General features: G+C 44.5%; 4 protein-coding genes and 2 long non-coding RNA genes across 9 annotated transcripts; 2 read left to right on the top strand and 4 right to left on the bottom strand.

The window, feature by feature from the left end:
- Window positions 1-21,986: 21,986 nt before the first annotated feature.
- LOC140530154 (uncharacterized) lies at window positions 21,987-24,119 on the bottom strand. The gene is made up of 2 exons (XR_011975818.1): window positions 23,970-24,119; window positions 21,987-22,869 (listed from the first exon to the last, which is right to left on the bottom strand). It is a non-coding gene; the product is annotated as an uncharacterized lncRNA (long non-coding RNA).
- ECHDC2 (enoyl-CoA hydratase domain containing 2) lies at window positions 23,448-42,942 on the top strand. The gene is made up of 10 exons (XM_072649482.1): window positions 23,448-23,822; window positions 32,458-32,525; window positions 34,552-34,639; window positions 35,753-35,839; window positions 37,121-37,213; window positions 38,914-38,970; window positions 39,274-39,461; window positions 40,370-40,420; window positions 41,864-41,911; window positions 42,734-42,942. The coding sequence occupies exons 1-10, from the start codon at window positions 23,681-23,683 to the stop codon at window positions 42,809-42,811; spliced, it is 900 nt and encodes a 299-aa protein (XP_072505583.1). The 5' UTR covers window positions 23,448-23,680; the 3' UTR covers window positions 42,812-42,942.
- A 4,624-nt stretch (window positions 42,943-47,566) lies between these two features.
- On the bottom strand, window positions 47,567-70,956 carry LOC140530152 (protein zyg-11 homolog A-like). 2 transcript variants are annotated; one of them, XM_072649480.1, is made up of 14 exons: window positions 70,722-70,956; window positions 67,961-68,126; window positions 63,469-64,223; window positions 61,667-61,807; window positions 55,485-55,661; window positions 54,178-54,242; window positions 53,643-53,742; window positions 53,500-53,553; window positions 52,253-52,414; window positions 52,123-52,170; window positions 50,565-50,762; window positions 50,411-50,472; window positions 50,007-50,104; window positions 47,567-48,667 (listed from the first exon to the last, which is right to left on the bottom strand). In XM_072649480.1, exons 1-14 carry the CDS (start codon window positions 70,809-70,811, stop codon window positions 48,486-48,488), a joined length of 2,298 nt encoding a protein of 765 aa, XP_072505581.1. In that variant the 5' UTR covers window positions 70,812-70,956; the 3' UTR covers window positions 47,567-48,485. The 2 variants fall into 2 exon arrangements, with proteins under 2 accessions (XP_072505581.1, XP_072505582.1); XM_072649481.1 differs by lacking the exon at window positions 50,007-50,104 and having other exon boundaries at window positions 47,914-48,667.
- Window positions 70,957-87,813: 16,857 nt separating this feature from the next.
- Window positions 87,814-151,749, bottom strand: ZYG11B (zyg-11 family member B, cell cycle regulator). 3 transcript variants are annotated; one of them, XM_072649477.1, is made up of 15 exons: window positions 146,836-146,996; window positions 144,273-144,383; window positions 127,904-128,069; window positions 123,167-123,921; window positions 114,729-114,869; window positions 114,125-114,301; window positions 110,461-110,525; window positions 108,679-108,778; window positions 108,403-108,453; window positions 104,012-104,173; window positions 103,877-103,924; window positions 98,549-98,746; window positions 98,355-98,407; window positions 94,535-94,632; window positions 87,814-92,695 (listed from the first exon to the last, which is right to left on the bottom strand). In XM_072649477.1, the coding sequence occupies exons 1-15, from the start codon at window positions 146,836-146,838 to the stop codon at window positions 92,505-92,507; spliced, it is 2,319 nt and encodes a 772-aa protein (XP_072505578.1). In that variant the 5' UTR covers window positions 146,839-146,996; the 3' UTR covers window positions 87,814-92,504. The 3 variants fall into 3 exon arrangements, with proteins under 3 accessions (XP_072505578.1, XP_072505580.1, XP_072505579.1); XM_072649479.1 differs by lacking the exons at window positions 144,273-144,383; window positions 146,836-146,996 and adding an exon at window positions 150,845-151,749; XM_072649478.1 differs by lacking the exon at window positions 144,273-144,383 and having other exon boundaries at window positions 146,836-146,995.
- An 8,957-nt stretch (window positions 151,750-160,706) lies between these two features.
- Window positions 160,707-189,705, bottom strand: LOC140530150 (uncharacterized). The gene is made up of 2 exons (XR_011975817.1): window positions 189,063-189,705; window positions 160,707-187,137 (listed from the first exon to the last, which is right to left on the bottom strand). It is a non-coding gene; the product is annotated as an uncharacterized lncRNA (long non-coding RNA).
- COA7 (cytochrome c oxidase assembly factor 7) lies at window positions 189,586-197,322 on the top strand. The gene is made up of 3 exons (XM_072649476.1): window positions 189,586-189,771; window positions 193,278-193,418; window positions 196,093-197,322. Exons 1-3 carry the CDS (start codon window positions 189,642-189,644, stop codon window positions 196,539-196,541), a joined length of 720 nt encoding a protein of 239 aa, XP_072505577.1. The 5' UTR covers window positions 189,586-189,641; the 3' UTR covers window positions 196,542-197,322.
- Window positions 197,323-246,425: the final 49,103 nt, after the last annotated feature.

Below are 246,425 nucleotides of genomic sequence, written 5' to 3'. Positions count from 1 at the left end.
CACAGTGACGGAGGGGCGCCCGCCCGTATGTGCGGTGCTGGTGAGCACCTGGCGGCGGCGGCGGCAGCAGCAGGAGGAGCAGCAGCAGCAGGAGCAGCAGCAGCAGCAGCAGGAGCAGCCCCCCCACCCCCGGGGCCCCCCCTCTGAGCATCCCCCGCCGCCGTCACGCACACAGACACACACAGACACACAGACACAGATACACACACAGACACACACAGACACACAGACACAGACACACAAACACACATAGACACACACACACAGACACACACACAGACACACAGACACAGACACACAAACACACATAGACACACATAGACACACACACACAGACACACACACACGCACCACGCGCACCACACACACACACCATACGCATTACACACATGCACCACACACACAGACACGCACCACATACCACACACACACCACACACACGCACCACACACAACACACAACACACACCACACACATGCACCACACACACACACACACACACACACACACACACCCCGCAGAAGTCATTCTTTCTGGCCAAGTGACTGATGTTTAGGGCCTCGTCCGCGTCTCTCCCGATCGCCCTCCGTGACTCGTGTCCGCGCTGACCACCCCCTTCGGCTCCAGAACCTGAGATTATTATATAATCATATCACTTCCTCCAAAGAAACTCTATCAGTCAAAGGATACAGTGGCTTGGGTCTCAGAGAGACGGGCTCCGAGTTTACTGATACCCCTGAGGGGGAATGAAATAGATTGTGAGCACCTTGAGGACTAAGCATCATTCCGTGGACTGTTTGCGCTTCAGCTGGACCAATATTTTGTTCTCTGTCAAAGGAACGTAAGACCTGTGGGAGAAAATGGAGTAAATGAAGGGAAGAGGGGTTGCTTCCCTACCTAGCCCAGTGCCTGGCGCACAGTAGGCCCTTAATAAATGTTTATTGAATTGAATTTCTGCACATATCTTTCCTCCTCCCTTACCCAGCAAAGTCACCTCTTGTAATAAAAAATCAAAAAGACAAGGGAGAAAACTACTAATAGTGATAGAACTAGCATTTCTATTGTGTTTTACAAATAGTATCTCACTTGACCCTCACAACAATCCTGGGAGGTAGAAGCTGGGGTTCCTCATGTGTGAAATGAGGAAGTTGGGGCACAGGGACATTAAATGTTTTGCCCAGGCTCACACAGCTATTAAGAATCCAAGGCCAAATTTCCTGACTCCAAATGTAGCACTAACTACTGTACCACCCCACTGCCTTAATCCAACTACCCAACCATATCTGACAAGAGGTATAACATTCCACACCCGTACTCAGATACCTGGAGTCTCTCACATGGTAGAAGGGCACCAGACATGGAGTCAGGAGGAGTCCAGTTCAAACACTTGTTCATTCTTCCTTCTCCAAGAAGACCAATGACATCGTGAGGGTGATGTCATGAATTAGACTTAAGTGAGGCAGAGCCACTCAAAGTCATCAGCCTCACTCTCTCATCCAGAGAGTGGCAAGGCAAGCCATCATAACGTGTCCAACAAATGGTTGGCCAACTTCTGCTTAAAGGCTCCAATAAGGGAGAGGCCTACCACTTCCTGAACCTTCCCCTTTAGGACAACTCTGATTGTTAAGAGATCTTTCCTGAGAGCAATCCTCAGTTTGTCTCACTGTAACTTTCACCCTCTGCTCATGGTTCTAGTTTCTGGGGCCAAAGAACCAGAACAACTCTGATTCTTGCTCCATATGATGGCATTTCAAATACTTGAAGACAGCTAACACATCCCCTACCAGTGAGTGAGTGAGTTCAGACAGTTGCTAGCTGTGTAACCCCATGAAAGTTATTTAATGTCTCTCAGTGTCTTCATCCACAAAATGTGAATGATAAGAGCACCTGCCTCCCAGAGTTGTTGTGAGGACCAAATGAGATAATATTTGTAAAGCTTTTTGCCAACCTTAAAGCTCTATATAAATGCTAGCTATTAATATAACGATAATAATTATTGTCCCACCTCTGCAAAGAAAGGAAGGGGGGCACATTTCCTCAACTCGTCTTCAGTTGCCCAGGCTTGGTCATTGTAAAGTCATCAGTTCGGTTTTTTGTTCTTTCGCTTTCCATTATTGCAGTAATGACATAGATTCCTGGTTTCACTTGTATCAGTTCATATAAGTCTTCCCATGCTTCTTTATGGTCATCATCATGGTCAGTGCTTCTCATAGTACAATACATTCATGTACCACAATTGTTTGTAGCCATCCCCCAGTCATTAGACAACAATTATTTCTAGTTCTTGGCTACCACAAAATGTGTTGCTATGCCTGTTTTGGTATAGGTGGAACCTTCTGTCTTTGACCTCCTTATAGTATAATAAGCCCAGCAGTGAGATTTCTGGTGCAAAAAGCATGGACATTTTACTGTAGTCACTTTTTGGCATAATTCCAAATTGTTCCAGAATAGCTGGAACAATCCACAACTCCACCAACAGAGTATGAGCATGCTTGTATTCCTGCAACCCCAGACTAAGTCTTATTCATCTCTGTATCTCCTCAATGACTAAAGCAGTACCTTGTGCATAGTAGGTTGTTAATAAATGTTTATTCAATGCATCAATGAATGAGTCTAAGGCCAACCCTGCTCCCCGAGAACCTTCTTCTAGCCTGACCCCTGGAATTTTTTCCAATCTTCCTCCTATTTAACCTCTCCTAAATGTGATGTTGTTAATTACTTTTTTGATGTATCTTGTCTTCCATGACACTACCCTACCTTGGCTCTTCTACTTCCCCAACAGCCTATTCTTTATCTCCTTAACTGAACTCTTTTCCTTCCCTTGATACCAGCCTTGTGTCTTCCCCAAGCCTCAGGCCTTGGTCCTTTTCTCTCCTTCAAAACTCACAATCACAGAGGTCAAATGTAAGAAGGTGGTATAGTAGACAGTTCACTGGGCTTGGAATCAGGATGATTCATCTTCATGAGTTCAAATCTGACCTCAGACACTTACTGGCTGTGTGATCCCAGGCAAGTCACTTCACTGTGTTTGCCTCAGTTTCCTCATCTTTGGAATGAGCTGGAGAAGGAAACCACTGCAGGATCATTGACCAGAAAATGGAGTCACAAAGATTCCTGAAATGCCTGAACAATAGCAAAGTGTGCCCATGGTGTCCATCCTCACCTTGTTTACGGAACCTTCCAAATCTGTATCCAATCTGGTTGTTCCAATCAAACTCACCCCTTTTCCACCAACCAGCTCTTCTTCTAAACAGTCCCATTTCTGACATTCTTCCACTCTCCTAGGCTAAATTCTTTAAGTGATCAAAACTTTTCTTTGTATTATCCAGCACAAAACTTTCCCTCAAGCCAATGACCTAATCAGCATTCTCCAAAGGAGACTAGACTTTGTCCACATCTGAGCTCCTGCTCTGAGCCATTTTCCATGCCTTCCCTGCCTCCTTATTGTCCATCTTCATCCTACTGGGTAGACCACCACCAACATGCTATGGCAGCCAAAAAAAAATAAAGTAATGTAAACTTGGATTTCATTGAGAGGGACGTGGTGTCCAAAACAGGAAGGGAAAAGTCCTTTTGTCCTCTGATCTATTCCTACCTCATCTAGGGTATTCGGTTCAGTTCTAGGGGGTCCAAAATAGAAAGGATATTGGTAAGTTAGAGAGCATCCAGAAGGGGTTGGAAGGTCACAGAAGCACAGAATTTAACAGCTTGAAGAGACCTCAGTCTATTGAGCCTCTACACCTGTGGAAAGCACTAACATTGGTGGGAAAGCCATCACAAGGGTGCTGGGGAGAGGGAACCTTAGCCTGGAGATCACCATGACTAAACCTAATTTGGGGGTCTAGATCTAGCTCTCTGGGAAATAAAGCAGCCTATAACACTTGCTGGGAGCTAAGAAGATGGGCAAGAAAAATGGGCAGACAGGTGGACTACAGAGGCAGGCAGAAGAGGACCTGCTCTAGGTGCTGGGAGCTACAGAGGAATGCAGAGGGAAGGAGTACAGAGTAGTTAAGGTCCCCCCCAAGAGCCTAGAGCCTCTGAAAGAAGCATGTCTAGAGAAGCTGACCTGGATGTAGCTCCCTAGTAGCCTGCCCAAGGAAATGGCTTTAAGGGACAGAGGTCAAGCAGGTTTCTGGACTCCAAGAGCCCTGATTTCAGTTCTGTTTGTTTTCACTGACTTGTAAATAAACTTTGCTTATTCACGGAAAACACAAAAACTCTAGCCCTCTCTTCAAAGCTCTCCTTCTCCAAGAAGCTTTCCCAGGTCACTCCAGTCCCAGGTGGTCTTTTCATCCTTTGATCCCACAGAACTCATGATCCTTATACCACTTTCAAAGACTCATCTTAAATGTCCAACATGTTCATAGGATCACAACTGTCCATAGCTAGAAGGGACCTCATGAGCCATTTTACAGATGAGGAGACTGAGGTTAAGAGGCTTGCCCACGGTCACCTAGGGAGTAAGGAATGGAGCCAGCATTGGAGCTGAGGTTCTCTGTCACTAGAACCAGGATACTTGTTGAGGAGGAGGGGGAACTAGCACAGGTCTGTCCAGAAAGAAGGCTCCCAGGTCCATAGTACAGAGCAAAGGGCCCAGTTCTCACCTGGCTGCTCCATGTGAAACCACCCACTCCCCTGCCCAGCCTTGGACCTGCACTCTAACTGGAGACTGGGGCCTAGCCTCTTGGACTGTTACCAGCTGGCAAACAAACTTGGATCTGACTGGACCAAGTACTGCCTTGATCCCTGCAATGGGGCAAGGTACTCACACCACACATTGTTGATTTGATTAATTCCCTCCTCCCTTTTAGTGTATCCACCCCCCAGTCACCTGTTTTAAAGAAAACAAAAAGAACAAGACAATCCAATTCAGTGGACCCTGGTCTCTGACAGGCAAACTCACCTTGTGTTACCTGTGATAATCATTTAATATAAATTTTAGCCTTTAATAAGGGCCAAAGTTTAAATTAAGAAGAACCTGGACTTAACAGTCTCTTTGTTCTCTGAAGTAAACTCAGAGAATACCTCTTCCTATGTCAACAAAGCCAGATGGGGCTAACTTAGCATTCCTCTTACGAGACCCTTTACCCAAGACACTATCTTGAATAATGGGACTTCTTCCATATCTTAATATTTTGTGGACATATACTATGTTATGGCATGTTAATGGTTAAGAAAACACAGGTATTTGGGTCATAGTTTCAATGGAAACTGTCAACTCTGTTATCTTATTGGATTTACAACCTATGCAATTAAGAAATTTCTTTCTCATGGTCTAGTTAATCGCTCATGGAGACCATAAATATGAAGGACACAGATCACCTTGGATTGTCCTAAACAGATTTAAGCCTGGTCATTCTTGTATTAGTGAGTCAGAAGTTTCTTCTGGCTCCATGATCATGTAAGCGCTAACTTTAAGGGAATAAACCATATGCATTTAGCCTGTTTGCCTTTTTCTTAACTAAACTTTCAGGTCAACACTTGGAACCAGGCCACCAAGTTATTTTCAAATGAAACTTCAGTGCTGATACACCCTGTCCCTCCTGCTTTCTAACTCCCTTTTATGGAGTGTCTTCCACCATTAGAGTATATGCTCCTTGAGGGCAGGGACTGTGGCTTTATTTCTATCCTGATCACTTAGCTCAGTGCCTAGTACATAGTAAGCAACTTAATAAAAGCTCAGCGGAAGGCATTATACTAGAAAAAATGAAAAAATAGGTCCTGCCTACCCTCAAGTAAGTTCCATTCTCATGGAAAGATATAGTATGTGATAATATTTAATATAAATTTTGGACTTTAATAAGGGCCAAAGCTTGAATTAAGAAGAATCTGGACCTAATAGTCTCTTTTGTTACCTTAAGTAAACTCAGAGAATGCCTTTTGGTTCGTCAGCAAAATTAATGGGGCTGACTTAGCAATTCTCTTAAGAGATCCTTTTCCTGGCATCTTAATGATAAGGAAAAAAACACAGATGTCCTGAGTTGTAATTTCAATTGAAACTTTGTTAAAGGTACCCTTTCCTGTGTCAGCAGTTTCAAGGACCTGTTTAGGATAGGATGCCTGCCACTAGAATGGTGGGATTTTCTCTTATCGTATGTCACAGAGACATATGCTACAGGGAGGAAGTTTACACAGGCTGGAGTCATAAAACCCAAGAGACACTGCTTTGTTCTTACTAAATTTATGATTTGTTCAACTGAGTTCCTTTCTCACAGCAAAATGTATTTAAACCGGAATATTTCTGTACCAGGCAGTCAAATAATCTCTGACTCTACAGTACTATGGTTCTCACTATCTTTAAGGGAATTGTTTAATTAAATCACAAAATGTGTGCATTTAGCCTGTTGCCTTTTCTTTCACAAAACTTTCAGGTCAGCTTATGTAAGCAAGTACAAACACAAAAACCAGGCGAGGCAAACTTGTTTGGTTCTAATATAGAACATTTCTGTGACTCTTCTGTTTTACCAAGCATTTTTTTCACCACGACCTTGGTAACTAGGAGGTCAAGTAGACAAAGAAGGAAGCTGAGGCCCAGAGAAATGAGCTCACTTGTCTAACATCACACAGTTGGTGGTAGAGGCAGGGTTAGGTCCCCCAGCTCCCAAGTCCAGTGCTCTGTATACACTGTACCCACGAAAGCAATGGCCCTATGCCCTGGTGCCCTCCCAGCAGGGAAAGGTAACAGGACTTTTGAAACTAATAGCAGTACAGAGGTCAGCAAACATTCTTTTAGTTTGTACTATGTCTCAGGTACTGTTTCCCTAAGCCAAAACTGGGGGTCACTGGTCACAGGGATTTCATCAGTCTAGAACAACATACTCCATGGATCTGTTGTGACAGGCTGTTATTGTGTGCAGTCTTTGCATTATTATGTGCCCTGTCACATTCTGTATCCCTGGGATGGTTGCTTACCTGACCCAGGTGTGATAGTAATGATTCCTTTGTAGGGATTATTGGTTGTAGAATTATAAGGGGGGGCCATGCCACATGAAATATGCCCAGAGTTACCCTCACCGGCTGACCCAGTGGGCTTGCTCAGCACTTAGAGACACTGGAGATTAAGAATCCCGCTGGCTGCTTTTGACCATGTAGTGACTTAGCATTAAAGGATATAGGTGAGTTTAGTGTCAAGATACTATTAGGAGATACCCTGTTTTCCAGAGCTAAGATCAAGCAAGCAAGCCATGTCCTGAGCTTGGCATAGCAACAATTCTTTGCCCTCACTCTCTGGATGATCTCACCCTCTGGCAAAATCATATAATTATTATATTGCTTCAACCAGCCCATCCTCCAAGCTTCTGCCTTGGTCAAGTTCACCATTCTTTGTGAGGAAAACTCCAGGGCCCCTCTGTGACCCAGATGATCTGGGATCACTCTGGTGAGGATATTCTTTCTTAAACTGTACGCCTCTGTTAATTGACCTCTCTGCATGCCTCTGCTGATCTGTGTTGTGTTTTTGTGGGTTTTTTTTTTTTTTACTGCGTACCTCTGTAAAATTGTAAATGTGTGCCTCTTGTGTCTCTGCTTGTCTTTTTTTTTAAACTGCACATCTCTATAAAGTTGAAACTGCACGCCTCAGTAACTATATGCTTCTGTATAGACTGCAAGTGCTTGCTTTGTCAAAACTATCTCTGTCTGTTTGCTTCTGTCTTGGAGTTTTGTCTGTGTCTTTGTAAAATGTAAAATATTTGTGTTGTGTTTGTGTTGTGAGCTAGATTCTGTTACTTTGAAAGATTTAAGATGTAGCCAGCCAGAAAAACTTCTAGGGGCTGTAGCCAAAGAATTTAGAACACTTTCATAGTTGAAGCAATCGTCTCAGAACTAACTTCCACTTTAGGCTTTCTGCAGGAGATTAGGTTATAAGAGAGGAAAAAACCTGTAAGATATTTTTCTGTCATTTCAAATTTAGTTATACTGGAATTACTGGGGAAAAAAGAAGTCAGATAATCAAAGTTTATGGAACTACTAAAAACATCTTAGCAGATTTTGGAAATGTGAAGATTAATTATTTTTAAATTACAGGGGAGAAGAACTCCTGGGACTTTGGGTGATTCCAAGAATTCACTCCCTTCTGAAATATCTTAGTAAGTTTTGGGGTATCACTCTGTAGAATTTGTTTTAAGGAAAAATATGGATTAGATTTTATAAAAGTTTTAAAAGTAAATGGCAAGATTTATAGTTTCATTGTTCTAGGACAATGAAGACAGGCAACATGGCCAGCCTATAGGAGCTGCACTCTTTGAAGCATAGTTTGAATGCTTAGCAATTCAGCTCAAGCAAGGACTTCAGTGTTTGGTACCATCTGCCAGATGATCTTCAGAATCTTCCTAAAACAGTTCAAAGGAAAGCTACTACTCAGGTAGAACTGGGATTGCCCAAGGCAGAGGTGATCTGATTAGAGATGAGTCTCTTTGTCCAAGGTCAACATAATCAGAGTCAGGTATTCAGCCCCTTATTAGACTAGGCCCACCTCTCATTGCAATAGTCATTCTCTCATTAATTATTAATGAAATAGAGTTGATTTCTACCTAATGGGAATGCCCACTCTCCTGAGAGTATTTAAACTTTGTTTCCCAAGAGTGCCACTGACCTCATTTTGTTAATTATTTGCTAGCCATAATTAATAAATTGAATATTAATTACCTAGAAAGTATGTCTCTCAGACTTTGTATTCATCACATCTGTAAAATGAGGAGTTGTATGTAAGGGACTCTGACATTCTTTCTCACCTTTAAGGATCTAAATCTCTGATTCTAGGACCTTCTTTGTAGCCCATGGCCTTTTAGAGCTGCCTGGGGCACTGAGAGATTAACTGACTTGTGGAGTCACCCAGCCAATTCCTGTCTTTGAGACCAGCTCTATCTACCATACAAAGCTGCCTCTCTTCCCATACCCTATTCCTATACAATACCTGTCCCATACCCTGTTTATATCATATGTTGAGTAGCTTTCTATCCCACCTTCTGGGCAATATGAGCCCAGTTTACCCAGATTTTAGTTAAGCTTCTAATAAAGCACCTATTTTTATTCTAGGGGTAAGTGGAGATACAGAAATCAGATGATCAGGTAATTAGATGGATTTGGGACTAGTTGAGTGGCCAGTCTCATAAACAAGTTATTAATGGTTTAAAAGCAACTTGGTGGGAGGTCTCTACTGAAATACCTCAGGTATCTGTATTTGACCCTGAGCTTTTTAACTTTTTTTTTAGGAGAGAAGGCAAGGGGTTAAGTGACTTGCCCAAGGTCACACAGCTAGTAAGTGTCAAGTGTCTGAAATCAAATTGGAACTCAGGACCTCCTGGCTCCAGAGCTTGTGCTCTATTCGCTGCCCCTGCTTTTTAATTTTTCAATCAATAGTAGTCAATATTAATGTTATACTTTAATGCTTTACCCATGTTATCTCATTTGACCCTCCAAGCCAAGTCATATTATTATCATCGTTCACATACAGGGAAACTGAGGCTAGAAGAGATTAAGTGACTTGCCCAGACTCACAAAGCTAACCAATGTCTGAGGCAAGATTTGAACTAAGGTCTTCCTAACTCAAGGTCCAGGGCTCTAACCTTTATGCCAACTAGCTGCCAGAGTCGCTTTTATCAATGACTTAGATTAATGGTTGCCATATTTTGTTCAAATACTCCTTGCAGTGAGGAGCCAAGATGGCGGAGTAGAAAGACACACATATGCTAGCTCTGAAACCCACAGCCCATAAAATATCTGTAAAGAAGAACTCCCAACAAATTCTGGAGCAGCGGAAGCCACAGAACAACAGAGTGGAGGAGATTTCTGTTCCAGAGAGACCTGAAAAACTGACCCGAAAGGTCCCTCGTGCACTGGACCCAGAGCAGAGCCCAGTCCTTTCTTGGCCGCATGGCACCAAGAGGAGCAGATCTGAGCAGGCTTCAGGGACAGAATCTCCAGCAGCTGCGTGGGTCCCTCCACCCACAGGTGCCGAAGGTTGGTGAGAGCGTCTCTTTGGCTCATCGAGAGGGGAGTGGGGTGTCCCCATAACTCAGGCCCCCTCAGGAGGCAGCAGCAGAGGCAGCAGCAGACAAGGGCTCCCAAAGCAGGCAGGAGCTTGGATCCATTGTTGAAGGTCTCTGCATAAACCCCCTGAGGGAACTGAGCCTGTGAAGCAGCCCTGCCCCCACCTGAGCACCTGAACTTAATCTCACACTGAATAGCAGCCCTGCCCCCACCCAAAGCCCTGAGGCTGGGAAGCAGCATTTGAATCTCAGACCCCAAGTGCTGGCTGGGCGGATCTGGAGGCGTGGGGGGGGGGGGTGGAGAGGACACCCAGAAGTCAAGTTACTGGCTGGGAAAATGCCCAGAAAAGGGAAAAAAAATAAGACCATAAAAGGCTACTTTCTTGGTGAACAGGTATCTCTTCCCATACTTTCAGATGAGGAAGAACAAGGCTTACCATCAGGGAAAGACACAGAAGTCAAGGCTTCTGTATCCCAAACATCCAGAATAAATATTCCATGGGCTCAGGACATGGAAGAGCTCAAAAAGGATTTTGAAAATCAAGTTAGAGAGGTGGAGGAAAAACTGGGAAGAGAAATGAGAGACATGCAAGCAAAGCATGAAAAACAAGTAAACACCTTGCTAAAGGCGACCCCAAAAAATGCTGAAGAAAATAACACCTTGAAAAATAGGCTAACTCAATTGGCAAAAGAGGTTCAAAAAGCCAATGAGGAGAAGAATGCTTTAAAAAGCAGAATTAGCCAAATGGAAAAGGAGGTTCAAAAGCTCACTGAAGAAAATAGTTCTTTCAAATACTCCTTGCAGTAAAAACTTTTTGATTATACTCCCCCATATCTATCTACCTATCTATCTATGTCTATCTATCTATATCTACCTATCGATATCTATATCTACCTATACATTTAGAAATTGTATACATTTACTGCTATTGTCATTGCTTGCTTATCATGGCGATGGTTTGAGTTGTATGTGAACAGGATTTAAGTGAGGCAGAGCTGCACAAAGTCATCAGCTTCACTCTCTCTTCCTGAGTCATCAAAGTCCAGTGGCAGGCCAAAAGTCAGGATGACTCGTGACAGCCCAGGATGCAGCAGATGACCTTGGCTTCTTCAGTGCCTGACCAAATTCTACTAATAACCAAGTGCACTATAAAACTCATACAAAAACAGAAATTTTAACAAAATGAAATAACACTCGATCCTAGAGTCAATGGGAAGCTAGTGGAGTTTATGGAGGAGAGTTGGAGGATCAGACTTGTACTTTAAGAAAATCCCTTAGGCAAGTGTATGGACCATATGTTAGGAGGCAGAGACTTAAGGCAGGGGGTCAAATGAGGAGGCTTTTCAACCGGCCAGGGAAGAGTCCTTAGAGCCTGAACAAAGGTAGGAAAAGGGGCACGGTTGTGAGAAATGTCAAAGGTAGAAATGATGAGATTTGGCAACAAGTCAGATATAAGAGGTGACACTTAGGTTGTGAGTCTGGTCTATTGGGAGAATGAATGTACCCTTAACACTGAGAACTAGGAAGAGGGGAGGGTCTAGGGGAAAGATAATGTAATGAGATCGGTAATGAAGGACGACCCATGCTCATCCCATGGAGGCAAAGCTCCTGAGAACACAGAGTCTGCCCCTGCAGGGTTCTTGCCACAGCTATGAGGTAAGCTGATCTGGGGGCTAGGGGATGGGCATGCTGAAGGGGGAACAGGGATTTTTCCAAGGACACTTGAACTATTCAAACATCCAAACAGAGCTAGACTCAAAGTCCTAAAAAGAGCAAATAAGAGATGTAGGGAATAAGGTGGTCAGCTGATGTAAAACAAGCTTAACAAGGAACACTAACCTCCCTGGGACTTCCAGGTGGAAGTCAAGCTTTAATTTATTTGAATAATTCTAATAATAGCTCACATCTCGAACTTTCAGATTTGCAAAGGATTTTTACAAGTATCTCATTTTATTCTCACCACTATCCCGAGAGATAGGTGCTCTTATTATCTCAGTTTAATAGTTGAAGAAACTGAGGCAGCAAGAGGCTAAATGACTTGTTCAGAGTTACACAGCTGGTCAGTATCTGAGGCTGGATTCGAACTCAGGTCATCTTGACTCCAGGCCCTGAGGCACCGACAAGCTGCCCAAGTCTTTTAAATCTAAAAAGACCAGTCATAGTTCCTAAAAATGCACATTTCACTGAAGCTTTGCTTATGGATCTGCACGTCCAAGACTGAAATTTAGCTAAAGTGGCTGGAAATTCACCTTTTAACTTCTATTAAAAGCATAATCAGGATCCTGGATCTCCGGCCCTTTTCTTAATGAAAGGTAACAAGACTTCTTTCTAACAGTGAGTTGGGGTCAGGGAAGTGAATGCACCAACCTTCATTTCTGCCAGTTAAATGCTCCCTTAGAACCTTCTCCAGAATCTCAAGATCAAAGGCTGCAGCTTCCTGGAAGTCTCCATAACTTTGTAGCTGTAGTGATAAAAAAGATGACTTTCAAATCAAATCTTGGACTAGCATTTAGTAAGTGCCAGCCTATTGTAGGCAAGGCACTGTGCTAAGCCCTGGAGATGGAAAGAGGGCAAAAGCCAGCATACCCTAGGGAAGCTGCCAGTCTAAGGGGAGAGACAACGTATGAACAAGGATAAATCCTCTGTCTTCATGGACATCTCAGCATTGTCTAATTGCTTCTGGTTCAATTCTTTTGTAAATATATTTCATAAATATAGTTATCTATTTTATAAATATATAGATATATTTCATATATAAACATGTATAAATCTATAAACATAAATATATAGATATATTTTATAAATTTATATAAATAGAAGCATATATACACATATATAAACTCTTAAAATTCTATTTCTTTATTCTATTTCTGTAAAACATAACAGCAGTTTTTTTTTTAAAGAAAATGTAGCATAGTAGTTTACCATGTTCCAAATCTGTTTGAAAAATAAAAACAAAATAAGAAATGAAGTTCTCAGGAGAAAAGAGAAAATAAAATGACTTCACTACCATAGATTTAGAGATACACAGAGATATTAGACTTTTTCATCATTGATACAGAGAAGTTTGATGTAAGATGAGAAGGGGGGAGCATTAAATTTAAGCCAGTTCTGGGTGCAAACGCAACAGATTGATCTTTTAGACCAAATTCCCTCAGTTCTGTTGGATCTGGGAGAAAGGTCATCGATCTTTTTGAAATGGTTAAGTTGTGTTTGCTAGCCAACATAAACGCTTTTACCAAAATTCCTGTGTGCTAATGAGGGGTGTCGTATCACCCCATCCACGTTCTGCCTTCTAGCCTTCAGAGCCATGCCTTCCCTATACTGGCTCAGCACCTGTGGCTGCTCACCCTCTCCATCTTCTCCCATTGGTGAGTTCCGCCTGGAGCCCTTGTTTTATGGAACATTCATCCTTAGTCTCTCCCTGCTACTAATTTTTTTGGATTTCATAATCCTGCTCTCAGTTTCCTCCTCTTCCAGCTTTTTCAGCTCCTTTTTGTATGTTGTCTTCCTTCATTGGAACAGAAGCTCCCTGAGGGAAGGAACTTGCTTTGTACAGTGATCCCTTCCACATCTCAACTTCTCACATCTCAGCTCGATACATCTCAGGTCAGCATTAAGAAATGAAGTGGGAATTTTGGGGGAGTTTTACAAAAGCCACAGATGACACCTGAGGATCAGTAGATGACATGGAAAAAGTTTAGACACTCAGAAATGTATAAAATGTATGCATGGCATTGTATAATATCAGCATATTTCATTTTTCAGTACCATGGTAATTCAGATTTCTGTGGTACAGAGGGAGGGACACAAAGTTTTAGGTGGATTTTCCAGCTCACAGGGGTGTTGCGTTCCTAACCCCCTTGATGTGGAAGGGTCCCAGCACTTAGCACAGTGCCTGGCACATAGGAAGCATTAATAAATACTTGTTTCCCTCCCTTCTTCCTCCCCCATAGTAAGTACCAAGAGAGTCTACCTCATATAACCAACTTCAGTGCTTTCAATGAAAGTGATTCTCAATCATCCATAAGTTGCCTTCAAAGAGAAGCAGTCTAACGTCATGGATGGAGAACTGTGTTTGAAGGAAACCTCTTGTCAAATCCTGACTGTGTGACCCTGGACAAGTCATTTCACTTCTCAGTGCTCAAGGAAACTCCCAAAGACTCTCTTCCCTGGCAGTATTGGCCACCCACTTTTGTAGAGGGATTTTCCTTACCCAGGAGTTCCCAGGTCCAGTCCTTAATCACCCTAAAGCGCTCTGGACTTTCCTCTGCTTAGATGTAACTTGTAATCATGGAGAGAGCGGTTATACGTGGAATTCCCACCTGCGCTGCTCTATCTCTGGGGGCTCAGAGTCAACAACTGCGTGGCGGAAGCAGCCACCAGAGCTGACTGGCATGTGCAGTCTTTCATCCTTTCTGCACATGCCATCCATGGTTTGTATATAATCAATGAATAGAGAGTACCCCATTTAAGAAGAATAAGGTTGTATTTCTTGCTTTCGAATCTAGAACCAGTCCATTAGAACCATAAATCCATGAGAGTATCATGAGTGCCCTTGTTTCCCTCTGTAGCACTGATGTACTCAGTTTTGATCCACTCCATTACACACACACACACACACACACACACACACACACACACACACACACATACACACACACCCCAGAAAGGTGCATTTCTTTTTCCCCCTCAAGACTTTTTGTGCTTGGCTATTTGCTAAAGGAAGAAGTCTAATTAGTTTTTAATTCATTGACAAACATATAATCCAATAGCAGACTCAGACAAATGTCCTCAAGATACACATGGAGAATTAAGCCTTGAGCTAAGTTTCCCTGGGTTTGCTTTTGTCTCCCTGGTGTTCATTTTCTCTGTACTCATGAAGGTGAGAGAGTCATTCCTACATTTTTTTCTCCACCTCATTCACCCCCACTCCATAAATCCTGCAAGTAAGAAGATGGTGCTTAATCCTTCGTGATCACTGCAGGCATAAAGCAAGGCAAGGCCATAGGGGTTGATATCTTCTGATATTGTAACCCTTACCCCTCATTTTTCTCTGTCAGGCTCCCCAATCCTTCTCTTTTTTGATCTTTCCATACTATCCAACAGTGGTAACAATGGGGAGAAGGCTATTCTCTTCACCTACTGCTTCCCCTAATCCTACGTGGTTCCCACTGTTGCCAAATTACCAGGAGTTCACTTCCAACACCCCTCTCCTAGAATCCATTTGTGCAATCAATCTAGAATCAGTCCAGGTACACTTCATAATTTGTTGTTGTTCAGTTGTGTCTGACTCTTGGTGACCCCATTAGGGGTTTTCTTGGCAAAGTTACTGGAGTGGTTTGCCATTTCCTTCTCCAGCTCATTTTACAGATGAGGAACACCTAGATGCCTTACAACTTACAACAATAAGTGTCAGGTCTTTCTTACTCCAGGCCCAGTGCCTTAAACACTGTACCACCTAACTGCCCCACTAGATAATGCACAAATTGAAATTCCAGGCAGCTTGGTAGGGCAGTGTAGATCACTGAACTTCATTCCAGGATGACCTGAATTCAAATCTAGCCTTAGACACTTTTTAGCTCCATGATGCTGAGCATCTCACTTAACTTCTGTCTTCAGATCTGTTAGCCATTTTCTTCTGTCCCTTTAATCTTAAGGTCACTCTCCTGCTAGCACAAAGAGCAAAGAGAGAAGAGAGGAAGGGAGATAATGATTAAATTCATGAAAGCTGATGCAGATTCCATGGAAAAGTACACAGAGAGATAAGAAAAAGGGACCCAGAAACAGACAGCACCTCTGGAATTGGATTTGGAAACGAAAAGATCATTCATAGCTTTGGACAAGGCAGTTTCAGTTGAGTGGTGAGACCCAAAGCTAGACTGCAGATAACTGAGAAGTGGATGCCATGTGACTCTGGACAGGGACGGGTAGATCTCGACAAGCAGCCATGCAGACAAGGGAAAGATTGGAGGGAGAAGAAAGGTCATTCTTTTCTTAAGGGTACAAGCCCAAGGTGCCCAAGTGGAAGTTGGCATTTAGCTCCCTGGCTTGGCCAATACCTTAGAGTAATAATAAAGTACAGTGATAATGTCTTCCCTTTGTATAGTCCTACAGCCTAGAGTCATAACTCTAACATCACACAGATAAGTTTTACTCCTGAAAGTTCCTCAATAATAACCCCAGGGCTCATGCCTTGGAGTTTCCTCTGGAACCATCAGAATGGACCTGGGGGTCTCTAAGATTCTTTAGATCGCCACCCTAGGTGACATCCCCTACAAGGAGAAGAAATTCTGGGTTGACCAAGAGTTAGAAAGTCAAACAGGCCTCCTTTCTGGCAGGTCCATTTTATGAGGACCTCTTCAGGCCACATCGTTCACAGACTAGCAAAGGGGGTTCTTCCACATGGTCCCCATTGCTGCCTAAAGCCTTCCTCTTTCCTTCTTTTTCTCCTTCCTCCTCTTCTGGGTGCTCTCCCATGCCTCGGAGGTGCTGTTCAAATGCCAGGGCCCTTCTGCAGGAAACTGCTGTTCTTGTATGTTCGTAGCTCTGCCACTTAGTTGGGTAAAGCTCCTGCAGGCTTGCCTCGGTACCACAAAATAGAAATCAGTCCTTCATCTAGTCTAACTCTAGCCCAGAGGCTCCTAACCTGGCAGTAGTGGACTTTTTTTTTTTTAATGGATAATTATATTTCAATATAATTGGTTTCATTTATAATCCTATGTGTTTTATACATTTAGAAACATCATTCTGAGAAAAGGTCCATAGGTTTCCCTAGATTGCCAAAAAGGTCCAAGATACCAAAAAGGTTGAGTCCCTGACCTAGTCCATAATTCTCTTTCTTTTCCATAAAAATAGCATGAAAGAAACTGCGTTTATCAAATGCTTCACTGAAGTCTGTATAAGCTATAACTCCCCTCCCATGAACCTTGTCTCTGTGATGCAAACATCAAACTTCTGACAGTTCTGTGAACACCACACACACTCTAAGCATTTTCCCTGGCTGTGCCTTGTGCCTGGAGCGCTCTCCTCTCTCCTTTTGCCTCTCTTTGCCTTCTCTACTGGTTTCCTTCAAGTCTCAGCTCAAGTTCCACCTTGTACAAGAAGCCTTGCCTGATTCCCTCTGTGTTACTGCCTTCCCTCCCTTAATTGTCTCCAATTAACCATCTATGGATGTCTGCTCCTTGGGGGCAAGAAATGGTCTTTACCCTTTCTTTGTATTGACACATGCCAACAGCTTACCAAATGCTAATTGATTTCCTGACTAGCTAAGTAACCCTGTCAAAAACAGAAGTCATTTTAGCTTAGGGTGCTCTACTCTTTCCTAAATCAGGTTATTATTCTCTTTGGTTTTTAATATCCCCTTTATTTCTGAATCTATCCAACCTTCATCCCCTTCTAGTAAGTTTTCTTTTATAAGATGTAAAAAGAGCCAAAAGGCAGTTCAGTGAAAGTAACCATCAAATCAACTGTGCCTGGCAGTGTAGGCAGCATGCCACACACCCAGTCCCTCACCTTTGCAAAGAATCGGAGAAGGTGCATTTACTCTTCTCTGAGTTCTTTTTCTTTTCATTGTCATGGTTGAGTATATTCACTGAGCATCAGTTCATAGAAGTCCATAGATTCAGAGAGGATCCCTCCCCAAGTTCTTAATCCTTCCCGTAGGACATTTCTTAGGGTCCAGTACTATTCCATTATATTTATGGGCTACCAGAGGCTCCACCATTTCCCCAATTGATGGCATCCTCTTTGCTTCCATCTCTGCTACCTTAAAAAATATTCCCCTGAATATTTTAGTATATTTTAGAATATTTTAGTATATATGGGGCTTTTTTTCTATCTTCAGCCTCCTTGCAGTATAGACTAGTAACTCTCCAGCTGCAAGGTAGCTGATACATGCAGCGTGAACCACACAGGAGTGGACTGGAGGCAGCCAAAGAAAGGGGAAATCAATTGAGCCCAGCAATGCTGAAACTAGTAGCAGCTATCAGTTTTGGCAAATGAAATTTCACTTCCATATTTTCTCTGATGTTTATAGATCACTGTAAGGTTGCAGAACACTTTATGTACATTATCTCATCTGATCCTGACAACCACCTTACGAGGCACACATTCTTATTTCTTCCATTTGTTGTATGTTTTATATTTAACATGGTAGTTGCAAAACTTCCTTGCTTTTGTCTGGGCTCTCTTTTAAACTTCCTTTTTTTTTAAGAAAAAATATCCTTTTCACTACCTTCTCATTCACCAGCCTCCTCCCTTCCTCCCACCCAAGTAAAAGTTCTTCCTTGTAACAAATAAATATAGTCACACAAAACACACCCACCCATTGACTGTGTCTGACCACGTCTATTTTTCTGAGGGGCTTGCCTATCCCACCTCTGCAGATATATGCTTCCTCTGTGAATTTATGAGGTTGTCATTGGTCATTGATCTTGGATCATGAATCTTGTCTTTCGTAGTTATTTGTCTTTTCAATACGGCTGTTACTATATAAATTGTTCTCTCGGTTCCTTTCATTCTCTGTTGGATCATGGAAGTCCTCCCAAATTTCTCTGACTCTATACTTCTTGTTATTTCTAATAGTGTAAGAGTATTCCATTATATTCATATACCATGTCTTATTCAACCAGTCCCCAACTGATAGACATCGCTTTAGCTTCCAGTTGCTAACAACAATGAAAAGAACTGCTGTAAATATTGATGGATCTTTTCTCTCTTCCATTGATTTCTTTGGATTCAACATCCTTATTATTGTAGAGGATTACCACTATCCTCTTTGTTATCAAGGCGTCAGGTGGTGTTGACCTGAAAACTTGTTGAAGAAAAGGCAACAGGCTAATGCATACATTTTATGATTTAATTAATTAATTGATCAATTCCCTATTAAAGAAAACAGTAACATAATGCATTATGGAGCCAGAAATGTTCTGGCTACCCAGTGCAGAAATCTTCTGGCTTATATACATTTTGCCATGAGAAAGGAACTCTCCTAATTGAGCAAATCGTAAATTCAGTAAGACAGGACAATTAACAAAGCAATGTTGGTCAGGCCTTGGGATTCCAGGCTGGATAAACATATGTCTCGGTGATATGGCTCCATAATGCATTATGTTACTGTTTTCTTTAATAGGGAATTGATCAATTAATTAATTAAATCATAAAATATATGCATTAGCCTGTTGCCTTTTCTTCAACAAGTTTTCAGGTCAACAGTGGCAATCTGGACTCCTCACTCTCGCCCCGTATTCAATCTTTTTTGAAGGCCTGCTGATTTTACCTTCTTGAATATGCTTTCTCTCTTCTGAAATTGCCACCACTCTAACATAGACTTTTACCACCTCACATTTGGATGATTCAGATAGCCTTCTGGTTGGTCTATCTGCCACAAGTCTCTCTCCCACTCCCAGTCCATCTTCTAATTCAGTTACTAAAGTGATTTTCCTAAAACTCTGGTCTGACCAGGTCATCCCCTACTCAATAAACAATATTGGCTTCTTCCACTCTTCACTGGAAGGATAGTTTAATTCCTCCAGGATTAAATATCAAATCCTCTCTTTGGTGTTCAAAGCCCTTCATAACCTGGGCCCACTACACCTTTGCAGTCTTCTAGTATCTTACACGCCCTCCCTTCCATCCCGACTCTTCAGTGCAGTGGCTTTGGTCTCCTTGTGTTTCTTGAACAAGACTCAATACTATTGGTCAAACAAGACTTTCAATCTCCTGACTGCACATTTTCACCGTATCCCATTCCGGGAACGTTCTCCCTTCTCATCTTTTCCTCCTGGCCTTCCTGGCTTCCTTCAAGTCCTAACTAAAATCCTTACCTTCTAGTGGAAGGGATTCCTTCCTTTATAGGAAAGTATGGATTTTAGTTGGGACTTGAAGACATTACTAAGATATAAACCATTATTAAACCATTTAAGCAATATTAAGAATTAAGGGGGATTTCCCAATCCCCCTTAATTCAAGTGCCATTCCTTTGTTGGTTATTTCAAAATTATCCTATATATAGCTTAATACATAATAGTTTACTATATCAGATTACTTGCTGTTTTAGGGAGGAGGAAGAAAAATTTGGAACTCAAAAATCTTATAAAAATGAATGGGAAAATTATTTACATGTAATTGTGTTGAGGGCCAGGGTGGAATGCGGTTGACAAGATCAGGATAGACCTTCGGGGGAAACTGTTCTTTGAGACTGTGCTCGTTATCATCCGGAATGGCTCTCCACGCCCCCCAGATGTTGCTGTCTCGGAGAGACAAACGAGAGAATTACAGAAAACAAGGGATATGTAAAATAGATGCCCTCTAGGTTCTCACAGTCTGATTAAATCACTAGGGCGAAGACAAGCAGAATGTCACATAGGCTTGCAGTTTCTGTCTCTAAATACCCGGACCCTCAGATCAATAAATGGAGTTGGTCTTTCTTCTTCACCACATCACCAAGCCATGTGGGGACGCAGGCCGTTCGCTCCATAATTGGAAAAAAATACTATTTTAAAAATAAGGGTTCAGACCTTGTCTCCCCAAATTAGACCCTGAGTTCCTTGAGAACAGAGACTGTCTTTTTCCTTTCCTTGTACCTCCAGCACTAAGCAGAGTGCCTGGCATACAGTAGGTGCATAATAAATTTTTATTGACTTGCTATTGGTGTTGCTGGGTCAAAGAGTATTTGAGTCATTTCATATCTCCAAGAGTGTATTAATGTGCCTATCCTCCCACATCCTTTCCATCAATTGTCATTTTCCCTTTTTTGTCATCTTTACCAATCTGGTGGGTCCAAGGCAGAACCTCAAAGCTGTTTTAATTTGCATTTTTCATTATTTAGAGCATTTTCTTGTATTTTTGTTGATCTTGCTTCTTTTCATTTTAAAATTTGCCTCTTCATCTCCTTTGACCTCTGTTTCTTTCTCCCCTTGCTTTCTTGGAGCCCAATAAGGAAATACCCATTACTTTTAAACCTGCCTAACCCCCCTCCTAGGGGCAGCTAGGTGGCACAGTAAACAGAGCTCTGACTTTGGAATCAGGAAGACCTGAGTTCAAATTTGGCCTCAGACAATATTTGTGTGATTCTGGGCAAATCACTTAACCCTATTTATCTCAGTTTCTTCATCCATAAAATGAGCTGTAGAAGGAAATGGTAAACTACTTCAATATCTTTGCCAAGATAAGAAAAAGCTTTTTCAATGGAGGGGAAAGGGGGGAGGTGAGAGAGAAAAAGTGAAACTTATTCTCATTAGGGAGGGAATAACATGCACACTCAATTTGATATGAAAATCTTATCTTAGACTACAGGAAAGTAGGGGAGAAAGGGATAAGTGGAGTGAGGAATGATAGAAGGGAAGGCAAATGGGAGGGGGTAATTTAGGGAGGGATACGGTCAAAAGAGAATAGAATAAATGGGGGGCAGGGAAGGATGGCGGGAAATATAGTGAGTCTTTCACAACATGACTTCTATGGAAGTCTTTTGCATAACTACACATGTACAGCCTATGTTGAATTTCTTGCCTTCTCAGTGGGGATGGGTGGGAAGGGAGGAGAGGAGAGAAGTTGGAACTCAAAAAGCTTAGGAATGAATATTGAGAATTGTTTTTGCATGAAACTGGGAAATTAATACAAGTAACGGGGTAGAGAAATCTATCTTGCCCTACAAGAAAAGAGAGAAGATGGGGATGAAGGGAGGGGTGTGACAGAAGGGAGGGCAGATCAGGGGAAGGGCTAATCACAATGCACGATGTCTCGGAGTGGAGGGAGGGGAGACATGAGGAGAAAATTTGGAACTCAAAATCTCGTGGAAATGAATGTTGAAAACTAAAATTAAATTTTTAAAAAATTAAGAAATATATATATCTTTGCCAAGAAAACCCCAGATGGGGTCATGAAGAGTTCAACATGACCTGAAAAGATTCAACAACTCAACAAAAACCTCTTTCTCCTCAGGTCAGATGGGAAAAAGGATGGGGAAAGGGAGGGGGACTGCAAATAAACCCAGGTTGTAGCTTGTTAAAGTATTTATTTGTTAAATGTTATTAATAATTAATAAACATAATGTTTATTGTATTTATTTAAGATTATTCATTATTGCATTTATTTTAATTTGTTTATAAATTAATATATTTATTGTATTTCAGCTTCTTCCAGCTCTCTGTGTTAATCAGCACATCTTCATTAACACAAACATCTTGAGTCCTGTGAATTTGGTTTTCAGAGTTGTTGTAAGGATCAGATGAGATAAGACGTGTAAAAGCTGTCTGCCAATGGTAATGTGCTGCATGAAGGTTAGCCACTGTGCTGGGGGGTGGGAGGAGGTGTCAGGTCCTAATCGCCTTTGGTGAGTCCAGTGAATGGGAAAGGAGGGCTCACGCTAATAATAACAAGAGAAAGGTTTCACATTTTTGTTAATTTGAGGGATGTTCTGAACACAGTATCTCATATATTGAACTGAAATTGATCACGAAAAGGAAATAAAATTGAATGAGAAATCTATTGAATCTGGGAGGTCAGCCTTCTCAGTAATGGCAGCAGTAAGCTACTTCCAAAGAGCTAGAACGCCATCTGGTGGTTTAGACAGTATCTTACAATCATCTCCCTCAGTTGATTTGTCTTATTCGGGGCAATCCATAAGTATTCCAGAGAGCAGCCTATGACTTCAGGAGACTGTAGGTTGTTGTTCTAGTCATTTCAGTGGTGTCTGACTCTTCGTGACTCCACTTGGGGTTTTGTTGGCAGAGATCCTAAAGTGGTTTGCTGTTTTCGTCTCCAGCTCATTTTACAGATGAGGAAACTGAGGCTGAAAAGTTAGACTTGTCCAGGGTCACACAACTAATAAATTCCTGAGGAGGGAAATCACCTTTCAGTTGCAGCACCAATCATGAAGACCTGATGGAGGAAACAGTTGCAGAGATAAGCCTAGGAGGAAAAGGATTTCAAAGATCATTTTAGACAGGGGTGGAAGTGGGGGCCAAAATGTGCCCCTTTAACGCTGCCCAGGTTGTATGGGCTTGCTCTTCTCTCTTCCCACCCCGCTGCCGTATGGGGCTATCGTGTTACAGGGGAAAGGGTCCCTAGCTGGGAGTCCAGGAATATGACTTTGGGTACTGGTGTTACTATGACGGGGCTGAGGCTGGATCCTAGAGATTGAACAGGAGGGGCCAAGACAGGAGGGGGCAACCCTCGGGGTCCTCGATGATGGCCCTTTGACTGAATCCAAACTTCACAGAACAAATTCCCTGAATAAAAGGATTTGTTCTGCAAAACTTAGTGAAAAGGCCGCACCCGAGGACCTAGAAGGCCACGCGCCATCTCGAGGCCAGGAGATCCCAGGAGGGGTCTTTTAGCCCCTTTCTATTTATTCTGGAGCTCTGTGCAGAGACAAACCAAGAGCCAGGGACAGAGGAGAGAGGGACTCGGCGCCTTCTCTTTAGAGGGAAAGCTCGGTGCTGGTGGAGCCCCCGGCAGGCCCCGCTGGCCTTGGACACGGGCCGGGGGAGAGCTCAGGGAAGGGTGCTGCCCGTTAGGCGGCGGAGGCGGGGCTGAGAGTCCCGGAGCGCTTCCGGATCCAAGGCCTGGGCCGCCCTCCGGGGAAGTGCCTTCCCCACTTGGGACCTCCGGAGGTTCCCCACGCCGCTCCCCCCGCCCCCGCGCCTGCCTGGATCCTCGACTCCCGTAGGTGCCCGCCCCAGGCTGAGCCATGCTGAGGACGCTCCCTCGAGTGCTGCGATCCCTGGGCCCCCGGGGCCCCGGCTGGAGCCCGGCCCGCGGCTGGACCTCTAGGGACTCGGCTGTAGGCGCGGAGATCCAGGTGGGCGCCCTGCGAGGGGACCGCGATGCAGGTGAGAGCGCCCGCGCCCCCACTCCCCCCACGCCCTCCTAGGAGCCGGGCTAGGAACCTCGGCTGCGGAGTCCGACGTGGCGCGTCCCCTCGTGGGCCTCAGTTTCCTGTTCTGTGAAAGGACGAGCCTGGCCCGCTAGCTAGCTACCTGATGGCCAACATTCCTTTCCTCCTCTGAGTCGTGCTCCTTTGTCCCGACCCTCCCCCGGGGCCTGGAAAGAGCCCGGAGCTGGGCCCGCTGGCCCCGGGGCCCCGCTGTGCGACCTTGGGCCAAAGACTTCCCCTTTCAGGACTCAGCTCCCTCCTCTGGTCGGGGAGAGGATTGGACGAGCTCGGATGAGGTCCCCTCCGGACGTCCCGATCCACGTTCTAGGTTGTAACAGTATCTCCTGTATGTAACACTGTGCTTTCGAACGCTGTGGCCCAACCTTCTGTATCCCTCAGGCCGATCCGGCGCTCTGACACCCACTAGTTCTCACGTTGTGTGTCCCAAGGACCTCTCCGGGCTCCCAGCATGTGTAGCCTTCCCAGCTGGGTTCTGCTGTGCTCTATCCTAAGGCCCCATCCACACATTCCCCGTTCTCAGGCCCCTGCTAGTTGTCACCTTCTAAGGACCCGTTTGAAACCTCTTTCCAGGTCTGACAGTTCATGTTTCCAGATCCCTCCCAGCTCGGATATTTTGTGTCCTAAGGCCCTTCTCAGCCCTCATGAACATTCCCTGTTATAGGCTCTGGCCTGATGTGTCTCCTCCAGCTCCTACCTCCTGATTCTAAGCACTGCCCAAGATGCTGTCTTCTCTGGACCCCAGTCTCCTCTCTCAGTGCCATCCCAGCTGGCATCCCAGTCCCAGGTCACCTCTTTGGGCAGTGACTAGAGCCCCAGGCCTGAAGAACGTCTAAGTCACAAGTTTGCCAGGCTCTGGAGGAGAACTAGTGGACAGTGGACTGAGAAGGGCAAGGGCAGCACTTACAGAGGGCTGGAAGGTGTTCCAGGGCTTCAGAGACCCAGCCTCCCAACCCTGCTTGCCAGGGGTGCTCCTTTCAGCTGACTGGCCAGAGCAGCTGCCTGGGGCTTCATCTTGCCCTTGGTGACTGAGCCCCCAAACTCCTATTCTAGGGGTATGGTAATCCCTACCTCCCAAGGTAGCCTGCCCGAGGCTGACCACACTGGCAGTGTATATGTTACACTTTGTGTCTCTCCCATTGCCTGGCACCATGCCCTCTCTCCCAGAGACCAAGGGTTAGGCTGTGGGAGGAAAGAGCTCTGAATAACCAGTCCTGAGAGGACCTGGATTCCCCTCTGAACCTTCTCTATAAGGGAACTGAATTACTCCAAATATTTTAATAAAATGAGAATACCAGCATGCCCACCTCCAGGGGTGGGTGAAAAGAAAGTACCTCTTTCTGAGTTGGTGGAACCCTGTATAAAAGTCAGCTATTGTTTTTCTCTCGGGGTTTATTTTTCAGTGAGTATCTTATCTTTCTCCTAGCCTGGGAGAGGTCCGAGAGTAGGGACTCAGTCTTCCCAAACTGTCTCCCTAACCCATTCACCACAATGCCAGGTACTCAATGAACCTGAGCTCCAGGAGTGAATGAATGGCAGAATGGGGAAGACAGCCCAGGTGATTAAGGTCAACCTTGAAGGGAATGGATGGCAAGCGTTTGACGTCCAGAAGGTGCCCAGGAGGGGAATGAAGACTAGCCACCAGAACTCTTTGGAGACTTCAAGAGGGCCTCACTGCTTCTGGGAGGCAGGAAGGCAAGGCCTTGCACGAGGGGGAGAGATATCCCCTTGGCCAGGGCACCCACCCCAGGTGCCAGGCTGAGCCAGCAGCGAAGAAGACATGCTTCAAAGTCCAAACGGTCAAGAATGGGACGAGGGGTGGGAGAACACAGATAGGATGTTGTTCAACCATTCAGCCGTGTCCGACTCCTTGTGACACCGTGGTCCATAGTACGCTAGGCCCTTCTAACTTCCACCGTCTCCTGAAGTCTGTCCAAGCTCATCTTCATTGTTTCTGTGACACTGGCATCCTCTGCTGTCCATATTCTTTTTGGGAAAAGTTTCCTTCTAGGCTCTGTAGGTTACCTTTCTGCCAGAGACCTTTCCTAATTCCTCCCTCTTTAAAAAAATGAAAAAGACCTTGTAGGTGGATGGCAAGTGGATGACACCTGGGATCAGGGAGACTTGTTTCTCCTCCTGAGCTGTTTAACTTTTGAATCAATAATAGCGTGTGTGTTTATAATCACACTAAGATTAGCTAAGTGCTTTACATATGTTAACTCATTTGATCCTCACAGCAACCTTACAGATGGGGAAACTGAGGTACAGACAGGTTAACTGACTTGCCCAGGGTCACATAGCTAGTAAGCATCTGAAATCCAGATTCAAACTCAGGTCTTCCTCATTCTTAAGCCCAGAACACTCTCCTCTGCATTTGAAAGTTTACCAGGCATCTTTTGTTCATCTGAACCGTGCTAGGGACACACTGATTCTGTCTGGCCATCAAGAGGCAGAGAAGGGGGCTTGAGTCTGTAAACCCTGAGTTGGGGCAGCTGGGTGGCGCTGTAGGCCTGGAGTCAGGAAGATTCATCTTCCTGAGTTCAAATCCGGCCTCAGCCACTTCCTAGCTGGTTGACCCTGGGCAAGTCACTTCACCCTGTTTGACTCAGTTTCCTCATCTGTGAAATGAACTGGAGAAGAAAATAACAAACCACTCCAGTATCTCTGCCAAGAAAACCCCAAACGGGGTCATGAAAAGTTGGATACAACTAAACAACCATAACAAAAGATTTGTTGTAACACCCTTAAATAGCATATTTGAGCTTCACAACAGCCCTGTGAGGTAAGTGTAATTGTCATTATCCCCATTGTATATATGAGGAAATGGAGGCTGACAGAGGTTAAGAGACTTGCCTAGAGTCACCCAGCTAGTCATGTCTAAGGTCAGTTTGATAAGCAGGTCTTTCTGATTCCAGATTCAGCACTTAGACGTGGTCCTATCAATCACTTATTAAGCACCTACTAGGTGCAGGTTCCTGGGCTGATTTCTGAGGATATAAAGGCAAAAACAGTTCCTCCTCTCCAGCAGCGTAATGGGGGAGACACACTTGGGCATCATTCAGAGGGAAGACACCAGGATTGAGGAGGAGGCTCTTGCAGAATGGGAACTCTTAGCCAGGGTTCCAAAGAAACCAGGGACGCAGGCAGCCGAGATGGGGAAAGAGAGAGTTCTGGGCAAGGGCATCAGCTGGTTAAAAGTCCACATTTGGGAGAGAGGCTGTCTTTTGTGAGGAACCCTAAGGACAGCCCTGCTGCTGTTGCTGGATTGGAAAGGCTGTGAGGGGAGGGGCAGGGTAAGGACTTGGAACATCTGATTTTCTTTTTGATCCTGGAGATGATAGGGAGCCACTGGAGTTTATAAACGAGGGCTGCCACACTTGAGGACCTAGAGGGACATGTGGCCTTGAGGCCGCAGGTTCCCCACCCCTGGACTTGGGGGTGACATGGTCAGACCTGGGCTTTAGGAAGGTCACTTTGACTGGTGAATGGAGGATGGGCTTGGCTGGGGATAGACTGAATTATCCAGCCTCTGCGCTATTGCCACACTGCATTTGCCTAAAACTCAGGCATTTCTGAGCTCTTTTCTGGCTCCAAATTCTGGTATTGACTAATACAACAGTGGAGTTGTTGAAGCTTTTCAAGTCATGTTGGACTCTTTGTGACCCCATTTGGAGTTTTCTTGGCAAAGATATTGAAGTGGTTTGCCATTTCCTTCTCCAGATCACTTTACAGATGAGGAAACTGAGGTAGATAGGGTTAAGTGACTTGTCCAGAGTCATACAGCTTTGAATTCAGCTGTTGGGAAAATGAGACAAGAAATGTTCTCACCTTCTCTATCTCAGTAGCTCAGCAATGGAAGAGCCCAGATAGGAGGCCCCTGAAGGTGCCACAGAGGGTGGAACACCAGGTCTGGAGTCAGAATACCTTGAGTTCAAATCTGGCCCCAGATACTTACTTGCTCTGTGATCCTGAAAAAGTCCATTATCTCTGTCTGCCTCACTTTCCTCAATTGTAAAATGAGAATAATAATAGTACTCACTTCCCAGCATTGTTGTGAGGATTGAATGAGATTTTTTTTAAGTGCTTACACAGTGCTGGGGACATAGTAGGCACTACGTAAATGTGGCCTATTACCCAAGAGGGCTGGAAAGCTCTTCCATATGTGTGTATGTGTATGTGTGTGTATATATACACACACACACACATATGTACATATGGAATATATATAGTCTAAATTTGTTTTCATGTAATTTTGCCCCCATCTATTCCAAGCCACATAGGAAGCCTTTACCAATCCCTCTTAATGCTGGCAACTTCACTCTTTTAATTGTTTCCTATTTGTCCCGTCTATAGTCAAGTTTGAAGACTGCCCCAGATGAAGTACCCTCAAAGTGTTCTTCGGTTTAAACCCATCTTCCTGTGGTCTACACTCTTTTCTTCTGGCCCCTCACTTTTCAGACTGGGTGCTCTCCTTGGCAGGGTGTCCAGCTTAGTTCATTTCAGTTAAATGCTTATTAATTAGCTCCACCCCTCCCACAGACCAGATACTGCTAAACTGGGGTGTGAGGGAGGGTGGAGATGGGTACAAAGAGAAAAACCAACCAAGCCCTGGCCTCAAGGAGCTTACCTTTTTCTTCTTTAGATGTGTTGCCCAGAATTGAGCACAGTACTGCAGATGGGGTCTGGCATGGTGCTGGGCTGGATGCTGGGGCCTGAGGAAGTGGCCCTGTAGGTCCTCAAGTTCAGCCCTTTGACTGAATTCAAACTCCACAGAATAAATCCCCTTGATAAAAAGATTTGTTCTATAAAACTTGGACTTAGTCAAAGGGCTATACCCTAGGATCTAGAAGGCCACACGTGGCCTCAAGGCTGCAGGTTTCCCACCCCTGTAACCTCTGCCCTCTGAGACCTTCCAGTTCAATCCAGCAAAAATTGGTTGGGAAGGAACCCATAGGATCCTAGCTGTAAGGCTGAAAGTGGGATGGCCCAGTCTTGGCTGCGGCCTCATCAGTCTCATACTGGATACATACAGGATAAATAGTAAACAATTAAAGGGGGGATTGGCATATACTTCCTCTGGAAGATGAGGTTTTAGTTGGGACTTAAATCAGGAAAGTCAGGAGGCAGAGGGGAGGGAGAGCATTTCAGGCAGGGGGATAGACAGAGAAAATGCCCTGAGCTAAGAGATGGAGGGAACTCTGGAAATCTTATGGAGAAGACTATACCTTTACTATTAGTAAGGCTGAGAGGACCCATAAGATAAAATTAATAATATTCTAACAGCATTTACAGTAGGGAAAGATGCAAAGTATTATACTTTGGTACAAGAAATAGACCATGGGTGCAAGATAGGGGAGGTATATCTAGATACCAATTTGTCTGGAAGTAATCTGGTGGTCTCAACTATGAGTCAGATGTGGCAGCAATAAAGGTAATGTGATTTCAGGTTGTATTCAGAGGAATATGTGTTATGATCCTGGGGCAGCTAGGTGGCAGCTAGGTGCCTAGCCAGTGTCAGGAAGACCTGTGTTCAAATCTGGCCTCAGAAACTTACTAGCTGTGTGACCCTGGGCAAGTCACTTCACCCTGTTTGCCTCAGTTTCTTCATCTGTAAAATGATCTGGAAAACTACTCCAGCACCTTTGCCAAGAAAACTCTAAAAAGGGTTACAGAGAGTTGGACATGACTATAACAACATGGTGGTCTTGATGCAGTTTAAGGGGTTCAGGGACTCTTCAAGGACTAAAGTACAGGAGAGGGTCATCTGGAATGAATTCACAGACTCAAGCATTCTTTAAGTCAAAGTGGCAAAGGTTTATTGTAATGCCAGTATGGCTGGCAGAGATCCTTAAGGAACTTGCATTTCGTAAGGAAGTTGCACCTTAACCAGAATGATGCCAAAGTTTATATAGGGAAAGTAGTGGATTATCTGGCAGACATGCTAATTAGGTGAAAATTTACAACTTTCATCACAGGTGTCATTCACTACTGGAAACCAGGGGAAAGGGTTTCTGAGGGTTGTATTTTTGGTCTGTAGCAAGATAACTTTGAGAGTTGATACCTATAGGATGACCTCTGGATTGAATGTGATAACTCTGGGAATCAATAATTCTATGGTTACAAGATAGTCCTGTTTTTACAAGAGAATTTCTTCAGAGGTCAGCTTGTTCTTGTGATGGGGAAAGGTAGTTTGTCTTACTGGAGCCCACTCATGAGTTATTGCTAGACATAGTGTCCTTGGGCTGGGGAGAAAACTGTCTGGGATAGTGTTTTGAAGCTAGGGAGAAATATGATCTTGGAATTGGGGTCCAAACACAACCACTCAAGCACCCCATCAGTCCCACAATACTCTGCCTTGATGTTATGGGAGTGTTTGATTTTCTTTTACTCCTCTTACAACTTTTGGCTAACATTAACCTCCTCCGATCAAAACATGTCCCTTGCGATGTAAAAATTCACTTAAAGAATCTTAAGTATTCCTTTGATAAGAAACCAGAAGGAGAATCTCAATTGCTCTTCCGTGACATATAAATCCTCCAGGATCAATCTAATTGGGAATTCTCTAAATATCATTTAATCTGTAGCCTGGTTTAGTTTACCCATTGTCTGGTCAAACTTGCTTCCACAGAGTACCTATGAGATTATCGCTTCGTTTAGTGAAATTGGTTCAGCTTTTATGACATTGAAGGAAGAATGGGATTATGGCTTGAGCTTCTCTTTAACTAAGACAAATGGTCAAGACTGCAATATATGGAAATGAATTTTGACCCTGACTTCATTTTTCCTCTAAGAAACCTTGTTAAAATCCTAATCATTGTTCAGCTTCTCTCTGAGACCTAAATCTATTCTTGAACATAATAATAAAGCCTGGGTTTTGTCTCCTTCATTTCTGAATTGTAGTGAATAAATGTTTGGTAGCGGTTACCTGCCGTGTAAACCTACACAGGAGCTAACTCTCCTGTGACACTGATCAGAAATCATCTGTACCAGTGTATCCAGTCCAGGTTGCCACTATGTAGGAGGACGTTGATAAGTGTCCGAAGGAGGGTGATCAGGGTGGGGGAAGGCCATTGGTCTATTAAAGAGACTTCTCATTGCAGCTCGTCATTCAACTGGTTCCTAAATCCACCTAACTGTACATGTTCTGTCTTCTAGCCTGAATCTCACATTTTTGTCCCCAAGAATAGCATGGGAGACTTCGTCAGGCCCCCAGTGCTGCAGTCTAGGTGAACTGTCTTCAGTAAGCATTCATATGTGTCCAAGGACACATGAGGGCCCTTGGGATAGATTCCAAATCTATCCATAGATAGATTTCAGGATTTCCTTATTCTTGAAGAATATTTCAGTAACTATATTTCAATATAATTGGTGTACTTTATAAATATTATTCTGAGGAGAGGGAGGTGAAGGGAAGGGAAGGACCATGTATATAGTACCTGGATGCTTACTGCTCACTGCATGCTAGGCACTGTGCTAAACACCTTACAGTTAGATCTTATTTGATTCTCATGACCACCCTGAGAGGTAGGTGCTACTATCATCCCCATTTTACACTTAAGAAAATGGAGGCAGACAGAGAGGTGAAGTGACTTACCCAGGGTCCCACAGCTAGTGAGTGTCTGAAGCTAGATTTTAATTCAGGTCTTCCTGATTTCAAGCCCAGTTCTTTATCCACTGTACCACCTTATAGCTTAAGGTCTATGATCTTTTGAGCCTCTGATCCTATGTCAGTCTCAGTTTCTTCACCTATAATAATAGCTCCTACTTCACAAGATTTTTGTAAAGATCAAATAACATATGAAAAGTGTTTTTCAAACCTTAAAAGGCTAAAAATGCTAGCTGTTATTGTTATCCTCCTCAACTTGAACACATATTGCTAGTTTGGTTCCTCAGAGGTGAGCTCGCTATTTGCTCCCTTCAGGGTTCTAAAGGTCTGAGGTTTCTAACACTGCTGATCATGAGAGCCCCCACTGGTGTGCTCTCTGCTACTGATCCACCAACTGAGTTCCATAAGCTTTTAGGAGAGGGAGAAGGTATAGCAAGAATGTTTGGTACAAAACACTCCACTCAAACCAAAGATGCACTCTTTCCTTGTATATGCAAGATCTCTGGAGAGAGTGGGTTCCAACTCAAAATCCCTAGGTATTACAACATGAGTATAATATAGAGCATAGGGTGTCTCCGAACTCCTTGCCCTGGGAATTTCTTTCTCTTTTTTTGACACTGTTCTTGCTTTGTTTTCCTTTATGTGTGACATCTTTTTAGTCTCCTTTGCTAGATATTCATCCAGATCCTATGATCCTTTTCACATATTAGTTGTATGTCCCTGAGCAACTCATTTAAACTCTTCAGTACTCCAGTCAAGAAATTTAAGTTGTGGAACAATTGTGAATGTTCCTTATCTATACCAGTGAAATCACAAGTTTAGACTAACCAAAATCTAAATAAGCAGTAATCTTCAACAAACAGAAATATTCAAATACCGAAATAAGACTTTAAAATATGATTCTATATGAGGTTTTTACTGTTTACAAAACACCTGATAATTGTCATCTTCTCACCTGGCTCTCTAGGTATCACTGAGATCTTGATGAATAGACCTCAGAGCCGAAATGCCCTGGGCAAAGTCTTTGTCAGTGAGGTGAGTGAATTTGGTTACAGCCTCCATTAGGGTTTCCCTACCCAGGTATGACCTGGCTGAGAAAAAGGGCAAGAAACAGACTCCCCAGGCTGAGGGGGAAAATCAAAGGACACACAGAATCCAGAAAGGTTCCCCATCTTCACCACTGGCCAAGCATCCCTATGGCTCTGTAAATCTAGGAGAGAACTTGCAAGACTGTCAGCTAGAAGGGAGATTATTAACCTTGCTCTGCTTGGTCCCAGAGGACAAAACTGGGTACAAAGGGTAAAAGTTATGAAGAGGCAGAGTGAGGCTTGAGGTCAGGAAAAACTTTCTAAAAATTCTAGAATCTCAGAATTAGAGAGCATCCATCTCATCTAGCTCACACCTAAAAGGAGTCCCCATTATAAAAGACCTGAAAAGTGGCCACCCAGCCTCTGCTTAAAGACATCCAAGGAAGAGGAATGGCTGCTCCTTAGTGGAAGGTGGTAGATTTCCCCCTTTCTTGAGGTCTTCAGGCAGGGACTGGCTGAACACTTGGAGATGTTGCCCAGGGAGTCCTCAGTCAGGTCTAGATTGTACTCAGCCTCTGAGGTCCCTTCCAGCTCTGAAGTTCTGGGACTCTGTGATTGGGAAGCCTTTGAAGAGCTCCTTATGTATTCAATTAGATTCAGTTTAGTAAGCATCTGTTAAATCCCTACTGTATACAAAGAATTGTCCCAAACCCTGGGAAAACATAAAATGAACAAGTCCCTGTCCTATTAGGAAGATAAACAAATGGACAGATGAGGGCTAGAGAATGTAAGAAGGAACAACAGTAGCCCTTGGGGGTATCTGGAAGGGTCTCATTATCAGAGGCACTGACTGATCTTGGAAAAGAAGCCAGTGTGAGGAGGGAGTGTGGTCCAGTCATGGGGCAGAGGGTAGGGGACATCGATAGAGCAACGGCAGAAGGAAGGCCAAGTTCTGGAAGTGGCCAGAAGGCTGGTTTGTCTGGAACACCTTATGTGTGCGGAAAGACAAAGCTTCCTGGGCTTTCCCTCCAGATACAATAGTATGCTTCCAGAAATTCTGCTCTTGAGGCCTCCCTGTGTGCTGAAGGTGACTGACTTCTCCCAGTTCAAGAAAAGTTCTGCCATGTTCCACTGAACTGAAAAGGGCCTGGAGCATCCTAGACACAGTCTATTATCTCAGGCCCAGCCCGCAGGGCTCAGGTCTGAGACAAGGGGGCAGGTTCTTGTACCATGTGCCAGCAGCCTTCCCCTTGACAAGCCCCCGAGGCACACTCGATGGGTCAGCCCATCAGCCTTGTCTTCCCATGCTTTCCATTGCTCACCCCTGCTTCCTGGGACTCTCCCAGAACCACCTCTTTCAAGAGACCATCCCTCATTCCTCTTGACATGTACCAGATAGTTAACCTCCCTGGACCTCAGGTTCCCCTCTGTACAAGGAAGGGGTTCGGTGTCTGAGGCTCTTCCAGCTGTAGCTGTCTGCCCCCTCCCAGTGACTGGGGCCCCTCCTCAGATTCCTTTGTACCTTCTGTAATGTAAATTCATCCACAGCAGAGATCGTGTTGCCTTTTTGTCTCTGGGTCCTTCACTCCAGCACATGCCAGGCAAAAAGCAAGGGATTAATAGATACTTGTGGAATTGAGGGTGGATAGAATACTGTGGATGAAGCTGATGGGGGCAGAAGAGGGCAGCATCCCCCTGGCTCTAAACACCAGCCCCACAGCCATCTGAGTTCTAGTCAACAAGCATTTATTTATGAATCGCTGACGAGGTGCCAGGAATTGGGCTAAGCTCGGAGCCATTGCAAAAGAAGGCAAAAACAGTCCCTGCTCTCTAAGCCCTTATGGATAATGGGGGAGACAATCTGAAAATAACTGTGCCAACCAGATTACTGTATGCTGTGCAAATGGACAGCATAAAGGACAAGAATTTACTTCCCTCACCTCTCTCTCCCAACCATCCTTGGCTCCTCCTTTCCCCCGTGGCACTCAGACCCTTTTCACCTGCTTGTTACCAGGGTTGTTTCTCTCATTCAGTTGTCAGATGCCCTGGATGAACTTCACCTCGACAGGAGTATCCGAGTGGTCGTGTTTAAGAGTGGTGTCAAGGGGGTATTCTGTGCGGGTGAGTGGCAGCCTGGATCCCCATGTCCTTGGCCTCCTGGCTGCCTGTTCTCTCTGCATCTACATCCTTCCTAACTGAGAGGCTTGACACCAAAAGGGACACCTCTCTCTAAGATTCTCAACAGAGCAAAAGGCAGTGAGATTCAATGCAGTCCGATCCAGCAAGTGTTTATTGAATGCCTACTGTTTACTGAGCACTGGTGATACAAGGACAAAAATCAAGGTAGCCCCTGCCCTCCAGGAGCTTCCATTCTTAGGAAGATACCACACATATCCCTCAGACAGGATGTGACCAGGTGAAGCATCATGGGATGCCCCTCCCTGGTCTGGGAGAGGTGACTTTTTCCCTACTTGAGAGGTCATTATCAATCTCATCTCTGCCATCCCCAGGCAGAGCCCATGAGCCTCTGGGAGCTCCTGGAGCTGTTGTCTGAGTCAAGATACCCTGCCCTCCTGTTTACACACCCCCCAGGCTGCTTTTGAAGAGGACTGAGGCTGGCACAGGTGTGAACCTGAATTCCAGGCCTAGTTTTAGCAGCTGCACTGAATGTCAAGGCTCCAGCACAGGCCCCTGGGACTTGCTGCCTCCCTGTGCTAAGGCTTGATGAAAGGGACCAGGAATGGTATCTTCTCCCTGCTCTTCCCTAGCTTTCCCACCCAGTGTTTGTTGGATCCGGTTGTTGGAGGAAGGAGCCCCAGGTGTCCTAGGAGCTGAGAGGGACCTCAGAGGCTAGCTTGTCCAGCCCCTCTTCTTTTACAGAGGGGAAGTGACTTGTCTGTGGTCACGCAGTAGTAAGATCAGGAGGTGCAGTTTGAACCCAGGTCCTCCAGCACCAAATCTGCTGCCCTTTCCATTGTGCCCCACAATAGGAGGAGGGGGCAGCAGAACTGGGACATCAAGGATTCCCAAACTCTTAGAATTCCTGGCCCTCACCAAGGCTCCTCCTCCAACTCACATTAATAGGCCTCTTTGTAGCCTCTCTGATCCAGGTGCGGTCAGAGTGCCACCAAGCCTCAGGGATGCTCCCCTAGACAGGTTCCCTCCCCTCTAAGTGCCCAGACACCCAGTCCTGACACCTTCCTCCCCTCCCCTTATGTTCCTGACCCCTCCCAGGTGCTGATCTGAAAGAAAGAGAACAAATGAGTGAAGCTGAGGTGGCTGCCTTTGTGCATAAGCTCCGGAGTCTGATGAGCCAGATTGGTAAGGAGAGGAATGGGAGCTGATCCCAAAGGCCCAGCCCAGTCCACCGTCCTATCTGCTCCCACAGATCCGAAAGGCTGATATCTCACACAAGTAGAGAGTTAGAAGGGGCCTCTGGGTTCTCTGGTCCAACCCACACCCAAGAGAAATCCCTTAGATCACATACCAACAAGTAGCTCCCCTGCCTCTGCTGGAAGGGGAACCCCCTCGCCCCACCTCCTGAGGCAGTCCTTTCCACTCTGGGATAGCTCAGTGGTCCTTCCCACACTGCTCTGGGGCTAAGCAGAGCCAGGCTGATCCCTCTTCCACTGATAACTGAAGAGAGCTCTCAAGTCCTTCTCCCCTCCCCCTAGCCCCAGGCTAATCTCAGGGCTTATTGCCAGGATCACTAGATCCTCACATGCTGTAGAACACTTGGGACCCTTGCCCACTCTGGTTCCCTGGCCCGTTCTCCAGGACCTCAGTGGCTAAGGATGTCACTGATTCTTCAGATGTGGAGAACTCTTGAGGGGGCAGCCCATGGCATCTCCTCTCATCTCCTCCAGAACCAAGGAGGGTGTGACCTTCCTGCCATCATCCTTGGGCTTGGGCCACTTCCTAGAACCACATTTTAAAGAGTGAAATTTTTTTAAGATTTGGCGTCAGTTCAAGGCAAAGGCTTAAATAAAAACTTGGGGGTGGAGGATGAATCCTAGCTACTTCTGTCTGCACCTCTCCTCAGGCTTAGCTGATAGACTAATTCTGATAATGATTACAGCTAACATTTTGTGGTACTTGGAGGTTTGTGAATCCCTTCACAAAAGTTATCTCTCGTTATCCTCACCACAACTCTGGGAGATAAGGACTATTATTAGCCCCATTTCACAGATAAGGAAACCGGCCGACAGGTGGTGTGACTTGGTTTTATTCCTTGCCACAAGGCATGGCTACCTAAATAGAGGAGGGGGAGGGACCTATTCAGAAATAAAGGTGATGTAAAAATAAACAAAAACACACCCCTCTGGGATGTACAATTGGAGGAAGGCAGCTCCCAGGGTATTTACTGGGTCACAAGGAAAAATATTTCCCTAAATCAGTAATTGATATCTTCTCCACTCAGCTGAATTTACTTGTTTTAGAGTCAGGGAAGCTGAAGCCCAGTGAGACTTAGCAGGGTTCTCGAGTGCTACCATAAGGCCAGCTGTGCTGGGTCCTTGGACTGGGTCCTTCTGCCTGCCCCATCTCCTTGCCTAGGCTGTGGGTTCTGGGCTGTGTGCTTGTATGTTCCTCTTATTCCCACAGCCACGTTCCCTGCACCTACCATTGCAGCCATCGATGGATTTGCTCTGGGTGGGGGCCTCGAGCTGGCCTTGGCCTGTGATCTCCGTGTGGCAGGTATGTTGTCAGCAGAGAGCAGGTGGGATGGAGGATAAGGGGTGGGAGATTCCCAGAAAACTGAGTAACAAGCTTGAAAGAAAGGAGATCTCTGTGTGGGCTGGAACACTCGAGGCAGGCTTTCTGGGAGAGCTGGGGTCAGGGGGTCCTAGATCTCCAGCTGAAAGGGTTTTCAGAGGCCAGCTAAACCCACTTCATTTTACCAAAGGAGAAACTCAGATCCAGGAATATGAAGTATCAGAGACAGGGTTTGTCTCCAGGTCCTCTGGCTCCAAATAATGTTCTCTTTCTCCCCATTGTATAGATGACTTAACTGAGACCCAGACACCAAAGGTCACTCATACAGCCATTGCATGCAAGAGTTGAGATTTGATCAGGTTTTTTGTACAATGACATCAGACTTCCAGGGAAAGTGAGGGGAAGGCAAGCCTGGGAGGGCACAGCCTGAAGAAAGACCCTGAGGTTGGAATAAGCAGGGCCTGAGAAGGACATCAGCCTGGCCAGAGCAGAGAGAGAAGTCACGGTAGAGCCCATAGAGTCTTGAAGAAATAGTTATTAAACACTTCATCCTCTGTGCAAGGTGCTGTCCTTGGTGCTAGTGTGAGGGGGGAAGGGGAGATGTAAGAGTTCAGGCTTTGGGAAGGTAGTGCAAGGGATGGATGGATGGATGGATGGATGGATGGATGGATGGATGGATGGATGGATGGGTGAATGATCAAATGAATGAACAAATAAATGAAAAAAACCTTTTTTAAAGAATTTACTATGTGCCAAGCACTGGGCTGAGTCCTGTGGATACAAACACAAAAAGTAAGACCCAACCTGGCACCCATTAGCTTGTGGGGGTTTTTTAAAGATATTTTGATATTTATAGTTAAATACAATTAGCTTCCATTGTCATCCCATGTTTTTCATGTGTTTAAAAACATGATTCTGAGAAGGGACCCTTGGCCACCCCAGACTGACTGCCCCCCAGGCCCAGGACAAGGAAGAAATGAAGAACCCCTGTGTGTAAAGGGTTCTTATAAAAGAATAGGGTCATAGCATCCTAGATGGAAAGCAGGAAGGGAATTTGGAGGCCAGCTTGTCCAACCTTTTCATTTTATAGCTGGAAAAACTGAGGCCTAGGGAAGTGAAGTCTTACCCAAGAGCACCCACTAGGAGGAAATAACCATCTGGATTTGAACTCATGACCTTGAACTACAAATCCATGGTTCTTTTCATAATGTCAGTTCAAGTCATTAGATCTTGATTCAAATTGTGTTTCTGCTTTTGAGTTAGGTGATCTTGGACAAGTCTCAGTTTCCTGATCTGTAAAATGGGGATAACAGTTCTTGTACGTTCTGTATGACAGGGTCCCTAAGACAACCACTGAAAACCATCATAAAAAGTGAATTACTATCATTGTAGAGGGCCTGAATACCAGGCTACAAAGTTTGGTGTTTGTGTTGACAGACATTGGGTTTGGGGAAGATTTGCCTTGGGAGTGGGGGAGTGGGGTGGCTGGGGGTGAGGATGAATGATGGATGGAAGGAGGCACAGAGATGAATCAGTATCTGGAGTGGTGGTAGCCATATCTGTGCCACTGTATACAGAGGAGTCTGGGTCTTTGGTGAATAAAGGGCTTCGGGGGAGGGCAAAAGTGAGAGGAGGCCTGGAGAGGATGGGAGGGACTTTCACGATGTCTCCTGTTTAAATAGCTTCTTCTGCCATCATGGGACTGATAGAAACAAGCCGAGGACTCCTTCCAGGGGCAGGTACTTTCAGCCCCATCCCCCTGACTTCAAAGGGTGGCCACATTCTCCCTCTTTTTCTGCCATTCCCCTACCCTGAATTGGGAAGTCTTTGGTCAGGTGTTTGGCCAGTCTTGTGCTCTAGTGTTGGCAATGGGAGGAAGCATGGGATGTTGAATTTGCCTTCTCTGGGAAGCCTGTCATCATCCCCATTCCCCTTCCAATTGGCTTTTGGCCCTGCACTCTGACTGTAAGTGATGCCCATGAAACCTGTCTCCCAAGCCCCTCTGCCTCCCTGCCTGGGCCCACACTTCCATCCTTTTGCAGGGGGGACCCAGCGCTTGCCTCGGTGTGTGGGTGTGAGCCTGGCCAAGGAGCTCATCTTCACTGGGCGCCGGATCAATGGGGATGAAGCGAAGGATATTGGGCTGGTGAACCATGCAGTGCCTCAGAACCAGGAGGGCACCGCTGCCTACCACAGGGCCCTAGAGCTCGCCAGGGAGATAGTGCCACAGGTGATGGAACCCACTCATTTCTGCCAGCATCTGCCACCTTCCCCATACACCAGCATACACTGGTTCCTACCTTCCACCCTTTGGCTGTGGGCCTCATGGAAAGGATTAACTCTGATCAATAATTTTCTTCCAGCATCAAACATTCTGGGCACTTAGTGAGGAGTAGGCCAAAGGTATGCCTGTCAGGAGTGAGAGGGAAGAGAGTGATTCAGAGTCCAAAGGGCCTAGAAAGTACAGGACAGATGATAAAACCTCATAGTCCTTCATTTACTGGAAGGTTTGTAGTTGGTGCCTCCCAACTTAGCCAAGTAGTATTGAAGTAGTCATGTCTGCCGAACCAGACTAGAGGAATCGGAACCTGGCCAACAGCCAACGGGAAGTGGGGAGGGGGCCCGCAGGTCCAAGTGGTGTGGGGACTCGGGGTTCCCTCTGGGTGAGGACGGGGGGAGTCAGTGTCTAGCTCAGAGTGGGGCATAGGCAAGGTGACGGGAGAGAAGAGTCCCACTGCCAGGAGCCCCCCAGAGGAATCTAGGCGGGGTGCCCTCTGTGGGGTTTGGGTTGCAATTCCCCTCACCCCTCAGCTGCTGTTCCTCTGAGGAGAACATCAGCTCTTGGAAGGGAGGAACTTTTTCATTTTGTCTTTGTGACTAGCACATAGTAGGTGCTTGCTGAATTAAATTAATTTCTTTTGCTCTGCTTGCTCATCTGTAAAATGAAGGTGCCAGTTCTCTCAGATCCGTCCCTGCCAGCTTTGACCTTCTATGATTTGGCTACATTGGCACCTGAGAGGACTGCTCAAGATGTTCGTGAATCTGAGCAGATCATGGAGCTTTCCGGGTCAGAGACCTGACCCAGCTTAGCCTAGTCCAGCCTACTTAATGACTCAAGCCTTCTCTTTCCCCATGCAGGCCCCCTTCGCAGTGAGAATGGGAAAAGTGGCCATTGACAAAGGAATGGAGGTGAGAAGCAGGGTGGGGCCTGGCATTGACTAAGGTGGGACCCAGAGCTAAAAGCACAGGCTTCTAAGATGGATGACTGAAACCAGAACAAGCAGGGTGTCGGAGGAAAGCACTGGCTCTGCCAGCAGAGGACTCAGATTCAAATATTAGCTTCCTGACTTACTACCTGTGTGACCTTGGACAAGTCAGTTTCCTGGGCCTTGGGGTTTCTCCACTGGAAGGCTGAATGAGATCAATGCTTCTTAACCATTTTTAATGTCTTGTACTCATTAGTATAGTCTGATGAAGCTATGACTTCTTCTCAGAATAATGTTTTAAATGCATAAAATTCTTAGGATTGCAAAGGAAGCATTTTATTCAAACACCCAAATTTTAAAAATCAAACAAGTTCAGGGTCCCCCAAGGGTTATAGAGGGCTCTGCTCTCATTGTGACCTCAGAGGAGGAAGGAAGGCTTCCAAGGTAATGCATAAAAGCCCTCTGAGGATGAGCAGGGATGGGCTAGCACTAGAGAAAATAGGTGCCCCAGTAGCCCCATGCTGAGGAGAAGGCAGCTGGGGTCCATGACACTGGGTGTCATGGTGCTTGAACCCTGGGACCAGGAAAGGCTGAAGAACAACTGGGATGGCTCAGTCTGGGAGGAGAGGCTGTGCCAAACCTCCTCCAGGGTTCAACCAAGAGGCTGTTCCTGGTTTGAAGCCTGGGTATTGACACATGCTAGGAGCATTAGCTCACCTCCAGGCCCACTTGTGCCAGGTCCTGCCTTGTGTGTCCATGGCCCATGGCTTACCTAAAAGACAAATCACCCTGGCCCAGGCACTAAACCAGTGACACTTGGGCCTCCATCAAAGCCAATTTAGTCTCTCTTGAGGGCCTGGAAAGGCCCCTAGGGACCATCTGAAACCTCAAGGTAAATGGAAGAATGGGGGAGTTGTCAGGTTGTAGGCCCAAGTCCAGCCTAACCCTAACCCTGATGAACAAGGCCACAGGTTTCAGAGCTGGGCTTTAAAGTCTCTCCCTCTGATGCAGACGCAGAGATCCTGGCTTTGCCCCCTTCATCCTTAGCAAAATTAGGGTGTTGGAACATGGCAGGGTTGTTCACCTTTTCTGGGTCCAGGACCCCTTAGCAGTCAGTCTGGTGAAACCTGTGGACCCCTTCTCAAATACGTTCTTAAAAGCATCAAATAAAATACATAGGATTACAAAGAAAACCAGTTCTATTGAAATCATTAGCTATATATTTTTTAGAAAGCTCATTGGACCCCAGGTTAAAGACAAAGGACTAGAGATCCCTAATGTCCCTGATACTCCTTGTTCTAAGGATTGGTGAGTCCAGACAGTTCACTCTGGCTGAGTTAGAGATGCTCCTGCTCCCCCTCCCTCACCCCTACCAACCTCCTAGAATGTCATCTGGATCCTGCTCCTATTTCTTCCCTCTCCGCAGGTGGACATTGCATCTGGAATGGCCATTGAAGGAATGTGTTATGCCCAGGTAGGTTGTGGCCAGGTTATGTGGCTCACCTTCCCTGACTAGGCTGAGTTTGGGGCTCACTACATAGCCGTGTGATTTCAGGGAAGCCACTCCCATCCCTGGGCCTTGGTCTCCTCATCCCTCCCCTGAGGACAGTGCCCTACTCACATGGTGTCTAGGAGCGTGGGGAAAATCTCAGGCGGCTTTAAACTCTAACAGTGAGAGCCATCCCACCATCCAGTGGGCTGCTTGGGGAAGGAAGGAGCTCCCAGGTGGATCCCGTGACCACCATGTTACTGTGGGAATTCCTCTTCCACTGTCAGTTGCATTAGGTGGCCATGAGGCCCTTTCTCACTCAAATTCAGTGATTCTGTGACTTGTGATTTGAAGAGGTAAGGACTGAAGGGAGCTCTCCCATCAACCCTGGGTCTTGCCATTTGAGGAGACTTGAATGAATGGCACTGGGCTTATTAGTCCATCAACAAGATTTATTAAGTGCTCACGACATCACGGCCCCTGGTTAGATCTCAAAAGGGCCTAGGGGAGGAAAAGCTAGTCTGATCTTCACAGCTAAGGCCTCTTATTGCCCATGAACTGAAACTGATATCCCTGAGTGGCTGGAAGGCCAGGCATTAGTCATGAGGAGGCAGAACACTTAAGGGGTGGGGGTTGTGTCTTTATGTATGTCCGTCTGTTTCTCTTTAATCCCATGGCACTAAGGGATCACTGACCAGAGCCTGTCTTTTCCCACCATCCCTTAGACATGGCTGCAGGGATCCAGTCACATACTCTCCCCATGCCAGGGGATAGCAGAAGAATCATGATCTTGCATTTTCTTTGCAGAACATCCCAACTCGGGACAGACTGGAGGGGATGGCAGCTTTCCGAGAGAAGCGGCCACCCCACTTTGTTGGCGAGTGACTCTGATGGTGTCGTTTGGGAGGTGTCCACCCCGCTGCAGCCTTGGCCCCCGAAGGCAGGAGCACTTAGAAAAATCAGCTCTTAGAAGCACATCTTTGTTCTTCCATAAAGTCCTTCCCCTTGCTCTGTAACTGCTGTAGTTTCCATACCCTCTGCACCATTGCCTTGCTGCTCCAGCACTGGGGCCCCTTGGCCTTCTCCCATGGCAGACACACAGGGCGCATCCATCAGGATCCCTCATCCACCACCCCCCTCAGCCCTACAAGTCTTACAGGGTTGGAAAGACCTCCGGAGGCAGGAGAGACTGGTGGGGGGCCCTCTCTAGGTTTCATTCTCTCTCCATGAAGCAGGGATTCAGTCTAACATTTGAGCTAACAATAATAACTGGCATTTAGATGGCACTTTTAAAATATGAGCTCATGATCCTCACCATAATCCTGCGAGATGCTATTATCTCCACTTTACTGGTGAGGAAACTGAGGCACATAGAGATTTAAGGGACTTGCCCATGGTCACACAGCTAGCAGGAGTCTGAAGGAGGATTTCCCATTCTGTGGCCCAACCTCACTGCCATCTACTGCCAGTCAGACAGAGGACTGAGGGCTGACACTTTCTGGCCCAATTTCTCAGCCCCAGAGGAAAAGTTCCCAGCCTGGGCTCTCTTCTCCTATACTGCAGGCAGCTTTCTCAGATTTACTGGCCATGACCTACAAAAGCCACCTCCATGCTCTTGGCCATGGGTCCCAGAAATGGCTCGGCAGTAGTCTTCATGCTGCTTCCATGCCCATCCCTTAGCAGGCATGGTTGCCCAACCCTCCTGGGGACCAAGTCTGACTGCCCCAGAAAATATGAGAACTGGGCCATAGTAGAGTGAACTCATAGGCAGTACCCACTTTGTGGATAGTGCCAGGAATCCAGGGGGCCTTGTAGACCAACTAGTACAACCCTCATTCTGGAAGCCCCAAGGAGGTGAGCAACAGAAGGGCAGGAGCAGCATCGGGCATCCCTTTCTGCCTTCCCAGGTCTCACTGGAGTCCCATAAACAACTCTTCGAGGCAGATGGAGGAATTGTTTTTGACTCTGCCCCCACCGGGACCACTGCAGTAGCTGCTGGGGGGCCTGCGTGCCTCATCTCTCCCCACCCCCTCCAGTCCATCCTCCCCCCCTGAGCTATCACCGTGATCTTCCAGAGCCCAATCTATCTGAACACATCATTCTTGTGACTCGACTCTGAGACTTCTTACACCCTACTGCCCTGCAAGCCCACTAGGATCCCAGTGTTCCTCCAACCAACACCCAGTGCCTGGCTTCTGCCCATGCCTTTGCTTTCACTGTAAGCTGTGTGTAGACTCTCCCTCCTTGTCTCCAGATTCGGGCTTCCTTCCAGTCCCAGCTAAAGCCCTTCCTTAGTCCTCCTCAGACCTTGTGCCTTTCCTCTGAGATTATCTCCAAGTTATTTGGTCCAGAGCTGGTTTGTACCTGAGTGTTGGAATCTTGTTTCCCCTTCCCCAGGAGAATCTGTGAGCTGCTTGAGAGCAGGGATCAGTTTTTGCCTTTCCTTGTATCCCCAGGACTTAGCACAGTCCCTAACGCATAGTAAGCACTTCACAAATGTTCATAGGCTTGACTAAAACAAACCAAAAGACAAAAAAAGTGGCAGCTAAATGGAAGCATGGCAGTCAGGTTCTCTGTGGAGAGGAAAGGGCAAGAAGACAGCAAAGATGGGAAGGGACCAAAGGATTTTAAATGCCAAACGAGATTTAATGTTTGATCCTTGCCACCTGGACACTACTGAGATTGAGGGGAAGGTGATGTCAGTCCAGACCTCTGCTTTAGGAAATGTGGACCAGAGGGACTTGAGATGGATCAGGTAAAAGGTGGCGAGGGCCTGAATTCTTGAGATTTGCAGGTCATTCCTTGGGGTATCTGGCAGCAGGGTCACATCTCCCAGCCTGTTCTCCATCTCTCCCACTGGGACCTCTCTGCAACCTCTGTAGATCCCAGTCACCTTGGAGGCTCTCTCTCAAGCTTTTGTAACGCTGCTCTCTTCCCCTCCCCACCTCTCCTTATCAGTCTGTTTGTCTGGCTCTTCTAGGCCACATACACAGCAGGGGCTGAGGGGGGTTGGGCTCAGCCCTAGGCTGTCTTCTCTGTCCCACCAAAACTAACTCCTTCGTAATCTTACCTCTCACTGTCCACTCTGTGCACAGAATTCTGAGATCTATTTATCTAAGCCTAACCCTTCTGATTTCCAGTCTCCCAGCACCTACTGCCTAGTCTATCTCAAACTGGATGTCCCAGTTCGGAAACCTGCAAATGTTAAAACTGAACATGTCCAGAATAATAGTAGCCAACATATATATATGTGTTCTGTGTCTGTGCTAAGCACTTTACAAATACTGCTTCATTAGAGTCTCACAACAAAGCAAAGGTGAAGTGACTTGCACAAGGTCACCCAGCTAGGAAGTATCTGAGGCCAAATTTGACACTTGGATCTTCCTGACCCTGGCCCCAGCATTCTATGCACTGCATCACATAGCTGCCCAAAATTGAACTCATTCTTCACTTCCCCTTCTTCTTGAGGGCTACCATCGTCCCAGTCCCCCACTTCACAATCTGTCACCTGAGGTCTTACTTGCCTTTACACTGTTAACACATCCAGTCTGTTGCCAAATCCGCTCATTTCACCTGTCTCTTGTATACATACCTCCCTCCCTTCCCTCCTCTGACAGTCACCACCTCTCCTTTCCCAGTGCAGGCCCCCATCACCTCAAGCCTGGCCTACTGCAATTACTGCTAATCATGATTAGCTTGTAAAGTCCTCCAGAACCTGGTCTCTCCAAATCCGGTTACCTGGGGCTTCTTATCTGTCATCCTCTGGGCTCTTTTCCCTGAACCTCCCTCCCACACAGCTGGAAAGCTTCTCTCCTCTCTCTGCCTCTGGGCTCCCTTCATGACTCAGCTCAGGCCCTGCTTTGAGCAGGTCTTCCCACTTCCTAAGGCCCTCTCCTCCCAATCTCTCCAGTACTCTCTCTCAGAGATCTCCTCCCATTTATACTGGATATATCTTTTTAAAAATTGTTTTTACATTACTGATTGCCCCAGTTTCCCTCCCCTCTCTTAGAGAATCATCTCATATAATAGTTATTTCTTAAGGCCAAAAAATGGGGAAAAAATAAGCATACCAGAGCAATACATAAACATACACACTTTGACCTGAGACACTTACTGGCTATGTGACCCTGGACATCACTTAACCCCTATCACTGCCCCTTCCACAGAGGGGTAGGAGAGGGGCATCTTCTCTTTTTCTCTTTTGGTTGTTCCGTGTAGCTAAGAATAGTTTTTTTGGTTCTGCTACCTTGGCTGCCTCGGTTCACGTAGATCTGTCTGCACTTCTCCATATCCATCACATTCAACAATTCTTAAAGCCCAGTAAAACTGACAACCAGGTGAGTTCAAATCCAGTTTCACCCTGAGTAAGTCACTCTAAACCTGTCTGTTTCCCTAGATGGAAAATAATTTTCTCTCCCTCATAGGGTTGCTGCGAGGATCAAATAGGATCTTTGTAAACCACTGTTTTGCACACAGTAGGCACTTAATGTTCCCTTCCCATTCCACTCGTACCAAACGTAGTTGGTTTAGCTGTTCCCCAATCAATGGGCACCTGTTTCCAATTCTTTGCTTTCACAAAAGATGCTGCTGTACTTGGGGCCTTTCTTATCCATGGCCTCCTTGAGATTTAAGTCTAGTAATAGAATCTTTGGGTCAAAGGACATGCGGAGTTAAATCACCTTATTTGCATAAGGCCAAACTGCTTACTTTCATTCATAGCACCATCAACAAAGGTCCTCCAACACTGACTGCTCCCATCTTCTGCCATTTGCCAATTTGGGGGGCATTCAGAGTTGTTTTCTTCCTGTGAGTGATTTGATGAAGAGGGAGAACAGGTGAAGAGGAAGGAGAACAAGACAGCAGTTTATGAGAGGCAGAGGACATTTGGCTGGACTATATGCAGTCAGTCTGGAGACATGGACTGGGGCCATCCTGGGAAATACTGAATGACAAACCAAATGACCAGCTTAGACCTGTGCTCTGGCACTAGACTGGAGAGGAAGAGGGGAGACTAAAAAGGGCAGGGCTGGGCCCAAGGTGGCTGGAGCATGAAAGGGGAGGGACAAAAGGAGGGGAAAGAGGTGGAGTCAAAACCACGTGGCCCTGGAGGAGGACAACCAAGCAGCCAGCACATGAGTGTCAGGAAGGGTGGGAGTGGGGAAGAGACAGATGGTTCACAGGATAACCAAGAGTCTGGAGAGACCTCGGAGATCAACAGAAGACTATTAAACAGACCTCAGTTCACAGAAGGAGAGTCTTGGGGGTTAATCAGCCACCCTGTCACTGAGGACATGTCATGTTGCTGGACATTAAACGTGAGAAGAGAATGTCAGCTCCAGTGTTGGTTGGCTCATGAGTCCAAGGATGTGGTGGGGAGGTCCACCTCTGCCACTTACCGCCTTGTTGATTGTGAGAAGGAATTAAGGCCCCTAAGGCCCCTCTTCTCAGCCTTCAATTCTGACTAGTAGTACAAGAGAGAGCTCATGGCCTAACTAGGAGGGCTAGCCACATTTTTCCTAATAAGTCTGATAAAAAGTCCTGGCCTGGTGGCCTGAGAAACCATGGAAAACTCTTTTCTGCCACCCTTCCCCACTTCCACCCCTTCTTGGTGCAGGTGACGACATAAGAATGAGGACAGCCTGCATTTCTGTAGCACTTTAATGTTTAAATGCACTCTCTTCACAACGATCTTGTGAGGTAGGTACTGCAAGGAATATCCTCATTTTCTAGATGAGGAAACTGAGGCTCCAAGATACTGGGTGATTTGCTGGGAGCTACAGTTAGGAGAGGTGGGGCTGGGGCTCCAAGCCCAGTAGAACCGTGGGCCCATTATGGTGTCCAAGTGCCTAGTCACCCAGATCCCTCACTTGAGGCCTTCAAAGTTCCAGACAAGAGCAACAAAGATTAAATTCCGCCAAAATCTTAAAAAAGAAAAAACAATTCCTGTTGACTTTGGTGGCCCTTCCATATTTTTCAAAACCAAGACATTTTATTTTAAAAAATTTTTTTATTAAAAAATGAAAGCCAAACAAAAGTCCTATTTCTAAAGTGCCACATTCATCTGATGACTTTCCCAAGGCCCTTCCCTCTGGGACCAGTCCATACACGCCCCGAGAGCCAGGGGTCCCTCACCTCAGCGTTGGGTACAGCTACTTGGTGCCACCCAGGACCTCCCCCACCCTCTGACAACCAAGCAAACAAACCCAGGCTGGGAAACAATTCTCAATCTCCACACGGATTGGAAACACACAGCCTTTTAACAGGCATTTTCCCTTGAGGCCTTGCAAAGAGTAAACAATAACATTTTAAAATATGATTTTGGCTCCAGCTCAGGACTTTGTCAACAGAGAAAGCCTGTGGCTCTCTTGCCCCCAAACAGCCACTGATGGGGTTCTGGGGTGTGCCTGAGCCGTGCTAAGCCACCCTTTGTAAACCTGAACAATTGACGATCAAGGTCAATGGTCTGGACAACTGGCAGACTCAAAGAGCATCCTTTAGACATTCATTCGAAGGCAGGCAGGTGAGAAGGCAGAGGGTGAGAGCTCCACAGGAAGCCTCCTTACGTCTGAAGAGGCATTTTATACCCAGGAGATTTCTTGTAGCTCATAAAATGCATGTGAAAGTTTACAAGGATGGACTTAGCAATCTCCTGTACGAGGGGCACTGCCTGGTGGTGGTCCCGGATGTCCTGCAAGAGCTGCAGCCCGCCCTCGTCGATGAGCATCCTGCAGTACTTGGTAGCTAGAAAAGCCAACACAGAACCAAGTTGGGGGAGGAAGGAGGTCAGGGCAATGGGCATCCCAAGTCACCTTACTTGCTCAGTACTCAAGGGTCTGGTTTGTGCTTGCTCATCTTTTCCTTCCTTACTTAGCAGGTCAGCTCCCCATGACCCAGTTTTTGGTCTTTTCTATTCCTGCAATAGTCATTCTCGTTGGTCCCAACAATCTCTCCAGTGTCTCTAAGGTGGGCACTCCTGGGTGGAGCCAAGCCAGCCTCTGGAGGTTCTTCTGGCTGTTCCTTTGCATCACACAGTCCCTACTCCCTGATCTGCCCTCAATCTCTTTCTCCAGCTTTAAGATGCAGCTCAAGCACCATCTTCAGGACAAAGCCTTCCCTGACACCTCCAAACCACTAGCATTTTAACCACTTTGTATTAACTCCCTATTTATGTGAGGTACTTTGACATATTATCTGGCCTGCCTGCTATTAGAATGGAAACTCTTTCACTTCTTTCTTTGTACATGTATCCCCAGCACCTAGTATATAGAGAGCACTTAATAAATGTGGTGTCTGTTACTCGTTTTTGTTTTATCTTTTAGAAATCCAAGTGAAGCCCTCATCGCCTCTGACTTCTGAATTATCCAGTTCATCCCACATGGGGCTAAACTAATATTCCTACAACACAGGTTTGACGACATTATACCCCTCTGCTCACTGCATGGCACCCCATGCCCCCCACAAGCTGGTGTTTCTTGTTCCCAAATTTGCTGCATGGCATCAATACCTTTAGGCCGAAGTTTTACCTGACCTGCTCTGCTACTTTGTTCCCAAGGCTTGCCAGCCCTTTCCCCGCATCTCCCACGCCTGTGTCTCTGCACAGGCTCTCTACCTCCTCATCTAGAATTAAGCCCTTCCTGAACCTGGATACCTCTCCCACCTCCCCACCCCAATCCCAGCTGTCAGACAATTCTTCGTCTTCTAATTTTTAAGCACAAAGGTAAGTAAGCAAAAATGTTGCATCCCGATGGTCACCCCAAGCAAAACCCTGCAGACAGGGTCTATTTTATTTTTGTCTCTGAATCTGAGAACAGCATGTGTTAGGTATCTGACACAATGAAAAAGACTGAACTGAAAAATCAGCTCAACCCCACTTAGCCACCCCCACCCCGAGGTGCTGCCCCTCCAGCACACGCTCTGTGTGGGCCGGGTTCTCATGCATGCTAAGAGCTCAGGGAAGACAAGAGGTAACCCTCAGCAGCTTCTCTCTCTCTATCGCTCCCCCCTCCAAACTTTAAAGGGGAGTCAGGACTGAAAGCATTATCCTAGACACATGGTTTATGCGGCCCCCCACAGTACGTACGATTCTTGCTGCAGACGTGGTGCATGGCCCACAGGGCCCAGAGCTGAACCTCAAAAATCATAAAGTTTCTAAGTAATGGAAAAAAGGATTTGAAGGACCTGTGGGTTCCAAAGAAAGGCATTTAGAAATTAGACCACCATTTGGCGATTTAACGATCATTTACATGCCTATAGTGTTTGACTCTCACAGAGGGTCTTATGCACATGAACTTGATGGCCGATGATTACCATCACAGTAGAGATGGAAAAGGGAAAGGGGAAAAGGGATGCAATGCTCTCCTCCACGTCAAAGGGCCAATGGCAAGCCCTGGGTTCAAAGTCCTGGGCTCATGCCAAGCATATGATGGGAGCACCATGGAGAAAGGAGTTAATGTTTTGAGGGATAAATCCAGCCCCCCCCTTCACCTGTAAGTCACCAGTGCCACCATCTTACAGCTTGGACTGGGCCACTCCCGCACCGTTGTGTACTGCAAGAGACAAGAACCAGCACGTGTTACCCATGTGTAGCTTCACAGAGCACGGTTGCCCAGGCCCGCTGTCACCAGGGGAGCTCGCCTACCAGGTCATCTAAAAGGGCGCTCCTCTGAATGCTGCTCAGGGTCCACGCCTGCTCCCCCAGAGAAGTGAGATGGGAAATGATTCCAGCTGCAAAGTAGCTCACTTCCATCTCCACACTATGAAGAAACCGGCTCACGTGGCTCATCAAGCTGCTCACCATCAGCTCAGAGGATAATTCTCTGACTTCAGCGACATTATTCTACAACAGACCAACAGAACTTGGTTTTGGCTTCTAAGGCAGAAAGCTTGTGTTCAGATACGAGCCCTGTTACTGATTGCAGGGGTGTGACCTTGGGGAAGTCACTGAACTAATGTGAGCCTTAGTCTCTCCATCTGTAAAATGAAGCTATTGGACAAGACTATCTTGAAGGCTCCTTCCAGCTCCAAATCAGCATCTCCATGGCCTCCTAAAGGAGTTCACCCACTCTGGACAACTCTAAACGCAGGGTAGTTTCTCCTTATATCAAACCTAAATGTCTCCCTGGACTTCAGGTGAGAGAAAACCAAGCTGGCCACGAACGCTCGCTTTATCCATTAGACCCATCTTGCACCTTAGGAAAATGGAAAGAATCTACAAAAAAAAAAAAACCCAACAAAAATCCCAAGTATCCAGAGAGGACAGGCAGGAGCAGGGAAAACCCAAGGGTAGGAGGGGAATCTTCTACTGTGCAGATGGAGGCAGAACAGAGGAGAAGGTGCCAGCTGGCAGCAGCACCACGAGGGTGAGGACAGGATCCTATCCAAGAGCATCCCTGAGACAGACTCAGACTCCACACACAATCTGGCTCTTCTTGCTATGACCTGAACAGGGGCTGCATTTTCCTGAGGCCCTCACTCACAATTTTCCTGCTCCTGAAATGCTGTCCCTTTCTGCTGCCACCTAGGAGAAACTGCTGGAATCTTAACCATGACTTACCAAGGCCTAACTCAAATGCTCTTTTTACCATCAAGTCTTCCTCAATTCCCCTTCCCATCCCTCATTTGCTCTCATTGGATTTTTTCGTTCTCTTCTTGGGCACTCATAAATAGATTCTACCCTCAAGACCTAACCACTTTGGCAAGAACAGCCGGAGACTGTTCCACTGGCATAACCTTAGAGAACCAAAGTCAAGTATTGGAAGAAGACTTCAGTGGAGAATAAGATATACGTAGGAAATAAGGTAGCCATATTATTCTAAAAACTGCCCTTGGTGGGGACAGATGCTGAGTTATTAGCCGAATTTCAGATTATAACTGATTCTCCTCAAGTGTGCTTCCCATAGTCCCTCTTTCCAAACAAGTCCCCTGCACTGTGAGGCAGTTTAGGCAAACAGAGTGATTTCCATCTTGTAGAGAAGGAGACTGAGGCTCCACAAAGCTGAGGGGCTTACCCAGGGTCACTGGGCCAACCAGGTTCCCCACTGGGACCTTTGGCCAATACACATGTGGAGCATTTTCCCTATAAATAGGTTTCTCACATTTTGGTTTAATAATTTTTAATGAAAGATTTCTCAGATGTGATTCACATGAGTTGGAAGAAGTTGTCACAATGAACTCCATGGAATTAATATTCAACTTACCAAAAGGCCAAGAACTCTGGTCTGTATCGTTGATTCTGATGGGAATGTCTGTCAAAGAAACACCTCAAGGTCAGTAATGTCATCAAGAAACGTGCACGGAACTCCGAGCCAAGCCCGCCCTCTCTGGTACCTCCAGGACTTGTACAAAGATGGCCAATCCGTCGTTCTCAACAAAGTGCTTGCAGGTGGCTGGGGACTCATCTGTGAGGTTCCACAGTGCCCTCAGGGTAAACGTCAGGGTAATGTCTTCTAAATTCTCAGATGTTTTCTGTTTCACTATTGCTAAGAGTTCCTAAAAAAGTAAGAAGAAGAATCTCATGTTCTGACAACTCAAATTGTCACAAAAACCTGACTTCGTGGCTCCCTGTCGTAACAGAAGTCTCCTAAATATTTCATGAGATTAGACGGTATCTTATTTGAAGTTGTTAGTTATCAATTCAGTCTGATGAAGTGCAGAAAAAAATCTTATATTTTATCTACTAATGAGAAGACACCCATTGTTTTTATCTACCAAATTCTGTTACAATACTCTGGGTGAGGAAAGATCACACATACACTGGCCTAATCCATAGCCTTTTAGGGGTCTCCACTTGAGAAAAGCAGATTTAGATAAGAAACAAGTAACATGACAATATCTAATCAAGGCCTAAATGACTTGGGATTCCTCCAGAGAAGGAAAGAGAGTGACATTTCATAGAAGTTCATTAATTCAGGATACTCCAGACATAAATTCTAAGCCTTTAACAAATCAGTACATCTTAAAACTTCTCATCCTCAAATGTTTCTGAAGTTGCCCATTTGCACTCTAAGCTTCAATCAGGTATTAATGCCATTAGTACCAGTTTATTCCTCTTTTGATTTCAGGAATAAGGATGGATCAGGAGGCCAACAAAGACTTTGATCAATCATTAAAGTAATGACTGATCAACCAAGCTGATCGATAAATCCTGATTTGAGTGTTACTATGGACCAGGGATAGAGGGTCCTACAAAGAAGACATGGTGTCTTTCTTCAAGGCTGTAAGGAGATCTGTGATAACAATATGGATAAACCTCCCAGGGCTGAAGAGGTCACTATGGCCTCTATGCCTGGTAGTCCTTTCTCTAATGAGAGGCTTTACGGCATTAATAGAACCTCCCAAATCCTGGTACTGGCAAAGATGGTGAAACCTAGGGTTGTGTCTGCTGTGCCGAAACACTGGAGAGAAGACAGTAGTGGAAGCTGGTACTCTCCACTCTTTGGTCACAAAATAAAAGCTAGCAGCCTAGTTCTTCAGATAAGTGAGTTACCATAGCAAACCTTATAATCTGGTTCATGGTCATGTATATAGTACAAGGAAAACTCAAAATGGGAAAGGAATGTGCCAAGTCAACTCACCCTGACAACAATGAAAAGTTCTGCCTTCAGCTGTGCCGTCTGTTCAGGAGAGAGCTGTAAGCACAGAAGGGGAGAAGTGATTATCTGCATTCCATCAAACTTTGGAAGATAGGAACCTGAACCGGTACGGCATAATCTCGTACCTGAAGAGCCAGGATGGAGATGACACTCACTGCCATTGTCTGCATATTCGGGTTTTCATGCTTACAGAGCCATTTCATAACAAACTTGGCAGCATCAAACCTGAAAAAATAAATTCTGACTTTTCTAACGCCCTAGGTCACGTTAACATTGTTGGGGAAGGGAGGTGGGGAGGAACAGACATGACTACTACCCATGACCAAAAACAAATTCCAAAATTCAAAGCCCTAGCTCTGAAAACAACTATGACATTAAGACTCAAGGGGAAAATGGTCAGTTAAGGGCTGTATTTTTTGGTGTTTTCTTTTTTAGCAAACATTAAAAATAATTCTTTTAGGCTAATCATCAAATCATGGGATTGGGATAGCACCTACAAGATGGAATGAGGACTTCTAATAAGAACCAAGAAAACACAGACACGGACACGGACACACACGGACACACACACACACTTCAAAAGGCAATGGTCAACTTAACCCCCAGAAATCAATGAGATGACCAAGTAACCCTGACAGCCTTACTGAATGTGACACTTGCCTGTTAAAAGGAACATCCTGAAGAATTCTGGCATTGGTCAAGGAAAGAAGACAATTCTTCTGCAGCTTTTCAGGAATCAAGAAAAGTAACTTTAGACAGAGGAATCATTTCAGACCATACAAAGTTTTAATCATTCAAGTACTGTTCTATTCCTCAGCTATAAGCATCGTGATACCTGAGGTTTATGATGACCAACACTTCTGGGGACTTCAGTAACTAAATTCCTCTGTGGGGGTCCAAGATGAAGAGCTCTGACACCAGTCTTGGAGATTCCACAGCAGTCAGTGGCCCTGCCCTCACCATTATCTTACACTCAGTTCTGATGACTCACTGAACTGCCCAAGACTGTAACGCTGACACCAAAGAGCTCCAAATGGCTGGACTCTGGGCTAACCCAAGGGCAACTTTACACATAAAAATGCTGCCACTGATGGCTACACCTTCTCTCCTTCTCATAAAACTAGCTTTCTAGGTAACAGAAATAAGCTATGCACATGAATGTGTTCAGTTAAGGAATTAAGAATGCTCTGGTTCCAGGAAGGCTGGGGATTGTTCCTCTGTACCAGTGACTATGTATTTCACACTGAATGCCTACTTTCTACAGGATGCTGAGCTACCTAGCACTGTGAGGGGACACAAAACTTGAGGCCTGGTTCTAGCTTTCAGGGAGTTTAGAATGTAATTGGGGAGATAAGGCACATATGCATCAACATTAACATCAAGAATGCATCTAAGTGTTATATAAAGGGCAAAGGAAGCGCTGAGAGACCAGGGGAAGATGAGAGGTGATAAGAAGGAGAGGTAAACTGGGTCTCGAGGTCTGGGCAGTATTCAGACAGGCAGAGAAAAAGGTGACTGACCTCAGATAGAGAGGACAACAGAAGGAAGAGGCATCTGAATGTGCCAGGGGCAGATACACATGAACCTCTTGCCTCTTCTGCACATCAGTGGGGTCCATTTTATCAGCAAGGTTTGGGAAGAACATCAGGCAATACACAAAATTTTCCAAATGTGTTCTTCCTTTAATTCACAACAAGGTTTCCCTTGATCAATCAATAGAGTAGAACAAGGAACTTGCCAGAGAAGTTAACAGTTCTAAGCAAGATCAAACATTCACTTCAAACTACCTGCTGGACACTGAAACAGAACTGGTTCTGCCATCCTGGGAATCCATTTTGAATTATGCAAAAGAAAGTGACAACACCCATGCCAAGGCTAGGCATCTACCCCAAGAAGGCCAGTGACATAAAGAAAGGTTCCAAATATTCCCAAATACTTATAGTAGCAGAGAAGTAGAATTAAATTACCTGCTGGTTATTAGGGAAATTTTTTAGGGCCTTGAGAAGTAAATGGATGACCTCTGACAACAAGCGAACAGGCATACCCATGGCCAGACCTTGCCGAGTTAAGTTGAGGGTGCATGCACTAGCTGTGAACTGTATAGGCAAGTCCAGGGGGTGATTCCTCATTCCTACAGCCACAAGCTAAAGATGAAGGAAAAAAAGAGAAGTCACTACGACTGTTAAAAATCAACATTCCCATGTTCTACCTTGATGTCAAACAGAAAGGCAATTTAAACACAGGGTATTTCAGGCAGTAAGGTGGTGAAGTAATGGAATACTGGACCTGGAGTTAGGCTGACTCATCTTCCTGAGTTCAAATCTGACTTCAGACCCCTACTAGCTCTGTGACCCGGGGTAAGTCACTTAACCCTGTTTGCCTCAGTTTCCTCATCTGTAAAATAAACTGAAGAAGGAAAGTGCAAACCACTCCAGTCTCTCTGCCAAGAAGACCCCAAAGAGGACCACAAAGCGTTGGCCACAACTGAACAGTACTTAGGAGAGTTGTTTTATGGAAGCAATTTTAAGGGATTGTATGGTGTGTCAGAAAAGTACCCCCGGGCTGCTTCTGAATCCTGACTCTGCTGCTAAGTCAGTGGGCCTGGCAGCTGGCAGGTGTTTCCTGGCTCTGATGTTCTCTATGTCAGGAGAACCAGTGGAGGCAATGGGAAGAACATGGCACTCAGAGGCAGGATCCTTGGGCAGTTTCTAAGCCCAAAATGAGGGGGCTTGGACCCAATGACTTCTAAGGTCTCTCCCCTCTGGGGCTCAAATTTGATGCTTCTCTGATTCAAACACAACAGAAAGTGGCAACTGTCTAGAATCCAGGTGGCTTAAAGCTGATCACATGATTTTCAGGTATGTGCAGGGGCCATGCCCCAGGTCACTTAGGCTGTTTCTCATCTATATTTGAAAAATGATTATAAACATGAGAAAACACCATCAACACCACCTTAAACTCATTTCATAATGATTAGTCCTTGCATAAATGGCCTTCAAGGCATAGAAGGGCAGCACTAGTCAGTTATTCCAAATCTCCACTCATTCATGTTCCCATTTTCTTGGGAGGCAGACTCACAGAGGACCAAATGCTGCCTTCTGTCACGTCTGATTGTGTGACCATGAGCAAGTTATTTAATCAATGAGCCTCAGTTCCCTTCTCTGTGAAAAGGGAACACCATCACTTATAATGTTTACATGTAAGGGCCAAATGAGACACTGATTTGAAAGGGCTTTGCCAGTTCTGAAGTCGTGTGCACAAATGAGCCATTTCCATATGACCAGAGTCTAGATCTGCTGTTCTGGCTGTGAGCTTCACTTACTTCTTTACATCCCAAACACGTCAACCTCAAAGTGCTTTCCAAAGGATCTGACTAGTCTGCAATTCTACCATCAGTTCATGGATGTAACTCTTTCTTCACAATCCTTGAAAAATTAAGTTCCTTAATTCTTTTTGCCGGTACCTCAAGGCTGTTTTAATTTGCACTCTGGTAATTATTAGGTGAATTCAAATGATTATCAGATGGGTGTGTCTCATCCCAGCCTTTGACCTTTGTCGATGTCTGACATTCTTCACGGATGCTTTGATCTTTCTTACTTTTCCTAATTTATTACTTATCTTTTCATTATTTTTTACTGTGCATTAATGAAATCAATCACACCCATTTATATCCCTTTTCTATTTAAGAGGAAAAAGTCCTGTCATCTCTGCAATTTATGTACATAGATTATTATATTTTCTTCCCTATTTTCAAATAATTTTTAAAAATGTTTCAAGCTACCATCCCACTGCAGTTCACTAAGGGATCTGGCATAAGCCATGGGCCTAAGTGAATTTCCCACCCAGCTGCTAACCAATGTTTTTTTATTATTTTTTGGCTGACCAATTTTCACGCAATGAACCCTTTCCCAATTTTTGTTCCCCATCAGCTCAGCCTCTCCTGTCACAGGGATCTGTTTCTCTATTTTTTTCCCAGGCACCAGCATGGACAACAATCACCGGGAGATGGTTTAAAGCCTGGAACTCAAAGAACAAGTTTCCCTAGGTGGGGGGGAGGGGATTTCCCCTTGTTATTCCACAAAAAAGTCACATACACATTTCATTATAATTTCCATAGTTGTGTCTCTGAACAATGGATATTCCTCCCACTTACTTTCAGACAAGTCCTACCCCACCCCCATTCCTCCTGCCCCACCAGCACGTGCTAGCTGGCTATATGACTCTGGGTGCAGCCACGGGAGGATACACCAGCACACACAGGGTCATTCAGGGCACTGAACTATATGTGACTTAGAAAACCACATATTACAATCACCTACGTCCTGCTGTATTTTTATTTATTTTGTTAAATATTTTCCAATTAAATTTTTTTGGAAGGGAGACCAAGAGTTCAGTGACACGCCCAGGGTCACACAGTAAGTGTCTGTGGCTGGATTTAAACTCAGGTCCTCCTGACTCCAAGACTGGTGCTCGATCTAGCTGCCCCCCAATTCAGTTTTAAAGCACTGTGGGCAGTGTGTCTGACACCTCTGGTTTAGAGATCAAATGAGAATGTACATGAAATAGTTTGCAAAGCTTAAAACACTGTAATAAATGGAGGCAATGATGCCTATTTCCTTCAGTCATGGCAGCTTGATAACTGTCTTGAGTATGTGTTACGTCTTTAAGTCTCAAAATAGTTGATCACGATTTTAAATGAGGATTCTTGTTCTCTTTGTTGCTAGGAAATAACGTAGCTGATTTTGGGGGTTACTCTTGCACCTCTGACTGGCCTGAGCTCACTTACTGTCTCTATTTATTTTTGAGGGTTGAAGGAGTTGGATTTCATTCTACCCTGTTATCTGAATGTTTTGACCTCTCTATTTCCAAAGCTAATTCCTCAAATATTTTATTGCGTTGGAAAGAATTTCAAACATAATGTCAAATACGTTAGGAAAGTGGGCAAACTCATTTCAAACCTATTTCTAGTGGAATGTTCTGGATGCAGAGTGACAAGATATAATGAACAGAGGGAGGCCTCAAAGGAGGGAGAAGTCTTGCCTTCAAGTCTTGGCCCTGGTACATGCCAGCAGCTGTGTGACCCTGGGCACAGGCCATGTGACCCACTGGAGCCCCAGGGGATTCAAGAAGACTGTAGCTGAAATGCTGGCCTGCAGTGGTGAAGGGAGCTGCTCATAGGAAGCTCCCTACAATAAAAAAACAAAAACATCACCCAGATTTAATTTTTAAAATGTCTAATGTTTCTCCATTGCATATTATGTTGGTTTTTGGCACAAGCTAGTTATATTTTATTGTGAGAAAAATCTTTTTATTTTTTTGTTTTCATAATAAACATTTTATTAAAGGGTTTTCTTCCCTAGTACTTACATAAACATGCAGAATTTCTGGCTTACATATCTCATTATGATCTCAACAATTTTAAATTGTAAATAAAGACTCACTTATTTAACAAGGTTCTTCCTGTGATCCAGTATAATTTGCAACAAATCCACAGAAATGCCTCGATCCCTTAAGAATTTTCTTTTTCTTTCTGGAGGTGCAGTAGCTGCTAAGGTATCTAATGTCCCTGCTGAGGATCACAGGGGTTCCCAGCCTACTCTTTTTTCTGCCCTTGGGCCCATCTACCCCTCCTCTCCTTAGGACACCTAGTGGCCCCCCTGCTCCCAAGGGCTCACCCTACTGGTGCTAGACAGTGCAGACACCCAATAAGCTTAGCACACTGCTGGAGCTCATGAGATACATCAGCCTCAGCCTCCCTGGTTGCAGGGACTGCAGGCCAGGGCCCACACACCTGACATCATCTGAAGAATTGAAGTTCAGCATCACCCCACAGATAACAATGAGGAGCACAGAGGGGAGAGGCCAGCCACAACCCTCACAAAAGAACTTCACAGGAAAAGTGACTTCACTTCACAAAAAGATGAGTGAGCAGGTAAAAAGACAGGCCAGTCCCACAGAAGCATCTCTGGACAGCCATCCAGGTAACACCCAGAGCTAGGGGAAGGCCTCCAGCACTCTGGGTGGAAGGTGCAGCCACCACAGAACATTTATGGAAGAACATAAATAGGCTGAAATCTGCAGCATTCGTATTAACAAGTTCATGTACCTATACAAAGAGATTTTCTTACACTGAAGCAGTTTTCTATACCTGATGCAAACCCCCTGAGGATTCACAAAGCTGATGAGACCAAGAGATGAAGAGATTTCCTACTGATGATGGAATTTGTGACTGAGCCAGCCCCCCGGTCCTGGCTCTCTCTATTGGGCCACCTCCAAGACAATGGGTTGGGATCTACTTTCCTATCTGTAAATAGTCTTGATAAAGTGATTCCTCATTTTCTGGGAGGCTTGATCGAATGTAGCTCTTTAGATATTCCAGGTTAGGTGACTTTTTTGTTAAGAGGCTGACTTTTTTTTTTTTTTAAGAAAACAAACTAGTTTTTATCGATTCACTACTTTCTACTTTTCAACTTTCTGGTCTCTTTTAAAGAATTTCTTCCTTTTTTTCGTGCTGTAATGCCTTATTTGGGGTGCAACCTTACTTCATTTCTTTTCTCCCTTTCTCTCCTACTCAAATAGACATTTCTCCTGATCTTTCCATGTACATGACTAGGGATCCTCGATTTCTCGAGGATTATTTGGTGTGTGCCATGGGGCCTGGATGCCAGTCCTGAGACAGTGACAGTGGGGAGGCAAACTCCTCTTTGCTGTTGTATTTTATATATGGAAATGCACATTTTGTGTGGTGTTAAATTCAGAATAAAACAAACTTTTCTGTTTTTGTTTTTACAAACTGCTTTGCGGGTAACAATATCTTGAAAGGCCGCTTCCCCATTTTACGCTGTACATGAAGCTTAGGTCCCTAACCTGCATCCTGGAGTTCTAGAGATCCATAATAAAGCTTTCACTCTCACCTCCATGCCATCAGGGAATGCATCAGAGTTGGCTCTCACCACCTGCTGAACTGAGATGAGGTGAGAGGCATAGGTCACAAATCTAATCTGATCCAATCGTATCATTTTAATAAAAAGGATATTAAGGCCTAGAGGTACACTGCTCCCCCACTTTCAATATTTTATTGTTCAATTTAAAAGCAACCAGGCTATGAGCTCTTGGAATCCTGCCTTACTCAACTTTATAGCCTGGAAAACCCTCCTAGGGTCTTACATAATGAGTGCCCAATCAAATGAAGTATTTGAATAAAAATGAAGGATATGCATTTATGGAGCTCAACATCATCACTGCCAACAATTTAGGGGCATTGCCTCATTGCTGAGGCAACGAGAATGCAAGGTAGGTTAGGACACTCCTTGGCCTGAGGAAGTACTGACCCAAATAATGGTCAAATCCAGTTTCATTTTTATATTTTCCTATTAAATATTTTCATTTTGTTTCCTATATCATCCAATGTAACCATTTACAGGACCACATACCCATCCTTCTTTCATTCCCTTTTCCCTATTGCTAAGCTGATGTTCCTCCACTCTGCCAAATATTCCCCAAATATACTAATGATACTTTACCAACAAAGTGGAGATTTTTTTCTTAACACATACAGAGACTGCTGATGGACAAGCAGATATGAGAACCGCAGCCTGCTTCTGCACTGAGTAGTGTAAAGTTACCCAAACACCAGGGCCCAAAGTTCAAAGCCACCAGCTCCCATTCAGAAAGTGTTTTCCAGTTTACAAAGCGCTCCCAGAACTGTCCCAGAAACAACATCAAGCAGGCTGTACAACTGCCCTTCAAAGATCTCCTCATTTTACAGAAATGGAGAGCTGGGGAAGTGAAATAACTGATTCAAAGTCACCTAAGCCTAGGGTTTCTGAAGTCCTCCCTGCTTTCTCTCCCTCTGCCCGAGAGCGCAGGAAGGCCTCCTTTCAGGGGGGTGTTATACCCCAGGGAGCGGTAGCACCTTAAAAGCTCCAAAGGCATCTTGTTATCACTTTACCATTCCCCCGCTCTACACTGACACACACATAATGGGTGTGTATTATGAGGATGATCGTTAGGAAAATGAAACCTAGAAATAAGCAGGCTGTTTTTTCCTATCTAACAAGTACTTAAGTGGCCCCAATGAACCAAACCCTCACTGATTCCAGGTTTCCTAATCCATGTATTACTCTTTTTAGCTCAGGTGCAGTGTTACCTTTAAAACAGCTGGCTTGGTTATTTGCATATAAAATGTCTGAGTGAAGAGTCGAATGAGGGCCTCCTTCATAAAGCACACTCTCTCACTGTATCTCCTCAGAGCTTCGGAAATCTGACTGACATTCGCTCCTCCTGCAACCTTAAAAACAAAAGGGCCAGAAGACTTGAGTTTTTCTTCTCTCTCAGCTTTTCAAAAAAGACTTTAAAAATTTCAGATGTAACTATGACATTACTTCAGAGATGACTCCTAGACTGACAGAGAGTAATGAGAGTACCTAAGAATATGATAAAACACTACTGAGAGGAACTGACACATTAATAGTTTCATTTAACCTTATTTTAAAAGTAAGGAAAATAAAAACTTTTGGGCATTTCAACTGAATACTATTTAACAGCCCATAACTGTTAGTTTTACAAAAATGGCAAATGTGAAAGAATGGCACAAGGACAGGGAAGGGAGAAAGAAATCTGCTACCAAAAGGGCGTTACAGAAGAAATGTGGGTAAAAACACAAGACATGAACATTTTGCTCTCTCACTGAATACTCCCTCCAGTCATGATAGGAACAATATATTCCAATGGATACCACACACATATTTCGAAAAGCTACGTGATTTCATCAATGTTGGTATTCTCTCCAACAGTAAAGATTCACAGTTTCTTTGTTAGTTGTCAGGGCCAAGATAATTTATCACATGAGGCCATGAGTCATAAGAGCTAGTTCTGGTAAGAGATGCACAGCCCATGGCTTGGTAGGCCTTGGGCTCAGCAGACACAGTCATGAAGAACCCAATAACCTCCAAGCTACAAGGAAGCATCCAAGGATGTTAAATGGAAAGTAACTCATGAAATGTTATAGTTATAAGGTCATTTGATAGGCAGTCCATAAACTTAATTGGCAATAAGATGGTACAGTGGATCGAGGGCTGGAGTCAGGAAGACCTGAATTCAAATCCAATCTCAGATACATATTTGCTATGTGCCCTTGAACAAGTCACCTGACCTGTCTGCCTCAGTTTCCTCATCCAATAAAATGGGGATAATAGCAATCTACCTCTTAGGGTAGCTGGGAGGACCAAATGAGATAATATTTGACAAGTTCTTTGCAAACCTTAAAGTATCAGGCAAATGCTGGCAATTACCATCACTAGACTTGAGCTCCCAGACAGCCTTTCTTTGTATCTCCAAAACTTAGCACAGGAATGGCACCTAGTAGGTGCTCCATAAAGGCTTGCTGACTGACCGAATTGGGAGGGAGAGTAAATGACAGGAAACGTGTGGCCACTAGGTGAATGATTAACCCACATTCCCCTCTTTCCTGACTGTGGCACTAAACAGTCTCAGTGCTCCTTTTCCTGCACTGCCTACAGAGGCAGTCTGTCTTCTCAGGCCTCAGAGAAGCATGTCCTCAAACTGGTCTGGAGGAGGTAAACTCTTTGAGGGCAGAGATGATCTCACAGGATCTTAGCTCTAGAAGGCCATCTGGTCCAATCCCCGCATTTTACAGATAAAATAGCGAGGCAGTAAATGACAGAGGCAGGATTTGAACTCAGTCCTTTCCACTGTACCATGGTACCAAGCAGGAGTTGACTTCCACACCTAATCACACCTGGCCTTCCTCAGCAAGGGCAGGGAGGCCAGCTGAAGACTACAATCATGCCAACATGCCAATCAAGTGCCTCAGAAAGCCTAACAAGCCAGGTGTGGTACTGACAAAGAAGAGGATCACTGCGTGGACAGGGTATTAAGTTTGCATTTCTACCTTCACCAGTCACCTAAGCATGTCAGACTAGAACACACCATGAAGCTGGGATTTGAGGTAAAGAAGTCGGAGTAGCCAGCATTCGTAGCCAACAGTCCCACAAACTGCATCGCGGGTCGCTGCCGGACGAAAGCTTCCACAGCCTCATCAGTGATATGTTTACCCCCAGAAATATCTAGCGACAGGATGTTCGGCAGGATGTCTGTCTGCTGCAGCAAATGAAAGGCCAGGTCTGAGGTGAACTGCTGATCATCAGAAATATCAAGGTGAACCAGGCCTCGCAGTTCTCTGATGACATCCAGGATCTGAGGCGTGGTCATTGTCAGGCACTTCAAATAGTGCATAGTGAGGGATTTAAGCCGGTTTTTGCAGGCAAGAAGTGCAGAGAGGTCAGAGACTGAGGTGTTAGAAATATCCAGACTCTCTAGTCTAGGCAGCAAAGCAACATCTGCCAGGTGCTGGTTCTGAAAAGGGATGTTGGAAACACTTAGAACTCGAAGGCCAGCCAGCTGGCTAAAGCCTGGCAGCTTGGCCTCCACAGTGGGCAGAGTTCCAGAATTCAGCACGAGGCACTGAAGGTGCTGCCGGGCCCACGGACTGCTGCCGAGGCCATTCAGGATATCCGGGATGGCGAGGTCTGCACTCACACCGGCAGCATCCAGTTCAATAATTCTGTGATGGCAGAAGGCTTTTTGGAAAGCAGTGGCAGAAATCTTGGCTTCCCGGATGTATACTTGCTTCAGCTGCATCTGGTTGCCTTGAAAAATGCCCACAGTTCGATCATTCAGATTGCCTGCAAAGGAATTGTAATCCAAGACTGTTAAGTTAAATAGTGACTACTTCTGAATCACTTATCAGTAGCAATAATGACTAAAGTACTTTATGTCACCAAAAAGTCCCCTCCCTTTCACTGAAGTAAGAGATAAAGCCCATCTGGCCAGATACATCAGATGTGTATCAGACTCTGATAAATTGGGTTTTCCCTTCTTTCATACTCCTGTCGCCACAGCCATGGCCCAGCTCATACCAACTCTCCGTCTCCCTGCCCGAGATGTGTTGTCTCCTTCAGAAGAAGTCTCTGTAGGGCCTTCTATAATGGTCAAACCCTAAATGGGGTCAGAGTCAGACACAAATGCAAAACAACGAGCAGCAATACTTTGCATATATGTTCCTGAGAAAGAGAAGCCTATTAATAAATGTTTGTTGAACTGAATAATTTAGTTGTGCGTACACTTTATGCTCCCAGTAGAATATAATCTCTCAGAACATGAGGAATTTTTTCATTTTTGTTTTTGAAGCCCCAGTGTCAGGGCAGGGTTTGGAGCCCTATGGATATGGGCTCTCCCAACCAAAGCACAAATGGATCCAAGTCCACAGACAATGAATGACGTTAAAGAAATTATCCAAAAAGATGGAAATGAGGAAATAGGAAATACGAGAGATGTGGACAAGAATTTCACAGTATTATCGATACTGAAGAACTAACAGTGCTTGAAGAAACAGGCAACAGCTGCATGTCTAGTGAAGATTCTTTTGCCAGTGGTAATAATGCAGAGCACCCCAAACAGCCAAGAGAGAGAGCCCTTCAGTTCTGAGGGTGATGTTGGTGAACAAGACTGTTTGCTCACCAGCACAAACCAGATGTGTTTGACAGAGGTAATGTCGTAGTCTGTAAATGGAAATTTTACCTCCAAAATGATGCAATGAGCTTTGGAAGAAGACTGTTTGCCAAAGTCGCCAGAAGCGCCTAATGGTAACTTGTGTATTCAGTACACCAGCTTTTCATTGCTGCGGCAACTTCAGTGAAGGTACAACAAATGAGTTTTAAAAGTTTTTGTCTTAGGTAAAGTGGTTTAGCAAACTATATTAATGTGAAAAACTGGTGGCAATTCTTGATGCTTTAGGTTTGTTCCTGAGCTTCTCATTATTTATATACTCTCCAGGCTTCACTCTTGCCTCTCTGTCCTTTCTCTACCAGACCAAAGAAGACTTCTCACAAGCCACCCCTCCAGCCCCTTCCTCTGGTCACCCGCTGCCCCAGCCAGACCAGTCCTTATTCCCCTTCAGGCTCCACTCTAAACTCTCTTGGACTTTCTCCAACATCTTCCTCTTCCTGCCTTCTCCCTTTCATAGTATTTTCTTATATTTTCTTCCTGTGTTAGAAGATAATCCCCTTAAAGACAGGGATTATCTTTCCGCTTGTATTTGTATCCCAAGCACAGTGCCTGGCACATAGCAAGCACTTAATGCTTGTAGATTCTGAAAAATGGATGCTGAGTTTTATTTAATTGCTAAAGTAATGATGATCACCCATAATTGTTTAAGAAACATGTACTACAAAAGAAATGTCTCAGTTTTTTAAGTATTTTAAGTCCTTTCTGGTTTCTTCTGCTAGACAAAAATATGTCTTCTAAAATGAATCTTATGATCTAATAAATCAGCAATTAATGATTTAAGTTTTTTGGGTGAGGTAACTGTGAAAGAAGAAATACTTCTTACAAGAAAATATCAAGTTCCTGCTGTTAACATATTATCTAGTTTGATTTGCCTGAAGCTAAACTGGTGAAGGTGATGCAGAGGACAGTGTCAGGCATGGAGTTCAGAAGATTAGTCTGAATCCTGCCGCAGGGCACTTGCTAACTGCCTCCCAGGCCAAGTCACTGAGCAGCTCAGTGGGACAGTTTCCTCGTCTGCAAAATAACCCCACCTCCCAGAGTAGCTGGTGGGGATCATTGCAATGAGATATCCAAGTAAAAAGTGCTTTGCAAAACTCAAAGACTTAAAAATGTCAGCGATTATCATGATGATCTGGAATTATGATAAAGCTAATGAAGCAATTCTGAAAAAATTTCAGGAATCTACAATTTTTTTCCAGGTTCCACAGCTGTAATTCAAAAGATTTATTTTATAATACTGAACTTTTGAAGAAAAGTTAAAATAGTCATGTTTGTTGCTTTGTCATTTGATTCTGTGACTATTAGGCTTAGCACTCTAAAAATCTGTGGTAATTTTATTGTGTGACTGAATCACGTAACCCAGCCCCCAAACAGTCCAAAGTAACTAAAATGTAAAAACGAGACAAAAACACCAGCACAGTATTTGGCACAAATTAGGCACACCACAACATCTGCCCTAGCTTCCGACTGGCATTTCATCAGTGTTGGGAATCCTATGCCTGCTGTACTTTGAGTACTTTCGGTGTCCAGATCTGCGCTTCATTGGTGCGGAGACCTAAGTCTCAGAAAGCGACCCAAGAGCACCCCTAGTATACAATATGGGTTAGAGAAAGACTTGTACACAAATCTTTCTGATCAACAGCCACAGTCCTCCAGCAACTACCTACTTTGTAATGATGCAGTTATAATATTCCCTTATGTTCACAAAATCACACTTTGTAATTTCCAGTTATTGGGCATAGTTTAACTGCAACTTCTTGCTATGACAAAGTGTTGCCACTAATCTTTCCATAAATGGACTTTCTTGGAACTATAAACCCACTAATGGGATTTTGGGGCCAAGGATATAAACAATTTACTCCTTTTCCCAAAGTCCCTCCCAGCTCTAGATGCCTCAATTATGTCTTTCCCCTCTCAGCTTAAGCCCAATTTTATGCAGCATTAATTAAGCAACCAATATATACAAGGCAATAACTAAGGGGCTGGGGACACAAGAATGGAAGAATCAGTGCCTTCTTAAGAGGGCATTACCGTAAGTTTAACACGGTTGAGAAGGAAAGAAGCGGGGAGAATGCAGATCAAAAGCACTGGCTGGTCAGTAACTGACAAGGGTTTCTAATAAAGGGCCAGGTCAATTCTAATGCCAAAGGGCAGTTCTGCTAGTTCCTTGGGAAGTGTCTACAGTAACCTGGAACTTGGGTTCCCAGTTAGGAAAAAAGAGGGTGGGGGAAGGAACTAGAAGACATCTAGCAAGGTCCTCTCACGCTCTAAAACTGTGATCACATTAGTCTGGAAGCTTTCCGGACAGATTCCTGGCTGCCCCGGAGCAATTCAGAAGATTTTTAAAAGAAGCAAAAACCTTTAAGTTTTCTCAGCTTCAGAAAGCTGAAAAACACTGAGAACCTTGGGAGAATAATCAGCACCCCTTTGTTTACACAAATTTACGTTGATTTTGTCAAATTAACTTTCCCCATGATCTGTGAGTTCAGCTATGGAGAGATTTCTATGCCCATTTTACAGAGGAGGAAACTGGAGCTCAGAAACAGTAAGTGCTAAAGGAAGAGCCTTGCCGCCCCAGGACAAACACTGGACAAATTACTTCCCTTTTCTGACTCTAAAGTTCCTCATCTGAAAATGAAGAGGGCGCAAGGTACCAGGAGACCTTTAAAGTTCCTTTCCAGTTCTGGATTTCTACCATTCTATTCATTTTTTAGTTCATTTCTCCACAGGCCATCACAGAGCATATTTCAAAGATACATCCAATTTGTAATTATTTTTTGCAACAAAGCCATGGATCCTAAACCTTCACCAGAGATATTTCGACTGCCAATAGACACCAGATAAACTGTATTACCATGAATTGTCATCATATGCAGCAGTCGATCAGCTACTTCCTGAGGGAAACTTCCCAGCTCATGCAGGCACAGGGTTCCATCAGGTCTTTCTGAACAGAACCTCTCCAGGTCAGTTGCCAGGACGATCAGGCAGATGTCAACCAAGGAGTAAGGCGATGCTTCCTCCTACCAAATAAACCCCAAGCAAATACACTTTATTAAACAAAGATTGATTACTTCTAATCTCCCATTTGAGAGCAGCTTTTGCTTGTATCATTGCTTGCATGTGTGTAGGTGCAAGTGTATGTACATATGGATGGGTGAATCTTAAACTAATTTAAATTAGTTAAAACAAGTGACTTCTGACATTTATGATAGTAAAATTCAATACATTCAAACTCAACAAATATTTATTAAGTACCTACTAAGTGCAGGCTACTGTGCTCAGTCTTGAAGCTATGGCATGTATACAAATAAATATGATACAAGGTAAAATGTGATGGGGGAAAAGAAGAATTCAATCCATACTAATCCTTCATAATCAAAAAGTGGGTCATATACACCATGTATGACAACTGAAATAAATCTCCCATTTACCTCTTCTTACAATACAATCTAGGCAGTATCAATGTAACGTGGAGAGATATGATGTTCTTCAGATTATGGATAGCCAATTTTATCTACTATAGCTACCATAAATTTATGCTTCATTTCCCATCAACTGAAATCAACCTTTTCCTCAAACCCCCATATTCTGTTGGCAGATGACCTCCTTCATTCAAATGAATTCCTTCTCCAAAGTCCCTGCTCCATTTGCCCCTTCCCTCTTGCTTATCACTCCTGCAGGCAAGACCCCCCAATTCCATGATCGCCCCTACCTCCACATTCTATCCCGTGCGCTCAAGCTAGCCCTCCCTCTCCCCAAGAGTTTCTTCCAATCCACAAGAATGCTCAGACCTCCCTAATTCTATAAATAAATACTTTAAGCCAGTTACCATCAGTCATCTTTTTCCTCTCCTTCATAAAACAACTTTCTTGAAGAAACTCACTGCCTGATATTTCTACTTCTTCCACACCCACAGAAATCTCACTTGCTGCCAAAAATCAGTCCTGCCCTCAAAGGTGCTTCCATTCTACCCAGAAGATGCTACATGTAAATAGAGGAGGGGAGTGTATACACATACCTGCACCCACACACAAGCAAAGAGGCAAGCCAAAACTACTCTCAAATGGGTGATTAGAAGTAATCAAATTCGATGACTTTCCCCCCATTATCCCTGACCTCGGAAGAATTTAACACTATTGGGCCCTCCCATCCCACTGGGTCATTTAATCTTGTGGTTTCAGACACACCACATTCCTAGTTCTCCATCCGATTGTTTAAGGAGAGTGGTTCCTCACAGGCTTACGCAATGTCCCCTAATTCTTCTAAGGTGGGTCAACCACCTTGGTCTTTTAAATACCCCCGCCTCCCCAGCGGCCCAAAGCTACTTAAAGGAAACCCTCCCAGATTTAGCCCAAAGGGAAAGGACTTCTTCCCATACCCTCAGGCCCCACAGTACTTGGCTGGCACTTTCACGGTGTACTCAGCATCCTATTTATCTCTGCTGGTCCCATTACTCTACTTGGCAGGCTACATACACTTCTCTTGATTTTGTATCTCCTAGCACCGAGCACAGTAAGCCATGCCTAAAGTTGACTCAAGTGCATTAAAAATGTAGACAGGATCTCAAAGACATAAAGCCTAAACTAAGATTTTTGCAAGAAAAAGGCTTCAATTCAAGTGACTTCCTAGACAGGTGCTAGCGTTCTTCACCTCGCTCAGGAAGGCAGAATGGTTGTTAAGTCTCTTTTGGCCCAAGAACAGGAGGAAGAAGCCCTTGGGACTAGAAAAGCATCTCCAACCCTGTTCATCCAGGAACATCCTGTCTCATTGCAGGGCTAATGAGGGGTGCAGGTGGATGGATTTGCATTCTGTCTGCCCCGATGTTGAGAAAGGCTGGTTTTTTTAAGTCCCGGCTTTCACGTTATGAACCAGAAGTGCGCTGTATCACCAAGGTGAGAATCCTAACTAATTCTAAGACAGCTTTCTCCCTCAGCTCCCCTCAAAGATGAATGACTGGCAGGGGCATCCTCAGGTGGCACATAACCCAGAGAAAAGAAATTCGGTCGGAAAACCCTCCCTAGCAGGCTTCTTCCCCACTCACCCAACACCCCCTTTTTGCATAAGCATAGCCCCACTTAAGCATTCAAAGCACCCCAGCCATTGTCATGCTCTACCCCACCCGCCCCGGAGACGAGGGACGCCCGGAGGCTTTCTGTCTTAATGATTCCTTTGGGGAAAGTAAGAAAAGGCGAACCGTCAGTCTGACCCAGGATCCCACTTTCTCGAGTCGGTCCAACTGGAGGAGTCCGCGGGGGGTCCCCAAGACCGGACTGAAGACCGGGCTGGGCAGCAAAGAAATAAGGCCCCCCCCGAGCCCGGCTCTCCCTCCGGTCCAGCTCCCCCCACGGCTGCCCTCAGACGCGGCCTCCTCGCCGGACTGGGCGCCCCGAGAGGCCATACAGCAGGCGCCTACTAAGTGCTTCCTGCCCCGGACGGCCGGGCCCTCCCCGCATCCTCACCTGCCGCACCTTCACCCCGCCCCCGCCTGCCCCGAGGAGAGTCAGCGTTCGTCAGGAGCCTCCCCGGGCCCGCACTGCGCCGAGCACCGGGCAAACGTCCCCCGCCTCGGCGCCCGCGCCCCCGGGTGCCCCTCGCCCCCAGAGGCCGCTCCCCACCTGGACCACGCAGCAGCCCGGAGGGTCCTCCACGGCGTTCGGGGTGACGATGGTGCGGGGCCGCAGCCCCGGGTGCAAGAAGTGCACCATGGGCCCGGGCCCGGGAGGCCTCCCGGAGGCGCGGGAGTCGGAGCTCGGGCTAGGCGGCTGCCGCCGGGGCGCGTGCTAGGCCGGGGCCGCCCGGCTGGGACTAACGGCCACCGCCGCCGCAGCCACCGCTGCCAATGCAGCCGCCGAGGGGAACAGGAAATCCGGAGGGGCGGGGCTGGGGGCGGGGACGGGGGCGGGGCCGGGGCGGGGCGGCCGCCTGTCCTCAGGCAACCCGGAAAGGAGGCGACGCGGCGGCTGCAGCGGAGACAGAGGCCTGCGCCGCACCGGGCAGCTCGAACCCTGACCAGGGGCCCGCCGCTGCGCTCCGAGGCTGAGCTCGCCAAGTCCCGCCCCTCGGCGCCGGCGGAGCCCGCGAGGCTCCTCCTCCCAGAGGCAGAGCCCGCGAGGCTCCTCCTCCCAGAGGCAGAGCCCGCGAGGCTCCTCCTCCCAGAGGCAGAGCCCGCGAGGCTCCTCCTCCCAGAGGCAGAGCCCGCGAGGCTCCTCCTCCCAGAGGCAGAGCCCGCGAGGCTCCTCCTCCCAGAGGCAGAGCCCGCGAGGCTCCTCCTCCCAGAGGCAGAGCCCGCGAGGCTCCTCCTCCCAGAGGCAGAGCCCGCGAGGCTCCTCCTCCCAGAGGCAGAGCCCGCGAGGCTCCTCCTCCCAGAGGCAGAGCCCGCGAGGCTCCTCCTCCCAGAGGCAGAGCCCGCGAGGCTCCTCCTCCCAGAGGCAGAGCCCGCGAGGCTCCTCCTCCCAGAGGCAGAGCCCGCGAGGCTCCTCCTCCCAGAGGCAGAGCCCGCGAGGCTCCTCCTCCCAGAGGCAGAGCCCGCGAGGCTCCTCCTCCCAGAGGCAGAGCCCGCGAGGCTCCTCCTCCCAGAGGCAGAGCCCGCGAGGCTCCTCCTCCCAGAGGCAGAGCCCGCGAGGCTCCTCCTCCCAGAGGCAGAGCCCGCGAGGCTCCTCCTCCCAGAGGCAGAGCCCGCGAGGCTCCTCCTCCCAGAGGCTGAGCCCGCGAGGCTCCTCCTCCCAGAGGCAGAGCCCGCGAGGCTCCTCCTCCCAGAGGCAGAGCCCGCGAGGCTCCTCCTCCCAGAGGCTGAGCCTGTGAGGCCGCTGCCCTCCCAGATATTGCCCATTCAGCCCCGCCTCTCTGGGGGCCGAGCTCTGGAGGAAGCCCCGCCCTTCATGGAGGAGCTCCAGTTAACCAGCACTTCCCTAAGGGGAAGCCGGGAGCGAAGGCTGAGGAGGTAGGCGTAAAAGCCAAAACCGTCGCCGCGGCCCTTTCTAAGGGAAGCGGAAGCTGACAGCACTGCACTTCCCAGCAGCACTTTCCCCGGGTGATTCCAGGCCAGGGCCAGCCCCCTCCTCTCCTGGGCCCCACGCCCGCCCCTGCCCTGCTCTAGTCCGTCTGTCTGTCCCTCCTCCCCCAGCCCGGGCACCCCCCCCTCCCTCGCCTCTGGCCTCCTTGGAGTCTTCCTTCCCTTTCTCAAGTCTAGCTCCAAACTTAGCGTCTGCTCAGCTGTGTGCGTGCTGTCCTCCCCCTCCCCCGCCAGCCTGTGAGCCCCTTGGGGGTCTTGGCACAGTCCCTTAGTGGAGCCTTAGTCAATACTTGTTGATTGATTGACCGACTTCTCCTCTAGGGCTCTGACCCACTGTGCCACCGCAAAGAACCCCCAGTGACGACCCCCTGCTCCTCCTCTGACAGGCTTCTCCAAGTCTTGCCCTTGCCCTTGCCCTTGCCACCTTGGCGGGCCAGACAACAAAAGATTTGAGGGTTGGTTTTCCCCAGCTATGGGTGTGTGTTTGTCCCTCGTTGCCGAAGAAGACCACGCCATCAGAGAAATGATGACATGACTTGCCCTTGACTTTGTTTTGAGGGAGGCAGGGCTGTGCAGGTCTCCAGCCTCACTTCTCCTCCAGAGCCATCTGAATCCAGTGGCCAGATATTCATCAGGATGACTGGAGATGACCCAGGATGAGGCAGTTGGGGTTAAGTGACTTGGCCAAGGTCACACAGCCAGGGAGTGTCAAGTGTCTGAGGTGAGATTTGAACTCAGGTCCTCCTGACTCCTGCACTGGTGCTCTATCCACTGCAACACCTAGCTGTCCCAATAGTTAACATTTATATAGCACCTACTGTGTGTCAAGCACTTTACAATGATCTCATTTGATCATCACAACAATCTTGAGAGGCAGGTCTTAACAGAAGTTAAGTGACTTGCCCAGTCACACAGTAAGTGTCTAAGATTGGATTTGAACTCAGGTCTTCCTGATTCCAGGTCCAGTGTGATCTGACCACTGAGCCACCTATCTACCTTTCCCTATCTATATGGGAAAAGGAAAAGATAAAAGAAAGGCTTGGTCCACTACTGAGGCTGGATGGGACGTTGATAATTATCCGGAAAGAGAAGGTTGAGTCTTATTTTCCTCTGATTTCTGTTCCAAAGAGAACGGTCTTTGGATTGCATGGTTCAGCCAACAGAGGCCTGGGTCTGAACCACGCAAAACTCTGGTGATTCTCTGGAGCCCCAGGCTCAAGGACAAAGGTTTGGTGTTCAGAGCCCTTCATAACCTAGGCGCGCACACACGCGCGCGCGCACACACACACACACACACACACACACACACACACTCCCCTCCCTGTTCTCTTCAATCCAGTGACATTGGCGTCAAAAATGAGCCTCCCCCTAACTGCATATTTTCACAGGCTGTCTGCCCTGTCCCAAGGGCTTGCTACCTTCATCTCCCCTTCTAAGCTTCCCTAGCTTACTTCAAATGATACCTTCCTTTCCCCATGCCCCTTAACGCCATTGCCCTCCTGTTATTGATTCTCTCCAATTTATTGCGATCTGTGTGTTGTTTGAATCTAGTTGTCTACATGCAGTCTCCTGAATTAGACTTCAGGGACTGACTGCTTTTTGCCCTGGGCAGCAAACAGTGCCTGGAATATAGTAGGTGCTTAGGAAACGCTAGAAGATTGAAGAGCTGGGTTCAAAACGTCTCCATGGTGCATTCTGGGCTTTTTCCAACACTACCCTGGAAGCTTACTCCAGCCCTGAAATTCAAACACTGCAAGTACCCTGCTACCCCTGTGGCTTCTACCTCTGATTGGAGGACTCCCCTCATCACCTACACTTAAAGAGGCCAGCCTTGTCTTCATCCCTTTCCAGGCTGCACTGTGGACTCTAACACTGATTTTCCTTGTTAGAGTGGAAGAACCTTGAATGCAACGGCTGTCTTTCTACTTGTATTTGTATGCACAGTGCTTGGAATATAGTAAGAGCTTAATAAATGCTCGTTGCCTGACTCAAAATCTTACCTCCATACCCTAAAACAGTAACATTCCCCTACTGCTTCTGGCTCTAACCCCTGGGGTCCAACTGCAATCATTGATTATTTTAGCATACCTACCATGTGCCACACCCTGTGATAAGCACTACAGGTACACTGTGTAAAGAATGAAAACAAACTCCCTACTTCCAAAGAGCTGGCATGGTAACAGGGGAGACAAACAGGTAGATATACAAATATTTCTAAAGGAACTGTCCATCTTCCACATACCAGCCCCTCAGGCCTTTGAAAACAAAGATAGGGGCTCCTCCCTCACCTACAGAGCCAGCCTGGCCAAACAGCTACTGAGTGGTTACAGATGAAGAAAAGACATTTATGAAGCATTCCCCATGTGCCAAGAACTAGGCTAAGGACTGAAGATACAGATAGAAAAGGCAAGCCATTAGCCTCTCTACTGCTCAGGTCCTCCATTTCTAAAATCTCTTCTTTAGATGACTTTGAAGGGACTTTGAAGGTCCCTTTCAGCTCTAAGTCTATGATCCTAATAAGAAAGAACAGCCCTTGAATTCAAGGCACCTGGCTGAAATTCACCATATCCTTGAACACTGAAAAGATTGGGTGGATGGATGGGATTGCCGATTCCTGCAAACAACCTCTAAAAATTTCAGAAGACTTGAGGGGTGTCACAGGAATGGCAAAGGAAATATATCCAGACATGGGGCAGGGGAAAGCAAGAGAATGGAGTTTGAAAATTGTAGGCCAGTGACATTGACCTTAATTGCCATATATTATTAATAAGAGTTTGTTAGCAAAAATCTAGAAAAAAGAAGCAAGCAGCACTCACAAGGAGGCAATGAGGCAGCTTATTCCAGAAAAAGTCACACCAAATAAACCTTATTTCCCTTTTTAAAAAGGATACAAAATGGAGTGCATAATACTAATGATCATCAAATAATAATCTTTAAATAAAGCAACATGACTGTTGCTTGTAGGACTGTCTATCACCTATCTTAGGTAGCTAGGTGGCTCAGTGGTCAGACCACTGGACCTGGAATCAGGAAGACCTGAGTTCAAATCCAGTCTTAGACACTTACTGTGTGACTGGGCAAGTCACTTAACTTCTGTTAAGATCAACCTCCCAAGAGTGTTGTGATGATCCAATGAGATCATTGTGAAGTGCTTGACACACAGTAGGTGCTATAAAAATGTTAACTGTTATCATAGTGCAATTCCACTTGCCAAGCTCAGACCAAAACACCCTTCTGAGTCACCACTGCCTGTGTATATCTTCGCTGAATTTTTTATACATGGACTGTCTTGTCTTTTTTTGCTTTTCTCTCCAGCCCTTAACCCACTGTTTGATACGTGGGGAGTGCTTCATAAATGTCTTTTCTTCATCTATAACCACTCAGTAGCTGTTTGGCCAGGCTGGCTCTGTAGGTGAGGGAGGAGCCCTTATCTCTGTTTTCAAAGGCCTGAGGGGCTGGCATGTGGAAGATGGACAGTTCCTTTAGAAATATTTATATATACCTGTTTGTCCCCCTATTACAATTCCAGTTCTTTGGAAGTAGGGATTGTTTATTTCATGCTTTATACTGTGTACCTGTAGTGTCTGGCACATCGCCTGACACATAGTAGGTTGTACTGCTGGATCACAGAGGGCAGAACTGTTGGCAGTAAGAGAATGTTGTTGTTGGAGAACCCAAATCCTTCATTATATACAAACCCCAAGAAAACCTCCTGTCAGAGTTACATGGTGGTTCAGAAGCCACTAAAATAAACTCCCACTGATAGACATATATTTTCTGGGCCAAACAGGGGGTACTTAGGTTCAAAGCAAAATGGAGTTACATACTATACCACCAGTGAGGAGAGAAGAGACCCAGGGAATATGCATGATTTGAGGACACAGAGGGAAAGGCGTACCTGAATGTCTGGGGAACGTGCATGAAATGGTTCACATGTAGCTTGGAAATTCATACAAAGGGAACACAGTGTCCAGAGAACAATGACATGATCTTTTCAGAAGCAATGTTTGTATAGTACCACCACTATCCCAAAGTCCCCCTTGGGTCACTTCCCTAACTTCTACTAGAAATGGCAGGTTGAATCCCTAGAGGGTGGCTGACTATTACTCTCCACAGAGTTCTAAGGATAAACCTGATGGACTGACTTTCAATATTGCTGCTCATGAGCCCCCATCTAATATGTTCTCCTTTATCAATCAACCAGTAGACATCTACAGACAATTTTCACTTTATGTAAATTCACATTACACAAATTCAATGTTAAGTAAAGAATGCTGAACTGGTGGTCTATCCACTGCACCACCTAGCTGCTCCTTTGATCTAAAATACAAGACAGTGAAGCACATGTAGAGAGAATGTCCAAGAAGTACCTCCCAGCTCCTGGAGCTAGCTGAAAGTCCTTTTCTCCCTTTGTGAAGTCATCATGAGGTTCCCCTTAGATGGAGCTCTCTGCTGAGATCTAAGTATCTTTCCAAAGTCCATAGGCAGCTCTTTTATCCATAAAGGATCACAATTCCTGAAGACACTGCCTTCTTCAACAGAAACACATCAGGGATGACTAACATCTCTGGCAAGGGAGCTACTCAGCCACCTTTGGTTTCTACCTCTGACCCCTGGCACCAAGAAGCTGTAGCATGTGTAGCAGATACATCCTGGTTAAACTGTATCATTAGAAGGGTTAAACCAGTTTAAGGGTAATCAATAGGCTTCAGACCTGTTGGTCAGTTAGGGAGATGTCTACCCCAAGCATGTGAAGATTTATCCCAGTAGAATGGGTGGATGAAAACAATTTGTTAATGCCTATAAAGGAGGCTGAAGTAGGTGCTGTGGGGCACTTAGATCTTGGTCAGACATCAAAGACACCAAGGTCATCCACGACATCCCAGGACATTTCTGGCCATCATGACTTTTGTCTTGGCACTGGACTTCAATGAGACAGAGAAGCTGGTGACTTTGTGTAACTCTGCTGCACTTAAATCCAATTTTGCACAAGTCAAGATATCATCCTGTGATCTCATTGGTCCTCTTTGAAAACAAAGGACAAAACAACATCTTTCCACATCTGCCTACAGGTACTTGCACCTCTAATGAACTCTGTAACATTTCAGTTACTTGTGGAAACTTTGATGGGTCTTCTGACCTTTTGAGGTTTCTAAGGTCATAACCTGACTGATTCCATGTCTGAACATGTTGTAGTCTAAGATCAAGGAAGAACAAGAGCAAGGCCAATCTGTTCACCGTATGCCTCGATGGGAAAATGCCATTTGTTGCTGCTTCCCCACTCAGAAGCTCACAGCAGCGCTGCCTTGCTCACAGCTAGGAAGGAAGAGAGAATGAGAAATTGTATATTCACACTCACTTCTGGCTCAGCACCTCCTGAGGAACCAGTTCTTTCAGTTCTCCTAGCAAATTGGGAGACTTTTTCATCACCACACAGTACCAGTCCCTCACTACTCATGGTCAGAAACCTACTTCCCAAAGTTCCATGTGTTAGATTGGAACTGAGCAGGGAATATCTGCATATGCTCTGTATGACCCACCAGCAAGGGCAGATCCCAGCATGCTCTAAGGTTTGGGTCTTCAATGTCCATCATACATTGTGGTATTGATTTGATTACTGTGTCCAGAGCAGGTGATGAAAAGTAGGTTTGGGGGTGAGGGTAGGGAGGGGTATGAATAGTATTAGGCATTTGGGAAGATGGATGACTAGATGGGATATAAAATCTAATGTGGGATAACCCTCTTCTCCCTTCAAAACCATCAAAGAATTGCTAATTAACTTATGGGATAAGGGAATAGGACCACAAGGAGAGAGACCCTCTGGGTCAAATGGGGGTAAGGCATGTCCAGTTCTTTGGATATTTGCTATGATCACGATGGTAGCAAATGAGGATTAATGCTCCATTCAGCCTTTAATAAAGCACAGAGAGCACAGAGCCAAACAGTGAAAGGGGAACAGAGACAGATATCCTGGGCACAGGGAATGGGGTGGTGGAGGGAGGCAAGCAACCTGGGGAAGAAAATGGGGAGCGGAAGAATCACTTATATGATTGCAGGTCAGAGTTGGGAGCATGCACCTTTAGGAAGGGGAAGAGTGCTGGGGTAGGGACGGAGTTTGGGGACTCATTTTTGTAGGATTTGGTAAGAGAAAAAATGAAACTCTTCAAAGAGCTGCCTTAGGATTAGTTCATTAACATAGCCATATTGTCTCAAAATTATCACCAACATCTGATGTTCTGCCAGTCGTACTGTGGATATCTGGAGCTTTCTGAGGCTTACAGACTAGGGCAGTTAGCAGGGCCGAGGGACCCTTATGGTAAGGTTTAGCTTGCTTCCCTTGAGTTGAGTTAGCATGTAGTCTCAGAATGTGGCTTTTAGTTAATTTATGAGACAGTTTGCAAAGAACTACTTTGTTCCCTTAATCTATGGGATTTCTAGGTTCCCCTTTGCTATCTAACTTCCTGCTGTTGTTATTTTATACTAGCTACCTATAAACAAACTTACTACACCGACTAGATACAATTTTAACGCAGCTACATTGTGAGCTGGTTGAATTTCTACCACTCACCAATCAAGACAGCTCAGTTCCCCTTGAAGAGAAGTCTTAAGAATTTCTCCTGCTAAGGCAGAGAAGACCTAAATTCATATTTTTCTTTTTAAAGTTATTATTTAAGTAAATACTAAACAAAGAGGTGAATGTTAATGATGGCACACGCTCTTGGAGAACATGACTTCTTGGAATTAACTACTCTCTTTTTCTGTCTAGTCAATTGTGAATAAAGAAGACACCATCTCTTGATTTGGTTAATAAAGATATTCCTACAATCACCACAAAACCCCTCTAATGAACTAGCTATTGGTTGTGTAATAAAGGTGAAGGGGAAAGCCAGATCTTTACGTCTAAGTATTTGAAGAGCTTTCACTTGGCAGAGAGATGGGTTTACTCTGGCTTGAGAAGACAGAATTCAAAGTGATGGGTGGAATTTACAAAGAGACAAGATGAGGCTTGATATCGGGAAATTCTTCCTAACAGTGAGAGCTGTCCAAAAGTGGAACCCACGGCCTTGGGAGAGTCCCCCTCTCTGGAGGTCCCAAACCAAGGCTGAATAACCACTTGTTAGGGAATCCTTTTCCCCATAGGGGTTGGGCTAGATGGCTTCTGAGGTCCTCTCCATTTTAAAATCTTATGAGTCCTCTTGGTCCCAATGTAGAGTGTTACTCTAAGGTAAGGTCACTTTGACAGTAAAAAATTTTGTGGGTTTCTATTGAAAAAAATAACACTAGTTACAGATCACATGCAGGCCTCAGAACACATGCTAGATTTGGGGCAAAAGTGTGACCTGTATTCAGACTAATATAGCAGAAATTAGTAGTGGGCTCTTGACTTGAAGGAAATACCAAGATTAGAAAGACAGGTAATATGCTCATAGAGCACAGTCCTTGTCCTCTTGGGTTTGCAATCCAATACCTGTAGTAAGCAGGGACTGTCCCATTCTTTGAAGATTTGAAATGTCTGGTCACATTAATAAATCCAGTTTGAGTTGGGAAGCCTTTCTCATCCAAGATTTCATTTGCGCCTCATGTAACTGGTGCTGAGCCAGGGGTCAGAGTCCCTATTTCAGAGTTGAGCTCAGGATCAGGAGCAGGGTCCCTTAATGTACCAATCCACCTTTTGTTTAACCAGGGGTCTGGGTTTTGTTTAATTAGAGGAACAGCCTCACCATTCATTTTTAGAACTGTAAGGGACTTAAGAAATCACCAAGCTCAACACCTTCTTTTTGTAGAAAAGACCTGAGGCTCGGAGATGATGGGATCTTCCTTGGGCAGAAGTAAGGGGCTAAACTGGGATTATAGTCCAAAGGCCTTGATTGACTCCAAATGCTGGGTTTTCTGTTGTTCTCCACCGCATTCTCCCCACTGAGGTGATGACCTCTCAACCTTGATCTTTCAACTCTACCTTAATAGAGTTGAAATACCAACATTCATTCCAACAGGTATCAGGGATTACTGATCTCTCCTTGCCAGGGACAATACCTGGACTTGCACTTTCCCCTAGATAGCTTTTAAAGTAGCCCCAGGAAACTTGAATAGCCCCCTAACCAGAATCCCCAGGAAGAACTGGACCAGACTGAGAATTAGGGAGGGCCCAGGATCCTTTTGATATAAGTAGAAAGTTGTTGTGAAGATAAAATAACAATATTTATAAAGTATTTTGCAAATCTTAAATCGGCATGTAAATACTAGCTATCAGGTGATGGGGAAAGATCATATCATCTCATAAGAAGTCACTCTGGGCTAATATGGAATTAGGGAGACCCACTCATAAGCTACAAGGGGGAAGTTGTTTCTTATACTACTGGGTGACTTTGTTTGAGAGGCCAAGGCTAGTGAAAACTAGTATATACAGGAGAAAACTTCAAAAATAGAGCTGCTTATCTTTTTAAAAAAATTATTATTGTTGTATCATTGAAATTTCCTCCTGTGTACCTCCTCCCCCCCCTCCTAGACAGCCATCTCTACTTTAAAGGAAAAGAATAATGTATGCTATTGCTGCACACTACGGATGAACATTTTTATAACTAAAAGAGTGGGAAAAGAACTCTTGTTTTAATGTAAATTGCTAGGATATGTGTATGAAGATGGGATTTGGACATTTTTGGAGAGGAAATGATCTGTGCTGTGCATTTGAAAATTCTAAATTCATTGTCAACAATGTGGAATGAAGCCTTGCTTGTGTGGGAACAGGTTAATGTTTTAAGAGGAAAAGACAGATATTTTGCATATTAAAAACTAGAGAAATATTAAGTGAGAAGAAACATAGTTTCACCAGAGAGAGACCTCACTGTACTGAGGATTCCAGAGAGCCTTCAAAGCATGATGGTAGGTCAACTCATTTACAAATAATTGTTTTATGACTGAAGAGGGTAAAACTAAGAGAATGAGAGATCATGTTAACATTTAAAGACTGAGGTATGATGGAGAAAGGACTGCTGGGTATCTAGGAGAAATCTGAGAAACACTGATTTTTATAATTAAAATGTGAATTCCTAAGAGGCTTTCATTTAACAACAGCTGCTATGGAGCTAGAGAAAGGGGCAGGACAAGGCAAGAGAAAGCAACAACAGACTGATAATGTGATGATAATTGGTGGTGATGATAATGGTGATGGTTGGCAATAGTTATAACTGGAGCTCTTCAGCATCACCTAGAGCTGGAGAAAGGTACAGCTTTTCATGAGGATTCCTTGTCCTCTGCTGGCACCTCTGGCTTGAGAAGGAAAATTTGAAATTTGCTGGGATAGGTATCCTGGTCAGCTGGCTTAAATTGTGAACCTGTCTGGTCCTTATAGCCCAGTGACTTGCCAATTTGTTGGGCTGCTCTGCAGTTTTCTGACCTAGAGAATTGCTATTCACATTAAGGGGTAATACTTTCTAATAGCCCTATTAAGAGTGTTGGTAAATTGAAAGAACTTGTAAATTCTATGTTTAAGTAAAGAGAAAGAGGATTTCCCCAGAGGAGGAGTGGTAAGGACCAATACAGAGCAGAAAAGGGGTTCGAGGGGTCTAAATGTGCACTGTAGCCTACAGTCCAGAATTGTGAGCTACCCTAAGCAGTCTTCTGTCCCCCGTGTTTTCAGACCAGACTCTAATAAGGGTGTGCCCACTCTTCACCATATCTCTTGCATGTATTGTTTGGAGAATGCAGTCCATGTTCAGATGCTTATTGTAAAATAGTCTATTATTTATGCACTTTCTTTAATACTTTGCTGTCTTTAATTTTTCTTTCGCCCTTGTTAAGTAAATGGTTATAGTTAAGATCTAAGCTGTCATTATTCTAAGTGGCTCATTGTGTAGCTAGAAACCATGTTCGGTGGGAGCTTGAGTTCCAGTGGTGAGAAGGGGAAGTCTACTTCCCTTCCACAGGGTAACACTTAGGACTCTGAGTTTGAAAGAAATCCTTTAATGAAGGCATGTTTCTGGGAACTTGGACCTGAAGTTTGGAGGAGCCAGCCAAACCCAGACAGGGGCAGGGGTCTTTATACCCCTCTTTGTATCTAGACCTTCCACTGCGGCACCCCATTTGAGGTGTTACACAGCAGGGTCATTGGAATAAAACACAAATTTACCAGGGTCACATGTCTTGTTTTCTTGGTTCTACTTCCTTTTCTTTACATCGGGCTCATGTCTTCTGATACTTTCCGGTGTTTGTTTAATGTGTTTTATCTTACATCGCAGTGACAGTCCATTACACTCACCTAACATGGCCCTTCCACCATCGATGAGCACTGTATATTGTTTTCAGTTCTTTTCTGGGACATAAAGTAAAGAGCTGCTTTCCTTGAAGGGGTGATGTGGCTACCTGGAAATCTGAATTCGGGCTGCTCTAGGGTACTGATTCCAGCAATGCTGTTATGGCTTAGTGTTTCTGTCCCATACCCATCTAACTCTAACACCGCTGTGGTGGGGAAGTCACAACACCTGCAGCCATCACTCTGCATCCTTTCCTCCTCTTTAGTTCATGCTACTCACACTTATCACCCAATCCATATCCTGGTGGTCCCTATCAAGCCCCCTGCCTCAGGACATTCTCCTTCAATTCTCCAGGTGCTTTTTTCATAGCCTTTCTCTCCACCCCAACTCCTGCTGTCACCCTAGGGGACTTCAAAATGTGCAAGAAGCACTCCCTCAAATACCTTAACATCCTAGTTCCTCAAAATACTCTATTTTCAGAACCTGCTCTGCTGCCTCACCTCAGGTTTATACAGGGATGGTCCCACCCTAGATCTTCCTACAAGAGTTCCTAGCCCATGCTGAACTCTAACCACTTATCATTAACCGTTTAGCATTTTTGCTGGCTGTCCTCTATGCATGGAATGTTCTCACTCAGTTCTGTTTCCTGGAAGACCCAGCTGAAATTCCTCTTTGTGCCTGAAGTCTTTCCCAGTCCCATTTAATACCGGTGCCTTCTCTCTATTAATGATCTCCAATTTGTCCTATCTATATCTTGTGTGGACATAAAAGTTGATATGTTGTCTACCTTATTAGAGCTCCTTGACAGCAGGAACTAGTTTGGTGGTGGTGGTTTTTTTATTTTAATTTGTATCCCCAAATAAGCAGCTGGTGGCATAATGGATGGAGTGTTGTGTCTGGAGGCAAGAACACCCAAGTACAGATTCTGCCTCAGACACTTCCTAAGTGTGTGATCATGGGCAAGTCATTTAACCACTGTTTGCCTCAGGTTTCTCAATTATAAAATGGAATTGATAAGAGCACTTCCCTCCCAGGGTTATTGTGAGGATTGATGAGAGATTTGCAAAGTGCCAGGCACACAGTAGGTGCTTAATAAAATGTTTACTCCTCCCATCTATCTGATACTTCTCAATATCTTTAGCTGGATCTTCATCTACTTCATGCCTGCTATGGGTGTCCTCCAAGGTTCTGTTCTGGACTTCCTTCTCTTTTTGGTCTATACAATTTCACTTGGTGATCTTATCAACTCCCATGGGTTCAGCTATGATCTCTATTCAGATGATGCCCAGATATATGTATTCAGTGCTAACCTCTCTGCTAATGAAAGACCGCTCCCCTTCTCCCTGGATCACTGCCGCACCAGGCTGCTGGGTGGTTTGCCCCAAATCTCTCCCTTCTCAGATCCATCTTCCACACAGCTGCTAACTCAAAGGTCTGAGTATGTCACTACCCCCTCCCATTCAATAAACTCCAGTGTCCCCTATTATCTCCAAGATCAAACAGAAAATTCTCGTTTTTAAAGCCTGGCAAGTGGGCCAATCTGAGCAGTTTCCACTTACTTCACCCCACCCACTCCAGTGTCATTCTTTGGGGAGCCTGCTTGTTGAATCAATGATTGTTAAATGACTGACTTGAGGTAGGCAACTATAACCATCTGCTGACAGTTCTGGAGAAATGCAGGAGCCTTAGGTTGGAGGGTAGAACAGAGGAAGGAGCCACCCCAGTAGAGAGCTAAGGAAGCAAATTAGTTCAGAGAATTAGAGAAATCCTTGAGATTCTCAGTGTGGAGAATCAAGCCCTAAGGACCTCCTATTCACTACTGTGTGTGCCCAAGATACTCACGGACATTTGCTCATTGGTATCTATGTGTTGTTTCTGATGGGTTCTGATAGAAATTCCATTCATTTTTCTTAAATTTCAAATAAAACTTGGTTGAGCTTTGGGAACCTGTGTGCTTTTAAAGGGAGTGGGTGACAAGCCCTAAATTGGGGAGGACTTCAGATACTGATGTTTCCAGGTTACCTGGGTAGAACCAGAGAATTTCCCCCAAAGCACACTTGGGCCCTTCAGATCAGGAGAGGACCCCTGATGCAAGTGTTATGTACGCTCTCCTTCAAAGCAGTTCTAGAATGACCTAAGAGATCCTGCAGTCAAACCCCCTCTTTGGACAGAGGCCCCGATAAGTGAAGTGACTTATCCAAGGTGGCATGGTATCAGAACCTGAGTTTGCAGACATAGATGAAAGCATCTGAATGATCGAAAAGGCATTTATTAAGTGCTTGCTGTATACAAAATGATGTGCTGGAGATACAAATCGAACAGTAAGATAGTCCCTGCTCTCAAGAAGCTCACACTCTAATGCGGGAAGGCAAGTCAGATGGAAAGGTCGCATGGTCTTTCAAAGGGCCGCGGTAAAGCAGGTGGCGTTCCCATTGATGAAGCCTGAGATTATGCCATTGGATATGCCAAGGACTCTGGTGGGGAGAACTTTTTTTTCAGATCTTAAATAGATGGGGCTTCTGGGGATGTAGCATCGACTCTGACGTTGTTTTGCTAGATGACGGCTGGAAGCAGGGCCAGTGGGGTGGGGCTCTTGAGTGCAAGGCCCTCAGTCTCAAGGAAGTTTATTAAATTTTGTGATGACCCAAAGCTACTGGGGGCAGCTAACACATTAAATGGTAAAACCCCCCCAAATTCTTATCAGGCTAAAAACTTAGGACCAAGTCTAGTAAGATAAAATTATATTGGGTCAAAAGTAAAAAGTTTTATATGGCTTCAAAAATTAATTTCCTAAGTATGAGATGGGAAAACCATGGCTAACTATCTAAGAAAGATCTAGGCGGTAGGGGAGGAGGTGGTTAGTGAACAGCAAACTCAAAACAAATAAAAAATATGATGTGGGCAGCCAAAAAGCTAATTCAATTTTAGGCATCATTGAGGGATTATTGAGCAATCACTGATTGCTGAGGGTTCAAGACTAGACGGCTGACTCCCACTGTCAACCAACAAGCATTTTATAGGGCATCTGTGTCAGGTGCTGTGTGCCGGGCATTGGGACAAAAACAGTCCCTGCCTTTAGAACAGAGTAGTTCAGTGGTAAGGACACACACACAAGGAAATAGCTATGCTGGACAGAGTCCAGAGCAGGGCTCAAAGCATGAATTTGTGCCCAAAATGGATCAATGGAAAGACTAGGGATGCTGACCCTGGGAAGACACAGGAGGGACATGAGAGCTGTGTTCTAGAAACTGAAGGGTTGTTATCTCAAAGTGGGGATTAAACTTGTCCAGTTTGACCCCAGAGGGAAGAATCAGGAATGACCAGGAGAGCTAAATTTTATCCTGATGCAGGGAAAACTTTATGAACAAAGCTGTCCAGAAGTGAAACGGAACCAAGAAGAGTGTCCAGTGTGTCCTTCACTAGAGGGGATACTCTGTGGAAAGGTTGTGGAGGAGCTTTTGTTCAGGTCCAAAGGGAACTAGATTGCCTCTGAGGTCCCTCCCAACTCCCAGATTCTGCCTTTGAGGCCAAGAGTACAAGGAAAGGGTCTCCTCTTAACAAGGACACGATCCACTTCATCACCAAGAGTGGAACAAAAGAAAAGATGGGTGATGGAAAAAGGAGGTGGGCACAGAACAGTAGGGGACAAGAGACAAGAGTCCCTGCTTTTGTCCGTGGGGTCATTTGCTGAGAGATGAGTGGGAGGGTCCTGTTGGGGCCTAATGAGTGAGGGGAGGGTCTGAACAGTTGAGAGGGGCTGGGATAGGAAGGAAGAATGGGATGCTCATACAGCAGAGAGGACTCTGGAAATGAGGGTATGCTTTTGTAGCTGACCCTACAGTTTGAGCTACTGAAGGAAGCTGAGTGGATGATAGTTGTGAAAGCCTGGAATGAAGGCAGTACAGGAGGGAAAAAGGAGCCAGAACAGAGGCGATCCACCTGCAGGGATGATGGGGAGAAACATTTAGAAAAAATGATTGTCAGTCAATAAATACTTATTAAGGCCTACTATGTGCCAGGCATTGGGCTAATCGCTGGACAAATATCTTGTTTGATCCTCACAACCCTGGGAGGTAGGTAGTGTTATTATCCCTGTTTTAGAGTTGAGGAAACTGAGGCAAACAGAAGCGGTGACTTGCCCAGGGTCACAAAGCTAGCATCCAAGGCTGAAATTGATCTCAGGTCTTCCTGACTTCAGACTCACTGTGTCATCAACTTTCTCTGGGAAAGATGACATACCAACTATGTACAAGTGAGAAAGACAGGAAAAAATGAGGGGGGTGTGTGTCTCAGAGGGAAGGCCCTGGGGAAAGCTTCCTTTAGAAAAGAGGGTTTTAGCTGGGACTTGAATGAAGGCAGGAAAGTCAGCAGGCAAGGATAAGGAAATGGAGAACAGAATATGGGGAGCGTCCCTAACCGTATCCTGAGATTGGCAGGGATACTGAATAATAGAAGTTGGGTGGTTTTGAATGAGGGAGGATGAAATCAGGGTTTGAGCACTCCTCCGTGGGGCTGGGGTACATGCAAGATGAGGAAATTGAAGCCAGCATACACAGACATCTACACAACAGCCACAAGACCACAAAGGATAGCAGAAATCTCACAAGGTTAGAGAAGTGGTGAGGGAACCTCTCTCTCCATCATTCTCTGGGAGTGCAGCATGCACACGTCAGACCATCAACAAGGCGTCAGCTGGTCTTTGCTTAACCATACACATTTCTTTGTTAAAGAGAAGTTTCTACTGGTGAGGAGGAGGGCAAAGGTAAAGAAATCCTACACATCAGTAAAGTTTTTGAATAAAAAAAATCCTCATGTCACCAAGAAAGAGTGCAGGAGCAGTGATCACATCAGGCACTGAGCCTGGCGGATGCCAGCAGGTGACAGTGACAAGGATTTGTGCAGGATGGTCCCAAGCAGATGAGTAAACCCTGAAGCTGCTAAAGTATGGCAGCAAGGTAATGTCTGGCAATGGAAGAGGGAGCCAGGAAGGCCCGGGATATTGGAGTACTTGGGCAAAGATCCAGCCTGGAGAGGGTGACAAGGGTCAACGTGATACTCATTTATGCAGCACCCTAGTGTACAGAACACTACTGGGGAAGACAGTTTAGATAAGGCTTAGTCATTGACAAAATGGTCCTTTGAGAGGCAAGGCTAAGAGGAGGGAAGGGATTTGTCCCAGATCATGAGTGAGTTTGCTATAAATGTAGAGTAGAAAAAGCCCCAAATATGGAGTCAATGAACCCAATTTAACTCCAAGCCCTGTCTCTAACTATATGTGTGATCTTGGGTAAGCCCTTTCCCCAGCCCGCTTCAGTTTCCTCTGTTGCAAACCAAGGAGAATAACCAATGGTTTCTAAGAAGCTTCCCGCTTGAAATCCATATGCCCACGACCACCATTTAACCAGGTTGCAAAGTGAATATCAATCATCAAAGACAACAGACACCTTAGACACAAAATGTATAACATTTATTTAGGCACAAACCCAAACACTCCTTCTTCTCTGCACCCTCCCATCCCCCAACTGCTCGCACAAAGGACTGGTTGGGAATGTGCTACCATCCAGATACAGTCTAATTCCACTTATCCGGCCACAGTGGTAACAGTGCATTGGGCCAAATAACAGAACCTTTGGGGGAGAAAAGGTGCTGACAAGACGTTTTTTGATGGATTTGTAGTGAGCGACACAAGGAGCTGAGCAGAGCTGAAAACCAAAGCCAAAGCAAAACAGGAAATCATCAGACAAGGCTCCTAGAGTCAGCTCGTGTTTATTTATCAGGCCAGTCTGATGACCTGGGCTCATCTCCTTTATGCTCCTGAATTCTTCAATCTTACATAAGCCCACATTTAGTGACTTCTTGGCTAATCTGAATGTACCCCCAAAGGAACCCAAGTAGAATTCTGCAAAAACAAATCTACAACATAACACCTGCCACTACCTGATCAAACCTCAAGATCCCAAGAATTTCCCACCAGGTGACTTTGCCACCTCTGGCTGGGGTGTTGTGAGACCTTGGCAGCCCCCATCAGGTGGGGCCCTCACTGGGCCTGCTCCAAAGAAACATCACAGCAAGGAAAGAGGACCTGCTGGCCCCTCAGCTCCTTTCCAGCAGGCTTGGGTGGTTTGGAAGTGGCCCATTGAGCACTCTACCACCTGAGGTGGTTAATCCCAGAAGGATTAAATGACATACCCAAAACAGTAGCACCTGTGCTAAGCTAAAAAAAAAAAAAAAAAAAGATACACTGATTAATTTAAAGGCCACTCAATGAATTCTTTTCCTAGTGGTTTCATCATATACCATACACATCATCCTTTGAAGACAGGGCCTACTCTGTTTCCCAAAGAGATAAGCCAAAGTTTATAACCCAGAAATTTAAACATTCACTACATACACTCTATCTACTCCCCAGCACTACAGTCTGAAACATGTATGACTGAATGCAGGGGACACAAACATCCGAGAGCCTGAGTAAGGGGCAGGCGGGAGGGACAGACCCAGAGCGAAGCCCACCTTGCCAGCGGCTAACAGATGGCAAGCAGGCTCCAGTCCAGGCTTTTCTAGGATTGAAGACCTTTATTTAGCTGAGGCTTGACCAGTACTGTTAGCCTCAGGCCAAAAGCTGCAGGACATCCAATCAAACGGGGCAAGAGAACTTGAGCACCAGAAGCAGATGCTCTCATGTTTTTCTGCTGGGCTTTTCAAATTAGGCAAGGGGAGAGAGAAGCAAGGAATCACAGCCAAAGGGGTCAAGAGGCATGGAGGTAGGCTTTCCCTCCAGTTCCTACCAGGGCCTCATGCATTTATAGAAAACGGAACCACCGGAAGCCCAAGCACATGCCTGAACTTGTCCTTGTCTGAGGGAGCAACAGGCCCGAGAGCGGAGAGCGACTTCACATTCACCGTAAGTCAACCTCTCTTCCAGAATCTGGACCAAAGTTGGGCATGATTCCTTTTTCTTGCCCCTCTTCTCTTGTCACATGATTTGAAGGATTTCATAAGAAAGGCTCCTGACATAATCCTGAAACATTATAAGGGAAATCAGGATGGGCTAAAAAACATCTTCCAATCGATATGACATCACAAACACATGGGCCCCAGGCCTTCCGGTAACAGGAGTGATTTCCCTGAAGTCCACTCTACAGAACAGGGGCTTCCAAGTACAAATGTCTGCCCATAAAGGGATCCCTGCAGACTATCTCCACATATGATCATGGCTCACCATGATCTGGGAGCACAGACATGGAGCTGCTAACTGACACTAAGGGTCATTCTAAATCACAACAGTCTCTCTCCTAGAATTCAGTCTTAGAGATGGGTTCTACATTTTTAAATAAAAACAAACAAAAACACCAAGAAACGAACAAGTCTTCAACTCCCACAGGGAGGAAGCACTGACTTCTTGGCTGGAGAAGTCAAAGAAGCCTCTCCAACACTTCTGAAGTCTTGCTCGTTGTACAAATCAAGGGTGCGTTTATGTAGTGTCCAAGTTACAACCAAACGGACCTGGCGAAAGGCAAAGATCGATAACACCGTCAACTTTCAGGCCCAGCCACACACAGCTCTAATTTTCCATCCATCTTGGTGCACCCTGCCCTCTCTGAAGATGTTCTGAGGTACAGAATGCACCTCATTCCTTTCCCTTTGAATAGAGTGCACTGACGCTGGGGGGTGGTTCCACCCACCCTTGTCCACTCTGTGCTTGTTAAGCACCCCTGGCCACAGAAGAGGGAACTGTGGAAGGCACCCAACGCCGTCCCGCTCTGATTCTGTTATTCAAAGATACAATGCTTGGCAACAGGGAGGACCAGGGCTTTCCACATGTGGCTGGGGCGTGGCCAGTCACATCAGCTCCATGGTCACTCTTTATACACATCGTAACACAGCTGGATCAAGGGTCTATTCCAAATAGTCTGGTGCCTCCATCTGCTATCACACCTCAACAAGAGCCATCCTGGAAAGAAAGGCACTAGCATTTTAAACACAATCAGGGCGAGTGTCACCTGCTGGCTGAGGAGTTCCTCCTCCAAAGGTTCTGCCCACTGCAGATGGGGGCAAGGGGCTAGGGTTAAGGTGAAATTAAACTTTAAATATTCAGGCTAAGAGAACAGCTACCTGGTTTCCACTGGAAGGCTCATTTGCCAGTACCATAATAAAGAAGAAAAAAATGCCTTTCCATCTTCCAGACATCTTTCACGATTTTGTGAAGCAGCTGACCTCTCTATGTGAGCAGCACATGTGCTTTTATCCAATGTGGGGTAGGACAGAAGGGTGAAGCCAAGTCCTCACAGACCTTTGCCCACCCCCTTTGGAGCTCAGGCAGCAGATGTGCACCCGGCATCCTTGAGGCTGCCAACAACTGTCCCTGGTCTTCAGCTCAGCTCTGATATATGCTCTATTCTGCCAATGTGTCACATGGTATGGTTAGTGACATTTTAAAAACAAGCTAAAAGAACCACACCCAGAAGGAAAAAGTGAAATTAAATTCAATTTTATATGAATGTGACATCAGGTTTTCTCTCCCCTAAAAAAAAATCTATGTCCCCCTGAAGTAATTTCAGCTGTGATAATAGGCCAAGTCTACAAGACTTCCTTACCCTGTAGGACTGGAAGAAATCCAATCACCATGAATTTACTTATTTTCTTCCTTTAGCAAAATTCAATTTTCATCCTGATTAAGCAGATTCAAAATTAAAGTGGAATTATTCTCATAGTCATAGGAAATGAGACCAAACAAAGATGTTAACTGCATGCTAGTAAGATAATCACATTAAAAAGGAGAAATTTCTTTAGGAAATGAGCAGCCTTACAAATGCCCCCCTCCCTCTCTAACTTAACCACATCAGTTCAAACCTCTGTTTAAAACACTGGCTGCTCCAGGGAAGCAACAGCTTGTGCTGTAAAGCAAACATGGACTCTGCCTTTCCCCCAGAATGGGATTAGTATCAAGCCGATGCAGTTTCTCGTGCTTCCAGAAGGCCCCGTGGAAACACCAATGACTCTTCCCCATTGTGCAGAATTCTAGAACCTCACTGGACTTTTTAGGTGGTGGCTTGTCAGTCAAGAGAGGTTTTCTTGAATACATGGATGAAGGTCAACAGATACTCAGCAAGTGCCAAATTCTCTCCTTGGCAGTGAGAAAGGACAAGTTATCAGAACAAGAACGGACACGACCAAGGGCTTTGCATGTCAGGACCCCAGTCCCCGCCACTGCCAGCATTTCTCCCAACAGGGCAGGGGAGCATGTGGCACAACCTTGGGCTCTCTGGACAGAGACAGACATGAAATAGAGAAATGACTGGGTGACCCCCAGGAACCTGCATAAAGATTCAGACCTCCACAACCTGACTTACAAACAAAGGGGATCTTGGGACGTTTCACAAAGAAACAAGTCAGAAAGATTTTTTTAGGAGGGAAGGGAGTTAGGTACCAAAAACTTTTACAGAAAACAGCTGAGCAGCCTTCTCAGGATGAAGAGAGAGAACACACATGCTTGGTTGCTGCACCAGGAGAGAGGCTGTGTGAGCAAAGGTGTCGGAGGAAAGAGGCCACGCATCTCTCCCTCAACAGCCTGGTGTCCTCCTTTTCAGGCATATTCTTTTCCATCCATTTCCCACCAGCACCAGGCAAAGACCCAGAATCTGATAGCTGTGCTGCCACTCACCCTTTCTCAAAAGATGATCTGGCAGAGGATGGAGGGGCCAGGGCACCCACTGGCAAAAGCAGAGAAACCAGACCACATATAACACCAAGCACCACTTGGCTTGGGAGGGTTTTGCAGATCTCCTGGACGTGGACCACTCTACAGTGGGCTCGTGCACTGAAGTTTATCATAATGATGCACAATCTCACAAGCACAGGTATACTCACACACCAAAGGAATTATGTGGAAAAGTCTCTAAATGGTCAGAGAAGGATGGATGGGGCTCTTCTCTTCTTGCCTTAAATTTAAAAAAAAAAAATCACGATAGGAATTAGAGACTTGCTTGAATGGGCATCGTCGTCCACGTCCACTAATAAATATCCCTACAGTGGTAAGGTACCAAGGCTCCTCACTGCAGCACGCCTCCTGACCAAAGCACAGAGGAGGGAGCACAACCACAGTGCTGGGCCTTCTGGAGCCCCATGACACGTGGCTCTCAGTGGAGCTTAGCCTGGGACTGCTTCTTGCCTGGGGGTGGTCGCCCATGACGGACAATGTGTTTTTCCAAGCTGTCTAGGATGGCAATGGCAATCTGCTGGACATGGGGGTCAGTCTGGTCCTGCTCCTTGATGTTGTACAGATGCTGTAGCCCGCCTTCCTCGATAAGCATGCTGCAGTATCGGGCCGCTGCAAGAGAGTAGAGAGACACGCCTTAGCCTTACTGTCTTCCACAGTGGAGCTGCTGCCAAGCCCCAGGTGCTGACCCTGTAGTGTCTGCTGAGGGAGCTCTGGGCACAGGCCTCACCAATGGATTTCATGACCTCTACATCCTCATCACTGTCAGAGTGATGTGCACACAAGGTTCTCCCAGCAACCTCGTGGGATGCTGTTGTTCTGATCTCCATTTTACGGGCTTGGTGACATTAAGTAACTTGCTAGAGTTAGCTCTCCTCTGCTCCAGGCCCCCTCAGACTTCAGATTATGGACTGTGCAGACCTGGGAGGGAGGCTCCTCAGCATAAAGTGGTGGGCAGCCAGGCAAGGATAGCACCTGCTTCCCAATGGATGATGCCCTCTCCCAGACTGTCATCAGTCAGTGCCTACTTGGTGCCAGGTGCTGTGCCAAGTGCTAGGGGCACACAGAAAGGCAAAACAAGGCCTTTGTCCTCAAGGGGAAGTTAGGTGGTACAATGAATACAGTACAGGCCCTGGAGTCAGGAGGACCTGAGTTCAAATCTGGCCTCAGACACCTCCTAGCAGCATAACCCTGGGCAAGTCACTTAATCCCGATTGCTGCCCCCGCAAACAAAACTCACATGGGGGGAGGGCAGAAGATGTGTACCTCACTAAGTATATACTAACTATATCCTCTTATCTCTGCCTCAAGACACCTTACACTCTCCTCCTGGAACAGCTCGTACACCACCTTCTCCCATGAACCCTTCCCTGAACAACTTGTGACCAGAGGGATACTGCCCTTTGCTAATGCACCTCAATCTAACAGGCATCTATTAAAGCACCTACTATACGTCAGGCCAAGTGCCAGGGGCCAGGTAAGAATGACAAGCCTGAAAAGTCCTTAGAAGACCCAGCACATATACAAGTAAAAATGAGAGAAGAGATTGTAGTGTGCCTGCTGGAGTGAAGGCTGGAGATGAAGCTGAGTACCCAGCACGGGTGTCAGCACACAGTGGGCTTCTACTAAAGTCTGTCCAACAAAGGCAGAGAACTGATGCCCTGAGGGGTTCTGCTTCACACCCAAAGGCACAACCAGGAACAAGAAACACTGCAAGGTGGCATACTGATGAGTTATAACTTTACAAACACTTCCCAATAACTGAGTTTGTCAAGGATAGGATTGCCTTAGAGACAGTTCGTTCACTACGCCACGAATGAGGTTTCACAAAACCATACCATGAGGACCGGCAGAAGGAAGTAGAGGAATTGGCTGAGGAAAGCGGGAATTAAGGATGGACAAAATAACTATCATAACGTATTGGAAGGGCTGAAATATATAAAAGGGATCATGTTTTTTTTTCTCCTGACTCAAAAGTCAAGAAGCTGGAGTAATGAGTGGGAGATACAAAATGGACCAATTTTGGCTCAAGTAAAACGAAGCTTCTAAACGATGAGAGTGACTGCACTGTGGGCTGGGCAGGCTCTTTACAAAGGCTTCATGGACCATTCTTTGGTTGGTCATGAAGTGTAGAAAATTATTTTGCAGGTTAAGACTTGGACTAGATGGTTACTGAGGACTCTTCTCACTCTGCAAGTCTAAATGCACCCACGGTTTTTCCTCTAGAAATGAGCCAAATGAGAACATCAAAACTATGGTTACATTGTGAAAGTGAAAGCAGCCTTTTGGCCTGGGAGCCCCAAAAGAGAGGGGGAGCTTACAAGTCCACACCTGTGATTCCTCAGGGCGTCTTGGCAGCATTCACCAAGGCAAACACCGGCACAAGTTAGTGATGGAAAAGAAGACTGACTGCCATGCCCCCACCCCCAACCCCTCTGCCCCAGTACATACGGTTCTTGCTGCAGACGTGCTGCATGGCCCACACCGCCCACAGCTGCACACCAGGGGTTGCAAAACAGCCAAGCAATGGGAAAAACGGATTGAAAGACCTGAAAGTGAACAAGAAGATAGGTCACCATTTTCCAGAATGGGCCTTCTAAATGTGGTCATCCTATTTTAAGCTAGGAAAAAAGATCAGACAGAGAGAGGTCAGAAACTGAAAGACAGGGAAAAAAAGGGACAAAACCAAGGGGAAAAAACCCAAATGTAAGTGAAGGGGAAGTCACGCTCAAGCTAGAGGAAGACAAGGTGGAAGTTACACATTTCTAGAACACCTCAAAAGGTTTACACAAGTCTTTCTTTTGGATATACCTGTCTTCTGATATAAAGATCATTACGTATACTGAAAATGTGAAATGCTGAACATCCACCATGGACAGTGATGGTAATTATAATTTTTAAATCCTGAACCAAAATTTCTTCCTTTGAGTTCTGACTCATTTTGGGTTGTCTTTATCTTTATCGAAGATACTTTTATCACTCAGACTCCTCTGAGAAGCACTCCTGGCCTTGGACTGCAAATCACCTGGGACCTGACCAGGTTAGCTTGTCCTTTCAAGGGCTATGACCTATGACCCCAAAAGAGCAATATTTCTTCATGAAAAGAGCATGTCCCACTGACATCTACTGATACTAACAGATTAGTGTGCAGTAACACATCAGCAAGCTATCCCCTTTCAAACGTCCAAAATCTTTGACCCAGTAATCCCCAAATCAAAGACCTTATACATACCGAAACATTTATAGCAGCACTTTTTTGTGGTAGGAAAAAAACCATTGCTACATTAAGTGGAACCAAAGCAGATGTCCACTGAGTGAGGGATGGCAAAATAAACTGTGGTATAAGAACGGACTGTAGTAAGATGAATAGAGAAGGAAGTAGAATAAACAAACATAAATAATGGAAATGAAAAGAGCAGCAGCTACAAAGTGTGTGCTGCAAACTGGCACAGAATGTGTCTGACCTAAAGAAGAGTCCTTTCTAGAGAGGGGGGTGGGCCGGCCTGCAGGTGGGGAATACGGTGTACAATGGCGGATTGGTTTTTACTGGTTTTTAACATCTTTCATTCCTCTCTCTCTTTTAAAAAAGTCTGTCTCATAGAGAAGATGAAGGGGGACATTTAGGTGATGTTAAAAACAAAAGATATCAATAAAGATTTATTTTGAACCACGGTGGGGGGCGGGGGGTGTGCCTTTCTTGTGCTCAATAAGGCTGATCAGCTAAAGCAAGAGGACCAGGGACTGCTACATTAAGACCCTGGCTAGGTGACCCTCTTAAGCAACTGAAGAATTTCCCTGGGATGTGTCCACATTCCCAGGCCTTTTTTATATCCACAAAGAATCTACAAAATGCTTTTTTTCTGGCCACAATTCTGTGAGATGGTTAATGTCGTTAACCCCATTTTACAGAGGAGCAAACCAAGGCTCCTAGAAGGTGCCCTGGCCCTGATTCAGCCTTCTTCCTTGGGTAGGCCGCCCCTCACTGTCTGCTTTGCCTCCTCCATTTCCCAAAGAGCCTAGTTCAGACTGGAAACTGAGATGGTGGGGTGGGCAGACCACCAAGGGCTCCCAGGGACAATCTCATGCCATTCTTCTCCCCTAGGAAGCACCTCTGGTATCTGGGGGTAGGACTTCGAGGACTGAAAACACCAGCTTGAGAGTTTCTGTAACTGGAGTCATTTTGGATACAACCTAAAGAACCAGGCCAGGCCATGACCTTGCTAAACAGCACTGACAGGGTTTTAGAAGCCTCCAAGGAGAGGTTTCATGGCCTCAGGGCAGGTGACATGTGGGAGTCCAAGAGATAAATGACTTCATGCTTAGGAAGCCAATCACAAAAATGAACTACAAGGCCCTGAGTAAATATGACTACCTCATTATCCAGCTAATTAGGCTTCATCCTGTACCCAAAGTGGTACCTTCCGCCATGCTTCTAACTCCTCTAGCTAAAGGGATGGTGATGAGAAGGCAGACAGCAGAACACATTTAAACTGGCTTATTATTATTTCAAAAGAGGAAGATAGTCCAGGTGGTGAAAAATCACCCACTTCTGGAAAAATGTGCGTGCACCATCTAGACAAGCAACAGCCTTCTGCCCCACGAGGCTGGGTTACCCTGCTACTACTGATTTAATTACAAAATTATTTTATTTTTATTTTCAGATACCAGTTTTCTCCCTCCCTTCACTCCTTCCCCATCCATTGAAAAGGCAAAAGATACAATACCCATTACACATATGAAGTCACACAAAACACACTTCCCCAGGAAAATAAAAAGGAAAAGAAAGAAAGAAGAAATACGCTTCACTCTGCATTCTGAGACAATCAGCTTTCTACCCACAGGCACACAGCATTTTACATGATCAGTCCTCTGGAGGTGTGGGAGATCAGAGCTACTCAGTCTTTCACTGTGGATTTTCTTTACAATATTCCTATTTCTCCTGGTTCTGTTCTCTTCACTTTGCATCAGTTCCTACAAATCTTCCCTGGTTTTTCTGAAACCATCCCCTTCATCATTTTTTACAGCACAATAGTATCACATTCGTAACCAGTTCAGGCATTCCCCAATTGATGGGAATCCCCTCAATTTCCAACTCTCTGCCGCCACAAAAAAAGTTCCTATAAATATTTTTGTATACATGGGTCCTTTTCTTTTGATTTCCTTGGGATACACACCTAGTAGTGGCATTGTTGGGTCAAAGGATATGCACAGTTTTATAGCCTTTTGGGTATAGCTCCAAACTGTTCTCCAGAGCAGTTGGATCAGTTCACATGCAGCCATCTCCAGTCATCCTGATCTATATCTGGCCCCTGGACCCAGAGGGCTCCAGAGGAGAAAGTAAGGCTGATAACTTTACATAGCCCTCCTGCATTTAAATCCAATTCACTTGCATGTCATGAAATCACCTCTATGATGTCATGGTCCTCTTCAAGAATGAAGGACAAATGACAACCAACAGTTCAGTAGAGTCCCTATTCTTCCACATCTCCTCTAGCATGTCATTTTTCTTTTCTCTCATTTTAGCCAATTTGAGAGGTGAGGGACGGTACTTCAGAATTGTTTTAATTTGCATTTCTCTATTAATTAGTGATTAAGAGCATTTTCACGACTATTGACAGCTTTGATGCTCTGCTCACGTATTCAAGGTCCTCCAGAATCTGGTGGCTCCCTAATGACTTCATCCTCTAGCTAGATTGGAAAAATCTCTGTTTCCTTGAACACAGAGTCCTAGAATTGGACTCAAGTAGACCAGGGTGTGATTTCCGACACTGAAACTCACTTAGCACAGTGCTTGACAACAAGTAGGTCTTTAATAAATGCTCTATTTGACCACAGGCAAGTCACTTCCCCTCTCTGAGCCTGGCTGTAAAATGGGGTTTCTACCATTTGCCTGCCCACCCTACTGAGGGATTGTGAATGTCAAAGGCCACAATATAAGCAGACACAAATGGCAGCTCCCACTGCCTCGACCCTTTCCCTTCTTTGTCTTTGCTCACAACAACATTCTTTGTATCAGAAATGTCTCCCCTCTCCCTTCTGGAAAACTTCCTTGATCCCTTTTCCCTTTAGACCTTACATGGTCCTTTGGTAACTCCTCCTGGGGCACTTATGTCATACCGAGTCTTCGTCTTCTGCGCCACTGTCTCATCCCAATGAGCTTCCCAAGTGCAGATCTATATCTTACATAAATCTCCTAAGTCCTCTAGGGCTTACCCTGCACTCAACACCCAGAAAATACTTTGTTGAAGGAACAAATGGATATGTTAATTACCTGTATGCCACCATCTCACAGTCTGGTGTTGGCCATTTCAAAATGGCTGAATGCTGTAAGACACAAAGACACAACACAATTGCACATTACAGTGACTGCCACGGTATGGGGAGGCTCCACTATCTGACACCGTGATCACAGCCCAACACGCCATTATTCCACAAGAGAACATGCAGGCTGCGCTAGGACAGTACCAGATCATCGAGGAGGGCGTTTCTTTGAGTTCGGCTCAACGTCCAGGCCTGTTCACCTCTGGATATCAAATGGGCAATAATTCCAGCTGCAAAGTAGCTGACTTCAACCTCAACACTATGCAGGAGTTTACTGATATGGTCTATAAAGTCCTTCCACATCAGCTCAGAATGTAATTCTTTGACTTCAGCTATATTGTTCTGGAAAGAAGCAAAACACATTAAAACTTTCGATTAGGGCAATCTCTTAGTGATACACTGTTTTAATTAAGTAGTTAGAGGACTAATTCAATTCAAAGCTTAAACATCTATTATTTTTAGGGTTAGAGGGTGACCCCCTGCAACCTTTGGCACATGAGTGGCAGCCCTCTTCTTCTCCTTAGGGGACCTGTGTTTTTGTTCAACCCTCTCTGACTCTTCACAACCCCAAGGATCATAGCATACCAATGCAGTTCATGAGGTTTTCTTGGCAAAGATACTAAAGTGGTGTGCCATTTCTTTCTTCAGCGGATTAAGGCACTGTACAGAGGTCAAGTGACTTGCCTAAATCACACAGTAGTGAGTGTGTCTGAGGCTAAATGTGAACTTGGGTCTTCCTGATTCTAGGCCCACTATCCACTGAAGCACCGAGCTCTGGTTTGTGACACTGCTCTCTCCAGGTCACCTACTTCTCTGTCACTCGTTTCTCAATCTCCTTTATCGGATTCTTAACTAAGATGTGCCCACTAAACTGGGGGGACCCCTAACACTCTCTCCTGAGTTCTCGTTTCTTCCCATTTGGTGATCTTAGCAGCTCCCATGGGTTCAAAGATCACACAGACAGTTCCCACGCCTATGGCTCCAGCCCTAGTCTCCTAAGCTACAGTCTCAGAGCACAAATTGTCCATTTCAAACCTGATGTCCACCTGGTGTCTCAAACTCAGTACATTCAAAACAAAATTCACTACCTTTCCCCACAAACTGAGCCCTGTTTCAAACACAGTCCCTTCTGGGCCCCCAGTTTCATAGCCTCAGCATTTTCCTCCATACTTCACTCTCCATGTCCAAGCAGCCATCTCTCTTCGTACACAGCTACCATACTAATCCAAGGCTCACCACTTCTCACCTGTATGACTGCGAAGGGCCAACCTCCTAGTCCCTCTTCTCTACAGTTCACTCTCCATGATGATGCCAAACAAATTCACAAATACACTGATTTTCATCACATTACCCTAACTCAATCTGCCTCTTGCCTCCTAAAAAACCTATGGTGCCTCCCCCCGCCAGAACCAAGTAAGACTCCTGTTGAGCACTTGAAGTTCTTTCCCATATGGCCCTGACCCTCCTTTCCAGATGCACTGAACGTTCATTATTCTACCTGCAGTCAAATTGCCTACTTCCTCTCCTCACCCACAAGGCTCCACCTCTGCTCCTTCATAAACTGCCTCCCCACCTGGAATGTCATTCCTCCTCACCTCTGTCTCTTCAGACTCCCTCATTCAAGACTCCAGTTAAGCATCATCTTCTGTAGGATGTCCTTCCCACCTTTCCCAGAGTTACCTCCCTTTACTGTATAGTCGCTTCTATGCACCCAATGATATGCATGTTGTCTCCCTCAATGGAATATAAGCTCCTAGAATGCAGGGGCAAACACACTGCTTTTTCTTTCCATCTCCAGACATAGTACAAGGCCTGGCACATAGTAAATGCTTGCTGATTATGTGGCAGGCAACCTGTTTGGCTGGGGATGCAAAGTTGAAAAATATAATACATGCCCTGAAGGAACTGACAGTATGGTGAGGGGAAGGGGGGCAGAAGCAAATGACATTTTTTTAAGTTTAAGTTTTTCAATGAATAAAAATCTATTTTCTCTCTGGTCTCCCCTCCCCTCATGGGAGAACAAAGTAACACCCAAGTAAAAATATGCCCAGTCAACCAAAACAAACTTCCACACTGGCAATGTTCAAAACATCTTAGTCTCATCTGTCCTGAGTTCATAAGCTCTCAGTTAGAAGGTGAATCACATGGAAGTGTTTTCATCATGGGTTCTCTGAATTGCACTTGGTCACTGTGTTGATCAGTGTTCTTAAGTCTTTCAGAGCTGTTCGTCTTTATAGTCCAGTTTTCCCAGGTCTCTCTGAAACAGTCCCCTTCACTGGTTCATTCCATCACATTGATACACTGTAATCTGTGCAGTCATGATCCAAGTGATGGGCACCCCCAAGTTTTCAGTTCTGCGCCATGACAAAGAGCTGCTATAAAGTTTCCTATCCAAATGAGCCTTCTTCTTCTTTGATCTTTTTGGGGTAAAGGTATCACTGGGCCAAAGGGCATGCACAGGTAATTTTTTGGGCATGGTAACAAGCTACTTTCCAGAATAGCTGGACCAGTTTCCAGCTCTACCAAGAGGGCATCAATGTGCCTGTTTTCCCACAGCCCCTCCAGCATTTGTCTTCTTCCTTTTTTGTCAATTTTGCCAAGCTGATGGGGGTGAGATAGTATCTCTCAGAGTTGCTTTAATTTACATTTCTCTGATTATTAGTAATACTGCAGCACTTTTTCATATGGTGGGGCAAATGGCACGTACAGAGGTGAGAAAAATAAGAGAGAAAAGCATAGTAAAGCGAGAGATTCAAATGCGATGCTCTAGACAGACGTAAGGACGCCAGCACCCTTTATCCCTAACTGCCTTGTGTCTAGTTCTCTTGTGTATATCACATATCTTTACATACATGCACATGCTTCCTCTGGTAAATGAGAACAGAGGCTGACATTTTTGCCTTTGTTTGCTAGTGCCTTGCACAGAGCAGACAATAAAGAAATGTTTGTTGACTGACTGACTGACGGAGAGACCACACTGAGCTTAAGTAATGAGGGAAGGCTTCACTTAGGAAGGAAGAAAAAGATCATTTCCTTGGCCAGTGTCAGTTAACCTTGCTCCCTGCTTCTAGCCAGCGCAGCCCTTCCAAATGTTTGCCTTGCTGCCCAAACTCCTCCATCCTCTTGGATGCCTGAATGATGGAAGTAGCTCATGTTTACAAACCCAACCATTCAGAAGAGTTCCTGTGACGGAGCAGTCAGTCCACCATTATCGCTAGCATTTCACAGATCAGCATCTGACCTTGACCACACACAGCACAATGGGCTAGCTTTGCTAACTGTTGGAGAGAGTACAGTAAGACAAAAGTCCTGTGAGAGCTTAAAGGGCAATCTCTAAGCTGACCAACTATTGCTGTAAAAGAATTAATTTTCGTAAAACAAATAATGATTCTCAGAGGGCCCGGGCAGTTGAGGGGGGCAGTTATTGACCCCTCACTCTTCCACACTGATGAGAAGATGAGCATCCGTGCAGCTGCTCACCAGCATGAAGAGGAAAAGCCTTTGGTCCTAGACAAAGCAAGATGGCTCTGAAGCCCGCAAACAGCTTTTACCCCAAGCACTGTTACAACCGGTGTCAAACACCCCCAAAGGGCACAGAAGTACTGTCCTCACTGGTGGAATGATGAACTTGGATAAATATACTGCTATGAGGAGAAAAAGACTGGTACTAAAACTACAAATAAGACTAAATGAAGAAAGAGTACCATAAAATGATCTTATACCAGGTCTCGTGTCACAATAGATTAAGATATGTATCCAAGAGATGGAAGTAAATAGGCTTCAGTGGCCTAGACACATGAATAATTTAAGCTCCATTAAAAATATATGGATTATAACCAAGGTTAGATAAAGAAAAAATATTCAATGTGGCAAAATGTGGTCTTGTGAAGGAAATTAGAGAATATGCGTCAAGTTCTTACCAACTCAATGCTAAGTCACATGAAACAAATGACTGCACCAGAAGGACATAACTACATTTTTAGGAAGATGTAAAAAGGCAATAAAAGGTTAAGGCATCATCATACTCATCACCATCCCCACCTGCATCATGCCATCAGTGTGGGTACCATCTCTTCACTGGTTCAGATCATACCTCTCTACCCACCCATCCACCCACCCCTATTCTGTGAGATTTTTGTTCCCTCTCTATGCCAGAGGAGTCAGCCTGTACTCTCTTTGAAATCCCATTTGATTTGCACCCTATGCCAACTTGAAATTTTAGTTCCATGATCATTAAATGTCCATTGTCCACACGGCTCTACAAGAGGCATTGGGGAAGGTGTGAGGCCCATTTAAGAGGCAGTCCTTCCCTTCAGGAAACTCACAGAAAGCAAGAACATCAGGTACCAACAATGGCAACCAAACATGGGCGAGGACATAAGTGATATGTAAGGCTCATTACTCATTTAAGCCCAGAGTCTGAGGAAGGTCCTAACTACCAATGAGAGAGTGCAAACTCTGCTTTGTGACAAGGGAACTACCTCCAATTTAGGGAAAAGTGGAGCTCTCTGACTGGATCTGATATAAAGAAGACAGAGAAAAGAACTGGAGGGAGACAGTGGGGGTGGTAGCCCACCAAGCAAATCATGAACAGATCAGGAAGCTGCTACATGTCTCTAATACCAGGTGAGAGAGGCATGGTGCTGGATGTGAGCACAAGGAAGAATCCTGAAGGAAGGTTATGAGGGGATGATCCAAAGGGTCTAAATGAAGCAGGGGTGGGAAAGAAAAGGAAGGGTCAGAGATATTGACAAGGTTTCAAATGTGGGAGCCTGAACAAGTACACAATAATCATATTTACTAGCAAACAAATCTAGGGCCTTGAATGACATCTTAAAATAATATTCTTTTCACACTGAAACATTCCTCTTTCTTAATGACTGTCAAGTTTGCAATAAAAAAATGAAGAAACAAATCCCATCTCAGCAGCCTGCCTAACTGGTCACACCTGAACCAAATGGGGCACACACAACACTTACGGGAGAGAAGTTCTGGGGTCACCCATAATGCTCCAGTTACGCCTTTCCTCACATGCTAAATGATTAAATTTAACTTAGTTGGCTCTTCTTACATCGCTAACACACATTCAGGCTTGTGGGCAATCTGCATGCCTTACTGATATGACTGCCTTCCACTTACTACAAATGGACAGGGCCCCCACCGTCCCTCATGCAAACCCAAAGCTATAAGATGAAATGATCAAGGTGACCCCAAAGAAGAAATATAAGAAGGTACCTTTCCCTACTTCTTTGTAGAGGTGGAGGATTACAGGTAGTGTTTCGGACTGAGGGTTACAAGGGATGGCCCTCTGAGAGGAGGAAGGAGAGGACCAGATGGGGAAATGTAGGTGCTACAAAGACAAAAGATCAGTAAAATGCTATTTTAAAAAAATGATGAGGTGGATAATTGGAGACCTTGCTTCGAGTGTACTAGGTGACACAAAGGGGGAGAGGAACATGTATCAAACCTTACCAAAAGGCCAAGGACTTTCTGCTGAATGGAAGACTCTGTCGGGAAGGACTGTTGAGAGAGAAAGAGAGAGCAGACTCAGTCACTACTTCTCTGCGGGCAGGATGGGACAAAGCCTCAAGAGCCAGCTGTCCTCACCTCCAGCACTCTCATGAAGAGCTCAAGTCCTTGGTTCTCTATGAAATGCTTGCAGGTCGTCGGGGACTCATCCGTGAGGTTCCAGAGGGCACTCAGAGTGAACTTGAGGGTTGTGTCCACGGAGTTCTGGTTGGTTTTCTGTTTCACTATCTGGAGAAGTTGCTGGAAGGAAAGAAAGGAGGGATTTAAATTCAATGACACCTGGAAATCCATGAGCCCTCTCAAAGTACTTCCCCAGCAGCCAGACAGCTGGGTAAAGAGAGTCTTATATTCAGAGGTGGAAAGACCTGAGCCTTAGCAATCAGCCAGCCATGGTGATTCTATACTTCATGGCTCCAACATTTAGTTTCCTCTAGAGAGACTGCTTTGAGTATGTTATCCAGCTCTCTGTGCATTTCTCCATTTTAGGAAGGACACTAAGAAGCCTGAAAGCATCAAGAAGCAGACAGTAAGTATCAGTGATGGTAAAGGCCTCCTAGATTGTTCTCTCTGAGGCCCAATAAGGAGACTTGGTGGCTTTCCTGATGGTTCTGAAGGGTGCTCACGTGGCAGATCAGACTTGTGATTCTTGGCCTCACAAGGCAGATTTAGGGTTGGAGGAAGGAAAACTCCCTAATCTAGAGCTACTCAAGTGAAATCAGTGGCCTTTGCAGACTGGAAGAAAACCTTAATATCTGGCACTACTGGCAGAAGCAGAAGCCTGTCAGAAACCAAATGATTCATTAAATTCTAAGCACTTCTGCTTACAGAGAGAAATCCAAAGGGACAGCAAGCGATTCTGCTTTTGAAAATTTTTCTGATCCAGATCATTTAGAGAGTTCAAGAACCAAGACAAAATTCCACAGTGACAAAGTCTGAGTGACAGTTTTTGATTCTTCAGTCAGAACAATAGTAACTTCTCTAGAGAATCCTTTCCCTAAAGCTATTCAGTTGAATTATGACAGGGGTGGAACTGCCAGCCCCACTAGTACAGGGGATCCCCAAAGCACCAGATCCAGAGATTCAGAGGACTGTAAAGCCAGAAGGTCCCTGAGAGGTTACTAGGCCCAACTCCTCATTTCACAAATGGGGATCCTGGAGCACAGAGGCAAAAGGACTTGTCTAAGGTCACCCAGTGGCAGATTCATGACCAGCACCCAGGGCTCCAATCCCCAGAGCAGTAGTAACCCTTCCTTAGACCATCCTACTTCTCTATGAAACAATGAAGAAGCTTCTCTCCCAGTATACACAAGGAACATCCTTTGATGGATTTGCTGCAATTCAACCAACACGGTGGAAACCCCTGGGATTTTGGGAGGGCTTACTGTGTGTTAGAGGCACAGGGAATATGAAGAGGAAACATAGTGGTCCCTAATCTCAAGGAGATTATAAAACACCACCAGGAAAATCAGATGTGAGCAGAAATTAGTGCTAGGATGTGGACAGTAATATGGGAAAGGCAAGCTCAAGAGAAGGTGTGCTAAGAAAAACTGAGGGGAGAGGCAGAGCCAAGATGGTGGAGTAACAGCACAGACTTTCTAGAGCTCTCCCCCCAAGCCCAGCCAAATACCTGTAAAAATGACTCTAAACAAATTCTGGAGTTGCAGAACTCACAGAATGATGGAGTAAAGCAAATCTCCGTCCAAAACAGCCTGGAAGGTCGCTGGAAAGTGTCTATTGGGCCACACTGGGAGCAGAGAGAAATCCAGTGTGGGTCACAAGTGCACAGAGGTGACCTGAGCAGGCCTTGTGAAGACTGAATCCAAGTGAAGGGCACCCCTAGACAGACATGAAAGTCAAGGCTTCTGCATCCAAAACCTCCAAAACAAATATGCAATGGTCTCAGGTCATGGAAGAGCTCAAAAAGGACTTTGAAAATCAAGCAAGAGAGGTGGAGGCAAAACTGGGAAGAGAAATGAGAGAAATGCAGGTAAAGCATGAACAGCAGGTCAGCTCCCTGCTAAAGGAGACCCAAAAAAATGCTGAAGAAAATAACACCTTTAAAAACAGACTAACCCAAATGGCAAAAGAGGTTCAAAAAGCCAATGAGGAGAAGAATGCTTTAAAAAGCAGAACTGGCCAGATGGAAAAGGAGATCCAAAAGCTCACTGAAGAAAATAATTCCTTAAAGATTAGAATGGAGCAGACAGAAGTTCATAACTTTATGAAAAATTAAGAAATTATAAAAAGAAAACCAAAAGAATGAAAAATAGCAGACAATGTGAAATATCTCACTGGAAAAACAACTGACCTGAAAAACAGATCCAAAAGAGACAATTTAAAAATTATGGGACTACTTGAAAGCCATGATCAAAAAAAGAGTCTAGACATCATCTTTCAAGAAATTATCAAGGAAAACTGCCCTGATATTCTAGAACCAGAGGGTAAAATAAATATTGAAAGAATCCACCGATCACCTTCTGAAAGAGATTCTAAAAGAAAAACCCCTAGGAATGTTGTGGCCAAATTCCAGAGTTCCCAGGTCAAGGAGAAAATATTGCAAGCAGCCAGAAAGAAACAATTCGAGTACTGAGGAAATACAGTTAGGATAACACAAGATCTAGCAGCTTCTACATTAAGGGATTGAAGGCCGTGGAATATTATATTCCAGAAGTCAAAGGAACTAGGACTAAAACCAAGAATCACCTACCCAGCAAAACTGAGTATAATACTTCAGAGGAAAAAATGGTCTTTCAATGAAATAGAGGACTTCCAAGCATTCTTAATGAAAAGACCAGAGCTGAACAGAAAATCTGACTTTCACACACAAGAGTCAAGAGAAGCATGAAAAGGTGAACAGCAAAGAGAAGTCATAAGGGACTTACTAAAGCTGAACTGTTTACATTCCTACATGGAAAGACAATATTTGTAACTCTTGAAACTTTTTTCAGTATTTGGGTAGTTGGAGGGATTATATACATATAAATAGAGGGCACAGGGTGAATTGAATAGAAAGGGATATCTAAAAAAATAAAATTAAGGGTAAGAGAGGAATATATTGGGAGGAGAAAAGGAGAAATGGAATGGGGTAAATTATCTCTCATAAAAGAGGCAAGAAAAAGCTTTTTCAATGGAGGGGAAGAGGGGAAAGGTGAGAGGGAAAAAGTGAAGCTTACTCTCATCACATTTGGCTTAAAGAGGGAATAACACACACACTCAATTTGGTATGGAAATCTAACTTACACTACAGGAAAGCAGGGAAGAAGGGGATAAGTGGGGTGTGGGGGGATGACAGAAGGGAGGGCAAATGAGAGGAGGGAGTAATTAGAAGTGAACACTTTTGGGGAGGGACAAGGTCAAAAGAGAGAATAGAATAAATGGGAGACAGGATTGTTGTGTTCGTCCTTCGTTGCCAAAGAACACCATGCCATCAGAGAAATAATGACATGACTTGCATTTGACTTTGTTTTGAGTGAGGGAGGGCTGTGTAGGTCACCAGCCTCACTTCTCCTTCACAGCCATCTGAATCCAATGACCAGATATTCATCAGGATGACTGGAGATGACCCAGGATGAGGCAATTGGGGTTAAGTGACTTGCCCAAGGTGACACGGCTAGGGCATGTCTAGTGTCTGAAGTGAGATTTGACTCAGGTCCTCCTGACTCCTGCACTAGTGCTCTATCCACTGTACCACCTAGCTGCCCCCTAAATGGGAGACAGGATAGGATGGAGGGAAATACAATTAGTCTTTCACAACATGACTATATGGAAATCTTTTGCATAACTACACACGTATAACCTACATTGAATTGCCTGCCTTCTCAGTGGGAGTGGGTGGGGAGGAAGGAAGGGAGAGAAGTTGGAACTCAAAATTTTAAAAACAAGTGTTAAAAATTGTTTTTACATGCAACTGGGAAATAAGAAATACAGGTAATGGGGTACAGAAATCTATCTTGCCCTACAAGAAAATAGAGGAGATGGGGATAAGGGAAAGGAGGGGTGTGATAGAAGGGAAGGCAGATTGGGGGAAGGGGTAATCAGAATGCATGGTGTCGTGGAGTGGGGGGAGGGAAGAGATGGGGAGAAAATTTGGAACCCAAAATCTTGGAGAAATGAATGTTGAAAACTAAAAATAAATAAATAATTTTTTTAAAAGAGAAAAACTGAGGGAAGATCATGGGCACAGAATAAAAAGGGGCTGGGGAGTAAACTAAGATGTGAAGACAGAGGGCATCCCTACTGCAGTCAGCTGGCTTTCTACAGCTGGCTAGGATAGACCTGGTCAGCCTTGTGTGGAGTAGGGGCTATTCTTCTACCAGCAGCGTGAAGGACCCACCAGAGGTGAAGACAGTAGGGAGGACACTCTGGTGGACTAAATGAGAGAATCCTAAGGGCTGAGTAGTCTGCTAAAGTGAACACATCACTGAAAAGTGTCTGGGAACTCTGATCCCACAGAGATGCCATAGACCTACCCTGACGATGAAGAGTTCAGCTCCCAGCTGGGCAGTCTGTTCCGTAGAAAGCTGCAAACAAACAATCCCAGGTAAATTTCAAGAAATTCCCATTGGAGCCAAATGCCATTAGCCCACTAAGCCACCACCCCAACTCCCTGACTGTAATGGAATGCTGCTGTAGGGGAATGACATGGATCATCTTGAGAACTGCTCCAACTAGGAGGCCATCCCACCAATCTGGTTTGTTAAAAACTGCAGTTTGGGTAGAGAGCCTGAGCCCAGCTCAGGAAGTACCTTTGCAGCAAGGATGGAGATGATTGCCACAGCCATCCTCTGCATGTTCTGGTCTTCGTGGTTACAGAGCCACTGCATGACAAGCTTGGCAGCTTCAAACCTGCAAGGAGACAGGGGTTTCCACAGATGACTCCTGAAGGCATGAAACTGGCAGCTAGCAAAATGGGGTAGAAAAAGCTCCAAGCATTACGCCCAATTCTTTGACCCAGTAATATTGCTACTAGGTCTGTGTCCCAAAGAGATTATAAAAAAGGGAAAAGCACCCACATGTACAAAAATATTTATAGCAGCTCTTTTTGTGGTGGCCAAGAACTGGAAATTGAGGGAATGCCCATAATTGGGCAATGACTGAACAAGTTGTGGAATGGAATACTGTTGTCCTATAAGAAATGATGAGCAGGCAGATTTCAGAAAAACCTGGAAAGACTTACATAAACAGATGCTGAGTGAAGTAAGCAGAACCAGAACATTGTACACAGTAACAGCAACACTGTGTAATCATCACCTGTGATAGACTTAGTTCTTCTTAGCATTACAATGATACAAGACAATTCCAAAAGACTCATGATGGAAAATGCTATCCACATTCAGAGAAAGAACTATAGACTCCAAATGCAGATCAAAGCAGACTATTTTCAGCTTTTTTTTGCTTACAGCTTTTCTCTTTTGTGCTGATTCTTCTTTTACAACATGACTAATGTGGAAATATGATTAATATGATTGTACATGTATAACCTTGCTGTTTTGGGGAGGGAGAAAGAGAGGAAAGGAGAAAAATTTGGAACTCAAAATCTTATAAAAATGAATGTTGAAAACTATCTTTACAATACTATTAAGTGGGAAAAAATAAAATAATAAAACAAAAAGCAACAACAAAAAAGAAATAGCTCCAGGTTATTTCCTGGGAATCAGAGAGCCTGGATTCATGTCTTATCTTTACTACCTAGTGGATACAGGGCTATGGATAAATCACTTCACTTTTCAGGGCTTCAATTTTCTCATCAGCAAAATGGGGCTAGTATACCAGCCCTGCCTGTCTCTCCACATTGGGTGGCTCTAGTGAGATCATGGACAGGAGAGCCCTTGGAAAGCTGCGACAGGTGATACCAGCATATGGAATTATGATGTCAACTCCAGTTATGAGAAGTGAAGGAGTAACTTAGAGGCAGGCAAGAAGAGGGAATTTCTGCATCATCCAGGGCACAGAAGGGAAAGTAGTACAGAATGTTGAGGGAAGGGCTCTGGCTGATGCACTGACTCTCTGAGTGACTTTGGAAACACTGCTTAACCTCTTTGAGCTTCAGTTTCCTCATCTGTAAAATGAGGATATTCCCTGTGTTACTTGCCTCACAGGGTTGTTGTAGCCCTAAAACTGCTCTAGAAAAGAACCAGAGCTGGATATCAAGCACTTTCTACTTGTATTAAACACTTAATCTGTTCTGATCTGAGGCCATTTATGCTCACACTTTCTACTAGCCTGTGACATATGTGAGGGCAGAGCCATGGTTCTGGGGCAAGTATGCCCCACAAGGGCTTCTTTATCTCAAAGATGAGGAAGTGTGATGAGCTGCTATCAGTTGTGGATGCACCCTACTTCTGTATCTCCCCACAGAGCTCAGAGTATGGTGTATCCATTATACAAAAGGGGAGCCAAGTAGAGGCTGAACCAGTGAATGACTCTGGGCACAATGCCATGTCAAAATGAGGCTAAGCCCACAGAGAGGACAGAGAGGTGATGCCCTAGGGCCAAGGGAGAACGCTTACTGCTAGGGCCTCACTTGCCTGTTAAACGGAACATCTTGGAGGATCCGGTCACTGCACAGTGAAAGAAGACAATTTTTCTGTAGCTGTCAAGTCAAAGAGAAAAAAACCTGGATAAAATAACTTTAAAAATGATTTACAACAAACCAATCCCAGAAAGGCCCCCTCTCTTCAGGAAGAGGCCAAGTCTTTCCAACACATTTTTATACCATTTCCCAACCCTTCTTTCTCCCCTCCTGGTTAGCATACAAGTCTTAGCCCTGTCCTGTGGGGTCTGACCTAAAGAATTAATGCTCAGATTACTGATCTCACAGAGGAGCTAATTAAGGGAAATCATTCAACCAGCATTAATTAAGTTCACTCTGGGTGACAAGCCCAGTACTAGGTGCTGATACAAAGACAAAAGGCACACAGTTCTTGGCCTCAAGGAGCTTCCAGTTTACCTGGAGAAACACTATACAACACACATGAGTATGGACGGAATATAGACAAAATGAACAAAAGGCAGTTTGATGCAGGAGGCCCAAACCAGGAAAAGATTCCTGGAGGAGGGTTGTCTTGAAAAAAATCAAGGATTTTTCAGGGTTGAAGGAAGGAAGGAGTGCATTTCAGGCAGAGGTCGGAGAAGGAAGGCACAGAGACAGTAATGGCAGGTATGAAGAATGACAAGAAGGCCAGTCTGACTGGAAGGCAGAGAGAATGGAGGGGAATGATATCCAATGGGGAGGGAAAGGCAGAAAGGAGCCAGGTGGTGAAGGACTTTAGAAATCAGCAGAAGAATCTAGTTTATGGAGAAGTACAGGGAGCCACTGGAGTTTACTGAGCAGGGCTAAGACACTGGCAGGTCAGTGCTTTAGGGAAGTCACTTTGGCAGCTGAGCAGAGGGAGTCCTGACAGAGGAGACTAACTGGTGGTGACTGTGACGTTCCAGGAGAAAGGGGGAAAGGCTTGACCTTAGGCAACGGCTGTATGAGCAGAGAGAAAGGTCAGTTGCCAGAGCTGCTGGGAACACAAGTGCTTTGTCATCAGAAAGCACTCAAGGAGGAGTGTTGGTGTGCTCTGACAGGCCCAGAGCTGTGTGTGTTCTTTCAAAGTCAGTGTCCTGGCATTCAAGGCCCTGCCTTTTCTTGCCAGCCTTGTCTTGTCTTGTTCCCCTGCACTCCAAGCCAAAACTGGTTCAGTCCCTGCTACTCTCCTGCTACATGCCAGACATCAATTGCTCCCTAGTGCAGGAATCCCAGATATTGGAGTAAAGGAGGAGTCAAGTGGGGCTCTAGGACTGGGAGGATGGTGGTGCCCTCAACAGTAATACAGAGATTTAGAACGGGGGAGAGGTTTTAAGGGGAAAGATGTGTCAGTTTGGGATATGCCGAGTGTAAGATTGGGGCTGGAAAGGTAGGCTTGAGAGTCATTAGCAGAGAGATGGCAAGAGTCGATGAGGCCATCAAGTGTACAGAGAGAGAAGAGAAGAAGGCTTAGGGCACAAAGTCACATCTGCTTGAGGAGTAAGTGTGAGCTGAAAAGGCTATGGATTACTGAATAGGCCTTCCTCTTTTCTAACTCGTCAAAGCAGAAAGCCTGCCCCTATCGAGTAAGGGAGCTTGGGAGTCATGTCAAATGTGGCAAAGCATCCACACAGCACCATGTCTGGTCCCACAACCATGTCATTCTAGCTGCTTTTAGAAGGCAAGCTGACCCTGACCAGAGTTGCCTGAGAGAGTGCTCTCAGAGACAGTCCCTGAATGATGTGACCCAAAAAGTAGAGCTGAATGTTACCTTCTAACTCACACTCTCCTTCACCTGAGATTCAGACAGGTAGAGTTAGCAGAGGGGAAGGAAGGTGAACAATGCATGGACAAAGCAAGACTTATGACAGAGCAGTGAATGACTCGGCTGGGCTTCTGTGCCCAAATATGGCCATTTATGGAGTGGGGGGGCAAAATGTCATCTTGGAGACCAATGCTCAGCAGCTGAAAAGGCTGGTTTCAGTAATTTCCTGGAGGGAAATTTCTTGCTCAAAGAAGAGACAAAAATGAAACGTAAGCCAGAGAATGGGTCACCTCGTCTCCAGGGTCATCCACAAGAAAGAAGTGGCTGAGAAAGCCAAGTCCTATCAGAAAACTCACAAGGACGTGCTGGAACCCCAGCTCTATTTGTGACCTCACTGACCTTGTGTGGCACAGCGCCTGGAGTCCAATAGGTGCCTAATCAATGCTAGTTGGCTGACTAAGCTTGGAGAAGTCAATTATCCTGCTTGGGCCTCAGTCTTCTTCCATGGAAAGTGGGGGGTAGGCGGCTTGAAGAGCTGGCTCAGAATGTCTCATCTGTGATCTTAGGACTCTAAGAGGAAGTAATTATGAGCAGAATATGTGGTCCTCTGGGGAACACTATTCCCTGGAGTGCCTGTATGTGTTTTAAAGGTGTGGGTAGAGTCAGGAAATTAGGGCATACAGGCTGTAATGTCAGTCAGTTTGGTGATACGTAGAGCTCGTCATTACCAACAGAAAGCAATCTCAAAGTCCTAGGAGGCGGCAGAAGCCCAAGGTCCCAAATGGAAAGCCATGGGGCCTCAGTGACATCTGACGCCCTCTACTAAATGAAGGGGAGGGAGAGCTGGAGCAGAAAGGCAGATCTGAGGAAATGAAAAGAGGACTGAGCCCAAGCTGGCTCCGGGCACCCCAGCTAAAGTACAAGAATGACAGCCAGGATCTTCATAAAGGAGAACTAACATCACCTAAGAAAGGCTAGTGAAACATACTGGTTTGGAGTATGGAAAATCTAATTAAGAACACTTCCAACAGAAATTATAGGAAGAAGGGGAGAGTTGCTTGAAGAGAAAGGCCATGTAGACTAGTGAGAAAACACTGGATTTGAATTCAGGAGAAATCTAGGGTCAAATCTCATTTCTGAGATTCCTGAGCTGTGTGGTCAAAGGCAGGTAACTCAACCTTTCCGAACCCATTTCCTCATTAAGAAAAAAATCAAATAACTGATATTATTTGATAATGTAGGTACTTCAAGATTATGTAGGTACCTCAAAATGATAAATATGTCAGTTCTGATGCAGAGTAGCAGGTACAACAGGAGAAGGAGAGGCCCAGTAATTCACAAGAGACAATACAACCCATACCCACACCTCTACACAAAAGCCCAAAGGGTGGGAAGGGGACCAACACTGGAGATCTTAATGGAAGGCTGGGCTTGGTAGGATGGGACCAGTGGCTGGCATTTGTCTCCAAAAGGTATGATTCATTCAGAAGAGATACAGAAAGATAAAAAGCATAAGAAAATGGAGCAGAGAGAAGAGCAAAGTTCTACACTTGGGCTCCAACAAGCCACTCTAATTCGCCAAGGATTCAGTGCCCATTATGTGCCAGGTGCTGGGGAATAGGGGTCAGGGATGAAACTTGTGGCTTCACTGGCCCAGAAAGCTCTCTGGTGAATACCCCCAATCAATGCAGGCCAGCATGGTTCTTGCTGCTTTGCATCTTGAAGGGCTTCAAGGGCACTGAGCGGCCAAGTGACTCCCCCGGAGTCATGCAGTCAGTCAGCGGCTCTCAGAGGGAGGCCCCTCTGGCCACAACACCAACCGGCTGCTCTAGATCACTTGGGTTCTAGGTTTCTACAGCTGCCATTGACTACCTGCCCCAAAGCCCAGTCTGCACATGGGGCTGACGTCAGTTACCTGCTGGTGGTTAGGGAAGTGCTCCATGGCCTTGAGCAGCAGGTGGGTCACGTCGGCCAGGAGTCGCACGGGCATTCCCACGGCTAAATCCTGCTTGGTCAAGTTAAACACACACGCACTCGCTGCCAGCTGGACTGGCAAGTTCATGGGGTGGTTCCTCATTCCAATGACCACCAGCTGAAATGAAAAAAGCCCTTCCTGGAATTCAGGCATGTTGGGAGCAGTGGCTCCCAGAGCATCAGAGAAGGCACCAGCTGTGACCACCCCAACTTATCTCTTGGAGCTGACACTGGTGATGAATGGGCACTGAATCTGACCCTCAAGGCCCTTTCAACACTCCTACTGACCATTCAGGGAAGCTGTTGCTGCCACTAAAAAAAAGTCTAAGGTGAAAGGGTTTTAATCCAGCAGTTCATCCCAGCTGGATCCCCTTCCCATAATCACTAAGCAAGAACATCCCTTGAGATCATTCTCCCACTGATTTCTAGAATCTGTCTCAACCAATACAGCAGAATAGAACTAGAGGCAGAAAGCCAAGGCTAAGTCCTGGACTTGGCTTTCTCATCTGGAAAACTGTCATGAGAGGAAGCTGTTTCAACTTTACCTTTAATATCTCAGGCTTTGTTTTCTCCATGACATGGGTCAGGCTGAAGAGGTGAAAGAGGGCTTCCCGGACAAAGAAGGCCCTCTCGCTGTATCTCTTCAATGCTTCTGAAATCTGAGTCTCATTAGCTTCTCCTGATACCTTTAAAACAAAGTCATTTTTGTTCAAAAAACCAAAATAAACAAGGTTAGAACACCATGTTCTCTCAGCTCCAGAATATGTCTTCCAAATTTTGAAACATGCTATTTCCACATCTGACCAACCCATCCCAGGTACTCCCCAGAACAAACTTGTTCCACACCTGGCCTCCCATCAGGTATGTGACTCTCTGCGTCTGGACACTGCTCTACAATCTGTAAGACCACAAGGTTTTCTAACTCTCATAAAAAACTGCCCAAGTTAGGCACATCTAAAAACATGAATGAACAGACAGAGAGCAAAGCAAGCAGAAACAGGAGGGTGGTTTACACAATGACTGTAATGATGGAAAGGTAAACCACCATGTAAGACGACTTCAGAACCATGGTGAAGGCAGGATGCTATGGTGGAGGAACGGCATCATGCCCACTGAAAAATGGGAACTTGCAGAAAATAATACAGAGTGAAACAAGGAGAACCAAGAGAACATTGTACAGTAACATTAATATTGTTTGAAGAGTAACTGTGAATGACCAATATGACCAATCAAATCAACTACAAAGGATCTGTGAAGGAAGATGCTATGGAAGTATTATATGGTTCCACAGATAGATCTCTACCAAATGCTGGCCTCTTACAATAGCAGGTTTGGGAGGGAAGGAGCGAAACAACTCAGAGCTCAAAATGTAACAAACAAGCAAATAAGAGAAAAATAGGAACTGAGTAAACTCATCTGGAAGGACTAGGGATGAGAAAAAGGGTGTACTCAAAAGGTTAGGAGGTAGAGAGAAGCTAAGAAAAGGTAGAACTGGGTCCCGATACACTGTGCCATGGAGTTGTCAATCTACCCAGCAAGCCAACTATGTGCCAGGCACTAGAGATACAAGTACAAAGACTGAATATATGCAAAGCTGATAAACAGAGGTTAGTTTGGGAGGGAGGGAAACAGTATTTGGGAGGATAACAAAAGGCTTCAAGTAGAAGATGATGCCAAGATCCTTCATTTTTACATCCCCTAAATTTTCCCCATGTCTTTCCTCTTCTCCTGTCCCTGAGATTCATTCCATGTTATAAAGAATATTTTTTAAGAAGAAAAGAAAAACAATAAGCAAAACTGTTAAGTACACTGAACAAAGCCTAAAGATCTATGCACTGTCCCACAGCTGTGCTGTGTATGGCTGGGGATGGGCCTCCTCTGGGTTCTTATTTGGGACGCACCATGCTTACGTGAGCTTGCTTTGTTTGCTCTTTGCGTTCACTCTGTGTTCTCATTGCTGTTCCTTTGGTATTCCTGGTTCAGTTGACTTCACATTGTATTAGTCCATGACTCTTTGTACCTCCAACCCTTGATTCTAACAGTTCAGTGATTTCCCATTATACTTGGTCCCCATCACACTTTGTTTGTCCATTCCTCCACAGATGGCCATCTACCTTCATTTCCAGTTCTTTACTACCACCGAAGTGCTGCATAAGTAGTTTGGTGTCCATGGGGCCTTCCTCCTTAACTGACCTTATAAGATCTCCTAGGGGCATACGCCTAGCAGTGGGATCTCTGGGCCAAGGACGGCTTAATCACTTTATTTGCATAGTTCTATATTGTTTTCCAAAATGCTCATAATAATACACAGCTCCACCAACAAGGAGTTAGGAGGCTGATCTTCCTACAACTCCTCCAACGCTTACTATTCCCATCTTTTGTCATCATTGTCAATCTGCTAGTGTGCTGGGTAAAACATTTGTTGTTTCAAAACTATCATTTGGACTTTTGTGTTTTTGTTATTATTGGTGATCTGGAACACTTTCACATGTACTCGTTAGAAGTTTGCAATTCTTTTGAGAACCATTTGTTCCTACCTTTTGATCACCTGTCTATTATTTGGGGATGGCTTTTCGTCCTCTCTGTTATGTGTGTGTAGAATGTGTGTGAGGCAGAGGTAAGGAGGAGGTGCACTGCAGGCACAAGGGATTACAACAGAAGCACCCAATTGGGAGAAATGGGAGAGTGTGGAATCCAGTGCAGGTGGAGAAGGAAGGGGCACTTCTGTCAGAGATGGGGGCAGGGAAGAGAGTGGGCCATGAAGTCATGGGGCTTTGAGATGAAGAGAGAGCCCAACTTTCTCAGTAAAGTCAAAGGCAAGGTCCACAGGGAAGAGAGAAGCGGCATGGGGGACTTTAGGGGAGATGAGGTTGTGGAGAATGAAAGGACGGCTTGGCTGCGGAAGAGCCCAGTCGCAGTTGGATAACACAAACTGGCAATGTACCTACTCAGAGGATGTATAGGACTGAAAAGCAGAGGAGGGAGTGCAGAGCTGAAATCGCCCATTACTTGGAGTTGAGGTTGGAGAGGGAGGAAATGTGAGGTCAGAGCAGGGGTGAGGGACAAGAAAGTGTTGAGGAGTGGAGGAAGGAGCTGGATCTTGATGAAGGCAAACAAGAGGTACAGAGGGGTGAAGCGCAGGGAGATGAAGAATGAGAGGAAGCTGGGATCGGAGTGGGGAACAGTAGAGGTGCCACCCTTAGTGTGGCTGAGGCAGAGGGAAGGGACTAAAGAAGGCTGGTGAAATAGGAGGTGAGGGACATGAACGATCATCTAGTTAACTCTCTTGTGATACAGAAGAGGAAACTTCATTAAGGCTTTATCATCTTCTAAATGGGACAGAAAATTTTGTTTGTATTTTTTTTGTTATCAGTGGGTTCCACAAAACTACACTGATCAACCTGGCCATACAAGTTCCAGTAATGTTTCCAGTGTGATACAGTCAATCAGGAAAATGATGTGACAGCCAGTTATAAAAGAACCACAAGATCTCAACCTGGAAGGGATTTCAGAAGCCCTGAGTCCAACCTAAACCTGGAAAGTAAGCCTCTCTACAAAATCCAGACAAGTGGCTGGCTCTAATGAAAGGAGAAAGCTGATGATCATGCTGGAGGAGGCACTGCCAATGTTCTTGCACCTCGGTTAGCTGAGGAACTTTTACATATCCTTTGATAGATTTAAGAAAGCTGTCCCCTCCCCCATGCTTCCCTATCACACAGAAGTGAGCTGTGCACTTCGAAGAGGATCTCATACACTCTGCCAAGCTGACAAGGCTCCAAGCACAGGATCAGTGACTGGTGACTGTTCCAGGGTCCACAAAGTTTGGAGTGATTGAGTATTAGCAGAGAAAGAACTTTTCTGGTCAGTATAACTCATAAAATTATCTCCTAAGGGCTGGGGAGGTTGTGATCTATTCTGGTAGAGGGAAAATCCATACTGAGGAAATCCCTGTTTCTTTGAAAGATTCCAGACAAAACTCCTTTTCCTTGTTTTGTTCAACAAGCAGAGGCAATGGGAAGAAGGCTGGGCTTGGACCTGAGTGTCCCATTGGGTGTGGCCATGGGAAATTACTAGATCTGCTTGATCCTGAGTGTCGTCTTTGTCTAAAACAGGAGTGAATGAATGAAAAAGCGTTTGTTACTGAGTGACTGCTCTCAGCAATCTTGTATCACAGCTGGCACTGTGCACGTATTTTAAAAAGCAACAGGCCTTATCTCCAGAGTTTTCTATTAATAGGGGAAGACAACACTTACAGGGAAATGGTAACGAGGGAGGGGAGTTTGTTCTGGGGAGGTAAAAAGAAAGTGGGCATAAGAGGCAGATGGGACAGTTTGAGGTCTCGGTCAGTCAGCAGATAGCGGGATAAGTGGGCTCGTCTATATATACTCAGTCACCACTTAAGTTGGCTGAGTCATACAGGAGTTCAAAATGAGGGGAAATTTTCCCCATGGTCTGGGGCCTAGATTCTGAAAACTCTGGTGTGGAAGTTCAGGTCTCAGGTCAGGGATGGAGGGTCCTGGTCCAGGTGGGGAAGGTAGGTGAACAGTAAACTACATATAACGCAATTCAGCCTATTATCAATTTCAATCATTACCATGCTACATTACAAGTTTGGATGCACTGAGTTTTGCAGATAATTTAAAAGATGTGTTGTCTGTGCACCCAGGGAGCTTACAATCTAAGAAAAACATGCTATACATAAATATCTACTGTTTCTTTGCTTTATCAGAGAGCTCTCTTTTGAGTTTGCTATTCAATGGCAGGATCACTGAGATCTTCTTTTAGAGTCTGGGTAGGCAAAGTCCATTCCAGAAGCAAGAGAAACGCTGACTGGGAAAGGACCTTTGAGATCATCCAGGTGCAATTTCCATCTGAAGTCTGAAGCCCCTCTGTGACATCCCAAGAGTCATGCAGCCTCTGGCCTGAAGACCCAGAAGAACGCAGGGACGAGAAGCCTCCTGCTCCTTCCCACTTCCTGAGCTAGCCTATCCCTTTATGCATAAGGTTTATTATGAGGAAATACCTCCTGATACTCAGATGAGATCTGTCTCGGTGTAATTCTTCACTCTATTCCTACTCATCCAAATCCAATCCAGGGTCAAAGAGAATACTTCTAATCACTTCCTAATATGAAGTTCGTTGCTATTCAGGTGTTTCAGATTCTGTGACCCCATTTGGAATTTTCCTGGCAAAGATAGTGGAGTGTTTGCCATTTCCTTCACCAGCTCATTTTACAGATGAGGAAACTGAGGCAAACAGGGTGAAGTGACTTGCTCAGGTCACACCTAGTAAGTATCTGAGGTCAAATTTGAACTCAGGTCTTTTTGACTCTATCTAGGCCCAGTACTCTGTGCACTATGGTGTCACCTAGCTGCTTAAAATGGAGATGCAGCTATCTGAAGAGAACTGGCATGTCCTCCTAACTTCTCTTTGGCAGGCTTAACATTCTAAGTTCTTTGAATCCATTCTCATATGCCTTGGTTTCAAGTCACCTCACCATCTTGGTTGCCAGAGTAAGGTCTCAGTGAGGACTGAGAAAGTAATGGAAACTGGATCAGATGAACATCTGGGGAGCTGGACTTGACAAGGTGGAAACCTGGGATGGGGGAAGCCTGTGATAACATGAATAGGAATTCTGAAGGTTCTTCAATTGTGTTAAAAAAAGAAACTGGTGGGAGAAAGAAATGTAAAAGCCCCAATTCTAGCAGCATTTCATAAACCAAAATGTACAAAAACCAAGAAGTGAAAACATTTTAAACTGCCATTTTTTCCATGTTAAAACTGTTCAATGGGTAGTCAGAAAAATAAATTTGGACTAATAAACCCTTAAACCCACAAGAATTCAAAGCATGGGACACAGACTGCTTTCTCCTTGAAGTCAAAGATTTAGTCTTATTTACTTCCATACCAGTCCCAACACATGTTACGTAGAGCAGATGCTTATTTAATGCTTGATGAAAAAAAGGAGGTGAAACGCTACAAAATTACAATGACCAAGTGGGGGCCAAAAATGGAGCTCTAAGACCCACATCTTCCTCCCTTCTTTGCAAAAGCGGGGGACAATGAGTGTACACAGGATGCACTAAAAATCACTTACTTCCAGAGGCATGAAATGTGTTAGTACCAGACATTGCAGCTTTCTTCATCTGGGATCAAATGCAAACAGTTTTAAACCTGTGAAAGCAATGCCTTTCACAAAGGGATGATAGAAAATGTGCTTAGGTTTCAGCTTTACCAGGTCACTTAAATCCTTTTGAGTTCTATGGGTTCAAAGAGGAAGCAACCAAGACCTAAGAATAGGAACCCAATACTTCATGCAGTCTCTGCCTGAGAAGGCATCACAGGCCTGGAGATCCAGTCTCTGGTTCACAACTTTTTTTTTCAATCTCCCACATCCCTCATGTCATCCCATTCCCTACATCTGACACAGCTAATGACCTCCCAAGTAATCTTTCCTCTCAAGGTATGCTGGCCTTGCTCCCTTGACCTCCCCTTAGCTATCTCTTTCTTAGTAGCTTCAGCTGGATCTTCAGCTAGGTCACATCTCCAGACCATGGGCATCCCTTGCGAGTCTGTCTATTCCTCCTCTATACGATCTCACTTGGTAACCCACTTTCATCTCTATGCTGATGATTCCTCTATGTCTATAACAAGCTCTAGAGTGTCTCCTGAGCCGCAGTACTGAATCTCCAACTACCCTCTGGACATCTCAATGGATGTCCAATAGCATATGTTCAAAGCAGAACTCACTGTCATTCCCTGAGGGTATCCCCAGCCCTCCAAGCTCAAAACCTCATCCCTGACTCCTCATTTTTCTTCATCCCCTGTTTCCAAGTCAGCACCAGATCTTGTCATTTCTACCTTTCCACAACATCCCTTGTGTGCGTTCACTTCCCTGCATGCGCGCAGCTCCCACTTAGCTCAGTCCTCCAAGACCACGGGACTTTTATCTGATGGATCTCTGACTCATATCTCACTTCGCTCCAATCCATCCTCTGCTTAGTTGTCAGACTGGGTCTTCCTCAATTGTAGCTCTCACCATGTCATGTCACTTCCCTCCTCAAACTGACCTCCAGAATTGACTACAAACTCTTTCAAGTCTTCTATAATCTGGTTCCTCCATACCTTTCCAATCTTCTCTAGTTTTCCTCCCTTCCATGTACTCTCCATCGTCTCTACTGCAATGGCTTATTTCCCGTTCTTCCCCAGGGAAGGATCCGTGTGTCTCCCTCCCAAACCCCCCACCCCCCAGCCTTAACACTGGTCTGTCCCTCACACCAGGAATGCTCTCATTTCTCACCCCTGTCTCTTGGCTTCCCTAGATTTCTTCAGAATGGCGTTAAATTCTACCTTCTTTCTGCAGGAACCTTTTCCTGGTGCCTCTGCTGCTAGTGCCTTCCCTCTGAGATCACTTTCTATCCTGTATACATCTTGAATGTACCCGGTTATTTTAATGTTTCCCCGTCAGTATATGAACTCCTTGAAGGGTGGGGACCATGTTTCTGCCTTTCTTTTGTACAAGTTTAATAAATGGTTTTTATTATAATCTTAGCACTGAAGTGAGGCCTTAAAGGCCCCTTCCCTCCAAATCCCCTCCTTGTCCTGTATCACTGATGGCAGCTTCCCTCCTTTAACTTCCCTCTCTAGACCAACTCAAGTCCCACTTCCTCCCTGACCCCCTCCAAGGGCAGCAGTGAGGACCTGCTCTGAATCTAATGGGCTTCTACAATATCTAAAACTAAAAAGGACATGAGAGAAATGTCCAATGTCTTCATTTTATAGCTGAGGTCCAGATCAATGAAGTGACTGGTCCAGCACCACCACAAGTAGCTGAACTGACCACTCATCACCAACATGCCAAGAATTTCTTAAGCACCCATTTACTGATCTGCACCATCCACTTTTTAATATCTTAGTTATGATCATGAGATCAACAGCTCTTTGGAGGCATGGACTTAATCTCAGAGGAAGGTATACCAAAACAATTAAAAGGAGCTCTCGACTTGGAGCCAGGAAGGAACTGGGTTCAAATTCTGCCTCTAATGCTTACCAGGTCTGTGACTGCAAGCAAATTATTTGACCCCTTTACACATACCCCTTATTTTCTTTGTCTAAAAAATGGGTATACTGCCTATATTACTTGTATCAGTGAGTTGTTGTGGAGCTCAAATGAGAATCTAAGAAGGGTTTTTACAAACTTTAAAGCTCTATATAAGTGTTAGATATTATTGTTTTACTGCTCTTGTATCCCCACAGGTGTTCAATAAATGAAAAAGTATTTTCCTGGCTCCTTCAGGAAAAAATGGGGTTTATACGTGGTTTGGGGCAGAAAGGCTGGCTGTGGCTGCCAAGTCTTAGTGGAAGGAATGCTAGATTTGAAGTTGTAATACCCATGCAAGGCTGGATCCATCACTTAGTAGGATCACAACATTCAGATCCAGAAGGGCTATAGAGACCAGGTAGGCCAAACCCCAGGAAGTGAAATTCAAAGTGCTGAAGCAGCTTTCAAGGTCATAAGGTAGAAGGAGTCAGGCATTAAATGCAGGGTCTCTGCTAGGAATCTAGTGCTCTTTCTGCTACATCAGGAAGCTTATGTCCCATATCACATGGAATGAGAGGAACTATTCTGACCAAAGGGAATCCTAAGCCTCTCTCTGTGGGCACGGTAAGGCTCTGAGTACACCAGTAGCAAGCACGTGTACCTGGAAAACCATGAATCACCTCTTCTTTTGAGTTGGTGTCCCCAGCACTTAGCAGAGGACCCGACACATAGTAGATGTTCCTCGGAGCCTAGTTTCCAAATGGAGACAATAATTTCTGTAATATCTTCCTTGCAGGGTTTTACAGAAAGTAGACTAAAAATGCTAACAACATATGCCCCTGAATGTTACTCCCAACACTAGCTCCTGCTCTCCTTCGAGCTAGCACTTCTACTACTATTTTGGTGCCCCCAAGTTGAAATAATTTTGTAAAATGTGCTAACCTTCAAATGGCCTTCGCCAGTGAGGAACTCTGAGTAGCCGGCATCAGTGGCCAACAAGCCTACAAACTGCATAGTAGGCCGCTGCTGGATAAAGGCTTCCACAGCTTTGTCGGTCACATGCTTCCTCCCAGAAATGTCCAAGGACACAAGATTGGGCAGAATGTCCTTCTGCTCTAGGAGACGAAGAGCTATGTCAGAGGTGAACTGCTTATCATCAGAAATGTCCAGGTGGCTCAGGTGCCCGAGCTCTCTGATCACATCCAGGATCTGAGTGGTGGTCATCTTTAAGCACTTTAGGTGGTGCATGGTCAGGGACTTGAGGCGATCTTTACAGGCGAGCAGAGCAGTGATGTCTGTCACTGATGTGTTGGAGATGTCCAGACTCTCTAGCCTAGGCAGTGAAGCCACATCGGCCAGGTCTTCATTGTAGAAAAGGACATTAGTAATGCTCAAAGCCCGAAGACCACACAGCTGGCTGAAGCACCTTTCGTAAGGATCTTCCAGGGAAAGGGTGAGTGAGTTCAACACCAGGCATTGTAAATTCTGCTGAATCCATTTGTTACTGCCAAGTCCACTGATGATGTCTGTGATGGTAATGTCAGCATTCACACCAGTGGCATCAAGTTCTACCAGCTTATGATGGCAAAAGGCTTTCCGGAAAGCTACAGCAGAGATCTTGGCTTTGCGAATACAAGCTCGCTTCAAGCGCATTTGGTCACCTCGGAAAATTCCTACAGTTCCATCATTGAGTAGGCCTGGGAGAAAAAAACAGCATTCAGAACATTTCATCCTACCTGAGCAGGAAAACTCCTGGGAGATTAATAAGTCACTGACCAGGAGAACTAATAACATGTTTGAATGAGTCACAGGTTAAAAATAGGGCCTGGGAAGCACAGTTATAGAAACTGAGACTATCTGGGAATCATGCAAAAGATTACCCTTGAAGTTGCTTAGAAACTGATAGATGAATATTTTCAGAATTAAATTATTAAATGTGAGGCCAAATGTGCAACAATCTGACTTATTTACGTAGAAGAGGAAATGCCAGGAAAAGGGACAATCATCAGATATTGTAAATGTCCACGGTTCCCTCCCTTCCCTCCCAGTCTCCACCTAGGCTTCAAGGCTCAGCTATCAGCAGCATGACCTTAGGCAATCAGCTTCTCTCGCAGAAGCTCAATGTCCTCCTCTATAAAATGGGCACAATAATATCGGCACTGCCGATCTTGCAGGGTCACTGGGAGTTCAGTGCTTTGTAAACTGTTTCTGTGGCTGTTGTTCAGTTGTTTTCAGTCATGTCTGACTCTCTGTGATTCCATTTGGGGTTTTCCTGGCAGAGACACTGGAGAAGTTTGCCATTTCCTTCTCTGACTTATTTTACAGATGAGGAAACTGAGGCAGACAGGGTGACGTGACTTGCCCAGGGTCACACAGCTAGTAAGTGCCTGAGGATAGATTTGAACTCAGAAAGAGGAGTCTTCCTGACTCCAGACCCAGGGCTCTGTGCACTGTGGCACCCCCTAGCTGCCCCTTGTAAATAGTAATGCACCGTAAAAATGTGACCTACTATAGCACATATCAATGATAATAACAGCTAATTTCTATAGCACCTACTATGTGCCAGGCACTGCGCTAAGCTCTTTACAAATAAAATCTCACTTGTGTCCTTACAACAACCCTGGGAGGCAGGTGCTTACAACCTCCAAGTGAGCAGGAAAGTGACTTGTGCACGTTTCCACAGCTCGTCAGTATCTGAGGCCACCCCAGGCCCAGCGCTCTTCCCACTGCAGCGCCACCTCACTTCCTTAAGCCTGTGCATGTGCGTGTACATTGTACACACATAGAGATCCATACATGGAGACTCTCCAGTTATTAGTTAATCCTCTGGGCTCACTAAGGCCTCTGTGTCAGACACAGAAACAAACAACATTTGTGGGTCTACTCAACAAAAATAGGAAAACGAGCTGGTGCACATGGAGGCTCCTGGTGCCCCAACAAGGATGACTGCTTGTCAAGGCTGGAAGGTGACCCTCTGCTTAGAGCTGGTAGGCTCCTCTTGGAGGCGATGGAGTCCAAGTTCCTCCGTCACTTCACTTGCCCTGAGCCAGATGCCACCTAGTGGGTGAGTCAGGGCTCGAACCCTAGTTTTCCTGACTCAAGTCACTCTCTTTACAGTGAGAACATGCCCTGTATACAGCCAGGATTCCTCTGCAGTCACTCACTGGAATTGACCCTCCATGGAGCCCACAGTTGCAGCATGTCAGTCCCCCTTCCATGGCCTGGCTTGTATACCTGGCATGCACTACCTCCTTCTCTGAGGCTGCAGCTGCTTTCCTCTCCTTTCTCTCTCCCTCTCTCAGATTAGCTGGCCTTTTCTTATCTCCAACAGAACGTAAGCTCCTGTTTTGTGGTTTTGTCTTTCCATCCCCAACACAGTCCCTTGCTCATGGGAGAAGCCAAATGTTCAATAAGAAATTGCTCAGTGGAATTTCTGCATCTTGCTGTCTAACACATTTGCTGTCCCTCCTAGCTGTATTTCATCCATCTACACTACCTTAATTACACTACCTTAACAATACTGAACAACACAAGAACAGGGCCCAGTGCTAGGGGTATTTAAATAAAGACCTCCTTCTGAGATGACATCAACCTGTTAGTAATTACTCTAGTGGTGCAATCATTCAATGAGTTCTGAATTCACTTCTTATTCCTCTAACTTTTTCCATTAAAGATACAGGAGACCTTGTTAGATGCTTGGCTAAATCTAACATGACCTTTACTGCACTTTCATGATCTACTGATCTAGTTACACCGTCAAAAGAAGCAATGAGATTCATGTGACATGAGCCACTCTTGATGAAGCCATAAGGGCCTTTTCCAACCACTGCTTTCTGGTTGTAGAACTCACAAACAATCCCTTTCATACTGCAATAGAAAATTTTACCTTTCTGCACAGGTTCCCCTCTAGAGGTTCAAGTCTGGTGTGGAGGTAACTGTGAAATCTCCAGGGCAAGACCAGCACAGTGTCGCCTCTGGCAGGATCCACCAGGCTTGAGAGGCTTTGAGTACTCAAGGGAGGGTCCAAGTCTACGGGGCAAGTGTGGCCCAGGGGCAAGTGTGGCCCAGGGCCAGGAAGTCTGGCTGGGGTCCTCCCCATATCACCAATCCAGGCTCTCTGCTCTGGAGTTTAAGATCTTTCCTTTTCCTTTTACTGAAATGAGAACATTGGCTTTTCCTTGGGCAGCAATGGCACTCCCAGTTGCCAGTATTTCTCCAAGATTGCTGACTGCAGCTCAGCAATGCCACCCATCAGTTCTTTTAAACTGTCAGCACATGTAATGTCTCTGGCAAGGGATCAACTCACTGGGAGAAGTTAGATACTACTCACCTTGGGGTAGCACTATTCACTGCTAACCATTTCTGTTCTGTCACTCCTGGCCTAAAGATCATTCAAAGTTCATGAAATGCCATGAGCCCAAAAAGTCAACATATACACTGGGAAACAGATGAGGAAATGGAAGGTCAGAAAGAAAGGACCTGCATATGGTGATACTGTACGCTGGACTCACAGCCAGTATCACAGATGGGTCTGCTGACTCCCAAAGGTTGGTTTCTATGACTTTAGACTGAGCAGTCAGGATTTCCCCTTACCACTTCCAAGTGATTTTGGGAAATAAATTTAAAAGGTTTGCCTCCATAGTTTTAAAGATCAAAAGCAGGAGTTCGTTTTCTCATAATAGCATTCATCCTCCTTCTTCTCCTCTCCACTGAAAACATGGCATTTTGCACCAGACTTCTAAATGTATATTTCAAACCATGTGCAAGGAAGGGAAGTTATTTCTGTCAAGAGGTGGGCTACTCAAACCAAAATAGTGGAGAGCCCCGGCCAATTTATGAGGCCTTCAAATCACAAAATCTGAGCTGGACAGGGCATTTGGGTCCTTCAAGGTTATCTAGTACATCCCAGAACTGAACTAGAATTCTTCTATAACACTTCAGACAAATGGGCACTCAGACTCCCTCCCTCCTGAAGACCTCTAAGAATGATGCCTCTCACCTCTAAGGTAGTCCACGGATAGCAGCTCTCATTGTAAACAAGTTTTTCCTTATACATCAAGCAGAAACTGGCTCACTAATTAGTCCCAATCCTTGCCTCTAAAGCCATAAAGACTAAGTCCAACCCTTCACCCAAGTGCCAGCCCTCCAGATCACATATCCACTCCATTTTCTCTAGACTGATCATCTCTATGCCTCCAACCAGCCTTCATTTGGCAGTCTCCAAGCTTCTCCCCTTCCCCAAGGCATGCTCCAATATGTCAGCGTCCTTCCAACAGCTGAACTGAATATAGTATTATAGGCCTTGCTGGCCCAGTATTAACATCCCAAACTACACAGAAAGTGCCAGAACTGGCTAGAAGAAAGTGAATTCTTTTTTTTCCCCTGGAATCGCAGGATCACAGGTTTAAAGATTGAGGGGAACTCAGAAGTCATCTAGTCCAAACAAACTTACCAAGGTTGTCTCACCCACAGCCACAGTTAGTAATGGACAGAAAAAAAGTCAATTGCAGTTTCCTGACCCCAAATCTTGAGCTCTTTCTACCACATCATACTTACTGCCTTCTCTAATATTCCAACCAAACATATCACATTAGTTTCCACCGATTCTAAACCAAAGAGCTACACGTATAGCAACACTAACTAGAAGGTAACTGGGTATATTACACTGTTTGGTCTTACCATGGAAGGCCATCGTCTGGAGGAGCCTATCAGCCACTTCTTGAGGGAACATGCCTGGTTCCTGCAGGCACAAAGTTCCATCTTGTCTTTCTGAACAGAACTTCTCCAGGTGAGTGGTCAGGAAATTCAAGCAAATATCCAATAAGGAAAAGGGAGATGATTCCTCCTGTATATTCCATGGAAAACAAAAAAGAATACAAACAAAATTCTACAAATCAGTGTCTGCATACATGTACATCTCCATCTACAAACATATTGGGTAGCCAAAGGATAAGGGAATCCAAGTAAAATAATCAAGACTGAATACCACCTGACAGGAGCCCATTCATAACACAAGAGGGAGTAGTTTGAAATTTTAGTTCAAGAGAATCTTAACTTAGAAAAGTTGGAAGGAGGTCTTAGAAATCACAGCTAGAATGCAAAGTGAGAAGGAACCTTGTATATGACCTAGCCTCAGTTCAAAAACTGTTTTCAGCAAACTCTGATGCTCAATGACAGCAAAATTTTCCTCCTAAAATATTCAGCATGAAGTGATGATTTGAAAATAGTTAACATTTTTTCCATTCTGCCCCACAATTTCTCTGACCCATCTTTATTCTGTGGGTATTCCATGCTTTCCAACCTTTTGGGTTGCAGCCCTAAATGTTTCATATCCAAATTCAATTAAGGGATGCTGGGCTTGTCCAACCCTCTACCTATGGCCAAAGAGTCCATGAAGGCAGAGCTAGAAAGAGCATCTCAGTTCTCTCCTCTTCCCATAGCATCTACTCCAGCTATCATCACAACTTCAGGCATGCATGGCCTTCTGACTTGTCTCTCCATAATTCAGTTTCACTTCAGATCCTACTGGCTTCCATTTCCATTGCACCTTCGGATTACTGTGAAGAGGGGGAATGTCAGCATTGTTACCCACCTTTTGTATAGCAGGAAAGGCCACCAGCAACATGCTGCGATGCCTCTTCCTAGAATGGAAGGGCCCCTGGACTCTCCTAGGCCAAGCCAGAAGCACACCAGCTCTAGCCAGTCCCACGCAAGCAGGAAAGGCTTAGTGATGGACTGCTTCAGCCTGGAGTCCCCAAGGACTGAGATGCCAACACTCTTCACCAGGATTTTCTCAGTCACCCCAACTCAGGAAGGCTATGTATTAAGGTATAGCAGAGTAGCAATCTAAAGTTACTGACCCTTGAGGTACTGGAAAACAAAATATTCTTTTGCTGAGGAAACTAAGGATGAGAAAAGGGAAGTGACATCTAGGAAGCAGCAGATTTGGAACTGGAAACCAGAACTCTTGACCCCTCTATCTAATGTTCTTTTTGCTAGAACACGAGGACATGCAATTGTCAGATGGTAAGCTTAGGGGCTAGGGGCACATATCGAAGTTGTGGAAAACAACCAGCATACTGCCAGTCTTGGTATCATTCATTAGTTGGCACACTCTGATTTAAGTGACCCTACAGAGGAAAACAGAATTCTCCCTAGGACTTGGAGTCCAGGAGACCTCATCCCCAAGTAAACTTCTACCAATTGTCAGTGCTCTTTTTCCTTCCTCAAATAACCATTTACAGACTTGCTAGCCATGTTGACATCCATCTCCTAACAAAATGCAGAAAGAAATGCTTTGAAAACTGAAAAGCATTTGATAAACATGGCCTATTATAACCAATACCTTCCTGAGCCGTGTATTGATTTCTGCCCACCTGGTGAGTGTAGAATTTACTCTGCAGTGCATTCAGGTTTTACATTTATAAACTTTGGGGTTGCACCTGTCTTTGCACCCCCCCCCCCAGAGTTCAGAGCAGCACCTTGCAGGAGCAGGCATTCAATAAATACTGATGACATTTGACTTTAAAACTTTGAAAATCTCCTAAAATGCAGATTGTCTGATTCTCAGTCAGGGCTTTTTTCTCTTAAAATCACATTGTGGAACTGTGCACATACTTTGCATTCACTTCTGCGTCCATCCATGTTGTATTCCCTGGATAGAACTCTTGAGAGAGGGGTCCACTTTGTCTTTTTACTTCTAGCCCCTGGTGCACAGTGAGCACTTAATAAATGTTTGTGGAACAGAATTTTCCCTACATGGAATTGGCTGGTCAGTCTTGGTCCTAGAGGACAGATGCCAAAACACACTTGTTCCTCTGGGTAAAGAGATGGAGGACTCTGGGTACAGAATGCTTTACATATTGCCAAAAGATATTTAGGTTCTGCTGAATCGTTTTCCTTTCTTACAAATGATAGCTCTGGTGGGGGAAGAATTGGTATATGGGGAAATGACTATGGTGTTTAAAAAAAAGTGTTAATAAAACTCTTAAAAGCTAAATAATCCATATTGTCCCTCAGGTTTTCAAAAACATCCAATAAATAAAGGAGCCCCTATAGAACTGAAGCTGGCCTTTTCTATTTGACCTCCAAGGAGAAGTCTTTGAACGGTTTTGCTTTTCCCTAGGAACAACGTGGGTGGGAGAAGGGCTGTTTCCTAACAATCACAACTGCCCAAAAGTATGCATGTCTGTCTGTGTCCCCTCTTCAAACAAAGGCTGGATGCCATGCTTCCTTCACCCTCATCTTCCACGTATTTCAATTCCACTGCCCTCCACTTTGGTCTTGGGTACTTTATACACTCTAGTTCTTTCTCTCTCACCCCAGTTCTTTGTTTATTCCCTCATTCATTCAAAAAATACTTGCTAAGGGAACCCCAGAAAGAGGGCCATTCACAGAGGCAGCCAGGAAATACTTCCCCTGGCTAAGAGTGATACTCGTTGTGAAATGTTTTTTCTGGACCAAAACTAAGCACCTATTGAAGAATAAAGCTGAGAAGGCTTCTCTTTTCTTGTCCCTTTCACTGTAGGATCACTACAAAGGGGAAAGGCTAAATCCTTTCTAGGATGAACAAATAGGGAAAGGTTTTCTTCAATTATTACCCTTCAACCAGCCTAAGATATAGATGTGTTTTTTTCCCTCAGACTGAAAGTCATTAAATACTTTTTTCTGGAGGCATGCTCCTTGAAAGGCCATTTGTTTTATACATTAACTCAGGGTTGAGCATCGAAGAGGGCTGAACAGAGGCTATTCCCAACTCACACTGCTATCCCATGCTTACCATTATCTGTCTATGTATACGCTAGAAAGTCATTATACTTAAGTACCATATTTCAAAAACATTTACTATAAAAAGATACCTTCCTTTTCTACACTTCCCTGAATTGTTGGTGTTTATTTATTTATTTTTTTGTGGTACCATCCTATCATTCCATTCATGTACTCTATACTTGCTTAGCCATCCCCCAATGGATGGGCATCTACACTGTTTGCAGTTCTGAATGACTACAAAAAAAATGTTGCTATGAATATTTTGCCATTTCTGGGGCTTTCTTTTCCATCACTGATCATCTTTTCAGACGGATGGCCTACACCAACAGGGCAGGAGACAGTAGGATAAGATTAAATTCCATAAACATGTATTATAGTCTGAGTGCCTACTTTTCCTCAAGGCAAGATATGTGCCAAGAAAAAATGAAGATCCATCTTCATGGGGCCTACAGTTCTAAGGGGGAGGGGGTGGGGAGAAAGAAGAACTAGAACAATAGAACAGGAAGACAAAGAAGGGATGTAAACAGTGTCCCTGGAATACTAGGACAAAGGAGGGAAAGAAAATCAAGGAAGGCTTCAAGAAGGAACAGTTCAATTTGGCTAAATTTAGGAGAGAGAGAAGAAAAGAGAGGCTGGAATCCAATTATGGATGGCTTTGAATGTCAGACGAAGGTATTTGTTCTGTTAGCCGGAAATCACAATGACACGTTCAGAGGTCCCCTAACAGTGTTTTAGTCTAGAAATAAGGCTTCTGAACAGGGGAGTTACATGAACACTAGCAAGATTATTTCTGCAGCAGAAGATGGATTATCTAGAAGCAGGGAGACCAGTTAGAGACAGCTCAGACCACTGGATATGAAGTTAGAAGCCCTGCCACTTGCTATCCATGGCATAAATCCCTAATCTTGAGATCTCAGGAAGAGTACAATAGATAATGATTTGTCTCTTCCAGTCAGAGATACCATAAAACCAGCAAATAATCACAATGATCAAGGACCTAATAAAACAATAGTTGTGTAAATGAACAAGAACTGGGTGAGTCAATCAACAAGACTTGGCAATTGCCTGAGTGGAGAGAGGGGCTACAAGTAAGAAGGCAGGCCCAATCCAAGGTGACTCTGAGGCCTGAATCCTGCCTCATCAACAGGAATAAGGAAGCTAGGAGAAGGGAGAAGTTTAGACTAGCAGGTCAAATTCCATTTGGGACATACTGAGTTGAGAGATTAGGGGGACATTGGGCAGGAGGTGTTCAGCAGATGGTTTAAGATGTAGGACTGAGGCTCAGGGGAGAACTGGAGGCTAGCCACAGATCTGGGAGTCAGAGGCATAGAGATAATCATTGAACCCATGGAAATAAGATAAAATAACCAGAGAGAGGGCCAAGGATAGAGCCTGGGGGAACCAAAGCTTAGCCGAAAAGAACAGAATGATGAGAACCAGCAGAGAACAGCCCTTAACCAGCCAGTTGCCAAAATTTGTCAATCCCACTCTCCAACTTCTCCACAACTACCCTGTAAAGGCTCCTATCACCTGTTGCCTGGACTACTCCAAGAAGATCCTATGGGTGTTCTTGCCTCAGGTCTCTCAATCCAGTGCATCACCTACACTGCTGCCAAAATTATTTTCCTTCAGTGTAGGTCTGACTATATCATTCCCTTGGTCAAGGAGCTTCAGTGGCTTCCCGCAGCCCTTAGGGTAAAATAGCAACACCAATATCTGGCATTTATTTTCACAACCTGACTCCAGCCTACCTTTATAGACTGACTTCAAATGAATCCTAGAATCAGGAAGACTTGAGTTCAAATGTGACTTCAGGCACTTATTAGCTGTGTGACCATAGAAAGATCATGTAACTTAATGTTTGCCTCAGTTTCTTCAACTGTAAAACAGGGATAACAATAGCATCCACCCCCCAGGGTTGTAAAAATCAAATGTGATAATTATTTAGAAAGCATTTAGCACAATGCCTAGCACACAGTAGGTGCTATATAAATGGCATTCCCTCCCCACTCCCTTCTCCTTTTATTTTTAGTCTAAAGTGGCCTGTTTACTGTTCCACATAAACCATCTTCACACCATGTCTGAAAGGCTCTCACTCTCCTCACTCTACCTATTAGAATCCCTTGCTCCCCCCAAGTCTAAGCTCAAGAGGCCTTTCCCTTCCTAATTCCCCCACTTGTGAGTGCCCCATATGGCTCCTGTGTTTATTTATGTGTGGTGTGGACAAGCTGGATCTCCCTGGTGGCTATCTTGCACTGTGATTAACTGAAGAACCAAACAGGAGGAAAACTGGAGAAACTGGTGTCCCAGAAAGGAAAGGAAGGGTAGCAAGAACGAGAGGGCAATGTTGCAGAAATGACAAGGAGACAGCTCTCAAAATCCTTGGACATCAAGCCCCAAACCTGTCCTTGTGCCTCCAGGAGCCTTCAGCAAAATGCCCCCAGAAACATTCCCTCGCTCTCATCTTTAACTTCTCCCTCTTTGCTGCTTTTGCATGCACCCAAGTCTCTTCATCTGAAAATGAGCCCTCATTTGTCCCTACTTTACCTTCAAGCTACTGCCCTTCACATGGAGTCCCAGGCCTGATGGTTTCTTCAGCCACCTTTGCCAGATCTTTCACCTTGTCATGCCCACCCATGCAGGGATCCACCCCACAAGGCTTTACTCCAAGCCCTCTTCTCTTTACACTCTCTCTGTGAGAGGATGTTCAAATATCTGCATGTGGGGGTCTCCCACACATGCATGCACTCATCTCCCACGGGTCTTTGCCTCTCTCATGAGCTTCAGCCTCAATCACAAACTGCCTATTGGACAGAGACGTCCTGGAGACACTTCATACTCAACCATTCTCCTTTTCCCCAAACTCATCCTCCTCTTGTGATCTTCTCCATTTGCCATCCAAGTTTACAACCAGTTGCCAAGTCATCGATTCTCTCCACCTTTTCTCGTAGTCACCTCTTTTCACTGCTGTGGAACCACCAATGTCCCAGAATTATCGAGACCTTCCTCTTCACCTTCACCTCTCCAGCTTCCATCAAAGCTCAGCTCAAATATCTCCCACCTAAGGTCCTTACTGGACTCCCTACCTGTAATGTCTTCTCTTAGGTGAAATTACCTTGCATATATGTATATATATACATAGGATCATATGATTAAGGAATCAGAACCAGAAGGGGTCTCTGGTCCAACTCCTTCATTTTCTTTTCTTTTCTTTTTAACAGCTTATTAATGCAGTATTTATTTTTCTCCCCTGTGTCAAACCCTGAACTTGTGGCTTTCCCCAGAGCCACCTGGTAAGATGGAGGGGGAGATATTCACAGGTTGGAAGAAACATGGAAGGACCAGGAGGACGAGGAGGACCATTTAGGTGAAGAGGATGAGGAAGGCCATCATCAGGCAAAAGAGCCCCATGGCCTCAGGCTGGGCAAAGTTCAGAATGGGGTAGGAAAAGAGCTGCTGCTTCAAGGAGGGGTTGTTGGTATTACCAATGATGAGACTTCCAAACACAGTTCCAATACCAGCTCCAGAGTCAGCCACCCACACAGTGGCAGCCCCAGCCCCAATGAACTTGGTTGCTGTGTCAATGTCCCTTGACTCAGCGCTAGTTTGGAATCCACATCTGGGGACAAGTGAGGTCAAGGGACCTGATGCTGACAAAATGCTGAAATTCTCATCTGTCTGAACCTCTGGCCATTTTAGCACTGAAGATAATGGTCTACTCAGCAGCTGAGAGCTGCTCCTCACAAGGGCAAGGGTAGAGATGAATTTGGCACAGGCCTATATTCTCAAGTGGTAAAGGGCAAAGCTGAAGAGTTGCTGGCAGAGCAGAGGAGACAGTGAGGGCCAACTCCTTCATTTTCCAACGGAGAACAGAATGTAAGCTCACTGCACTCAAAGACTCTTTCCTATTTGTCTCTGTATCTCTGGGGCCTGCCACAGTTTGAGGCCTGAAAAGAAGCCACTGGGTTAAGGTATCACTGGTGACTCTTTGAAACTGAATAATACAAATTATTAAAAACCACCTGGAAACGGTTCAAATTCTCTAATAATCAAAGAAATACAAATTAAAGGAACAGATACCTCCTTATATCCATTATATTAAGAAAAATAGTTTAAAAAATTTGCTGTTGGCAAAGTTGTGGAGGAACAGGAACACTGCTGGTGGTGCTCTGAATTGGTGTAATCTTTTTGAAGAATAATGTGGCAATAGAAGAAGGAGGGAATGAGCATTTACATAGCACCTACTCTGTGTCAGACCCTGTGTTAAGTACTTTACACATATTATCTCATTTGATAAACACTGAGTTATAAAGTTGCTCATAGCCTTGGACCTAGGGATCCTAATATCAGGACTGTACTCTAAGGATGTTACTGAAAGAAAAAAAGATATTGTACAAAAATCACGATGTTTCAAACAACTTCAATTACTCTCAAACAGTGTAGACTACTTTCTGAGAGCCTTAAAGAACAGCATCCAACATGGAGAGAACTGGGTAACAATCTGCCCCAAAACACAGGCTAGCTTTGGGCCCCTGAGGCAAGTCTCTTAAAGTCTCAAACTCTGGGAGCCCCAAATTCCTATAGCTAAAAAATAGGGATAACAGCCCTGCCTACCTTTCAGGGTGGGTGTGAGGATGAAAGAGAAGATGTGTGTAAAATACTGAATAAGTGAGCTATCCCTTCTTTTCTAATTTAACCTAAATAAGGATAAATATAGGTCAACAGTTTGGCAGATGGTGGCACAAGTATTAAGGAGGTAGTAGAAGGACAATGATAAGAGGAGGATGGAGAAACCCAAGCATATTTATAGGCAGAGAAGAAAGAACCCAAATGTAGTAGAAACTGAAGAGGAAGGGTGGGGAAACAATGACTGATGATGCAAACTTTCAAAGGAATAGGAAAGGCAGAAGTGGAAAACCTAGTCTTGGCAAGGAAGGTGAAAACCTCCTCCCCTCTGCCCCTTCATCTTCTGAGATTGTAGCAGTAACAGCACCAGTATCATCAGCAGAACCAATACAGTCAATGTCTAGTATGTGCTAAGCACTGAAGAAAGGTAACAGATAGCTTCACAAAGGATGTTCCACATGTGCTCTCATCTGAACCTCACAGCAATCCTGTGAGACAGAAAGGAAAGGATGTAAAAGGGTTTGAGGGAGAACATCAGAGTAAAGTAGGAGGTGAGGTCAGCACTGCTGGAGACCCAGAGGGCTGAGTCTGAGTCTGGAGATGGGTCTTAAAGAAATGAGAAACTTTGAAACAACCCTTGTGGAAAAAGAAGGGGAATCAACAAGAGACTAATGAAGGATATGGAAAAATAAATACAAGAGATCAGCTATCCAGCCAGCAAAAAGAACAATTCAAGTCACCATTAGCACAACAGGTACCACGTGGCAGACAGAATCCTGGGTAATTTCTACAAATAATCCCTACTTTAAATAAACAGCATCTTATTGTGAGCTGACTTTTTTGACTGCCAAATTCCTTTCTGAAGTAGAACATAATCCTTTCCATTAATCAATCTATCATTTAAAAACAAGGAAAGGAAACTGGAGAAGAGTAAGCTGTGGGAGAATGGTTAGAGCCCTGGCTTAGTAGTGAGGAGCCCCTATGCCCGAGCAGCACTCACGGCCAGCCTGACCACCCAGCTGGGCACAACCTGAGAACTTCTGTCTCAAATTGGCCTCCTGGCTCTGACAGTCTGTAAATCTTGCCCTTTAATGGATCCCATTAAAGGGGGCAAGTGGCAGAAAGAATTTCTAAGGGCACCCTCCCACCTTTCACTCATGGTCTAAGTCAAAGATGTCAAAACACATGGGAAACAATGCCCCAGCGAGCAGCTCCAAAGAGAATAAAATGTAATTGGGAAAGGCTTAACAAACAGAAATACAATAAAACACAGCTGTAACATGAAGATGAAGTGTTTGAAGTCAACATGCACCTGTAGAGAACGTTCTGTCTGGCTGAGTGCTACCTTTTTGATATATACTGGCCACCAGTGGTTTGAGCATTAAGCTACAGTGTCAATCAGGGAAACCCTCCGACAGCAGTTCTGTTGTTACCTTTGGGTTCCCAACTAATCCCAGGATACCTAGGAATGGCAAGTGTCTGCCCCTGAGAGGTCCCAGGCACCTGTGAGAGGAGGATAGAGGGACAAGGGTTGAACTTACTGGGCACTTAGCTTGAGGGCAAACCCAGACTCTTATTAGGTGGCCAGCAGTTACTAGCAGTAAGATAGAAATAAGTTGCCGACCGTCTCATCTGTAAAATGGAGATGATAAAAAACAACACGACCCATTTCACAGGGCTGATGTGGGGGAAGGGCTTTGGAAAGTTTAAAGTACCACATCAACATGATTATACAATACTGTTACATCTATAAAATATGGTTTGTGTTATAATAAAATACCATGATGGTGTCCATGGGAAAGGACGCTGGAATTGGGTATGAGGAAGATCAGAGTTCAAATCCTAGAGCTTTGTGACTGCTAGTAAGTCACAACCTGAGACTCGGTTTTCTTATCTGTAAAATGGGCCAAGCACCACTTATACTATGACCTCAAATGTAATTTATAAACCTGCAAAAATGTGAGTTATAATTTCTGCTTAACTTTTATCTGCCCTAAGAGAATATAAATGTAAAATGTTATACTTGGATACAGAAAAAAAAGTATAAGATTGATTGATGAAGCATGATCAGATGGCAGTTTGTCTGAAGATGACCTGGGAGTCCTAAGAGAGTACTCAAGAGAGTAATGTGGTAGTCAAAAAAATCTAATGGAGTCTTGGGTTGTAAAGATTCCAATACAGACGGGCAATCAGGGGAGTTGTCCAAAAGTAACATGGGCTGCCTGCCTCCGGAGGTGCTGGGTTTCCTTCTTTGGAGGTTTTCAAAGCAGAGCCTGAATAGGCACTCATCAGGCATGTTCAACTGGAGCTTCCTTTGGTATAGAATAGACTAGGCAGCTACTGAGGTCCCTTCCAAAACTCCATTTGTTTTCCCACGATGCCTTGAAAGCAGCTGCTATCATGTCCTTCATCTCTGCCAAGCACAGGTCCTTTATAGGGGAGGTGTTCAAAAGATGTCAAAATGATGTTGGGCATCCCTCCAAATGAAAAACAAAGGCCACAGAGGGGAATCTCTCAGGCCACCTGTGGTTCTTTCAATGGGCTTTTCCTTTCTTCCTGAATTAATCTAAACTCTCCCCCATACCAACCTGTGTTTATTTTCCTGTTACTTACCCCTGGCCCTCCTCTGGGTTTTCTTTGTCTCTCTATAACTGTCTCTTAAGGGTTGTCTCACTATGTCCTGGGTCTCAGTTACCTCTACAGGAAATGAGGCTGGGCAGAGAATCCATCAGGGATGTGGTAGAGGCAATTTACTCCTCAGGTAAGGGATGGACCAAATGAGCTTAATTACATAAGTATTCTGTAAAATGTTAAGTATTAATATATAAGAGCTATTATTGTAAAAGGGAACCTGCGAAATGAAGATACCAAATGGAGATGTTGCTGAGTCATGATGACCTTTACCTACTAAGAGTCTACTTGAGAGTTTCCATTGGTAATGATTAACTACTTCAAACTTCTCATATTTTATATGGAAACTGAGGCCTAGAAGAGACAGGGGTCCCACAGAAGGTTGGGGGAAGAAGCTCAGCAGCCGCCACTTAAACGTCCATCGAGTTCAGCCCCTTCATTTTACAGATGAGAGAACTGAGGACCAGAGGAGAAATGGCTTGTCCAATGTCCCACAGCTTCACTTGAACCCGGGGCCTGAGTCCAGACTATTCTTTCTATTGTACTATGACTTAAAAGATGTTAGAGTGCCTCTTAGGTACATACAACTCACAGGTAGCAGACAACATATTAACCACTTGCTATATGTATGCCAATGTATGTTTAGACTCTTTAGACTGGAAGCTCCTTGAAAGCAGGGACTGTCTTTTCTCTTTCTTTGATTCCCCAGTGCCTAGCACACAGTAGGCACTTCAAAAAAATATACTTGTTGACTATTACTTTTTTCACACGAGCACCATGCCTCAGAGGTCATTTAGATGCTTCGTGCCAAAAATACTGCTATTTTTGGCTCTGAGAGAAAGACACCTTGCCACAGAGCACTGGGGACATGATGTGATTCCAGTTTGCTGTGCAGTACTAGCCAGATCACTGCCAATAGCCAGGTGCCCTCTTGTCTCCAGCACAATCCAGGGGGAAAGGCTGTTTCTAGGGGCACCTCATAGGCAACTCTGATACCTATACACTCAAACTATGCTTTAGGAAGTCCCTCTGTGAAAAGCTCCAGAGGGCAAGATGTACCCCTCTATCTGAGGGAAGGTGACCTGTCATGTGTGAGCGAGCACGCCATTGCTGGCGTGAGCAGTCCCCATTCCCAACCTCGCTAGGAGATGCAGTGGTTGTATGTCTCAGTTTCTGTAAAATATGGGCAATGAGTCACACTAACTCACAGAATTGCTGTGAAAAAAATCATCTCTAAACCTTCAGATGCTATTAAACAGAAAGTATTATAATAATAGGTCCAGACTACTGTTGTATTAACAGTCAGGAATACTTGGATTCAAGTCTCATCTGACCCATTTTGCCCATATGATTCTGGGTAAATCTTTTTAACCCTTTGGTGACCCCGGTAACTCTCTGAGGTTGCCCAAATGGTATTTTACTAATATTTGATAGAAGGGTTTCTTCCTCCAGAGCTCCTTACCCCAATAAAATCACAGGTAGGCTATTTTTTTTAAAGACTGGGACAGATGGGATAACAACTCCCCCAAGTCTCACCATATGAGGTTAGAATGTGTATTCCAGGGTTACTGAGATGGAGGCTGACTGATTACAGTGTTCAAGGAGATGCCACTGGGAAAAGTGATGCTTCAGCCAGGAAAAGAAACCTCCTTAGGGACAAGGAGCTTCCATACACAGGAAAGGAGGGCTTTGGTCTCCCCTGGAAGAACATGAGAGCCTTGTGAAGAGTTCTAAGGTTCTCTGCAGTTCTAAAGCCATTGATCCTAATGGACATTCCACCTGTTAAAACTTGCCAAGGATTGAGTTAATTCTCTCTCTGGAAGCTGCTTTCTGACCTGTGTATATTTATAGTGCCTGAACTCTCAAAGACAGGCAGGTTCTCAGATGTTAGAATCTACCAGGGTCAGAAAATCTGGGCTATTCACTTAATTAATTAGAAAAAAGCTGGTTTGTGGAGAAGCCAATATTTTTATTATCTATAAAATTAAGCTGCTTATAAACATATCAGGCCCAAAGACTGACCAACGAGTCCACCTTTTGTGCTGCCCTAATTGATCTCTACTTACAAAGGGAGAAGGTGTATATATTTGTCAAGCACTTGCTCTACGGACAAGCTCTGAAGCTTAGATCTTTGACCTTTTTATTCTGTACTTCAAAGGTCAAGTAGAAAAAAATGACCTCTCTTCATCTGACCACTGTGAGGCAGCCTGGCGGAGTGAAGAGAAGGGCTAGGGTTGAGAGACCCTGAGCCAGTCACTCTCAGAGCTCTGGTTGACTCCTCTGTAAAATGAGGGCTTCAAGCAGTGCCTTGGTGTGCTCTGCTAACAGCCCTCAGGAGAAGCCCTCTGGAATCAGCCACTCTCATCTGTGACGAGCACTACAAAGAGCAGGCTTTTTAGTCAGTGGCTGGAACACTGGCCAAATACGATGACTCAGAAGAGCCCCAGGAACCTCTGCTCTCCTTTCTGGAAATCCATGTATGTACTGAAAAAGTTTACTGGCTCAAGGAAGTCATATCTGAACACAAGAATAAGGACAAGTGATCAGTTTTGAAAGTTCCTTGGTTGAAAAATCTTCCTGGATCTCCAATAGGAGTAAATATTTCTTTAAAGATGTAAGGGTAGGCCCCATCCAAACCCCAATTAATCACAGAAGGTCCAAACTCCTCAAATTGTATTGATCAAAAGAACTGCTAGCATTTATTTAACCATTTAAGCACCTTTCATTATTTCTTTGGATCCTCGAAACAACCCTTTGCTGGAAGTGTCATTATACCCAGTTCACAGACAGGAAACTGTGGCTGAGGGAGGTTAAATGACTTGTCCAGGATCTCAGAGCAAATGTCTGAGGCAGAATTTGAACTCTGTTCTTTCTGACTCTCTCCCAGTCAATCAACCAATAGTGTAACTAGGTATTAAGGAACTGGTGAATGTCTTTTATCAACTCTAGTAAGTGGGGGCTTTGTTAGACATCTGACTCACTACAATTAAAGAGTCCCTATACCAAGAGTACTTAAAACCTGTTCTGTGTCATGGACACCCTGATGAAGCCTAGGGGGATGACTTCTAAGAATCAGGTTTTTAAATGCATAAAATAAAATTATTAAGAAAACCAGTAATATTGAAAGACAATTATCAAAATAACTTTAAAAGCGAATTCAGGGTCCCAGTTTAATAACTCCTGCTTTACAGGTAGCTATCAAAAATTACTGATGACTAGAGTTAAGTAATCCGGCTAACAATAGGTGGCTTAAGTCTCACCATCAAAGAGTCACTAGCCAGGTTTGCTGGATCTTTGAGATCACCCAGTTTATGACCACTAGCTTTTAAAGAGATCATGATTTAGTTACCCCAGAGAGAAGCCAACCCCAGAACAGTAATTACAGTACTGAGGCTGTAGAATGACAGAATATTGGGTGTGAAAACACCTTAGATATCATCGAGGGCTTCTTTGTCATGGACCCCTTTACAGATGAAAAAAAATGAAGTCCAAAGAGGAGAAATGATTTGCCTGAGGTCATACAATTAGCTTGTCACATAGGGAATCTATGTGTTTTCAATCTATGCTCTTAACTAGACACATCTATGTCATAAGCATATATCTGTTGGGGGTGTAAGCTCAGTTCCATGTGGACAGTCTCGGGCGGGTAAAGGTGAGGACTTCTAAACCTTAGAGTTCTCATGAGGCCCCCCAGGGAACAGCAGGGAATTGAGGTGTGAGACCGAGCTATCTCGTGCATTTCCGCCTCTTCCCGTGAGAAAAGTGCTGGGAGAGAGCATCCCCGCCCTCGAGATTGGCCCAGATCTGAGCACACCTATTGTTATCTAACAGGCACGGTATTCAGGTGCAAACTATGCGGCCGGAGAGCTTAAGTAGGGTCAGGAAAGCCTGAAGGCACTCTTAGCGCTGAGGGTCCCTTAGAGGACAGAAGGCCCCTCTTCCCTCTTCCTCTCTTCTTTCTTCCCTCTCCCCTCTCTCCCCACTTCCACTTCTGCTTTCATTCTCTTACTGTAAGATCTTTGCCTCCTTGGGAGATTTCTCTCTCTCCTAAGGAAGAGTTCCCCCTGCACATGTAACCAAGACCCTGAATAAAGCCTAACCCTTGTTCGACTCTGGAAAGTCTCTTCTCTCATACGTTTATCCGGTTTGGCCAGCCGAAGACCTGCGATAGGTAAGGTAAGACTCGGGTAGCCCTCAGGCCTCTAGGCCTGGCATATATCTGCTATTTAAAAAATTAGTTAAACTACTTGAGACACTTTACTGAATATTAAAACTTACTTTTAGGTCTCTCTTGGAGGTGGACCCTAGCTTTCACAACCATTAGGAAATTTTAAGATTATTTCAATTAGTCAAGGTTTTTGTTTTAATGAAGTTTTGTTTTAAATAAAGTCACATTAGAAGTAACGCTAAAGCATCTTTTTGATTGCTAGTCACACTAACATCCACATTATAGATGGAAGAAATGAGCACTTCTAATTTTGCTGGTGCCTTTCCTGGGAATTTAAATATACTATGTCAGTCACACATAATTCAGGATTTGCAGGGGCGTTCTGCTGTTTATTCTTCCCCATCGTGACTGATCAAGCTCTCTGGAGTGACTATCACACAAAATGTAAGGAGCAAGCCCTGATCTAACATTGAAGCAGGCCAGAGCAGTCTGGGCAGAGTGTTCCCAAAGCCATCTGCAGGAAACAACAGAGGCTCACATATCCACGTTCAGCCTCTGCCCTTCGATCACTGTGCTTTTCTTGTTCCAGTGGTCAAAGCATCATCCACAAATCAGCACGGGGGAGGAAGAAGGGGAATGGCTCCCAGCCCCTGGCCCCTCCGTCACATCACCTCCACCTCCTGAGGCAATTGTGACTCAACTACCTGTCCTCCCTACCTCAAGGTGAAGCCAGAGGACCAAACAAGATCATGTAAAACACTAGAGAAATGGAAATTGACATTATTACTCAACTTCCACTAAGCAGCCAAAATTAACTCCAGAATTTGCAGCCTTTTCAAAAAGGACAAATATCCTCCCTAAGCCATCTTCACCCAAGCTCAGTTTCCCTTAGCTTCAAGTCACTCCACCTCTCTCTGGACCCCAAAGGGTTCAATTAGATGACCTCCAAGGTCCCTTTCAGTGCTTAAAAAAAAAAAAGCCTACAATTCTATTAACTAGTCATATTTCATTATGTGTTATAACATCTGTGTCTGTATCTTATTGGACTGTAAGACCTTTGAGTGCAGGAGCTGGGTCATAGCAACTAGCATAGGTATCTACCCCAAGCCACCCATTAACAAATATTTTTTTAAATCTGCTGTTGAATTATTAGAAAATCAAGACAAGCTAGTCCCCATGAGGGAGATGGGAATGAGAGTTTTTCGTATTCAAATGTTATCATATTGATGAAGGATATAGTGTCAGATCAGATCACATCCAAGTTATTCCAGTGATACAATCAGCTGATCAGTTTCACTGACACTTCAAAGCCCTGAGAAGGAATGGTGGCCACAAAGATGGCAGCTGCTGCGGGGAGGGCACAAGAACCAAGCTGTCATCATCACTTGGAGGAAGGAAGCACAATTAGCTGGCATTTTTTGTTAGGCTAAGAGTTGAACTGGTCTAGACTTTGGAGTCTCTTAACAGCTAAGTTTTAGCAACAACAAACATTTATTGAGAAACTGTGGGCTCTGCCACAGAAGCTAAGGCACTGGGGTAAAGGTGGGAGCTTGCTACTGCCAAATTTCAGTCGTCCATGAGCTAATACAAGAAATGAGAGTTTTGAAAAGTGCTGCACAAATGTTAAAGGAGAATAAATTATTTATCAATCCCACAAACACATCCAAGTTATGTTAATGCTACTTGACAGTTCTAAAGCTCTTTCACATGCATTCTCTCTCCTTGAGCCCCACAGGAATCCTGAGCAATAGATAGACTTGTCCATAATTTTAGGGCAGGAAGGGACCTTGGTGCTTATCTAGTCTAAACTATTTTAGAGATGAGAAAACTGAGGCCCCCCAGGGGCAAAGTGACCTGCTCAAGGACAAACAACGGCAAAGATTCACTCTCAGGCCTTCTGGCTCTGTCCAATGCTTTCAAGCGCCTTCTGTGTCCAGGGGTCTGAGATGATATGGGATGTAAAATCTACAAATAAAGAAATGAAACTATTCATTTTAGGCTAAGAGCTGCAACTTTGTCCCCCACGAGACCTTAACTAAATCAACAGAAGAAGGATATTTTGTCTGGGTGGAAACTCCTTCCATCACTGTGGCTTGCCTGCAACCCATTTTTAATAATCAGGCTTAGAGAGCACCATTACCTAAGGTTCAAAGATCCCAACATCACAAATGGAACTTGAATCTGGGTCTTTTTGGCCCAGGTTTAACACTAAATCTCCTCCATCAAGCTGAGTGCTTAATCTTCAAAAGGAAATTAATCACAACTGACACTTCTAGATAGCACTTTAAGGTTTACAAAGTAAAACACAACAATATTATTCGATTTTAAGAAAAATCCAATCAATAGATTGACTGCATTTCATCTTCCCTGCCCACTCCCTACTAAACGGCAGCTCAATAGCTATAAACTCATGAAGAGGGGCTTTCAGCCTTGACTTTTCCACAATCTAGACACCTGAAAGATCAGAAGCTGATATGTCTGCTATAGCTCCTGGTCAACACTGAACGATTGACAATGGGCTTTTCAAATAGTAGCTCTACTGCAAGACCCTCATAAGACTCCTCAGGATACAGCCCTCTATCACCTTTATCAGCTATTGAGGGCAGGCAGGCACTAGCACAGTAGTTACAGAGCTGGGCCTGGAGTCAGGAAGATCTGAGTGCAGATTTGGCCTAAGACTTTATTGGCTGCGTGACTCTGGGCAAGTCACTTCACCCTGTTTGCCTGAGTTTTCTCATCTGTAAAATGAGCTGGAGAAGGAAATGGCAGACCACTCCAGATCCTGGTCAAGAAAACCCCAAATGGGGTCAAGAAGAGTTGGACACAGCTGAAACGACTGAACAACAAAACCAGCTCTGGAGCAGAAAGGATGCAGAGCAGGGTTCTTTTCAATTACATGAACTCAACTCCCTGAAGACTAGACTTTAAAAGTTAAGAAGCAAATAGGTTAGAATTTGGGTGAGATTCTCAGAGGCGCTCTCCCAAATTAGGCAGCAATTAATCAAGAGCTGCTCCTGCTGGGCCTGGCTGCCGACTCTGCCACCTCCAGGTCAGGAATCTGCTCTCTGGCAAGCCTACAACTTCCAAATTCTGGCCTGAAGGTTTCATGGACACCCAAAGGCAATGAGTGGGGCCAGTGACAAGCTAAACCCAAGAATATTGGCTCTTCAGTTGGAAGAGAACATCTTACAGCTGAGGGGCAGCCCGCAGAAATGAGGTGACTTGACCAGGGCCACACATACAGGCAGGACCTGGGCCCGGAGCAGAAGTTCTGTCTCCGGACCGTGTCTTCCACTAGATTTCCACCGCTCTATGGAGAGGCAGCACACCTGCAAGGTGTTAGGCAAGACCTGCCCCGGTCCTTTCTTTGGAGTGTTTCCTACGACCTGTTTCTGTTAACACAAAACTGGACACTGGTGTTTCATTCTACTTCAAGGGAAGAACGTCTTTGGGAAGAAATTCTGCTCCCCCACACGGCTGTCCAGGCCAGCGCTCCGGACGCCAGGGATGCCCGCGCAGTCCCCGAGCTCAACAGGCCAAAGCTATGCCCTGAAAGCCCATCGTCGGTTCTGATGAAAGAAGGCTCAAGTGGACGGACTTCCCCCTTTCTAAGGTCCCAGAGCAGACCCAGGCACCCCAAGTGCCTAAAAAGGGAGCGCTTTCTTTCCTGAGAACGGCTTCTTGGAGGTGGCTGGGGGCAGCCTGGACAACCTCGGGGGAGCGGGGCTCAAACGGCGGGACTCGAACCCAGGTCTTTCTGGCTGGGCCAAGCCAAGCCTCCCTCGTGCGCCGTGTAGCGTTCCTGGCAAGCAGACCCGGCAAGGCTCTCCCTGCTTCCCCCTCTGCCCCGGGCGCCTTGCACCGCCCAGGCTGCGCCTCCTCTACAGCTTGGGGTGCCCCTGGGGGCCGGGCAGGGCTGCGCCCCATTACCCCTACCCTGGCACCTCCTGCGTGGTCAGTTGGGACGAGGGGTAGGGCTAAGATGGCCTCTGGGATCCCGGGAAACTGAGGTGGAGGAGGGGGCTGCGGGGGCCCCCCAGGCTGGGCATTCACCCACAGATCGCGGCCCAGGGACCGAGGCCCGGGCAGGCGCCTCGTCTGGCCCAAGGTCACGGAGGGGCCGGGACTGGAACCCAGGGCCCCGGCTGCGGGGCCAGCCCCCTCCTGCCCCCTCCTGGGGGTCCCCGCGCCACTGCAGCTGCACCCCGCCCCGGGTCCGGCTCCTGCCCGGCCCGAGGATGCTCGGGAAAAGCCGGGCACCCTGAGGGAGGGGCGCGGGGGGAGGGGGCACCTAGGGGGCGGGGGGCAGGGTCGGGGTCGGCCCCTCGGGGGGCTCGGGGTCGGTTGGCCCGCCCGCCCGCCGGGTCCCCGCCGCTCCGCCCCCGCCGCCCCCCGCCTCGGCCGGGGGGCTCCTCACCATGGCTGCGCCGGCCTCGCCTCGCCTCGTCCTCCTCCTCGTCCTCAGGGCCCACGCTGGTCGCGGTCCCGCGGGAGGCTCCAGGCGGCGGCGGCGGCTCCGCGGGGGGGCGGCCCCTGCCCCGGCCCGGCCCGGCCTCCTCAGCCTCCTCGGCGGAACCTGGAAGTGAACCCGCCGCCGCCGCCGCCGCCGCCGCCGCCGCCCCCCCCACTGCGCAGACGCGGGAGGGACGCCCCGCCCCCCAGCACCGCCCTTAAAGGAGCCGCGCCCCCAGACTCAGCTGTCAATCAGCTGGCCCCCGGGCGCTGGAGTCAGCGCTGCGGGGTCACAGACTCCTAGCGAACGGGCCTCCGCTCCAGGCGCTTGCAGTCTCCGGGGGCCTGCGCCTGCCACTTACCCTCCAGGATCCCCCCATCCACAGCTTTCGCAAAGGGCACTTAGTCCCCCCGCTAGTATTCTGGCTTCAGCACCCCAAGGTGCAGGACTCTGTCCGCCCTCCCTCCCATGCCCAGTCTAAGTTCCAGCCGCCAGTGCGTCCCTCTGCGGTGCCCCACCGCTCTTCTCTCTCTCCTCTCTCTCTCTCTAAGCAGTCTGACCGCCTCTCCCTCCTTGTGCCCCGATACCTGCTACAGCCCACAATGTCATGCCCACTTATAGATGTGCACTAGGGGCTGAGTCACCCAGAAACCTCCTTCTGACTTAGAGTCAGAGGTTCCCGTCATTCCCGGCTTGTTTTTTGTTTTTTTTAAGAGGACCCCGGGCCCCCAAGCTCTATTTCAGAGAAGATGGGCCAAAGAAATCTCACAAAGTTGCTTGTGTTTTTTTTTTCCTTAAGAGCGTCCAAAAGGCTTCGGGTCTGTCATGCAAATAAATTTGAGGATCCAAAAGCTAGACCCAGAAGCCAAGTTCAGTTTTCCTCTTGCCTAGCGGCATTCCAGCCTTGAACTCCAACCACAACACCGTCTAGCTACCAAAAGGACAGAACACTTATAACTACAGGGAAGGCTCAGAAGGAGCACCACCACCCACCTGAACTCATACTGAAAAGAAATCCCACATACTGGGCACCTAACAAACGCTTGCTGAGTCAATTGCCATTGAACGTTTTCTCGAAGGTCTTCAGGGCAGAGAACCCATGGTAGCCACATGGTGCCCAGAAGTAGGATGGGCATAGTTCTCTGATTCTCTGCCCTGGTTATGCCACATCTGGTATATTATGTTCAATTCTGGGATTCCATTAACTAGAAGGAAAGAGAGCACTTCAGCCAGGCCCCTACAGCCAAGTATATTCCTTTTCTTTGTGCTCAACTCCCCTTCCTTGTGTCCTAATATCAGGTGGCCCCCCAAACGGAAAATATCTGCCCCCAACTGTACTTACCAAACCAATCTTTAATGTAACCTTTAGCCCAATTAAGGACAAGGGAAACAGTTCTCCAAGGCCATGCCACTGAACCAGAAACTCAGAATAACAGAATTTTTGAGCTGGAAAGGACCTCAGTGACCTTCTAGTCCACAGCAATTTTCATTATAACATACCCAGCACCTGATAATAATAATAATTGCTAACATCCGTAGATCACCTACTATGTGCTGCTACTGTGCTACTAAGCACTCTTCAATTATCTCATTTGATCCTCAAAAAATCCCCAAACGGTAGGTGCTATTATTACCCCCATTTTCCAGATAAGAAAACTGAGGCAAAAAGAGGTTAAGTGATTTGCCCAAAGTCACACAGTTAAGTGAGTGTCTCAGGCTGGCTCTCGACTGAGGTCTTCCTGACTCCAGACCTAGTGCTATATGCACTATGAAGTGATCACCCCCAGTCTCTATTTGAATATCTCTAAGGAGTGGAAACTACCACCTTCTTGAGGCAGCCAATTCTACTTTGGGACAATTCTAATTGTTGGGAATTTTCCCTGCTCTCAAGCCTAAATTTGGGCTTTTATGTAACTTCCATCCAGGGCTCCTACCCCTCTGGGACAAAGCAAAAAGGATTCATAGTAGAAAGTGACACCTGAGGTGACCTTTGAAAAAAGCCAAGGATTCTAAAAGGTAGCAATAAGGAGACAGAACATTGCAGGCATGGGGGAACCACCTTCACAAAATCCCAGAGGTGGGAAAATCATGGAATAGGAGTAGGTCAGTCTCACTGGAATATAGAATATACACAGGGCAGTACTGTAGTTTGGAATAAGCCTGGAAAAGAAGACTGAATCCAGAAAGTGAAGGTATATAAATGCTGCAGAGGAGGGTGTATTTTATCCTTGAATTAAAAAGGGATTTCCTTCAAAGTAAAGAAAGACATGAAAGCTTGCTCCCTTCTGCTGGACAGCTGTTTGTCAGAAATAGAGCTGAGGGTCTGAGTGGACTTTAAGCTTGACATAAATCAACATTAGGTTCTGGCAACCACACAAGCTAACTCTATCATAAGGAAGGGGAGAGCAGAGGAAGGGAATACCTGGTATGTGCCAAGCACTGTGCAAAGCACTTTACAAATATTCTCTCATTTGACCACAGACACAGAATGCCCAGAATGAGGGCAGGGATAGTTCTCCAGTGCTTTGCCCTTGTTAGATTGCACCTAGAACATTATGCTCCGTTTTCCTACATCTTGGGAAGGATGTTGAGAACTTAGGGGCAGCTAAGTGGTTTGGTGTCTAGAGTGGTGGCCTTGAAGTCAAAAACCCCTGAGTTCAAATCCTACCTGAAACATTCACTACTAAGCTGTATGGCCCTGGGCAAGTCACTCATCCTCTGTCTGCCCCAATTTCCTCATCTATAAAATGGAAATGATAATACCACTTACCTCTCAGGGTTGATGTGAGGATCAAATGAGATAATGTAATTGAAAACACTTTGCAATACTTAAATTGCCATATTATAAATTGGAGAGTATCCAGGGGAGGGCAGCTGGGATGGTTATTCTCATATCAGAATGGGATGAAAGGACAAGGTTGTTTGGTTGTTGTCCTTTGTTTCCAAAGAGGACCAAAATGACATCACCATGATTAAGTGAAGTTTCACTGTGTCCGACTGTGGCTGATCAGTCCAATACGATCTCGGAATGCTCTACCACAGGTTGGGCACAGAGTCTGTGTGAATATTTGGGGTGGATACTCCAAATGTGCACATCCTATATTTACTTTGTGCTGTCTCAAATCAGCTTTACTCATAGAGCACAGCACCCTTTCTTATGTGGGCACCCCATGCTGACCAGTGTCTCCCATGTTACGCAGTCAAATCCAAAGTTCTCGAGAGAGACCTTGAGAATATCCTTGTATCATTTCTTCTGACCACCATGTGATCGCCTGCCCCATGCGAATTCTCCATTAAATAGTCTTTTTGGCAAGGACACATTTTGCATTCGAACAATGTGCCTAACCCATCAGAGTTGCGCTCTCTGAAGCGTAGTTTGCATGCTTGGCAGTTCAGTCTGAGCAAGGACTTCAGTGTCTGGTACCTTATCCTGCCAGGTGATCCTCAGAATCTTCCTAAGACAGTTCAAATGGAAGCGATTCTGTTTCCTGGCATGGTGCTGGTAGACTTTCACAGGCATACAACAATGAGGTCAGCACAATGACTCTGTAGACCTTCAGTTTGTTAGTCAGTCTAATACCTCTTCCCTCCCAAACCTTTCTTCAGAGCCTCCCAAACACTGGGCTAGCTCTGGCAATGCATGCATCAACCTCATTGTCAATGTGTACGTCCCTGGAAAGTACACTACCAAGGTAAGTGAACTTCTCCACAGCATTCAAAACTTCTCCATTTGCTGTAACCAACGGTTCCATGTATGGATGGTGTGGTGGTGGCTGATGGAGCACCTGTGTTTTCTTGGTGTTAATTATTAGGCCAAAATGAGCACAGGCAGCAGAGAATTGATCCATACTTTGTTGCATCTCAGCTTCAGAGGCTGCATTGAGTGCACAATCATCTGCAAACAGAAAATCATGCACCAACACTCCCTCCACTTTGGTCTTGGCTTATAGCCTTTTCAAACTGAAGAACTTACCTTGTTTAGCTTGAAGAAGACTCAGGAGCATGCTAGCTATTTTCAAGTATCTGAAGGGCTGAAACGCATGATGGGAGAAAGCTAGTTTGAGACTTAATGTCTGGAAAAACTTCCAGTTAGAACTGTTCCAGAGTGGCATGGGCTGCCTCCAGAGATGGTGAGGTCTCCCCATACACACACACATTGGTCATCTTTAAGAAGATCTGATGATGTCCCTTCCCATCCTGAAGTTCTGTGGCCTTGAGTCAAATATCCTGTGTGTGTGTGTGTGTGTGTGTGTGTGTGTGTGTGTGTGTGTGTTGGCTGGAGATTTGTTGACCCTTTGACACGACTCTGATGATGGCTAATTATTGATGAGGGTTGATTCAGGGTCAGTTCAAAAACCTCAGTTAGAACCCTGAGCTCAGCAGAACCAGGCAAGAGTAAGAACTTCATTTGTTGCCACTAGCAAAATAAACTGAAAGTCCCTGACCTCCAGAAGTCTACATCCTATTGCAATGAGTGGCTAGGGAAAGGAAGCATTGCTAGTCTGTAGTTCCTGAAAGATGATCTGCAGGCTTTAGTGGGCTACAAGTTCCACTTGATTAAGCAATGTGATGTGGGAGGCAAAAAACATATATGATCATGGGCCTAATTATTAGAATTTAGGAGGTAAAGAAGGAGATTCTAGGGGGGGCCTGCTGTACCCTACTCTGCTTAGATCTCAGCTTGGATGTCGTGTTCAGTTCTGGATAATCAATGCTGGGAACACTATTAACAAATTGGAACACACCCAGAAGAGGGGGATCAGCATGGAGAGGGACTCTGAAAGATTTCATATGAAATGGCGTTGAACTCCTCTGAACCTAAGCAACTCCCATTTTGGTTTCAAGCAATTGCAGGACTGCAGAAGTGGGCTGGAAAAAAAAAACCAAATAAATAAACCCTAACAATTTGAGGCTGCTGTCCAGTCCCATCTGACTCTCTGTGACCTCCTGTACCTCTGTGCATGGAGTTTTCTTGGCAAAAATACTGGAATGTATTTTTCTTCAGTGGCAAACAGAAGTTAAGTGACTTGCCCGAGGTCATACAGCTAGAATGTTTCTTAGACTGGATTTGAACTCAGGACTTCCTGCCTCCAAGCCCAGTGCCCTATTCACTTCACTACCTAGCTGCCTCTAACCCTAAGGATGCTTAACCTGTGAAAAGCTCTTTAAGTCCTGTGTCCTGCTTAAACAAATGTTTGTTTCTTCAAAGCAGATGCTTATTAATTGTGGATTTGCTTTTCTGTACTGCCATGAATTCCTCCTGTATCTTGTGGATATAGCTAATTAGCATATAATAAGCATTTTCTTTGATTTTGTTGCTTTTCTGCATAAAAGAATCTGTTTAGGCAGCTAGGTTGCACAGTTGATAAGAGTGCTGAGCCTGGAGTCAGGAAAATCTAAGTTCAAATCTGGCCTCAAACAATTAATAGCTATGTGATCCTGGGCAAGTCACTTTACCCTGTTTGCCTCAGTTTCCTCATCTTAAATTGAGCTGGAGAAGTAAAAAGCAAACCACTCCAGCATCTTTGCCAAGAAAAGCCCAATGGAATCACGAAGAGTTGGACACAACTGAAATGAGTAAATGCCAGAATCTGAGTTTGTACCTAGATCTCTCTCTCCCTCTCTCCCTCTCTCCCTCTCTCTCTTTCTCTCTCTCTCTCCCTCTCTCTCTCTCTCTCTCTCTCTCTCTCTCTCTCTCCCCCCTCCCCTTGCTCTCTCTCTCTCTCTCTCTCTCCATCTCCTTTGTATTTCAAGTAAAAAAGTCTGTTGACTAGTGACCATCTCTGAGTTTTTCTCTCAGGTACCATAACACATATGAGGATCACCTGAATAAACAGGAGAGCCATTATAGTCTCATTTTGTTTTCCCTGGCAAAGATGGGACTTTGGGGAGACTTGGTTGCTCTGTTGAAATCTTTGAAAGGACTTTTGGTGGATGAGATAAAATTTGTTCTGTGTGAGGCAAAAAGTTGGTTTTTCTCAAACCATAACAAAAGGTAGAAGTTACAGAGTACTGATTTACTTTATCTACATTTTGATTATAACTATATCCATTTTCTCTCCCTTAACAAAATGTAACTTTCTTGAAGACAAAGATAATAAGGTTTGTCTTTGTATCTTCCAGTGCCTTGAACAAGTGCCTAATGAAAAGTCAGAGTTTAATAAAAGCTTGTTGAATGAATAAGTAAATATGAATGGGGCAGAGGGAGAGAGATAAAACATGAATAAAACAAAGTAACTTGAGGAGGGAGAAAAAGCACTAACAATTTGGAGCATCAGGGAAAACATCAGAGAGGATCTAAGCCTCAAAAGAAGATAGAGATTCTGAAAGGTGAAAATGAGGAGACAATGTATTCCTAGCATGGAAGATGGCTTATACAAATGTGTGGAGGAAGGAGATGGCATATTGAGTTGAGGGAATGACAAATAGTCCAGTTTGGGAAGAAGGAGAAGAAGAAGGAGGAGGAGGAGGAGGAGGAGGAAGAGAAGGAGGAGGAGGAGGAGGAGGAGAAGAAGAAGAAGAAGAAGAAGAAGAAGAAGAAGAAGAAAAAGAAGGAGAAGGAGAAGGAGGAGAAGAAGGAGAAGAAGGCGAAGGAGAAGGAGAAGGAGAAAAAGAAATAAGGCAAGGAATGTAGGCAGGAGTCAGATTGTGGAAGCCTTTTAGCCAGGCTAATGAATTTGTATTTGAACCTTGAGGTACCTGAGAATCACCAAAGCTTTTGAGCAGAGGAATGACACGGTTATATCCGTGCCTTAGGAAAACGATTTTGGCAACTAGGAACACAAGCAGGGGTGACTGTTAAGTGTGGAAGATCATTTGGAGAGGAGACAAAACTGGAAACAAAGAGACCAATTAGAAATTTATGGAAATAGTCCAGACAACAGGTGAAGAGTCCCCAAATCAGAATGAGAGAAAAGGGAGCAGATAGGAGAAGTGTCATGGAAGTAGAACCACCAACTGGTGGTCTTGGTAACTGAATGGATATGGCAGTAAGGGAGAGAAAGAATCAGGAGTAAACTCAGGGTTGGGTAATAAACTTGGGTGACTAAGAGATTGGTGGTTCCCTTGACAGAAAAAAAGAGGAAGTGGGAAGAGCGATGGTTTTAGAGGAGAAATTATAAGTTTCGATTTGGATACATTGAGCTTGAGATGCTTATGGGACGTCCAGATGGAAATGTGCAGATGAGAGATTAGAATTCAGGAGAGACATTAGAGTTGAATTTATAAATTTGGGAGTCATTTGTATAAAGATGCTCCTTGAACCCTTTGGAGCAATGAGATGGACAAGGAAAGCAGTCTAGGATGCAAGGGAAGAGGACTCAGGACAGAGGTGCAAGGGTATAGTGGGGTAGAAGGCTGGACTTCGAGTCAGGAAGACCTAACTTCAGATACTGCAAAGTACACAACCTCCTTCAGCCTCAGTTTCCTCATCTGGAAAATGGGGGTGATAACAGCATCTACCTTGAGTGAGAAAACATAAATCAGGTGTTCTGCAAATGATAAAGACTATATAAATGCAATAATAATGACTATTGTTATTATTAGATCCAGAAAAAGAACCTGAAAAGGCATGTAGCAGAACCAGGATAGAAATCCCTAAGGACCAAAGGGAGGAGAGACTCTTGAAGCTGGTGGGACCTGGGGAGCAGGTCCAAAAGCTGCCCAAGTCCAACCAGGGTGAGAAACTGAGAACCAAGAAAAAGCTGATGACATTTAGCTGTTGGGAGAATATGTGGAAAGTCCTATGCCGGGGGCTGGTGGGAACACAATTCTCAGTGTGGGCATTTACATTTCTTGTTGTGGTTGTTGTTTAGTTGTGTCCAACTCTACACGACCCTGTATGCCATAGCACAACAATGCTGTCCATGGGGTTTTCATGGTAAAGATACTGGAGTGGTTTGTCACTTCCTTCTCCAGCGGATCAAGGCAAACAGAGGTTAAGTGACTTGCCCAGGGTCACACAGCCAGTAAATATCATGCCAGATTTGAACTCAGGCCTCCTTGACTCTAGGCCTAATACTTTATCCACTGAGTGACCTACCCTCAGAAACTGGCAAATGCTACAAATTTGGGCTTGATGTATTGTTTTGTTGATTGTCTTGAGTCTAGACTTTAAAGAGTGACAGAGAAAATGTTAATAACACCAATTAAACTTAAAAGTGTATATGTAGATGACCCCCTACCCCAGAGCTGGTTGTTAAACCTTTACCAGCGCACTCCTACAAGGCAAATCAGCAGTAAGTCTTGGTTCATAGGTGTCTTCCAGAAAGACAAAGATAACAGGTTGCTAGACCAGCTGAGGAATCCCTCAAAACTGGCAGTCCCTTCACTAATACAATCATCTCTCTCTCTCTCTCTCTCTCTCTCTCTCTCTCCTCTCTTTGTAGATTAGATGTAGATAGTTTAGAAAGAGAAGAGAGGAAATATATATGTAGATAGATATGTGACACATGACAGGCATGCATGGGGCACACTTGCCCAGAGGCTGTAGATTATAGTGACGATAAATTTAGTAAGGGAAGGGAAAAACTCATGGGGGGAGTGAATGGTGTCCAAACCCACCTTTCCCCTTTTGAGGGTAGGCACTATGTTTGTACCTTTTTTTGTATCCCCAGCGCTTAATACAATGCCAGGTATACTAATCAATGCTTGTTGACTGACTGCCAGGGTTAAATTTATGACAAGCAAATTGTATGTGGAAGGTTGTAGTGTAGGGAGTATTGATCCATACCCTATTTCAGTTCTGGAGGTCCAGGATCTAGCGATCCTAGGTAAGATGCACTTATTAATAAGCACTCACTTTGTCCAGGCACTGTGGGGGATTGGGGCATGGTTCTGGGGGTGGAGGTGGGAAAGCCAATGAGAAGCCTTGAGATTAGAACTGAGGTTGTCCTTAGAGAGACAACCAAGAGGTCTAATATCCAGTCAGTGCTTTGTGTGAGTGATAATTCTTTCTCTTTCTTTTTTCCAACAGACACCAGAGATGTGTCTTTGATCAGCTTCAGGCAGTGGTGTCTCTCTGCCTTTGGGTGGGGTTGGGTCCAGATGTGGACTGAATCTACATCCTGGATCTATGTGTACTATTTCCACTTTTATTATCTTTAATCTGATTAAGAGCTTTATATATTAATTACCTGGGCAGAAGCACTGGATCCAGGGATTTAATGAATGGGAGTGACCAAGGAAATGGAGAAAGAATTGCTGGATTGATTTGTGTATATACAAATCCACACCCCTATATGGACAAATATCAGGTGCCAGAAGATAAGGGAGGCCCATTCCCCTCTTCTCCATCTCAGACACCCCAAAGCAGAGGTAGAAAGAAAGGGGGAATGCCCAAGCAACTTGAATTTGAAAAGGAAATGTGCAGAAAATGAGAGCAAGCCCTGGTGAAAGAGGAGCAGAAGAGTATGTATGGCCCAATCCTGTAAAAATGGTGGCAGGTGATCCAAAGTTCAGTTTGAGCTAACACTGGTGGGGAAGCTAAAGACAATAAAAATGAGTGTGTGTGTGTGTGTGTGTGCGTGTGAGTGTGCGTGTGTGTGCATGTGTGTGTGTGTGTGTACATGTGCATGTGTGTGTGTGAGTGTGTGTGTTAGTGTGTGTGTTACTATTGTGGAACAAAAAGAGGATCAAAGCAGAAATTGGGGCCCTTCTCCTTGGGAAATAACAGCCAAATAGGGAGAGGGGGAGCCAACAGTGCTTTTCTCTGTAAGGGGGAAGGACCTTTGTGCTGGAAGTGTCACACTGGGAAGGATCAGCAGGGCACTGATACCCAAGAGAGTGAGGAAAGGCATCTAAGTCTTGGCTTGTTGGGAGCATCAAAGGAGATCCCACTTGTGAAGCTCTTTGCGAATCTAAAAGCCATCTATACATCTACACACACACACACTCGTTATTATTATGATCATTGGTATTGCTATTACCATTATTTCTAGGTTAGACTAGACTGATGCTGAAGTTCCCCAGCACTTGAATTCTGGGATTCCATAATTAGTAACCAGGGCCCTGAGAAGTGAACAGAGAGGAACAGGCAAGATGGCTGCGATCCAGTCAACACTAGGGGTGACCACGGATGTTCAGCCAGGAGCTGAGACAAGAGAAATCTCCCCTTTCCCACTCAGTCACTCCGACCCAGCACCAGGTGGATGATAGACTTCCCTGCTCATCACTATAAGGACTTCTGGAATGGGATTCTCCATAAGCACCTCCTTAGCTTGGTTCCTCTCTTTGTCATTCCCCCCAAGGTCACACAGGTAAGGGGCTCACAGGTTAAAAGCTATCGATTTGATTTCCCACACCCTGCCTCCACCCTCTGACTCCTGTGGAATTCTTGCTGATGTCCATCCCTCTGAAAACAACTTCTTTGAGGTCCTTTCCAATGCTCTCGGGGCCTGCCTCTGGCTCTACATTCAGCCCACATTTATTAAGCATCTACTGTGCTGGACTTTGGTACTTATTTGAATGAATGAAACATTTATTAAACATTACTATGTTCAAAGCACTGTGGTAAGTGCTGGGGAGACAAAAAGGCAGACGGTTCCTGAGTCAGAGCTTACATTCTGATGGGGGAGACAACACATGAGGAAGGTTTCAGCTGCAAAACAGATTGGAAGGTCCCACAGTCCTCAGGGGAAAGGGGCCATGTAGTCGTTAATGCTTCTTTGATGTCTTTTCCACCCATAAAATGACAGCAGTTTCTGATGTTGAACCAATTGACTGTGCCAAGGATTTGGTGATGAGAACTTTCCTCTCTGGGTCTTCAATGGCGCCTGCAGGAACCGTTGTCCCACCTTCCCAGGAGGATGGCAGAGAGCACTGGGTTGGATGCAGTGCTCATCCCAAGGTTCTCGGGTTCAGGGTCCTTGATCATCTCTGTCAGGGCCTCAGGGGAGATGATGTTCAGGGTGGTAAGGGTGATTTGAATTGCCTCTTATCTCTCCATCAGGGTGCTTGGCTACTTCAACTAAATCCCATGTGTGGTAGTTGGTAGGGATGACTGGTTCCTTCTTTACAGAAGCAGCCTGCACAGATGATGGTTGTGCTGGCTGGGCTGAAAACAGGACCAGTGGCCCAGGGGATGCCCCACTCCCAGGGCTCCTGTACCCATCTGCCTATTGGTGGAGGTGTATGGAGTGTTCAAAGAGAACTAGCACTTCTGCTGTGAGGGCTTACTGAGCCCTTTCCAGGAGCTGCTTTCTACCTTTGTCATCCACCTGATTCACCCAACTCTCCCCTGTGGCTCCAAAAAACTGTAGCATGTGCATCGGCCACACTCCAGTAAAACCATCTTGGCAGATGGGTCAAACCAGGTTAAGGGTAACCTCAAACCTTTTGGTGAGTTAGGGGAATGTCCAACCTCAACCTATGAAGACTTCTCCTGGAAGAATGGGTGGATGAGAACAATTTGTTTAATGGGCCATGAAAGCGTCTGAAGCTAGTGCTGTGGAGAAGACACCAACGCGTCATGGCATCCCGGGCTATTGCCAGTCAGCTTGCCTTTTATTGTGCCACTGCACTTGGGTGACTCTGTCAGAGAGTGAGGCTGAGGACTCTGTGCAGTGCCTCATTTCAATCCAATGAGCAAGTCAAGACATACTGTCGTCAGTCTTCTTCGAAACAAAGGACAAACAAAAACAAGAACAAAAGCCTATTGGTGGCAGTTAGTCAGTGGTTGTTGCTGTTGGGGATGAGGAGAGTGGGCCCCCTCTCCACATCATTATTTATCTGATTAAACCTTATATTCTCCTCCCCCTCCCCAGTTGAATGTAAGCTCTCTGAGAGAAGAGAATGCTTTGTTTTTCTCTCTCTCCATCACTGAGCACAGTGCTTGGCCCTTAGTTGACACTTAATAAACACAAAATTAAATTACATGACAGTCTTTGTCCTTGAGGAGCTTATAGATTGACCCTAAGGAGGACAGGAGGAAACATGTTCTGTGGACACAGAGAAGCAGGATATTCCCTCCTAGATCCACTTGGATTTTGTGACTGAGCTGGCCCTGGCTTCTTCCACCTGACTGCTCCTCCTCACTCCATCTCACCAACCACTTTCCATTCTCTGTGTGGGTACATGCTACAACTCTGCTTTGGTTTCCATGCTGTTTGTCTTGAGGCTTTCATTATTTCCCAAGAGTTCAATCATCATCTCCATGCAGAGGATTCTCATGTTCTAAAATTAATATCTTTTCCCCCAAAACCACTCCTCCTAACTTCCCCATTTTTGCCAAAGTCATCGCCATTCTTCCAGTCAATCCGGTTTTCAATTCTGGAGTCATTTCCATCCCTTCACTCTTACTCATCAATGAATTAACATTTATTAAACATCTACTATGTGCTACTTACTATGTGCTAAGTGCTGGAGATACAAAAAGGGGCAAAAGACAGGTCCTGCCCTCAAGGTGTTTACAATTTAAGGGAGGAGACGATATGCAAATAAATATATACAAAGCAAAGTTACATACAGGATAAATAACAAATAATTAATAGAGAGAAGGCAGGGGAACTAAGAGGGAAGGCTTCTTGAAGAGGATTTTAGTTGGGAGTTAAAGGAAGCCAGAGAAGTCATTAGTTGGAGGGGAGAACATTCCATGAATTGGGGACCCAGAGAAAATTCCCAGAGCAGAGAGATGGAGTGTCTTGTTTGTAGAACAGCCAGGAATTGGGTGTCACTGGAAAAGAGAACATTTTGAAGAGTAAGATGTAGGAAGATTGCAAAGGCAGAAGAGGGTTGGGTTATGAAGGGTTTTGAATGCCAAGGAAAGAATTTTGTATTTGTTTCTGGAGGCAATAGGGAGTCACTGTAGTTTATTGGATAGAGACAGAGAGGTCTGATAGATCTGAGCTTTGGGAAAATGACTGATATCTGAATAGAGGATATACTGGAGCAAAGAGAGACTTGAAGCAGGCAGACCCACTAGCAGACTGTTGTGGTAGCTCAGCTGAGAGCTGATATGGACCCATGCTGGACAGGTATTAGAGGAAGAAGGGGTGTATCCTGGAGGTGAAATGGATGGGTCTTGACAATAGCTTGGATGTGGGAGTGAGAGATAGGGAGGAGCCCAGAATGACTTCCTAGGGTGTGAGCCTTAGGGATCTGGAGGACGGTGTTGCCTCTATAGTAACAGGGAAGGAAGGAGGGGGCATGGTTTAAGAAGATGTTCTGTTTTAGACATATTGAGTTTAAGACGTCTGCTAGACATCCACTATATCTAGAGATATCTGGAAGGCAGTTGGAGATTGGAGATTTGAGGTCAACAAGAGAGAATAGGGCAGGAGGGGTAGATCTAAAAATCATCGGTGTAGAGATGATAACGGAATCCATGGGAGCTAAGTGAAGGAGGATAGAAGAAGAGAAGAGGCCCCAAGACAGAACCCTATGGAACAGTTGTGGTTCGAGGGTATGATCTGGAAATGGATGCAGCAAGCGAGCCTGAGAAGTCAGATAAGGAGGAAAACTAGGAAAGCTTTCCAGCTCCCTTTTGTCTGTTGATTTCTTCCATTAGCCTGTAAGCTTCTTGAGGGCAGAGACTATCTTTTTTCTAATTTGTATCCTCAGAGCTTACAAAGTAGTAGGTACTTAATAAATGCTTCGGGCAGCCAGGTGGTACAGCGCATAGAATGCCAGACCTGAAGTCAGGAGGACTCATCTTCCTGAATTCAAATCTGGCCTCAGACACTTATTAGCTGTGTAACCCTGGACAAGTCACTTAACCCCATTTGCCTCAGTTTCCTCATTTGTAAAATGAGCTGGAGAAAGAAATGGCAAACCACTTCACAGCTTTGCCATGAAAATCCCAAATGGGGTCAAGAAGAATCAGAAAAGACTAAACAACAATAAATATATGTTTATTTATTAGTAGCCTTAATTAGCTCTTTAAAAATTTTTTTATTTTTTTCCCAATTACATGTAAAGACAATTTTTGACATTCATTTTTTAAAATTTTGAGTTCCAAATTCTTTCCCTCCATCTCTAAGATGGCAAGCAGTTTGATATATATATATATATATATATATATATATATATATATATATATATATAGGCTATACATGTGTAATGATGCAAAATATAGTTCCATATTACTCATACTGTGAAGGATGACACAGACCAAGAAAAAACCCACAAAAAAGTGAAAAATAGTATGCTTCAGTCTGCCTCCAGATTCCATGAGTTCTTCCTCTGGAGGCGGAGAGCATTTCTCATCATGAGGCCTTTGGAATGGACTTGGATCAGTCTTGCTGAGAAGAGCTAAGTTCTTCACAGCTGATTCTTGTGCACCACTGCTGTTGCCATGTACAGAGTTCTCCTGGTTCTGCTCATTTTATTTTGCATCATTTCATGTCTTTCCAGGTTATTCTGAAACCACTCATCATTTTTTATAGCACAACAGTATTCCATCACAATCATCTATTACAACTTGTTCAGGAACTGCCCAGTGGGGGGCATCCCCTCAATTTTCTGTCAATTAGCTCTTGGTAAAAAGCATTTACTCCAATGGCATATAGCAGGAACATTGGTTAGAAAAACACCCCACCCTTAACTTGGTGTGCACTCTCCCATAAAGCCACATCATGTCCATGGGGAGAGTGGGTACAAATGAAAGCCATGATGGCAGTAATGCACATTTGTGAGATGTATTCACACCTCCAGCTACCCACAGGGCCTCAGTGTCCTTTCTAGCTTCTGAGAATCCCCTGCTAGATTCCCTGGACTTGGTGATCATCTCCACTACCTCAACCTTCAACTTTAGGATCAGCTGTGATTCTCAACTGGACTACATATAGCCTACTCTTTCAGAAGGAAAATAGACTCTTCTAGAATAGGTAGAAGGCTCGCCTCAACTTTGACATAATTTTTACCTTCTAGTCAGGAGTTAGAAAAGGATTGATTTAATTCCCGACTGATTTAAGGGTTAGATAGCAACAATAATAATTAGTATTTATTTAACACGTTAAGGTTAACAAAAAACTTTGTCAAACATTATTTCATTCGATCCTCACAACAACTCTGGGCAGTAAGGTGCTATTATTATCCTCATTTTACAGATGAGGAAACTGAGTCAGACAGAAGCTAAGGGTCATGTGGCTAGTTAAGATCTGAATTATTGTTCGGTTGTTTTTTCATAGTGCCCCATTCTTCATTACCCCATTTGAGATTTTCTTGGTGGAGACTGGAGTAGTTTGCCATTTCCTTCTTCAACTTGTTTTACTGATGAGGAAACTGAGGTAAATGGGGGTGAAATGACTTGCCCAGAGTCACATAGCTAATAAGCATCTGAGACTGGATTTGAACTCAGGAAGATGAGTTTTCCTAACTTCAGGCCTGGCATTCTATCCACTGCACCATCTAGCTGCCCAAGGTCTGAGACTAGATTTGAACTCAGGCCTTCCTGACTTATTCCAGCAATTCATCCACTGCATCAACCAGCTACTTACCTGACTGAGGGGTCCCTTTGGTGAGAGACCTCACTCTAACTTGTCATGACATTTGGTACAAAGTCCTAAATCATCTTCTCTGAAGCCTGAGGCATAGTCAGGCAATGGCCATTTGCCCATTAATCACCAAAAATCTCTGAGGTTCAAGGTTCCCCAATTTGTTTTTTTAACCCTGCGTTTTTCTTTTTGGTCTATGCAGATAAATGGCTGGAAAAAGGTGCTGAGATAATCTGTGTCCCCGGGTCAAGTTCACTGCCTCTCCTGACTTTCTTGTATGCAAACAAACTGAGGAAATTAGACCAACAAGTGGTTTATTGGGAATTGAGTGAACCATGCTGACTCCACCTTGTGACTCAATTTTGGAGCTAGTTCAGTTCCCTTCTTTTTTTATTTTTTCAGTAAGGGGTCTATCCAATTTCTGTCTTGTGAGAAAACTTTATTGATTGTTTGAACCTAGCCCTGTGTATCTAGGAAGCTAGACCACCTGATCTGCTGCTTAGAGACCCTTTAACTAAGGACCTTGGTTATGCTGAATAGAAACCTGGTCAGATCCAAAAATTGATGCAAGGAGTTTTCTCATCTCAAGCAACGTATACGTCTTAACTGAAAACTGGCTCCATACCAATCAATCAGTTCTTGTTTCCATGTTCCTCTGATTGTGTGGACACTTTTGGGGGAAGGACAACTCTTTTTGTGATTTGCACTTGTTTACTCTCCCTCTCCCAGCATGGAAAGTCCCTAATCTTTCCTCCACTTAGAAATCAAATTACCTAATTTTGTACCCTGACCAATTGTTTTCTTTTTATTAATTGGTCTTATTGAATTGTTTTTAAAGCATGAAAATCTGTCTCCCTCAGTATTGAGGGTCCAGTGCCAAGCTGAGCAGGCCTGGTTCTGATTTTTAGGCAATTGGCATGCACTGCTTAATAAATCCATATGCTTGCAAGCTGCAACATTTCTTTTCTAGGTTATTTCATCTTCCACCCACCACAGAACTACTGAGAGCCTCTAATGCTTTACTAGGGATAGAATGACTAAGTTGCACCCAGGAGTACGCTGGAGTGGATTCAGACTCAGAAAATAGGCTGCTAAATTTTCATTATGAGCATTTACACCTTGGGAAAATAGCAAATGCTACAAATCGGGGCTTGGTTTGTCATTTTGTTGATCATCTAGAAATAAGGAGAGAAAATGTTAATAGAACAGAGTAAACCTAAAAGTGTGACATGCATTTTTTTTTTGAGAGCTAGTATTAAACATTTACCAATACAACTTCTAACCAAGCCTGAGATGACCTCATTCTGTTGTTCAATCATTTTTGTCATGTCTGACTCTCCGTGACCCCTTTGGGGTTTTCTTGGTAGAGATACTGGAGTGGTTTGCCTTTTCCAGTTCATTTTACAGATAAGGAAACTGAGTCAAACAGGATGAAGTGACTTGCTCAGGATCACTCAGCCAGTAAGTATCTGTCTGAGGCTGGATTTGAACTCAGGAAGATGAGTCTTCTTGACTCCCAGCCCAGCACTCTATCCACTGTGCCACCTAACAGTAAAAATGCAAAGTGGATAGTAGAATGATCCATTCACATCTGAAAAGGGACACATCCTTATATATTCCCCCTTTTTACTTCCCCTTTAAATTCTGCAAATTTTCTGAAAGACGCATACCCTTACTCAAAGTTTATATATAAACAATCCTTTCCCCTCATGGAGCTCCCCTTTTAAAAGGAGGCTGAGATACAAACACAGATAATTATAGTACACAGTATTATATAATATGTGTATTGGAGAGGTCCAAATCAAGTGCTCTGTGAAGGGCCATGGTTACTGGCCCAAGGTGATCAGGGAGGCTTCCTGGAGGAGGAAGAACTTGGTAAGATTTTGAAAACCCAACGTGGAAAGAATGGAATTTGTAATTACTTTCATGTTATTATTGCATGCCTTTATATTAAATCTCCAACCAGACTAAAAACTCCCCAAAGATAAGAGCATTGGCCTTGGCCTATCCCCCAGCATGCCTCATTACAGCTTGCTGCACCCAGGAGGCACTGGACTGACTGACTTTGTGCATCTCTGTCCATTATCCTCATGCCTACATGCCCTGACTGGGGGTCATCTCAGCACAAAAAAGGAAGCCAGAGGACCCAGCCAAACTCTAAGGTCAAGGACAGACACAGGGCTCATGTTTCTTGCTAAATGATCTTAGGTCTGGCAAAGACTTTGTGGTTGCTGAAGCAGCTAATGTAATCTCAGACTCCATAAGCACAAATCTCATGTCCTTAGTGAGGCAACTGATAGTCCCACCCCTCTCTGCTAAGATGGAACCCCATCTAGACTATTGAGCTCAGTCCTGGGAGACACGTTTCTAGGCACAAACTGGGATACAACCAGAGGAGAACAGCCCAGATCCAGGAGCCATGTCAGATGAAGGTCAGCATGGCAGAGTCAAAAAGACACTGGACAGTTTGAGTTTGAATCCGGACTTTTATGCTTGCTCACGAGGTGACTCTGAAGGAGTCACTTATCCTTTCTAAAACTTATTTTCCTCCTCTGTAAAATGAGCATAAGAAGTCTCCTCATTGCTACCCTGGGAAATTACCTCGTTTGAGGATGAAAATTACTCACCATGCTCTGAGCCCCCACTCACTAAATTTTCTCTTTGGATCAGCTGGAATCTAACATGTGACTTCATATTGGAGTGGGACGAAGAATGATTTACTTTATGATTTCCTAATGATTTACTTAGCATGGTAGCTAGCTGGAGCAGTGGATAGAATACTGGCCCTAGAGTCAGGAGGACCTGAGTTTAAATATGGCCTCAGACAGTTACTAGCTGTGTGATCCTGGACAAGTCACTTAACTCCCATTGCCTTGCCAAAAAAAATAAAAAAGAAAGCATTAATCAACAAATGTCATGAGACAAAGCAAATGGAACCCACCTTTGGCTGCCTCCTCCCACAATCCTATTCCCAGCTGTTATGGAAGACAGCGTGAGCCAGAGTTTCTCCTTTCTTGACATGAGAAATGCCATTTTAGAATAAGCCTTTATTTTGAGTGTAGTCAGTCACGTCTACTGCTTATGTTTTGCCTTTTCTTACCCCAATTCTTGTGCAAGGACAATCCAAAGACAGAGTTCACTTGTGCTGGACCTCTGAGGCCAACAACAGATGAGCAGTTTGAAATTCTCTCTTCCCTCCTGTGGAACACAACAAACTTCCCCAAGGTAGCAGCTGACCAGTTGTCAACCCAACATGACTATGTGTTTTCTGTATTCTATAAATACCAGGGAGAAATGGCTTGTATTCAGAAGTCTATTTGACCTGGAGAGACACACTTCCCCAAGTTCCAGCTTATGCTTTTCTCTGCCTTTATAATGTACAAAATGAAACCTTTTCCTGACTTGTATTCTAAGCTGTAGTTAAGTTGATTTTCTTACTGCTCCACAACTCTGAGATAATGAGCTCCAAGGGTCCAGCTAGAGGGCTATACTGGAGCTTCTCCCAATACAGAGGGACAGGGGCAAGCGGGCTAGGATTTTCCATAGTTGACCATGAAAGGTCCTGTATCTTGGTGCATGGGCCAGGTGTGGCTTTTATCACTGGATAAATCTTAAATGTCCAGCATTAGAAGGGCGAAGACTCAAATGTTGAATGGATACAGGAAGTTCTCAGGGCTGGTATTAGTATAAACAGGAGAAGTCTCACTGGGACTGACTTGAGCTCTGGCATCAGACCTCAATGTCATCGGCAGCACCAGCATGAATGATAAAGTATAAATGTGATAAAATGTCAATACATGAATGAATAAAAATCCATTTATTAAATGCTTCTTTGTACCAGTCACTGTGCTATATAAAAATGCACAAGCAAGCCAGGCCCTGTCCTCAGGGGACCCAAGTTTTAATAAGGAACGACAATACCTGTGGGGAGTAGTGACCAGAGAAGTGGAAAGTCCCAGGGAGTGTGGATATAGAGTAATCAACTGACTGACTTTTTCTGAAACGATATTTCCCTTACAGCGATATATGTATCTATTGTCTCCACCATCAGAATGGGAGCCCCTTTAGGGTAGGGATTATTTTTGCCTTTCTTTGTACCCATCTTGGCACAGTGCCTGGCACTTAATAGTTTACTGTTGTTGTAGTGCTGATTTAATTACTTTTCCCAAAGCAAGAGGTGGAAAGGGTGGGTAGGATTGTAACTAGGTGGCATACCAGGAAGATGACCCAGTCAGGTAGCTGGGGCCAGCTAGATGTAGGGAGCCCTCAGCAGGGCCTGAACTGGGAGGCTCTGACACCCAGAGAGGGCAATGAAGCATTTATTAAGTAGCCACCGTGTGCCAGACACTGGAAATGCAGACAAAAGCAGAGCAGTCTCGACCATCGGTATCCTCAATGGGATTCCCCAGTGACAGCTGTGGGTTTCATCAGAGCGATACACACTGAAGGAAGACTCTGCAAAAGCCCCAGCACTGAGTGAGAGCCCTGCAGAAAGCTACTCCTTGGGGTATAGTTTCAAGAGGACTCCATGAAGGGGAATGACCAGAAGGGGCGAGTTATCCTTTGGGCTAATGAGCCCTTGACTCTTCTCAAGGGACCTTGTATGTGCTAGGGAAGAGTAGACTCCCAGCTTGGGGGAATGTTCTGTACTACCTCAATAAATATTCTTTTCTAAAAGCTAATTAACTCCTGCTGCTGTTCACCCATTAAGGGCTTGTGAAAGACACTCTGCTTCCTATAACTTCTTAACAACTGGAGCTGTCTGACACTGGAGAGTATGGTCTGGGAGGTTCTCTGTGAAGGGAGAAGTTTAAGAATAGGCCTAATGACCCTCTGGCAGACAGGACCTCTAGAGCAGAGAAGTCAAAGAAGTGGCCCACAAAACTCCCAGATTAAAATGTAATTTGGAAATACTTAACAAAATAATTAAAAACATAATTTTTATTGTTCAGTCATGTCTGACTCTTTGTGACCCCATTTAGGGTTTTCTTGGCAAAGATACTGGAGTAGTTTGCTGCTTCCTTTCCCAGCTCATTTTACAGATGAGGAAACTGAGGCAAAAAGGTTAAGTGACTTGCCCAGGGTCATATACCTAGTCATTGTCTGAGGCTGCATTTGAACTCAGGTCCTTCTGACTCCAGGCCTAGCTCTCTGTCTACTGTGCCACTATCTGCCCTCCAAAACCCACAATACAACCACAATATGTGGTTTTCTTAAGTCAATATGCTGCTGCAAGACCTCCAGTTTCTATCTGAATTTGACACTACTGCTCTAGTCTCTGACGTTCAGGAAGTCTCTGTTTCTATAAGGCAGAAAGGAGAAGGAGATGGGGAAGAGGGGAGTGGTAAAGGGAGAGAAGATCTGGGTATTCAGCCAAAGTCTTGGATAGTGTTCTCCACAAAAAGGACTCTTGCATCTTTTAAAAGATTATTATTCTGTCCCAGGAAATATGGGGAGGGAAGTTAGGATGTCTGTTATTAACTATATGAGTTGATAAACATGAGTTCCTTAAAAAATAAATGCTATGACTTTCCCCTCTTCAATAATTTAATAAGGAAAAGTAATTTGCTGAATAAGCCCAAAGAACAGTTGGCTGGTCCCTGGATAGAGGAAAGCCTGCTTTACTGGAGTAGAGATTTCAAGGTTTGAGTTTCCAGAGAGACGGTTGATACAAGGGACATGTAGCATACTTCTGGACGTCTCCACCACAAGAGCAAAAGGAGGCTGAAAGTACAGGATTAGTGACCCATCAATACCACTGTCTTCATCTCAAAGAAATCATCAAACAGGGAAAAACACCCACACGCACAAAAATATTTATAGTGGCACAGAATGGGAGACCGAGGGGATGCCCATCCACTGGGGAACGGCTGAACAAGCTGTGGTACAGGAATGTACCACATACTATTGTGCTATAAGAAACGATGAGCAGGCAGACTTCAGAAAAACCTGGACAGACTTGCATGAACTGATGCTGAGTGAAGTGAGCAGAACCAGGAGATCACTGTACACAATAACTGCAACATTGTAACAGTAACAGCAACATTGTGCAATGCTCAATTGTGACAGACTTAGCTCTTCTCAGCAATACAAGGATCCAAGACGATTCCCAAAGACCCATGATGGATAATGCTAACCACAATGGAGTCTGAGTGAAGACTGAAGCATGCTATTTTGACTTTCTTTTTTAGTTTTCCCCTTTTGCTTTGTTTCTTTTCTCACAATTTGACTAATATGGAAACATAGTCACATGACTGCACATGTATAACCTGCATCAAATTGTTTGCTCTCTTGGAAAGGGGAGGGAGGGAGAAAAATTTGGAACTCAAAATCTTATAAAAAATGAATGCTGAAAACTATCTTTACAAGTAATCAGAAAAAATAAAATGCTATTTACAAAAAAAGAGAAAGTACAGGGTTTGTTTTGCCATCCTCTGCCTTGGTCAGGAGTCCTGTGTTCAGTTCTGGGCATCACCCCTCAGGTATTGGTAAGTCGGGGCATGTCCAGAGAAGGGTGGTTGCTATGAGAAAGGATCTCAAGACCCTGCATGTGAGGATTGCCTAAAGAAACTGGGTATATTTTGCCTGTAGAAGAGAATATGAGACTTGAGAGTCACAGAAGAATTGCCGTTTAAGATCCTGAAATAACTGGACAGTAGTGGATAGTACTATGACCTAGAGTCAGTAAGACCTGAGTTCCAATTCAGCCTCAGACACTTACTTGCTGTGTGACCCTGGGCAAGTCACAATCTCTGCTTGCCTCAGTTGTTCTCAACTGCTAAAAAAAAGTGGGGATAATTATAGTACTACCCTCCTGTGGTGAAAATCAAATGAAATAATATTGATAAAGTGCTTTGTCCCAAATGCTATAGAAACATTGCCATCATCATCATCATCACTACTACTGCCTGAAGACTGTAATGCAGACTGCACATATATAATCTATATCAAATTGTTTACTGTTTCAGGGAGGGAGGAGAAAAAGGAGAGAAAGAGTTTGGAACTGAAAATTTAAAAACAAATGTTAAAAATTGTTTTTATGTACCATTAGGAAAAAACAAAATATTAAAAAAAGATTGTCATGTGGCAGAGTGTAGAATCATGAACAACGGAAGGAGGAAGATATAAAGAGGCAAATTTAGGCTTGACATAAGCATATTAGGTCTAGAAACCTATACTTCTTTTTAAAGAAAATTAAAAATAAATTTATTGACATTTTTTGTTTCTTCATCAAATTTCTCCCAGTATCTTTCCCCTTCTTCCCTCTCCAGAGAGCTATCCTATGGGATGGCTATATATAGCCATCTTTGCTATATATAGCAAAGAACATTTTAAAAAAAAAAGAGGAAAGAAAATCAACAAAACTGATCAATACATGGAAAAAGTATGAAATTATATACAATGTTGCATACTCATAGACCCTCACTCCTCACCTCTTCAAAGGAATGGGGAATTCCTTGTATTTCTTCTTTGGCGTCATTTTTGTTCTTTGTAATGCTGCATTATTCACTCTTTAAAAAATACTTTTTAATTGATGCTGCTTGTTTCCTCACTAGAATTTTCCCCGGTATCCCTTCTTTCTCTCCTCTCCACTCCCTCACCAGAGATCCTTCCCATTTAACAAATAACAAAAAAAGAAAAAGAGAGGGAAAAAGAAAAGAGAAGAAAATCAACAAGACTGATTAATACATTGTAAAAAAATCTGAAAATGCGTGCATGTTCCACGTGTGTGGGCCTCCTGCCTTGGCTCGTTGGTAAGGTGGGCTATCTTCTCATATCTCTTTCTGGGAGCCATATTTGTTTTCTGTAATGCCTGATATTCATTTGTGAGCTTTAGTGGTTTATCTTTCCATTTTCATTGTTGAACTCATTGTGTATCTTGTTTTCTTGGCTCTGCTGGCTTCTCTTTGCATCAGTTCATATAGCTCTTTCCATGTTTATCTGCATTCATCACATTTATCATTTCTTAACCATATTGCTTTCCACTCACAGATCACAATTTGTCCAGCCATTCCCCCAACTGATGGCATTTACTTAATTTCCTGTTCTTTGCTATCATGAGTGTTGCTCCTAGGGATATTTGGGGGCCAAGGGAGAAGACTTCCCTTCTCAATGTGCAACTGAACCAACATATACCTGCCCCATTTGACCTACTGGAGTTGGGCTTGAAGGCAGCTCTCTCCTGATTCTGGGCCCCCAATTCATCACCATGAGAAGACAGGGCCAGAAGAAAGAGTCGAGGGGAGTACAGTGAGTCCTAGAGAAGGACGAACTGTCAGCTGAGTTGGTTGGGGAGTCCAGAGCCATCAGAGACTGAAGATCAAGATTAACTTCTGGAGAAGAGAGAGAGACGTCACGATTTAGGGAACCACTGCTTGAGAACGCTTCTACGTTTGCCTGTTCTTCTACTCAGTTTCAGTGAAATGCTTTTGCTGACATTGCATCATTTGCCTAGATTTCTGTTGGTGCAGAATAGCTGAGCATCAATTAATCAGTCAGCAAGGATATATTAATGATGGAAGGAAACAAGCATTTATTAAACCCCTACTATATGCCATGCCCTGCGCTAAGTACTTTGTCAATATTATCTCATTTGATCCTCACAACTCTAGGAGGGAGGTGCTTTATTATCATTCCCCTTTTACAAATGAGAAAACTGAGGTAAACAGGGTCACACAGCTTGTAAGTATCTGAGGTTGGATCAGAACTTTGGTCTTCTTGACTCCAGGCCCAGCACATTCACTATGTGCCAGGCAATAGGCTAGGCACTTGGGATACAAGTACAAAGAATGAACGAAACAATCCTTACCAAGAGCTTACATTCTAGTGGGAGACAGAAGTACCCATACAAATAAATGTAGCACAAACATAAAACCAATAAATACAAAGTGGTTCATCCAAGGGAGTTAGGGAGTCAATGGCATTAGCAGTCATTGTGGGGCAGGAATGACTTCATGCAGAGATAGTGTTGGAGCTGTATCTTACTGGAAGAAAGGGACTCTATGAGGCTTCCAACTTGGGACTCCCAAGGGAGCTCCTAATGTGCTAGGGAAGGAGAAAGGGGAGTCTAGGAGGCAGATATAAGGAGCTGTCTGCTAGGGCACAGCTAGTGGAAAGGCATAGGGAGAGATAGCAGACAGAATGCTGTGCATAAGGAACAGAAAGGTCAGCTGACCTGAATCACAGGGCACTGGAGGAGGAGCAATGTCCAAGGATCCTGGAAAGACAGGTGGGGGCATAGGGTGGGTACGCACTAAGACTTTTGGGACCCTGGATAAGGTGATGTTGCCTCCTCCCTTGATTCATTATGATACCTTTGTATGAGGTATGCACTTTCATTTTTTATTATTTTAAAATATATATATACTTTTAAAACATATATATATATATACTTTAAAAATATATATCTATTTGTTTTGATAAGCTTAATAATCAATAAAAGCAAACTTTATATATGTATACATGTGCATATATATGTATCTGAGTATGTATACATACATATACACATCCCTTATAACAAAGAATAGAAAGGAAAAAGAAAAAAATGCAGTTTGGCAGAATTAATTAATACATGAACCTGATCTGAGAGCATAGACAATACATGACACCTATAGCCCCTCAGCTCTGCAAAGGGGAAGGGAGGTACATTTTCCTATCTCTTGTCCAAGCACAGTATATAATGTGCTGGTCCTGGTGTCAGGAAGATCTGAGTTTACTCAGACATTTACTAGCTACATGACCCTAGGTAGATCACTTGACCTCTGCCTCAGTTTCTCAACTTTAAAATGGGAATAGCATTCTATTAGCATCTACCTCCCAGTTGTTGTAAGGATCAAATGGGATAAAATTGATACCATCCCTGACACTTAGTAGGCACTGTGTAATGTGATAGAGAAGGAAATGTCAAACCATTCTAGTTTCTCTGCCAAGAAAACCCCAAATGGGATCATGAAGAGTTTGAAACAACTGAACAAGAAATATGATGTGAACTATGACTATTATTAATGATACAGCATTCAGTTTCATTTGTGTTGTGTCTGACCTCTCCATGTACATTGTTGTAGTCATGCATTTGCAGGGATTGAATTGGAGCTTGCCTCAGGGAATGTATGCCAGCTCTCCTCTAGGAATGCACAGGGACCCGCAGAGACAACTGTGATAAAGGGTCAGTGCTTGGACATAAGGAAGCAATTTCCCTTTAAAAACTTACTGGCCATTCATGGGGTTATATCACCATCATGAAGCATGACACTGGAGTGTAGCATATGCAGTGCACACATCTAACTAAAACCATCTTGACAGATGGCTAAGACCGGGTTGAGGGTAGTCAGAACTCAAACCCATTGGTGAGTTAGGGGGATGTTTACCCCAAGCATATGAAGACTTCCCCAGGTGGGATGGGCAAATGAGAACAATTTGAACAATTTGTTCCAATGGCCATGAAAGTGGCTGAAAGCAAGTATTGTGGAATGCTTAGAGCTTGGTCAGACATTGAAGACACCAAGGTCATTCAGTTCATCCTGAGCCAATCTTGTTTTGCCACTAGTCTTTGATGACTATAGAAGAGACAGTAGGATTGATGACTGTGCAACTCTGCCTAGCTAAAATTCAATATACTTGCAAGTTGGTGATGTCCTTGGTTATCTTTGAAAATGAAGGTCAAACAACAAAGTATGAGCCCCTCAGTGCTGCGTCACTTCCGGCACTAGAATGTTCCTAGAGGTTCCTTCCAAATTGCAGCCTTCATTGACTAAGGACCCAGGACCTCTAGACCTCTCAGACTCACAAATAACTGCTTCTAACTCCCTTTCAAGGTTGCTATTATATCATAAATTTTTGTTGATTGACTGACTGATACAAGATCAGGCAAAGAAACCCAAAGGAGAGGCAGCCAGAGGCGTAGGCTCAAATCCACTTTGCGGAGCTCCAGCTCTAGCCCAAGCAGCTGCTTTGCTATTTTTCCCTCCACTCCTTCCCCATAGATTGAAAGGAAAGGAGAATCTTGATATGATCTGAAGCTGGAAGAGAGCAGAACATCCAAGGACAAGTCATTTCCTATTAAAGATACACAGAACTGGCTCTTCCGGCTCAGCGGATTAAAAGAAGGCTGTTTTTTTCATCTCAAAGTTCAAGCCTCTCATTGCTGAGTCACACAAGTCCCTGCAGGTCCTGGAAGTTTCCAAGGGAGCTCAAAATCACAATATATAACTTTTAATGTAGCCTCTAACATAATTAGTTTGTTTTCTTGGTTCTGCTTTCTTCACTCTGCATCAGTTCATGTAAGTTGTCTCATGATTCTCTGATCTAGTCGTTTTCATTGTTTCTTTTAGTGCAGTTAACACTGTCCATACTGGCACTGCTCCACTGAGTGTGTAGTGTCTGCTGCACACTGCTCCACCGAAGGCTTGGTTTCTGCCAGATCTGACTCCACTGAGTGCATTACATCTGCCAGTCACTGTCAGGTACTACTTCAATGGACAAGTGGTGGTGAAGAATCTTTCTATTTGCAGCTTCTGGCTTTAGCTAGGCTATTCCTCAGGGGAAGAGTAGGATCTATCTTGCTCTTTTAAAGTCTAGAGGCCTTTCATGTTTATTCCAGAGCAAACAGCCTTTACCACATGTTACTATGTGACCTACTACGTGTCTAGGAGACACAACCCAACCACTCGGTTCTTTTCACTTTAGGATCAGTCAACCCATTTTTTCCTTTCAGATTCTTGGCTAGAACAGGCTTTTCCCTTCCCTCATCAGGAGATTCCTTGCCCAGGGAGCCAAGCACGTTCAACTAAATAGTCAGCCCAGTTAGTGCTTTGGGGCCTAAGTCTCTCTTTGAACAAGTACTTCTCTCTAGCTTGGAGTGGGCATTCCCTTTGCCTCTCTAGTTGTCTGTAGTAGTTAGAACAAAGATTTCAAACACATGGTAGCAGGGTAGTTTGTAGCCCACAACATTTCCAAGTGCAGCCAAATCAGATTAAAATATAAAATAAGATTTTAAAATATTACAAAATATAAAAATATTTAAAATATAAAATTGGGAAATAGTTAACAAAATAAAAACACAATAAAATATAATGTTAACATGTGGTTTTCTAAGTCACTATGAGGTTTATAGGCATCCTTAAATATAGTTTCGTGGCCCTGATTCTATTTGACTTTGACAAAGCCTTTATGGTAGAGGCTATACTCCTAGTACACCAACAAAATGCCCGAACTCCTGGGTTCTGGGGACTTCCAGTTTCTCAATTCCAAACTCCTTTTGCTTTTCCATATAAAAGAAGTGAGATGGGATAGTTAGGCTATAGAGACAAAGTTAAGCCAGGGAATATAGTGAATAGTATATCTTCCTCTCCCATCTGCAACCCTCCCCACCTGCCAAACACATTCCTGCCTTTTTCAGGTACTGACAGTCAGAAAAACCCTTCTTTGAACCTCCTTATGCTAAACTGTAGTGTCCAGAACTGGATCTTGGGGCTGACTGAGGGGAGGCAGCAGGATTGGCCCCTTCTTTACTCTCCACAATGAATGCAGCCTCAGATTCCATTAGCTGCTTCCACAGCCACAAAGTCTTTGCTCAGATCTGAGATCATTTAGCAAGAAACATGAGCCTTGTGTCTGTCCTTGACTTTAGAGCTTGGCTGGGTGTTCCCACCTCCCTGTTTGTGCTGAGATGACCCTAGTCAGGGTATATGGGGAGGATGGGAATGGATGTTTTCACTGCTCCACAAATGTGCCATCATACCCTGATCCAGGGCCTCTGTCTGCAGAATATGAGGGATTCTCAGGGAAGAGTATAAAGATTATAAAGAAGGCCTAGCTTCCAACTTTAGGGAATCTGTAGGTTCTAAACAGGCAGCACTTGGGGGTGCTTTAAAGCTGGCGAAGCACTTTACATATATCACAGCAATCCTGGGAGAAAGATGCTACTATTATTCTTACTTTACAGCTGAGGAAACTGGATCAGAAGTGAAAGTGATTTGCCCAGGGTCACACAGCTACTAAGTATCTGAGGCTGAATTTGAACTCAGGCCTTCCTTATTCCAGACCTAGAGCTCTATTCACTTTGCCACTTAGCTGCCTCTAGAACTGTAGAATGTTAGAGTTGGAAGGCCTCTTCATTCTAAGAAGAAAATGGAACCAGAGAGGTGAAGCATTGCAACCAAGGTCACACAGCAAGACGGTGTCAGAGGCAGGACTTGAACCTGGATCTCCTGATGCCTAGTGCAGAGCTCTTCCAACCTCACCACAAAGGCCCAGTCAGCAGGTGCCACAGCATCTATGTTGAGTTTGGAATCCCTGCTGATAAAACTGGTGCAACCTGGGTAGGGCCTGAGCTCCTGTTAGGGCCTCAATATTGTCATCTGAGGTTCTCATGCAAAATTTTCATTCACTTCTACATTTTCTCCTTTGTGAAATGAAAGTGTTAGATGATTTCTCAGCCCCCCCTCCCCAGCTCTGACATTCCTTGTTCTCAAGCTCCCTCCCAGATCTGACATTCCCTCTTTTAAGGCCCTTCTCAGCTCTAACCTGCTTTGGTTTATGAGTCTAAATTAATGGGGATTTTCTTGCTTAGATGGTGGGAGTAGACGTGCTTTTGCTAGTTTCTCCACTGAGTACTGACAGCAGACAGCCTGGAGAAGGAAATTCCCTCTGCTGACTGCAGAAGTGAGAGCTTTGGAATGGGCTGCCTTTAGCAGCTGTAGCTTCTACCTCCCTGGAGGGCTTTGATCAGAGCCTGGAGGATCTCCTGTCGGGGTGCAGGTGTCCATTGGAGCAGATGACATTCAAGGATCTTTCTATGTTTGAACTTCTGTGAATCCTCCAAGGCAATCATTTCAGGAGCTGCCCATTTTGGATTGCTGTGGTCAGTCCTCAGCTATAACTGCCGCAGCTGCTACGGTTGCTATTTCTGTACAAGGCAGATCCCTTGCAGACAGTTTGCAGCACTAAGTCATCTTCTGCCCCCAAAGTGATCATAGAAGAAACCAAAATGGTTTCCTGCATTCCTTTCACTGGCTGTGAAGGGGGTCAATATGTCAAACATTTGTGATGTCAAGCTGGACTGATTTTATCCCATTGATGACTGAGTAGATAAGTCTTAGAGAACAGAATGGGGCTGTTCCATTTTACAGATGAGTAAACAAGAACCAGAAAAGATACAAGTGGATTGTCCATGGTCATGGGGCCAGTAAAGTGTCAGAGGTGTGATTTGAAACCAGATCATCCTGATTCCCAGGTCTGGTGGTAGAGTGGATAGAGTCTTGGACTTGGCGAGAAGATCTGACTTCAGATAGTGCCTGAGATACTTACTAGCTGGGTGACTCTGTTTTAGGTTAGGGTAACTGACCGAACCTGGGCAAGTTACTTAATCTTTATCAGCCTCAGTTTCCTCATCTATAAAACAGGGGAAATAGTTGTACTTCCCTCTTAGAGTTCTTGGGAGGATCAAAACAAATGAGATAATATATGTCAAGTACTTTGTGAACCTTACATTGTACTCTCAATAGCAGCTGTTATTACCAAGCCATAATCACCTTCCCCAGGCTGATACAACAAAACCGATGTGTTTTCAATAAATATTTTCGGAGAGCTTGTGTGGAAAGAGTGCACTTGGGTTTAAATCCAGGCTCCACGAGGTAAAAGATGCATCCTGGGATGTGTGGGGTGCTCAGGGAGGACGAGCACTTCTGGTGAGAGGGCTGCTCATCCTAGGCTGCTAACCCTAAGCTCATCCACCTTTGAGGTCCATCTGATCTACCCAACTCTACCTGTGCCTCTAAGAAGCTGTAGCATGAGCAATGGTAAACCTCAGCACACAGGTAAACCTAAGTTGAGCTTAACTGACAGGTCTCCAACCTGTTGGTGAGTCAGGGGGGTGTCTACACCGAGCACACGGAGACTTCCCTGGCAGAATGGATGGATGAGAACAATTTGCTCCAATGGCCATGAAGATGGCTGAAGCAGGTGCTGTGGAGCACTCAGAGCTTAGTCAGACATGGAAAACACCAAGATTATCCATTGTGTCCTAGGCCATCACCATTTGTCTCAACTTTTGTCCTGCCAATGGACTTGGACAGCTCTGGAAGAGGGAGGGAGGCTGATGACTTTGTGAAACTCTGCCTCACTTAAGTCCAATTCACCCACAAGTCAAGACATCACCCTGTGGTGTCACTGGTCCTCTTCAAAAACCAACAACAACCTGCATACTACCTGTATGATGTTGGCCAAGTCACTTAACCTCTGTGGGTCTCAGTTTCCTCTTTTGTAAAATGATAGGGTTGTACTAAATCCTTCCAACTCTAAATCTATCACCCTATGACTTTGACTTAAGTAGGGCCTCTGACATGGGCTCCTTACAGAAGTAAATGGTGTCATGAAGGGTTGGACATGACTATATGACTGAACAACCTACAACAGAAGTTATGGCTTTATGGGGTAGCTAGGCGGTGCAGTCAATAGAGCACCAGGCCTGGAGTCTGGAAGACCTGAGCTAAAATCCGGCCTGAGACACTTGCTAGTTGTGTGACCATGGGCAATTTACTTAACCCTGTCTGCCTTAGTTTTCTCATCTGTAAAATGAGTTGGAGAAGGAAATGGAAAATTATTTCAGTATTTTTGCTAAGAAAACCTCAAAAAGAGGTCATAAAGAGTCAGACATGACTGAAAAAAAAAAACAACTAAAAAACAAACCCAGCAAATTGCACTGTTGGTGGAGCTGTGAACTGGTTCAACCATTCCAGAGAGCAGTTTGGAACTATGCCCAAAAAGGTATTAAAATGTGCATACTCTTTGACCCAGTAATACTGCTACCAGGTTGATACCCCAGAGAGATCAAAAGAATATGTACAAAAATTTATAGTAGCTCTTTTTGTTGTCACAAAGAACTGGATACTGAAGAGGTACGATTAATTGGGGAATGGTTGAACAAGTTAAGGCCTATGAATGTGATGGAATGTTGCTCTCCATTCTTGAAGAGGGCCATGACATCAGGAAGTGATGCCATGACATGCAAGTGAATTGGATTTAAGTGAGCAGGGTTGTGCAAAGTCACCAGCCTCACTTTCTCTTCCAGAGCCATCTGGGTCCAGTGGCCAGATATAGATCAGGACAACTGGAAAGGGGCCTCCTGTGGTGAAATTGTGTTGTGCTATAAGAAATGATGAAGGGAATGGTTTCAGAAAAACCTGGGAAGACTTGTAGGAACTAATGCAGAGGGAAGTGCACAGAACCAGGAAGACAATTTACACAGTAACAGTAACACTGTAAAATGATCAGCTGTAAATGACAGTATCACCACAGTTCCAAAGAACTCATGAAGAAACACCCGCAGATAAAGAGTTCAAAGTGCAGATTGAAACATATCCCTTTTTTCCTTTTTCTCCCCTCTTCAGAACATGGATAATCAGGAAATTTGTTTTGCATGACTATACAGACAGTTCCCACTTTATATAAGTGCATAATCTTGCAGACCTCTACCTACAGAGTTGGTTTTTTTCCATCATGCAAATTTGCCCACTAAGGTGGGGAAGGGAGAGAGGTAGGCAGGAAGGAGGATACATGTCAGTGGAGGGAAGAGGTAAGCATACCTGGGCAGACACGTTGGGCTGAACTGGACACAAACAGGAGAGAATGGATTAAACAAAGAGCCAGGGACAGACACCAGGTACCTGAACATGGACAGAGAAAAGACTGACAGGCAGGGCCAGACACATGGGTAGGTAGGCAGAGCAGAGCAGAGCAAACAAAGGTCTCCTCTCTTCCAGGTCTCTCCTAGCATCCATTCTTCTGCTTCACTTGGAGGGTTGTTTTGGGTTTTTTTGGTTGGGGGATAGAAGGTGCCAGGGCTGAATTGAAGGACAGGAAGGGAGAGAACATAGTAAAGTTAACAAAGGTGGTTTTTTTGGAACATAGATTTCTTTCAGAATTCTTTACTTAAAGTTGAATTTGCAATGGGAATTTATGCCTACACATATTTGTCATGGGTTTTGTGTTTCTTGCTTTGTCAGTGGCTGGGGGTAGGGAGATAATCTGGAACTGAAAATTTAAAACAAATGAATGGTAAATATAAAGTCAACAAATATGCACACATTTGTGTGTGTGTGTGTGTGTGTGTCTGTGCACGTGCCACATGACAGCTGGGGTAGCAAGACAAGGTGAGCTGTCCCTTTCTACCCCTCATAGGAAGTAGCTTGAAGCAATCCTGAAATGATCTGTAGCTAGAAAGAGGAGAGGGAGATCCAAGGATGGAGTCAGCGGCCAATGAGGGGATGCTTTCTCAAAATGAAAGACGTCCTTCAGTTACACCTCTAGTTGGCTGGAAGCAGCCAGGGAGTTGAGATAAGGAGAAAGACCATATATCAGAACCCAGGGTGATTCCAGGAGTGCAGTCTAAGCTTGCAGGGTGATTCCAGGGGTCCAAATACCAGTGGGATTGAAGGCAGGGGTGGACATGGCATGGTCTGAGCAGGAAAAAGAAACTGTGAATGTTCTTTCTCTGGGGTGTGGGCATTCCCTGGGAAGCCTGAGAAGGATGGTGGAGATTTAGTCTTTGCCACCTTTTGGAGGAATGGGACTCAGAAATCCTCTGCATCCCAGTGCTGATCTGTCTTCACCTCCAAGCAGTTCCTTCTTTCTAATCCAAACCTTTTTCCAGAAACCAAGGGCATGACAGGACTACTTGTGCCAACTCATTGGTACCAAAGGAGTGGGGGGAGGTGGCAATAAATTCCAGCAGTTGCCATAAGAAGCCAGAAAAGAGACAGGTTGGGCCAGACCAACTGTCAGTTCCTTGGCATTCCCCTCTGCTCTCCTGATTGAGCACTAACCCTGTGTCCCGAACATGTGCCAGGACTGGTTTTCCTTGGCACTCTTAACCCCTTGATTTGTGATACCCTGGTGCAAATCCAGCCTGGTTTTGCAGTTTATCCTGGCTCTCTTCCCAGGAAGGACGTGGCCTTTCTGCCCCAGGCAGAAGCCAGGTTGGTCAAGGCTCCTTGGCTTCCCTTCTTGCACAAAGGACAGGGCCTCTGTCTTACCACTCCTGAATCTTACCCCTATGCCATCCTTTCCTTTCCTTGCCTTGTAGATGAGGCAGAGGAGGAGCAGTGTGGGACAGTCCTTATGTAGGATTTGGAGGCATCAACAAGCATTGATTAAGCCCCTTCTATGTACAAGGCGCTGTGCTAAGCTTAGGGACACAAATGTAAGAGTGGTATCCCACAGTCCTCGGCTTGAACGAATAAAACAAGATGCTCTAAGCTGATACTTTTGTCAAGTGGGAACACTTCTCTCTGATGGAGAGGCAGAAGCAGCCAGAGGTGCAGACTAGGTGTCAACAACCCTGGGACACCTCAGTTGAATCAGCCCACTTTTCCTTAACCTCTGTTTATACTGGTGGAATAGGAGGGCCTGGATTTTGGTGTTGTTTTTTTTTAATCCAATTGTTTTTACTGTATCACTTCAGGAAATAGCCATTTCTAAATTAATTAGCTCCAGCTGACTAACTGATAATCAGTGAAAGTGAAGAACAGACTAGACTACAGCTGAAGATCAATAGTTTTAGAAAATCACCCCAAACCCTCAGGGGTACCCCTAGAAACCTGAAGGAAGAATTAGTCCATTGCCTTCTGGGTTGGGAGAATGAGCCCAGAGGGGCTGCTACATAAAAAGAAAACAATTTCTGCCTTCCCAGAGCTTACATCCTAAAACATACAAATAAACAGCAGCTAGATGGTTTAGTGATGGAGTGCCTGTAGTCAGGATGACTTGAGTTCAAATCTGGCCTTTGATACTTACCCTGGGCAAGTCACTTAACCCTGGTTTATCTGTTTTCTCATCTGTAAAATGGAGGTAGAAAGGATAAGCCACTGCAGCATTTTTGCTAAGAAAAACCCAAATGGGGTCATGAAGAGTTGGACATAACTGAAAAATGACTGACCACCATGAAATAATACAGAGTAGATATAAGATAATTGTTGAGGGGAAGGCACTAGCTGCCTGGTAGCATGGACCCTGAAACATCTCTGGCTTCCACAGGTTGTGTTTGAGCTGAGGTTAGAAGAAAGCCAAGGAAACTGAGGGGCAGGTGGAGGAGGGAGAGCATTCTAGGCATGGGTAACAGCTAACAAAGATATGGAAATGAGAGAGGGAGAATCATGTCAGGAACAAGATGGTCAGTACGACTGGATCGTAGAGTATAGAGGGGAGTAGTATGAAAGAAGACTGGAAAAGGAGGAAGGACTTTGTTATTAAAATAAAGGGATGAGGGGAGCTGGTGAAAGAACATTGGATTCCAAGAAGACCTGGTTTCCCACCTTCTCTATGATCTGCCCAGATGTTGAGTCTATATGTGTGGGGAACCCCAAAATTCAAGGACAAATGGCACAGGTCTGCCTTGAAACAATTTGCCTCAAGCCTCCTTTCAGTCAGAGACAAGATTTATTCTACTGCCAATAAAAAGGGGCAGATTTTGAGAATCCGAGCAATTTAACGGAGGCAAGATGGACCTTTCATACAGAAAGACTGTGGGAAGATCTGGATGTGATCTAGAAGTGGCCAATAGCCTGGGGGGATCCAGAGGTAACAGACAGTGAAGGGCTGGGCTGGGTCAGAGGTAACAGACAGCAAAGGGATGGGCTGGGTCTGAGTCACAATGAAAGGACGTTATTGGGATGGGTGATGCCTCAGGTGATCACCAGGGATCTGGGTTCTGTGGGAAAGTCCAGGGGCTTTTCCTTTTAGGGGTCCAATGTGAATCCCATCTCTATCACAGACGGCCAGGAGGCCAGGTGCTGGAGGTAGACTCAGGAATCTCTGCTCCACTTCCAAATGGGACACCCCCTGGCTGTTTGAATCTGGTCCAACTATTTCTCCTTCCCAGCTTCAGTTTCTTCATCCATAAAATGAGGGGGTTAGATCAGAACCATATCTCAGGTTACTGCCAGCTCCAAAGCTAGGCTCTTAGGTAGCTTCTGTGAAGGAGCTTGATTCCTGGTGACAAACAGTTTGTTTGAAGCAACTGGAGATGGTCACCTTAGATAAGAGAAGTCTGGCGAGGTAGGTGGGGGGGTGGGGAGGGACACCATAGTGAAAGGAGGGACTGGCCTTGTTCTGCTTGGCTCAGAGGGAAGAACCAGGGGTGATGTTTCCCTTTTCACCTCTTATCTGATATTTTCAGGATTTATCTTCAGCCTCACACCTTATTTTAGACTCTCAGATCTGAAAGGCTTCAAGCATTTATTAAATGCTGACTTTATCAGGCACCATGCTAAGGGCCTGGATTAAAGGACAGTACCTGCTCTCAATGAGGGCAGCAACATGTAAAATGGAGCTGAAAAGGGGAAGGGAAAGGAAGATTCAACTTGGGGGTGGAAGGGAGGAGAGTCAGAAGCGCAGTTTCTGGTTGGGGAATGAAGCCTGGCCAGAGGAGGCCCACCTGCAAAATGGACCCCTCCTTCTCCCCCTTCTCAAGGAACTTAGCAACGGGAGAAGGGATCTAGCATGGTGGGGAGATGTTGTTCTGGGGTGAGATGTTGGGCACCGAGAGAAATTCTGGGATAAGAAATGGCCTAGTCATTGCAGCAAACTCGGGAGAGTCAGGAGCACAGTTGAGAGAAAAAAGAAGAGAGGAAGGGACCTCATAAGACATCTGGTTCAATCTCTCAGCTGGTGCAGAAATCTCTTCTACGATGCACTTGTCTGGGCTTAATGTACGCTCTGCTTAAATACATTTAATGTCAGGGAGCTTATCACCTCCAAAAGGAAGCCTCTCCCTTGTGGCACAGCTTTCATTGTTAGAAAGCCCTTTCTGACTCTGAGCTAAAGTCTGTCTTCCCATGACATTTACCTTGTCCTCTGGGGCCAAGCAAAAGATGACAGGTCTCTTCAGGAAAGGGCTTTGAGTGTCTGAAGGCAAGCACAACAGCATCATAGATTCAGAGCTAGAAAGGACCTGAGAGGGCATCTAATCCAACTTCCTCATTTTACAAAAGAGGAAACTGAGGCCCAGAGAAGGTAAGTGAATTACCAGAGGTAAAGCCAGAGCTGGGATCATGCCCCCCTCTTTTTTTATGTTAATTTGGTTTTATGCAATTTAAGAAACTTTTATTCTTCCCTTTTTTAAGGTTAGGTGTTTCTGTTTTCTCACCTCAATTTTATTGTTTCCAGTAAAGACTTTATGGTATTAAAATTATTTGAAAGAATTTTCAGTGCTACAAAAAAAGAGAATCCTTTCCAAATACCTCTTTCCTAACTCCCTGTCGCCCTCTTGTGTTCACATTGCATCTCTCATGCATGTAATTATTTCTAAAGCTTCAAGGATACTTGGTGTAGTGCAGCATTCTCTAATTTCATGGTCAGGAACAAAGAGAGAGAGAGAGAGAGAGAGGGAGAGAGGGAGAGAGGGAGAGAGCCCTGTAGAAAAGTTCGAGAACCATTGGTCTGGTCCATCCCTCTCATTCTGTAGCTGAGGAAACAGAAGCCCAGAGAAGTGGAGTGATTTACCAGGTCACACAGCTTGTTAGTGGCAAGACTAGACCTGCTTGACTCCTAATCCTAAGTAGACTTCTTATGAATCACGTGCACGGGCCAGAGGGCTGGCCTTACAGTTACAAGAGCCTGGATTTGAATTTTTCTTTAGATAAAGTATGACTGGAGAAGTTGCTTAATTTTTCTAAGCCTCAACTTACTCTTCTGCAAAAGAGATGATAACAACACTCTACATGATGAACTATATGGCTTTTTCTATTATATAAACTCTTCTGTTTAGCTTTTAAAGCCCTTTACAACCTGGGCCCTTCCTATATTTCCAGTCTTCTTAAACCTTCCAGCCATCCATACACTCTACCCGCCTCTGCATGGTACTTTTTCTCCTGCCTGTGTGTCTTTGTATGGGCTGTTCTCAGTGCCTGCTCTTCTCTGCCGCTTAGGATTTCTGGCTTCCTTTGAGTTACGACTGAAGCTGGCTACTCTCTTGAGGAAGTGCCCTCTTCTGAGGTGTCTTTAACCATTTACTCTGCAGCTATCTTGCAAATACCTAGTTATGTACATCCTGTTTCTTCCAGTTGAACGTAAGCTCCCACATCTGGCTTTTTCTTTGGATGTATTCCTAGAGCTTAGCACAAGATCTGCAACTGACTCTTGGTGATTTATGTGTTGATTGGTTAGGCTGTAGCTCATTGGTTTGGTCAGATGAGCCCTTTGCAGACTTCTAAGAACTCTATCAATAGTTATTCTCCCTCCGATAGCACCAGCCTGAGATGCCACTTGAGTCTTATCCTCCCTGTGATTCTGTGGTGGGAATTATTACCCGTCTGAGAGGTAAAGAAACAGATAGGAATGGAAGTAGTGGTGAAGTCAGAAGGAAAACTCAGAATCTCAGAGTCTCTGATTTGCAAGGGGCCTCAGTCCAGACTACTAACCAAAGGGATCCTCCATGTGACATAGCTGACATGCAGTCGTGCAGCCTCCATTTGGAAGTTTCTGGGGGAAGAGCTCCAACACCTACTAAGGCCACCTATTATATGTTGGGACCACCCCCATTGTAAGGAAGTTTTTCTAGACATTGAGTCTAAATTGGCCTCTTTCCAGCTTTCCTGCACTGTTCCTGATTCTCCCTTCTGGAGCTAAGCAGATGAAAGCTGATCTCTCTTGCATAAGCCAGGCCTTCAGACACTTTAACTTGGCTATCATATTCCCACCAAGTCTTCTCTTCTCCAGGCTCATCATTTCTAGTTTCTTCAACTTCTCCTCACAAGGCATAGGCTTGAGGATCTTCATCTTGGCTGTCCTGCTCTGGCTGCTCCCCAGCTTCTCAAAGCCCTAGATTTGGGAGTTACCTACTCTTTAAAGCCATGGAATCTGATGAGATTTCCCAGGTGAGTGTAGACAGAAGTAAGAAACAGAGAAAGCCCAGACAGCCTTGAGGAAAGGAGGCAGATGTTGAGACGCAAAAGGAGATGGAGGAGGAAAAGCAGGCAGAGTAGTGTACAAAAACCCAGAGAGGAGTTCCTAAAAGAGGAGGATGCACACTGTCAGAAGGTATTGAGGATGAGGGGCAGCTACGTGGTACAGATCCAGTATCCCTGCAAAGAAAACCCCAAAAGGGGTCACAAAGAGTCTGATACAACTGAAAGATGACTAATCAGCCACAAACAGTCTAGGCACGCAATGGAGACACAAAAATGAGACAGTCCCAGCCCCCAAGGAATTTATAGTCTTTTGTGGGAGACATGTACATATACAAGGAGATGCAAAATATATCACAGGGATGACCTGTCCACCTTCCCTTCTCTTCTCTTCATTCCTTCCCAGACCTCAAAGCGTAGCTTGGTGGGAAAAGTAGCCCAGATGCAACTGGGCATCATTACCCTTCCTTGTTGACTTGACCACCGAGACAATTCTAGTCTAACACTCACATTTTATAGATGAGGAAACTGAATTCCCTAGAGGGAGGTGACTTGTTCATGTGAGTGGCAGATTTGGGATCAGGACACAGGTTTCTTGACTACACTTACTGCACCCCTAAGGCATTCTGGTTCATCAGAGTGTGGTAGATATGGACAAGTAAGACAGTTGAGGAAACCCTGGAAGTTTCCTCACCCCTCCTCAATCTGGAACATCCTTCCACCCCTGCTCCTCCTTCTCCCACTGGTGAGTTTCCACAAGCACCTCCATTTTGAGGGAAGGCCCAGGACATCCATTCTTTCCACTCTCATCTGTTTCTGATTTTTTAGACTTCTCCAAGATGCCTTGCATAATGGAAAACCTTCCCCTTCCATCTTCCCCCTTTGGAATATAAGCTCCTTGAGGGCAGAAGGGACTGTCTCTTTGCTCATATTTGTACCCCCAGGGCTTAGCATGGTGCCTTCCACATAGTGAGCTCTTACATGCTTTTTAACTTGACTTGACTTCCCCCTTTTCCTTTACTATCTTTACCCAGATGTGCAGGTGGGATGAGAGCTGACTGACCTAATTACTCATACACTTCTTGGATTAGTATCCCACCCACCACAGTTGCTCTTCCAAACCTTTTCATTCCTCCTCAAATCACCAGACTTTCCTTCCCCCATCCTCAGCTGAATACTTTGCCTCCGGTTTTACTGACAAAATTGAGGCTGTTGGACAGAGTTTCTTCTCCCTTCCCCTCTTCTTCCATCCCTCAGATGCCTTCTATCACTAGATACCGTCACTCCTGTTTCACATGAAGAGGTAGCCCTTCTTGTCAAGGCAAATCCCTCAACATACGAAAGTGATCTCCTTCCATCCCACCTTTTCCAGCAGATTGCCCCCTGTCATTCCTATCCTCTCATTTACCTTCAATCTCTGTCTTTGGGCACCTTCTCTACCACCTACAAACAGGCCTCCATCCTCAAAAAAACCTTCCCTTAATCCATCATCCCGTATCTCGTCCTTAAGCTTCTTGAGAAGGCTATCTGTCTGTCCTTACTTCTCTGCAGTCTGGGCTCTGATCTCATCATTCAACCTGAGCTGTTTGCTCCAAAATGACTGGCAGTCTCTTAAAGGCCAGATCTCACGGCTCTTTCCCAATCTTCATCTTTTCGCGAATCTTTCGGTTCAGCTGACCAGCCTCTTATTTCTAAGCTTCTGGGTCCCTACCCTATTCTGCTTCTCCTCCTACCTATCTGACACTCCTTATCGGGACTGTCTTTCCTGCTAACAGCGGTGTCCCCCAAGGCTCCGGCCTGAGTCCTCTTCTCTTTTCCGACTGTACCATTTCACTTGGTGATTGATCTCATTAGCCTCCACAGTTTCAGTTATCACGACTTTGCTGAGGATTCTTAGATCTCCTTATCCAGCCCTCAATTTTCTCTCGTTCATCCTGAAAATACCAATGAGTTCATAGAGTACTTACACACCAACTGTGAGCTCTGATCAAAGAGTCACGGAGGTTATGGGCAAACACTGAAGGAGGGAAACGACACGGACACACACACAGACACACACAGAGACACACAGACACACAGACACGCACAGACACACAGACACAGACGCACACAGACACAGACACACGCACACAGACACGCACACAGACACACACACGCAGACACACAGACGCACACACACAGACACAGACAGACACACAGACACAGACACACACACAGACGCACACATGCAGACACAGACACACACAGACACAGACACACAGACATACACAGACAGACACACACAGACACACGCACGCAGACACACAGACGCACGCACGCAGACACACAGACGCACAGACAGATACACACAGAGAGACGCACACAGACAGACACACAGACATACACAGACAGACACACAGACACAGACACACGCACACAGACACAGACACACGCACGCAGACACACAGACGCACACACACAGACACAGACACACACAGACGCACACAGAGAGATGCACACAGACACAGACAGACACACACACAGACACACACAGACGCACACACAGACACAGACACACACACAGACGCACACAGAGACGCGCACACACACACAGAGAGACGCGCACACACACAGACACAGACAGACACACAGACACACACACAGACGCACACAGACACAGACACACACAGACACAGACGCAGACGCACACACACACAGACACACACAGACACAGACACAGACACACACAGACGCACACAGACACAGACACACACAGACACACACAGACACACGCACACAGACACAGACGCACACACACACAGACACACACAGACGCACACAGACACAGACACAGACACACACAGACACAGACACACACAGACGCACACACACAGACACACACACAGATGCAGAGAGACGCACACACACACAGACACACACAGAGAGACGCACACAGACACAGACAGACACAGAGAGACGCACACAGACACAGACAGACACAGACACACAGACACAGACATACACAGACAGACACACAGACACACGCACACAGACACACGCACGCAGACACACAGATGCAGACACAGACACAGACAGACACACAGACACAGACACACAGACGCGCACACAGAGAGATGCACACACACACACACACGCACGCAGACACACAGACGCACACACACAGACACAGACAGACAGACACACAGACACACAGACACACACAGACGCACACAGAGAGACGCACACACAGACACACACAGAGAGACGCACACAGACACAGACAGACACACACAGACAGACACAGACACACAGACACAGACACAGACACACACAGACGCACACATGCAGACACACACAGACGCACACATGCAGACACAGACAGACACACAGACACACACAGAGAGATGCACACACACACAGAGAGACGCACACAGACACAGACAGACACACACAGACAGACACAGACACAGACACACACAGACGCACACATGCAGACACACACAGAGAGACGCACACACACACAGACACAGACACACACACAGACGCACACAGAGAGACGCACACACACACAGACACACACAGAGAGACGCACACAGACAGACACACACAGACAGACACAGACAGACACACACAGACGCACACATGCAGACACAGACAGACACACACAGAGAGACGCACACAGACACAGACACACACAGACATACACAGACAGACACACAGACACAGACACAGACACACACAGACGCACACATGCAGACACAGACAGACACACAGACACACACAGAGAGACGCACACACACAGACACAGACACACAGACGCACACACACACAGACACAGACAGACACACACACACAGACACAGACACACAGACACACTCACAGACACACGGGGGTCTCCGGTAGGCCCACGGAGACTCCCGGCGGGGAGGCTAAGCCTTGATATGTACAGTGGTGGCTAAAGAACAGCCAGCGACGAGTAACAGCAACAAGGGACACAAAGTCCACGCGCGGCAGGACGGCAGGCCCACAGGGACCCCCTGGGGCTGGCCTGAGCCGAGGCCGCGCTTTAGCTGCAGCATCCGGGGCATCACCTGGTTCCCTCGGGCCGGTCCTTTCCCCTCTCCGGGCCCAGTTTCCTACACCGTGAGTCAAGCAGTCAAACTGGGCCCCACGCGCCGCCCCTCGCTCCCGCCGGCGAAGGCAGCGTGGAGCGGGGAGGCCTGAGTTCTAATCCCGCTCAGGCAGCACTTACACTTATCTGTAAAACAGGGACAGCAAGAGCTCCGACCTCCCAGGGCGGGCGTGAGCGCTCAGCGCGCGAGGTGAAGGTCCGCAGACGCGCGCGGGGAGGGTTTGGTCCCGCCTCCCGCCTGCGCGCGCAGCCTCACTGGATGCACGTCCTCAGTTCGGGTCAGGTGACCTCAGCGGCGCGTTCTCTGATTGGTCAGCGGGGCGGCACATGCGCAGTGGGGAGGCTGCAGTCATGGCGGGTCTGGTGGACTTTGAGGATGAGGAGCAGGTGGCCTCTTTTCTTGAGAACATGGAGGTGGAGTGTCACTACCAGTGCTACAAGGAGAAGGACCCGGACGGTGAGTAGGGCGCGGGCGGAAGGCAGGACCTCCGCCGGGGGCTGTGGAGCGGGAGGCGAAGCCGGGCCGGAGGCCACCTCCTGACCCAGCGACCTCCTCCGCCCGCCTTCCTCGGGCCTCCTCTTTCCCGGCTCGGGCCCCTCCCCCCGAGCTCCGGACCCGCTCTTCCCCCTTTGCCCCTTCCTCCTCGGGCCCCCTCCCCCTCTGCCTCCCTCCCCCCCGACCCCCCTCGACCCCCTCGTCCCTTCCCCCTCGGGCCCCCTCCTCCTCGGGCCCCCTCCCCCTCTGCCTCCCTCCCCCCCGACCCCCCTCGACCCCCTCGTCCCTTCCCCCTCGGGCCCCCTCCTCCTCGGGCCCCCTCCCCCTCTGCCTCCCTCCCCCCCGAACCCCCTCGACCCCCTCGTCCCTTCCCCCTCGGGCCCCCTCCTCCTCGGGCCCCTCCCCCCGAGCGCCGGACCCCCTCGTCCCCCTTTGCCCCTTCCTCCTCGGGCCCCCTCCCCCTCTGCCTCCCTCCCCCTCTGCCTCCCTCCCCCCGAACCCCCTCGACCCCCTCGTCCCTTCCCCCTCGGGCCCCCTCCTCCTCGGGCCCCTCCCCCCGAGCGCCGGACCCCCTCGTCCCCCTTTGCCCCTTCCCCCTCGGGCCCCCTCCTCCTCGGGCCCCCTCCCCCTCTGCCTCCCTCCCCCTCTGCCTCCCTCCCCCCCGACCCCCCTCGACCCCCTTGTCCCTTCCCCCTCGGGCCCCCTCCTCCTCCGGGCCCCCTCCCCCGGCCCTCCCGGCCTTCCTCAGCCCCCCGCCCGGATCGTCCGGACGTCAGCCCCCGGTGGGGGTGGGCCTGTCTCTCCCGGCTCCAGTCCTTCCTCCCCTCCCCTCTCCCCGCCGTCAGAGCCCGGCCCCTCCCGGCTCAGTGATGCCAGCGGCCCCTTGTGATCCCCAGGATTAAGTATGAGCCCCCGTGTGCAGAGGGCTTTGAGGGCGCTCGTAGCGGGCGCGCTGATTTAGCACCTGCTTACGTGCCCGGCACCGGGCGGCCGCCCTCGGAGCTCCCGGTCCAGGGGAGACGATAGCGGAGTAACTGCACGAACCAGCCACGGACGGGACACATAGGGAGTGGTTGGAGAGGGGAAGCCCCACCAGGAAGCCCTAGAGGACGTAGGGTTTTAGCTGGGCTTGGAAAGAAGCCGGGAAGCAGAGATGAGGAGGGAGGGCATTCCAGGCAGGGGGCACAGCCAGAGAAAACGTCCAGAGTCCGGAGATGGAAGGAGGGGCCACCAGGAGGCCCGGGGCACTGGATCCTAGAGTAGGTGGAGAGGAGCAGGTAAAGAAGACATGCATTTTAGGAACGTGTCAGAGGTGGAATTGAACCCAGGCTTCCCTGGCTGTAGGACAGCTAGCTATTATTCACTTCTCCAGGCTGAGCTGCCTCTCCCTTGTTTAGGTTTTGAATTGGCTTCTCTGGGTGCCTCCCTCCCCGCATGTATGCTCCTTAGGACTCATCCCTTGTTCTGAACGCATAGTAGACACTTTGAAAGTACTTGTTGAATAAATGAGCCAGAATACTGAAAAGAATTCCTTCTGTATTTCTGCGCAGTTCTCCTCCTCCCCTTCCCTTTCTTTCCCATCTGCTTTCTCCCTGTCTCTCTCCCTCTACTTGCCCTGTGCCTCTGCCTCTTAAAATCCTAGTTTCTTTCAAGGCTCGATCCATGTATGGTCTTTCCTGTTAGTGTTTATTCCCTTCTCTGCACTAAGATATGTTTCTGTGTAGATGTTTTTCATCCCAGCACCATATAAGCTCCTTGAGGACTGGGGCCATTTTGGGGAGATGGCTTTTTGGTTTTGTTTTTTGCACAGAGCCCTTACAGTTCCTTGGACTCTCCTTTTGTCTGCTCCAGAAAGTCTTCAGTTTTCTCAGTGTTTCTTAGAAAATGTGTTTCTTAGTTTGGTTACACTCAAAATGAGAATGTGAATAAGACTTAGCCTGAAAGGGCCAGGCTCTCCCATTGCATCCTGGGCCATCTCCAGTCGTCCTGATGAATATCAGGCCACTGGACCCAGATGGCTCAGGAGGAGAAGGTGAGGTTGGTGACCTTGCACAGCCCTCCCTCACTCAAATCCAGGTCAACTGCAAGTCTTGTCATCACCTTGATGTCACGATCCTCTCCAAGAATGAAGGACAAACACAACAACATCAACCTGGTGCTGTAGTTGAGGTGGAAATTTCATCCTAGAATCCTCATATTTGGGTGACTGTTACATAGTCTCGTTTTCTTAGTAGTAAAGAAGTCATCTAATAAAGCTGGACCAGATTTTGGGCTCAGTCATCACAGTAGCTCATGTTTCTGTAGTCTGTTAAGGTTTAGAGAATGTTTTCCTCATGACCACCCTGTGAGGTAAGACAAGTATGATCACCTCCAGTGCACAGAGAGAGACTCCAAGAGGTGAAGGTGGTAAAGCTCCTAAGTTTGGGGCCAGGATTCCAGCTCACCCACATTCCTGTCTCTTAAGTTTTATGTTCTTTCTGCCGCACTGCTTTGGCTGCTCCTGGGAAATATGTGTTGAGTAGTGGAATGGAGCCTGAACTCCAATGGGATGAGAATCTTTTGTCTTTTTATTCCGGATTTTTATGATTTAAAAAATATCATAGCGTGAAATAATTTTCTTAAATTTGATTTCTACTAGTTGTAATCAGCACCACATTAGTGGAAGGGTGTACAGAAGAGTAGGATACGGGGATAGATTAGTTACCCTCTTACCCTCTGGCTTTCTACCCAGTACCTAGTGGTTGGTTTAGATGGGAAGGGGAAAGACAGATCACTAGAGATTTCGAGGTGGGACTTGAGCTCTCGAAGACATGGTTGGGTGGTATACTGGGAGAAAACTGCTTAGGGTGGAGTGGGGGGGTGGGGGTGGTCACAAGACCTAGGTTTGAGAACAAAAGCTTTGGTGAACTCTACATGACCCTGGGCCAGTCATCTGGCATCTCAGGACTCCAGTGTCCTTGTTAAAATGCAGGCGTTCTTTAAGGTCTCTTTCAGTTTTAAAATCTAATGTCTCTACAAACCAGTTGGAGATCTTGGTGTTGGAAGTTACAACTGTTTTCTCGGTAGAGTATTGGATGTGAAGTCAGGAACACCAGAATTTGATTTCTGTTCCAGATGATGATGAGTCGTATGACCCTGGGCAAGACACTTAATCTCTCTTACTCTCAGTTTCCTTTTCTATAGAGTGGGAATAAATAATAGCACCTACCTCACTGGGTTGTGGTGAGAGTCAGAAGAGGAAATATTGAAACTGCTTAGCTTAGCAAACTTTTGGGGGCTCTTGTTGATGCTGGCTATTAAGCTATTTCTGTTGTTAACTTAAAAGTTAAAGAACTGGTCTAGGAAACTGAAAGGACATAAATGAATTAGTCTTGGCTTTCTTGGGACATATCTGGGGGACCAGCACTGCCTCTGTCAAAGCCAGCCCAGGCAGCGGTGACTGAGGCTCTCTCTGATTTCTGCCCTAGGTTGCTACAGGCTAGTAGATTTTCTGGAAGGGATCCAGAAGAACTTTGACGAGGCAGCCAAGGTATTGAAGTTCAATTGTGAAGACTATCACCACAGTGACAGCTGCTACAAACTGGGAGCGTATTATGCAACAGGGAAAGGTAAAAAAGAAGGGGCCTGACCCTGCGTGGTGGGTGTCGTGTCTTCAGCCTGGCTGAAATTGGGCCTTAGTCTTCTTGGTCGCTCTCACCGTATCCAGTGTGGCGCCCTTTATGGAGCTTGTCAATAACTCAACATAACAAAAACTGAACTTACTGTCTTTGCCCCCAATCCCTTCCTCCTTATCCTTAACCATTATCTCTCACCGCCCAAAGTCCCAGCTGTTTTCAAGGCCTGTAGATTTCTCTTTTGCAGCCTCTCCTCTGTTCTCTGAGCCTGTCACCACTCTAATGCAAACCCTCATCCCCTCACGCCTGGATTATTGAAATAGCTTCCAGTGGGTTTCCCTGCCTCAAGTGTCTCTCCACTTCAGGTCAGCCAACTCCAGTCAGCCAACAAAGTGATTTTCTTAAAGCTCAGGACGAACCATCATCTCTCTACTCAACAAACTCCAGTAGCTCTAGCCAGTAACTCTAGGATCAAATACAAAATCCTCTATTTGGCATTCAAAGCCTTTTATGACCTGGCTCCCTCCTATTCTTCCATTCTTATATCTTACTCTCCCTTGCCCCTCCCCATGTCCTCTGTGATCCAGTGACATTGGCTTCCTGATTGCCTCCATTGCATCAAGGCACTCCATCTCAGCTCTGGACATTTTTACTGCTTGGCCCCCAGGCCTGGAGTGCGCTCTCCTCATTTCCACCCACTGACCTTTCTGGCTGTCTTCAAGTCACACTTTAAATCTCCCCTCCACAGGGAGCCTTTCCCAACACATCTTAATTCTAGTGCTTTCTCTCTGTTAATTATTTCTATCTGCTATCCTGTGTATAGCTTGTTTTGTTTTCCTGTTATCTCCCCCCATGGGTTGTGAGCTGAAGTCAGGGACTGTCTTTTGTCTCATTTGCCTTCCTCCTCTTTTAGAGGAAGCTGTCAGAGGGCCCTTTCAGCTTTATTGATCAAGTGTTGCTATGATGCTTGCTCTCAAATTGACTTTTCATCATGACATAATGTTGTGCATTTCTAAAAACGTGTAAGTCTATGATTTTGAACTTTCTGACTTACATGAGGATGTTTAGCCCCTTATTGGCACCAGGATTTATTTGTCTTTATGTTTGGTTTTTAGTAGTTGGTTGGATACTTTCCCTTGAGGATGGTCTGCACCTCAGGAGACTGGTGAAGTCTTCGATTGCTTTTTTTCTGGGTAATTAATACTCAGTTTATTAATTAGGCTAGCAAATAATGAATTGATGATCTGTGGTCTGTCTGGGTAACCACAGACGAACCCTGGAGATCCTGAATGCTTAAATACCTTTGAAAAAGGAGTTGCATCTGACAGGTGAAAATCAGCCCCAATTGGTTAACAGTTAATGAATGGGTTGACTTTATCTACCCAGTGAGAGGGTGGGCACATCCTACTGAGATGTGACTTGATTGTGAGACTCAATGGCAGCCATTGGCCTAGCCATAGGAATCCATTTCTCCCCAGGAGTCTCTAGTCTATTAAATTAGAAAATATTTTATGGATGCCCGTTTTAATGTCCCTGTCTGCCAAGCCTAAAGGCCTGTATTGGGCTACCCGAGTCTTTCTTACCTCACCTCCCGAGGTCTTCGGCTGGCCACGCCGGATGCACGTATGAGAAAAAGGACGTTCCAGAGTCAAACAGGGGTTGAGCTTTATTACAGGGTTTCGGTTACAAGTGCGGGGGGGTCTTCCTTAGGAGGAAGAGGGGGAGATTTCCTAAGGAGGCTAAGCTTAAGGGATTGGAAGTAGAAGTACAAGCGGGGAGAGAGGGGGAGGGGAGAGAGGAAAGAAAAGAAGCGGAGCCCTACTTTTCTCTTTGGCTCCACACGTGCTAAGAGCGCTTTCTGGCTTCCTCAATCCTACTTAATCTTCAGCCACACAGTTTGCATCTCAATACCATGCTGTTAGGTAACTAGGTGTGCTCCAATCCAGGACGACCTCGAGGGCAGGGAGACTCCACCCATCACATATCTCCCGGGGAGAGGCGGAAATACCCGAGCTAGCCGAGCTAGCTCGGTCTGACCTTCTCGAACCCCCACTGTTCATGGAGGGCCTCGTAAGACTCTAAGATTTAGAAGTCCCACTTTTACCTGCCCGAGACTGTCCACACGGAATTGAGCTTCCAGTCCCAACACCTGTCATTCCCAGTGATCTCCCCCCGGAGAACCCTCCCTCATAACAAAAAAATATAGTTAAGCATGTTGGTCACCTCATACCTGCACAGAATCTACCATCTCTTTGCTGTGTGGTTGGCGTCTTCCTTCACCATCACTCAGCCCTCTGAAGTTAGGATAGGTCAAAGATGGGATCAGAATTTGGGGCTTGCATTGTTGTTTGCCTTGATCTTTTTGTGAATTCCTGGTTCCTGTTTCACTCTGTGTCAGTTAATTCTCTGGGTTCTCAGCCCTTTTCACCACCCTCTCCAGCGCCCCCTCCCCACTTCCCCAGTTGGGCTGTCTGGTTCAGCCAGACTTATATGTAACAGAAATGTTTTCCAGTCCTCATCTCAAGTGGATGTTACAGCCCAGCCACATCAGGAGGGAGACGCTGTAATTTAGGACTGTTTGCTTCTAGGGCTCTGCCAGCAGGTTTTTGCTCCAAGTATTAAAGTTCTGGCCTGACATGAATTTCTTTTTTCCTCTCTTCATCTGTAGGAGGATTAACTCAAAACTTGAAAAATGCCCATGACTGTTTTTTAAAGGCTTGTGAGAAACCTGGGAAGAAGTCAGTAAATGCCTGTCACAATGTTGGATTGCTTACCCAAGACGGGCGAATCAATGATGACAAGCCTGACCTGGTGCGGGCCCGAGACTACTATACAAGGGCTTGCGATGGCAGCTTTGCTCCTAGCTGCTTCAATCTCAGTGCCATGTACCTCCAGGGATCCCCAAGCATCCCCAAGGACATGGGCCTGGCTTTAAAATACTCTCTGAAAGCCTGTGACCTGGGTCACATCTGGGCCTGTGCAAATGCCAGCCGCATATACAAATTGGGAGATGGGGTTGCTAAGGATGATGCTAAGGCGGAGGCCCTCAAGAGCAGGGCCCAGCAGCTCCACAAAGAGCAGCAAAAAGTCATCCAGCCTGTGACATTTGGTGTGTGAGGTGATCAGCCTGTTGCCTCCCTCCTTTGGAAACGTGTGGACTCTTTCACAGGGTTATACCTTTGGTGATGAAATGCGGGGACAAGAAAAGCCTACAGCGTGTTGGCCGCTGGTGTTGCTTGTACCAGGTGCTGTCATCTGTGTTCCCTGTGAGATATTTGTTTTTTTTAAAATGTCTATATCAATATATGTACGATGGAGCCTGGCTTCTACCTGGCTCCCCCAAAGTGGAGCGAGAAAAATAACCAGACGGGCCCAGGGAATCATGAAGGCATTTCACAGAGTGCTTATGGGGTCACGTGTGCACACATGAGGGGTGTGTGTGTCTGTGTGTCTCTGAGTCCACATGTGACTGGGTTTGTATGGTTTCATTTGGGGGAAATTTTCTTTGCGTGAACTTGAAAATCATAAGGTGCTCCCCATTCCATGACAGTGAGCCTTCTTTGTGACCATCCATCTTCTGATTCTGTCAATCATTGCAGCTGTAATTGTTTTTACTTCCTAGAATGATTTTTGTGGAAAATATTAATAATGTTCAGAAGTAGTATTCAGTCTGAAGAGTTACATACAGGTTTTTAAATAAGGACAGAAGATATCCTTGCCCAGACTTCTCTGGAGACATCATGCTGGCTGACATTAAGTGCAATTTACATTTGCCTTAAATGTCCACACCCTGGATTATTGGGTGTGTAGAGAAATCCATGAAATGTTCTAAAGCAAAAGATTGTAATGTTTGAACTGAGCCTTTGAAATTGTATTGTGAATAAATTGATTTAATTTATTATTGATTTATTATTTAACTAGATTGTATGTAGGCGTTAAGGGGAGAGGCATTTTTTAAAACAACTCTAAATACCATTTCTGTTTTTCTAATAAGCCCTTGGTTTAGCACTAGGGGGCAGTAGAGCACAGTGGTTACAGAAGATAGTTTCTGCTCTCACGTGCCTTGCAGTCACCATACATGGAGGGAAGCTCTCTCTGATTGTCTAAAAGTTCATATGACAGATCAGACTATTTTCATATTACTAGTTGTCAGGCTGCGTCCCAGGAGCAGAGAGAAGCTTAAGTCAATGCATTCAGAACAGTGAAATGTGTTAAAAACTTTAGTATTATGAAAGCTAATTCAAAAGGCAAATTAATAGAAGTCTCACATTTTTTTTTAATTCAGAAGGTGTTTTTATTCACTTTTGTTTTAAACTCATTGTTTTTTAAAGCTTTATAGGCTTTCCCCCTTCATTTAAACTGGGAAAGGGGTTAATGCTGAATCAGGTTTTTCTCTCTTCTTGAGTAGATCTTATTTGCAATTTCTTCTCCTGAAATGACCACTTTCTCATGTCCAGATCTTTCATTGTCAGAGTCCATTTGTGACAAGACTAACAAAACAAGGAATTTAAAAATTCCTAAGTCACATAATGTGAAGGTAACAGTTAAAAGTCCATTTTATACCCACTAGTCTTATTTTGGTGTAGGTGGTAAGGGGATCATTTGGGCAAAAAAACCTTTGCTTTTTGTGGTGGGCAGGGGATAGTTTTCAGACTGGCAACAGGAAGAAAGATTCTTTTTTTCCCTTTCCTGTCCTCTGTATTTAGATTTATTTGATTATAATTAGTTTTTTATTTAGAAGTGGAAGAAAAGGTGCTTTTTATAATATTTTAAAATTGTTCATATTCAGTTTTATAATTAGATTTATTCCATGTGATCCAAGAAGGCAAAACTAGGAGTGGTTGATGGAAGTTAGCAGGATGGAAATTTCAGCTCCAGTATAAATGGAATGATCTCACACTTAGTGGTGGCCTCTGTGGAACTTGCCTCCTCAGAAACTAGTAAGCTTTCTTGTCACTGGATATGTTCAGGTAGAAGCTGAGTAGTTGCTTACTAAGGGTGCTGCTGAGAGGATTCTTGCCTGGGGAGGGAGGCTGGAGCAGATGACCAGTGAGATCCCTTCTCACTAGATTCTGAGATTCAAACAATTTGGATTAGCTTACAAGAATATTTCTTGATCTTTCCTAGTTTAAAAAAAAATAATTGCCCTCTCTGCTTTTGCTATCCTTTCCAGTGCCTTGGAGTATTGATCACTGAGTCCCTGGCACCTCTCAGATGTAGGCCAGGAGGAGTACTGTGTGTGTCCAAACAAGGAAGATGGCCTGAGTTTGGTGGGCCTCCCAGCTTCCATCACAGAGTGCCACAGTGCACAGACCTGTTACTCTCAGATGGTCAGGTTCTGCTGATGTTCCTCTGTATGACCCTGTGATGCTTGCACTGAGGCTGAGACCAAGCATTTTTAAAGTTCCTGCCATGTGCCAGACTCTGTGCTAGGCCCTGGGGTTACAAAGGCTTTAAAAGTACAATGGTCCTTCCCCTCCAGGAGCTTCCCTTTAAAGAGGGAGATACTCAGAACTACCCCAGGCTAATGTGGGAGTGGGGGAAGGCTTCATGGAGAAGACAGTATTGAAGCTGGGCTTTAAAGGAAACATTGTAGGAGGTAGATACAAAGACTGGAAGGTGGGAGATGTGCCTAACAAGAGTTGGAAAGATAGGTTGGGACCAGCTTGTAAAGGGCTTTAAAAGCCAAACAGGAGTATATACTTAATCCTAAAGCAGTGGTGGGGTCAGACTTGCTCTTTTGGTCCCCATATGTGTGGGGGGAGTGGATTTGAGAAGGAAGAGATTGGAGGCAGGGAGACTAGCTAGGAAGTTATTCTAGTAGGCAAGATGAGAGGTGATAAGGATGTGAACTGGGGTGGTGACTGAAAGGGAGAGAAAGTAACACGTAGACAATGTGGTGGAAATGGCAAGGTTTGGCAGCTGATGAGCATGTTGGTGAGGGAGAGGTAGTCCCCATGACAGAAGTAAGCTTGGAAGATGAGTGGGTTTTGGGGGAAAGAAAGTCCATACAAGAAAAATTCAGTGTAATAGTGCATAGTTAGCTTTGGTGTTAGGAAGCCATGTCTCTGAGCCCTACTTCTGACATACTGGGCAAGTCAATTAACCTCTTGGTACCTCAGACAATTCTCAAAGGCTAAATTGCAGATTGGATGTTGATCTGCATTGGTAGAGGGATGTCTCCTCCCTGGAAGTTCCCCAGTGAAATCACAGGTCTGATCCAAAATATGTAGTTGGAGAGACAGCCTGGAGAGTTGGTTCTCAGTACATACATCCTGGAGGGATGTGAGCTAGTTAGGCCCTTAGCTGGTTGGAAGGAAGAGAGTAGACTGGTTGCATTTGGGAACTTAGGCAGTGTTTTCAAGGGCCCTGAGTTTCAACCTGCAACAAAACTCTCATTTTTGTGTCTTTGAAATTTCTGTTGATACCCTTAAAAAAAAAAAACCAACCTACTACATTCACATCCAAGAAAGCACACCATCTACGATGTATTAAGGGCATCGTGCATGAAAATTGGAGAAGAGGCAGGTTTGATAATAGAAGGATAGGCAGTCTCAAAAGATGAAGTAAATTCACTTTTTGTGTTCTGTCCAGTACCTTCTGACTCTCAAAGTATTTGTGTCATATGGGCAGCAAGCTACTTAATGGTTTACAAATTTTTGGCCTTACTAATTTCTTAAAACTAAAGTGTCCTCTATGTCCACCTTCACACTGTAATCAGGGTCTGTCAAGGTTCATGTGACTTAACTTGGAGCATCTTGACATGGTCTTCCTAAAATTCCACAAATGTCATGGCTCTCTTTGGTCTTTTTGCTTATGCTCATTAAGACCAGTGTAAGGTAAGACAGCCAGGTGTCCTGTGACATGTTTCTTATTGCCTTAGAACATGTGATGAAACCAAATGTGCCAGTTTTCTTTTTTGCCTCTCCAAAGAGAACTGGGGAGTCACCTTTTCATTGAACTGCAATTTCATTCCATGTTTGGATGTTATTTCTATTGATAATATTGATCTTGACATACTTCAATTTCTCTAATGGTATTTCTATAATATGTGGGCGTTTCTTGGATGGCCCTGTGGTCTCACTGATGTAGGCAGCTCACTTTGCCAGTGGAGAGAACTCATCTATGCCTGCCCAATTGTAACACTGATCCTGAGTCCACCAAGGAGAGTACAACCAATGTACTAGAGCCCTCTTCTCTTGGCCTTACATGGATACTAATGGAGTGCATGGGCTGTCTACAAGTTTTCCTTTGATGTTACCTCATGACCAATCCATCTTTTTCCTGTCTTATGTTTCTCCAATATTATTTATGCTGCATTTCTGCATAATTACTTCTTGGTAATGTGCTGTGGTCTCCTTAGATCCACCATCACTTCTCAGTTGCTCTTTGGTTGACTAATTCTTTGGAGACTGGCATTTTATGACCTACAAGATCATAGGGTCATAGACTTAATGATGAAAGGGACCCCATCCCCTCATTTTACAGATGAGGAAACCAAAGCCCAGAGATGTTAAATGATTTGCCAAGTTAGTATCTGAGGCAGGATTGGAACTTGAGTCTTCCTGACTTTGTCTTGTTCTTTACTAGGACACCTAGCTGCTATATAGACACCTAGCTGCTATATAGCAGCTCAGGAAGAATATTGTCCAAAAGTAGACCTTTGTGTCTTAGGGTCATCAGAAGGCCTGAATAATTTACCCAAGGCAACCCAGCCTGCATTCTTCCTTTTCAGCTCTGTGGGTCCATTGCCAGACTATCCACAGTCTCCATCCTAGGTGTATGTCCTGATGAACTAATAACATGGGTTGTCCATCCAACTGCATGTTACAGTCTGGACGATAGGTGTTTTTCTTCCACTTGGTTTTTCTTGTGTGGATAATTAGGCTAGACTCTTTTGAATGATTCTGGATTTTATTCAGTAGGCTTCATAGTGATCTGGGGCTTGATGCAGTCAATGCACTGTAATCCACAAACAGAAGCATCTGGAGGACCTTCCCACTTCTAGGGAACCTCTTCCATTTACATTTCTCTCTGAACAAATCCTTGATGGTGGCAAACAACTTTGACCCATTTATCTCCCTCAGTGACCACAGGCAAGTTATCTAATCAGTGCCCCAGAAAATGCTCCAAGACTAAAAATGATGAATTGCTGATCTGCATGACTGGAGGGAATTTTCATAATGGCCGTTCTGTAAACTGATACAGTCTCAGGTGTGAACCAAGAAGAATACTGTGCTCTTGCCACACCCGGTACCTTTCAGCACTATGGGGAAAGTATTGATAGTACAGTATATAATTGTGAGGCTTCTGGGTAAGTCCATAACCCGTTTTGCCTCTCTTGTTCACTGTTCCTTAGCCATGACTTCTAAAATAGGAATAATATCTAGCATTTATTTATCATTTTATGGTTTACAAGTGCGGTCCATGTTATCTCATTTGATATTCTTTATCATCCCCATGCCCACTTTTTCACTGAAGATTATTAAATAACATACTGATTTAATTTGAACTGTCTTTGGAAGCTTCATGGACTTTCTTCATCCTCTCATCCCCTGCAACAACTGTTGACCCATAAACTGTGAGATTATTTTTATGATAATCTTTATGTAAAAACTTATTATGAGCATTGCCATTTGAAATGACCAAATGTCCTGTGAAATGATGTTTTTTGTTGCCTCTGAATTCACAATAAAACCATCTCCATGAGCTTCACCAGCCAACTCCTCTCCTTGCTTCTCCAAGCAGAACCTGTGAACCATGCAGCACTCAGCATAGTGCCTGGCATACAGTAAGTGCTTAATAAATGCTTGCTGATTGACTGGTTGATTCAGGTGGAAGAGACTGACCATTAACTTTGGATCCCCTGCCCTAGTTCTGAGCTGTTCTGATTGGTGAGAGCTACCTGGTCCCACATAACTCAATCATGCTCCCCCCTTCCCCACTCCCTTTTTTCCCCCAAGTTCTTTGTCTCTAAAAGTAGTTAAAACAACGTTATATTGCCCTCTGAAAAGAGACTGTTCAGTGGCTACACACACTATGCCTATGACTTCTCAGACCACAATTCTCTTTCCTGGCTACCACTCCCCTCTATGTTGTCTTCTCCCTATGAGTTGGTAAGCTTCCCAAAGGCAGTGACTGCATCTCTTTTATATTTGTATCCCAGGGCTTAGCATTGCTAAATTGGTTCCTTGTACCCTCTATTTTCATTGCTGGAACTCTGCCACCAGCACCGTAGGAGCAAAAAATGGGGGTCAGGGGCCAAGGGCACACCTAGCCTAGGGCCATTTTGTATTTTTTTCAGCCATGGCACTGTGTGACCAAGCAATTCATCTCCAAGGGGCTGGGGATGAGCCTCCCTGGTCCTTGGAAAGCAGACTCATTATGTTACTGGAACCATACTCAAAATTTTTGAAGCAAACTAGAAGCTACCAGATCTTGAACATTGCTGCCATGCCACCCCAGGCATGGTGATGGACATTGTGGATGAAGATTGGACCTATGATTTCATTGCTATAGGGAATCCACAGGTGAGGAAACTCCATCGATGTATGCAGGCCAGCAGTTTCTTTGCAACTTGGAAAATTTACTAGAGCACTAAGAGGTGAAGTGATTTATCCAGGTTCACATAGCCAGTAAAGGCAGGACTTGAATCCAAGGCTTCCCAGCTCTGTGAGCAGCTCTCTCCCTACCCCACTCACTCCTCTATGCTGCCTGGAGGCTATTCTTAGTCATATAATAATGATAATTCGCATTTATATAGCACTTTAAAATTCACACAAACACTTTCTTCACAATAGCCCTGTGAGGTGAACAGTGCAAGAGTTATCTCTGTTTTGCAGATGAAGAAACTGAGGCTAGGAGTTTCACCTAGAAACTCACCTAGAGTGACACCCTTTCATCGAACTGCAATTTCACTCTGGCCAGTGTCTGCTGCTGTTTGCTGCGCTGTCTCTCAGTGGACAAAGATCCCGTGTTTAAAGGAATTACATTAATGATTATTGATTATTCTCAGCACCTTCTGTCCTTTTCCTTTCTTTTCTGAAAATGAAAAAGTGCATTTTATTGATGGTTTTTGTCTTTATATCATAGTCACTTCTGGAAACTCCCCACTCCCCTAACCCTCTTGTAATGAAGGAAAACAATGACCTGTTCCTTTTAAAACAATTTTTTTTTGTATATCTGTTTTTTCCCACCACAATCGTTTCTTATTATCTGCCCCACTTCCAATTACCCATCCTCCCTCAGAGCAGAGAAGCAACAGTCAAGGAAAATCAGCCAATACAGCAAGAGAGCAACAGCGTCTGCCTGCAACACTGAGCATCCATTGTCATCTGATTCCTGGGATCAATATGGATCATTGCATTTACTCTGAACATAGGTGCCTTTTTGCAGTATGTCCACCATTGTAGTGAGCATGGGTAAGTCATATAAGTCTCTCTGAACCTAAGTGCTAAAAGATCTCATTTATAAAATGGAAAATCATAATTTTTATCATTCGTGCTTGGAAAGCACTTTGTAGTCATCAAATTCAAGAAAGCTAAGTTGACTTTACAGAGCATTACAGTAACTGGAGAAACGAAATGTTTTCTACATCCTGTTATGTATTGTTCTTTGTGCCCGAAAAGGACATCACTTTATTGGGGTCAAGGTACAGTGTGTCCAACAGTGGCTGATCAGACCAATATGAGCACGGAATGTTCTACCAGATGTCAGGCACAAAGAGTCCACATGAACATTTGGAGTGGAGATAGCTCTAAAATGATACATCTCACATTTCTTTTGAGTGCTTTCAGTTCCGCTTATGTGGGCACTCCATGCTGCATTGAATGTACAGTCATCTACAGACAAAAAGTTACACACTATCTTTCCCTCCACTTTAGTCTTGGCTTGTAACTTTTTCAAGTTAAGTAATGTAGCTGACCTTGATGCCATTTTTGTCCTTGCTGAAGATATCTAACAACATTGCTGAAAGCATCATGCTAAACAGCATGGGAGCGAGCATTGTCCATTATCCAGAACCCATGTAAACATACTATTGTGAAACTGGCCTACGATAGTGATGAACTTCTCTGGACAGCCAGATTTCCCCATGATCTCTCACAGGCCCTCGTGACTAACAATATCAGAGGCCTCGGTCAGATCAACAAACATTGTGTACAGATCTGTGTTCTGCTCTGGGCATTCCTCCTGGAGTTGTTGAGCAGCAAGCAACGTATTGATTGTTCCTCAACTCTTTCTGAAGTCATATTGTCTCTCTGGTAGATGATCACTTTCCAGATGAAGGATCAGCCTATTAAGGAAGACTCTGGCAAGAATCTTTATTTGGTAATGACTAAGAGAAAGAACCCCTGTGATTGTCACAGGACAATCGGTTTCCATTTCCTTTATAGAGATGGACAATAGAGGCATCCTTGGTCTAGTGGGGAATAATCTCCTTTTGCTTTGTAACCCAGCAGATTTCAGTTAGTTTTTCTATAAGCAATGGCCTTGTAAATCTCAACTGGAATAGAATCAGCAGCGGGTACTTTGCCCCAGAAGAGCCTGATGGCATCCAAACATTTAGAGAGGAATTGACTTCAGCCTGAGGTAAACGTCAGTGGTTTTAGCACTACTTGATGATGATGTGTTGAGAACACTAGGACCATGTCCTTATCACTAATCAATGTGATCAGTCACTAATTGGCTCCATCAGCACTGAGTCGTTGAGATGCACCATAGGTCTTTGGCCTAGAAATAGCCTTCAGGGCATCATAAATGTGATTTCGATTGTTACTGTCAGCATGAAACTGAGTTTCATCTGCCTTCGTTATGAGTCAAGAATTCTGCATCTCTCTAAGCTTTGCTTTCCTTAACTTTTCATGGAGTTAAAAAGTGGCTTTTTAGAGATGAACGAGTATCTTACATGAAGAGGTGGCCCTTTGCCAGTGCTAGTTCTTCTACTGCAAAGTAATCCCATTCTGTCTTGTCTCCTCCAGCAGATTTTCCTCTCTATCATCATTCCCACTCTCTCATTTATCTTCATTTTCTCCTCGTCTACTGGCTGCTTAACTATTGTCTGTAAACATGTCTATGCCTCAAACAATCCTACAAAAAACCTCATATGATCTGTCCCCTATACTAGCTATTATCTTCCCTCTCTTCTCCCTTCTGTGCTGGGACTCCTTAAGAAGGTCGCCTACTATTGTAGATGGATGCCTGCACTTCCTTTCCAACTCTCTACAGTCTGGTTTCCAATCTCACCTTTAATTCCATTGAAACTGCCCTCTCCAAAGTTGCAAATGATCTCTTGATTGCTAATATATATAAATAATCTCTTGATTGCTAAGGATAGCTTCATCCTTCTTGACCTCTCTGGAGCCTTTGACACTGTCAGTCACCCTCTTCTCCTAACACTTTCCCCTAGGTTTCCATGGCTCTTCTTCTGCAACCTGAGTGATTCTTGGCTGGATCTTCATCCGTGTCACACCCCCTAACCATGGGTGTCCCACAGGCCTCTTTCTTGGGCCCTTTCCTCACCTCCCTCTGTACTACTTCACTTGGTGATCTCCTCAACTCTTATAGTTTCCATTTTCATTTACGTGCTGATGATTTTCAGAGCAGCTTATCCAACCCTAACCTTTCTCCTAACTTCCAGACTTGCATCTCCAACTACCTTGGATGTCCCATGGCCATCTTAAATTCAACATGGCCAAAACTGAACTTATCTTTTTTCCCCAACTCTCCCCATTTTCACACTTATTACTTTTGAGGTGACCGCCATTCTTCCTGTCACCCAGGATTGCAACCCAGGTGTCCTCCTTGACTCCTCTCTCACCTCCATATCCAATCTGTTGCCAAATGTTATTGATTTTGCGTTCATACAATCTTTCTTATACATTCCCTTTTCTCCTCCAGCGCTGCAACCATGCTGGTGCAGGTACTCATCATCTTATATCCAGACTAGGGCAATCACCTGCTGGTGGGTCAGCCTACCACAAGTCTCTCCCCACTCCATCCATTCTCCACTCAGCTGTGAAATTCATCTTCCTAGACCACAAATCTGACCATGTCACCAACTCTATTCAATGAACTCTGGTGGCTCCATCACCTTCAGGATCGAGCCCTCTGTTTATCATTCAAAACTTCACAACCTGTTCTGGCTTCTTCTTACTTTTCTAGTCTTCTTACACTTTACACTGGCCTCCTCCATATTCCTCACACAAGGCACACTATTTCTAGAGTCCAGGTGTTTTAACTGGCTATTTCCCATGCTTGAATACTATTCTTTCTCATCTCTACCTCCAAGCTTTCCTGGCTTCCTTCAAGTTCCAGCTAAAATCCTACCTTTTATGAGAACCTTTTCTGATTCACTTAATTCTAGCACCTTCCTTCTGGATGATTTCCAATTTATCCCATATATAGCTTGTTTGTAGATGGTTGTTTGGATGTTGTCTTATCAGATTGTCAACTCCTTGAGAGCAAGGACTGTATTTTATCTTTCTTCACATCTCCAGTGCTTAGCATGGTGCCTTGGCACATAGTCAGTGATAAATCAATGTATATTAGCCGACTGAACTTAATGGGACCAATACTGTATATGAACTGAGCTAAGTTTTGAGTCTAGAAGAGTATAGAAGACTATAGAGTAGCATAGAGAAGAATATACCCCAGTGGATAGAGCACCAGCCCTGGAATCAAGAGGATATGAGTTCAAATCTGACCTCATACACTTACTAGCTGTGTGACCCTGAACAAGTCACTTAACTTCTGATTGCCTCAAAGAAACAAAAGATAACTATATAATCCAGGGGTATTGGGGAAAATGCTTTTACATTTGTTTTTGCTATATCTTTGAAGTAAATATTGCTTTTAAGTTAAATGGTTAAATGCACTTGAGTTGCTAGTCACCGGTCCATGACAATGGGGAAACACACAGTCAGTGGTGGCTCAACACCTCAGAGTACCTTAGAACCCTGAGGAGAGATGTAGTTCTCCTGGCCCTTAGAAAGAGGTGCTGCAACACAGGCATTACATGAGAATGGGTGGTTATGGGGAGACTGGATTGAGATGAGAGCCACCCTAGTGCTGGTTAAAGACTTGCTCAAATATTTTCTCCCAGCTACTGACACAGGGATCACATCCCAGGAAAGTTGCTTGTTGATTTTGGACAAGTGGCCAACTATGAAAATGGGCCTTCTAGGAGCCTACAGTGGCAAGTGGGCTGGGCCCCAGCAGGGCTTGTGGGCTGTCCCAAGCTCAAGGCAGAAAGCCAAAGGTTAACCTGATGCTGCCCACAAGGGAGGGATCGGGGGGGGGGGGGGGGGGGGGGGGGGGGGGGGGGGAAGCAGCCTGGATGAATAGTTGCTCCAGAAATTGGAAACCTTACTGAGTTCGATCAGGTCCCATAATAGCATCTGACTTGACTCTGCCTCTTAATGCCTCAGATCAGTTTCCATGGGGGCTGCAGGGCCTGAAGAACACTCCTGGGATTTAACTTTGAGAATACCCTTGGAAGGCTGATGTTGGTCACAGATGGCACTGGTGTCAGGGCTGGCAAAGCCCTTTACTAATACTACTTCACTTTAGGGCTTCACAATGACCTTATTATTACCCCTATTTTATAGATGAAGAAACCAAGGCTCTAGGGTGTTAAGTGATTTGCTTATAGCTCCTATCAGAGGTGGGATTTGAAAAGAGTCAGTGTGGTGTACGTGGCTCAGAGTCAGGAAGCCGTGAGTTCAAATCACATTTTAGATGCTTGCTACTTGTGTGACCCTGCGGAAGTCACCCTCCCTGGGCCTCAGTTTCCTTTTCTATAAAGTTAGTGGGTTGGACTTGGTGGCCCCTAATGTCCCTTTGACCAGAGAAGGCAATGACAAACTACTCCTATATCTTTGCTAAGAAAATCCCCTGGACAGTATTGGTGTGATGTGGTCCCCAACAAAACAATGAAAACAGTGTCCCTTATAATTCTAGATGTATTATCCCATGATCCTAAAATCATGTACTTGCTTAGGACTTCAAGCCTAATGTTCTTTACATTGTTCTTGCCTACCTGGTTAACCTTGGGCAAGACACTTGACCTCAGTTTCCTTATTTGTAAAATAGGTGGATGAACTGGCTGGTCTCCCACCTCCTATGATCCTGCATGATACCAAATTCCAGTAAACTGGGGACAGGGAAGGGATAGGAGAGGAGGAAGGGGATCCTACAGGCTCACGGGTGCCCACAGATTGTGCCGATCTCTAAAACTGAATTTATAGAGTGGTAAAACTTCAAGGTGTCTGAGAAATCATCTTGTTTAATCCATATGTTTTACAGGCAAGGAAACTAAAGAGGAAGGGAAGAAACTTTAAGTAGGTCCTACTATGTGCCCGGCACCGTACTATGTACTTTATAAATGTTATCTCCTTTGATCTGCATAACAACAACCCTGCAAAGTTGGTGCTATTATTATTCTCATTTTGCCGCTGATAAAACTGAGGCAAACAGAGTTTGAGTGACCTGCCAGGGTCACACAGCTGGTAAGTATGTGAGGCTGTATTGGAACTCAGGTGTTCCTGACTCTAGGTCTAGTTCTCTATCCACTGAACCACTTAGCTGCCTAAAGTTTTTTGTTTTTTGGGGGTGGGGGAGAAGTGAGTTGCCCAAGGTCCCAGTGAATCAGTGACCAAATTGGGATCAGAGCCTGGCCCCCTAGTCTGTCACTCCCCGGTGTGTTGTTTCCTCTCCCTTAGGACCATACCAGGACATGGTGTCCTCTCACACTTCCTAATAATAGCAGTTCTTTGGATCAGATGTAGAGATGGAGGGAGATCTGTCAAATTGCTCGTATTCCTGGAGAGCCACCACGTTCATGGATTCCGTGTTGACTGTGCTAAATTGGTCCAGTAAAGGGTAGTCTTCCAGGCTGTCCTCTGCTAAGGTGCTCTCCCATTCCTATGCACACATTTAGATGATGTACAAGTCCTGCCTGGGCTGGGTTGTATTGGGGAAATTGTGTAGGGCTTTTGATGATCCCTCAAAATCAAAAACTCATTTTTTTTTAACATGAATGTTCTTCTAGTGATGCTTCATGATATGACTCATGGGACACCGATATCAACATGATATCAACATAGAATCAAAATGGTGGGGTGTGAAATGATGAGTGTGAAATAGTGTGGTATAGCACCAATGATGACTTGCTTGCCATCAAATTTGATTGTATCAGCAGCAAATACAGTTTATTTAAATAAGCTAACATATTGGGGAAAAAAAGGAAATAAAATAAAATCCATTGGTTCTCTCACAATTTTAAAAAGAAATCTAGTTGATGTAAAATAGTCACCAAAGTGAAGGGCCCCTCAAAGCACTGAAAGGTGTTCTATTTATTTAGTCAAGTCAAGGGATGGACAGCAAAAACTTGAATAATAAATATTGATATAGTTCTTTAAGATTTACAAACTACTTTACATATATTATCTCATTTTATCCTCCCAATAACTAAGGGAAATAAGTGCTATCATATCCATTATATAGATGAGGAAACTGAGTCTCATAGAGAGAGGTAAAGCAGTTTGATTAAGGACACACAACTAGTAGCGTATGAGAGGCAAGATATGACTCTAGATCTTTCTGACTCCAAGTCCAGCAGGCTATACACTACATTACCTAGTTCCTGAGAAAGATAATAAGCATTGCTTCAAACACTAAAATGTAATAGAGCAAACTAATAAGCCTTCTAAGAATTTAACATGTGACCCAAATAAGATATGCCAAGGGCATCTATATATGAAAGTAAAAGGACAATAAAGTAGACATGAAATGGAGTGTATCTGCAATATGTCTACAGTGATCTCTCTTTTTTGGAGTAGCTTGGTACCACAGTAGATAGAGTGCCAGGCCCGAAGTCAGGAAGACTCATCTTCATGAGTTTAAATCTGGCTTCAGACACTCACTAGCTATGTGACCCTTGGCAAATCGTTTAACCCTATTGCCTTCGTTTCTCATCTGTAAAATGAGCTGGAAAGGGAAATGACGAACTATTCCAGTATTTTTGCCAAGAAACCCAGATGGGTTACAAAGAGTAGGGCATAACTGAACACAACACTTTGTTTTTAGGAACTTCACTGAAACCACTTCATGTGGATCCTATGTTTTTAGTATCCTATGTAAGACATGGTACTTAGAAAGAAAAAGTTGGGAAGTGCTATGCAGGCACAAATCTATGTGGAAGAAGTTTGTGGGAAAAATGAAACAAATAGATCCACAGTGATCGATTTCTGACATTTTAAAGGGGAATATTCCAAAGAGTGGAAAACAGTACAGATAGTATCATTATCACCCCTCCCCCCACCACAGAAAAGATAACTAAGAAACCATCAAGAGCCATGAATTCACATGTCCACTTTGTGATCTCAATACAATCTTTTGAGAATGGTCTATGAAGACATTATGCACATCCTTGGTAAAATTATGAGAATGAAAAACTCTACAGAAATAAGGGGATTTAGAGATTGCTACTAGTCATGCCAATAAAATAAAACATGACAATACTACCTAAATTAATTTAAAGATTTAGTGCTATTAAAATCAGTTATTGAGGGGATACTTTTTAGAACCAAAAAAATGATAACATTCACTTGGAAGAATAAGAGGCCAAGAGAAACAATGAGGGAAAGATAGGAAGGAAGGGATCACCAGACCTCAAATTATGACAGGAGCCAGTGAAACTATTTGGTTCTGATTAAGATAAGCCAGAAACAGAACCAATAGAAAACAGTATTTTAGGATATGATAACTGCAAACATAAATTACTGGGAGAAGGACAACCTTATTGACAAGAACTTCTGAGTAAACTTGAAGGCAGTTTATAAGAAAAAGAATTAGACTGACCTCTTGAATCATCTGTTACAATGAACTCAAAATAAATATGTAACCTGAATATAAAAGGCCACCCTATAAAGCAAGTAGAAAATATTATCAGTTATTTCTCACAGCTGTGGCTATGGGAAGCATTCTTAATCATACAAGGGACAGAAGAGATCATGAAAGATGAAGTGGATAACTCAAAACAATTTTTTAAAAGTTATCATCCATGCTCAGATGACCAGAAAGGGAGGTAGACTGGTCATTCAGGGAGAGCAGGACCTTACAGATGGGCAGCCTGAGTGTCATACTGGCAGGCACTCAGTGTAAAAGGATGGGGCAGAAAGCCTCTGCTGAGTTAGGCGGATCCTTTGTGGAGGGATTTTGAGATGATATCGACAAGCCAAAAAGTAAGCCGTCATCGAGGATTGATTAAATGCCTAGAAGGCCAGGCATGATGCCTGGTGCGACTGAGGATATGAAGACAAAAGCAAAAACAGCACCTGCTCTTAAGAAGACTACATTGTAATGGTGGAGTCAGTCCAGAGAGAGACAGAGAGACACAGAGAGAGAGAGACAGAGATAGAGATAAAGAGAGACGGAGAGATGGAGAGAGAGAGACAGAGAGAGAGAGAGAGAAATGTGGAAAGACTGCAGTTTACAAGGATGGAGGGAGCATCTCTTAGAACAAGGAGTTCCCTAAAGTCCTTTGATTTTGATCTCCTGACTTTCACATCTGAGTCTGTGAAGCACTCAGTTGCACTTGACACACTGAGAGGAAAGAGGTCAGTGCTACAACCCCCAAGCAAGATGGATTTCAGGCAACAACCGGCAGATGGAGGCAGGTGAAATCGCACAAGTGGGCTCTGCCATTGTCCACTTCCATGGAGGGTGATAGAAGTGAATGAGTCATAAAATCCCAGCATCTCAGTGTTGGATGAGACCTCAGAGTTTGTCCATTGCAACCTCCAGTCCCTGACAAGTCATCATCCAATCTCTACTTACTTGCCTAGGGAAGTGATTGGGGGGACTGTGGAGAAATGAGGGGAATACATCGACAATCCGTTAATCTACTGACTCTCCTCATCTTTACATGGAGGCAATAATATTTCACTCCCAAGGTCACAGAGTTCATATGATGAAAGCACTCAACAAACCTTTGATCCTCATGTAAATGGGACTTGCTACCTTCCCAGGTGACTCTTTTTTTTTTTTTTCTAGGACCGCACTACGTTTGGGGAAGCCTTTTTTGACATCCAGTTGAAATCTTCCCATCCTCAACTTATATCCATTGGTCCTAGCTTTGTCCCCAGGAGACCAAGCAGAGGAAGTCAGATTGTCTCCCCAGAGTTTGACATTTAGGGTCGTGGCTGCTGGAGCTGTGGCTGGAATATTCGAGTGTTGGAGGTGACATCGAAGGGAAAACATGGGAGTCTGGAAAGTAACTTAACAAACTTTTGTCTATTTTTGTTCTTCGGCTCATCAGCCAAGGTCTTCAGGTCACCAGATTGAGGGAGTGATAGTTTGGAAAGGGCTGAAAGGATATTCTGGGAGGAAGTTCAGAGAGCTAAGGTGGGGAGGGAAGATGCTCCTTTCCCTGAATCTGGTGACAGTCTTGTGGAGGGGGTAAGGATGTCAGGAAAGGCTAAGCAGATATGTGAGAGCCAAGGGGACCTTGGAGGTCTGTTTTCTTTGTCTTCTGGTGTCATAGTTCCAGCTACTCCAAGCAATGGTCTTATTCCATCTTGGATTTTTCTTTTGTTCCTAACACAATGACAACCAACCCTCCCCCGCCATTTCTTATCTCCGACATTCTATGTTTTTTTAAAAATAAATTTGTATTCCTGCCTTCTGTTTCTTACATCATTATGTACTCCCATTCCCCCAACAGCTATCCCACATCACAAGTTTTCTCCCGTTAAATTTCCAACTAAAGAAGAGGTTTTTGGGTGCTACTAGGCACCTCTTGTGTGGCAAAGTGCCTGGTGCTGATTCCATCCCAGCAGAGATTTACGAGAAAGGGGGTCCACATCTCATACAAAAACTGACTGAAATCTTCCAGGTTATCCCCTCAGGAGATCAAGGATGCCTCCACTGTCCATCTCTGCAAGGGAAAAGGAAATTGGTTGCCTTATGACAGTCACGGGGGAGAGGGTCTCTCTCTTCGTCAGTGTTTACAGGATTCTTGTCAGAGTCCTAAATAGACTGATGCTTCACCTGGAAGATGGTCCACAATTATGTGCACATTCCATGTACAAATGGTGAATGGAATCATCTTCACTAAAGTTTTTGTACATGTTTTCATGTTTTGACTGCAGGGTGGGATCCTGGCCTGCTGTGGCAAGCAGGCCAAGCCTGGCTGAAGCAGACAATTTTTAGGGCACCTTTTCTAGCCCCTTCCTCATGCCAGAAAGGGAGCAGTGCAGTCCTTAAAAAAGACTGCTCAGACACCCAAGAAGTTGCCAAATCCTACTGCTTTGATTCAGTGAGAAGATGACCTCATGGTCTGAGCCACTTGTGTGGTTGTGACTCCAGCTTCCACTGTATCCATACCTGCTACTTCATCACACACTCATTGGCCCAAGACTTTGAGGTCAGTAAAATAACAAGATAGTAAAATAGTAATGCAGCAAAAGTAAATAGTAAGAAGTATTACTATAATGTAAAATAAAATAATATAATAAAGAATATCAACAATAAATAATAGTAAAATAGTTGAGTAGCAAAATGATAAAATTATTGAATAGTAAAATAATCAAATAATAATGGTATGGGTGACGCTTTTTGACTCCCAAGTAAATTGGATTTAAGTGAGGCAGAGTTGTGTGAAGTCATCAACTTCACTCTTTCTTCCAGAGTCATCAAAATCCAGTGACAAGACAAAAAAGATGACTGGCGATGGCCTGGGATGTAGTGGATGACCTTGGCATCTTCGATACCTGACCAAAATCTAAGTGCCCCATGCTTCCAATGCCATCATGGTCTGTTGAAACAAAATGTTCACATCTGCCTATTGCACTAGAGGAATCTTCACATACTTGGGGTAGACATTCCCCTAACTCACCAATGGCTTTGAGACCCCTTGGCTTCCCTCAACCTGGTTTAGCCCATCTAGCAAGATGAAGATGATTTTTGCCAGGGTATGGCCACTGCAAATGCTACAACTCCTTGGAGCCACAGGTTGGGTGGCAGATAGGCCCCAAAGGTGGATGAGCAGCCCTCACATCAGAGTGTTAGTTCTACCTGAACACCCTGTACACCCCAAGAAGACCGGAAAGGTGAGGGGGGGAAGTAGGTTATGAAGGGCTTTCAATGCCAAAAAGAGGGTTTTGTATTTGATCCTGGATGTAATAGGGAACCACTGGAGTTTATTGAGTATGTATGATATAGTGGGACCTGCAATTTAGGAAAATCACTTTGGTGACTGAATGAAGGATGAACTGGAGTGGGGGGGGAACTTGAGGCAGGCAGATCCACCAGCAGGCTAGTGAAGTGGTCCAAATGTGAGGTGATGAGGGGTTACACCAGGATGATGGCAGTGTCAGAAGAGAGAAGGGGGCATTGTTTGAGATGTATTGCAAATGTGAAATCAGCAGGTCTTGGCAGTAGCTTGGATATGGGGTGTGAGAGATTGTGATGACTCTTAGGTTGTGAGCCTGAGAAACTGGGAGAAACTGGGAAACTGTTTTCTACAATAATAAGTAATTTAGGGGCAGGGAGAGGAAGTAGAGTTTACAGAGAAAGATGAGTTCAATTTTAGACCTGTTGAGTTTAAGATGTCTAGTAGACATCTACTTTGAGATGTCTGAGACTTCTCTGACTGTCCTCCATGTCTTAGAATAATCCTTTTCCTCATTTCCATCTACTACCTTCCCTAGTTTCCTTTAAGTCCCAACTAAAATTTCATTCTCCATAGGAAGCCTTGTCTGCTGTTTTTTATTATTGTTGTTTAGTCTTTCAGTTGTGTTTGACTCTGTGACCCCATAGCACTCCGAGCCCTTCTGTCCTCCACTATCTCCTGAAGTCTGTCCAGGTTCATCTTTGTTGCTTTCAGGACTCTATCCATTCATCTTATCCTCTGCTGCCCTTTTCTCCTTTTGCCTTCAATCTTTCCCAGCATCAAGGTCTTTTCCAATGAGTCCCATCTTTTCATTATGCAGCCAAAGTATTTAAGCTTCAGCTTCAGTATTTGACTTTCCAGTGAATAGCTTTAATTAATTTCTTAAAGAACTGACTGATTGGATCTCCTTGCTGTCCAAGGGACTCTCAAAAGTCTTCTCCAGCACCACAAATAAAAGTGTTGATTCTGTGGCACTCAACTTTTCTTACAGTCCTACTCTCAAAGCTACGCATTGCTACTGGAAAAACCAAAGCTTTGACTATATGAACTTTTATCAACAAGGTGGTGCCTCTGTTTTTTAGTCTGCTGTCCAGATTTGCTATAGCTTTCCTCCCAAGGAGCAAGAGTATTTTAACTTCATGGCTGCAGTCATTGTCTTCACTGAACTTTGAGCCTAAGAATATGAAATCTGACACTACTTCTATTTCTTCTCCCTCTATTTGTCAGGAAGTGATGGGACCAGTTGCCAACATCTTAGGTTTTTTGATGTTAAGCTTCAAACCAGCTTTTACACTCTCTGCTTTCACCCTCATCAAGAAGCTTCTTAATTCCTCTTTACTTTCTGCCATCAGAGTGGTATCATCTGCATAGCTGAGATGGTTGAAATTTTCTCCCAGTAATCATAATTCCAGCTTTTGATTCATCCAGCCTGACATTTCACACCATGTACTTTGTGCATAAGTTAAATAAATAAGGTAACAATATACAGCGTTGTTGTGCTCCTTTCCAAGTTTTAAACCAGTCAGTTATTCCATGTTTGGTTCTAATTGTTGCTTCTTCATCTGCATACAGGTTCCTAAAGAGACCAGTAAGATGATGTGGTACTCCCATCTCTTTGAGAACTTGCCTCGTAGGGTCCATGAAGCAGAAGTAGATGTTTTTCTAGAACTCCCTTGCTTCATCCATAATGCAGCAAATGTTGGCAGTTTGGTCTCTAGTTCTTCTGCCTCTTCAAAAACCAGCCTGCTTTTCTGGTAATTCTTGGTTCACATATTTTTGAAACCTGGCTTGCAGAATCTTAAGCATAGCCTCTCTGGTATGTGAAATGAGTGCAATTGTTTGGTAATTTGAACATTCCTTGGCATTGCCCTTCTTTAAGATTGGCACGTAAACTGAAATTTTCCCCCAATCTAGTGGCCACTGTGATGTTCTCCAAATTTGCTAGTATATTGAGTGCAATACTTTACCAGCATCATCTTTTAGTGTTTTAAATAGCCCAACTAGAATTGCCTTAATTTTTTGGCATTTATTTATTTATTTATTTTTAGATTTCGACATTCATTTCCACATAATTTTGAGTGCCAATTTTTCTCCCCATTTTTGCCTTCCCTCCACCCCATAATACCTTGCATTCTGATTACCCCTTCCCTCAATGTACCCTCCCTTCTATCACACCCCACCCTTCCCTTATCCCCACCCATCATCTTTCTTTTCTTGTAGGGCAAGATAAATTTCTATACCCCATTACCTGTGTTTCTTATTTCCCAGTTATATGCAATAATAATTCTCAACATTTGTTTCTAATACTTTGAATTCCAACTTCTCTCCCTCTCTCCCTCCTTATCCATCCCCACTGAGAAGGCAAGCAATCCAATACAGGCTATATATGTGTCGTTTTGCAAAACACTTCCATAATAATCATATTGTGTAATACTAACTGTATTGCCCTCTATCCTATCCTGTCCCCCCCTTTTTTTATTCTGTCATTTGACCTTGTCCCTTCCCAAAAGTGTTTACTTTTAGTTACTCCCTTCTCCTATTTGCCCTCCCTTCTATCATCCCTCTCACCCCACTTGTCCCCTCCTCCCCTACTTTCCTGTACTGTAAGAAAGATTTTCATACCAAATTTAGTGAGCATGTTATTCTCTCCTTAAGCCATATGTGAAGAGGGTAAGCTTCACTTTTCCCCTCTCAACTTCTCCCTTTTCTCCTCTATTGAACAAGATTTTTCTTATCTCTTTTATGAGTTATAGCTTGCCCCATTCCATTCTTCCCTTTCTCCTCCCAGTATTTTCTTCCCTCACCCCTTAATTTTTATTTTTTTTATGGATATCATCTCTTCTGATTCAACTCAAATTGTACTCTCTGTCTATGTGTGTGTGTGTGTGTGTGTGTGTGTGTGTGATCTCTCCAACTACTCAAATGCTGAGAAAAGTCTCAAGAGTTACAAATATTATCTTTCCATGTAGAAATGTAAACAATTCAGCTTTAGAAAGTCTTTTATGATTTCTCTTTCCTGTTTACCTTTTCATGCTTCTCTTGATTCTTTTTTTTGAAAGTCAAATTTTCTATTCAATTCTGGTCTTTTCATCATAAATGCTTGAAAGTCCTCTATATCATTGAATGACCATTTATTCCCTTGAAGTATTATACTCAGTTTTGCTGGGCAGGTGATTTTTGGTTTTAATCCCTGTTGCTTTGACTTCTGGAATATCCTATTCCAAGCCCTTCAGTCCCTTAATGTAGAAGTTGCCAGATCCTGTGTGATACTGATTGTATTTCCACAATACTTGAATTGTTTCTTTCTAGATGCTTGCAATATTTTCTCCTTAACGTGGGAACTCTGAAATTTGGCCACAATATTCCTAGGAGTTTCTCTTTTCAGGTCTCTTTCAGGAGGTGATTGGTGGATTCTTTCAATATTTATTTTTCCCTCTGATTCTAGAATATCAGGGCAGTTTTCCTTGATAATTTCATGGAAGATAATGTGTAGGCTCTTTTTTTTTAATTTAACTTTTAACATTCATTTTAACAAAATTTTGGATTCCAAATTTTCTCCCCTTTTGTCCTCTCCCCCCACCCCAAAACACCGAGCATTCTAATTGCCCCTCTCACCAATCTGCTCTCTCTTCTATCATCCCTCTCTGCCCTTGTCTCCATCTTCTCTTTTGTCCTGTAGGGCCAAATAACTTTCTATACCCCTTTACCTGTATTTTTTATTTCCTAGTGGCAAGAACAGTACTCGACAGTTGTTCCTAAAACTTTGAGTTCCAACTTCTTTCCCTCCCTCCCTCCCCACCCCTTCCCTTTGGAAGGCAAGCAATTCAATATAGGCCAAATCTGTGTAGTTTTGCAAATGACTTCCATAATGGTCGTGTTGTATAAGACTAACTATATTTCCCTCCCTCTTATCCTGCCCCCCATTACTTCTATTGTTTCTTTTGATCCTGTCCCTCCCCATGAGTGTTGACCTCAAATTGCTCCCTCCTCCCCTTGCCCTCCCTTCCATCATCTCCCCACCCACCCTGCTTATCCCCTTATCCCCTACTTTCCTGTATTGTAAGATAGGTTTTCATGCCAAAATGAGTGTGCATTTTATTCCTTCCTTTAGTGGAATGTGATGAGAGTAAACTTCATGTTTTCCCCTCACCTCCCCTCTTTTCCCCTCCACTAAGTCTTTTGCTTGTCTCTTTTATGAGAGATAATTTGCCCCATTCCATTTCTCCCTTTCTCCTCCCAATATATTTCTCTCTCACTGCTTGATTTCATTTTTTTAAGATATGATCCCATCCTCTTCAATTCACTCTGTGCACTCTGTCTCTATGTGTGTGTGTGTGTAATCCCACCCAATACCCAGATACTGAATAGTTTCAAGAGTTACAAATATTGTCTTTCCATGTAGGAATGTAAACAGTTCAACTTTTATAAGTCCCTTATGACTTCTCTTTGCTGTTTACCCTTTCATGCTTCTCTTCATTCTTGTGTTTGAAAGTCAGATTTTCTTTTCAGCTCTGGACTTTTCATCAAGAATGCTTGAAAGTCCTCTATTTCATTGAAAGACCAATTTTTCCCCTGAAGTATTATACTCAGTTTTGCTGGGTAGGTGATTCTTGGTTTTAGTCCTAGTTCCTTTGACTTCTGGAATATCCTGTTCCACGCCCTTCGATCCCTTAATGTAGAAGCTGCTAGGTCTTGTGTTATCCTGATTGTATTTCCACAATACTTGAATTGTTTCTTTTTAGCTGCTTGCAATATTTTCTCCTTGACCTGGGAACTCTGGAATTTGGCCACAATGTTCCTAGGAGTTTCTCTTTTTGGACCTCTTTTTCCAATTGAGTTAGCCTCTTTTTAAAGGTGTTATTTTCCTCAGCATTTTTTTGATTCTCCTTTAGCAGGCTGCTGACATGCTTTTCAAGCTCTTCTGTGGCCTGAACCCATTTCATATTCATTTTGGAGGTACTGGAGGCAGAGGCCTTGACTTCCTCTGACAGTATGCCTTGTTCTTCCTCATCTGAAAGGATGGAAGGAGATACCTGTTCACCAAGAATGTAACTTTCTATGGTCTTATTTTTTTTCCCTTTTTTGGGCATTTTCCCAGCCAGTTACTTGACTTCTGAATCCTTTGTCAAGAGGAAGGTCCTAGTGCTCCTCCTCTCCCCAGCACCATGCTCAAGGCTGAGATTCAGATCAGCTGCTCAACTGCTCCCTCCCCCACCCCCAAGGCTTTGGGTGGGGGCAGGGCCACCACTGAGGGCTGAGGTTCAGATCAGCTGCTCAATTCCTCCAGAGGCTTTAAGGTGAACTGCCTGGACAATGTACCCAGGCTGCTTCCATGTAGCCACCCAAATGTTACTACCACCTGGGGCCAGTGCTGGGAGAACCCCATTCCCCTTTCTCCCAGCTGGGAAAGCCCTTCCACACTGACCTTTAGAGCTTTCTTTGTTGCTTGTGGGTTGAGGGATCTGAGACCCTCCCTGCTGGGAATTCTGCCCCCGAAATCTGTTCAGGTCCTGTACCTCCCAGTGCCATGGCCAGGGCTGGGGTCCACTCTGCTCAGTGTCCCATGAGATAGACCTTTCCTGTCAGCCTTTCAGGTTACCTTGGGCTGGAAACCTCTTTCACTCTGTTGTTCTGTGGCTTCTGCTGCTCTAGAATTTTTTGAGAGTCATTTTTACAGGTATTTTGTGGGCTGTGGGGGAAGTGCTAGAGTATATGTGTCTTTCTACTCTGCCATCTTGGCTCCACCCCAAATTGCCTTGTTGTTAAGTAATACTTCCCAAGGCCCACTTTACTTTTTTCTCTAGGAGATCTGGCTCTAGATCAGCAACCACAACATCATGCTTATCTGTGATGTTAAGATCTTTCTTGTACAGTTCTTCTATATATTCTTGCCACCTTTTCTTAACCTCTTTTATTTCTGTTAGGTCCCCACAGTTTTTGTCTTTTACCATGCCCATTTTTGCAAGAAACTTTCCCTTGATATCTCTAATTTTCTTGAAGAAATCTCGTCTTTCTCTTTCTGTTGTTTTCTTCTATTTCTTTGCATTGCTCATTTAAGAAAACCTTCTTATCTCTCCTTGCCATTCTCTGGATTTCTATATTTAGTTGGGTGCATCTTTCTCCCTTTCTTTTTGTTTTCCTTCTTTCCTCAACTGTTTGTAAAACCTCATCAGTCGTTGTATTTTCTTGCTCTTCTTTTCCTTTGAAATGTTTTCTGTTGCTGCCTCCTGTACCATATTGCAAACTTTGTCCATCCTTCGTTAGGCCCCCTGTCTACTAGATCGAATCCCTTAAATCTATTCATTACCTTCACTTCATTTTTATAAAAATATTACTTAGGTCATACCTAGATATTCTGATGGTTTCTCCTCCTTTTTTCAATTTAAGCCTGAATTTTGAAATAAGAAGCTTATGATCTGAATCATAGTCAATTCAAGCTCTTGTTTTAACTGACTACATAGAGCTTCTCCACCTTTGGCTGCACAGTATGTAATTCTGATTTCTATACTGACCATCTGGTGGTATTTATGTATAGAGTTGCCTTTTGGATTGTTGAAAAAAGAGTGTTTGTTATGCCTAATGAGTTATCTTGATGAAACTGTATCAGTCTCTGTCCTGCTTCATTTGGTACTCCAAAATTGCCTGTTATTCCAATTATCTTTTGATTTCCTTCTTCTGCATTCTAATCCCCTACGATAAAGCCTTTCCTAATTCCTCTTAATGCTAGTGCCTTCTCTCTCTTGTTTCCTATTTATTCTATATATAGCTTGTTTGTACACAGTTGGAGATGCAAGTAGACAGTCTGGGACAGGTGATAGGTAGATTTAAGAATTATCAGCACAGAGACAGTCATTTAATTCATGGGAGCTAATGAGATCACCACGTGAAGTACTATATAGGGAGAACAGAATAGGGCCCAGGACAGAGCTATGGTTAACAGGAGGGAGTGGGAGGAGGATCTAGCAAAGGGGATGGAGAAGGAGTTGTCAGAGAGGGAGGGGGAAAACCAGGAGAGAGAGAAGTATCACAGAAATCTAAAGAAAAGAGAGTATATAATTAACAGAGTAAATGGCTGCAGAGAGGTCAAGAAGAATGAGAACTGACAATTAAGAGATCATTGGTAAATTTGAAGAGAGTAGTTTTGGTGGAGGGATGAGGTCAGAAGCTAAATTGTAAGAGTTTAAAAAGAGAGTGAGGAGAGAGAGTGGAGGCAGCCTTTTCAAGGAGTTTAACAACAAAGGGAAGAAAAGATATAGGACCATAGTTAGCAGAGATGGATCAAGGGAAGGCTTTTTCAGGATAGGGGAGCCATGGGAATGTTTGTGGGTATAAATGAATGAGCCAGTAGAGGGAAAGATGAAAAACAAGTGATAGAATGTGATCGACAGAGGGGGCAATCTGCTGGAGGACATGGAACAAGTAGAAGGGTCTACCTTGGTAAGGAGTAACACTGCCTCTTTATGTGAGATGGGGTGAAGGAAGAGATATTGGCAGAAGGCATTATAGAAAGATTAATATTTCCTCTTCAAAAAGTAAGGGGATGGTTGGTATATTTTCTCAGGCCACAGGATAATCAGGTTAAGGATGTACAGAAATTCTGTAGGAATAAAGAGACCTCACTTTCCAAAGCAATGGTAAGAACTGACAATAGGTGTACAGCACTGGATTTGTTGAATGTAGCTTAAAGTGGTATTTTTCTTGACAAAGCTTATGAAATACCAAGAGAAGAATCACTCAAAGAATGCTCCATGGGTGACATTCACATGAGTTCAACCAATACTGCTCCAACAAAGAAATGTCAAATAAACGGCTGAGTCATGCACATTTGTTGATAGAAACGGGGGACGGGGATGGATAGTTAGGTAACAATTCTCAGTCAGACATTGCCACCAGAAATGATAGAAATGTTATTCTTACGGAACCCAGACTTATTGATTGGTGCAGACTTACAGATTGTACAATGAAGTGGTGAAAACTATGCACTAAATTGTAGCAGGCTGCACACATTTAGCATCGATTGGAAGAGGCACAGTTGAGTGGCTAGAATTATACATCAGAAGCTCTCTATCCTTGATAAACTAACAGATGATAAATCCCAGTGCTACAAATCTACCTGCTCCCTGCCCCAAATATCTTGGAGAATTCTGTGAATAAAATGTCCTGGGACAAAAATATTATTATTGATAGAAACAATTGTGGTCAGTAATTTCCTGGACATAGCATCAGCATATACAAATTTAGGAACAGCATTTTAAGAGATGTCACCATACTAAATATTCATAATATCTAAACCTCATGAAATGAAAACTTAAAATACAGGGACCTAGCAGAAGAAATTAAAACCACATGGGGCTAGGATGAGATACACACTATTGCTCTCATTCCGATTGCCATTGGAGTTGTTTAGAAAATGCTTTCAGCAGTCTGTAAGAGATGATCTGATGTGAACAAGTGAATGGAAAAATTATTTATATAAATACTTACCAAATTTAAGGCACTGCACTAAGTGTTGAGAATAAAATTACAAAGGCAAGCCATTCCTTGTCCTCAAGAAGCTTATATTCTAATGGGAGAGATAATAGGTATAGAGAATTGGTGGTCAGGGAGGGGAGTTATAGTCTGGGAAGTCTCAGAGATGGTGGATTTTTGATTGACATCCCCCTTTTCTAGAACAGTGTAGTATTGGTTTGATTTTAATTTCTATGGCAAGAGATGGGAATTGGAGGGGTGAGATATATGTATAACAGTAGGGTAGAAAACAGCAAGGATAAAGAAGCATAATGGTTCAGTTTGGGACTGGAGGGGAATTTTCCCCAATGAGAAAAAGATAGTTGCAAGATGAGAGTTCTGGGTGGAAGGTACAACCGCTTCCACTTGAGTAGAAGGATAGCCTGGGGTGGGCAGAAAAGCAGCTCCTTTTATTCTCCTGGACGATATTCCTCATAATATAAAATATAAATGAAAATAGCAGCATAAGGAAGGGATAGATCCAGTCAACTAATCAAGTATCCCACTCCATCTATAGTAACTACCTTAATCAGGTGGTAATGTGTCTTTAATCAATTGATCAATTAACCTAAGGCATAAGACTATGTGTGAGCAACCCAGTTGATTGATTGGGTTAGAGTGAAGTGAGGCTGGATAGGAAGCATATTGGTATTGGCTGATAGTCCTCAGTCACTTCCTTTGGGTCTTAAAATAGCAAGCCAGTCTGGAACTTGAGCATTTGAGTGTCTGTCAGCTTGGAGGAAAGAGCAGTGACAGCCAGATTCCAACGAGTGAATCATTTGGAGAGAGAAGAAAGTATCCACTGCCCTCCACCCCCTTGACTGGAAGATGACCACGATGGTGAACTTTTTGAAGGATTTGAACTTCTTATCTTGGGACAGCAGCAGCTTGTCGTAGTGTTTGCCTTAGGAGCCAAGGACAAACTAGACACATTGAGGAAAGGCAGGTTTGAGGCTCTACGAGGATCCCAGAAGATCCTTGTAGGCATCTCCAGCATGGCTAAGGAGAATTTCATGTGTACAAAAGGGAGGGGAAAAAAAAACCTTCCAGTAATCAAGAGTTGTGAATATCTTCTTCTGTTTTATATTATCTAAACTTGTATGTACTTGTGGCAGAGTGTACCTCCAGTTCTGAGGGATGTTTGTACTAAACATTCTTACTGGAGCACTTTAGTATATACTTGTTTCTAAAATCTAAATTTGACTGACTGATATCCACTGATAATCATTGAGAGAAATATGCTGGTAGGGGCTTGTAATTGACATTGCTAGAACTGTCCCCTCCCAAGTCAAGGTAACAAACTTTTATTAAGTAGTACCTTCTATGTGCCAGGAACTGTGCTAAGCAAAGGCTACAAAGCAGCATAAGAAAAGAGCCCTTGCTTTCAAGAAGCTTGGAGTCAATGCTGAAGACGATGTGCAAACAATACAATTAATAATGTGATATTGATCCATAATATTACAGTCCCTCGGGTCCACAAACCTGGAACCTTGAGGGGATGAGTGGCAGCTGCCCTCTGTGGATCTCAACTCTAAGTGTGAGGAAGTCAAGGCTGGGGAGTAAATCTGGAGGACCTGCTGCCAGGGAAGATCGACTTGTCCTTCTTCTGTTTCTTTCTGAACCCCATAAAAAAGCTAAAAAAGCTTTTTCTACTTTGTAATGGGCTGTCAAGTGGCACTGCCCATTACAAAGTAGTAAAAGCTTTATCTAACACTTTAGCTCCGTGACCATGGATCGCTTCACATTTCTGAGTCTTGATCAATAAAATGGGGACAATTATACCATAGTACTTAGCTTGTTGGGTTGTTGTGAGGTTCAAATGAGGTAACATACCAGGTGTTCCCAAATTCTTTAATATCTTAAAGCTACAATAAGACATAAGGAATATCTTTTATATGTAAAGCACTTTGGAAGTTGGAAGGCCCTATATTAATGTCAGTCCTTGTTCTCTTTCTTATTAACCATCTTAGTCTTTTCAGCTTTTTTATGGGGTTCCTCTGCCCAATTTTAAGAAAAAAGACTTAATTTCTTGCCCTCTTCCTCTTCCCTCCTATTTCCTTTTTAAGAATGTCTTCCCACAAATATCTCTTCTTTATATTTTCAATGCCCCCTTGTGCTACCTGAGACTTAAGAGTTGTAGTGGCCTCTTACCTTCTCAGAGCATGTAAACACTGAGTCATCCATCCTTTTGTTGTATTTCTGTCTTCAAGTCTGGATTTCTTTCTTCAGTTTCTTGGCTTTATCAGTTTGCATGTAAAAGGTCCATTGGCCAAGTCTGATAAGAGATGCCTCTTCTCACATCTGTTCCACACCCTGCCAAGAGGAAGGGATGTAGGTTTCATTCTCTGTCATCTGAGGCCCGTACTGGCCATTGCACTGACCAGTACCCATCCGGATATCTTTTAATACTGCTTTCATTGTGGTCATTTTCTTGGCTATTTTCCTCAGCAGTAGTTCATACATTTCCTTCAAAGAATTTTTCATTTTTTATTGTTTCTAATAGCACAATAATACTGTTACATTAGACAACTGATGGGCACCCTATGTTTCTAATTTCTTGCTACTACAGAAAGTGCTGCTACAAATGTTCTTGTCTCTATGGATCTTTCCTTCTGTCTTTGACCTTCTTGGGGTACATATCCATTACTGGGTCAAAGGGTACTTTCAGTTTCATTATCCTTTTAGTAGTATAGTTTCAAATTGTTTTCTAGGATAGTTGTAACAATTCACAGCTCCACCAACAATGCATTATTCTGTTTTCTCATGGCCTCTTCACCATTTACCAGTTGGAGCTTTTGCCATCTTTGTCTTTTTTTATCTTACCACATCTTGGGAACAGTTTTGTTGAGTCCGATGCGGTGCTCGTTAATATTTGAATTTCTTCCTCTTGGCTGCTTTCAAAATTTTTTCTTTGATATGAACTTGGCAGAGGCAAACTTAGGGTTCCTCTTTATCATAACCCTCTCTATTGTACTGGATGGCTCACTGCCTTCTGTTCCTAATACCTTCAGGCATTTTTCTTGTATGATTTCCTGAAATATGGTATTCAGATTCTTAATTTCTTAGTATTTTTCTGGGAGACCAATAATTCTCAGATTGCCTCACCAAACTCTGGTGTCTCCTTCGTCTGTATTTTGGTCTGTAGAGATGTGAAATCTTCCAATTTCACTATTTCTAATTTTTTTCCATTGTTTATTTTTGTACTGCCACTTTTTCGTTCTGCTTGAATTACTTCAATTCTCAGAATTTCTGTTGCTTCATTAATATTTTCCATCATCTCTTCCATATTGTCTTATCTCATTTTTGTCTTTGATTCTTCCTTCATTTATCTTGATTTCAATCTTATTTATGCCAGACACTCCTTTATATCTCTTGTGAGGTGATGGGGGATTGGTGAATGGAAGCCCCATCCACTGAGCATCCTCAAAGTTCTGCCTGCAGCACATGCATGTGGAGAATGATGAAGAAATCTGGTTTGGGGCATGAAGAATGAAAGGTGCTGCTCTCCAATTTCAGAGCATGTAGAAGTATTAAGTTTCTGGTCTGCTTACAGCATGATGAAAAAAGACTATTTTGGTTGGCTGCTGAACTAGAATTGAAAGGCCAGTGAAAGACACCTAAGCAACAAGGTAAGACAGTAGATAGGACTCTGAACCTAGAGTCAGGAAGACCTGAATTCAAATCTGGATTCAGATACTTACAAGCTGTGTAACCCTAGGCAAGTCACTGTACCTCTCTCTCCCTCAGTTTCCTCAACTGCAAGATGGGAATAATAACAGCACCTACCTCACAGGGTTGTTATGGGGATCAAACATCCCAATTTAAAAAAAAAGGAGATAGAGTTGGATTCCTGAAAAAATTCCAGAATGTATTTTTTTTTACTTATTTTTTTTATTTTGAAAAAAATATGTTTAAATCAGCAAAATTTGCCTCCCACCCCAACCCTGCCTCCATTGGTAATGAAAGATGAACAAGATTCCTGTTACAAACATGTATGGTCAAGCAAAACAACTTTCCATCTTGACCATGTCCAAAAACTGTTTGTCCTATTTTGTACTATAAGACCTTTGCTTCTTTACCACAAGGTGAGTTATATATTTCATCGTTAGTAATTTGGAATTGTGATTAGTAATTATACTGATCAGAATTTCTCAGTCTTTCAGAGTTGTTTGTTTTTATCATATTGTTGTCACTGTATAAATTGTTCTCCTGGTTCTGCTGTTTTCACTCTGCATCACTTCCTACAAATCTTCCCAGATCTTTCTGAAACCATCTGAATTCATAATTTCTTTGTTTTAACCAGTTTTGTACCAATTTTGTACCATTTATATACCAATAATTTAATGTTTAATGTTTAATCATCCCCTAATTTATGAACAGATTCCTATTCTTTGCCATCTTAAAAAGAGCTAGTAATATTTTTGTCTATCCTTAGAGTTTATTTTGCTTAGAATTAATCTCTCCTTTAATCTCCCCTCCCTCTAATTCCCCCTTGTTCTTTTTTCTTTTTCCCTGTTAAGGGAGATAGATGTATTTCTCTACCCAAATCAATGGGGCTATATTCTTCCTTCCTTTGACCAGTTCAGACAAGTGAAGTTCAAGGGCCAGCAGTTCCCCTCCACCCCCCCTTCTTTATTTGTTTGTTGTTGATCCTTCTTTCAAAAGAGTACTGTCTACTTGTGCCCTCTCATTATGGGAGATAGTTTTTCCTAATCTTCCTTTTCCTTCTCTTTTTGCCCCACTCCCCTGCTCAGTATAGTAACAGAATTTGGTATTGCAAGACTGAGAAAGAGGTGGAATGACAACAGACTAAAATCAGATCAAGAAATTTCAGAGTTCTCGTACATGAAAGAGGTGTCTTTGTGGGTGATGTTGGTATCAAGGGTATGACTACCTCTGTGTGTAGCTGAGGTGGTGTGGAGGAGTCAGTCCTGGGAAATGAGCAAATTGAGGAACTAAGAGGTTAGAGTGTTTGAGGGAGTATATTAAATGAAATTATATATAATTTATATGTATAATATATGATCATATATAATACACATATATAACATATAATTATAAATTATGTTATATTAAAGTCCCCTACATATGATGGGAAAAAGAATGAAAATTGGGAAGATAGGAAGGAGAGAAAGACCAAATGCTGTCTGCCTCTTGGCTTCCCTGATTTCTTTTAAGTGCTAGTCAAAAGCCCTCCATCTCCTAGAAGACTTTTCTTCTTCTCCTCAATTCCTGTGCCTTCTCTGTTGATTATTTCCTATTCATCCTAAATATAGCTTGTTTGTACAGAGTTGTTGGCATGTGACGTCCTCCATACGACTGGGCTTTTCAAGAGCAGACATTATTTTTGTTTTTCTTCTTGTCTCCAATGTTTGACACATAGAGGTAGGTGTTTAATGAATGTTTATTGACTGGCTGACTGGACCAAGCGCAGAACTCATTGAGGACAGAGAGGAGCGCCCTGGAGTTCCGTAGGCAGCAGCCGCCAGAGTCCATGATTTGGCAAGGAGTCACTCTGAGGGATGTGAGTGCACGAACATGTGCATGTGTGTGTGGGTAAAATGGTGGCCACACTAAAAAAGGAAAGACAACCAACACCAGAACCTTATACTTCCTAATGAAATTTGTTAAAGGATATATTTTTTAGCCGATGGAAGCCTCAGGAAGGTCGGAGACTGGGATTGCTGCAAGTGTTTGAGTCTGACCTTGAAAGGTCCATTCACTCATTCTGGGAAGCAGCTCTTCCTGGAATGGCAATGCCGAAGATGGCTCGACAGCTTTCTTTTTTATTTCTTATGGTTCTCATCTCTGAATTTTTGAAAGGATGCTCCTTGAACTTCTTAGTTCCTGGGAATTCTAGGGCAGTGGTTACTTAGATGGGAAAGAAGTAGGGTGAGAAACAGTCTTGGAATACTCATTTCTCTTATCTCTACTCAAAGTCCTTTACTAAGGGAATTCCAGACTCTATTATCTGTGACCCCAGAACTCAGGATATGAAGGATGATATAAGACTCTTCCATCAGTGTTGAGATGGACGCATCTTTGAAACCTTCGTTTTTAGAAGCAGAGAGACATCTCAGTTGTTTAGGAGTATAAGGCGAAATAGTAAGAAGAAATAAAATTGTGGGAGTTTGCACTTGACCCCTGCCAGGAAAATGAGCCTGGGATAGCTTCTCAGATGAGAAGAAAAAGGGCCTTTGATCAAGCAGTATATGACGTTTTCTTGGGATGCTGTGAGTGAATAAGACACTAGGTCCTAGAAGGCAGACTTTCTATTAAGGAAAAAAGTATCTAAAATGAATTTTTTATAGGATCATTGATTTAAAACTGGAAATGACTTTAGTGGCTGTGAAATACAATGCCCTCATTTTACAGATAGGGAAACTGAGGCAGAGAGGCACTGTGTCTTGCTTAGGGTCACAAAGCTGGAAAGTAGCTAGGGCAGGATTTGAACTCATCTTCCTGATGCTAAGCCCAGCATTATAACATTAGGGAAAGGTGGAATGGGATCCCAAGTATCAAAACAGCTATATACAAGTGTGTATCCATATATATACATCCCTTGTTTCATCTAAATTCTACATGAAGCCTCCCTAGGTACTAGTGTTCTCCCCTCAGTAATCTGCCTTGTATTTATTGGTATACATTATAAATAAATATGTGTGTATGTACATGTTTACTTATGTGTAAATATTCTTTAGATTGGCAGCTCCTTGAGGTCAGGAACTGTCTTTAATTTTCATTTGCAATCCTAGCACTTAGTACAGTGCCTGGCACATCTTAAGAGCTTAATAAAAGCTTGTTGACTGACTTACCTAAAATTCCCTTTTTCTACAAGAAGCTTTTTCTAATCCCCCATAAGGTGAGGGCCTTCTCTCTGCGATTTTCTCTAATGTATCTGATCTAAAGCTTGATCATGCCTCTTTGTTTGCATGTTATCTCCGTCCTTAGGTTGTGAGCTCCTTGAGGGCAGGGCTTGCCTTTTGGCTTTTCCTTGTATCTCCAGAACTTGACACTGTGCTTGACTTGAGCTTAGTAGGTGTGAGCTCATGACTGCCTCTGTGGACTCAGGCATGCATTTTGGATCAGAATCTCTCCTGGGGAACCTAGACTCTAGTGAGAAGGGACTCCCTTGTCTCCTATTCTTTGACTTTTTCAATTTCCATGCTGGCACACTGTGGATGAGTTTACTTATGCCTTATATCCAGAGGCATGGCCCCCGACTCAAAGTGGGGAGTATAAAGGTACTCTGTGTGTAATATGTCAGGTATGGGACAGATAATTTATTCCTATATAGACAAGAAATGCTAAGCATAAATGCTTGTTCCCTTCCCCAGCCTTCACAAAATGCCCACCAGCAGACATCGGGAAATTAACTTGATCTGTTATTATAATCCACTAGGAGGCTAACCTTTATATTTTTTCCAAATAGAAAGTATTTTGCAGGACTGCAAATTAGTCCATTTCAACGTCAGCTTTGGCCAGGTGCTATCTGAACAATTACGGCTACATGTGTTCTGACAAAAATAGCCAGGCTTAGGCTGATTCTCTTATTGATGGCCACCTGATACAGTCCAGAAGCCTTCTTTGACACCAGCCCAGATTCCTGCTGTTGAGCAACCATCCATTGATCTCACTGGACCCAGGACCTATGGATAGGCCACCTCTAATTCTGGACGTGCCTGATGTCTATTTCACTATAGGAAATAATAGGCACAAAGAAGGCTATGGCTTGCTAAAGTCCCTTAGCTTCCAGGACCTCCAGGCTGCTTGGAACCTGGGCTAGACAAACAAGCCAGTCATCCCTCCTCTCCCCAACACAAGAGGTGCAGCTCAAAACAGTCTGCTATAGCCAAGAAAGGAAGAGGGATGTCCTCTACAGTACATCCACTGAATCATTTGAAGTCAAGAAGGGGACTCCTTGTGATCTTAGAACTTCTTTGACTGCACCACACTGGTCAAGAGGAGAGTGATGTGAAATTGATCCATGAGGATCAATGGAAGAACCTGGGATTGTTTAGCCCCTAAACAGAAGGCTTAGTGGGGAAATGGTAGCTGTTTTCTATTTTTTGAAGGACTACCATGTGACTTTTTTTTCCTTTTCTGCTTGGCGCCAGAGGGCAAAACCAGGACCAATGGGTGGGAATTAGAGGGAAACAGATTTCAGTTCAATATGAGGAAGAACTTTCCTAAAAATTGGAGTTGTCCAGTCATGGAACAGGCCATCTTAGGATGTAAGGACACCTTGCGAGATGCTCTGGAGGGGTACCTTCATGTCTTTTACATTGCAAGGTATCGGACAAGTTGCCTGAGCAGCTATGAGACGCTAGGGTCCTGCAAGACAGAATGGAACAAGTGCCAGAAGGAAGGAGAAAGGGAACAAACAGCCTACTATGGGCCAGGTGTTGTGCTAATTGCTTTTCCAACACTATCCCCTTTGATCTAATAAGAACAACAGCTAACATTTACATTTATAGCACTTTCAGGTTTACAAAATACTTTCTGTTATCTCATCTTATCCTCACCACAACCCTTAAAGAGAAGCATCAACAAGGTTCCTGGGGAAGAAGGTTAAAAGAAAGGTGAAAACTCTTCCATTCTGGGGGGAACATTCATGGAGGAGGTATGTGATCTAGGCCTTGAAGGACACCATCTATCACGTGTAGAGGCCCTGCCAGCTTCTGCCTCCTCTGATAAAGGGCATGAGGGGAGGGCATGTTTTCCCTAGGTCCCAGGCCCCAGAGTTACTGTGCTCATTAATGAGCACAGACTGTTTAGCCCTGGGGTTCTTCATGTTTGATGGGTAACAGTCTGATTGCCCTCAGTCACTCTACTGGGGTCCTCCAATTACCAGCCAATTTAAGCCCATTTCAATCAATTCCGTCTAGAGGGGATAATTGGCTTGGAGAGCAGGGAGATATTTTCCTGGTAGATCTGAGGGAAGAGAAAGAGGAAGGGAGGCCTAGTAGTGGATAAAGCATGCCCTCCCTCTCCCCTGAAGCACTGTCTATTGAAAACATTCTCCATTTCATCAATTCCCACTTGGACATGAAGCCTGAGACCTGGGGAGTTGGATTGGCTTTGTGGGAACTGCTAGGACCTCAGTTTCAAAGTTTTTAAATGCCGTCTAGTCTAACTATCTTGTTTATGGATGAGGAAATAGCAGCCATGGAGTTATTGACCTCTATTATGTAGGTAGGAAGGAGCGGATGATCTTTGGCCACTTCTCATTCTTCTTAGCCAATCTGCTCCATTTGACATCGTGGGCCTCCCTCTCCACCTGAATCCTCTCTCCTTTCTGTTTTTGTTTGTTTGTTTGTTTTTTTAGACACTCCTCTCTCCTGATTCCCCTCTGATTTATCTGACTAATTCTTCTCCATTGGCTTTGCCAGCACTTTGTGTACATTGCACCCTCTCACTGTGGGTCTTCTCCAGGATTCTATGTTAGGTTCCCTTTTTGTATTCCTCCAAACCCTCTCAGTGGCATTGTTAGCTCTCAAGGGTTTGTTTACCTGTCAACTTTGTGCTCATAACTTCCAGATCTAAGTATCCAGAAACATTTCCCCCCAAGAACTTCAGTCTTGGATCACTAATTGCCTATTGGACATTTCAAGCTGGACATCCCAGAAACATCTCAGACTCAACATATGAACTCATTACCTTTCCCCTTAACCCTCCCCTCTTCCAAATTTGCGTATTTCTGTTGAAGGTACCACCAGTCTCCAAGGTTACTAATCTTGGTTTTATCCTGGACCTCTCACTCTTCTTCCCACATAGACAGTCTGGAGGAGAAAGTGAGGCTGGTGATCTTGCATAGCCTTCCTTTACTTAAATCCACTTCACTTGCATGTCATGGCATCACCTCTCTGATGTCACGGTCCTCACTGAGGACAAACAGCAACAATATATATAGTTGACAGCCAAATCTTGCCCTCTCCCACCTGACCCCTTTCCTCCATTCACACAGCTGCCGTCTTGGTTCAGGTGCTTATCACCCACAGCCTGTATTATTGTAACAGTCTCCTCATGGGTCTCCCTTCCTGAAGCCTCTTCCCACTCCAATCCATCCTCCTCTCTGTTACCAAAGTACATTTTATAGCTCATATCTGACCATATGACTCCCTATTCAACCTACTTCTATTGCCTCTAAGAGGGCAGCTAGGTGGTGCCCTGGATAGAGCATGAGTCAGGAGGACCTGAGTTTAAATCTCACCTCAGACACTTGACACTCACAAGCTGTGTGACCTTGGACAAGTCACTTAACCCCAATTGCCTCATCCTGGGTCATCTCCAGTCATTCTGATGAATATCTGGTCACTAGATTCAGATGGCTCCAGAGGAGAAGTGAGGCTGGTGACCTGCACAGCCCTCCCTCACTCAAAACAAAGTCAAGTACAAGTCATGTCATTATTTCTCTGATGGCATGGTCTTCTTCGGCAATGAAGGATGAACACACACACACACATACACGCATGCACACACACACACACACACACACACACACACACACACACACACATACATTGCTTGTAAGATAAAGCAGAAGCTCCCTGTTTAGCTTTTAAAGCCTAACATGGCTTGACCCCAACCTATTTGTGTGGTCTCATTGGGCATTATCCTCATTGGGCTCCAACTAAACTGGTCTTTGTTCCTCATTCCCAGTACTCCATCTCCCATCACTACACCTTTGCACTGGTCTTCTCCCATGTCTGGAGTGCCCTCCCTCCTTCTCATCTCTTTCTTTAAGATGAAGTTCAAGCACCATGTTTGACATAATCCTCTCATCTGCTGGTGCCCTCCTTCCCTAACTACTTTGTATATGTCGTATATATTCACTTTCTGCTTATGCTGAATGTGTCCTTTTTAAAAAATGTTTATTTATTTTTAGTTTTCAACATTCACTTCCATAAAATTTTGAGTTCCAAATTTTCTCCCCATCTCTCCCCTCCCTCCCACCCCATAATGCCTTGCATTATGATTACCCCTTCCCTCAATATGCCCTCCCTTCTATCACACCCCACCCTTCCCTTATCCCTACCCATCATCTTTCTTTTCTTGTAGGGCAAGATAGATTTCTATACCCCATTACCTGTATTTCTTATTTCCCAGTTGTACACAGAAACAATTCTCAACATTCATTCCTAAAACTTTGAGTTCCAACTTCTCTCTCTTCCTCCCTCCCCACCCATCCGCACTGAGAAGGCAAGCAATTCAATATAGGCTATTTATGTGAAGTTTTGCAAAAGACTTCCATAATAGTCATGTTGTATAAGACTAACCATATTTCCCTCCACTCTATCCTGCCTCCATTTATTCTATTCTCTCTTTTGACCTTGTTCCCTCCCCAAAAGTATCTACTTCTTATTACTCCTTCCTCCCATTTGCCCTCCCTTCTATCATCTCCCCTACCCCACTTGTTCCCTTCTCCCCTACTTTCCTGTGGTGTAAAATAGATTTTCCTACCAAATTTAGTGAGCATGTTATTCCCTTCTTAAGCCATATGCAAAGAGGGTAAGTTTCACTTTTCCCCTCTCAACTTTTCCCTTTGCTCCTCCATTGAGCAAGATGTTTCTTATCTCTTTTATGAGTTGTAGCCTGCCCCATTTCATTTCTCCCTTTCTCCTCCCAGTATTTTCCTCCCTCACCCCTTAATTTTTATTTTATTTTTTTATACATATCATCTCTTCTGATTCAACTCAACCTGTATTCTGTGTGTGTGTGTGTGTGTGTGTGTGTGTGTGTGTGTGTGTAATCCCTCCAACTACCAAAATACTGAGAAAAGTCTCAAGACTTACAAATAGTTATCTTTCCATGTAGGAATGTAAACAGTTCAACTTTTAAAAGTCCTTTATGATTTCTCTTTCCTGTTTACCTTTTCATGCTTCTCTTCATTCTTGTGTTTGAAAGTCAAATTTTCTATTTACTTCTGGTCTTTTCATCAAGAATGCTTGAAAGTTCTCTATTTCACTTAATGACCATTTTTCCCCCTGAAGTATTATACTCAGTTTTGCTGGGTACGTGATTCTTGATTTTAATCCCAGTTCCTTTGACTTCTGAAATATTCTATTCCAAGCCCTTTGATCCCTTAATGTAGAAGCTGCTAGATTTTGTGTTATCCTGATTGTATTTCCACAATACTTGAATTGTTTCTTTCTGGCAGCTTGCAATATTTTCTTCTTGACCTAGGAACTCTGGAATTTGGCTACAATATTCCTAGGCAGTTTTCTTTTAGAATCTCTTTCAGGAGATGATCAGTGGATTCTTTCAATATTTATTCTTCCCTTTGGTTCTAGAATATCAGGGCAGTTTTCCTTGATAATTTCATGAAAGATTATGTCTAGGCTCTTTTTTTGATCATGGCTTTCAGGTAGTCCCATAATTTTTAAATTTTCTCTCCTGGATCTATTTTCCAGGTCAGTTGTTTTTCCAATGAGATATTTCACATTATCTTCTATTTTTTCATTCTTTTGGTTTTGTTTTGTAATTTCTTGGTTTCTCATAAAGTCATTAGCCTCCATCTGCTCCATTCTAATTTTTAAAGAACTATTTTCTTCAGTGAGCTTTTGAACCTCCTTTTCCATTTGGTTAACTCTGCTTTTTAAAGCATTCTTCTCCTCATTGACTTTTTGGACCTCTTTTGTCAGTTGAGTTAGTCTATTTTTAAAGGTGTTATTTTCTTCAGCATTTTTTTTTTGTCTCCTTTAGCAAGTTGCTGACTTGCTTTTCATGATTTTCTTGCATTGCTCTCATTTCTCTTCCCAATTTTTCCTTCACCTATCTTACTTGATTTTCAAAATCCTTTTTGAGCTCTTCCATGTCCTGAGACCACTGCATATTTATTTTGGAGGTTTAGGATGTGGAAGCCTTGACTTCCTCTGACGGTATACTTTGTCCATCATCTGAAAGGACAGAAGAAAATATCTGGTCACCAAGAAAGTGACTTTCTATAGTCTTATTTTTCCCCCCTTTTTTTGGCCATTTTCCCAACCAGTTACTTAACTTTTGAATCCTTTGTCAAGACAAGGGTATGCTCTGGGGACCTGTAAGTTCTCAGTTCCTCCAAGGTGGTACAATCAAGGGAGAGGAGTTTTCTCTTCTCCTGGCCTATATTCTGGTCTGGGAGCAACCAAAAACTTTTCTGCCCAGAATCTGCAAGTAGAATTCCCTCTCCACAACCGCCTCCAGCTCCACCATGCCAGTGCTCCTGCTCACACCACAGCTGCGCTCAGGGCTGAGATTCAGATCAGTGGCTCATTTCCCCCAGGAGGGCTCCAAAAATGGAAGCTGCTGCCAGCAATCCAGACTGTGTTCCCTTCTCCTAGGTGAAGGAGCTTTCTCACTGACCTTTGAAACTGTCTTTGGTGTTTGTGAGTTGAGCAGTCTGGGAACATCAGCTGCTGCCAATGGCTCCCAGAAGTCTGTTCTGTGTCCTATCCCTGCCACACCATGTGGCCCATGCTGGGCTACACTCCACACCTAATGCAATAGACCTTTCCTGTTGGCCTTTCAGGCTGTCTTGGGGTGAGAATCTCTTTCACTCTGTCATTTTGTAGCTTCTACTGCTCTAGAATTTGTTTAGATTAATTTTTTACAGGTATTTTATGGGCTATATGAGGGAGCTGCTACAGCTACATCTTTCTACTCCACATCTTGGCTCCATGAAGTCTGCTGAATATATCCTTATATGTATCCATGGTCACTCCCATTGGAATGTCAACTCTTTGTGAGGAGGGATGTTTCATTCATTGTACATGTATCCCCCTTGCCTAGCATAGGGCCTGGCTTACAGTAGATGCTTAATTATTACTTTTCAGTGGATTGATAGCAATTGATTGGAAGATCAAATTCTCTAGTTCCAAATTCAGTGCTCCTTCTAAACCTTTGTCTCACTGAATGCCCAAGTGGGTCCACCATTTTCCTAGGCCAAACTTCCATTTCTCTTTGATTGGACTTCATAGCAATTGAGCTATGAGGGACTAAACAACCAAGCATAGCTTGTCTCTGCCCTTCAGGGAGGAGAAACTAGTGATAACATTCAAGAGAAAAAGTCTATCAAGTCTTTCTTTTTATTTCTGTAAGATATGTATATATCCATGTAAGTTACAACTGGGTACAATGGATAGTTTAGTTGGCGAGATGCAGCTTGTGGATGGAAATGAGGGATGTCTCTGGAATCTGACCCATTACTCTCCAAGGGAGACTGTCCTTTCTATGTTGAGGGGAACAGGAGAAGGACCATGCCTTCCCTCAACTATCTGCAACAGCCTATCAAGCTAGATCTAGGTAACATTAGTCCCCAAACCCATTGGTGTAGGACTCTCTCTTCACTGATGGAGATCAGTGCCTTGTGCTGCATGAAGGAAGACAGAGAAAGGAAGACAGAAACACAGAGAGAAAAAGATGGTCAAAGAGACAGAGAGGAGAGCTCCAGCTTTTTTAGACTTTCTTTGAATCTGAGTTTTCTTTGGGCTTTGCAGTTACTTCAGTTGCTTCTGGATCCCAGCTTCTAGAGAGAAGATGAAGATGCCAATTCTGCTTCAGGTTACTGAAGGAAAAGACTGAGAAGAAGCCAACATGAATTCCATCACATCCTCTTCCCAGCTCATTATACTAGAGCATTTTTCTTGGGTCACCCAAAATCCTTTGGGGGCTTGCAGGTTGTGCAGGCCTGCACTAGAGACTTTGGAAAACTTTTCCTTGGGTGAGATTTGGAACTTTCACTCTTGGTTGGGTTGAGTTACCTCACTCTCAGTGGGAGAACTTCTTCACTTTATATGGTCTGATATATATCCTCCAATGTAAACTTTCTCTGATTTCTGTTTTACTACCAATTTGGAAGAGGCAGCTAGGTAGTGCAGTAAATAGAGTGCTGGGCCTGAAGTCAGAAAGGTTCCAACTTGGCCTTAGACACTTACTAGCTGTGTGAGCCTGGGTAAGTCACTTAACCTCTACTTACCTCAGTTTCTTATCTTCAATAGCTCCCAGGGTGGTTGTAAGGATACAATGAGATTTTACATATACACGTATAAATTCATATATAGACACACACATATATGAATATATACGTATATTTAAAGCATTTAACACACTTTAGAGAGCTATATATATACATATATATGCTTATTGTTATTAGTATTATTAGTGACCCCAGCCTCTCTCCAAAACTAGTTACAGGGATGGTGCCAATCTGGATTGGTAGACTACATCAACAAAATCAGCCTTTTTTGGACATTTTTGGACACTTACAAACTGGAGAGCATTTTGAGGAGTGCCCTAGTAAAAGGTTTTGAGTTCATGCCATGTCAGGACTTAGTGATGGAAGTGGCAATATTTGGCCTGGAGATGAGAAGGCTCAGACAGAGATAGAGAGAACTCCTTTAAATCTTTGAAGGGCCATATGGTGGAAGAGGGAATAGATGAGTTCTCCTTGGCTCTGGAGGTTGGATAGAAAGGACAAAGAGACAGCAATTAGATGAGGGGGCTGCCTTGAAGGGGGTGGTAGGTTTTCACTCCTTGGAGGTCTCCAAACCAAGGTTGAATGACCCCTTGTTGAGTATGTTATAGTGGGGATGCTTGTTCAGGTATGAATTGGTTTTGATGACTTCTGAGGTTCCTTCCAAATCTGAGATTATGTGGTTTTCTTGGTAGTTGTATATACTAGGTGCCAAATAAATGCCTTAGAAGTGCTTAGAGGGTCAAGGAAGGTTTCAAAGAGGAGGTAAGTTGGGCCTTGAAGGACAATAGAGGAGGGGGCAATGGTCAAGGTATGGGAACTAAGGAAGTGCCATTGCCTTACTGATAGCAAACTATCTTTGCTCTTCCTTGAATGAGACATACTATCTCCTAACTGTGCATTTTCACTGGCCCTCCCTCTCTCCCTCCACATCTTTGTCTCCTGGCTTTCCTGGATTCCCTTGCATCTCAGTTAAAGTCCCACCTTCTACAAGAAGGTTTTTCTACTGCTCCTTAACCTTAGTGCCCCCTGAGATTTGCTCCAATTTATTCTGTAGATTTCTTGTCTGTACCTGTCTGCACATTGTCTGCCCCCTTGGACTGTGAGCCGCTTGAGGACAAGACTATTTTTTTTGGCCTTTCTTTGCATCCCTATCCCTCTGCACAGTACCTGATACATAATAAGCATTTAATAAATGCTTGTTGACTGACTGACTCATCATTTTCATAATATCTTTATATGTTCTCCCATTCTAGGATGGTTTGGGGTTATTATACAATCATCAGACTGAGTTGCATTGGCAACAGTCTGTCATTCAATAACCATTTATTGTCTCCAGTGTGCCAGGTGCTCTGCTAAGATCATTGAGAGAGTGAGAATGATAGAGGGGAGAGTTAACTGGAGATAAGACTGAATGGAATCACTAATGTAGATAAAAGGGCATGACTTGGCAAGGAGAAAGGCGATGGTGAAGATGGTGAAGGAAAAAATAGTGGTAGAAGACATCTCAATGATGTCTTAAGATGAGAAGGGGAAAAGCAGGAAAATGGCCTCAATTTTTTCCCATGAAATATGAGGCGAGCTTTTTGGCTGAGATGGTGGAGGAGGGAAAGCTTTTAGAGGTTTGAGGAGAGATAAAAAGGTTTGGAAGAACCACTGTGTTGAGTGGGGTACCAAGTTGCTTAGGGGAGTATAAAAGGATTGCCTGCAGTGAAGGCCAGGGTAAGATTGTGTGTCATAAATATGTGGCGGATCCAGTTGGTATGGTTTTGTGATCATCTCCAGCTTCATTTAGCAACATGTGAGAAGAAGCAAAGGTAGAGGATGGTAGGCGTAATCCAAGGCTGAGGCTTGTCAGGGCACAATCAGTGATGAGATCAGGGTACCAGATAATTAAGGGAAGAGCACAGTGTAGAGTGGACTAAAGGATCAAACCAGGGTAAGTAGGAGAATGTAGCCAGTGCAGGAGTGATAGCCTGGAAAAGCAATAAGGGGTAAGGGATTGAAAGTCACCTGAGGATGAAGAAGAGGATTTGGAATTGGATTGTAGAAGGAGAGTTGGAATGACAAAGATTATGATCAGAGAATGGAATTTCAGAGTTCATAAACACCATTTGTGGGTCATAGCAAGATCAAAGGATATTGCCATCTGAGATGGGATAGGGGAGCAAGTAATATGAAATGAGTAAGCTTAGGAACTGAGAGGTTAGGGTGTTTGAGGGAGTATCAATATATGTCCCCAAGTATAAGGGCAGGAGTTGAGGAGGAAAGAGACTGTGAGCCAGATATTGAACTCATTGAGAAAAGATGTCTTAGAGGTCCATAGATAACAGCTACTAGAATCTTGATAGGGTGGTAGATAGGGTTTGAGTGAACCACAAAGGAGGACATATTACTGAGTGATGGAGGTAGAGGGAGATCTTGGAAGTGGCAATGGGGAATAAGGAGCATTCCAAATCTCTCATCTCAACCAGTGAATTGAAGGGAGTGAGTAAAAGTGCAGCCAGTGATGGAAGGGGAGGTCAGCCATCAGAAGGGAGCCAGGTCTCAGTAGGATATAGAAGATGAAAGGAGAAAGGAAAAGGTTTAAGATAAAAATCTAGTTTGTTACTTATAGAACAGGCATTCTAGAGAGCACAGTGGAAGGGACAGATAGCTTTAGAGTGGGACGTTGGACAGGAGGTTGGGTTGGAGGGATTGTGGAGATGGAATAGGGAGTGGGCAGTGGAGGATGCCGAATGAGATTTGAATAATTACAGCCTGGGGTTCAGAATCACTGGGAAGGGAAGGGTATGATCAAGTGGGAGTTTGTTAATCATTACTGAATGAGATCATGTGAATTATTAACATCATTAGGTTGCCATCTCAGGGTGGATAGAGAGAGCAGGTATTAGGCAGTTCAAGTGAAGGGACCAGTTGGGTGGAACTGATGGAATGGTATTCTCTGTCTCCCAATGGAAGGAAGAGGTCAGCAACAGTAGGCTGGCCAGTTGGTGATGACTTCTTTAGCTATGGCAACCCATGAAACAAAGAACATTACAGCCTTCAGTGATGGTGGCAGGAGATGCTAAGCCTCATACAGTGTTTAGACCATCTATAAACTTTAACTTGGCTGTTGGTACACTAAATGTGAGATTCTTATATTCAACGAGCAAGTGATAAAAACTAGAAGTAGTGAATTAAAATCCACCTTGGCATTCTTGCTATAAATAAAGCTAGAAGAAATAAGTTGAAGATTAGTGGAAGGATGGCTCCCAGTAATTCTTTGGAGACAGAAATAAAAAAGTTGGCAAAGTTGGTTTAATCACATACCCAAAGGCAATAAACAACTTCATTTTGTGGTCATCTGGTTGTCTTGTGACAATGCTCATGTTAAGTATTTGCATAAAGATCATGATGAAAATATTTGAAGCTTATGAGACAAATGTTGCAGAGGACAAAAAGGCGAAGAAATGCTATGAAGAACTTGATGAGACCCTCCAGATTATAGCAACGTACACTTTAATACTTGGTGTCTTTAATGGAGAATGGTAAGAATTCTATTGGAAATCGTGAGGAATGAGAGACCAATGTGCTTTTTAAATTCAATTTAGTTTATTTTGATGAACAGAAACCTATTTTCTCTCTCTTCCCCTCTCCCTGCTCTCATTGAAGAAGAAAGAAAAACAAAACCCTTGCAACATATGCATAGTGAAGCAAAACAAACTCCCTTATTGACCATGTCCTCCCTCCCTCCCTCTCTCTTTCTTTCTCTCTCCATCTGACCATCTATCATCTATCTATCTATCTATCTATCTATCTATCTATCTATCTATCTATCTATCTATCTATCTATCTATCTATCTATCTACCTGTCTGTCTGTCTGTCTGTCTATCTATCTATCTATCTATCTATCTATCTATCTATCTATCTACCTGTCTGTCTATCTATCTATCTGTCTATCTATCTATCTATCTATCATCTATCTATCTATCTATCTATCTATCTATCTATCTATCTATCTATCTATCTATCTATCTGTCTGTCTATCTGTCTATCTATCCATCCATCCACATTCTGAACCCATCATTTCTCTGTTATTAGGCGAACAGCATGCTTTATCGTGAGTCTTCTGGAATTGGGACTGGTCATTGCACGGATCAGAACTCTCAAGTTTTTCAACATTGTTTATCTTTACAGTGTTGTTGAGTAAATTGGCCTCCTGCTCACTTTCCTCTGTCTCAGTTTATACAAGTCTTCTAAGGTTTCTCCGAAGCCTTCTCCTTTATCATTTCTTATAGCACCATAGCATTCAATCACACTCATATACCATGATTTAAATAGCCACTGTCCAGTTGATGGGCAACCACCCCTCCTCCCAATGACTGTTAGAAGCCTTGAGTCTCTATAACATGAAATTTTTTTTGAGAAAAGAATCACCAGACTTTGGACATAATAAACACCAAATAACAATTTAAAAAGACAGAAGAAGATTTATAATTGATTTGAGAGTTTTGCCTGAGTTAGCTGTCCTGAATTCAGTCAGACCCCTGACATCTCAGAGCAAAGACAAGAGTTTGCATAAAGCTAGAAGGAAGAAAAATAATGAGAAAACTATATGGCATGCAATTGAAACAACTTAATCCTGACCTATTTAAATAAGCCCTTGATAGTGAAAAATGGGTTGAAGATAGCAGAGATGACATTGACCTGGATTAAAACAATTTTATACAGGTGTTTCACTGGCATAAATCAAAAACCTAGAAAATGCCTTAGTCAGCAAACATTTGACTTACTTGACAAGCAGGAATACTGGTTTGAACTTAAGCATGTTAGTAAAATTTTACTTTTACTATCATGTGGTTGACCAAAAAATATAGGGAGAGAATTTGAAACTGAAAAGAAGTTAAAATTAGAAGAAGAAAAAAGAAAATTTTAACAATGCAGATTAAATTTAAAATTGATAAAGCGTGGTAATTGATTGGACATATAGGTTGAGGGAGAATGAAGAATCTGGACCCCTGGGGAACATGACTCCTTGAGGCTGAAAAAAATCTCTTCATTTTCTAAGGGCATTAATCCTTGAAACCCAGCAGTGAGCTACACCTAAGGGGACCCTCATTAATTTCTACAGAAGGAGAAAATGACTTCCAATAGACAAGAGATGTGAGATGTTCCCATGCCACATGTGATATCTACATGTGTACCTCAATACCATTTTTAAATTTGAGTCCAGTCTTCCCAAGGACCTTGTATATACAAGGGGAGAGTGCATCCTCTCCCCTCCCTCCATTTCTATCTGTTTTGTGTGTGGATTGGTTTTTTTTTTTGTACCTATAGTTGCTGATACACCTTCTCAAAAAATACCTTTTGAAAGAATCAGCAAAGTCAGGCTGACTGTCATTGGGAAGCACATTTATGGTGTCCCTTTACTGGATGTCTTCAAGCAGAGAATGGACAACAATTCAGGTATGTTATCCTGAGGATTCCTTTCAGATCTGTGTTTCACAAAAGCTCCGGTGTCATATTCAAATAAAATTGGGGGAGGGACACCAAACCGTATGTAAGGATCCCTGTGGGCTGCATATTGACTTAGAAAAAAATGCATATTAACATTGTCTGTGTTCTATTATTGTGTTTTATTATTTATCAGTTTATTATCATTAATGTCATTTATTATTTATCAGAATATATCACATTAACATTAAGTACTACTTATGAAATATGTTAAGTATTTTGCAATTACATTTAAATCTGCTTCTGGTCACACTCTGCTAGATGACCACTGTTATTCCTTCCACCTCTTAAATTCTGTGATTTTATGATTTTATCTTTGAAATTAAATCCTGGGTAATTAAATTGATTAAGCTTGGTCCCAAAGAGAAAGCGTCTCTCTTATTGTAGAGGTATGGACAATGGTTGTGGAACTGATAAAATCACCTGTTCTCCCAGTCTGCTTTTGGATGGTAGCATCTGCATTCTTGGGCGCTAGATGGTGCAGTGGATAGACCAACTAGCCTCAGAAAGACCTGAGTTCAAATTTGACCTCAATGACTAGCTGTGTGACCCTGGGCAAGTGATTTAACCCTGTTTGCTGCTGTCTCCTCATCTGTAAAATGAACTGGAGAAGGACATGCAAACCACTCTAGTATCTTTGTTGAGATAATCTTAACTAGGGTCACAAAAACTCTGACCAAAGGCAGAAACATCAGCATTCTGCTCTAATCACTGAATCAATCTGTTCTGGAGCCTGGGGAGAGAGGAGGCCCTGGAGGGCTAGGACATGCTCCCTCTGACAGAGATGGTCAGGGCTGATGACCAGAAGTGCTGGCATGATCCCTAGCTTGCTGTAAGGGGAACTTGACCGCTATCTGTCAGCTTCTGCAAGACTTTGGTACTCTAACCCCAGTGGATCAAGTTAGGTTAACAGGGTTAGAGACTGTGTGCTGAAAGGGCCCACCCCCACATTTTATAGATGAGAAAACTGAGGCTCAAAGAGCTTGAGGGACTTGTCCAAGATCACACAAGTAGTAAACGGCAGAGGTGGGATTCTCAGACTAATCGGGGAAAGTTACAGGGAGGCATATATTCACTCTGAAGGAGAAATAGAGACTCATCAGAGCTGTCCAACACTGGGTTGGTCTGTCTTCAGAGGCAATGAGCTCTCAACACCAGAGAAGACGCAAAAGTCTTGGATAGCCACCTGACAGGAAAGAATTTGTGTACTGGATGGGAAGGGAGAGCCAAAAGAGACCTTGGAGATCAACAAGTCAAATCCCTTCATTTTATAGGTGAGGAAACTGAGGTCCAGGGTATCCTGATACAGCTCATGGACTTTGACTTTGGAGGCTCTGGGTTCAAACTCTGACTCTGCCCCTTTGGGCATGTATTCCCTTCCCTGGGCCTCAGTTTCCTCATCTGCAGAATGAGCAGCTCGAATTAGATGGTCTCAAAGGGAACCTCCATCTCTACATCTGTGATCCTAGACTTGTCCAAGGTCACACAGGTAATACGTCAGAGACTGGACTTGAATCCAGGGATTCAGACCCCAATCCAGTGCCTTTCCCCTGTACCAGGACTTTAGTTTCCTGTTTGTAAATTGAAGCAGACTAGATGATCTCTAATGCCCCTTAGACCTTCAAGATACTCTAATTCTGAAATTCAGGGAGATCCTATTCAGTGATTTCTATGTCACAGTTCTAAGATTTCATGGTTCTCTTCCAGGGGCAATCTCCAACTAGGGGGCCCCCAGCTCATTTGGGACATTCATGAGATCTCTGAGGGCTGATGAGATGTGGCCAGAAATAAAGGCCAGTCAGGGTTGTCTCTGGGTACTCCTGCAGCCAATCAACCTTGTTGGAACCCTCTGGGGCACTACAAAGGAAGGACATTTTCCTCTGGGGGCATGGAATGAATGGAACTGATCTGGAGAAGGAGAAGAGCTTCTTCCAACTGGGGCCTCATTGGGACTAAACCTGGGGGGAGCATAGAGGAGAGCAGTTGGTTCCTACTTTTGTCCTTTCCTTAAGAAAAAGAAAGTGTCCAATTACTGTCCCCAAGTGATGGAAAAGTGAAAAAGCCTGTGACAAAGGAGCAACCCAAAATAATTAACAACAACGGCAGTATAGTATGTAACACCAAGATGGAAGGTTTGCAGAGTGCTTTATAAATATCATCTCATTTGATCCTCACAATTCTGGGAGCCAGATGTTATTATCTCTACTTGACAGATGAGGAAACTGAGGCAGACAGAGGCGAAGTGGCTTCTCCACCTAGTGAGCGTTTGAAGCTAGATTTGAACTCCAGCTTCCCTGATTCTACAACTGGCACTCTATATAAGGGGAAGAACACTAGATAGGAGGCCTGGGTTCATATACAAGCTGTGCCCTTCCTAGTAGTGGTTTACTTGGAGAAGTATTGGTTTCAATTTTTTTCTAGAATTATAGATACAGAGTTGGAGGGATCTAGTCCAGCCCTCACTTTTTACAGATGAATCCCAGGGAGGTTGTGACTTGCCCAAGATCACAAACAACTAAGAATGAATGAAAAAAAGCACCATGTGCCGAACACCGGGCTAAGCTCTGGGGATACAAAGAGAAAAGGGGAGAGGGCCCCATTTCTGAAGGAACTCACACTCTAATTGGAGAGATAGCATAGAAAAGAAAGCTTAACTCCAGGGTAAATGGAAAGGTCAGGAAGTTTTAAGGCATTGCTATGGGGAGGGTGGCAAGGCCTGGCAGTCTCTAGCTTGTATCTGTAGGTCAGATGGCAACAGAATTCAGACAGCACAGAAGTGGGGTAGATGGTAAAACCTACCATCTCATTGGAAGGTATAGAATTGGTACCTCCCATCTCAGCCAAGTGGTGGGAGCAGTGAAGCTCCCTAGT

The sequence above is a fragment of the Notamacropus eugenii genome, chromosome 2 (assembly GCF_028372415.1).
Source record: "Notamacropus eugenii isolate mMacEug1 chromosome 2, mMacEug1.pri_v2, whole genome shotgun sequence".
Taxonomy (NCBI): domain Eukaryota; kingdom Metazoa; phylum Chordata; class Mammalia; order Diprotodontia; family Macropodidae; genus Notamacropus; species Notamacropus eugenii.
The sequence above is the reverse complement of the archived record's forward strand: the minus strand, read 5'-3'. Positions and strand labels throughout refer to the sequence as shown.

Bases quoted from the DNA above. Each gene is read 5' to 3' on its own strand.
- ECHDC2 (XM_072649482.1), top strand. From the start codon at position 23,681: ATGCTGAGGACGCTCCCTCGAGTGCTGCGATCCCTGGGCCCCCGGGGC. The intron at 40,421-41,863 runs GTGAGAAGCAGG...CCCTCTCCGCAG, and splicing joins CCATTGACAAAGGAATGGAG to GTGGACATTGCATCTGGAAT. The intron at 41,912-42,733 runs GTAGGTTGTGGC...TTTTCTTTGCAG, and splicing joins AAGGAATGTGTTATGCCCAG to AACATCCCAACTCGGGACAG.
- LOC140530152 (XM_072649480.1), bottom strand. From the start codon at position 70,811: ATGGTGCACTTCTTGCACCCGGGGCTGCGGCCCCGCACCATCGTCACC. The intron at 52,415-53,499 runs GTGAGTTGACTT...TTACTTTTTTAG, and splicing joins AACTTTTCATTGTTGTCAGG to GAACTCTTAGCAATAGTGAA. The intron at 48,668-50,006 runs GTACGTACTGTG...TGGCTTTTCTAG, and splicing joins CCACGTCTGCAGCAAGAATC to CTACCAAGTACTGCAGGATG.
- ZYG11B (XM_072649477.1), bottom strand. The intron at 108,779-110,460 runs GCAAGTGAGGCC...GTCTCCTTGCAG, and splicing joins CAAGATGTTCCGTTTAACAG to GTTTGAAGCTGCCAAGCTTG. The intron at 98,747-103,876 runs GTAAGGTTTGAT...GCTTCTTTCCAG, and splicing joins AGAAAGTCCTTGGCCTTTTG to AACAATATAGCTGAAGTCAA.
- COA7 (XM_072649476.1), top strand. From the start codon at position 189,642: ATGCGCAGTGGGGAGGCTGCAGTCATGGCGGGTCTGGTGGACTTTGAG. The intron at 189,772-193,277 runs GTGAGTAGGGCG...TTTCTGCCCTAG, and splicing joins CAAGGAGAAGGACCCGGACG to GTTGCTACAGGCTAGTAGAT. The intron at 193,419-196,092 runs GTAAAAAAGAAG...CTTCATCTGTAG, and splicing joins GTATTATGCAACAGGGAAAG to GAGGATTAACTCAAAACTTG.